We start from the raw sequence: 288358 nt of genomic DNA on the forward strand, positions 1-288358 counted from the left end.
CTGGGTTTAAAAAAAAAAAATGTTGGCCTTGGGGGTCCTTGTGGGACCACCTTAGCAGGCCTAGGTGGTCAGGGTGTTTCTACCCTGCCCCCTTTTTGTGTTCTACACATTTGTTTTTCTGCTTTCTTGTGCCTCAGTCTAATGAGCACAAGATGTCTGCCAACACTTCCTGGTTTGGAGTGTTGACAGCCAATAAGCATGCAACTTTCTCGGAAAGGTACGCACACCGTCCGCGTACCATACGCGTATGTACGCGCACCCCGTGATTTTTTGAAAAAATATATATATTTTTTTTCCTTGGGGGGTCCTTGTGAGACCCCCTGAGCAGGCCTAGGGGGTCAGGGTGCTTCTACCCTGCCCCCTTTTTGAGTTCTAAACGTTTGTTTTTCTGCTTTCTTGTGCCTCAATATACCGAGGCACAAGATGGCTGCCAACAATTTCTGTTTTGGAGTGTTGACAGACATTGGCAGCCAATCAGCATGCAGCTCGCGCACGCGAAGGTCCGCTCACGTCCGCGCACGTATATATAAATATATATATTATAGTTAGCTGGACATTTTACTCATACAAAACCATTGAACTTCCCCCGTTATAGTTAATTGTACTCACTATAACTCACGCGCCCGCAATCCACTGCCGATGATGTCACATATTACATCATTCATGACATGGTCAGTGACATCACTGATTACATCACTAATGACATATCAAATGACATCACTGATGACATCACTGATGACATCATCCAGTGAATGTGGTTTGCTTTGATATTTTAAATATGTATTATAAATACACTACTTTGCATTGAAGAATGAGTGGATATATAAATATAAATATGTGGATGGTGGATTTAGTAACAGTGGCATTGATTGTTTCCTTGACTAATTTGTAGAGTCTTACTATATATAATGTGTAGTTACTAAACTGTGTGAAAGTCTTTATTGCTTTGTCTTAATTGCTATGTTAAAGACTATATTTGTTATTGGTGTCTTAACTGAGTATTTGTATGGGTAAATGAATGTCTATGTGGTTTGGTGGGGGGGTGTGATTGCCAAAAAATGTGTGAATAGTTCATTCAGTAGGTATATGAGGTTAAGACTACATGTTATAACAGTTGTTTCAGTGAGTGCATATGTTTATGGATGTGGTGGTGATGAAATATTTCTCTCAATGGTACATCTCCATTAAACTTGAAAAAAAGGCAGTGTATGTGACAGTTATATCTAATTAAGTGTGCCTAAGACTTAGTGATTGTATGAGTCACTATATGGATAACTGTATACTTGTAATAGTGATTTTATAACACACTAAGTGTGAGTTACTATCTATATAAAAATATGAAGTGGTGTTTGTATAAGTGTGTAGGTAAGTAAATGTAAGTATAATCAATTGTTTGCATAAGTCAGAAGGATGTCTTTATAAGTGAATACAATGTGTGCTGGTGTGTAATGTTGAAATAGGTGTATAAGTATATGTGATAGTGTTCTGTTGATTATTCACTGCATATAACACGGAATCTATAGGTAAGTGATTAGATGTGTGTATAGTTCTATGAATAACTGAGTGGGTATTTAGAAATTTCTATTGGTGTGTCAATGGTTTCAAATATGGCACTTTCTATTTTACAGTGAGTGAAGAAATATTGTACTAGTATGTGATGAGGTGTATTTTATTGTCACATGGATGATGTAACCAGTGATGTCATCAGTGATGTCATTTGAGATGTCATCAGTGATGTCATCAGTGATGTCACTGACCATGTCATGAATGATGCACTTTTTGTGACGTTCCGGTGGCGCAGAAGACTGAGTGATATTTATCAGGCAGGACTAAGCCACTTTTTGTGGCGTAGTCCTGCCTGATAAATATCAGTCCCTTTAACGCAGTGTCCTGCGTTAAAGGGGTGTGCAATGGGTGTTGCTGGGGGCGTTCCCAGCAGCATTCATGGACTTGAGTAATTTATAGCATCCTCAAAGTCAGTCTTTCAAAAATTCCAAAGTATAGGACATGATAATCCAAATCCAAATGTTTCTCAAGAAAAGTCATAAACTGTGTCAATGAGTCATATCTGCCCAAACGCCGATATTCCGAACGATTGAAAATGACTTTTCTTGAGAAACATTTGGATTTGGATTATCATGTCCTATACTTTGAATTTTTTGAAAGACTGACTTTGAAGATGCTATAAATTACTCAAGTCTGCCCGAATTGTGTGGGTAAAATTGATACCTAGTCACTTTGAATAAGAATGTACTTACGTCTGGTCTAACATTTGGAAGAAATATCTAGTTATATGACAACAGGATACCGACATAACTTGACGGAAATAGGAACGCCCTGAAGAAGTTCTGTTGTCGGGAAGGAAACCCATCGGCTGGCTGTGGTACATAAACTTAAGGAAAATAAAAGCATTTGAATATACACCAAGATTCAGCGCTTTAATAAGGACTCTAAGTGATATGATTTGATTAGACTTGTTGTGCAAGTGGTGCTATGCCAAACTTTGGAATATTCTCCACTACTCTCTACTACTCACTCTCTACTACTCCACTACTCTCTAATACTCTCTCTCTACTACTCTACTACTCTCTACTACTCTCTCTCTACTACTCACTCCCTACTACTCACTATCTACTACACTCTACTACTCACTCTCTACTACTCTCTACTCTCTACTACTCACTCTCTACTACTCTCTCTCTACTACTCACTCTCTACTACTCTTTACTACTCACTCTCTACTTCTCACTCTCTACTACTCTCTACTACTCACTCTCTACTACTCTCTCTCTACTACTCTCTACTACTCACTCTACTACTCTCTACTATTATCTCTCTCTGCTACTCACTCTCTACTACTCACTCTCTACTACTCTCTACTACTCTCTACTACTCACTCTCTACTACTCACTCTCTACTACTCTCTACTACTCACTCTTTACTACTCTCTACTACTCACTCTCTACTGCTCTCTACTACTCACTCTACTACTTACTGTCTACTACTCTCTACTACTCACTCTCTACTACTCACTCTCTACTACTCTATACTACTCACTCTACTATTCACTCTACTACTCTCTACTACTCACTCTCTGCTACTCTCTCTACTGCTCTCTACTACTCTCTACTACTCACTCTCTACTCTCTATTACTCACTCTCTACTCTCTACCGCTCTACCTCTCTCTACTTCTCTCTCTACTAATCTCTACCTCTCTAACTCTACCTCTCTACCTCTACCTCTCTACCTCTACACCTCTACCTCTCTACCTCTCTCTACACGCACACATATACATATATATATGCATATATATGCATATGCATTTATATATATGTATGTGTATATATATATACATACATATATAAACGTATATAATCTGCATATCTATATAAATACAAATATAAATGCATGCATACATATACATATATGCATACATATGCATGTTATTTACATGAAAGTTTGAAAAACACTAATAAAAGCAAAGCTAAAAAGCCACCTCATTACAAACAGAATGGCTTTAACTTAAACGAGGGCGAGATCTATTGCATTTTCAATGCTTGTTTACTTTGGTTCCATCAAGAAGGCATTCAGATGTATCACACATTTGCCATAAATTCTGAATGTTAACACTCTAGTTGAACATTAGATCACTGTAGTAAAGCTACTGCTCACCAGGGAAGTCTGCTGCTGGTATTCAAAGTGCATGTTTCAGTCTGCATGTCAGAATTGTTTTAATTAAATAGAAGAGGATTTGAGAAGTCACTCAAAATGTGCCCTAATTTTTCTTTCTGAAGCACTAATCATACTTTCTATGGCAAAATGAACCCCATCATGTTGTTCCTTTTTAAATTAAATGTTTTCAGACTTACCACTTCATTCCAATCAAGATGGCTTCTGGTGTGCCATACTTTTGTCATAAGTAAGACTGTTAGCGCTCTAATTGTTCTTTAGAACACTCTGGGACATTCTGTCATTGGGCTATACTTGGGCTAGATCTGGGTGATATTTGGGCTACATTTGGGCTCTTTTGTCTCTGGTGGCCATCTTGGGAGGCTGCATGTCAGAATTTTTTAATGAAATAGAAGAGGATTTGAGAAGTCACTCAAAATGTGCCCTACTTTTTTTTTCTGCAGCACTAATCATATTTTCTATGGCAAAATATACCGCCTCATTTTGTTCCTTTTTAAATGAAATGTTTTAAGAGTTACCACTTTATTCCAATCAAGATGGCTTCAGGTGTGCCATACCTTTGTAATAAGTAGGACTGTTAGCGCTCTAGTTGTTCTTTAGAACACTCTAGGAGGCTGCAGGAGGACAAAAAAGGAATCAACTGACAGTCTCTGTCCTTGTTGGATGTACAACTTTGGAATATTCTCCACTACTCTCTACTACTCACTCTCTACTACTCCACTACTCTCTAATACTCACTCTCTACTACTCATTCTCTACAACTCTACTACTCTCTACTACTCTCTCAGTACTACTCACTCCCTACTACTCACCATCTACTACTCTTTACTACTCACTCACTACTACTCTCTCCTCTCTACTCTCACTCTCTACTACTCTCTCTCTACTACTCACTCTTTACTACTCACTCTCTACTACTCTCTACTACACACTCTCTACTTCTCACTCTTTACTACTCTCTACTACTCTCTCCCTACTACTCTCTACTACTCACTCTCTACTACTCACTCTACTACTCACTCTCTACTACTCTCTACTACTCACTTTCTACTACTCTCTACTACTCACTCTACTACTCACTCTCTACTACTCTATACTATTCTCTCTCTCTGCTACTCACTCTCTACTTCTCACTCTCTACTACTCATTCTCTACTACTCACTCTCTACTACTCTCTACTACTCACTCTTTACTACTCTCTACTACTCACTCTCTACTGCTCTCTACTACTCACTCTACTACTTACTCTCTACTACTCTCTACTACTCACTCTCTACTACTCACTCTCTACTACTCTCTACTACTCACTCTACTATTCACTCTACTACTCTCTACTACTCACTCTCTGCTACTCTCTCTACTGCTCTCTACTACTCTCTACTACTCACTCTCTACTCTCTATTACTCACTCTCCACTCTCTACCTCTCTACTGCTCTCTACTTCTCTCTCTACTAGTCTCTACCTCTCTAACTCTACCTCTCTACCTCTACCTCTCTACCTCTCTACCTCTACCTCTCTCTACACGCACACATATACATATATATATGCATATATATGCATATGCATTTATATATATGTATGTGTATATATAATTATACATACGTATATAAACATATATAATCTGCATATCTATATAATACAAATATAAATGCATGCATACATATACATATATGCATACATATGCATGTTATTTACATGAAAGTTTGAAAAACACTAATAAAAGCAAAGCTAAAAAGCCACCTCATTACAAACAGAATGGCTTTAACTTAAATGAGGGCGAGACCTATTGCATTTTCAATGCTTCTTTACTTTGGTTCCATCAAGAAGGCATTCAGATGTTTCACACATTTGCCATGAATTCTGAATGTTAGCACTCTAGTTGCTCATTAGATCACTGTAGTAAAGCTACTGCTCACCAGGGAAGTCTCCTGCTGTTATTCAAAGTGCATGTTTCAGTCTGCATGTCAGAATTTTTTTAATGAAATAGAAGAGGATTTGAGAAGTCACTCAAAATGTGCCCTAATTTTTCTTTCTGAAGCACAAATCATACTTTCTATGGCAAAATGAACCCCATCATGTTGTTCCTTTTTAAATTAAATGTTTTCAGACTTACCACTTCATTCCAATCAAGATGGCTTCTGGTGTGCCATACTTTTGTCATAAGTAAGACTGTTAGCGCTCTAGTTGTTCTGTAGAACACTCTGGGACATTCTGTCATTGGGCTATACTTGGGCTACATCTGGGTGTTATTTGGGCTACATTTGGGCTCTTTTTAACCCTGGGCGTAGTATGCGTAGTCGTGCTACGCAAAGCTACGCAAAGCTACCCGAAGACGTTCTCGCACTTCGTGAGTTTCGCGAGCGTGCGTAGTCGCTCGCTGGACCAGTTCGCGAGCCGTTTTTCTTGCTCGGGAGTGCGTTGTGCGTGTGCGGGGCGCTGTCTGCGTGCTCGGGGGATTGTAGCGTGCGACCTTACCCATGTGGTGGGCTATGGGCGCGGCCATCTGGTTTTTTTCAATTGTCCCGCCCGCTCGCGTCCCCTATTTCCTCTTCCGGTTCGCGCATAACGTGTTCGCGTTGTGCACGTCATGTTCCGGAACACAACTACTTGTTCACACTGACAAAGTGCGTGTTCGCGTGAAATCGCGCGCGAACTTACCCACGTGGTCGCGAGGGGAGCGGCCATCTTGTTTTTCACACTATCCGCTATTGTTCTGGGCCTAGTTTTCTATCCACCTTTTATCTTTGCAATCCTTACTTATTTTCACAGTTTTTCTTACTTTTTCTACTTATCATCTATTTCTCTCTGTCCCTAAGTTCATATTTTGCATTTTATTTCTACTTTTCCACCTTTTTTTTTACTTTTTTACTGTTTTATTTGACTTCTTTATTTAAGCTCCTAATTCTTTCCCCTACCTTTTTTTCCTTTTGTTCTTTTCCACCTCCACCTCCACCCCAGAACCATGGCAAAGGGGAGCAGCAGAACCGGCTCGAAGGGCAAGGCGCCAGCGCCCAAGAGCCGGTTGCCTTGCGGCAGAATGCGCCCTGCAGGGATGCAGGCCCGGAAACTTTTTGGGGAGGCGGAGGTGGCCGCCCTGGTTTTTTTCATCCAGCACCACCTCCCCTTGACCTTGGCAGCAGGCGGCAGGCCAGGCTCCGGTTACCTGCCAGAGGAGCGTCACCGCCGGTGGGCGAAGGTGCGCCGAGCAGTCTTCCACCGCACGGATATCCGGCGCACCCACCAGCAGCTGGCCCACCGGTGGGCAGACATTCTGGACAGGGAGCAGGACCTGTTGGACCTGCTAGGTGTCGAGGTTGTGGGGCTTGGTGAGTAGCTAGTAATATTAATATATGTATATATAGTAGTATAAGTATTGTGTATAATTCTTGGACGAATAGGTAACACGATTACTTGTGCGCTTAGTTACATTGCAGATCAATTCCGTCTCAAAATCTTCTGTTACCGTATGACACAGGTGCTGCTCGCTCGCCACTTCTCTTACTGGTTTGTAACTGTGCGCTAGCTTGGGCTGGTGATTATTTATGTTAGAGTTTACTTTAGAGAACTGAAGTTAGTTAATGCTATTGCTAGAGCATGGGTACTCACAAACTTTCTGTCGGGGGCCAAAATTACAGTGTGGCTTATGGCCGAGGGCCGCACCAGTAGGGGCGGGGTCAGGGTCAGTGGGGGGCGGAGCTAGAGTAAAATGCTATATTTCAAAAGCAGATGTAACTACAAAGAGCACATTTTGACAATATATCCTTATTAGCAGACAATAGCAATCTAAAGAGGCATTGCATAGCTTCATACACACTTTGACCCCAATTCCATCAGTCTCTCTCTCTCAGTCAGTGTCTCTCTCTCTGTCAGTGCCTCTCTCTCTGTCAGTGTCTCTCTCACTCAGCCCGCCTCTCTCTCTCTCTGCCAGTCTCTCTCGCTCTCTCTGTCAGTCTCTCTCGCTCTCTGTCAGTCTCTCTCGCTCTCTGTCAGTCTCTCTCTCTCTCTGCCAGTCTCTCTCTCTCTCTCTCTGTCAGTCTCTCTCTCACTCTCTCTCTCTCTCTGTGTCAGTCTCTCTCTCTGTCAGTCAGTCGCTCTGTCAGTCAGTCTCTCTTTCTCTCTGTCAGTCTCTGTCAGTCTCTCTTTCTCTGTCTCTCTCTCTGTCTCTCTCTCTGTCAGTCAGTCTTACTCCCTCAGTCAGTCTCTCCTTCTCAGTCAGACTCTCTCTGTCAGTCTCTCTCATAGTCAGTCAGTCTGTCTCTCTCTTTAAATAGCAGTATTTCTCTACTATTAACAGACACGCAACAGAACCAAAAAATAGATTTTTAGATCGAACTACGGTGATATATACACATAGATGACATGGATTGCCTTGTTACAGGGCTTTTAGTGGGATGAAAACCCTGTGGGTTCTCTCAAAGGGCCAAGACAGCTAAAATTAAGGGGTTGGCTTAAAAACATGTAAACACAAATCTTTGTTTATCATAGTGTGCCACCCTACTGGTATGTTGCTGTTTGTCATTGGATTCAGATATATGAGATACAACCAGTAACATAATACCTGCAGCAATTCAGGACTATTGGCTTTGCCAATAGTTTTTAGTTGCATAAAATAAATAAACAACAACTATGGCTTTGTTGTATATAAATTATAATATTGAAAATGTGTCAGTTCTGAAAAGATGAGACTGTGAAAGAAGTAAAACCAGTCTATTTGAAATTACATCAAAATCTTTGAGCAATTATGCTGCTACTGAGATGAGATTTTTTTCTTCACCCGGAGGGCAAAAATGGAGACCCCGGTAGTTAGTTGCATAAGATAAATAAGCAACAACTATGGCTTTGTTGTATATAATATATAACATTGAAAATGAAAACAATGGAGACCCTGATAGTTAGTTGCATAAGATAAATAAGCAACATTGAAAATAAGCAAAAACGAAGGCTTTGTTGTATAGTATTGAAAATGCTTCAGGTCTGAAATGATGAGACCGAAAAAATGAAAGAAAACAGGTCAATTCGAACTGACAAAGACTTTCTGAGCAGTAGTGCTGCTGCCGAGTTAATATATATTTTTTTGCCACCCTGAAGGCAAAAATGGAGCCCCCATAGCTACCAGCTTTGAAGCACTTGGCCCACTAAAAGCCCTGCCTGTTAACTCCGGAAGAACAAATTCGAATGAAAAATAAATTTGAGCTGATGATTACTCACAATTGGTCACAACAGCGCCATCTACTGTTGCATTCACTTAATATGCAAAATCACTCGCAATAAAAAAGGGCAGATAAAGAAAGGCAGCAACTTACGTGCCTTCTTCTGGAATCTTCACCTGCCGTGACCCAAGCCTATGACCTCCAGTGGCAGATGAGGGCGGGGGCCGCAGGTGAGCATGCGAGACACTACTTGTCTGCGCATGCCCCTTTAACCCCTTTCTCGGCAAATGCGGCCCCCGAAGAATCACAACAGCAGTAATGGCGCTGAGTCCTGACCCTGACTGCTGTTGTTTTCCATGGGGGCTGCAAGGGAAGGTCTGGCGGGCCGCAATTGGCCCGCGGGCCGTACTATGAGTACCGTTGTGCTAGAGTCTAGTCCTTACATTGTCCTTTACTGAAATAGTGGTGGATGGATAGTATTAGTTCATATTTTCTTAACGGTCTGCATGACGCGGCGCCTCCTCTGTCACTGAATGCTTAGTTAGTTCTTATTTATCCCACCCCTCCATAGAACCGGTTTGCAGTTTGTTTACTGAGTGGTAGGCTTAGCAGCAATAGCATTGTCACGTCAGTCAGTAGCAGTTCATATGACGCAAGCAACCAACAATTTCGTGTATGCACACATTTATGCATGTGTCCTACTCCTCCATCTCATCTATGCATGTTTGCGGGCAAAAATAAAATGGAAATGCCGACTTACTGAACAATTGGCCCGGCTGGATTCTGGAATAGGTGGTGTAGGTCAGGTGGTACTGGCTTCATTAGTATATTCTGCAATCAGAATGTTTATGGAACATTTTATTAGTGTTCTATAACTAGACAGTCTGTGAATCCTGCAAGTCAGTAGTTATTTAGACTTCAAAGTACATTTTATTGCAATTGTTGTTTCCTAAAATGTTTGAGAGGATTTTTGAATGATGTATTTGTTTCACAGCACTCAATGATTCTCTTTCTTTATTATTTCTTACATGATCAGCACCACCCAGGGGCACGAAGACGGGGTCCGAGTCGGCGGGACAACCACCAGAGGAGCGCTCCTCTCCCGAGGATCCTGCTGCTGGCCCCAGTAAGTCCTCCAGTGCTTATATTATTATGAATTATATTTCCCTAACTTTTTAACGCACCTTATTGTTTCAAACCTATTAAGCCTCCTTCCTAATTAAATGTTAGCTAAACCTTCTTTGGTCTTCAATTTGTTTTCCAAATTTGGGGTATCTAATGCCATCCCTGACTTTAAATTCCTTCAAACTGCCTCTGCCCGATGACTCTCTGTGCTAGACTGTCTTTAGCTAAGCTTGCCCTGTTGGCCACTCTTTAGTTAAGGTATTCTTTGGAATAAAGCTGTGATAGAATAGCTGTAGCCACTGGGTCCACTCCTGTCTTTTGCGTTGTCCTCTGTAATCTCTAGTCTTTGTCACTTCCCACCTCAAAAATGCGCAACCAGATGTTTGCCTACTAATTTTTGTTTTATTATACTACTACTACTGTTGCGGTTATTCTCTGCACAGGCACATACAGAACTATGCACAAGAAAATAGGATGTTGGTGATAGGGAGGTTGGACCTTACTTACACCCTAGTCACAAAACTCAGTCAGAAGAACCCACAATTCAACGACAGTCTACCTACCTAAGTGTCTCAGTCATAGTCATTTGTCCCACTCCCGAGTCCCGACCCCCACAAGAAGATAGTTAGATATACCCAATGATTTTCTTACACAACCCAGAACAGAAGAACACCCTTTCGCTCACTCACTCGTTCAAGTCCACAACACCCCAGACACTCAAAATATACCACAGAGTCTATGTGCAAGTTCAAACACTTTATTTTTTTAATAACAAGCTTTGTATTGTTGTAACTTGTAAGTTGTTCAATGAAAAACATCCAGCTCTACCATGCAAAATAAAGAAGATTAAATACTCTACATTTTTGTACAACTAGTGCACGATAGAGAACTGTGGGAATTGTGGGAGACCCCTCACCGTTGAACGTATACTGGTTACACATGCATCTTTCGAAAGCTCTGCTAATCTCTGGTTCGTAGAAGGCAATCTTCTCATCTGCCGAGGAGAAAAATGTTGTACGTTAGACAGTGAATACAACTATGCCAGTTTATAGCAGTTATGCCAAAAAGTGTAACATTATGGATAAGCAAAAGGGATTAACAATACTGTAAGTAAGTAAGTAAGTCAACCTCTTTAGTTGAATGCAACACTCATGTGGCCTCAAAGGTGTCTTTCTTACTGTACAACAAGCTGCAAGGTAACAACATGGGCAAAACAATAGACCCGGATCATTCTAAAATGGTTACATGGCTCAGGCTAACGTTCCAAAGACTAGAGTAGGAGTAGAGATTAGATGACCCTAGGGACCATCTAAAAAAGTAAAACTAAACTCTGTCTAATGACTGCTGTACAGTAGTACGCAATTTGGACTAGTTACACTTACAATGCTTTATGTTGTATGTAACTGTATTTTCAATCTTCGTTCCTGGTGAAGTACAACTAGTAAAATAGGGGAAGTTGTGCAGGCATCTCAAAAGGTGTACTTGCTTTTATAGGTGCACACTCACTACCAACGACCAGTGCCACTGCCGACGGGGCCAGCGGCGATACTAATGCCATCCAGGAGGGGACAGTGGCTGCGGCACCTGCAGTAGCAACAGTGGGGGAGGAAACTTCAGCGGTGGGCGGTGGTAAGTTATATTCATTACTTATTTGCATTACTAGGTGGAAGGGGAACAACATTTCCCTCACTGTGCTATGAGACTTATTAAGAAAGTATGAATTTGAAATTGTACTGGACAATATACAATGGTTGAAGAAAACACCCTTTGCAGCATTACCAGCGTGAGTTGAGTAAACAAGGCCTCTTCTATCAGACTCCAACTCAGCTGTGAAAGTTATGGAGAAGACTAAAAGTCAGATCAGATGACCTTGAGGGATGTGTTGAACAAAAAGAGAAAGAAGTGAACTAGGGAGGAAGGAGGAAGGACGAAAGATGTAATTAGACTACCATAGAAGGATACTTTGGAAGGTTCATGCACATGGCTGATATGAATCCGATGCATGGGTTGTTGAAGGATGGGTAAAACTGGAAGGTGAAAGAGTAGATGCATGCCTTGTTGGGCAAAACAGTATGGGTGCATGGATATAATGGATAGCAAGAATCATGAGCGGAGTTTGTGACAATGAAAAACCCAAGGCAAGGAAGGAGTGGACGCATGGGTGGTTGTTGGTGAAAGTGAAACCAGCTAAGGCGATAATAAAGAATGATAGACATTTATTTTTATTGGTTGTTTTCCCCCTAAATGTATTGTATTCATCATAGGTGGAGACTGTCACTGGAAGCAGAGTCTTACTTTAAATATAAAAGGAGATACAAAAAATACTGGTGTTCTTCTGTGTACTCAAGTCCACCCATAGTACTAGGGCCAGTATAATGCCAGAAAAAACTTCAACAAAAGTTACAGGCTGGGGAATCAGGAGGATAGATTAGATACTAAAAGTTGCCACCATTTGTATGTACTGCGCTTGGTAGTGCTACTATGCCACTATGTGTTGAATTAATTTGGAAGAGTTTCAGTTACAGTTCTGTTTCTTTATTTATAGATACTCATACTCCTTCCCAAAAACCATCAAGGAAGGAGTTGGCAGCCAGGGCCCGGCAAAGGAAACTGCAGGCCATTGTGGAGGAGTACCGCCGGCTGGTGGCTGAGGCCGAGGAGGTGGAGGAAGAGGCAGCAGCTGCTGCCTCTACCAATGCCCCAGGCCCCAGCCAGGCCCCACCTGCAGGAGTACGGCGCCGCGGTCAGGCATCCGCTCACCGCCGGCATTTAATAACATCTGCCGCCCCCCCACATCATGGATGCAAATGTAGGTGCCGTGCATTTCGGCAAAAGATTCTCCTCCGGGTGTCAAAGTTGGAGGATCAATTAGAGGAGCGTGTGAAGATATTGGTGGACAAACACCTTAAAGCCCGCCGATTGTGATGTACCCTGTTCAAATGCCCCTTTTTTAATACTTTTGTTGGTGGGTGGGAATTGGGTGTTGGGGTTATTTCTGTGGGACATTCTTTGGACTTGGACATTGGTTGGGGTTAGGGTGGAGATAGGGCTGGGATAGGAGAGGACTAGGAGGATATTTTTTTATGTACAACAATAAATGTTATTTATTTTCAACGTACACATATGATGTTGTTTTGTGGTGGGGTTACTGTTGTACGTCACAAGGTTTACTCTACATGCAGGGCAGCAGCCAGTGTTTGATTGAAATAATTTATTAATTGACCACATGTAACAACATCATGCCAACAGATAGATGCGGTACCCCACACTGAGTTATATTTGTCCTATTTGTACTACCAGTCTCTCCTCCAATATACCTCCTAACAAACTTCTCTTCTTACCTGTGATTGATGATGATTAAGTTTGGCACTGCAAGCAAAGCCTAGTTGTCAGGGAAGAGGAGCTCATCCTCAAACCCTGGTGGTTCTTCCGACAGAAGTAGGTCCTGTAACCCACTAATTATTTTTTCCGACTCGCTCTCCTCTTCCAGCTCTGATTCACGTACTTTGTAGTCTGGTGGTATCAAGTGCTGATTCATTTTTATCATGTTAACCTCTCCACGCTTTTGGGCGAGAGACTGGTCCTTTTCACAGTCACAATGGCACCAGCAGCACTGAAAACATGCTCAGAAGAGACACTTGCAACAGGGCAAGCTAGATACTTTATCGCCAGCCTGCTGAGCAGTGGCCATTGGCTTCTTGTCCTATACCAATACACCAATGGGATTTGCTCCATGAACACCTCTGTTGTGTCATCCAGATAGGCCTGGACCAACCGCTCAATGTTCATTGGTGCTCGGGTTTGCTCGTCCTCTTTTTGCTTTGCGACAGCAACAAACTTACCCATCCCTTTCTGTAGAAACCAAGCAGCTATGTTTTTTGCTTGTGTCTGATGAATCAGATCCTGTTGGTAAGGTTGTTGTTATTGTTTGTGTTGGTGACTGCAACCGCACTGCTCGCATGCTGTGAAGAAGAACTTGACTCTGTAGGATGCTCAGTAGTACTTGCACTGTCCTGGGCTGGCACTGGCAGGCCTCTAATTGAGAGCCGTTCATTTTCTAAATCAGTGGCTTCCTCGGCTATTACAGTTTTGTACTTGGAAACATCCCCTTCTGAAAAGGAATTACTGCATTACTGTTCACAAATAATTTGTACCGTGGATCCAAAATTGTGGCAGCAATGTAATGTTGATGCGACACAATCTTATTTTGAATCCTTGTATTCTGAGATAAGCGCCCGGCTAAGGACGTCGCCAAATTACATGCTTCAATTTTTCATTCAACACCTTCATATGTTTCAGACACCTCCTTCAGCTCTTGCTCCAGCATGTACAACAATGGGATAGCTTGGCTCATAGTACAGTCCTCCCTGCTGACTGCACGTGTGAAGACCTCAAAAGGAAGTAGCATCTCTGTCAGGCATTTAATGAGGTCCTATTGTGACATCTCAACTGTCATGGCTTTAATAACACCAGTTGGATCCCCTGATCTTCTTGTCATGACATAAGCATTAAGTGGTATGTACTGCTCAAACAGCCGATCAAGCATGTAATAAGTAGAGTTCGAACGTGTTGGTACCTCCTGGATGAGTGCTTTGACTGGCATTTTATACTCACGTTGAATGACCCTCAGCTGCTTCCGGGCTTTAAAAGAATGATTGAAATGCGTGCAGATTCTTCTGAAAATGGTCAGTAAGCTGCTGACTTTGCTTTCATTTTTCAGAAAGTCTTGAACCACAATGTTAATGCAGTGTGTCAAACACGGGACCCTAAAATAGTCACCACTACATTACTGCCATTGTCGGTGGCAACAAAACCAATATTGAGGCCTCTTGGTAGCACCAATTCAAAGACCTTGCTGTTGAACTCATCCAAAATGTTTGCAGAAGTATGCGATGTCTCCATAGCAAACATGGCTACAGTAGCATGTTTGCGAGTATCATTAAAAATCTTAGTAGTGTCAATGCCTGTAGATATCTTGTCTCTAAAACCTGTAAAAGAGATCCAGTGTGCAGTGATGCACATGTAATCAGTGGCTTGGCTACTGGTCCACATGTCTGTTGTCAGGTGGATACTATGCACAGCACTCTGTTGCAAAGCTTTTCCAAGCAATTCTAGCACGTCGTGGTGTAGTGCTGGAACAGCAACTCTGGCAAAATAGTAGCGGCTGGGAACATTCCATTTTGGGCAGAGGGTTGTCACAAATTCCAGGAAACCCACCCCTTCAACAAAAGAAAAAGGGAGAAGGTCCAGAGCTAACATTTTAGAAAGCTTAGCATTGTACAAACGTGCTATTGGGTGGTTGCGCTCGTACTTTCCCTCCTGCCTAAATATGCTAACAATGGTACGCTGCTTGGTATTTCTTTCTGTTGTGCCCGATGCTGTCATTCGCGTCGCAGACTTCGCACCCGTACTCCTTGGTGTCTCCGGGTTACTCTTACTCTGGTGCCACAGAGATGTTGCTGATGTGGAGGATGTGGGATCTACCACTGCAGTGCTGGGGAGTCGGCCAGGGGTACTTAGTGTACCACTACCAGATAGAATGTCTACCTCTTCTTCCTGTTCGGCCAAGTGGACATTCTACTGCTTCCCCACCAACATTAATGGTTCCTGCTTTTATGATACGTAGGTGGTCTTCCCACTTGATTGGGTGGTGTTTTTTCATATGGGTCATTTGGCCTCCGGTACCATAGTTTGTACCAAGCTTACCACGACTAACAGAGGAATGACAAATGGAGCATATAGCAATGTTCTCCTCATTTGCGCTAACTGTAAAGAAGTCCCACACTGGGGAGCTTAACTTTTGTCTCCTGCTAGAGGTGCCACTTCCAATGCCGGATGAACTGGAGGTTGTGTGGTGAATTTCACTATGTGGCTGCGCAGTTGTACCACTACCTATTTCTGCTGAGGTGGAACTTGTGCTGGATGTAGGACGCTGCCGGCTGTGTGCAAATGTAAAAATGGAAGCTGGAGGTAGTTTTGGTGTGGCCTGTGTTGGTGGTATGCGTGCTACATCCCTAGTCGCAGCCATTCTTGATAGGGTTAAAATGTTGGTCTCCATGTCCTCAGGGCCAGGAGTAATGCTTGTGATGACTGGGTCGAACTCATCATCATCACCATCATTATCCGGCTGCTCAACATCGCACTCCATAAGTGGTAGGCTTCCTGGAACCTTCCTTTTCCCTAGCCTGGTCTTCTTGTGATGTCTCTCCCTCTCATGCTGAGATTGTTGTGGCTCCCAAGTGGTATCAAGATCATCAGAAGGGATGCTTGGCAATGAACTCGATGGACTAACCCTCCTTTTCCTTGGTGGGGATTTGGAAAACAATGAATCTCCTGCATGAGGTGCTGCCTCTTCTTGCTCTGCATCAGGCTCAATTTCCTGAACTGCCCCGACTTCGGGAGGAACAACAACTACTATTGCCGGTGGTGGTTCTTGAACAACAACTATTGCAGGCGGTGGTTGTGGTTGTTGTTTTCGTTGAACATCTACTATTGCAGGCGGTGGTTGTCGAACACCTACTATTGCAGGCGGTGGTTGTGGTTGCTCTGAGTCTTTTCGTTGAGCATCTACTATTGCGGGCGGTGGTTGTTGAACAACTACTATTGCGGGCGCTGGTTGTTGTCACCACTTTTCAGCTGTGTTCCCTCTTGCGTGGAATGTGTACTACTTTGAGATAGCGATAAGTTCAGCTCAGGCTCAGTATTACTGCTTTCCACCATTAGGCTGGCTAACTCTTCCCCACTCATCTGCTTGGACCTGGGTTGGTGGCTTGGGCCCATGATGCGGAGGTGCTGGCCCCAGCTTGGACCCCGGTCACTGCTGCTGCAGGCGTACTTTTTTTTTGCACAAAAAAGGTTTTCGGGTCAACACCAGACTTAAGTGTCACTTCCTTCTTCTGTTCTTCCTTCTTCTCAGCAACTTTCTTGGTCTTGGAGGAACTGGTACCTGCTTTCTTTGGGCCCATCTTCTTCAGATGTCAGCAGCAGCACTCAGCTGCACAAGTTGCTGAGAATGATGTCTGGTCAGGTTAGTCACACCACACGTGACGTAGTACAGAAGGATGTCCGTCTGACAGTAGAACAGGCGATGAATGATGACAGACACCTCCTCTTCAGTCTTTTGTGCACCTGCAAGCAAAGAAGGCAGAACAACATCAGTCAAATGTGGATTTTTTTTAGCTTTAATTTTAATTACTACTAGAAGTATTAGTACAACCAGTAAGAGTAAGAATAGCAAAGAACTAAAATGCAAATGTAGTGGAAATGCAACTTGTTTATCCTTAATTTGTGCATCATTTCGGATGGATGCAGCATCAGTGACCTGCAGCAGATAGCAATGGGGATGTGAACAGTAGTAAGCCAACAGGAAGAATGGCAAGACACAGGCCAATTCGTCAAAAACAAAACAGCACACTACTACTACCACCACAGCTCCACATGGGCACTCTCATCACAGGTAAATGGGTAAAGGCCAGAAAACAATAAACTCAAGCAGGCCTATATCCCTCCCTATATGGCCAGAAAAAGGAGGATGCCTGCATCACAGGTTAATGCAAAAAAGAAAATCCCCATGGCTACAAGGTTTGAAAGTAACACAACAACACAAACAACAAAGGTATTTAGAGTTTTCACCCAAACAGTTAACTACACCACAAACACCACATTTGAAAATTCAATGCATTGCCACCCATGCCCTAAATCAAAATGATGTTAAATTCAACAGACAAAATGGACAACGCTACATCAAGCATCCCGCTGACTATCTCTGGGACTCTAGGCCTAGTGGCAGAAAAAATCACACAAGTTTGTAGGCCTGCGGCAAAAATACTAAACCACGATGGAAGGTCACACAAAATGGCCGCCCCCACATGGCCTGGTGGCCACCCCCAAAAACATGAAAAGAAAGAGAAGACAGACAATAGATTTCTATGGCAAAAGGACAATGCTTGGCTTGACAAAATGGCCCCCAAGCCGCCCACATGGTCAGGCCACCCTCAAACAACAAAGTACATAGAGGACAGAAACAGTAAGTGGTCCATGCTCCAAAAACTACTACCAAATGACAACCTGAGGAGTTTCTTTTAGCAAAATGAACAGCATCTACATTTTCGGGAACGTTTTAGGCAACTCGAGAGATATTGCTCGCGAGAATGCAAATTCGGCGTGTTCGGCAGCGCGAACAGTACAAAACGTCGTTATCGCGTGCCCGAAAACGCACATTGAGCACGCGAAGAAGACAAAAACTGTAAGGTCGCGTTGTAGCACTGTGCAAAGTTACCAAAACTACGCGAGCTGAATTCTAGGGTTACCTAGTGCGCAGAAAAAGCCATATTATTCAACACACACCCAAAACCTGCAATTCAACACAAAACACACATTTTGCTAATCAATCCAAAGCCATCCATGACCTATGATGTTACACTCACAACTTAAACACCCCAAAATCAGTTGAACAACTTTCATGCACCCACATGATGATGACTCTAGTAGTACCCTTGGGCCTACTGGCAGAGTAGGCCACAAGCTTGGAGGCCTATGGCAAAAACACAGTGGCTACAAACACAAAATGGCCACCACCACCTGGCCAAGCCACCCACAGAAAGTAAATGAACTCAAGCAGGCCTACACTAACTACATGAACTACTAGGGTTACCTAATTTTACTAAAAAAAAAAAAAAATCCACTACAACAGAGTATGCAATTAAATCCAATGCCATCCATGATGTTTTACAGACACAACAGAAACATGGGTGGACCCTTGGGTACCTCTAGGCCTACTGGATGAAATTTCAAACACATACAACTTGGCCCCTCATGAAAGTACAGGCCTCCCTCAATAATAATTTTTAAGAAAGATTGAGAAGCACAGAAAACTGTAGTTAAAAAAAACCAAACCAAAGAAACAGTTACAGTACACCAATTATCAATTCTCAAACTTACTTGTAAAAGAAAAGTTCAAATCCAAAATTCCTCAATAAATCCAATTAAATGCTATGATGCAGCAGACATACACAAAGAGTGATCCTTCCAGCTCCAATTCCAAATGAAAGTGAACACCACATGGACAAAGGACTGGGAGGAGCCTGGTGGACAGGAACAGGAAGTTGGAGACTCAGGGGCACTTCCTTTCTCTTGAAAAAAAGAGTAGAAACAAAAAGAGGACTCGTTAGCCCAAAAAAATACAGCCAAATCACAATCTGAGGGGTTAAATGAACATTTTTGAGAAGATTTTAACATGCTCGGGAGATATTCTGTGTCAGATTGCAGTTTCTGCGTGTTCGGAAACGCGATCTTACCAACATGGCGCTGCAAGGAGGATCGCACGTCCCAATGACATGTTCGCGCGTCCGAATGACGTAATCGCGTTCTCAAAGTCGCATGGGATTGTGCGGCCGGATTCCAAACATCGTAGCGAACGCGACCGGGAGAGAAAAGCGAGAAAGCGAACGCAGAACCACGGTAAGTCATTACCGCGCACGCGAGAATGCTATTGAGCGCGCGAGGAAGAAAAACTACTACGATACGCTGTAAATTGCGAAGTAGTCGACAGCATCGCGCTCGCAGCGAAGTGCGAAGTTGCCGAAAATTCGCAAACTCCGCGAACGGAGCGTAGTTCTCCACCCAGGGTTAGCTCTTTTGTCTCTGGTGTCCATCTTGGGAGGCTGCATGTCAGAATTTTTTTATGAAATAGAAGAGGATTTGAGAAGTCACTCAAAATGTGCCCTACTTTTTCTTTCTGCAGCACTAATCATACTTTCTATGGCAAAATATACCCCCTCATTTTGTTCCTTTTTAAATTAAATGTTTTAAGAGTTACCACTTTATTCCAATCAAGATGGCTTCAGGTGTGCCATACCTTTGTAATAAGTAGGACTGTTAGCGCTCTAGTTGTTCTTTAGAACACTCTAGGAGGCTGCAGCAGAACACAAAGGAATCAACTGACAGTTTCTGTCCATGTTGGATGTACAACTTTGGAATATTCTCCACTACTCTCTACTACTCACTCTCTACTACTCCACTACTCTCTAATACTCACTCTCTACTACTCATTCTCTACTACTCTACTACTCTCTACTACTCTCTCAGTACTTTGTGGAGGAATCGCCATCGTCCACAAATCCAGCCTCCGCCTGATCACACTCCCTGACTAGTCCACATAACTGATGGAACACCTTCACTTCAAGATACAGGCCAGCCCCACCGCCGCCCTCCGAGGAACCCTCATCTACCGACCCCCTGGACCCCCCGGACCCTTTGCCAACTCCATCACGGACATTATCTCCCCGCAGGCCATCGCATCCACCAACTACACCCTGCTGGGAGACCTCAACTTCCACCTCGACAATCAACTGAACCCCAACACCACATGCCTCCCGGACAACCTCCACAACATTGGACTCCGCCAGATCGTGACCGAGCCCACGCACTCAGCAGGACACACCCTCGACCGCCTCTTCACTACAGGAAACTCCATCACCTTCAGCCACACCACCGAACTCCCATGGACCGACCATCGTTGCGTCCACTTCACCTTCAGAACACCCACCATCCACAGACACCAGCACCTGCTTCCACAAAGAAACTGGACCAAAATCACCGACGACCAGCTCACCTCCTCACTCAACAACTCCACCCCAACCATCGCGGAAAACGACGACCCCAACACCGCAGCCCCAACCCTGCATAGATGGATCTCGGACAGCACCAACACCTTAGCCCCCCTCAAGAAAAACAACAATACCCGTGCCAAGAAAGCCAGATGGTTTACCACCGAACTTCGAGAATCCAGGCGCACATGCCACCGCCTCGAAAAGGCCTAGAGAAACACCAAATCCACAGAAGCCCACAACAACTTCAGAGCCGCCACCAACGCCCACCATCAACTCATCAGAGAAACGAGGAAAAAGCGATTGAAGACAGAATCTCCACCCACGCACACAACAGCAAGGAACTCTTCAGCATCATCAAGGAGTTCGCCCAACCCACCAGCGAGTCTACCGACATCCCTCCTTCACAAGACCTCTGCGACAAACTCAGCACCTTTTTCCACCACAAAATCAAGAGCATCTACGACAACTTCGACGAACACAACCAACACACTGAACCCTCACCAACCACCCCCGACACCCGGAAACCAGCGATTGATGACTGGACAGCCCTCACCACTGAAGACACACTGAAGACAATGAAGTCAATCCACTCAGGGGCCCCCACGGACCCCTGCCCCCACCACAATTTCAAGAGAGCCGCCGACACCATCGCACCCATGCTCCGCCACACCATCAACTGCTCCCTGGTGACTGCCTCGTTCCCCGACGACTGGAAACACACCGAGGTGAACCCCCTCCTAAAGAAACCGTCAGCGGACCCCACCGACCTCAATAACTACAGACCCATCTCCCTGCTCCCGTTCCCAGCGAAAGTCATCGAGAAAGCCATCAACAGCCAACTCGCCACATTCATTGAAGAACACAACATCCTCGACTCCTCCCAATCCGGCTTCAGAAAAAACCACAGTACGGAAACCGCCCTCCTCACCGCAACAGATGACATCCGCACCCTACTGGACAAAGGAGAAACAGTAGCCCTCATCCTCCTCGACCTATCAGCGGCGTTCAACACAGTCTCCCACCGCACCCTAATACGCAGACTCTATGACGCAGGAATCCAGGACAAGGCCCTCGACTGGATCTGCTCCTTCCTCTCCAGCAGGACGCAGCGGGTCAGACGCCCCCCTTTCCTCTCGGACCCCACACCTACCACCTGCGGAGTCCCCCAGGGCTCCTCCCTCAGCCCTTCGCTCTTCAACGTCTACATGGCTCCACTTGCCCCCATCGTCAGAACCTACGGACTCAACATCGTGTCATACGCAGACGACACCCAGCTCATCCTCTCCCTATCCAACGAGCCCAACACCACCAGACGCAACTTTCGAGAAGGCATGGAAGCCGTTGCCAAATGGATGAAAAACAGCTGCCTACAACTAAACACCAACACAACAGAAGTACTCATCATGGGCCCAAACCCCGACGCCTGGAGCGACACCTGGTGGCCCACCGCCCTCGGAAACCCGCCAACCCCCACAGACCACGCACGCAACCTGGGAATCATCCTGGACTCCGAGCTCAAAATGGACTGCCAGATCAACTCTGTCTCATCTTCCTGCTTCCACACCCTCCGCCTCCTTCGTAAGACCTTCAAATGGATCCCCCTCGAACACCGAAAGACAGTCACTCACGCCCTGGTCACCAGTAGACTCGACTACGGCAACGCACTCTACGCCGGAATAAACAAAAACCTCATCCGCAAGCTACAGAACATCCAGAACGCCGCCGCAAGACTGGTCCTCAACCTGCCAAAACACTGCCACATCTCCCAGCACCTGCGCACACTCCACTGGCTCCCCGTCGAGGTGAGGATCACCTTTAAGATGCTCACCCACGCACACAAGGCCCTCCATGGCACCGGACCAGCATACCTGAACAGCTGACTCAAATTCCACGCACCCCAAAGGACCCTACGATCAGCCCAGCTCTCCTACGCCGTGGTCCCCCGCACCAGAAAGACCAGATCGGGAGGCCGCTCCTTCTCTTTCCTCGCTGCCAAAGCATGGAACGCCCTTCCGCTCCACCTCAGACAGACAACATCGTTCCCATCTTCGCAAGAAACCTCGAAACCTGGCTCTTCGACAGACCCCCTCCTTGATGGAATGGAACCTGCACCTCCCCACCCCTAGCGCCTTGAGACCCTTACAGGTGAGTAGTCGCGCTTTAACAAACTCCTGATTGATTGATTGATACTACTCACTCCCTACTACTCACTATCTACTACTCTCTACTACACACTCTCTACTTCTCACTCTCTACTACTCTCTACTACTCACTCTCTACTACTCTCTCTACTACTCTCTACTACTCACTCTCTACTACTCACTCTACTACTCACTCTCTACTACTCTCTACTACTTACTCTCCACTACTCTCTCTCTCTACTACTCTCTACTACTCACTCTACTACTCACTCTCTACTACTCTCTACTATTCTCTCTCTCTGCTACTCACTCTCTACTACTCTCTACTACTCATTCTCTACTACTCTCTCTCTACTACTCTCTACTACTCACTCTTTACTACTCTCTACTACTCACTCTCTACTGCTCTCTACTACTCACTCTACTACTTAATCTCTACTACTCTCTACTACTCAATCTCTACTACTCTCTACTACTCAATCTACTATTCACTCTACTACTCTCTACTACTCACTCTCTGCTACTCTCTCTACTGCTCTCTACTACTCTCTACTACTTACTCTCTACTCTCTATTACTCACTCTCTACTCTCTACCTCTCTACCTCTCTTTACTTCTCTCTCTACTAGTCTCTACCTCTACCTCTCTACCTCTACACCTCTACCTCTCTCTACATGCACACATATACATACATATATGCATATATATGCATATGCATTTATATATATGTATGTGTATATATATATATACATACATATATGAACATATTTAATCTGCATATCTATATAAATACAAATATAAATGCATGCATACATATACATATATGCATACATATGCATGTTATTTACATGAAAGTTTGAAAAACACTAATAAAAGCAAAGCTAAAAAGCCACCTCATTACAAACAGAATGGCTTTAACTTAAACGAGGGCGAGATCTATTGCTTTTTCAATGCTTGTTTACTTTGGTTCCATCAAGAAGGCATTCAGATGTGTCACATATTTGCCATAAATTCTGAATGTTAGCACTCTAGTTGCTCATTAGATCACTGTAGTAAAGCTACTGCTCACCAGGGAAGTCTGCTGCTGGTATTCAAAGTACATGTTTCAGTCTGCATGTCAGAATTATTTTAATGAAATAGAAGAGGATTTGAGAAGTCACTCAAAATTTGCCCTAATTTTTCTTTCTGAAGCACTAATCATACTTTCTATGGCAAAATGAACCCCCTCATTTTCTTCCTTTTTAAATTAAATGTTTTCAGACTTACCACTTCATTCCAATCAAGATGGCTTCTGGTGTGCCATACTTTTGTCATAAGTAAGACTGTTAGCGCTCTAGTTGTTCTTTAGAACACTCTCGGACATTCTGTAATTGGGCTATACTTGGGCAACGTCTGGGTGATATTTAGGCTACATTTGTGCTCTTTTGTCTCTGGTGGCCATCTTCGGAGACTGCATGTCAGTATTTTTTAATGAAATAGAAGAGGATTTGAGAAGTCACTCAAAATGTGCCCTACTTTTTCTTTCTGCAGCACTAATCATACTTTCTATGGCAAAATATACCCCCTCATTTTGTTCCTTTTTAAATTAAATGTTTTAAGAGTTACCACTTTATTCCAATCAAGATGGCTTCAGGTGTGCCATACCTTTGTAATAAGTAGGACTGTTAGCGCTCTAGTTGTTCTTTAGAACACTCTAGGAGGCTGCAGTAGAACACAAAGGAATCAACTGACAGTCTCTGACTGAGAAAGATAATGTGAATTTACAGAAAATATGCTTTCAGTTTAGCTTATAGATCCCCTTCCAAACCACTGTGGGAAAAGCATGAGATAATAGTTTTCTTTCAAACATGATTGATGATATCCCAGCAGAAGGCTTTTTCACACGGTAAAATCACCGTAGAACACACCACAATTCCTAAAATGAGTATGGTACCATCAACAAATGATTTATAATGTAACTAAAGTCCTAAAACCTTCTATTAACTGCAATACTTTTTTTAATGAGGTGCTATCATGTATATTGGTCCCAAGATGGCGTACCCCGTGATTTTTCCTTGTGGGACCCCCTGAGCAGGCCTAGGGGGTCAGGGTGCTTCTGCTCTTCCCCCTTTTTGAGTTCTACACGTTTGTTTTTCTGCTTTCCTGTGCCTCAGTCTACCGAGGTACAAGATGGCTGCCAACAATTTCTGTTTTGGAGTGTTAGTCAAGGAAACAATCTATGACACTGTTACTAAATCCACCGTCCACACATTTATATTTATATATCCACTCATTCTTCAATGCAAAGTAGTGTATTAATAATACATATTTAAATATCAAAGCAAACCCCATTCACTGGATGATGTCATCAGTGATGTCATCAGTGATGTCATTTGAGATGTCATCAGTGATGTCATCAGTGATGTCACTGACCATGTCATGAATGATGTAATATGTGACATCATCAGCAGTGGATTGCGGGAGCACGAGTTATAGTGAGTACAACTAACTATAACGGGGGAATTTCAATGGTTTTGTATGAGTAAAATGTCCAGCTAACTATAACTGGTGTGAAACCTATGGTTTTTTCAGTGAATTTCAAAGGTTTTTTACATGCTAATTCCTAACTATAACGTGTGTGAAACCTATGTTTTTTAATTGAATTTATAAGGTTTTTTAAATGCTAATTTTAAAATGTATCAAATATTGTTTTTTTGTGTTATTATACAAATGTTTTATATTTTTATCAATATTAAAATTTTAATTTTGATATATGTATTATTATGTACTAATTTTTGATTTTGTAAATAATTCTAGTCTTATTTTTTTGGGGGTGTTTTTTAAGGTGCGCGCACGGTGTTCGCACGCATGCGCACACAGTGTTCGCACCCCGCGAAAAAAATGTCATTCCAAAAAGTCATTTCTGTAAATGTAATGTTCATAATAACCCAAGACATTCTGTGACATAACTGTAAAAATAGTATTTTTGACTTTTTATAACCGTATATTAGCTTTAAAAGCATTTACGAAAATCGGGTAAAACGTCATTCATATGCAACGTGCGAAAACCGTGCGTGCACCTTGCGTGCACGTAAAGTCATGTGACTTGAAAACAACACTTTTGATTGGCTTATAGTAGTTTCTTTTCCAAATCTTCAAAAACCCCACCCACTTCCCTCACAAGCTCCTTCATTTCCTTGGGAGAAGCATCTTCAGTGTTTTCTTCAAGATTTGAAAATGGCAAGACAACAGCAGCCACAGGAATCTTCATCTGATTCAGATGTGGAGTTTGTTCCTGAGCAGCCACCTCCAAAGATGACCAAAGAATCATTTATTTGGAAGTTTTTTACCTATCCAGAGGGGCATAAGAAGGTTAATGCCTCAAAAGTTACATGCAAAATCTGTGGCAGCATCCTTTCAAGAGGTGATGCCACCAAACATTATTGTTTTAGTATTGCTACAATGATTCGGCATGTTAAAAATCTGCATCCAAACAACTTTGCTCGGGGATCAACTCAAGACCTTAGAGACATTCCTCCAGCTGCTGTCCCCAGCACCTCTTCCGAGGGAGCATCTCCATCTGCAACTGCTTTAGATATCCGGCCGGATTTTGCAGATGTACACACACGTTGTAACTATTGCAACGAAATATTGTGCTACGGAGAACAAAGCATTGACTTAATCATGGCTAAGATCAGGCAGCACAAATGCTCCCGCCGTTAATTCTTTTTCTTTTATTTTTTTTGTTACTGTTTCTGTTGAGCAGTTTTTTGGTTACCTGATTTCTTTTTTGTTACAGAAAACCCCCCAAAAATATAAAATTGTTAAAAAAAATCACACAAAAAAACAAAACAAAAAAAAGACAAAAAAAACAGTTCTTCTAAGAACTAACTTCACTTCTCCAAGAATAGCTATATTTCTTATATACTGTCTCATACTTTTTTGAATGAATGTGTAGTGTATAAATGAATGACTGAAATGACTGAATGAAGGGGAGGAAGAGACTGAGGGAATGAGTGAGGAAATGGGAGTATGGTGAGTGAGGAAAGGGGAGTGAAAGAGTGACTGAAAGAAGGGGACTAAGGGTAGGGGAGTGAGGTAAGGAGAGTGAAAGAGTAAGGGAGTGGCAGAAAGGAAAGGAGAGTGAGGGAGGTGGTGTGAGAGAAAGGAAGCGGGGGATGGAGATACGGAAGGGCAGTAAGGGACAGAGAGGGGATAAGTAGAGCAGGGTAAGGAGAGTGAAGGAAACGAAGGTGGAGTGACGGTGAGGGAAGGGGTTTAAGGATGAGAAAAGGGGGTAAGGAAAAGTGAGAGAATGGGAGTGAAGGAGACAGAAGGGGAATGAGGGGATGGAGGGAGTTAGGGAAGGGGAGTGTGGGAAGGGGAGTAAGGAATGGAGTGAGAGAAGGAGAGCGAGGGGGAGTGAGGAAAAGGGAGCGGGAGAGTGAAGGGGTGAGAGATACAGATAGGAGGAAGTGGAGAGAGGGAAGGGGAGTGACGGTGAGTGAAGGGCAGTGACAGTTAGGGAAGGGGTATGAGGGTGAGGGAAGGTGAATGAGGGAGAAGGAAGAACATTAAGAGAGAGGGAAAGTGAGTGAGGAAGAGAGGAGGAGTGATAGAAAGAGAGAGGAAAGGAGATTAAGGGTAAGGGAGAGAGAGGGAGAGAGGGAGAGAGAGGGAGAGCAATTAACTGAGAAGGAGTGAGGCAGTTAGAGTGAGTGAGACAGAGGGAGACAGGTAGAGAAAAATTGATGAAAAAAAAGTGAGGGAGGGAGTGAGCAAAGGGGAGTAAGTGAGATGGAGTGAGGGAGTGAGGAAAGAGGAGTGAAGGAAGGGGAGTGAGGGAAGGGGAGTGAGGGAAAAGTACTGAGGGTGAGTGAAAGGCAGGAACAGTGAGAGAAGGGGTTTGAGGGTGACACAAGGGGAATGAGAGAGAAGGAAGGAGATTAAGAGAGAGGAAAGGGGACTGAGGGATAAAGTAGGAGTAAAGGAAACAGAAAGGGAAAGACAGGAAGGGTGAGGGAGAGAGAGTGAGGCGGGAGTGAGGCGGTTAGATTGAGTGAGACAAAGGGAGAGAGGGAGAGAGAAATGGAGTGAAGGGGAGTGAGGGACTAAAGGAATGGGAGTTAGCAAAAGTGAATGAGGAAAGGGGAGTAAGGAAAGGGGACTGATGGATGGAGTGAGGGAAAGAGAGTGAGGGGGAGTGAGGGAATGGGAGCAGGAGAAAGGGAATGGGAGTGATGCACAGAGAGGAGAATGTGAAGTAGGGGAAGAGGAGTGAGATTGAGTGAAGGGGAGTGACAGTGAGGGAAGGGATATGAGGGTAAGGGAAAGGGAGTGAGGGAAAAAGAAGCATATTAAGAGAGAGGAAAAAGTAGTGAGTGAGATAGAAGAATTTATGGAAAGAGAGAAGAAAGAAAAGGAAGATTGGTGGAGAGAGAGGGAGACAGTGAGAGAGAGAAAGAGAGGGAGAGTGAGGGACTGTGAGGGAGTGAGGCAGTTATAGTGACTGCGACAGAGGACGAGACTTAGAGACGGATGGAGGAAAGGGGAGTGAGGGAGGGAATAAAGGAAGGGGAGTGAGTAAAAGGAAGTGAGGGAATAAAAGAAGGGGAGTGACTGAAAGTGAGTGAGGGATGGTGTGAGGGAAAAAGAGTGAGGGGAGAGAGAAAAGAGTGAGGGATAGAGCAAAAGAAGGGTAGTGATGGAGGAAGAAAGAAAAGAGAAGTGAGGGACACAGAGAGGAAAGAGGGAGCAGGAGAAGGTAAGTGAGGGTGAGGGAAGGGTACTGATGGTGAGTGAAGGAGTGTAAAGGTGAATAAAGGGGAGTAAAGAGAGTGAGGGAAGGGGAATAAGATGAGCAAAGGAAGTGGAGTAAGAGACAGAGTGAAGAAAGTGAAAAAGGGAAAGAGAAGTAAGAGAGTGATGAGAAAGTATGTTTTGTTTGTCATACTTACCTTATAAGTAATAAAATGTTAATATTATATTTTTTATAAATATAATATCTGTGGAAGAGAAGAAAAAAATTGAGTTATAATATATATTTCACAATACAAATAAATTTGTACAATATGTTATGTATCTTATTTTGCTGTTCTCAGAATATATTGAATTTCACTGAAAACAGTGAGTTCAATAGTACTCATCATATAACAGCGGGCAAAAAAAAGACAATCAATAAGATTGTCTTTAAAAAACCCATTCAACATTTTCATTAAGAATGTAAAAATTTGAAAAAAACATCTGAATTTTTTTTTCGAACAGCAATTTCTTACGTAAATATGGGACATCTCCAACAATCACAAAGTAACAAAACATTATTACCTCTTTTTTATACACTCTAAATAAAGTTATGTACAAACATATGCTAACAACATTTACCCGAAATAGTAATTTTTTATTTCAAATACCATTCCTCATGGCCAAATAGTATGTGTGAAATCCTTAGTTTGGAAGATACTTAATAGTATTCTTAAGCGTCTGTTTCCCAACCCTCTGAATCAAAAGCACCAACATCTTTTGTACCATCAAACAATGGTTATACCTCCACCCGATGCTATTTATCATGTACATAGAACCTTAAACAACTAGCATGCTATCAGAATCCCAATAGCATCTGGTATGCCGATGAGACTCTGCTCATCCTTTATCTTACCAAGGAGCTGTATACCATTAAAAGAAACATCTACAAGGGAATAAAAAATGTCACCAACATCTCCAACAACTACAACAAATCGAAAACACCTCTGCCTCACTGATGATCAACATCTCCTGTGATAGCCACATCACCCACTATCTGATACACTTACACTACCTCTACTTCAACTACAAGAATTTTTTGAACCTCATCCCCCTCACTGACAAAGTACTTTTCAACACCAGACTACCCTTTCTTAACAGCAGTAATTTTCCCAGGCCAATTATTTTCCCTAAAATTTTGGTTGTAAAAACACTAGGTAAGAATTTGGTAAGTCATAAGGCAAACGTTGTTTAAAAATCAATTGAGTATCATTACAATGAGTCCAGCCTTTTGTACATTTTAAATAAGCTGTGTAATGTCCTGATGTTGTAGAAGGGCCATCATGGAAAATAATTGCTACGGTTACAAAAGTTCTTCCTGATATTGATAGTTGAGAAGCCACAATTTTTTTTATTAAAGTTGTCAGTTTTCTTCCATCAGGTCTGCATCGTTGCAGCATTAAAATCACATACTGTCCATATCTTTGTATAAATAATGTTGATAACATTTGTGAGTTACATTGGGTACAGACCATATTTTGATTTGCTTCTCTAACTAGATTATTAAAAGACACTGATTTGCAGTCTGGTAAAGTCAAATATATAAATCTTTCAGTGTCTATTTTAGTACTACTTGAAAACGAACAATTGTCACAGTCATGTTGCCATTTATAAGAAAGGCCAAAACGATTTTCAATATCTATACCTTCATCTTGCAATACAACAAGCATATACATTAGAAATTCCTGACAATCTTGTTGAATATTCTGTGAAAATTGATTAAACCAGAACATATGTCTAAAACATTTCGAATATCAGAAACACTTTCTATTTTAGTTTTATCACTACTACATTTCTCAAACACAGAATTCAACAAACAACAAAATCTTTTGTCCCGATTTTCAACAATTTGTTGTAGTAAAGTTTCAAGAAAAAAAACGACATTAACCACTACATTAGCATAGCAGTTGACACCAGAACTGTTTTCAAACTGAAAACCAACAACCTCTTCAATAAAATCCTTTTTCTTTTTGGTTACTATCACTGGTTCATCTAGTATTTTTCTTTTCTCTGCAACCTCGCTAAAATTTTTCTCATATCTTATTTTTCGACTTACCACACGCTTTTCAAATACTGGATATTGAGGTAAATTAGGAGCATGTTCTCTTCTTAACCTATTATACTCTTTTACACAATTTACATCTGCACTAACCTTTGTCTCATCAAAATCAATCAAGTATAATCCAGATAAAGTTCTGACTCGAGATAAAGCAACATATGCCATACCCTCTTAAAACACAGTACTTCCAATATTCACCAAAGCACTATCTACACTTAAACCTTGAGATTTATGAATAGTCACCGCATATTCCAAACAAACAGGAAATTGTTTTCGGCAGACACATAAATCTTTTACAAGCAAAAATAGAGCTGAACAACGACTCAATTGTTGTACTTCTTCATTCTCATCAAATTTGATTTTTAAAAATTCAATGTCATCTCTATTTGGGTAATTCACTAAATCAACAACATTACCCATTGCTCCATTTACTAAACCTCTTTCCACATGTAAATTACGTCGTAAAATTATCCAACAATTTATACATGCATATAGATTCTTTTCTAAACCAGCAGTTTTAGATATTGATTTCTCTAAAGAATCCAATTTTGACTTCAACTTTTCTGACAAAATAATAGGAGCTCCTTCATGCTCTATTCTATCAATAGCTTCCAGTTTTATAATTTCTTGATTTTCTAACTTAAAATTTTTTCATTGAATATTGAACATTCTTGCAGAGTTGGCATCAAGCATATCACTGATTTCTTTTCTGCAATTTTTCTATATATATTCTCTGGGAGAATATTTTCGTTTGGAAACAAATTTGTAAGTAATCGTGCCTGTAAAGCTTCTTTGCCATGTTCACTCACTTTTCCAATTCTTATATCTTCAAGAATACTTTTATAATCAGCGTCCTTTACCTGTCACATATTTGTAATGAGTTCTGAATATTTGAAATATGACCAAATATTAACATTTCCAATGCTTCCCAGGCACTTTCTGGTGTCTTCATGTGTAACTGTTTTAAATACTGGTTGTCCTTTCACAGGAGTTAGTTGTAGTAAATCTCCAAAAACTATGACGTGTTTGCCTCCAAATAACACATCATACTCTGTTTTAAGGATTTGTTGCATTCTTAAATGCACACAGGCAAGCATTACATTTGATACCATGCTTACCTCATCAATAATGAGAAGTTTCATCTTTTTTCAAGACTCTAGAAACTTCACAACAAGCTTCTCCAGATAGCTTGTGGTATTCTAATATATTTTCATGCTCTACTGGCAGCATCAATAAACAATGTAAAGTAATCCCTTTAATGTTATGTGCTGCCAACGCAGTTGGATCAGTAACAACACAAGAGAGTGACGACTCTGTTCTTTTCTGTAGATAAGTTGCAATTCCTTTAATTAGAAAACTTTTTCCAGTTCCTGCTTCTCCACTCACTTACAGTTGGACAGGTTTAAATGACGTACATGAGCACTCTTTTTTCTCATGATATAATCCATGCTCAATCTGTTCTGTCACTTGATCATATATTTGTTTTTGCTCAACATTTAGTTGTTTTTCCAATTCTTCTAAGTTTATTACATCCTCTTGAGCTTGTTGCATTGCTGTTTCCACCTCATCCATGGAAGTTGCTGCTTCATTTTGGATAATTAGTTCTCCTAATGGATCCTGACTCAATGAAGCAGAACTTTGACTGTCTTGAGAACTGTCTCTAGCAATCTCTGCTGCAATTGTAGCTTCTTGCTGTATTTCGCCGTTCAACATTTTCAGATAATTAGTAAAAACAGGACATTCTATAGTATTTTTAGTTGCGTTGAATGAATCTTCATAACTGTCAAAATCTCTAAGTAGTTCCAGTTCTGTTCACCATGGCTTAAAGAGTTGCAAAAGACCTAAATAGTAAAATTCCCTTTTGTCAGGAGTTTCACAACTCAGTTTTCGGTGATTAATCAAATGTCCTTTTCTTTGTTTCACTAAACATCCATCAGATCCAATCACAGCATATACTCCTTTATTGATATCTTCTGTAATATTCCTCTTAAAAGTATAGCTTTGCAGTACTTCATAGAGACAAATGTTCTCAAGATGATTACTTCTATTTGGATAGTATGTATCCAACATATTTGTCTTCAAAATATCTGTACTGTCTGGTTCTCTCTCTGCTAAATACTCAATTTCTTCTACAGATTTCAAAACTCGGTTTCGTATTCTTGCAAGACCTAAACTCACCCAAATGATTGTTCTAGATTTGGAATATAGACTTGCAGATGATAAGCGATCTGAACATTCATATGCTCCGATTTCTCGATGAGACAACATCTACAAACTATAGCTGTACAATTTCTTACTTAGGTTCTTTTCATGAGAAATTTCTTTCCAAATTTCCTTTAGTTCCGTCTTTTCAGATTTATTAATGTAAGAAGTTACATATTGAGCCACAGCAATGGAGTTGTCTGCAACATATTGAATATCCATGTTAGCATTCCACATGGACAAAATGACTGGATTATAGTCATTTATGTATTTTGACTCTTCATTTCTTCTTAAGTTGTAGCTATTTTTTGGTGATTTTCTTGTGACAGAATGTCACAAAGATGATATAAAATTGTTCACTCTTCCTTTTGATATTACTGGACGTGGGAATCCAAAACGACATTTTGTGTAAAACTTATGCTTAGACCGAGCCATTTACAACTTAGTCTTGACCCTGCTCCCCATGTGAATAGTCCAGCTCAAACAGCCAGGTCCTCACTGGAGCAGAAATAAGCATCCTGGGACCGGTTTTGGGATATCACTCCTCATCAGCCAGGCTATCTTGAATCTGATGGGGTAGCAATCATGGGAACCATGTCTGGGCACACCCTTCTCATCCAGGGTGACAAATGCAGAAACAACAGATGATGGATGGAATGCTGATCAACTTAAATATGCACTCCAGTCTCAGATCCAGGTTAAATCCATTGTTTTTTTGCACACCACACAGTCGGCATCTGAAGAAGCCTTTGGGGAACCACCGATAGTGCAAACAATAACTGTAGCAGATTTCTGTGACAACTTATCTGACATGATAACTCAGTGTGCAAAATGCCAGATGCCCGTGGCACTGAAGATCTCATCCTTGGCTACATACTTGGATGCAGTTAAGAATCGCCAGTGTTAATTTTCTTTTTCTCCTATTGAACCTTCATTTTTTTGAGACACTGAAGCCAGTTACTTTTTCCCAGTTGCCTCCCTCTCCCCTTTTACAACCCTTTTTCATTGTTACCCCAAAAATATATACAAAAAAATATAACATTTTTCTAAAAAACTGATACAATAAAAACTGGTCTTATTTGGAACCATTCCATCTGGTAAAACAAAGAGCTAACTACGTGTTTTATGGTTTTTTACAATTGTTCATTTAGGTGTTTGTGAGTTTTTGTATATATATATATGGTAATGCACCCCAAATTAGTGAAATTAAAACAGTAAATGTGACCTTTATAATATATTCACTAAGTGGAATACAACTATAAAGTATTAAAGAGGACACTAGCAAGTGTTTTGCAATGGTATCTAGAATACTAAAATGGAATAAAATGTGCAACTGAATGTATGGGTATGTAAGTGAGTATGTCCTTGGCTGCTTCAGTGTATGGATTGATGTGTGAGTGGCTGTATTAGTATATGAGTGGGTGTGTGAGTGACTGTCTCATGGACCCGCAATGCCCCGGGGAACACCACCACCCAGAGATTATAGAAAATAAATGTGGGGGCCTCACGGACCCTCATGCCCCAGGGACCACCACCTTCCCAGCACTCATTTATTTGTAATGAGGGCTTCATGGACCCAGAAACCACCATCATGAGTGGGACACATAGCATACAGTAATTGGGGGCCATGTGGTCCCTTGTACTGGGGACCATAACGTCTCCGGGGTTAAATAAAATGTAATTAGGGCACCGCCAGACCCCCTCCGGCCGATAGAGCCATCATCTCCCCGGGGGAAAGTAACTTTAAAAGTGGCTATTGGGCTGCTCAGCCCCCCTCCTGGTCTGTTCTTGACCCCAGGGACTGCCACCTCCCTGGGCCGTCCGTACTATATGAATGGAGGGGCCCCCTCTCCTGGAGCAACAAATGGTTCTGGGACCTGCAACCCCTCATGGCCAGGTACAGATATTTCCGGGGTGCCCACTCCTGGGACATAGTTTTTTGCTGTGGATTGGCAGGAGCTTTATCACTCCTGCCAAGTCACCACAAACATTCCACTTCCAGCAATTTAGAGCAGAGAAATGCTCTTGCTTGCTGGAAGCAGAGCATTTATCTGTTTCTCTGCACACTCACCTGAAATCCAGGTTGTTCAACTTGAGAAATCTTTCTCTTCTGCCCCTAAAAACCTATACCGGTTCGACTGAATTCACAACGCAGTCTGACAAGAATAGATCTGCAGGGGAAGGGGGAAAATGGGACAAAATAATAAACAAAAAGAAACATTCCACTGGTTTCAACTTCACTTGACACCACTCTTTTCTTTTGCTCAGAGTTTCAAGCACTCTTGCGTCTGTGAGCTGACATCTATTAAAAAACACAGATAAAACATATTAACTTGTATTCATAGACTATTCTTATTCTTCCTATCTATTAAACATTATCATTATCATTAGGAAAAATACCTTTCAGTGCTTGTGGTTATTTTCACCAGAACAGTGTTCGTTAAAGAATGCAGCCTAAACTATATTTCTGACTAAATCTACAGAGAAATAAAAGAATAATATTCACTATATGCACCAAATCTTTGCTCATAGTATAATGTGCTTCTTGTCTCTAACTTACTAATAACAATCTTCAATATCAATATATAGTGTCTCTTAAAATATATGAATGAGTCTAGAAATGTTTTTAATTATTGTCCTCTTCTCTTGGTCTTATTTATCTATAGGCACAGCTGCTGCTCTTCATTGCACCAAAGTTTTGGGAAAAGGTCCAGAATTCCAAGGTGAGTATTCGTAAAAGTATATTTATTCTCAAAGATCGTTTTATGTTTATGTGTGCTAAAACCATGACAGCGCCTTGCCGTTAAAAGCCTTGAATCACTTTTGGTTGACCTAGTGCATTAAATCCAAACTAAATTCATTGTAAAATCAAATTCGTAAATACCTTAAACCCTTTGAAAGCGCTTCCGATCATGCACACGATAACCAACCTTACTTGATTTTCTCTTTTGTTTTGTTTTTCAGGTCAGAGCAGAAAGAAATCGGGACCGGAAAGAGGAATCACCGCATTGGCGTAGGCATGGAGACCCAAACAGGAATGGAAGCACCGAAGAAGAGATCCTCTCGCTGCAGGAAGGACGTGGAGACAAAACTGGAATCCAGGTGAGGAAGAGGGCTAACAAGCACAAGTGATTGAGTTTCAAAGGCTTTTATAGAGTTCTTGAAGGGTGGGGTTCTTCAGGTAGAGGGGGAAGAGAAACGTGGCTCACATGTTTTAACTGCTTAACCGGACAGGTGCAGTTCAGGAAAATTAGTTCTTGGCTTGACAGCGAGACCTTTAAACAAATGCATCCTGAATTCTCATATTAGAAACAAGCACAGGCAAGTGCAATGTTTGTAACCAGACTTTAGTGCAGGTGACTGGGGCAACATAAAACAAGCATAAGTAAATACAATGATCCACTAAGCTTTTAGTACAAACAATGGAGCCGTAATGATATTCTGCATAGTAGTAATTAGAAAAAAGGCAATTGTAACAACTATTCCACAAAGTACACAACCATAGCATGACTATAAGATGTTCTTATTACACATGTTTGAGACTGAGCTATGTTCCTTGTACAAACCCTAACGACTGTCAAGCAAGCAAGGAAACATATGAATTGGTTTCAGATATAGGGATCGGCATGTTTAGCAACTCCCAGTGTCTGAAAGCAATGCTGGCTCCCGCAGGAAGAAGGGAGCTGGCAAGGACCAAAGAGGCATTCAGGTTCCCACCATAATCTCAGCTGAGATTGGTTGCCCTGGGGGCACCCAGGAGATATGGCCAGGGCTCCAGGATGGGGTGGTTAAGCTGAATTCCGCCCAAGAAGGGGGTGCTGCATGGCTCCCTCCCAGTACAAAAATGATTTTTAAAAAAAGGCCAGGCCCTGGGGATGGGATCCTTGGGGCCGTAATGGGCCTGGGGAGGGGGACCAAGCAGCCACTCTCCCCAAAATTAATTTTTACATGTGTGTTAGACCTGGCACCATTGGTGTGGGTCTCCCTTCCATTTTTGCTGTTGTCTCATAACTTTTTGCTGGTGTTAGATGCTTTGGGCACTGTGCCATTGCTGTCCAGTGCCACAGTGCAAGTGCTCCCTATTGTAAATTGATGTATTAATCAGTGGTTCCATGTTTGGCTGTTTGGTTTACTTGTCAGACCCTAGTCTAGTGCACTGAGTGTGCCCAGGGCGTGTAAATCCAAATGCTGCTGGTGGGTTTGCAGCACTGGTTGTGCCGCCCACAGAAGCAGCCTTGTAAAATGTGTCTAAGGTCTGCCATTGCAGAGCCTGGGTGCAGTCTGGTACTGTCATGCTGACTGGGCAAGTGCACCCACTTGCCAGTCCCTAAACCTTCCCTTTTCTTCATATCAGTCACCCCTATGGTGGGCCCATGGGCAGGGTGCATTGTAAGTATAAGCTAGGACAAGCCCTGGTGTATGTGGCATGTCCTAATAGTGAATTACAGCCATTTTTGTTTTTCACTATTGCAAGGCTACCTGTTCTCCATAGGCCAGAGTGGGCTGTTAGATTATTACATGTTTATAATCCTAACTGTCTCAGAGAACATGGTGGAAATTCGAGTTTAGTATGCCTGAACTCAGAATGATAAAATACATCTTTTAGTGAAGTTGGTTTTTAACATTCTGTGGTTGCAAATACCACTTTTAGAAAGTAGGTAGTTGCTTGTCTAACCTTTCAAACCTGCCTCTGCTAGGTTGCGTATTCCTTTGTCTGGTTTTGTGAGTGACAGGGCTGGGGGATTCCAAGAGACAGGATGAGTCAGCCCAGTGGTGAATAGAGAGATCTGCATCTAGATGGGAGTGAGGAGTTGCACCTGAACCTTGAATAGGGCTGTGCCTGCCTTCCACAATGCTGGCTCCACCTTCTGTGGAGCGGCTGATGTCTCTGCCCTGCACACTGAAAGAAGAGAAGGAGTCCTGTAAACAAAGTGTTCCAGGACTCTACTTGCCTTCCACAATGCTGGCTCCACCTCCTGTGGGGTGTATAATGTGCCCGCCCCGCACTAAGAAAGGAAAGGAGAAGTCTGGTAAACGAGTGCTTCAGAACTAGTTTGGACTGGGCAAAGGCCCCTCTCCCCTCAGAGAACAAAGGATTTTGGGGTATAAATATTGGGACCCTGATCCCATGAAATCAGATCACTTTTGGACTACAAGAAGAAACCTTTACTGAGGAGAGGAACCTGAAGAAACTGAGGAGATACTATTCCCAAGCTGAAGTGCTGCTTTGGGGGATTGGCCTGCAGTGGTTGCCTTACTCCCAAAGGAAGGAGCAAGGAACGTTGTGTACTTTGCTTTCAACTTGTGAAGGATCTCCAAGGGCTTGGAAAATAGCTTGCCTCCTGCTGAAGTCTCATGGACAACAGACTTCAACCCTCAGCTCCCCAGAGTTCATGCTGCTGTTTTGTGCCTTCTGAGGAACTGCGTGTCAAAAGGAGCTGGAAGTGCGACTCATCGAAGAAGAAGCGTGTCACCGTCGCTGTGCCTGCCGTCACAACCTCGAAGGAGGGTGTCACAGCTGGAACTGTCGCACTGCACCGCATCGAGAGAAGCGTGCCGCAATGAAGAGGAAGCGTGTCGCCGTCGCTGTTGCTGCCGTCACAACTCCAAAGGAGGGTGTCGCCGCTGTAGCTGTCGCACTGCACCGCATCGAGAGAAGAGTCTCGCAATGAGGTCGGAGAGTGTCGCCATCGCTGTGCCTGCCATCGCAACTCCGAATGAGGGTGTAGCCACTGGAACTGTCACACTGCACCGCATTGAAGAAAAGCACCTTGCATCCCCAAGAAGCGCCCAGCCGTTGGAGCTGCTGCCGTCGCATTGTGGATGTCGCCGCTGTAGTTGTCGCACCGTGCGGAAGCTTCACACATCTGGGAGAGGAATGTTGCAAGTGGAGCTGCTACCGTCGCATCATAGAACGAGGGTGTCGCCACTGCAGGCCACGCATCGAACCAAGAACTTCTCGCATCCCCGGAGAAGCGTGCCGCATCTGGAAGATCTTCACGTCTTTATTTCTTTGCACCTGAACTTTGCCGCATTTCCCTCGCTGAGACATTGCTTGTCGTGGAAGCGCAACACAACCTAAGGTACATTGACGCAAAGTGTTGCATCTTAAGAACTGTTCAGAAAAGGGGGTGGTGATGAACAGAGTGTCTGAATTAAGCAGACCACTCTTACCCAGTCCAAAGATCAGGGCTTGATCCATCCGTAGTTTGGTTTGCCCTGTTCCCATCATGCACTGGGACAGGAACAGACTAATTTGCATATAGCCAAGTTCTGAGCTGGGATGGTGCAGTGAGCTAAAAAACGGTGATGGATCAAGCCCTGATCTTTGGACTGGGTAAGAGTGGTCTGCTTAATTCAGGCACTCTGTTCATCACCACCCCATTTTCTGAATCATTTTGTCCACCATAAGCGTGGAAGGGTATACTCAGATGTGAGTCCCTTGCTCATTGCACCATCAGGATTCAAGCAAGCCGGGCCGAAGACGCCTGAAATGGCAGAAACCGGTCCCCGGAAGCTTGTGTCCTTCCCAGTACAAGAATTGGCTTGGTAGTTTGGTTTGCCCTGTTCCCATCATGCACTGGGACAGGAACAGACTAATTTGCATATAGCCAAGTTCTGAGCTGGGATGGTGCAGTGAGCTAAAAAACGGTGATGGATCAAGCCCTGATCTTTGGACTGGGTAAGAGTGGTCTGCTTAATTCAGGCACTCTGTTCATCACCACCCCATTTTCTGAATCATTTTGTCCACCATAAGCGTGGAAGGGTATACTCAGATGTGAGTCCCTTGCTCATTGCACCATCAGGATTCAAGCAAGCCGGGCCGAAGACGCCTGAAATGGCAGAAACCGGTCCCCGGAAGCTTGTGTCCTTCCCAGTACAAGAATTGGCTTGGTAGTTTGGTTTGCCCTGTTCCCATCATGCACTGGGACAGGAACAGACTAATTTGCATATAGCCAAGTTCTGAGCTGGGATGGTGCAGTGAGCTAAAAAACGGTGATGGATCAAGCCCTGATCTTTGGACTGGGTAAGAGTGGTCTGCTTAATTCAGGCACTCTGTTCATCACCACCCCATTTTCTGAATCATTTTGTCCACCATAAGCGTGGAAGGGTATACTCAGATGTGAGTCCCTTGCTCATTGCACCATCAGGATTCAAGCAAGCCGGGCCGAAGACGCCTGAAATGGCAGAAACCGGTCCCCGGAAGCTTGTGTCCTTCCCAGTACAAGAATCGGCTTGGTAGTTTGGTTTGCCCTGTTCCCATCATGCACTGGGACAGGAACAGACTAATTTGCATATAGCCAAGTTCTGAGCTGGGATGGTGCAGTGAGCTAAAAAACGGTGATGGATCAAGCCCTGATCTTTGGACTGGGTAAGAGTGGTCTGCTTAATTCAGGCACTCTGTTCATCACCACCCCATTTTCTGAATCATTTTGTCCACCATAAGCGTGGAAGGGTATACTCAGATGTGAGTCCCTTGCTCATTGCACCATCAGGATTCAAGCAAGCCGGGCCGAAGACGCCTGAAATGGCAGAAACCGGTCCCCGGAAGCTTGTGTCCTTCCCAGTACAAGAATTGGCTTGGTAGTTTGGTTTGCCCTGTTCCCATCATGCACTGGGACAGGAACAGACTAATTTGCATATAGCCAAGTTCTGAGCTGGGATGGTGCAGTGAGCTAAAAAACGGTGATGGATCAAGCCCTGATCTTTGGACTGGGTAAGAGTGGTCTGCTTAATTCAGGCACTCTGTTCATCACCACCCCATTTTCTGAATCATTTTGTCCACCATAAGCGTGGAAGGGTATACTCAGATGTGAGTCCCTTGCTCATTGCACCATCAGGATTCAAGCAAGCCGGGCCGAAGACGCCTGAAATGGCAGAAACCGGTCCCCGGAAGCTTGTGTCCTTCCCAGTACAAGAATCGGCTTGGTAGTTTGGTTTGCCCTGTTCCCATCATGCACTGGGACAGGAACAGACTAATTTGCATATAGCCAAGTTCTGAGCTGGGATGGTGCAGTGAGCTAAAAAACGGTGATGGATCAAGCCCTGATCTTTGGACTGGGTAAGAGTGGTCTGCTTAATTCAGGCACTCTGTTCATCACCACCCCATTTTCTGAATCATTTTGTCCACCATAAGCGTGGAAGGGTATACTCAGATGTGAGTCCCTTGCTCATTGCACCATCAGGATTCAAGCAAGCCGGGCCGAAGACGCCTGAAATGGCAGAAACCGGTCCCCGGAAGCTTGTGTCCTTCCCAGTACAAGAATTGGCTTGGTAGTTTGGTTTGCCCTGTTCCCATCATGCACTGGGACAGGAACAGACTAATTTGCATATAGCCAAGTTCTGAGCTGGGATGGTGCAGTGAGCTAAAAAACGGTGATGGATCAAGCCCTGATCTTTGGACTGGGTAAGAGTGGTCTGCTTAATTCAGGCACTCTGTTCATCACCACCCCATTTTCTGAATCATTTTGTCCACCATAAGCGTGGAAGGGTATACTCAGATGTGAGTCCCTTGCTCATTGCACCATCAGGATTCAAGCAAGCCGGGCCGAAGACGCCTGAAATGGCAGAAACCGGTCCCCGGAAGCTTGTGTCCTTCCCAGTACAAGAATTGGCTTGGTAGTTTGGTTTGCCCTGTTCCCATCATGCACTGGGACAGGAACAGACTAATTTGCATATAGCCAAGTTCTGAGCTGGGATGGTGCAGTGAGCTAAAAAACGGTGATGGATCAAGCCCTGATCTTTGGACTGGGTAAGAGTGGTCTGCTTAATTCAGGCACTCTGTTCATCACCACCCCATTTTCTGAATCATTTTGTCCACCATAAGCGTGGAAGGGTATACTCAGATGTGAGTCCCTTGCTCATTGCACCATCAGGATTCAAGCAAGCCGGGCCGAAGACGCCTGAAATGGCAGAAACCGGTCCCCGGAAGCTTGTGTCCTTCCCAGTACAAGAATTGGCTTGGTAGTTTGGTTTGCCCTGTTCCCATCATGCACTGGGACAGGAACAGACTAATTTGCATATAGCCAAGTTCTGAGCTGGGATGGTGCAGTGAGCTAAAAAACGGTGATGGATCAAGCCCTGATCTTTGGACTGGGTAAGAGTGGTCTGCTTAATTCAGGCACTCTGTTCATCACCACCCCATCTTCTGAATCATTTTGTCCACCATAAGCGTGGAAGGGTATACTCAGATGTGAGTCCCTTGCTCATTGCACCATCAGGATTCAAGCAAGCCGGGCCGAAGACGCCTGAAATGGCAGAAACCGGTCCCCGGAAGCTTGTGTCCTTCCCAGTACAAGAATTGGCTTGGTAGTTTGGTTTGCCCTGTTCCCATCATGCACTGGGACAGGAACAGACTAATTTGCATATAGCCAAGTTCTGAGCTGGGATGGTGCAGTGAGCTAAAAAACGGTGATGGATCAAGCCCTGATCTTTGGACTGGGTAAGAGTGGTCTGCTTAATTCAGGCACTCTGTTCATCACCACCCCATTTTCTGAATCATTTTGTCCACCATAAGCGTGGAAGGGTATACTCAGATGTGAGTCCCTTGCTCATTGCACCATCAGGATTCAAGCAAGCCGGGCCGAAGACGCCTGAAATGGCAGAAACCGGTCCCCGGAAGCTTGTGTCCTTCCCAGTACAAGAATTGGCTTGGTAGTTTGGTTTGCCCTGTTCCCATCATGCACTGGGACAGGAACAGACTAATTTGCATATAGCCAAGTTCTGAGCTGGGATGGTGCAGTGAGCTAAAAAACGGTGATGGATCAAGCCCTGATCTTTGGACTGGGTAAGAGTGGTCTGCTTAATTCAGGCACTCTGTTCATCACCACCCCATTTTCTGAATCATTTTGTCCACCATAAGCGTGGAAGGGTATACTCAGATGTGAGTCCCTTGCTCATTGCACCATCAGGATTCAAGCAAGCCGGGCCGAAGACGCCTGAAATGGCAGAAACCGGTCCCCGGAAGCTTGTGTCCTTCCCAGTACAAGAATTGGCTTGGTAGTTTGGTTTGCCCTGTTCCCATCATGCACTGGGACAGGAACAGACTAATTTGCATATAGCCAAGTTCTGAGCTGGGATGGTGCAGTGAGCTAAAAAACGGTGATGGATCAAGCCCTGATCTTTGGACTGGGTAAGAGTGGTCTGCTTAATTCAGGCACTCTGTTCATCACCACCCCATTTTCTGAAGCATCTTAAGAACTGAACTGAACTAAGCTAAATCTACCATCTTAAAGTAACAGCACTGTGTATTTTTGTCGTTTATGGTCTTGTGGTAAATCTATATAAAGTATACTTATTTTTTATATAAAACCTTGTGTGGTGTCCATCTGTAGTGTTGTCACTGGGTTACTGTATGTTATTGTCATTGGGTTACTGTATGGCATTACTGTTTGGGGGACTTTACCCCCCAACCAGTAATGCCAAGAGGTGCGTTTGCAGAGTGGTTGATTAAGTGGAGGGGGGCTCTGTCAGGCCTCAGCAATCCCGCTGTGTGGGACTTACTGGTGGTAACAATAGGAGTTCTTGGCCCCCAAAGACCCCCAGCTGCCAAGAGAGCTTCATCCCCCAATCAGCTGTGTGCCAAGAGGCCTTTTTGCACAGTGCTTTAGAAAGGGGGTGGGGCGTCTGATGAGGTCTCAGCAATCCCTCTGTGTGGAACTTTCAGGTGGTAACAATAGGGGTTCTTGGCCACAAACAACCCTCAGCAGCCTAGGGACTATATCCCCCAACGAGTAGTAAGCCAATAAGCCCATTTGCAGAATATTTGAGAAAGGGGGTGGGGCCTCTGATGGCGTCTCAACAGTCCACTGTGTATGACACTTACAGGTGGTAACAATATGGGTTGTTGGCACCCAGTGACCCTCAGTAGCTAAGAAACGTAATCCCCCACCAGCGCTGTGCCAGGAGGTGTGTTTTCAGAGGGATTGAGAGAGGTCTCAACAGTCCTTCTTGGCCCCAATGAATCCTCAGCATCCAAGAGGACTTCATCTCTCAATGAGAACTGCTTGTTTTTTGCTGCTAATTCATATATTTCCCAAATGTGTGGGTACAATTTTGTGTGAAAAAAATGCTTTTTTTGCCCTGCCAAATTCCCTCAGGACACCCATGACCAAGTTTCGGGAGTCAGCATATTCCTACCCTGCCCCACTGCAAAAGCTGAGTCCCAAGATGGCTGCTTACACTTCCTGGTTGAAATGTTGGCAGCCAATCAGATCTCTCCATTTCCCTGCACAAGCTTGTTATTATTTGCTAATTAGCCACGTCACAGATATCACTATCACGATTCTCTTAAAATTATCAGCAACTACTGAACAGATTTACACCAAATAACTGAAAGCATGAATTGTGTAACGAAATCTACCTTTTCATGCCCTCCCTGAGGCCAAAATATATTTTTGAGAAGAGGGGATATGTGGGCCCCTCCCTGACTCCATCCCCAATGGCCCTTTAAGTTGAGTGGGAACACAGTTTCTTCCACAAGCCAATGGCGACCCTAGGGATCCCACCTCCCAGGGCCAAACAATCTATCTTTGGGGGAAAGGGGCACATAGTCCGACTCTCCAAGCTAAAAGTGGTCCCAGAGATACCATCTCCTGGGGCCAAGCATGAATATTAAGAGTAGGGGGGCCACATGCCCCCAAGCCTTCATAGGCCAGAGGGATGCCATCCTCTGATGGCAAACTCCTTAGAAAAAGGGAGAGTGGCTTAATGGCTCTCTCATCAAGCCATTTGTGACCTCAGGACCCTACCATCTAGGGCTTGTTTAGATTATAGAAGGGTGCCTATGGATGCATCACAAGGGCCAAATTCAATTAAAATAGGCCAGTGGAACATCCAACCTCCGACCCAGAGCCTCAATAGGCCCTGTGGACCCCATCCTCTGGGGCTAAATTCAATTAGAAAGGGCATGGGTTGTGTGCCCCACACCTTATAATGTTCCAGGGACCCCATACACCGGGGACAAATTAAGTTAATAAATAGGAGTGTGGGCAATCTCACTGAGCCTTCAGAAGTCCTGGAGGGACACCCATACCTGGGGCCATATATTATTTAATAAGAAAGAGGGGCTGTTCACCCCCTCCCTAACCCATCTCAGGCCATGGGGACCCAAGATTCAGGGTCTAAGGTCAGTGCCCCGGTGCCCCCCCGGGGTTCCAAAAACCCAGGGCCCTACAGCCCCACAGCCACAGTCAGCTCCCCACAAGATGCGAGAGCCGGCATTGCTCCCACACGAAGGGAGCAGCTATCTATGCTTGCTCCCTCCTGGTGGGAGCAATAGCTGCTCTGTTTCGTTTGCCAAATGGGGATCTGGGAAGGAAAGAGAACAGAAGAAGTCAGCTCCTAGCCAGCGGAGGCATGTTTATATCTTATGCCCGCTGGGAGAAAAGTTGCCTTCCCTGCCCGCACTAGTGCAGGCAAGGAAGGCATGTTTGCTCCCATTTGGCGGGAGATTCCACTAGGCAGAAGCAAACACATATTTTCCTGCCCATCCTAATGCGGGTAGGAAAGGTACTGTGCTCTAGGGGTATACTCCCCAGGATACAGAACCTGAGCTGGTCCTGGTTAATGGGGTCCCTGGACAGGGCCGGACTGGCTACCGGGCAGTTTGGAATGCTGCTGAGTTGGGGGCGGTTTTTGTTCATGGAGACCTACGCGTGCTAAACAAAATCCGTTTTGCTTTAATTATTTCAAAGCACATGCAGGTCTCCATGAACTAAATCAGCACCCACTGCAGTGAAATCAGGCTCCAGCTTGGCAGCATTCCAAACTGCCCGGTGGTGAGTCCGGCCCCGTCCCTGGAGCCTTTAAAGGCTCAGGTATGGGGAGCCAAATTGTCTTCCCTCCCTTTAAAGTTAATTTTGGCCCCAGAGGATGGGTTCCCTGGGGCTGCCATTTGTTTTTTTTAAAAACGAAATCAGCCCTGCAGGATGGGGTGTCTAGGTCCTATGAAGGCTTGGGGAGGGGGCCCATGTGCCCCCTCCCTTTTTTATAAGAGTTAGCCACAGGGGATGGGATCCCAGGGGGACAACCCGGCTCAGGGAGGGGACCCCCACTGACGTCCCCTCCCTAAAACATTAAAAAAAAGTTTGTGCTTGGGCAACAATTGCAGATTTATTTTTTTTATTTGACCACAGGGGGTTCCTCTGGGTCGCTGGTATCACTATCCTGTCCCAATATATTGTTATTGTTTTTTAAACTTCAGGATAAATGACTATCGGCCTGATTTAGATCTTCGCAAACAGGTTACTCTGTCACAACTGTGACAGATATCCTGTCTGCTGAAATATAAACCCATAGGATAGAATGGGATTTATATTTTGACGGATAGGATATCCATCACCAATGTGACGGAGTAACCCATCCGCAAAGAACCAAATCAGGCCATAAGTCCTGCAATGGCTGCCAGTAAGATTTTTCTCATATTGCTGGCAGCCAATCAGATTGCTCGTTCATGCAGGAGGCTGACTCCCACAGGAGCAAATTGGCCACAAAGTTCTGTGGGCCAATCAGAAGGATCTCATTTTTAAAACTGGGTTTGAGGGTCCACATATACATATATTTTTCTTCCTTCCTTTCTCAAAAACTACAGAACAGTTTACACCAATTCACAAAAAGCATGATATTTAGGATTTAGGTTCCTGCCAAATTTGGTGTTATTCTGGTCAGTGGTTTTTGAGGTAGTGGTGTCTAAAAATGACTATGGAAAATGGATGGGGATTTTGCATTTTGCGACCCGAGTTTTTTTTCTCGGGAAACCCCTTTGACTAAACATTCCGGAACTTTCTGAAGTGAAAGAACATTTTTTGGCACGTTTTGGGCAGATTCGTCAAACAATGCTAACAATATTAGCAATCCAAAAAGCGCTCGTCTATGGAAAAGCAGTGCTGTGGGAGGATACACAATGCATTATTTTCACGAAACTCGCTAGGTTTTCTTTTTCATCATAAACTTTACATTTCCCATATGAGGCCAAATATGCATGTGTACCCGAGGACACACTGGCAATATTTTCTCTTAATGAAGGATAACTTTCCAAGGCAAACATGTCAAAACCAATCAAACAGAAAAAGGTAGCTGCACACAATGATGATGGAAATGTTTATCTTTTAATGGTCCCCGGAAATACCGAAGCCATCAAGATGCATTACTTTACTGTGCATCAGCATGGATGATGATACAGCCGCAGGGATTTCTCAGCGCCACAACTCATCATTACGGAGCATCAGTGACAGCCGCTGCAAATTGTGATCTACTTGCTGAAGGCAAAACAAAATCTTCATAATCCCAGCACATTCACACAATGGATATGCTGACGTCATGAGCCACTGCACTAAACAGAAATTGCCATGGCTTGCATCTTTCAAAACCCTTTTCCACTTTTTATTGGAATGCAAACAATACCCCTAGCTGACTGAAAGAAGGGCAGGCGAATTTTCAAAAAGTTTAGAGAGCTAGATTACACCTACAAGAGGTGACACAAACCCAGTTGATCCAGTCAACCAGAATTTGTCAAATTCTACTGAGCTGAAGTGAAATTTTTGAAAGAAAAATATACTCGGTTCAATATGCAATGTACAGAGCCTAAAAGAAGTTACTCAAACTTTTTAGTGGTTGTAAAAAAAATATAAGCCAAATTTACTAAGAAGCCCGTGGTTGTTCCTTGCTTTCATTACACAGCACACCACTTTGACAGATTTACTAAATGGTGCGCACGGCAACGAAGATATGCGCAAACAGGAACACACTGCTTGCCTCATGAATATTGACGAGCCATACGTATGCTAATGACTTCATAACGTATAGATGTTAAAAATGGGAAGGAGCCATCCAAGGAAAACCACATCTCGATGACGATGTCATATTTCGATTTGACAGTACAGCGACCCTTGTCCTTCAGCGAGGCAAAGATCACAATGAGTGTTGCATAGTAAAGTTGACATCAGTAAAGGAGGCATCATCCCCAGGAAGTTGCGGCTTACTCCCCTGATTTCATCATCTGTCCACATAAAACCTCGACAGGGGTATTAAGCGCAATAGAAAGGAAATGACAATACCATAATAACATAGACAGGTGGAACTATTTAAGATTTGACTGCATAAACAGTTGTAAAATATTACCAAGGTCCTCATTTAATTTTTAGAAGGCAGTTCCCCAGGCTTCTAGCCCACCAGCCAGCCAGCCAAGCATGTCAGCAGAGATCATTCTATCCACTCCGCTGATGGAATTGACCCATCCTGTTTAGAGCATCCCTCTTGTCTGGTGGGGTTCTCTGTTCCTTCAGAACATCCACCAGTGTAGCAGATGTACTAAAGGCAAAGCAGGATGTTAATGAGATTTTCATGTTTATATGATGTTACTTGGCATTCCTTTGTAGTTTTTTCTGAAGCAAACTCCCATAGCTGACTTTGCTTCTGCAAAACGCAAATACAATGGTCCTCACCTCCAGGAAATCATCTTCCAATGCATTAGTTTCATTCTTTTTTTTTCGTGTCTGGGATTGCCATGTTTCACTTGGCAGTCCTTGGCTGGGACATCAAATGATGCTTTCTCATCCTAAATAGGTTGGGGTGACCTCTACTGTGATCTCGTTGCCAAATGGCAGGTGGGCTGCTCGTTCAAGGCTGTCTGACAATAGAGCCACCTGAGGGTTTGCCATCACCAAAACTACCTGTAACCCCCACTCTAAATGAGGCAGATGAACCCCAAGTTTGGTGCGCATATTAAAAGCAGGCTCTCCTACTTTGTCAGACTCTAGATCAGGCCCCAAATCTCATTTCAAATTTCAAGGAGTAGAGCGTTTGCCAGCTCCTCTCCATTTATTATTTGATTCAATTCATGGTAAGAATGTTGGAATATGTTCAGAGTTCCTTTCCTCTGTTGCATCCTCAATAAGGCTGCATTTTCTCACTTCAGACTTAAATGTGCCTACTCATAAATTTACAGGAGTAAGAAATGCTTTCTTACAGAAGAACCAGTTTTCTGAATAATGTACATGGATATACATGTCTTACGATTGTGTTGAAATGGATCTGATGATTAAAACACAGCGAGAATAGGAGCATACAACATTTGATCAAGCAGATGCAGGTAGGCAAGCGGGCCCTATTTTCTGAAATGGAATTTTTATAATTGGAAATTAGCTCCCATTGGAGTTAATTTCTCCTCATTCGAGTATGCATTGTGGGTCTAAGTGCACTGGAACCAACCAAGTCGTTCTGGACTTCTCCAACCACCGTAAAAAGGCAGGGAGTATTTTGATTTTCCTGGCTAGCAGGGATTGGCAAAATTGGTAACCTTCAAATGTTGATAAAGGCAGATTGTGGGTAAATTCTTTGAAATGGGAAGGCTGACCAGGCTGGAACCAAGCACCCAGGAATCAGCTAAGCTAGCCTGACAGGAAGTGGTGTAACAATAGCCCCCGCAGCCTCCATGATGCGAGCCTTATAGCTCTAGCTAACCTCTCCAGGACTGTGCACGGGCCCCTGTCTGAGAGCTCCGCACTGTATCTGGAGTGTGGGGGTCCCCCTTTATGTAGTTTGTAGAGGGTCCCATTCAAGTTTCGTTACTCCACTGCCGAGAGGCCAGTCCTAAAGTGGTAAGGGGTTATTAATACTTTTTGCTGGCTTGTAAGGCTCTGTGTACTTTAATCTTATAATACTGATAAAGCCTGTCTGCAGGTCATTTCTATGCAGTCGAAAGGTTCAGGTGGATAGGGCCAAGTGCCCACATATCACTATCTTCAACCTTAGCTTTTTGCATTGAATTTCAGTTTTTTTTTGTTGAAAAAAATTGGAATCTAATTGTATAATGTTGTCTATTTTGGTATTAATTCTTTCAAATATAATTTCTTTTTACGTTTGGATATTACTGCATTACTTTCTGGATAATTTCTCGTGGAATGGGGTAGAGTGGAGTGGCATAGAGTAGAGTGGAGGAGTGTGGTGTACAGTGGGATGGAGTAGAGTAACTTGGAGTGGTGTAGCATAGAATGGCATAGAGTAGAGTGACATAGAGTGCAATGTCGTAAAGTAGAGTAGTGAAGAGTAGAATATAGTGGTATAGAGTATAGTAGCATAGACTAGAGTCCTACAAAGTACAGTAGAGAGGCATAGAGTGCAGTACTGTAGTGCAATGACATAGAGTGCAGTGGCATTTAGTGCAGTGGCATAGAGTAGAGTGGTGTAGACTAAAGTGAAGTACAGTAAAGTGTGGTGGTGTTGAAAAGACTGAGGTGGGGTTGAGTGGAGTGTGGTTGAGTAGAGTGAAGTGGGGTAGAGTGCATTGCAGTAGCATAGAGAACTGTGGTGTAGAGTAAAGTGTTGTAGAGTGCAGTGGTGCTGAGCAAAGTGGAGTGACTTTGAGTAAAGAGGAGTAGAGTGAAGTGGTGTAGAGTGATATAGAGTGTTGATGAGTAGAGTGGCCTAGAGTAGAGTGGGGTACAGTAAAGTTGGGTAGATTGAGGTGGGGTACAGTGAAGTCGGGTACAGTGAATTGGGGTAGAGTAGAGTGGTGCTTAGTAGAGTGGCATAGAGTAGAGTGGCATAGAGTGCAGTGGCATAGAGTAGAGTGGTGAAGAGTAGAGCATAGTGGTAGAGAGTACAGTAGCATAGAGTAGAATGCTACAAAGTACAGTATAGAGGCGTAGAGTGTAGCACTGTAGTACAATGGCATAGAGTGATGTTGGGTGCAGTGCACTGGCATAGGGTAGAATTTGGTAGAATAGAGTGAGTTACAGTAAAGTGGGCTAGAATTGAATGGGGTGAAGAGGAGTGGTGTAGAGGGCAGTGCAGTGGCGGAGAGGGCATTGGTGTAGAAGGGTTCAGAGTAGAGTACAGAGGCATAGAGTGACGTGTTGTAGAGTAGAGTGGTGCTAAGTGTCGAGGAGTGGCATAGAATGAAGGGGAGTAGAGTGAAGTGGGGTAGAGCAGAGTGATGTAGAGTAGAGAGTTGAAGAGTAGAGTGTCCTAGAGAAGAGTAAGGTACATTGAAGTGGGGTAGATTGAGGTAGGGTATGGTGAAGTGGGATACAATGAAGTGGAGTAGAGTAGAGTGGCATGAAGTAGAGTTGCACAGAGTGGAGAGGCATGCAGTGCAGTGGCGAAGAATAGAGTCTAGTGGTATAGAGTACAGTAGCATAGAGTAGCATGTTACAAAGTACAGTAGAGAGGCCTAGAGTACACTTCCATATTGCAATGACATAGAGTGCAGTGGCATAGAGTAGATTGATCTAATATAGAGTGAAGTACAGTAAAGTAGGGTAGAGAGGTTTGGGGTAGAGTGAAGTGGGATAGAGTGGAGTGGGGTAGGTAGACTGGCATACAGTAGGGTGGCATAGAGTGAAGTGGGGTAGGGTGCAGTGCAGTGGCATAGAGTGCGGTAGTGTAGAATGGTACAGGGTAGAGTACAGTGGCATAGAGTGAAGTGTTGTAGAGTAGAGTGCTGCTGATTAAAGTGGAGTGGCATAGATTGAAGAGGAGTAGAGTGAAGTGGGGTACAGTAGAGTGGCGTAGAGTAGAGTGGTGAAGAGTAGAGTGGCCTAGAGTAGGATGGGGTACAGTGAAGTGGAATAGAATGAGGTACGGTACAGTGAAGTGGGGTACAGTAGAGTGGCGTACATTAGTGTGGCGTAGATTGAGGTGCGATAGAGTAGACTTGCATACAGTAGAGTGGTGTAGACTGAAGTGGGTATAGTAGAGTGGCACAGAGTGCAGTGGTGTCAAGTAGAGAGGTTCAGGCTAGAGTATAATGGCATAGAGCACAGTAGAATAGAGGAGAGGAGTGCAAAGTACAGTAGAGAGGCATAAAGTGCAGTACCATAGAGTATAGTGCAATGGTGTAGAGTGCAGTGGCATAGAGTAGAGTGGTGTAGAATAGAGTGAAGTACAGTTTAGTGGGGTAGAGGGGAGTGGGTAGAGTGACGTGGGTTAGAGAGGAGGGGTTAGAGTAGAAAGGTAAGCAGTAGAGTGGCGTAGAGTGACGGGGTAGTTGTAATTGGGGTTTAAAGAAGTTGGGTAGAGTAGACTGGTGTAGAATGAAGTGGAGTGCAGACCAGTGGCAAAGAGTACAGTGGCTTATAATGTAGTGGTGTAGCATGACACAGAGTAGAGTGCAGTGGTGTAGAGAGAAGTGTTTTAGAGTAGAGTGGTGCAGAGTAAAGTTGAGCAGCGTAGAGTGAAGTGGAGTAGAGTGAAGTGAAGTGGGTAGAGGAGAGTGGCATAGTGAACAGTGGCATAGAGAGAAGTAGGGTAGAGTAGGCTCGCATAGAATAGATTGGTGCAGACTGAAGTGGGGTAGATTGAAGTAGTGTAGAATGGAGTGGCGCCGAGTAGAGTGGTGCTGAAGTGGGATAGAGTGGGCTACGGTAAAGTAGAGTGCCATACAGTAGAGTAGCATAAAGTAGAGTAGGTAGGCTACAGTGGCAGAGAGTAAAGTGAGGGAGATTGAAGTGGGGTAGAGCAGAGTTTCTTTAAGTGAAGTAGGGTAGAGAAGAGTAGAGTGGCGTACAGTGCAGTGACTTCTACTGCAGTGGCATAGAGTAGAGTGGTACAGAGTAGAGGGAAGTGACAGACAGTGCAGTGTCACAGAGTGGTGCAGGGTAGAGTAATGTTGAGTAAAATGGGGCATAGTGAAGTAGGGTACAGTAGACTGGTGTAGAGTAGAATGGTGTACAGTGAATTATGGTAGAGTGAAGTGGGGTAGAGTGAAGTGGGGTAGAGTATAGTAGAGTGGGGTAGAGTGGAGTGGCATATAGTAGGCCTGGGCGGTGAACTCCACTCTGTGTACAGAGTTTATGGAGTTTCCTGCACTCCACAGAACACGCGGAGCTCCACAATACTCCGCTCCGTGAAGCATAGTGAAGTTTTTCCAAAATCCAACGCTAGACCACCTCCCAGCGCGATTTCTCAACATGAGTGGTCGTGACTGCTCGCTTGAGAAACCATCAGTTCAGTTTGAGGAAGCTGCAGTTCGAGTAGAGAATCTACTCGAGAGACATAACGAAGCAGTGCTCTCTTGCGGAGCGCATGGTGCTGTTTGTGCTGATTTTCCAGCATGGCAAAAACACCCGGTGCTAAAAATCAGCGCACACGGTGCAAACTAATGCGCTCTGCCATTTAAAGAACTCTACATAGCCAGCAGAGGTTTTTGGTCACTTTGCGGAGTTCCACATAGTGGAACGCTGCAAACTACATCCAGTTTAACAAAACAGGGTCTTGGCTCCTACCACAGTAAGGCTAAGCAAGGAATAATTAAATAAACAACACAAGTGCCAGTACTGTATCTTGTTCTCTACAGTCAACTACAACCCATATGAATAAAACATACTGGTCTGTTTCGTATAACGTCACTAGTTTAATGGTTTATTTAGTCCATCTAGTTTTATATTTCTTTTGAATTTTTTCGGAAAAAAAATTTTTTTTTGCATATACAAAAGTGTATAATTAAATACAATCTATAGAAATAACAAAACATAACTATACATATTTACAATTCATCCTCTCTATATTTACAATCTTATACATTCATTCCACAATCATACCATCCTCACATACACAATGAAACAGAAATGTGGCTTTGTGTCAAAACAAACGTTTCCTAACACTTGATGTACCCTAGTAGCCTTTTCAGTACAACCATGTCAGATACAAATGAACATTTTGAAAATCTATTCTAAATTTTTGTAACAGTGTCCTTCTAATCCTAGTTAATGACACTAAGCCACCTACAGTCGACGCGTTTCGAACTCCCTGAATGCGGAGTTCGCCTCAGGACCATATATAAATCTTATTCCTAACAGGGTGCAAATCCCCGTAAAAAAGTCATATGATGAAATGGTGACCAGATTCTTCATAAACGTGGACCGATGGCAATAGTCTTTTTACAGTACGTAGCCCCAGTTCCCGGTATTGATCACAGTGACTGTTTCCCAGGCTTTGGAGTAGTTATCGCCGGCGGCCGCTTTTTTCTGTAATCATTCAGCCATAGCTTCCTCGCGGTAAACAGTTCCGAGCATTTTCATGTGTCAAACTACATCCAGGCCTAGCGTATAGTAGACTGGTAAAGATTAAAGTGGGATAGAGTGAAGTAGCATAAAGTGAAGTGAAGTGGGGTACAGTAGATCAATGTAGAGTGAAGTGGTCTAGAGCGGAGTGTTAAGGTGTTTAGTGTGTGCAGTGTGGTGGCATACAGTGCAGTGGCATAAAATTCAGCGGTGTACAGTATAGTAGCATCGAGTGCAATGGTGTACAGGGCAGTGGCGTAGAGCACAGTGGTGTGCAGTGCAGTGGCATAGAATTCAGTGGTTTACAGTGCAGTGACATATACTTGCATGTAGTGCAGGGACCTAGAGTGCAATGGCAGCCTACAATGCAGTGGTGTACAGTGCAGTGGAATAAAGTGCAGTGGCCTACAGTGCAGTGGCATAGAATCTAGAAGTGTACAGTGCAGTGGTATAGAGTGCAGTGTATATGTACATATTTTTTAGTTTCATTGGTACCATGGTATTACCTAAATAGTTTCTCTGTAGAACTGCATTATCCTGTAACATTGTTTTGAAAGATACAAAAACTAGAACCGGTTTTTCCTAAGTCTACTGACTTTGTGAAGTACTTCATGTGTTTACATACTTTTTAAAAACACTAATAACCTAGAGCTCCCTTTAAAACTCTGAACAAACACTTAGGGGTCGTTAATGATGTTGGTGGGACTAACACCAACGTGCCTTCGATATTGGTCCCACTGACATCTCTAACCACGGTCAGACTGCCGCATTAAGATGTGGTCGATTGGACCGCATTGGCCCAGGGATCGACCAACAGCTTCCAATGGGCTCAAGTAGCCTATCTGGTGGTCGGACCAATAGCATTCTCCACAATGGAAGCAGTACCTTCTCAGGCACCGCCATGGGGACTACGATCCACCTTTACGCCACCCATTTCATGTCGGTTTTCCAACATGAAAAGGCTGGCAGAAAGGCTTTCTGGGTGACCCTAGCAGGGCCCCTGTCCCCCATGGCCCTCAACTATGGGCCCTGGGGGAATCTGTGGTGCCCCCCTAAACATGCAAAAAGAAAAATTGATGGACAGAATGCAGAACAATGTCATACTTTCACACCAGTATAGATATCTGGGCCTAAATCCATCGTTTTTTTGCTCACCATGCCATTCCAGTTTGGACCCAGCCATATGCAAATAAGTCTTGACCCTGCGCCCAATGGGAACAGTCCAGCCCAAACTGCCAGGCCAGGTTCTCCCTGGACTGGAAACAAGCTGCACTGTTCCCCACTCCACTGTAAGCTACTCCACTGTATTCCGCTCTACTGCACGACATTCCAGTCTACTCAACGACACTGTACGCCACTATAGTGTATGTAAACCCATTCACTATATGGCACTCCACTCTATATTATGCCACTCTTTGCTTGCCACTCCACTCTATGCCACTCAACTTTATGCCCATGTACTAAAGGCAATTCCTGTGTACGCCACTCCACTCCACACTACTCTACTGTACGCTACTCAACAGTACTCTACTCCACTGTACACCACTCCATTCTATGCCACTCCAGTCTATGCCACTTCACTATTCACTATTCAACTCTATGCCACTTCACTTTATGCCACCTCACTCTACTACACTGAACTATATGCTATTCTACGCTAAGCCCCCCTACTCCATGCCACTCTACTCTACATTATTCTACTCTACACTACTCCACTCTTCACCACTCCACTCTTTCCCATTCCTCTATATGCTATTCCACTCTACATCATTCCACTCTAAGACACTTCACTGTACACTACCACACTTGACTTTTCACCACTCCATGCCACTCCATTCTATGGGCTAAGTGCATCAGAGGCAGCACGTGAGAGGGGCTAAGTGCATCAACAGTCCATTGCACTGGACAGGTCCATCAGAGGCAGCACGTGAGAGGGCAGAATGCAGTATCAGAGCATCAACAGTGCATTGTGCCCAACAGAGCAGGTACATCAGAGGCAGTAAACGAGAGGGCAGAATGCAGTATCAGAGCATCAACAGGGCAATGTGGACAACAGAGCAGGTACATCAGAGGCAGTAAACGAGAGGGCAGAATGCAGTATAAGAGCATCAACAGTGCATTGTGCCCAACAGAGCAGGTACATCAGAGGCAGTAAACGAGAGGGCAGAATGCAGTATCAGAGCATCAACAGGGCATTGTGCCCAACAGAGCAGGTACATCAGAGGCAGAAAACGAGAGGGCAGAATGCAGTATCAGAGCATCAACAGGGCATTGTGCCCAACAGAGCAGGTACATCAGAGGCAGTAAACGAGAGGGCAGAATGCAGTATCAGAGCATCAACAGGGCATTGTGCCCAACAGAGCAGGTACATCAGAGGCAGTAAACAAGAGGGCAGAATGCAGTATCAGAGCATCAACAGGGCATTGTGCCCAACAGAGCAGGTACATCAGAGGCAGTAAACGAGAGGGCAGAATGCAGTATCAGAGCATCAACAGGGCATTGTGCCCAACAGAGCAGGTACATCAGAGGCAGTAAACGAGAGGGCAGAATGCAGTATCAGAGCATCAACAGGGCATTGTGCCCAACAGAGCAGCTACATCAGAGGCAGCACAAGTAGGTGTTCCAAGCAACCCGTTCCAAGTGCCACAACAGTGCAAGGCTGTTCTCAATGGACAATGTACACACCATGTGCAATAACATGTGAGTGAAGTGAACAGCACCTCACATCACAGAATCAGGTGGACTGCGTGAACTACCTGCCTCGGACACACTGCCAGCACCAGAAACAGGAGTGTGAGACACAGCCACAGCCCGAGAGACTGACACATGGGCCACAGACCCAGACACACTGCCAGCACCAGAAACAGGAGTGTGAGACACAGCCACAGCCCGAGTGACTGCCACATGGGCCACAGGCCCAGACACACTGCCAGCACCAGAAACAGGAGTGTGAGACACAGCCACAGCTCGAGTGACTGACACATGAGCCATAGACCCAGATACACTGCCAGCACCTGAAACAGGAATGTGAGACACAGCCACAGATGTAGTGACTGACACGTGAGCCACAGACCCAGACACACTGCCAGCACCAGAAACAGGAGTGTGAGACACAGCCACAGATCTACTGACTGACACATGAGCCATAGACCCAGATACACTGCCAGCACCTGAAACAGGAGAGGGCACAACTGAGACTGTGCTACTACATGATGCATGACAGCAAACAACAGACACAGTGCCACTATCTGATACATGAGAGTCTACTGCACCAGTGCCACTAGGAACACAGAAATGATGAGCCACAGGGCTGTATGGGCCAGGAGTCAGGGTGGCCCTGGGAGCTGGGGATAGCTGTACTTGAGCGACATCGGGGTGGGCAGGTGTCAATGGTGTGTGTCTGCGTTTCTTAGGGATATTTGAGTGCACCCTGGACAGGACAGGACTGGCAAGTGGTGGGGACTCTAAAGAATTATCACCCACCATAGGTGGAGCATCTGCTGCCGGGGGTCGGCTTTCTGGGGACGTGCTGGAGCCTGCTTGTCGGTTGCTGTGTGCCTGCCGCCTGGAATCAGAATCATGTGTAATGGGGGATGCAACAACAGGGGACTCCCTCCTCTGCTTCTGACGGGCCTGGATGGGAGTGGAGGTATGGGGGGACTCCGCTGCGGAGACATCTGTTTTCCGTTCCTTCGACAACATCAGCCTCAGTGCAGCCAGGGGTGATGTATGCCTGTCCTTGATTGCGCCAGTGTCCATGGTAGAAGCCTTGTCCCTAGGATGTGCCTTATCCGTAGGAGGAGTGTTGGCTCTGGACTTTCCCTGTGCCCTGGACGATGCCCTGTTCCTGACAGCAGACTTGTCGTCTGTGGTGTACCTGTCTCCAGAAGACACCTTCTCCCTGTGTGTGTCCCTGCCCTTGGGAGATGGCCCTTCCTCTGTTGTGTGCCTGCCCTTGGGAGTGTCCCTGCTCTTTTGAGGTGCCTTTGTCCTCTGACTGTCCCTGTCCTTGGGAGTGGCCCCTTCCTTAGTATCGTCCTTGTCCTTGGGAGTGTCCCTGCTCCTTTGAGGTGCCTTTGTCCTCTGACTGTCCCTGTCCTTGAGAGTGGCCCCTTCCTTAGGATCGTCCTTGTCCTTGGGAGTGTCCCTGCTCCTTTGAGGTGCCTTTGTCCTCTGACTGTCCCTGTCCTTGGGAGTGGCCCCTTCCTTAGTATCGTCCTTGTCCTTGGGAGTGTCCCTGCTCCTTTGAGGTGCCTTTGTCCTCTGACTGTCCCTGTCCTTGGGAGTGGCCCCTTCCTTAGTATCGTCCTTGTCCTTGGGAGTGTCCCTGCTCCTTTGAGGTGCCTTTGTCCTCTGACTGTCCTTGTCCAAGGGAGTGTCCATGGACTTGGGAGTATCCCTTGCCTTGGGAGTACCTTTTGTGTGGAATGCCTGTGTAGCATGTGAAGGCATGTCCCCCAACACCACTTGTGGATCCTGTGTGTGTACTCCAGTGTATCTGACGTTGTCTTTGTGAACAGATTTTGCTGACCTAGGGGATGGTGTCTGTGCCCTCCGTGCCCTGACGTGCTGTCTGACGCTGCTTCTAGTGCAATAACCTGTATTAGAGTCCTGGTCAGAATATTCACTCCCCCCCGAGACATCCAGTGGTGTAGATGGGGAAACAGAAGTAGGACCCTGTCCATGCGACTGTACAATGGCAGACGACACACTGCTTGCCAATGACTGAACTGTCCTGTGTAGACCAGCAAGATCGCCATGCATCCCTTCCATGAATGCCACCACCTGTCCCAACTTCCTATCATGGTCTTGGAATGCAATTGTCATATTGGTCTGCCCCACACACAGCTGTCGCACTTGACTTTTCACCACTCCATGCCACTCCATTCCATGACTCTCCAGTCAGTGCCACTTTACTGTACTCTACACAACTACATACTACTCCACTGTACGCTCCTCTACTATACGCAATCCCACTCGACGCTACTCCACTCGACGCTACTCCACTGCACACCACTCTATTATATGCTATTCCACTCTCCACCACTCCACTCTATGCTATTCTACTCTATGCCACCCCTCTGTATGCCACTCCAATGCCATTCTACGATACACTAGTCCACTCTACACTACTCCAATCTATGACACTCCACTCTACGCTATTCTACTGTATGCCACTATAATATACGTCACTCCACTGTACACCACTCCTTTCTAAACCACTGCACTCTGTGCTTCTCCACTTTATGTATTACACTGTACCACACTCCATTCTACACCACTGCACTCTTTGCAACTCAACTATACACTATTCCATTCTATGCCACCCTTCTCAATGCCACTGCTCAATTACAAATCTCCATTGTACACTATTCCAGTCTACGCCACTTTACTGTGCCCCACTCCAATCTACACAACTTAGGTATGCTCTATTCCACTGTACACAACTACACTCTATACTAATCATCTCTATGCTACTCAACTGGTGCCACTCCACTCTACCTTGTAATACTCTGCACCACTGAACTGTATGCTAATCTACTGTGCAGTGTTTCACTGTACCCCGCTCCAGAGTATGCCACTCACTGTAAGCCACTGCCTTCTATGTTAATCCACTGTACTCTATTCCAATCTATGCAACTCCAGTGTACACCACTACAGTATACACAGGTCCACTGTATGTCACTCCACTCCACACTACTCCAGTGTGTGCTATTTTACTGAATGCTACTCCATTGTATGCTGAAAGTCATCAATATCTATGCTACTCCACTTCAAGTTACTCCACTCATTGCCACTCCACTATATGCTATTCTACTCAATGTCACCACACTCTACGCTATTCTAGTGAATGCCACCGACTGTACATTACTCCACTGTCCACTTCTCCACTCTACTCCCCTCAACTTTACTCCATTCTATTGTATAATAATCCACTCTACTCCACGTCACTCCACATTACCCCACTCCACTCTACCCTACTCCACTGTACAACACTCCACTCTATGCCAGTTCACTCTACACCATTCCACTGTACTCTATTCCATTGTGCACAACTCACATGTACCACACTTCACTCTACTCCACTGTATGACAGTACACTGCACTGTCCTACGCTCTACTGAACCACACTCCACTTAATGACACTCCACTCGGCACTTTACTTATTCTTACTATACTAACTAAACTTAAAATACACAGATATTACAAATTCTAAAGTTTTAGTTATACCATCAATGTATACAATACACACCACCTTTAAATTATTATAACTTAATTTATTATTTAACTACAAACCAAAGTTAAACTCCACAAAAATTTTAAACTGTTAACTCATACTTATATCTTTAATTTATAACGTACGCAACACCTCCAAAATATTATAACACAAACCTCCATATGCAGTGTATTACTTCCTAGCTACACTACATTAACTATAACTTACCACTCTATGGTGCACTGTGTTCTCCCAAAATATGTGATTTGCGATCTCTTAACTACTGTTATAAATACTATAATTTTAGATGGTATAAGTGATATAATATAAAATGGTATAAGCAGTGCATGGAGAATGTGCGATTTATACATAAGTTGCACACATCGGAACATGGAGGTATAAAACTGTAGCCACACTACATTAACTATAACTCAGCCCTTCTATATTCACTGCTCAATTTAAAATAACAGCAGTTGTAGCATGCTAAATCAAAGCATTCTTAACCAGTGTGTGCAGACATCTTTACAGTAAAACGAGCAGATGGTCTCATTTCCTTTCACTCCATCAGTGTTCCTGGCATATCTCAGCCCCCTAGCACTAATTCCCTTGTGAGAGGTATTGTTGTAAAGGGGGGTATTTCTGCCCAGTAGATCCCTGCTTGGGGATCTCCACAGGAGAGCGATCCCCAAGCAGAGATCCACGCACTAGGCACCAGGGATTTTGGGAGAGCAGTCCCCGCACACCCCTTAAAAAAATCCCCCAATGCGCAGAAAGTGAAGTAGACACACGAAAACATTATACAAAAATAGAGGGATGGCCAAAAGGACCCTTGGTGTCATGCTTCATCATTGAGGTCTTCGCACCACTCTGCGGGATGCGGCGTGGTGCGACCAGCGACTGTGCGGGAGCACTTTTCAAGACTAAGGGGCTCATTAGGATGGCGGACGGAAGTGTGTCCGCAGCCCTGGAGTAAGCGGAAAATGCCTTCTCCGTGTCCGCCTGCCGCGGACACTCCGTCTGCCATATCAGGATAGGAAAGAGTGTCAAAATTCCGTCCGTACGGAAGAGCACGCACCGCCGCCCAACTACACCCGACCACGCGGCGGACGTAACCAATCCAGAGACTCCGCCGTACGGACTGACGTCTACGACCGTCCCCCAAATCAAGATGGCGGAAAATACACATAAAACCGCTGCGGAAAAACTACCTGTCTGAACACGGCGGATTCCCCACAGCGAAGATACCATACATAGCAGAGATACCCACCGCAAACTGCTCGCCACCATGGAGCCCGCGCTACACGCTTTCCCGATGCTCTTCGCGATCCACCACGTCCAAGTCTTGGCCCACTATCGACGACGACGCAGGTAAGGCACAAACCAATCGCTGTCTGGAGGGGAATACCTGCAAGGGTCGTGACGTTGGGAGGAGGAGTGTCATGTTACCGAAACCACTGATCACAAGCAAATACAAATACACAATTGTAGTACGCAAGCAGGAATGACTACGACAAACCACGACACATGATTGACTACCTTTATTACACATAATAGGGGTATAATCACAGTGTATGCGTGAGCATGGGCAAAGTGGGCACCAGAGCATGAACATCAGAGGCAGCACATCAGAGGGCAGAATGCAGTATCAGAGCATCAACAGGGCAATGTGGACAACAGAGCAGGTACATCAGAGGCAGCACGTCAGAGGCCAGAATGCAGTATCAGACCATCAACAGGGCATTGTAGACAACAGAGCAGGTACATCATTGGCAGCACATCAGAGGGCAGAATGCAGTATCAGAACAGCAACAGGGCATTGTGGACAACAGAGCTGGTACATCATTGGCAGCACATCAGAGGGCAGAATGCAGTATCAGAACAGCAACAGGGCATTGTGGACAACAGAGCAGGTACATCAGAGTCAGCACGTGAGAGGGGCTAAGTGCATCAACAGTCCATTGCACTGAACATGTCCATCAGAGGCAGCACATGAGAGGGGCTAAGTGCATCAACAGTCCATTGCACTGAACATGTCCATCAGAGGCAGCACGTGAGAGAGGCTAAGTGCATCAACAGTCCATTGCACTGGACATGTCCATCAGAGGCAGCACGTGAGAGGGGCTAAGTGCATCAACAGTCCATTGCACTGGACAGGTCCATCAGAGGCAGCACGTGAGAGGGGCTAAGTGCATCAACAGTCCATTGCACTGGACAGGTCCATCAGAGGCAGCACGTGAGAGGGCAGAATGCAGTATCAGAGCATCAACAGTGCATTGTGCCCAACAGAGCAGGTACATCAGAGGCAGTAAACGAGAGGGCAGAATGCAGTATCAGAGCATCAACAGGGCAATGTGGACAACAGAGCAGGTACATCAGAGGCAGTAAACGAGAGGGCAGAATGCAGTATAAGAGCATCAACAGTGCATTGTGCCCAACAGAGCAGGTACATCAGAGGCAGTAAACGAGAGGGCAGAATGCAGTATCAGAGCATCAACAGGGCATTGTGCCCAACAGAGCAGGTACATCAGAGGCAGAAAACGAGAGGGCAGAATGCAGTATCAGAGCATCAACAGGGCATTGTGCCCAACAGAGCAGGTACATCAGAGGCAGTAAACGAGAGGGCAGAATGCAGTATCAGAGCATCAACAGGGCATTGTGCCCAACAGAGCAGGTACATCAGAGGCAGTAAACAAGAGGGCAGAATGCAGTATCAGAGCATCAACAGGGCATTGTGCCCAACAGAGCAGGTACATCAGAGGCAGTAAACGAGAGGGCAGAATGCAGTATCAGAGCATCAACAGGGCATTGTGCCCAACAGAGCAGGTACATCAGAGGCAGTAAACGAGAGGGCAGAATGCAGTATCAGAGCATCAACAGGGCATTGTGCCCAACAGAGCAGCTACATCAGAGGCAGCACAAGTAGGTGTTCCAAGCAACCCGTTCCAAGTGCCACAACAGTGCAAGGCTGTTCTCAATGGACAATGTACACACCATGTGCAATAACATGTGAGTGAAGTGAACAGCACCTCACATCACAGAATCAGGTGGACTGCGTGAACTACCTGCCTCGGACACACTGCCAGCACCAGAAACAGGAGTGTGAGACACAGCCACAGCCCGAGAGACTGACACATGGGCCACAGACCCAGACACACTGCCAGCACCAGAAACAGGAGTGTGAGACACAGCCACAGCCCGAGTGACTGCCACATGGGCCACAGGCCCAGACACACTGCCAGCACCAGAAACAGGAGTGTGAGACACAGCCACAGCTCGAGTGACTGACACATGAGCCATAGACCCAGATACACTGCCAGCACCTGAAACAGGAATGTGAGACACAGCCACAGATGTAGTGACTGACACGTGAGCCACAGACCCAGACACACTGCCAGCACCAGAAACAGGAGTGTGAGACACAGCCACAGATCTACTGACTGACACATGAGCCATAGACCCAGATACACTGCCAGCACCTGAAACAGGAGAGGGCACAACTGAGACTGTGCTACTACATGATGCATGACAGCAAACAACAGACACAGTGCCACTATCTGATACATGAGAGTCTACTGCACCAGTGCCACTGGGAACACAGAAATGATGAGCCACAGGGCTGTATGGGCCAGGAGGCAGGGTGGCCCTGGGAGCTGGGGATAGCTGTACTTGAGCGACATCGGGGTGGGCAGGTGTCAATGGTGTGTGTCTGCGTTTCTTAGGGATATTTGAGTGCACCCTGGACAGGACAGGACTGGCAAGTGGTGGGGACTCTAAAGAATTATCACCCACCATAGGTGGAGCATCTGCTGCCGGGGGTCGGCTTTCTGGGGACGTGCTGGAGCCTGCTTGTCGATTGCTGTGTGCCTGCCGCCTGGAATCAGAATCATGTGTAATGGGGGATGCAACAACAGGGGACTCCCTCCTCTGCTTCTGACGGGCCTGGATGGGAGTGGAGGTATGGGGGGACTCCGCTGCGGAGACATCTGTTTTCCGTTCCTTCGACAACATCAGCCTCAGTGCAGCCAGGGGTGATGTATGCCTGTCCTTGATTGCGCCAGTGTCCATGGTAGAAGCCTTGTCCCTAGGATGTGCCTTATCCGTAGGAGGAGTGTTGGCTCTGGACTTTCCCTGTGCCCTGGACGATGCCCTGTTCCTGACAGCAGACTTGTCGTCTGTGGTGTACCTGTCTCCAGAAGACACCTTCTCCCTGTGTGTGTCCCTGCCCTTGGGAGATGGCCCTTCCTCTGTTGTGTGCCTGCCCTTGGGAGTGTCCCTGCTCTTTTGAGGTGCCTTTGTCCTCTGACTGTCCCTGTCCTTGGGAGTGGCCCCTTCCTTAGTATCGTCCTTGTCCTTGGGAGTGTCCCTGCTCCTTTGAGGTGCCTTTGTCCTCTGACTGTCCCTGTCCTTGAGAGTGGCCCCTTCCTTAGTATCGTCCTTGTCCTTGGGAGTGTCCCTGCTCCTTTGAGGTGCCTTTGTCCTCTGACTGTCCCTGTCCTTGGGAGTGGCCCCTTCCTTAGTATCGTCCTTGTCCTTGGGAGTGTCCCTGCTCCTTTGAGGTGCCTTTGTCCTCTGACTGTCCTTGTCCAAGGGAGTGTCCATGGACTTGGGAGTATCCCTTGCCTTGGGAGTACCTTTTGTGTGGAATGCCTGTGTAGCATGTGAAGGCATGTCCCCCAACACCACTTGTGGATCCTGTGTGTGTACTCCAGTGTATCTGACGTTGTCTTTGTGAACAGATTTTGCTGACCTAGGGGATGGTGTCTGTGCCCTCCGTGCCCTGACGTGCTGTCTGACGCTGCTTCTAGTGCAATAACCTGTATTAGAGTCCTGGTCAGAATATTCACTCCCCCCCGAGACATCCAGTGGTGTAGATGGGGAAACAGAAGTAGGACCCTGTCCATGCGACTGTACAATGGCAGACGACACACTGCTTGCCAATGACTGAACTGTCCTGTGTAGACCAGCAAGATCGCCATGCATCCCTTCCATGAATGCCACCACCTGCCCCAACTTCCTATCATGGTCTTGGAATGCATTTGTCATATGGTCTGCCCCACATACAGCTGTCGCAGCAGATCAACAGCCTCAGCACAAAGTGTATTTTGGGTCACCGTGGCAGGGGCAGCGATGCCTGCACCGAACGCCACTCTGCTCCCCCTACTCCTGCGTGCACGAACAGTACATGGTGCAGTTGGCGGCAGTGTGGGCCCTGTGTGCTGTGTCCCGACCGAAGGTGTTGATTGCCCACTCCCAGTCCGTGACAACAGTGCTGGCTCACCAACACTCTCGGTAGATGAGGACGATGGTGTCTCCACATGCGAGTCCTCAGGGACGGTCCTGTCCCCCTCTCCGGCGCTGCCCTCCTCTGTGTCAGTCTGCGTGTTCGCGAAGTCTGATCCGGATGCATTGCCTCCACTCATCTCCGCCGTCTGTGCCTGAGTGCCCGCTGCCAAAGCTGAAATGCACAGAAAAGAGGTGTAAGTCATGGGCACACTCACGTACAGAAGGACAAGGAATCCCTAATTCCATTGCTGACAAAGTTCTTCTAGCCCCCATCCTGCACACGGCCCACCTCTACCAGTCATCCTCACATGACATCAGCGTTGTTGGCCGTGACACATGTACAGCATGCGGACAGGGCAGGAGCATGTACATCTGCACACATGCCTTGCCATGGGGCCACGGACCACTACGGCATGTGCTCCAACACTCAACTACTAAGCAAGTGGCGTGTCAACATGCCGGACCTGGATGTCAAATTACACTCACCCAATGGCACCAACATGGCATAGCTGCGATACATACGCACCACGGAAGTCACTACTGTGTCTGGGCACCAATACATGCATTGCACTCCCAAGTAACATACACAGACAGTCTGCTCACCGCTAGTTTGCTGTTGATCCACACTCAGCCGTTCGGAGAGGTCAGGATGCGTCACAGCAATGATACGGTGCATGAGAGGGGTCATGGAGCGTAGGGCCAGACGTGGCGTCCTTGGAATCATCCCCAGTGTCACTTCCGCTACATTCTTGCTCAGCCTGGAAATGTCGTCCCAGCGTTTGTGGCAGTGTGTATGTCGTCTATTGCACACCCCCAATGCCCGTACATCACGTGCTATGCTCCTCCACACGTCCTTGCGAAGGTGTAGCTTGACCTACCATGATGGGAGACAAAAGGGTGCAAGTAAGTGGACAGTTTGCCTGTCACACAGATAGGGGCGACACGTATCTGTCAGCAGCCATGCACATTCCGACAAATATGTCGGGCCCACAGTACACAGCTAAGATTGCAGTAGCCAGGAGTCATTGACCACCTCATGCACACCAACATGTCCCACACTGCACTTACCACCTGTCCGGGTGCGCCGTAGAGCCGTCAAAAGTTGCGGAGCACACCGTCCACGAGGACATCAAGCTCCGCGGCGATGAAGGGACGAGACCGGATCTCTTTGACTCTCGACATGGCAAGATCACGGAGTATGGCACTAGAGCAGCAGTCGGTGGTCAGCTCAGCAGCAGCAGGTCGAGGTGATAGTCACAGGCAGCAGTCGGTGGTCAGCTCAGCAGCAGCAGGTTGAGGTGATGGTCACAGGCAGCAGTCGGTGGTCAGCTCAGCAGCAGCAGGTCGAGGTGATGGTCACAGGCAGCAGTCGGTGGTCAGCTCAGCAGCAGCAGGTCGAGGTGATGGTCACAGGCAGCAGTCGGTGGTCAGCTCAGCAGCAGCAGGTCGAGGTGAACAGCCAGCACTGGTTTCCAGAGTAGGATGTGTGCTTTTTGACATCACACCTATATAGGGCCCTGAGCACATGTCAGTGGTATACGTCGCCAGCAATTGGTCAGCCCTGGATGCGTGTTTGTAAAAGGGCCAATGACTGGCCCTGGAGTGGCGGTGCACTGCTTCCGCTACTTTCGATTGGCCATACGCGGCCAGCGTTCCCTCTTCCCATTGGCTGCATGTGCACGGACCGTCACGGTCACACATCGCCAACCGCATGTGCAAGCTTCCGGGACGGATGCTTCTTTTGCAACAATGTTCTATCACTGGCGCCACCATGGCGGTGCACGTATTCGGCGGGGGGGTGCAGGCCAACACACCCTTTAGATGTAGTCAATGGACATGGCAGTTCATGACCCCCCTTACAGTCACATTGCATCATCCACCGTATACCGGCCGGCCCGGCCTGGCCTAGGAGCGCCGTGTCGGCCATGTCCACAACCGCCGTGCCAGGCCCGGCCTAGGACCGCCGTGCCGGCCATGTCAACCACCGCCGTGCCAGGCGAGTGAACACCCGTCGGTGGTTGAAATGGCCGGCACGGCGCTCCTAGGCCTGGCCTGGCACGGCGGTTGTGGACATGGCCGTCACGGCGCTCCTAGGCCGGGCCTGGCACGGCGGTTGTGGACATGGCCGGCACGGCGCTCCTAGGCCGGGCCGGCCCGGCCGGTATACGGTGGATGATGCAATGTGACTGCAAGGGGGGTCATTAACTGCCATGTCCATTGACTACATCTAAAGGGTGTGTTGGCCTGCACCTCCCCCGCCGAATACGTGCACAGCCATGGTGGCGCCAGTGATAGAACATTGTTGCAAAAGAAGCATCCGTCCCGGAAGCTTGCACATGCGGTTGCCGATGTGTGACCGTGAAGGTCTGTGCACATGCAGACAATGGGGAGAGGGAACGCGGCCCGCGTATGCCCATTCGAAAATAGCGGAAGACGTGCACCGCCATGGCGGCGCCAATGATTGTATATTTTCAGACGCTGCACCGTGGTGTATTGTCTGCAGTTGCGTCATGAGGGTTGTGAGCGTGATAGGGAAACTTCATTTGTCATGCACTATTCCATGTGTGTCCATACTATGCCCATCGGTGCGCACACAATGTGCAACACATGTGCATGTCGACGTGTTGACGTCGGGTGTGACCCTACAGACGTTTTTACTTCTTCACATCTACACAGTACATCACGGCTGTATCGCCACATTCTGAATCTGTTGTCAGTGTGTGGTTCATGTGAGGTCACTACAATGGTGGGGGTACACATGCATTCAGTGTATGTGTGTTGCCTGTTGTGTCACGATGCATGTAATGTCCGTATGCTCACCATTATTGGTGTTGGCATTGCTGCATGATGACATGGTGTGTGCGTATCATTATCGTTTGTGTGCATGTACTTGCATGTGTGTCTGTGATGTGGCTTCTACACATTAGGGTCATGACACACGTCTTGTCAGTAATGTTGACATTTGACTAAGTTGCGTTGTACGTGTTGACACACTTCCTGTTGCTAGTGGCTGCACATTGTTAATGGGGCACTCCGTATTGTAGTTACTATCAGAGATGTCACACATATGACCATTGTCCACAACATTTATCTTCTTGCTAGTGTTGGCTTACATGTGACGGAGTTGCATACCTATGCGTTGTTTGTAAGTTGACTCAAGTTACATCTCTCTCCCACACAGGAGGGCTCCAAATGTGCATCGGCCATACACTGTGCTGGAGGATATGGTTGACGAGGAGGTGATCAGGAAATTCCGGCTAGATCGACGGAGATTGATGGAGCAAGTTGCCCAATTGTCTCCTCATCTGCAGCCATGAAGGATGTATCCTGGTTCCATTACACCCACAGCAAAGGTGATGGCGGCACTACACTTTTTTGCTACTGGCACCTTTCAGTACACAGTTGGACATGCCGGGGGGATGTCACAGTCCATGTTCAGCATGGTACTTCGGGATGTTCTAAAAGCTATGATGCTGTACAAGGATGACTACATCCATTTCCCACGGCCGGCAGAGTTGCCAGCAGTCAAAGCAGACTTCTATGCACTGGGCCAGATACCACACGTAGTGGGTTCCATTGATGGCACACATATCGCTCTCATTCCACCACGGGCACGTGAGCAGGTTTATAGGAATCGGAAGCACTTCCATTCGCTGAACGTGCAGGTGGTGTGCCTGGCCGACAACATCATCTCCCATGTGTGTGCAAGATTTCCAGGCCCCTCATATGACGCCCACATCATGCGGAGCAGCATTGTCCCCCAACTGATGGCAAATCTGTGTCCTGGTCATGCGTGGCTTGTTGGTGAGTATGCTGTGGGGACTTTTGTCATTTCTGTGTGGCATGGGGTACCCACCAATTCTGGTTGTGATATTTGTGTCTGTCATCCCCCTACATAGGCGACTCGGCGTACCCAAACCGGCCATGGCTCCTGAGTCCCATATGTAATCCTACTACAGCGGGTGAAATGCGCTACAATGATGCACATGGAAGGACACGTAGAGTGGTGGAACGTACTTTTGAACTGCTAAAGTCTAGGTTTCGGTGCCTGGATAAGACCGGAGGGGCCCTGCCTTACTCACCAGGCAAAGTATGCAGGATCGTGATTGCCTGCTGCATGCTCCACAACCTGGCCATGCGCAATGACATTGAACTGCTCTTGGACCCTGAAGACCAACAAGTTCCTCGGCCCCCTATCCCACCCATGTCGACTGATGAGGATAGTGGTGAGGAGGAAGGTGTGGACCAGAGGCGCCAGCTCATTGATCGCTACTTCCCTTGAATGTGAGTAACTACCTCTTGTGCCGATTGACAATGCCTTATGTATGTTTGCTGGTGTTGTGTGGATGTGGTGTGCATCAGCTGGGTGTTCTGCTATGTGATGGTTGCATAGGTGTGTGTTCATTTATTTGGACATGCAAGTCTCCATGATGTGTGTCCTCTCATCCAATGATTTTGTGTTGAGTGTGGTTTGTGGAATGTTGCTGTGCTGTGTGTTGTGATGGGTGTGAATATGTTTCCTGACGTGTGTTTGCTGTCTCTGAATTTCCCTAGGTCACTCCCGCAGCGGCATGATTATGTACGACTCAGATCCCTGCACCTGGTTACGTCTGTTTCTGAGACAATCATGTGATTAAACATGGAGGCAACACATCATTGAGTGTGTAAGTGGCATTTATTTACAGGTTGTGCATTGGTGCTGGTGAATATTTACAAGTAAGTGTGGGGTGGGGGAGTGTGAGTTGAAGGTAATGGCAGATGAAATGTCCGTGCTGACACCACATTGGGTGATGTCAGGCTAGTCCAGCAGACCTGTGCCAATGATTGGCTATGTGGGACAGGATAGTTGCCAGGGTGAATGGCTGGCTCAGGCAGTGTCAGAGTCGTTGTCGGCCCCTCTTGGAGCGTGTGGATGGAGCCCCCCCACTGCTCTCACCCACTTCCAGCCTCGGACGGCCCCTCCGTCTTTGAGGTGGAACGGAGTCAGCTGGGGGGCAGGTTGCTGAGGGGCCACATCCGTCGCCAGGGGCACAGGTGGCGGTGGCGGTGGTGTTGCTGGCCGTGGTGTCTGGACACTTGGTTGAGGGGGGGTGGGGTTGTTGTGGGCTATCCATTCCCTCCACATTGTTGTCTGCTGGCCCATGATGTCCACTATCTGGCCAAGGCTGCCCGCAATGTCCCGCAACATGTTAGTGTTGTCCACTGAGTCCTGGTGGGCACGATCTGCCTGTTCCTGGCTATGGTCGTAGGAAGCCTGGCACCTGGCTAGGGCTTCAAGTGACTCTGCCACAGGATGGGGTGGGTGGCCTTCCTCAGCGCGACGGAGTGTGGATCTCCTGATTGGCTGATGTGGCCTCGCCTCTCTCCTGTCTGGCCCACTCTCCCTGCTTGGGTGGGAGTCCGATGGCCCTGCGTCGTGCGGTGGGTTAGGCAGGGTGGCACAGGCAGGAGAGGTGGTACTGGTGGTGGTGGTGGTGGTGAGTCTGCAGCTCACTGTGGCCGGTGTTGCAGGAGTTACACAGGCGACGGTTGTCGGGGCCGGGATTTCCTGTGAGCCAGATGGCCCTGGCAGTCTGCTTGGGCCCGCACCATCCTCCGCACAGGAGCTGGCTGTGGAATCTTCCCCAGAGAGTCCGGTATGGGTGTGAGGCGAGTCTTGCGGCCGGTTGCTGGTTCCACCAGTCAGATTACGATCACCTGAGGGACAAGATTGTGCTGATCAGTACTGTGGACATTACATGTTCATATCAATTTGATTACATTTCAGTGTCCTGTCGCACACACCCCACCCACCACCACCGCCCACCCTGTGGACATGGGGGCCTGTTGGGAGTTGTAGTGCTGGTCTCTCACACACCCCACCCACCTTTCACACACACCCTGTGGACATGGGGGCCTGTTGGGAGTTGTAGTGGTGAGCTCTCACACACCCCACCCACCTCTCACACACACCCTGTGGACATGGGGGCCTGTTGGGAGTTGTAGTGCTGGTCTCTCACACACCCCACCTACCACCACCCTCCCTGTGGACATGGGGGCCTGTTGGGAGTTCTAGTGCTGGTCTATCACATACCCCACCCACCACCACCCTCCCTGTGGACATGGGGGCCTGTTGGGAATTGTAGTGCTGGTCTCTCACACACCCCACCCACCTCTCACACACACCCCACACACCTCTCACACACAGCCTGTGGACATGGGGGCCTGTTGGGAGTTGTAGTGCTGGTCTCTCACACACCCCACCCACCTCTCACACACACCCTGTGGACATGGGGGCCTGTTGGGAGTTGTAGTGCTGGTCTCTCACACACCCCACCCTCCTCTCACACACACCCCACCCACCTCTCACACACACCCTGTGGACATGGGGGCCTGTTGGTAGCCATTTACATTTTGGTGAGTATGTGGCCCACGTGCATGGGTTGGGGCCTGGGAGATGTGTCTTCTCAGTTGTGTGAGGCTGACCATGTCGTTCAGATCGTGGTGCTTGGTTAGTACTTACCAGCCTCTTCTCCTTCCTCAAGTCCTTCCAGGCTCTCTGGGTGCAGTATGCCCAGCACCTTTTCCTCCCAATCAGTGTAGGGTATGGGCTCCGGGGGTGTGCCGTCGCCAGTGTGATTAGCTCTCACATTGTTTTTGGCACGGATGCCTTTCACCCTGGTTTTCAGGTCATGCCACCGCCTCTGTATCTCGTGCTTTGTCCTTGGCACAGTCCCTGACGCATTCACCCGACTGACGATCCTGTCCCACATGTGATTTTTTTGCGCCACGGTGGTCTGCTGGACTTGGGCCCCGAATATGTGGGGCTCACACGGATAATTTCATCCACCATTACCTTCAACTCCGTCTCCGTGAATTTTTTTTTTTTTTGGGTGCCATGGTGTGTGGTGCTCAGGGTGTGGGTTGAGTGAGTTGGGGGGTGCAGGTGTGTGTTCTGTGGTGTGTAGGAATGGTGTGGTGGGTGTTTGTGTGGTGGGTGTGGTAGGGTGGTGGTTGTGTGTCTTCAATTGGTGTATGCTATCGCTCGTATTGGGCCTCTTGCTAGCAGCTATGCTGTGATGCAAAGGATCGTGGTAGTGGGTGTGTGTCATTTTATAGTCGTGTCTCAATGGTTGTTGGCAGTCAGGTGGTAGGTGGGTGTGTTGACTAGTGTGCATTATTGGGTACTTGGGGGGGTGTCATTGTGGCTTGTGATTGGTGTTCGTGTTTCAGGTGGGGGGTAGTCCTTTTTCGTGTGTTTGCAATTTACTTCCGTCACACTTTTTGACATTGGTTTGACGGTAGGGATGTTGTTCGTGTTGGGCTTCCGCTGTGATGCACTGTTTCTCGTTGCATTCTTTCCGCCACGGACGTGGATGGCGGTGCGTACCGTGGTACAGGCGGCGTTATCCTAATCGCGGACACGGAGCCTTCGCAGGTATGGCGGTGGAGGTGGCTGTTCCCGCGTTCATGCGCGTCCGCGGCGGACGGGGTTTGGTTGGTTCCGTCCGCTTGCGGCGGGCTCTGGTGTACTCCGTCCGCCGCGGATGGACTTTGGTGTTCTCCGTCCGCCGCAGTCGGGGGTTCGTACCAGTATAATCCTAATCGCTACGGCGGTTTATCCGCGGAGCGGTCCGGAGTATCTTGCCCGCTTCCTTGGCGGACGGGACACGTTTCCGTCCGCGATCCTAATCGGCCTTTATGTGTGGTGTATGTAAAGGGATACTATGTGCGTGAGTGGTGAGTTTATACGGCGAGTGAAGTTTAAAAAGAGCCTGGCTCGTGGCGTAAAAAACTATTTTAATCTGCCCCCGGGCTGGCGCTATTAAAAACGTGCAAGACTATGTGCACTACCTCCCATGTGTGTGTCGACATGTTTCGGAGACTCAGCTCCTTCTTCAGGACAGGGTACACAAATCCCCACCTTACTCACGTATCTCTACTTAAAACATGACATTTATTTACAAAAGTGATAATTAGTGCAGGCCATAATTATGTACCTACTGGATCATTCAATAGTCGCTGATTGACGACCTGTAAAGGAAGGGGACAAAAAATATTTTCTGGTGGTCCACTCCTTTGAATAAAACACAAGGCACAGTGACCTGTGGAAAAATAATTGTGTGGGCTCATGTTTTAAGTAGAGGTACGTGAGTAAGATGGGGATTTGTGTACCCTGTCCTGAAGAAGGAGCTGAGTTTCCGAAACATGTCGATACACACACATGGGAGGTAGTGCACACCGTCTTGCCTAATATACCTCTATCTACTGCACGTTTTTAATAGCGCCAGCCCGGGGGCAGATTAAAATAGTTTTTTACCCCACGAGCCAGGCTCTTTTTAAACTTCACTCGCCGTATAAACTCACCACTCCCGCACATAGTATCCCTTCACATACACCACACATAGTCTTGAAAAGTGCTCCCGCGCAGTCGCTGGTCGCAGCACGCCGCATCCCGTAGAGGGGTGCGAAGACCCCAATGATGAAGCATGACACCAAGGGTCCTTTTGGTGTGTGAGGGGTATTTTACAACACAGGGTGTTCCCAACCTGAGTAGGGAAACCCTTCCTTAAGTGGATTCCTTTTGTTTAATTATTACTGACCAGGGAGTACGAATCCACCTACCAACTCTCTCTCCCCTTCGTGTTAATTTGGCTGTCACCATGGGCATGGCCATGTGCCATCCCAAAGAAATGTAGCAATAGTCTGTTTCCCCCCCTGGGGGAGGATGTGGGTGATTACCCCAAATCTGCCCCGCAGGGGGAACAGAAAGCCCGTAAGAGACAAGGGAGCATTTAAAAAAAGATTATAGGGGTGGGGGCTGCCCACTTTGGCCAAGCCCCCACTCCAATGAAATGTATATCCAGCCTTTCTGTGACCCTGGGGTGGGGCTGATGAGGTTCAATACCCCAGTAGGTCCCCACAGGGGTGGAGACCCACTGGGCATTAGGGAAAACATTTAAAAAAATAAAGGGGAGGAGTTGCCTACAATGGCCATTGCCATGCCACCACAAAAAAGACAGACAGTCTTTCTGCCCCCCTGGGAGGCAGATGGGTGATTACTCCCAATCTATCCCAGGGGGCAGTAAACTCACTAGACACCTGGGACTAATATTTAAAAAGAATGTAGGGCTCGGGCGGCCCACCCTGGGCATGACCAATCTGTGTCTCCAAAGAAATGTGGCATCAGCCTTTCTGCCCCCCTGAGGGGTAGATGAGAGTGTTTACACCAATCTGCCACCCCCAGGGGAGTGGAAGCCCACTAGACAACAGGGACATTAATATATACATTTAGATGGAGGCCGCCTACCCAACAACACAGCAATCAGTCTTTCTGCCTCCAGGGGGACGGATGGGGTGATTACCCCATATCTGCCCTCAAGGTGGGCAGAGAGCCCACTTGACACTGGAGATTGCATTTGTGCAATATTTTTTGGGGGGTGTGGCCCCCCTTGGCATGGGCCCACCCTAGGGTCCAATAGACTTTCTGCCCCGAAGGGTGTATGAAGGTATTCACCCCAATCTACCCAGAGAGGGACTGTATTCATGCAAATATTTTGGGGGGGCACCCGGGGTTCAAGAGACTTTATGCCCCTTCAGGGGGTGGATGGGATAGTCGCCCCCAATATGGCCCTGAAGGGAACCGAAAGCCTACTAGACATCATAGATTCTAAAATGGCACCAAAACAAACACAAGGATGGGATGGCCTACCCTAGTATCGAGCAATACACCTGCCCCAGTGGGGACATTTGCTTCATGCTGCATCCTTTGGGACTGATAGGAGGCTTACCCCAATTAGGGAGGTTGCCCCAAATCTGTATCCTCTGGGGGGTAGGAAGCCCACTAGCCATCAGGGGTTTTGTATTTGCGGCTAAAAAAAGAGGTGCAGGTGTTGCACTCTGGCATTGGCCTCACCCTTACCCCAACACAGGCAAACCAGTCTTTCAGCACTCCCCTGTGGGAAAACAGATGGTTTGTCCCAATTTGCGCCAGGGGCCAGAAAGCTCACTAGAACCCAGGGATTTCAAAATGGCACCATAAGAAACAAAAGGATGGGGTACCCTACCCTGGCATTGAGTCATACCTCTGCTCAATAGGGGCAAGTGTCTTTCTGTCTCGCTAGGGGAAGATAGGAGGCTTCTCCAAATCGCCCCACTGTGCGGGTAAAAATCCCAATGAACTTCAGCGATTTTGCATTTGGGGCAAAACAAAAGGGCACAGGCATCACACTCCGACATTAGGCCATACACCCACCCCAAAGGTAAAAAACTGAATTTTGGCCTACTCGCGTGGTAATGGAACGAGTGGTAACAAAGGGTTTGTTGTATTGCCCACGTTGGCATGCGATGTAAACGCATGTGTCACCGTGTCATACAACCATCTGCAACCTGAGAACATAACCATAAGTCTTCCAAGGAAATCATGAAAACATATCTTATCCTTGTGTTAGTAACTCAGACACAAGAAGTAGCCAAATTGGCATTTCAAATATTTATTGAAGCAAGTGTACTCTTACATAAAATACGTATGCAGCAATGATTAATTGAATGGAGCAAAACAATGTTACCAGCATTATAAGAATGGTGAATGTAATAAATAATTCAACCATCATGCCTTTGCATTAGATTAGATAAATACAATAATTGTACTCCTACCTAGTGCTGCATATCCTTTAAAGCAGTGTTTCCCAAACTGTGGTCCGCGGACCCCCAGGGGTCCGTGACACATTCCCAGGGGGTCCGTAGGCACCAGTTTTAAAAGCACAGAAATGTTTCTTGTATAATTAGCAGCTTTCCAGCAACAATAAAAGTGTCAAGAGAATGCCAGTGATTAATGTACCTGCTGGAGAGCAGGAGAGTTTTGTTCAGTGGAAGCTTTGATTTAACTAATGTAGCACAGAGGGTTAATGTGCCTACTGCAAAGAACGTGTAACATGCATCTTAAAAAGCAGTATTTTATGTGCCTAGGTTTGTGGTTACTGCTTTTGTCACAGAGTTTCTTTTGTTACTGTGCACTTCATAAGTGACAATCGTAATCTAGCAGAGGGACCTATAAACTGTCATCAAAGAGCCGCTTGCAAACTGCATGGTACCAGTTAGTAACTTATATTTTGTTCCAGTTATTCATTAACCTGATGCTGCTAAAATTATATATTTGGGTGGAAATAAATTTTTAATGTTAAAGTCAATGCTAGCCACTGTGTTATGTTCTTAATCCTGAGTTTGTGGTTTTCCAGACCAAGCACTCTTTAAACATTTTATATACACACTGATTTACATGTATGATGCAATGTCTCTATATGTTTGTGATGTAAAGTGATCTGACATCCTACAATGGTATGAGAGATGCTATAAAACAAATGAAATACATGTGACAGAGGGGCTATTACTTCAATATAAAATACTAAGGGCCAGATGTACGATCTGTTTTTATATGCGCGAACGGGTTCGCGAACCCGTTTGCACATGCAAAAACCTATTGGGCCATGTACATAGCCTATTTCGCGAGTCGCAATTTGTTTGCGACTCTCTAAATAGGTTTTGCAACTTGCTATTTGGAAGGGGCATTCCCTTCCAAATAGCGAGTCTCAAAACCATGTACAAATGTTTTGCGGTCGCAAAACAGTCACAATTACCACCTACTTCCCCTTTGCAAATGCATGCAACATTATTTTTTAAGGGCAGGCAGTGGTCCCAGGGACCTCTGCCTGCCCTTAGAAAATAAAACGAAAATGTTTCATTTTTTATTTTTTTTAAATGCATGGTAAACAGGCTGCATTTTTTTCAAAAAACCTGCTTTATTTAAAAGCCGTCCGAGACATGGTGGCCTGCAGAGCCCAGCAGGTCACCATCGCTGAGAGGGCTGGCATTCCCAATGGGCTCGCAAATTGCGAGAGGCTCATTAATATTAATGAACCTCGCAATTTGCGACCCCATTGGGAATCCCAAACAGTGTTAAACACACTGTTGTACATTTCATTTAGCGACTCGCAATTTATCACTCCCAATGTGTCGCCAATTGCGAGGCGCTAAATGAAATGGTCGTACATCTGGCCCCAAAACCCTTAGTACTTTGAGTATTTGTTTTGTGTGCTCAAGTGTGTATTTTTTTCGAATGACTGTTTTAATGTTTGAAATTTAACTCATACAAATTGCTTGGGGGTCCCCGGCTTCCAGTGGTGACTCAATGGGGGTCCTCAGGATTCAAAAGTTTGGGAACCACTGCTTTAAAGCATAGGATATGCAGGTTCGTCAGAATACCTTAGAGCGGTCTAACTCCCCATTTACTTCTGGGTGTCTCATCTGGCAGCCAGCCTTGCTGCAGAATAGACTGCCTTCCTCTTCAGAAAGGCGCTGGAATTCAGCTGGGCTGCAATTCAGGCATGAGGTGACTTTCAACATCCATCGAGATGCTGCACTGGCCGAACAGAGACATAGGGGCCTATCACGATGCAGGTTGGAAAGTCTCCGACCACAATCGTCAGTTTCAATTCCGACCAGCTGATTATGTATCAGCTGGTTGGAATTGAAACCAGCCTGTCATTCCGGGTGGCTTCTGACAGGCTGAAGGAGCCTGTCTGGCAGTCGGAACCGGCTCATACTCCCAAAGGACGGGTCATTCAGCCTTTGGAATTATGATGCACGATTTCTAGCATGGTTTCCATGCCAATCTGTCTGGCATGGAAACCTTGCCAAAAAGTGGGGTTGGGTGCCCCCTTGTGTGTGCAGCTTCCAGTTGGAGCCAAGGGGGCACCATAGTGCCCCCCTGTTGATCCCTGCCCCCGTGGAAGTCACCTCGAGGTTCCTGCCATGGGGTGCAGGGATGAACATCACCTCCCATTTGTTTATGGGAGCATGTATTACGGCTGGTTTATGGCCGTAATGCATGTTCCCTTAGGGAAATGTCGGAATGTGACCAAACAATGTTTGGTCACATCCTAATGAGGCGGGCAGGACCACCGACCTGGTGTTGATCTGTCCCGTTTACGAGATGGTGTCGGGTGGAAGCAATTCCACCCGATATCAGAAAGGGCCCCAACGTGTTTTTTAGAATTACATTGTTTTATTGACAGTATGCGTAAGAAAAGCGATACACAGCAAGCACCTACAAGCCAATCAGGCTGGCTGCAATGGTGACACAAACAAGATAAATACACTTAACAAATCATTAAGATTGGGAAATTGACTGTAGGTTACACAGTCAAGCTGCCTACAACCTAACCAGGGCTGGGCGCACCATCTAGAGGACAGAGCAGGCAGACATATCACATAAACTCACTAGCATTGGTCAACGCCGAGGAACTAGCTGACCACCCTCATCAATCCTCCACAAATGAAAGTAGCTGCTAATTGTTTTAGAATATCATTCCATAACTTGAAACACCAAAATGAAATCCAAAGAATAAAAAACTCAAACCCACAAAACCACTCACTCCCCACCCCGACCCCCACTCAGTGAGCCAGCAGCCTGGGAAGCAGTGCACTTAAAAATCGAAACCAAGTCACAGCAAACATCAGTTGTCACTTATAGCAGCCTCTTCTTCCTGGCAATTCGGGATCAACCGTAGTATACGCAGGAATTCGGACAGGGCAATTCCCTGAACTCCCAAGAGATGATGGAAATATAAGGGACCCACACTCTAGTGTAATCTGATTTATCCCCCAAAATTGCCATTGACAAACGCTCCATACCCGATAAGGTCCACAGCTGATGAAGCCACTGCCGGTGATCTGGCACTCCGCTCATGTTCCAGCTGGACAGTAATATTCGATGAGCAGCGTTAAGTGCCAGGGCCATCTGTCTACCCTTTTTTAGAGCGGAGTGGGAAAGGTAGAGCATTAGGCAGACCCAAGAGTGTATATGCGGGGAGTCCGGGGATAGTAGTGTTAAAAGCCTGATCCATCTCGTCCAAAATCCGCTCCCAGTGTCTAGTGTGTTTTGGGCAGTGCCACAGCAGATGAAGTAATGTGCCCGGGCTACCACAGCCGCACCAGCACAGGTAATTGCATTGGGGGTTCCATTTCTGCATTTGGGCAAGAGTGTAATACAAGTTATAAGTGATTTTGTAGGAAGTCTCTGTGTGCCCTGTGGTATATTCTGTATGATGTGTTCTATAAAAAATGTCAGTCCATTCTTTTTTGTAAAAAGCTCGATCCAGCTCCTCCTTCCATTGTAACTGGCCCACAGATTTACCCTTGCGCAACTGCAGTGATAAATGAGAGTACATTTCGGAAATTATTCTTTTATCATCTTTCTTGAGGAATACCCATTTTTCAAAGGGGTGCTTAGGTCTGCTTGCCTGGAGTCTTAGTTCTGCTCCCACCACCCAGTGTAGCATTTGCACGTTGAGATTTTGGTCCCGGTCCATCAGGTCATAGTCCTCCTTCCGTTGGGCAAAAGGAATTTACACCCACCCTCAGCCCAGCGTCTATCAGCTCCTTTCGCCATGCCAGGAGGAAAGTCCAGGTTCAAGAATAGAGGGACAAGGGGAGAAGGATACATGGTGAGGCCTGCGGAGATTGCTTCCTTATCGCAGACCTGAAATGTTGGACAAGTGACAGGGGAGGAATAGAGACCCCAAGCACAAAAGGACCTAGGAAGCCACACCTCCCTCCAGATGTGTCTGCCCGCTACCATCTGGTCCATAAAGCCCCAGTTCTTCTCCGTGAGTGGTCGATACCACTCCACAAGGAAGCACAATTGAGCAGCTTGGTAGTACCGAGCCACATTGGTTATCCTGAGTCCCCTGTCCCGCTTTGCTCATTGCAGAATATGTTACTGGAGCCTAGGCTTCATGGTCCCCCAAATGAAACACTTAATCGCCCTCTGTAGCTTGGGAAGCAAACCATGGGGTGGCTGCAGGTGCAACGTCTTAAAAAAGTATAGGACTCTAGGAAGAATATTCATCTTTACCGCAGCAAGTCTGCCAAACGATGACAATGGGAGTCGCTGTCAGTGGAGCAAATCCTTGCAAAGAAGATCAAGCAACCTGGAGTAGTTAGACTCAGCAGGCATCACCAAAGTACTACTGAGCACGAAGCCTAGGTACAGCAGATCCCTATCAACCCAATCAGAGTTAAATTTGAAACACAAAACCCTCTCCGTATGTCGTTGGAAGTCAAATTCAAACATTGAGATTTTTGCATGTCAACCCGGAAGCCTGAAATCTGTATGAATGTCTGTAAGTCCATCACTAGAGCTGGGAAAGAGGTAACCAGACGAGCGATAGAGAAAATAACATCATCAGCATACAGACTAATCAAATACTGTTCCGCTCCAAAGGCAATGCCTTGAGCACTGGGGTTATCGCGAAGTTGTTGTGGAAAGGGCTCCATATAGAGGGTGACCAGGAGGGGCGAGAGAGTACACCCCTGTATCGTCCCACGTCCAATAGGAAAATCAGTGGATTTGACCCCGTTCACTCTAATGGAGGTGCAGGGCAAATTATAGATGCAATCCATATTTGAAAGTGCATGTCCATGCCAAAACATTTAAAGAGTTGCAAACAGATAGGGCCAGTGCACCCTATCAAATCTTTCTCCGCATCCACAGCGAAGAGCAAAGACTTCCTCGTGGGAGCGTTGGACCTTCTATATCATTTGGCAAAGGCGCTTGGTGTTATCACCACACTGTTGAACCGGGATAAATCCCACTTGGTCTGGATCTACTACGCCAGGCATCAGGGAATTAAGGCGCTGAGCTAAAACCCTAGTGAACACCTTTGCGTCTATATTCAATAAGGAAATCGGGTGATAAGAACTACAGAGCCTAGAGTCTTTCCCCGGTTTCAGAATGACAATAATCGAGGCTTGGAGTATGGTGTCAGTGAGTGTGCCCGTCTCTGCAAAAGAATTGAACAGGCGTGTGAGGATGGGGGCTAACTCCTAGCAAAAAGTCTTGTAGAAAGGGGCACTTAACTTGTCCGAGCCAAGTGCTTTAAGGGGTTTCAAACGTGCAATCTCCGCAATAACTTCCTCAGACCGGACTGCTCATCCAAGGCAGTAGCATCGAAAGCCGGAAGGGGGATAAATGCGGCCGCATCTAAGTAGGCTTGTGGATCCACAGACAGTGAGGCATCATGTGCATACAGACCCGAGCTGTAAGCCCGGAAGCTGTCTGCAAATTCAGTAGCTTTGGTGACATTAGCCCCCACCGCAACCCGGATCAATGTAACCACCTGCGCATGCTGTTTACTGCGGAGAGAGTGCGCTAGCATGCAGTCCCCTCTATTAGTGCCTATGTAGTACTTATGCTTCAGCTGTATTATCGCATGTTCAGCCCTATCTAGATCCAAGCATTCGAGGTGAAGCCGCTCTTTTTCACGTTGTCTCCAGATCCGCGGGGCACCAGAGCGTTTATAAATAGCCTCCAGTCCTCTTACTTTTAGCTCAAGCTCCTCCCTCTTGTCTCTCCTCAATTTATTATCATATGCAGCCCTGGCTATAAGGGCATCCTGGGCTACCAACTTCAGAGTCTCCCACACTGAAGACAAAGCGGTAGTGCCATCGTCATTCAGCGTAAGATACTCCTGAATGGTGTCCGGGAGCTCGGTCACCGTCGCTGAAGCCAACAGCATCGTGTCTCGAAGGCACCACTAGGGAGCCCTACTGCGAGCAGGAGAAGTATATATTGACAATGTTATGAGTGCATGATCTGAAAGCGAGTGGGCCTCACTAGTAGAGGATCGGATATATTCCCAGGCAGAGGGAGAAGCTAGGAAATTATCTAAAGGGGCATAGGTCTTGTGGGCCGTGGATAAATAGGTATAGTCCTGTTCCTCTGGATGTAAAGCGTGCCAAACGTCTTTCAATCCACATTCTTCCAACCAGTCCTGGCTTCCCAGGACAGGGCACCGGAGCCACCAACCCTTTAACCCAAGTGATCCAGCTCTCCATCCATGACTATATTGAAATCTCCTCCCACCACCACAGCCGAGTCAGGGGAAGTAAAGTACCTTAGCTAGGGCGTCCAATAAAAAGGTCTCTTGATGTTCATTGGGGGAGTAAATTGAAGCCATCGTAAACTGAAATGTGTCTGCTTGTACCCTAAAGGCCAGTAAGCGACCCTTGATTTCAACCACAAGAACCAGGACCGTGCCGGGAAAGTAATTTGAGAACAGAATGGCCACCACTCCCTTCTTGTCCTTCCCGGAAGACCAGGATTGCTGCTGGAACCCCCTAGTGTGCATTCTGTGTGTATCTTTAGGGAGTAAGTGAGTCTCCTGGAACAGGCATATCCCCCCCGAGGAATGCTCTAACAAAGATAAAATCACCTTTCTCTTGGTAGGATTGTTAAGGCCTCGTACATGAAGGTTAACTATTTTAGTCTCCTCAGGCATGGAAACAGAAACAGTTCGGGGAAAGCCAAAGTCGGGCTATGCAAATCCCAGGGGAGATAAAAAGGCAGCGTAAAATACGGTTGAACTACCAGTAGCAAGCAATACTGGAAAGTGCAGAGCCATTGGCTTGCCGGAGGGGGACACATAAACAACCCCAACATTGCAAAAAAATAAATGAATATGTAAGGTATCAAAGGATATTCAAAGTCCATCTGTGATGGGAAGTCGAGACAACTGGGTATTGACCAAAAGGGGGTATTAATTCCCACAGGAAATATGGCACCTGCAATGTAATGTACCATAGAACAAAGCATTAAAGTCAAACGGTGGAACAGGTGAGGGTAATACCCCTAAAACGCTCTGATTAGGACCAATCGGTCCAAAATAAATACAGTCCAATCCTCTGCACATGTGTTCATGTAGTTGGAAGTTCAATCCAAGGTTGAAATCAAAGCCAGTAAAGTATTTTTGTAAGAATTATCATTCTTTATTCCAAAGAACACCACAAGGTCCAACCAACACGTATTTGGTCATTTGTGTAATAACCCTTGACTTCTTCAGGGCTGGAAATAACAGAAACGGGACTCAGATCATGAGTATATCTCTACTTGCACAAGAAAATTGGTGCATAGAGTGAATCCTCGTATCCTAGAGGTATTAAACTACACCTCTAGAGCGACATGTTATGTCTAGTGGGGTATGGAAAATGACAATCAGGTAAAAATAATTGTTTTTAATTTCCTTTTAAAAGTTACTGGGTCCTGAATGATACGCAGGGTGAGAGGAAGGGAATTCCAAGCAGCAGCAGCCTTCACAGTGAAAGAACTGCCCCCCAGCCTCTCATACTTGAAGCGAGGAACCTGGGCAAGGCGTAGGGACATGGATCATAGGGCTCGCAAAGGAACGTAAAAAGAGAAACACCTCTGCAGATAGAGAACACTGCACCCGTGAAGAGCATGATGGACAAAAAACAGTGATTTAAATGTAACTCTCTCCACCACGGGAAGCCTATGGAGAGATCGCAGCTGATGGTGAACACTGTTCCTAGCCGAGTTGTCAAATAACAATCTGGTTGCCATATTCTGAACCACCTGTATCTTTTTCGAAAGGTAGCCCAGAATACTAGCAAAAAGGGCGTTGGGATAATCCAGTCACGACAGAATCAGTGCACACATAACCGGTTCCCTCGCCGCCTAAGGTAGAAGAGGTAAGAATTTTCGGAGAATTTTAAGAAGGCCAAAACAGCAGCCAGCCAACTTCTTGATGTGTTTCGAGAAAGAGAGACTCTCATCAAACCAAACCCCAGATCTTTAACAGGCTTCCCTGTGGTGGTGGGCAATGGAAGCCTAGGAGGCCAAAGCTCTTCTCAGAAATTAGGAGGGAATTTACCAAATAGCAGGATCTCGGACTGCTCACATGGTATACAGTTAAAATGAAATGAGACACCTCATCCTAAGAAAAGTGGGAGTCAACCAAAAAAGTGGGCCAGGGGGTGTATGGAAAATAATTTTGTATAAGTGCTTACAAGCCGAGTAGGTGAAGGCACATGGTCTATTCTTTGTGGGATGGGGACACAAACTAATGAGGATTGTGTGGTGGCAAACAAAGGAGAGGTGTAGTGATACTCTCCACGAGTAAGGCAAATATTAATCTGAGTGCACTGATGCATGCACGTGCACCATTTATTTCTGATATTGACCATGTAGCACTCATAAAGTAAAAAGCCTACCTGTATGGCTATCCAAATGACAGTTCTATACCTATAATTTCAATGTATGCCAGTGTTATTCTATAGCGATTGGAAAAGGACCACTGTAATTAAAAAACATAAATACAAATACAGGTAATTGGTAGCAAAATCTCACCTAGTTCCCAATTATACTTCCAACCTAGCTAGGTCTTTCCAATTAAGTATTGTGTATCCATAAAATAAGGTTTGTTAATCTACCGGGATAATAGGTCCCATTAATATCACTAATCCTTAGTACATGTTCACCACAATAAATGAGCCACCATGATATTCCACCGCAAAAGGTTTGCTTCACTATGACAATTGTAGCAGTGTGTATGTCACAGGCATAGAACTGCCATGTGGATAGCCATACAGATAGGCTTGTGGTGTTCGTTGGAATAAAGAATAAGAATTCTTAAAAAAGAAATTACTGGCTTTGATTTCAACCTTGGATTGGACTGTATCCAGACAAATTGGGGCAACCAAGAAGGCAAGAGACACCTACCAGTATGAGAGTTAGCCACCGTATACCCACGAAGCCCATTGCTGCAAAGTTCCCCTTTGCACAAAGAATCTTCAGCTGGCAGTATTTAAAAAAAAAAAAAATTGGTGTCCTCATACATGCCACCAGAAGATGAATACTCTAGATGGGATCTCTCTGTGCCTTTCGCACAAACAGACTCAATTGCTGCCCAGATGTCTGTGTGCGTCAAACAGGGTTCACCCAGAGGTAGGCTGTCTCCTTGCCCAACTCCCTTTCCCTTCGATGGACCGTCATGGGAACCTGGGAGGACCGGACCACAAACCTCTGGCATAATCATTGAACCACCGTTAGTTCTTCGACCAAGCCACCAGTGCGGACCAGACCCTGTCAGCACTCGCTTCATCGCAAGCCATATCTGACTTACTGACCATCATAATATTTTTTAGACAGTCCGCGAACCAGGGAGGGGCCTCCGACTTCCATTCCCTACATAATTCTCTCCTAGCAATGACTATCACATAGAATCGGAATTGTGTAGCAAAGCTATTCATGTTGTATCCAGATGGCAAACCAAAAAGAACCAGTCTAGGGGAACATATAATCAAGAGTGACAAAACCTCCTCCAAAAAAAACGCAAATGGCCTCCCAATATCTGGAGATCTCTGGGCATTCTATAAACATGTGTCGGTCGTCCGCTGCCGGATGTTTACATCTAGGACAGTAATAGTTATCCAGTGTTACATTGGATAATTTAGCCGGAGTCCAATAAACCCTGTAAGCTGTGAACAGATGGTTTCTCCTCAGGTTTGCTGGCTTTATTAATCACTGGGACATAGAGAATGAATCCGTCCATATTCTCTGAACCTCCTCAGGACTATCAGATAAAACGTTACCCCAGAGGTTCGCCAATTTAGATTCCAAAGTATCATTTCCCCCCACGAACGACCTATACCAGAAAGAGACCTCCCGTTTCCAAGCTCCACCCCTACAGATAGAATCTAAAACCCCTGTGTTTACTCCAGTCCCTACTGATTGCCTTGACCACCAGGCGGAGAGCTGATAGAACTTAAATCTAGTTAAAGACCTGTGGGTAAATTCGTTGGAGACTCCCAACTCATAAGGCAAGAGTTGACACAAAGATCCCCCCATCTCTTAAAACCTGCCGCCTTAAGCTGCTGTGACAGTTGGTCTTGAAGACATTCTGGGGTGCCGGGGGAATCCCAAATTGGGGCCTGTATGTTATAATAGGGTATCCCCAAAGTTCCCCAGACATAACTCCAATTCTTGAGTGCGACCTGCTGAAACTTAAGGCAGACTTTTTTGTTAAACTTTTGGTCACCATATTTAAAAAGAAAGAATTCCAGGCCCTTTGGCTGGTCATGCAACAACGCCTGCAAGAGGCGGCCCTGTGAAGAAGAATCTAATTTATTGGCCAAAATTCTTGAAGTGAAAGGCATGGCAGTATAAAAATAAATCCGGTAGGGCCAAACCACCTATCTTCAACCCTCTCCTTAATTTCTTCAAGGCAATCCTGGGTGATTTTGCGGCCATTATGAAGGATCCGATCTTCACTTGAAGGCTAGCAATGTCCTTAGGGACAAATGGTAGTGGGATGGTGTTTAAAAGAAAGGCTATTTTGGGGAGGATGGTCATTTTCACGAGATTGACTCTCCCATATAAATTCAGTGGCAGACTTCCTCATCTTATTAACAGTTTGGAGACTTCCTTCACAACTATTTGCCAACTGACTTTAGGGATGTCAGTCAATTTTTGAGTGAGGTGAATTCCCAAATACCTAATCTTTTGTCTAGCCCCCCGAATAACGGGTAAGTTGTTCCAACCAATTATATCTGTTTTCTCCTTGTTAATTTTGTACCCGGATACCCTTCCAAATTCCTCAGCCAGTTTGAATAGCCGAGGGATTGCCTCAATGTGATTTGAAGCGATAAAGAAGGTCATCCGCGTACAGGGCGGTTTTAAGCTCTAGATCTGCAATTTTAAAAGGTGAAATTATACTGTCGGTTCTAAGTGTACAAACAAAAGCCTCAATATAAACATCAAACAATAAGGGGGACAGGGGGCATCCCTGCCTAGTACCTCGGGAGATATCAAACCACTCACATAAGCCTCCATTAACCAGGACTTTTTCTCGAGGGTTCCGGTATAGGGATTTAACTCCTTCAATGAAAATCGATGGAAACCTAAACCTCGCCATGGCAGCCCAAAGATACGCCCAGTTAACCTGATCGAACGCTTTTGCCCCATCGATTGCTATAATGGCGAGTGGCAACCCCCTCTCCTCTGAGAAATCAATTGCCCCGATTACCTGAAACGTTAACTCGTTAAGCTGCCTCCCCGGTATAAACCCTCTTTGATCTGGGTGTATGATTGTTTTTATAATTCTGGCGAGTCTTGGGGCCAGTATCCCGGAAAAGATCTTCAGATCGGAATTTAACAGGGAAATTGGTCTATAAGACTCAATTTTTTGTGGATCTTTATTCTGCTTAGCTATCAGAGTTATGGTAGCTTCTGACCAGGAAGGAGGGATACTGTTGCCATGTATAAAAATACTATTAAAGAGTGTGGTAAGCACCGGAACCACTGACTCTGAAATATCTGAGTATATCTCAACCGGCAAGCCGTCTGGGCCGGCGGCTTTATCTCAGCTCATTTTCTTAAGTTGTTCTCTTATTTACCCCTCCGTAATCTGACTAGCTAGATAGCGTTTATTAGGTTCAGACATCTGGGGCAGATCTCTCTGGCTCAGCCATGCACTGACCTCCTCTAGTCCGAGGCTACTCTCTTCTTGGTATAAGCCCTGCATGAACCCCCTGGCCTCTTCCCTGATTGCCGCATCCTCTGATATTGGTAGGGCGGACTCCCTTTGAATTAACAACTTAATGTTATTCCTAACCCTCTCCGTCCTAGATTTCCACGCCAAGAGGGCCCCACATTTTTCGCCATACTCAAAGTTCTTTAATCTACCGACCCCCCACCTTTCCTTAATGATCTTATCGCTTGTGGCTTTAAATGCTGTTTTAAATCTAGCAGCTCTTTCTCCAGCTTCGGGATTCTCTCCCAAGCTGACAGAACGGCCAACTGTAGTTCTAGATCTTTTTCTTTTATTGCTTTTAGATCATCTAGTTCTTTTTTCTTGATGGTATTCCTCTTATAAATCATCAGTGAACTCTGAGATCTCCACCGGAATGTGGCAATCCGATACAATATCTGCAAGCAGTCCCTGATCCGCCAAGAAGTAATCTATTCTAGAGTACTGCTTGTACTTCTTGCTATAAAAAGAATATTCTCTTATAGTGCCATATTTAGCTCTCCACACGTCCAGCAGGTTAAAATCTTTCATAAAATTTCTGAGTGTTGAAACAGTTTTAGTTGGAGCACCATATTTCACCCTGGAGGTCCGGTCGAACTGATGATCGAAGACCAAATTAAAATCTCCCCCGAGTATTACGGGGGCCAAGGTCGGTAGCAAACTAGCACCCAGTTTCAGAAGAGGACCAGGATTGTCGTCATTCAGGCCATAGTAAACAGCACAGGTAAAAGGTGCGCCGCATATAGAGAGGGTTGCCACAAGCCACCTACCAGACTGATCAGTGTCCCATTTCTGTACCCTAATCCCCTTATTTACCCTAACAACAATTGCTATCCCTCTTGTGGTACCTTTCTGCCTTGAGCATAATACATCCTGAGCCCATCCCACTCTACCAAATACTTGTTCACATGCATTCGACTCTAAATGGGTTTCCTGCAATAAGCAGACATGGGCATCAGTATTTTTTAAATATTCGCAAACCCTGGATTGTTACCTCCCTCCCCCTAGACCATTCACATTCCAGGAGAGGATTTTTATAGCGGTTGACCTACTCATGACCAGACCGGTGATTGCCATACATCTAGAGCTTTAAAAAAAGTGGTGACTTTACTACGTATGAAGACAATTTTCCCATTTCCCCCCCCGGTGACCCCTCCCAATCCCTCCCCCGAGGAACCCTCCCTTCATACCTGACATTGGAACAGCCTTTAGGGGCCCAATGGAGGCAACACAACGACTGAATTATCCTCCGTTAACAAGAAAGGCGACATGATTTTATAACTTTCCCCACTGTGTTTAATATTAATTGATCTATATATATGTAAGTGCTAGTGCAAGTGTAGTTGATTCCTATATTTCTATATGTGTTTTTTATGTTTTCCCCTTTTTAAAAAAATATTTTTTTCCCCTCCTTATTGTAAAACCCTACACCTTCATGAAGTATCTTTTCACTATTCACTCCTTCTCTTCTCAATTCTACCCAATTCTCTCCCAATTTAGTATCCTCCTTCACCCTTTCCCCTTACGGACCAGAGTGGAATTTCTCAACCTCACTTTATTGCTGTCTCATCTGAGATAGAAGGTAGTCGACATCTTCTAGCTGACCTCAGTTGTACATTTTATTCCTCCACATAATCTTCAATAAGGCAGGGAACTTCATTTGAACTTGTGCCCCGAATGATCTTAGTTCAGGCATTCTAGATCCCAGTTCCCACTGCCCCTGGGCAGTTCTCCCTCCAATATCTGATCGAATTTGATATGGATTGGCCTGATGTTGGAGAGTAGGTTGGGATAGACACCTACCTAAAATTAGCTCCTTGACACTATAGGTCTGGAAATTAACAAGGATCTTCCTAGGAGCCTTCCTGTCTGCGTGTAACTTAAAGGGGTCCCTGTGCACCCTTTGTATCTCTGCCTCTAGATCAATATCAGGCCTATCTTTTAAGACTCCATCCCTTAATAACTTGCAGACAAAACCCTTGATATCCTCCAGCTCTTCCCCTTCGGGAATCTTCAATATTCTGAGATTGTTCCTGCGAGCTTGCATCTCTAGTCTCTCCTTGTCCATCGTAAGGGATCGATTCTGGGCCTTATCCAGTCTAGACTCTAGGAGATCAAACCTATTGTGGATAGCTTTCTGATTGCTCTCTGAAATTTTTAACTTACTCATAAGGTCCCCCCTTAGTGACTGCAAAAGGAAACCCAACCTATCTCCATCCGGGCTGTCTGACCGCTGCAGGTTCCCCCAGACCTGAACATCCAGTTGGGGTTGAACTGAGACTTGTGGTTGACAATGCATACTACAATCCTCTTCGACTTGTAGGGGTAAAGGGTCTGATACCGTTAGTAGCACCTGGGGAATCTGTGAGGCTTGCGAAGGATAGAGGCAGTTAATATGACTGGCAACCGACTGGCCCACAGAAGAGTTGCGGTAGAACTTTCAGTCAAACTCACCACGTTCCCTGAATCCGACATACTTTCCAAGAGCGTGTAACGGTTTTCAAGTGGCGGGGGGCAACTGGTCTCTTGGGCCGGTACGGCTGCACCTGGTTTCGCCCCAGAACCTACAACCTGCTCCATGATTTTAAAGAAGGTCCTGAGTGATGGAGTATTTTTTGGAGGCGGTTGGACTGTCTTCGGGCCCTTTACCTTTTTAATACCTCCCGCTTTTTTTTCCCTTTATGGGGGGTTAATGGTATAGGACCCTCCTTCTCCACGGAGTCCAGCACACCCTTTGACCTCAGTTCTTGCTGGGATCTAAGTTGGTATCTGTTACTATGTTTTTTCAAGGGTGGGATTGACAGCTCCCTCTGGCCCCTTCTAAGATTTTTACTACTAATAGCGTTCAAACCTGAACCAGAACCAGAACCAGAACCGGATTTTTCAGCCCGCCCCTGGCGCGGCACAATGACCCCCCCACTCAAGGGGTTAACTGGATGGACCCCAGAAGACTCCAGATCCATACAGCCACGCTGCTGCTCCACCCCTGCTTGAAAACACCTTCCCCCGGTAGGCTGTATAAAGTTGCAGTGAGAAAGAGGAAAATCCTTGCAGACCAGCCCCTGAAGATAAGCCAAAGCAGCATGAGCTCGACCCCAGAAGCTCCGCCAACGTTCTCCAAACCGCCGCGCTGGAGAGAAGCCTGCTTCCTGGTGTGTTTGCCCCGCCTCAATCTCCACCTCCTAGCCCATCGGCTTCCCTGAGATCCTAGTGCCGCCACACGTCACCGCAAACCGCAAAATACCCGAGCCCAGTGGGTTACAGCCGCGGATTCACCCTCTCTCATGCCACCCTGTTCCGAGTCAGCTTCAGCCTATGCTGCCTCCCGGAGCCCCTGCGACCGGCGTTCAGCCTGCTGCCGCCATTTTCCTCCTGGCTCCGCCCCCTCTCCAGCTGGGAGTATTAGCAACATCACCCTCTGTGCCAGAGAGCAAGCGGATCACCGCCAACATTTCCTTAGTGATGTTAGGTGGATCAGGGCGCAGGCAATCCAACCTGAGTCCGGCCCACGAACCCCAACAGAGGCCAGATGGAACCCCCCTCCAACAGATGAGCTCTGCGATGCGAGAAGTTTGTGAGTCTCTTCCAGGGACCGAAGCTGATGAAGTTTGCCCTCAGAACGAAAGATGAGGCATAAGGGATGGCCCCAAAACAAGGCTATTCCATCAGATCGCAAATGAGTGGTCACAGGTTGGAAGTCTCTTCTCTCTTCTGAAGGGTCCTTGCCGCTAGATCCTGGAGTAATTGCTGAGAATGATCTCTGAACTGCAGAGATTGTGTGGCCTGCGCCAATTTCAAAATGGCTTCCTTCAATTTAAAATCCTGTACTTACCCCAGGATATCTGCAGGGGGCAGTTAGGCTGATGCTGGAGGCCCACACAATGGCAACAGTCCACTTTGATCACTTCCTCCCCAGCGGAGCCAATAACAGCGTTGTATAAGACCTGCACGTTACCTTCTAAGTCTGCTCCTTCCGTGCCAGTAGGGACCGCTCTTATACGAATATTGTTCTACCTTGATCTGTTTTCCAGATCCTCTGCATGTGATTGGAGGTCAATTTGCTGATCTTGCAGAATGAATAACTTCTTGTTGAAGCAACATGAATTCCTCATCTTTGGTCACCAACCTTTCCTCAAACGCAGCCACTCTTTCTCCGATCGCATCGAAATCACGTACAACTTCTCTCAAATCACACTGCAAGTCGGTCTTCACCTTCAGAATATCCTCCCAAAGAGAGGCAAACAAGGATTTCAAACATTTGTGGGCTACTGCAACATCTGTGCCAATCTCCACCCCGGCCTGTCCCGGGCCGTGCTGATTCCCCGAGTTCTTCAGAAGCAGGTCGCAGACAGATTGCTCATTCTTCACCTTGGCAGCTGCCATGGTCCCCCCTCTGTCAGTTCTAATAAAGCCGGTATCAGTCAGGGCAAGGGGGGCCTGCAATGGAAGTAGCCATGCCAAGGGACCAGCGAAGCAACAAGCAGCCCTAGTGGTAGCCCAGGTCGCTACTGGTGGCGAAAGTGTGTAGACCTCAGAACCCAATGCAGATCAAACCTTCACTAGGGCCTGTGCTGCTGGGTCAGCTCCCAAAAGAGTTTCCCCCTCTGGAAATGCCCGCCGCTCCTCCTCACCTCAAAGTCGTAGACGTCACACCAACTCAGGAGCAGCTGCACTATCAGAAATGCAGAGGGGCACTGGTGGCTGATGTCCAAGGATGCTGAAGGCCAGGCAATGGGGCTCTACTCCGGGCCACAACAGAGCAGTGCAATATTAGCTATGCCAGAGCAGCTGTGTGCTCTGTGACCCCCAACTAGGTCCAGACCACCAATAGGCCATCCCGGGCCAGGCAAATGGGTGATTCTCCTCTCGAGATGGCGAACAGTGGCAATGTCTCTGCCGCAACCCCACTCAGAGGGAAGCTCGGGTTTTCGACTCTGCGTACTCTGAAATGCCACGTCCTGGGCCATCGGGCCACAGCTCTAAGAAACCAGCCTCAGGCCAGCACTCAAGAGCCCCCTTGTGTCCTCCAAATGTTCCCTTGTGTGGGACCACACTGGATGGTATGGAACTCCGTAGGTCAGCCCCTCGGCAGCACACCAAGCCAGGGGCTATGCCGCCGGTTGCACCTCGAGCCTCTCTTCAACCAGCTCTGGTCGTTTTCCCCCACCCACTCCCAAATAGGCAACTACTCACTGGCCATCCTGCCGTGATCAATTCAAGAGAGAGGGGGAAATCCTGTGTTGTCAGACCACTGGTCTGGGCCGGGTCACAAGCGTCTAGAGGAGGCTCTGGACTCAGATCAGTTTGCAGTCTCCGGTGTTGGCCCACTCAACTCCAAGACTGGCAGTCCGGGCATTATCAACGAGCCTTGCAGCAATGCTCCCAACCTCCTCCGCTACGGCCTAGAACAATCGGCCATCTTGGCCATGCCCCCTCAAAGTGTTGTTTAAATAACAAACTGCACCCATTCAGTAGTGTCTGAGTCTTGGTCCTGTTGTCTTTGTTGATTCTATCCATCCAGAGCTGTCACCGAATGGACAACAATAAAGAGATACATTTTCCACAGTGTATTAAGTCCTTGTACAGAATGTTCTAAGGCCAGATAATATGCCTTTGAATAAATGTAAACTTAAGAACACCCACTTGTGCGACATGTCCTAGTGACCACAACATCAACTGATTAATCCAGGGTCAATGGAAGTCCCACTGTTCAATTCATGCTAACCTTGTGGTGATCTTTTCCTGCTGCCTAAAACTAAAGCTGTCCATTTTGCAAACCAGGGTAATTTTTCAGCAGAAATATGTGGTGTGTCCATGTTGCGTTTTGGCCTGTTTGCTGTTGTGGGCACTAGGCCTACCCACACAAGTGAGGTACCATTTTTGTTGGGGAACTTTGGGAAATTGTAGGTGGAAGGAAGTTTGTGGCTCTCCACAGATTCCAGATATTTTCATCACAGAAATAGGAGCACAATGTGTTTTTTAGTGAACGTTTGAGATTTGCATAGGATTCTGAGCAAGAAAACCTTGGAAGAGCCATGCAAGTCCCTCCATCTTAATTCCTCTAGCTGTCAAGAGCAGGTTTGCTAGGTGTTCCTCTTTGCTGGCTGAACTATGAACCAAAATCCACAGCTATTCTCATTGCAATAACAGGGTCTGTTTTTCATGGAAAAATGTGATGTGTCCATGTTGCGTTTTGAGCTCTTTCCTGTCACGGACATTAGATATACTCACAAAAGTGAGGTGCCATTTTCATCAGGAGACTTGGCAAAATGCTAGGCAGAAGGAAATGTGAGGCTCCACCCAGATTCAAGAATTTTCTATCACAGAAATTTGAGGAAACATGTTTTTTTCTAGTCAATGTTTGAGGTTTGCAAGAGTTTCTGGATTAGAAAACCTCAGGAGAGTGTTGTAATTTGCTTTGTATCTTAAAATTCTCTGATGCCATAATGTTCTTTATTGGAACACTCCTTTGGAGTTATGTTGAATGTTCCTTTTCCAGTCAGTTGATTGCTGGCTTGAAGGGGAGCATCAACTGCAGTTATTTACTACAAGAATAAATATTCTTAACTCAAGAAGACTAAGTGGCTGCTTTACAAAATTGGCGACGATTCCAGCCAACTGTAACTGCTGTCTGGTGATGAAGAATCTGCGCAACATTTATGGTTATTTCACAGTGTTTGATGTTTTGAACAAGTGAACCATAAAGAAGATTCTGGGCAAGAAAAAAATATTGCTAACCGACATAAGCTCTTACTTGTTAATCTGATCATGTATGAGTCAACAACGGTTGAAGACGCAAGTGGGATGTGAGCCGGCATTGTTTGAAATTTCTGTGGCTGGAGGCTTGACATTCCATTGCTGGCGTTTGTGTAATCAAGCCGTCAATCTCGGAGAAACAAACTACTGCATATTTCGTTGATGTATGCACTACGTCATTACGTTCACGTAGGAGTACGTGCGTAACTTAACGTGCCACCATTTTGGATTAAATTAACCAGTTCAAGTCATTACGGAAAGTTGTTTACTTTTGCGTAACACAATGTGTCACCATTTCTGAGGAAAAGAAGCATTTAAAGTAAGCTTCATTTTGGAAGGATATTTACCGGCATTCGCTTTCACGATGGCGGTCATAAGGTATAGTGACACAATATTATCCTGCAAAAAAAACAAGAGAGAAACAAAGTACTGCTATGTACTATCCAGATGCTCTTTGGTGACAAGCACACCACAACATCAAGGGAAAGAACTTTGTGCTTTCACATTTGCGTTTCCTTTTTCAGTGACACTGGCACATTGATGATATTTATTTATTTTATTTTATTTGGTGTGTTTTATATAGCGCGCAGCTACCCCAACGGGGTGTCCCGGCGCTTCAGCAGCTGTGCAGGATCTTACTCGATTGAGGGGAATCGTTAACAGAAGAGGAGAGTTTTTAGAGGTCTACGGAAGGGTATTTCATCTTTTATTATACGAACAGAAACAGGCAGTTTGTTCCATATGGCAGAAGCGTTGACCTGAAAAGTGTTGCCCCCTGAACGAGCTCTTTTGTATCTAGGAGTAGACAGCAAGTGTTGAGAGCTAGAACGGAGACTCCTAGCATTGCTATAGGGCTGGAGACAGGAGGACAGATAGACGCATCCTTTACCCCTGAGTTTACGATGGGCTAGGGTAAGAGCCTTAAATTCGGCTCTTCTTTGGATCGGTAGCCAATGCAGTGCCCGTCGGTGGGGAGAAATGTGCTCTCGCAGAGAGATACCACAAACCAACCGAACTGCTGCGTTTTGGACTATCTGAAGCCTATCTAAGAGGCCAGAAGCCAGCCCCAAGTAAAGACCATTCGCATAATCCAAATGCGAGGTGATAAGGGCCTGAACAATCGTTTTCCTGGTGTTGGAGGGGGGAAAATTAATACATTTCTTAATCATCCTAATCTTCAAAAAGCAGGCGAAGGACACTGATTGAACTTGATTTTTAAAAGAGAGGGTGGTGCCCCATCTAACCCCCAAGTTTCTAACTGATTCCTTCGGGAGGGGGGCAGAGCTTAGGTTGAGTGGCCACCAGAGGTTAGAATCCAATGGTGATGGCTGATGAAAGAATAAGACCTCAGTTTTTCCCGCATTAAGTCGGAGGAAATTATCATCCATCCACTGAGCAATCTTACGAAGACAGTTTTTTAATGGGTCAGAGGTGGTTGCAATAGGGATATCATCATAGGCAAACAGGAGTTGAATATTGTCTGCATATGAGATGACCTTAATTCCCAGCTCCAAGATAAGTTCTGCAAGTGGGGAAAAGTACATGTTAAATAATAAAGGACTCAGTGCCGAGCCCTGGGGGACTCCCCATTTTAATGGGCGATTATTGGACATGAAAGGGGGTGTAGACACTGCCTGTGTCCGATTGGTAAGAAAGGAGGAAAACCAATCCAGAGCCTTTCCTTGAATGCCCTTAGACCTAAGGCGGTCAATCAAGAGGGGGTGAGAGACGGTGTCAAAAGCTGCCGATAAATCGAGCAGCACCAACATCGCTCTTGAACCCCGTCCAGTTTCCACCGTACGGAATCGGCCATTTCAATCAGTGCCGACTCAGTACTATGGCCTGTCCTGAATCCATGCTGGGAAGTGTGGAGAAGGCCATGGGTCTCAAGAAAACCAGCAAGTTGTTGGTGTGCGAGTTTTTCTAGCACCTTGGCAGGGGCAGGTAGTAATGATATAGGCCTATAGTTAGTAGGTTCATCAGGGTCTGCATTGGCTTTTTTGAGGATGGGGACGAGGAGGGCATGTTTCCAGGCATCCGGAAAGAGTCCGGATCGCAGGGACTCGTTCCACATATCATTAAGTAGAGGATTTAAAAGGGGAGCCAATTGTTTGTATTGTTTAGCAGGCCACGGATCGAGAGGAGAGCCTGATCTGCATTTAGACAACTCTGTTAAAGAGCGATCTAAGGGAATTTCCTCAAAGGCTGAAAAGACCGGTGTAAGGTCTGAAGGGATATCTGATTTTTCAACAATGACAGAGTTAGAGCTACTCGGGAAAGAGTCGTAGATTGTAGCAATTCTTTCCTCAAAATAGTCAGAGAGGCGATGACAGAGGGCCTGAGATGCCTGCTGAACACGTTTAAGGGCTACTGGGTCTGAAAAAGACTTAACTGTATTGAAAATCTCTCTAGATGATCCATGGGCCTCATTAATTTTCTCCTCTAAGAAGATTCTTTTATGATTTATAATGTTCTAACGGTAGTCCTTAAGGGCAGTTTTATATTTCAGCTTACAGTCAGGAGAGTAGGACAATCTCCAGCGCCGCTCTAAAATTTTGCAGGCAGATTTACATTTGCGTAGCTCATCCGAATACCAGGGTGATGAGGGGGCAGCTCGGTATGTTTTTATGGGCCTGATAGGGGCGAGGGAGTCAATAGCGGAGGATACCCAATTGTTAAAAGAAGTTAATCGGGAATCTAAATCCGGGGCATCCCATGGGGCAGCAGCCGAAAGGCATGCGGACATACTGTCAACGGTGACCTTACTCCAGTTACGGCCCGTAGTCTTGGCCGGAACGGGAGGTTTATCCTGGCGGTCAAAGGAAAAAGTAAAAGGAATAAAAAAATGGTCCGACCAAACTACAGGATAAGGATCCCCTATGGTAATTTCATTGAGGTTTGACCAAATGAGGTCTAAAGTGTGGCCAGCTCTATGGGTGGCATGAGAAATCAGCTGACTTAACCCTCCGTCCTTGAGCATAGCAAGGAAGTTAAGGCAGGTAGTGTCTAATGCGTCCTCCGCATGGAGGTTAAGATCCCCCAATAAAGTAAAATTTGCATAGCGGAGGCTAGCCTAGAGAATAAAGTCCAGGAAAGTAGATAAATAAGAGACCTTCGACTTAGGGGGGCGATAGACTAGGAATCCTGAAAACGATGTATTCGCCGAAAGCTGGATGCAAAAGGGGAGTCCTTCAATAAGTTCAATTTATGAATAAGGGTAAGAGGAAATGGTCCAGTGCGACCTAAAAACAATTGCAATGCCACCACCGGGATTAAGGCTCTGTCTATTAACACATAAAATGTTATAATTCGGAGGAATGGCTAAAGATATAGCAGGATTAGATTCATCTCCCAGCCACGTTTCCATCAAAAAAAGGAGGTCCCATTTATTGTCCACCCGTGATTGAAAAATATCTGAAGAATGTTTCACCAAAGAGTGGCAATTAATTAGGCCCGCTTTGAGAGTTAAATTATTAGGAATTCTTAGACTTTGTCGAGGCCGAGGATGGGAGTGTAGGAAGGGGCAGGGAGTCTGCTGATTAACAATATCATGATCCTGACAACACGGACTGCAAAGGTTGGGAAAGGTAGAGAGATCTGCTTGCATAGAGAGGGAGAGGGCACAGAAGGTAGGCTTCAATAAGAGTAAAGTCTCCTTACTAAGAGTAATGACCTCAGAAGAAGAAAGTCCATCAAAATATGCAGCCGCGGTCGCGTTCAAGTCGCGGACGGGCGCAGACGGGCAGGACTCTGGCGCTACTCCGGCGCAGGTCCGGTGCGTCCGCTGATCGCGTCCGCTGCGCGGAGGAGAGTCCATCCCCTTATATACTGGCCACTCGAATGAGTGGAGATGCTTTCCCCGCCCAAGATGGCCGCCGCACTTCTGCCTGCCCGGGAGAGGATCTCCCCAGCCCCAAAATCGGCTGCAATGGAATTAGAAAGCAGGGCAGTGCGGGGGTAAGTGAGCAAAAGTCACTGGTTGACTCGTTTCAGGTAAAAAACGTTTTCCCAATTTTTAAAATGACTATTAAAACATTAGCAGCAGGGAATCAAAGTGCTTCGAAATTCAAGCAAAAAAAGTAAAAGAATGCACCACAACCACAACCTCCCGGCTTCCGCCTCAGGAGGGACTCACAAACACAAACAGCTAGGACAGAGCCTGGCTCCAAGTGCCCCTTATGTACTGGCCACTCGAATGAGTGGAGATGCTTTGGTGATAAGCACATCATAATTCACTTTTATTGAAAGAAGTATCTTTTTTGGGAATTCGAGTAAACTTCATAATTCTTGAGAATAACTTGTTAATTATCATAATTGTTCTTTACAGCAGACATGGAAGCAGCAGTAATACCACCACCTGTATTTGGAGAACCTACAAACCCTACATATGCCAGCAATGAAAAGGGTCTAGCAAATGTCATTGCCTATTGCTTTTTTAGATTGTCCATTATTACAAAAATGACAGATGAAAACTTTGTCACAAATGTTTGTTTTTTCTTGCTCTTTTTCAATATTTCTCTATTTCAGCTGTTATTTTTTTGGCAAAAAACCCTTAGAGATCTACACATATGAAAACTTGCTATAGTCAGAATTTTATCTACTTTCCGAAAACTATACCCTTCCTGGAACACCCATGGCTTTGGCTGAAAGCACAGTAAATGGGAAAAATGGCTACGTCTTTGAAAAATACAAAAACTGTGGTAAAAAATTTGTTTTTTTGATTCAGCTCTGCATGTTCCTGAAAGCTGGGAAGATGGTGACGTTAGCACAACAAACTTCTTCTTGATGCCCTTTTTATGAAAAAAAAACAGACACTTTTATCCAGAGCACATTTTTCCAATTTCTTCACCAGAACTCAAAATGTTAGCAATATTTTGGCTCTTTTCCCGTTCACCTCTGGGAAATTTACAAACCCTGGGTACCTTTAGAATTACCATGACATTGAAAAAAGCAGATGCAAATATGTCATGAATCCCTTATGTGGACCAAAAGTTATGGAGGCCTAAGCATAAACTCCCCCAAATAGCAAAAAAGAGCTCAGCACTGCAAAAGAAAAGGACCAGCTGTTAAGTGGTTCATATATATTTGGTCACTTCTGATGCTCATTTAGCCCCATATTTATGAGCCCAGTTGCATTGCTCTTGCACCACGCAATGTGGTACAAGAGTGATGCAACTCAAAAATGAGCTTTTTAAAGCCATGCAAGGCCACTTTGCATGGCCCTGAGTGGCTTCATAAATCTGGAGTAACGCAACACAGCGCAAATCACTGAATTGTTTTACACTGCCCTTGGAAGGCATAGCATGGGTGTTGCATGGGTATTCCCATGCAACTCCCATGGTTTTAGATGTATTCCCAGATTTACCAAAAGTGGTAGACCTGGGAATGCGCCAAAAGATACGCCTGCTAAGGAAGGCGTAACAAGGAGAAATATATATTTTTTCCCCTTGCTACTTTCTCTTTCCTTTTGTGCCTCGTCCTGCACAAAAACAATCCTGCCTGCAACACAGGCACCCTTGCACCATGGTGGACAGCAATTCACTGTATTGAAATAAGTATTGAGTGGATTGCATTCCTGCCTTTTCCCTGTAGCGCAATGCAGCAAGGTGACTTGCTGCACTGTGCTGCATTGCATTTCAATCCCATAACCAAGCCCCTAAATCTTTTGACTGCATATTAGTGTCCTATGTGGATGACACATAACTGATTGTGGGAGTGGATCCAAATGCACCTACATCTACAGGTCATCTAACATTATGCCTCATTACAGCACACTCCTCTATGGCATATAACTTTCCGCACCTTAACACCAATAAAACAAACCAGATGCAGGTGGGAAACAGTATGACCAGGTGGAAGTTCTCCCTTTGGCTTATGGCATGGGGTTAGCGTCTGCCCCGTTGTCTATAAAATCACTTGGGATCCCTGTAGATTAGCATCTGTCCATGTGTCATTGGATCAATGGTCTTCCTTAAACATGTTTTAATTCATTGAAAGTTATTAGAAAAACCATGAGCAAGTAGTATCATTGTGTATTTTATCCAGAATGGACTATTGCAATGGAATACAAATCTGACTGCTAGAACAGTATGTGAGCTTTAGAAATTCAAGCCGGTTTCTAAAGCTCATTTAAAGTTTGACAGAGGATCCTATTAAAACTCTCTTCTTGGTATTTAGGGTATTCTGGGGAACCAAAACAAATCCCTCTGACAATCAGATTCAAATGCTTTTTATCCCACAGATATCTCGATTCCAACTCAAATCTATTATTTGTTGTTCCTCAACGATAAGAAAGCAAGTATGGGTGGTAGAGCTCTTTTATATAGGCAACCATGGCTATGAGAGAGCCTTCCTCTTTAGATCAATACCACGGTGGAGTATATGGGCTTTCGAAGGACTCTGAAGACCTTCCTATTTTGCTAGTTGAAATGAAGGAAGTTGCCAGTTGGTGTGTCTGTGATGTTTTCTTAGTTTGTCATTGAGCATAGAGATACCCTTGGGTGAACGCCGTGCTTCTTACGTATTATTCTGTTCTGCACTATTTTTCAACTTGAATGCCATGCAAGAGGATTGATTCATCCTCGTGAGAATACCATCCCAATAAACAAAATTCAGGAAACAGGTTTATGAGGAATAACAAAAACAATGATTCAGCACTCCAACAGGTGTACGGATCAATATTTTCAACTAGTACGGACAGGATGAAGAGAAGTACATCAACTCAGCAGGTTCTTGTTTCTTTGTTTCTTTATTGAAAACATTCTTCTTAAAAATGACCGTAGCCAATGCGTTTCGACTCAAAGGGTCTTCTTAAGGGCAGTAGTAGTAACAAAGTTCTATTGCAGTTCATTAAGATCCTTTTTTGTAATTTAACACGGTTCCTCACTCTATCTAGGAGTGCAAGTTGAACCCCTTATTATTTTCTAAACAGACCAACAAGGTAAGTGTTTTCCTGTTTGAGTTGCTTCTTAATGAGCTATTTCAAGGAGGTCATGTTGTTGTGGACACAGGATTTTCAGACCATGTATATCTTTGTTCTGTGTAAGAACCGCTCCCGCCACGTGTCCAAAGTCGCCTATGAGAAATTGTTCTCCAGGCCAGGATTCATTGGATTGCTTTCTCCAAAGCTACGAACAACTAGTTTGTGACTTTTGGATGAGACTTTTTTTTAACAGTTACTGTATTTCCTTACATGTAATGCAACTGACTCTGAGAGTCAAATTACATTTGATTTCTTGCCCAAAAATACTCACCAATCCTACAGCCCTCTCTGCTTCATTTATTCAGAATCATTGTTATATTACAGATACTTTTCCTCCTGCCTGGACAGCTCTGTACTGTGGGACTTTAGGACCTTTTTAATCTTTTTCCTGTCTATAGCATGAGTGAAACCAACATTTTTTCGACCACAGTCAGCTGTACCCCTCCTGCACCAGAAAAACATTATTACCACAACACAGGCACCCATGTGTCATGGTGCAAGGGTGCCTGCATCGGTGCTAGGCTGCCAAAGTGCATCAGCACTGTGAGAGAGTAGAACTATGACAAACCTTAAAAAAAGTTGGTTCTGTTCTACTCTCTCCCCTTCAGGCATCACAGCATAGAAACTTTCCATGATGTGCTGAGTTGTGTGAAATCTTAGTTATTCCGGGTCCAGGTCTGCACACCCGGGATGGTCATCCTTCTGGCAGACTGTTTGAGGGAGTCTTGTTGTGAGTTGACAAGTCTTGATTACTAGCTGTAATTGAGCACCTATAGTGGCTAAACCTCTAATGAAAGAGCTTCACAGACACAAATATTTCACTACGGAAAACCTTGGCTCACCTTTGGACAAAGCATATAGGCAATCCTCAGAGAACATTTTTGAGTTGTTTCGGACAGATAAATCACACAAAAATATTATAACAAAACTATAAAAGAAATAAACGGATTATTGATTCAAATCATGCATATTTAGAAGAAAATATTAGGTTAAATGTTGCAATGGACGATACATTTTCATAAAACGTGTCTTCATGAATTTTGATCAGGATAATGGAACCTAGTTTAGTCTACTGGTGAGTGATTCTGGTAGGCCTAAAGCTGTGACTTATTTTTTTATTTTTTTTTTAGTCAAGGTCTTTTTAAAAGCAATCACTCATTCAATTACCCATCATCGAAACTGTGTCCAAGCACGGTTTAAGGGCTGGAAAATGCTACAAGGGAACTCTAAATATTTTCCAGGCATATTTTAAAAAAGCTTAAAAATGGACCGAGGGGGGCGTGGCTAGCAGCCTAAGATGGTGGCAGCCTAGAGGGCGAGCTCCGCGGTTGAAGCGGCCTCCAGATCTATCCGACTAGCAATCCGACACTGAATTTCGCCCTACGGGTAGGGACTGAAGCCCGGGGCCGGGCGGCACGCCCGACAGCAATCAGATCTAAAATCCGACGGCGGGAAGTGAAGTTGCCCGTATTGCCCGCTCTGGCCTTGGGGAGGAGCCGGAGCCCGGGGTCCACCTGGCGAGTCCGAGCCGACAGGAAGTGCTGCGGCCGCGGCGTAGAGGAGCCGGAAGCGGGCGCTCGGACGGAGCGCCAGGGCCGAGTGTGACTTGCGGCCTGGCGCAACAACCGGCGCCTTTGTGACCAGCGGGAAGGAGACTGACCGACACCGCCTGCGGCCGGTGGGCGCAGGGTACGCTCCAGAACACCGCACGGAGGCGGCCGGACCTGCGCTGGGCCAGGGACCGCCATCTTGTAGATTCGCCGGAGGTACCGGAGCTCTGCATTGCGGGGGTGCCGAGCCTGCCGATCTGAGGGCTGCAACAGCCGCCACCCGGACTGCGGGGGAACTGGCAGGGGGGGCGCTGATTCTTTGTGGAGAGACACCGGGGCTGCCACTAACGCGCCGGAGCGCGACCACACAGTGCATTCGGCCGCGCAGATAGCGTGTCGGCTCAGAACGGCCTGGACACAATCGCCCCCCCCCTTGGTGTCCGCATTAATCGATTTGACTGCTGGGGGACGGCCCTGCCGACACTCCGACGCCACAGAAAAGGGAACTGGTCCGCGGTGGGCACAGAGGTGTCCCCGCTGCTCCACGGATCGGTGGGCGCCCCCCCTGGGTGAGACTGGCACGTACCCGGCTGGGGCCTGGTGACATCAGGGTCTCCATCAGGCATCCGGAGACCGCGGGTGGGCCGATTCAGGCGCCCCCCCGAGCCAACGGACTATCACTCCGCCTTGAACACGGGCTGTCTCCGCCTCCTCAGTGGCGAGGGCCGACGGGCCCGACGAACAACGCGGCGTCTCGACCTCGCCCGCTGGCCCCACCAGGCGACGGGGACAACGATATTAGCGCCTACGGCCCCACAGCACTTGAGGACTGCAGAAACGGCGGAGGTCCGCTAACAGGGCTCTCCCTGGTGAGTCCTAGCTCCCTGTAACACCCTGCTCACCGCGGACATTTTAGTGCCACTACAGCTGCCATGGCGGGCAAAGGACCGAAGGGCGGAAATGCGCAGACACGACTCGAGAGGTATGCCTATGACAGATTGCCCGCCTCCCCACCAGATGCCAAAACGCAGGCCGGCAAGACGACCGACACGGCGGGAGGGAAGAAAGCAACCCTGGAAGACGTCAAGCGAGCTCTGTCGCAGGTACAGGCTACGGTGGGGTCGATCTCGACGGAAATAACATTGATTAGGGCCGACTTCCACAAGATGTCGGAAAAAGTTTCATCGATGGAGGTGGTGACCAAATCTTTGGTGGAGGATGTATCGGAGCTCCAGATAAGTGTTGAACGAATCTCAAAAGAGAACAAAGACCTGCGTGCAAAGCTGGACGAGCAGGAGGGGCGCTCGAGGCGGAACAACATCCGCATTATAGGGGTTCCGGAATCGGAGGACACGAGAGCGATGGACCTCTATGTGGAAAAATTGATCGAACAAGAACTCAAACCCAAGGGCCTATCCGCCTTTTTCTCCGTAGAAAGAGCGCACCGAGTCCCGGGGGGTCGTCCGAAGCAAGGAGTGGCACCACGACCGATCGTTGCACGCCTCTTCAATTTTAGAGACAGAGATGCGATCTTGCAGGCGGCGAGAAATTCTCCCTCAGTCAGGATCCAAAACTCCACCGTGGCGTTCTTTCCAGACTACACGGCAGAGGTCGCACGAAGGAGGAGAACTTTCTTTGAAGTCAAGAAAGAATTGAGGGCGAGAGAACTTCCCTATGCCATGCTCTTCCCAGCCAGGTTGAGAGTAGTGGCTGAAAACAAAACGTGGTTCTTCGATACTCCGGAGGCTGCGCACGACTGGCTGGAGGGATGGAGACAGACGGGGCTACCTCGCCGGTCCACAAGGCCACACAAGAACCGTACTACTGGCTCCCGATCAGGCTCCCAGGTATCCGGAGGAGACGTGGATCCACACTCCCCACTGAGCGAGGCACTTGAAACTGAGCACAACGACGAACAGTGATTTCCCGAGCTTCATATCCTAGTGCAAGAATAGCATTGGCCGGGCAGGCCGTCAAGGACACCGGGCGGAGGTCCTCCGTGGACATGGAGGGAGGCCGCCGACTCCGGAGAGTCCCTCACCCCAACGAGCAAGTACTGTGTTTGGGGTTTGGATCACGCACTCTGCTAAGTTGGGGGGGCGGGCAGTTCAGGGTCCGTCTAGCAGGGGGGCAGGGAGGGGGGGAGTTGGGGAGGGGGGGTGTTTGATTGTTTTAAGTTACTTTGCAGGTGTAGATTGGAACCATGAGGCACACACATTACCTATGGCGGGCTCATGTCGAGTTCTTAGATCGCAATTTTTATTGTACATAGACTTTCTCAACCGCAGATGCAATGGCACACACCACACGGAGTGACATCGGGAGGGGGGAGCGCGGGGTAGGGTGCATGACACCTCTGCAACTTATGTCCTGGAACGTGAGAGGTCTGGGGAACAAAGTCAAACGAGGTTTGGTGCTCCACAGTATAAAAAGGTCCAACCCAGCCCTAGTCCTGCTGCAGGAGACACATCTCACAGGCACAGCCACACACGCCTTAGACAGGAAGGGCTACCGTATGATCGCTCATTCGGAATTCACAAGGGGTTCCCGTGGGACGGGAATACTGATGCACCGATCCTCCCGATTTATTCTTCAGTCCACAAAGGTAGATACACAGGGCCGCTTCGCAGCAGCGCTCGGACAATGGGAAGGGAGACAGTTGAATATAGTTTCGGTATACGTTCCACCGGCACTACACACGATAGTTCTCCCAGAGCTTGGAAAATTTCTGTTGGAACTCCCGGACGGGGACCTCATTGTAGGGGGGGATTTCAATGCAGTGGCACATAATACACTAGATAGGTTCCCGACACGAACGCAGGCTCCAGGGCCCTCCCGGCTACATGACTTCCTAGAGGCGCAAGGCCTAATAGATCTTTGGAGGCGCTTACACCCGACTGACCAGCACTACACCTACCACTCAGCGGTCCATGACAGTCTATCACGAATCGACTATTTCCTGGCACCGGGGCACTGTCGAAGACGTACAAATTAAACCGAGGGGTGTCTCGGACCACTCCCCGTTGACGCTCTCCCTTTCCAACCCGGAACGGTCCCAAGAACGCATATACCCGATATTCCCGGGATACCTTAGGGTCCCACAAGTGACCAAGGCTCTGAAATCGGCGACAACATGCTACCTCACGGAGAATACTGGCTCGGTCTCGTCCCCATCGGTCCTATGGGAAGCATATAAAACGGTCCTCCGAGGCCAAGCCATCTCCACAATAACGAGTTATAAGCGCTCCCAGAAAAAGGAACTACTAGACCTAGAGGGCAGACTAGCCAAGGCAAATGAAGTTCATATGGCTGACCCGACCGGGGACACGCTCCACGCACTGCGGCTGTGTCAGCAACGTCATACTGATTTTCTACGCAGTAGAGTGATAGAACACATGACGGCCATTACCAATAGGATCTACGACGTAGGGGATAAGGCAAGTAAGCTCCTAGCCTGGCTAGAGAAAAAGCGGGAGGGACAGAGGACTATCTTGCAACTGAAAGACTCCGTAGGGGCGATGCACACCCGCCCTGCCCGGATAGTCGAACTCCTGGCTGATCACTTCCAGACGGTGTATACCTCTGACATAGAGGTTACCCGGGAAATGGCGGAGACGGCGCTCGTGGGGGTGCCCACCCGCACACTACTGCAGAACAGCGTTGAGGACCTCGAGTCTGATTTGTCGGCTGAGGAGATAGCGTCGGCTATTGCGGCGTTGCACCCGGGAAAAGCCATGGGCCCCAACGGAATCCCGATTGAATGGTACAAGACCATGTCGGAAACGCTCGCAACGCCGCTACTCAATATGTACGTAGAAAGTTTAGAACGAGGACGCTTGCCACCTGATCAGTGCATGGCCACCATAGTGGCGATCCCGAAACCTGGCAAGCCCCCGGAGGACTGCGGCTCCTACCGGCCGATATCCCTCCTCAATGCAGAAAGCAAAATCCTGGCGAAGTTATTCGCCAGCAGGCTGCTACCTCACCTTAGCCACCTCATACATCCGGACCAATCGGGATTCATGCCGCACAGAAATACGGCGCTGAATCTCAGGCGCCTGCATGGTGTTATGGCGAGAGCCCCGTCGTTGACAACCGATGCAGCGATCCTCTCACTGGACGCCACAATGGCGTTTGACTTGGTAGAGTGGCGGTACCTCTTCGCAGTCCTGCACCATATGGGCTTCGGCCCGAAATTCATAGGGTGGGTCAGGCTACTGTACGAACAACCGGTGGCGCGGGTGACTGCAAACGGACATGTCTCGAGAGTCATTTCATTAGCAAGGGGCACGAGACAAGGCTGCCCGCTCTCGCCACTACTGTTTGCCCTGGTATTGGAACCATTGGCGACTATCATTAGGACCACGCCACTGATGCGGGGCATCGACTGGGGTGTTGGCTGGGAGAACAGAGTGTCCTTATATGCTGATGATATGCTAATATACCTGACTAACCCGGCAGAAGGGATTCCAATCTTGCTGGCGTTGTGTGAGCGGCAGGGTGTTGCATCGGGTTACAAGATTAACTGGAGGAAATCGGTGCTCTACATGCTGCGTGGCACCCCGCCACGTCTGGAGGTGGATTGCCCCTTGGCGGTGGAGGAAGTTTCCTTCAAATATTTAGGAATTCAGATCACCCGCGATCATGTGACCTTTCAGGAAATGAATCTGAAACCACTGCTCGACAGACTGAAAGCGGACGTGCGCCACTGGAAGACACTCCCGCTGACGTTATTGGGCAGAGCGGCGCTTTTCAAAATGATGGCGCTGCCCCGGTTCCTCTATGTTTTGGAGAATACACCGACACTGGTTCCACCTTCCTTCTTCAAACAGATATCGGGGCAACTGTCAGGACTGTTGTGGGGAGATAGTCCGGCAAGGATAGCACAGGTGAAACTGATTAGAGATTGGTACAGTGGAGGGATTGCACTCCCAAACCTGGAATTATACTATTGGGCGGCTCACCTCAAGGGGATTAACCAGTGGTTACACGCACCGCAGGAGGACCCGGCGTACTTAGCGGACAGACGGCAGCTTGGCATTAATACACTTCTGGCCCCGCTCTACAACAAAGGCCTAATGGCAAAACTGGTCGGCCCAACTAAACACACCGTAACGCTCTGGCATAGGGCTCAATCCCGACTGAAGTGGGGGGGGGGTGATTACACAACTCACACCCTTGTGGTACTCTAGGGCGCTAGGAAACTTGAGACGTAGTAAAGGATTTGACCGCTGGGACGCTATAGGGATTTCCACGGTGGGAGATCTATGGACAAGGGAGGGGGTGGTTCCGTTTGCTACTCTGAGTGAACAGTATGAGCTGCACACCACTGAGACATATCGATACATACAGATTAGACATGCATTACTGGGCGCACTGACACCAGGTACTCAGGTCCCGGAATCGGCCCCTTTAGAGGACCGACTACTCACTGATTTCATGGAAGCTAGCGCTACATCCCTCACGTATCGTAAACTAGTGAATAATTTGCCTGACCCATTACAGAAATTGAAAGAGAAATGGGAGGATGATGTGGGTGCACTGGATGAGGCAGAATGGAATGCCGCAATGGCATCGCCTAGAGAGGCGGGAATATCAGCAAGGTACAGGTCAAGGTATTGCACCGAGTGTACTACACACGCACCACACTACACAAAATCCAGAGGGCAGATCACCCATATTGTCTACGGAATTGTGGGGAGGAGGGAACGCTGTTCCATACCCTTTGGTCATGTCCGACCATACTGGACTACTGGAAGCGTGTGGCACGCACGATCGCCCAGACGCTGCAGCTCCCGTTCACTCCTGACCCTAGAATTTGCTTGTTGAATGTATGGGGCCCGAACGACCTGACATCATACGGGCGGAAATGGGTGGTCATAGGGGTGATGTTAGCGAAGCGAGACATAGCGCAAAGATGGGGGGCATCAGAGACACCGACCTTGACACAGTGGTGCAAAAATATGGATATGCTCATGATGGTGGAACGGGCAGTGTATCAGCAGAGGGCTAATCGACGTAAATGGAACAAACTATGGCTGCCATGGAATGTTTACAGGGGGGAGCCTTGTGAACCTCTACAGGAAGAAGAAGATATCGATAGTTCGGAGGAGGAGGAAGATGTAGCGTAAAAATGGGACTGCGGGTAGGATGGGGTGGCAGGGGCGCGGATTGCCTAGATACTGTCTCGCCCTTCTGGCGCGAGGGAGGTTAAGGGTACGTGTGGGGGACGAGGACCGGCAGCCGGCCTGGCACAACTAGAAAGCTTACATATACCTACCATGCTTCTGTGAGACCAAGCTATACACCTGAATGTTGTTTGTTGTTTAATGTTAAAGGAAAAGAAATGTTGCGATTCGAATTGATTATGGCGGAATGTTGACGCCACGTATCTGAATGCTTGAACCAGTACATATGCTGACATGGTGCAACAATAAAAATATTTTAAAAAAATAAAATAAATAGACCGAGAATCCTAGGCATGAATGCACTTTTGTGCTTTGCTACTATACAGTTTAACCTCTTCAGCGCGACCGCGTTTCCCCCTCCGGTGCTGGGCGGTAATAGAAACGGGCGTGGTCATGACGGAACGGTTCCGTCATGAGCACAGCTCAACCGTAGCTCATGACGGAACCGTTCCGTCATGAGCATGGAAGGGGTTAATAGTAGGTAGGAAGCTGCGGTTTACACAAAGGCACTTACATTTTTATAAATGTTAAATATTAAGCTTGATTTGCCTTGATTATCGACTGGTCCTAAATTATATAATTCAGGCTGAAGAGGCTCGTTGTGTATAAATTATTGATATATTCCAATGTCTTCTTTAGTATTCAATTTCTATATAAATCTTCACAATAACATTTTTTTTTTAAATAAATAGACCGGGGAGAGTGCCCAGAAGCAGAGGGCGCTAACTCACCATCATCCATGTGTAGCAGAGTGAAGCCATATGCTTTCTGACTCCAATAAATTCAGTGGGTTCTTTGCCCTCTTGTTTTACCCATAACTCATCAATCATCACCTTTTTTACAAACAACATGTCGAAAATCTGACCCTAAAGACCTTGGGGTATATTTATTAAAAATCATGCAGCTCAGCAAGTCAACTTGCTGTGCTGCGTGATAGGGAAAGTTCTGGAGTGTGCCGTTTCTAACATTATACGGTGCATTTCTGTCATTTCCCTGCACTGGTGCATAATGTGCTACCTAGCACCAATGCAAGTACAGTAGCACCATGGTGCAAGGGTGCCTGCATTGTAAGCTGGATTGTTTTTGTGCAGGAGGGGACAGCATCCTGCATAAAAACAATCCTGAGAGGCATATTCCTGTTTCTATTTGTGCTGCAGAATTCCCAGGTCTACCAGTAATGGTACATCCAGAAATGCACAAAAATCCATGGGCAGATGAGTGGGAACAACCATGCTCTACCCCTGGCACTCCTGCCTAAAGCAAAGTAACACAAAGCAGTGCTGTGCTTCACTTCTTGTTACTCTAGATTTATCAAGCCACGCAAGGCTGCACAAGATGGCCTTGTGTGGCTTTATAAATCTAAATTAAGAGTTGCGTCACTCTAGTGCCCCATTGCGTGGCACAAGGGAGATGCAACCGAGTTTGTATCTACCACCAGCCCTCCGTTTTTTTATCCATTAATCCAATTGTTCTGTTTCCTTTCTGAATATATGATAATCCAGTACATCTTCATCTCTATCCCCATGGTCTAATAATTTTAAACTATAGAATGAAAATGGTTTTTGATAATTGAAAAATACAAAATACAATTAAAATAAAATAAACAGATTTTGGATAAACAATTTTTTTGTGAATATTGATACAGTTATTCAATTAACAAAAATGTACAATGTTTTTTTAATAATGCACAATGTTTTTTGAATAATGACTACTATGTTGTCCTGGAATTTGTATAGTGTGTGATTATTGTATACTTGTTGCCAGTTTCCTATTTTTCCCTTCACAGGGGAGACGCAACCCTTTATTAAATATGCCCCCTTGTAATTTCTGTGTCTCCTGTTTCCTTCATGACTTTTGAGACCAACAGTAGCAGGCGATATGCCAGGGTCACCAAAGGGAAAGCCAGTAAAAGGAACTCCTGTCCTTGAGTGGCCTTAATTTGCAAATTGCCCTTCATGTTGAATAGTAAGTGGAGGTTCGTAGACTATGTAGTGGCATACAACGCCGTGATTGCGCCCTTTTCGAAAATATTTTAGCTAATTCACACGTAAGCATGCACAAAAAGACACACACAGTGATCACCACCGCATCATGCAACTTCCCCCCACCCCAATATAAAATATAGAGGGGCTACATCTTTCCGTCAGTGCCTGCCACTCTTGTTTATGCATGTACATGGATATGTACTAGGGGCCTCATTTATGAGGCCGTGCGTCACTTTTATGCCGCTGGTGCGTCACTTTTTGTGACGCACCAGCAGCATAAAAAATTTGCCTTGTTGCACCAAATTTACAAAGTGACGCATCTAGATAGATGTGTCACTTTGTAAACCCCTGTGCTACATTATACCTGTGTCAGGTATAATGTATGCAGGGGGCATTCTGACGCAAGAAAAGGTCATAGAAGGGACGCAGTGAAATCTTTAAGATTTCACTGCGCCACTTCTAGGATGCAAATGCGTCAATTTCTTACGCCTGCCTCAGGCCCTTTCACATGGGGCTTGCCCCATGTGAAAGGACACATTGCTGGAGTTGCGTCACTTTTGTGACACACTCCAGCAATGCGTCACTTTTGGGCCATGCAGATACGTCAGAAATACTGACGTATCTGTAACTCCTTGCGCAATGATGCGTCATATTGTAAATATGATGCATCATTGGTGTCGCATGGAGGGCGCAATGAAAAGTGACGCATCGCTGTTTTGATGCAGCGATACGTCACTTTTCATAAATGATGCCCTCGAACTCTAGCCATGTGCTGCCTAATGTAAACTTTAAAAAAAGCCACAACGTAATTTGACCGTTATTAAAGAAGAAAAGTGCCAGGGCTCGATTTTGAAACTACCAAACTTGTTTATTCAGCTGGTGTAAACCTTCATTGTTTAGTTTCTAGAAGGTATGCAATCGTCATTTTTTTCAACATTTCAAAAATATTTACACATTTCGGCAATATACAGAGAGAGAAAAAACATCCCTTCTACTGGGGATACAATGTAAACAACATTTCTTACATTTCCAATATTGCAGTATATTCAAACTGACATAAATAAAGAAAAATCAAAAACAGTTACTTATTCAATATTTCGAGAAAAACAGAATTAAATCGAGTACACCAAATGAGGTTGTGGTATATTAGTTATGTGATTTACGCTGCCCTATATTATTTTGCGTCTCTTTTCAACAGCCAAATCGCCGACGCGTTTCCAAACCCTTTGTGTAGTCAATGGGGTTCTTCCTCAGGGCTGGGCTGTATACCTATGGTGTGAAGATTAGGGACATTTATTACCTCCTTTTCCTATGATTCAAAATAGCCTCGTATGCAAGCGAAGCTTGTGAGGATATTACCTTATTTCACGAAGTCTCTTTTTTCAAAGATTGGGCATCGAGTGAGCTTGAATTTTACACCAACACCTAAACAAAGGTAAGGTTTGGCGATTATACTCTGTATATCAGTTTTACACTTCCATTTAAAAGGGTAGTTCTCAGTATAAAATGTGGTGGCACTTACGTGGTATTTATAGGTTGTTTTCTTAACTCAGGCTGTTCTTAGAAAGTAGTCAGTTTACGCGTTCCCCGGTCATTCTGTGAGGTTTGAAAGTTAATAATCAGTCCCGGTCTGACATGTCATAATATTTAACTAAGAATTAAACATGTGCGTTGCTTACTTGAAAGGAGCGCGGCGGTCGACCCTAGCTTTTCTTCCAAATCAGTGGGCGGTAATGTTCAATGCTGGTTCTGTGAGAAAATTGAGAACGGTGTCTACCAGTTGTTCTACGATAATATCAATGTTTACTTGAACTTGTGTTGCGCTATGCGTCATACCTTGGTCGTGGGGTCTCTAGCTGCGCTCTGGATCCTATGAAGTCGCGCTGTTCTCGCTCAATGTGGTGATGGTCAAATGAATTCTGCCGACCCGGTGGGACGCGATTTCCTGTTTATGTATGTTGCTAAGTATTGTGGGATTTGTAGTCCTGCAATCTAATTGCATGTTCCACGGCCTGTATTTTGATGCTACAAATTTTAAAGGGGTAAAGTGCCAAACCACAATAACTATGCTCACTTTAAATAATATGTTTCTCAGCGACTGTGGGGTTCACGGGGGACTCATTGATAGGATCTTTGTAGTTCGGACATTTCATTCAGGCCGTCCATCACACAATTGTATTTTAAAATTAGATACGCTTCTTGTTTGAGTAACATGGCATCGATGTTTCCTCCTCTGGGAGGAACTTTCATCGCTTGTAATACAGTCCACTTGAAATCATTTTCATTGTGTTTTTGATCCACATAGTGTTGCACCATTGGTGCAGTCAGAACTTTGTTTTTAATTCTGGATTTGTGTTGGGTTATTCGCTGATTGACTTTTTGGGTGGTTTTGCCTATGTACAGCTTCGGACAAGGGCACATGACTGCATATATTACGTTCGATGTTTTACAATTAGAGAATCCTTTGTGCGTCCATTTTGTGGATTTAAATGTAAATTCATCACCTTCTATTGTGTTGGGGCAGGAGGCACATGAACCACATTTGTGATGGCCAATTACTGGTGGGAGTTTCCATAATGTACGTAAGTCTGCTTTAACTTGACTTACTCCTAGATCGGCTCTGACAATGCGTTGTCCAATGCTTCTGTTCTTCTTCAGAGCAAACAATGGCTGTTCCATCGGGACTTCCGAATTTTTGATCAAATGCCAGTTTTTTAAAATAATGGATTTGAACTTGTTGGTGTATGGCCCAAAAGTGGTGACACATACAGGCCGTTCTAGGGGTTTGGTTTCCTTCTGAGTTTTCAATAACTCCTCACGTGGTGTGTGCCAGGCTCGGGTGGTAGAGTGTTTCAGTAACTTGGGGGGATAGCCCCTATGTTGTAATTGATCACTCAGTATTTTTGAATGGATCAAGAAGTCTTCCTTCCTGGAGCAATTTCGTCGGATTCTCAGCATTTGCCCGTAAGGTAGGTTGGATTTTAAACTTTTGGGATGGTAGCTGGCGTAGTGCAAAATGGTATTCTTATCGGTGTCTTTTCGGTGAAGGGTGGTTGTCAACTCGTTTTCATAGGGAAAAACCACCACATCCAAAAAAGTCAATGATGTTCTGCTGGATGTCATTGTGAATTGTATGTCTGGGTGTCTGGTGTTGAGCCACTGATGGAACTGGGTGAGCATTTCTTCAGACCCTTTCCATTGGCACCAGATGTCATCAATAAAACGATACCATTTAGTGATGTTTTGGTAAAATGGGTTATTGTGGAAGATGAAGCGCTCCTCATACAGGGCCATGAAGAGCACCGCCATTTCTGGGGCATAAGGACACCCCATGGCGGTGCCCTTCACCTGCACGAAGAACGCGTCCATGAACCGGAAGTAGTTCCTTTTGAGTGCTATTCTCGCTAAGTCAATGATAAAGTCTGTTGGGACTCTGTGTGGTCTGGGTCTTGTGTCTAAATAGTATTCCATTGCTTCCAAACCCTCTTGTTGGGGGATTTGAGTGTACAAGGAGGCGACATCAAAAGATACCATCAACTCCTGGTTGACATCAAATGGGGTACCTTCGATTTTATTGATGAAGTCCCTGGTATCTTTTAAATATGATCTTACTTCCGACAAAAAAGGCTTTAGGAACACATCCACATATTTGGCCAATGGTTCCAGTATTGAGTCACACCCGGAGACGATGGGTCTCCCCGGTGGTTCGGATAAACTTTTATGAATTTTCGGAAGAAAATAAATTACTGGAATACGTGGACTTTTTTTATCTAGATATTGGAACTCTTTCATTCCTAGTATCCCTTTGTCCCGACCCTTCGTTATTTTGATGAGAATCTCCGCTCTTATTTGTGAAGTGGGGTCCTCTTTCACTTCTCTGTACCATTCGGTATTCTTAATTTGACTATTGGCTTCAGCAATGTACTTGTTTCGATCCCAGACCACCAGGGCGCCCCCTTTGTCTGCGGGTTTAAGTACTATGGATTCGTCATTGCGTAAACTATTCAAAGCTGTTTCTTGGTCTCTACTGATGTTCCTCTTGAGGAACATCTTCTGTTTGCTTAATTGTGTGATGGAGGATAGAATGATCTGTTCAAAGGCTATTATTTCTTTCGGAATTGCGTATGTTGGGGGTACGAATGTAGATTTATTGGATAGATTAGAGGGTTCGTTCACTCTGGTGTCCTCCCTGTTGTGAAAGAAAGCTTTTAATCGTAATTTGCGGCAAAACTCGAGTGCTTCAATTTTTAGGTGTGTCAGGTCGGTATTGGCTGTAGGTACGAATTTGAGTCCTAGTTCTAATACGGACTTTTCGTGTGTGGTTAGTACTTTGTCAGAAATGTTCACTATGGAGGTGGAACCTACGTTTTGTACTGGGTTCTTCGTGTTTGCATTTCCCATGGTTGGGGCTGCGGTTTGAATCTTACCCTTCCCCTGCCTTCGCCCTTCTCTAAAAAAGGATTTCTTTTAGATGATCCCTCCCTGGGGTCTGAGTCGTTAGCTGATTCGGAGGATGAACTTTCCGAAAAAGTTAAAAATCTATTTTTGGACCTCCCTTGGAATTGTGACAACGCTCTTCGCGATTCAGTTTGGGTGTAATAGTCCTCCTTAAGGTATGGGTAAACTGATTCGATTTTAAAGGACTTGACGTCTTTATCAAATTTGTTGGACCTGAAGTTTATGGTGTTGTCCCTAAATGTTGCAATTTCTTTATTGATCTTTTCCAGTAAAGCTTTAGCTTCATCAACTGTATGGTTATCTTCAATGGCTTTAATTAATCCCTCTATCTCCTCCTTTTCTTTATCGCAAATTCTCTTTGCTGTCTCAACAGTGTGGACCATGAGGTCTCTGCTGCACTTCGTCGCTATATAGCTAAAGCCCTTTTTGTACAAGGGGTCATCCGTGAACACCACCGGTACGTTTTTAATTTGAAGACCCCACGGTATTGTTCCTGCCTTGAGGTGCTCAAACAAGAAATGCCCGTGTAGTTCCGTGCGTGTGTGTTTTTTATGTAATCTTAAAAGTTTGTCGCTTTCATTTTGTTGCTGGGCATTTGTACTGAGTTTGATTGCGGAAAACGGAGATGGTCCCGAAACCAAATTTTTAATGTGTGCCTCAGAAAAGGAGAGTGTTTCCTCCTCTGACATGTTCCAACGGGTTATATTGTATAGCCCGTCGTGGTGTTTGCTTTGAAAGTTATTTAAACACTTATGTTTGCAAACCCGCAGAGACCAAGAAACAGCTTTGAATAGTTTACGCAATGACGAATCCATAGTACTTAAACCCGCAGACAAAGGGGGCGCCCTGGTGGTCTGGGATCGAAACAAGTACATTGCTGAAGCCAATAGTCAAATTAAGAATACCGAATGGTACAGAGAAGTGAAAGAGGACCCCACTTCACAAATAAGAGCGGAGATTCTCATCAAAATAACGGAGGGTCGGGACAAAGGGATACTAGGAATGAAAGAGTTCCAATATCTAGATAAAAAAAGTCCACGTATTCCAGTAATTTATTTTCTTCCGAAAATTCATAAAAGTTTATCCGAACCACCGGGGAGACCCATCGTCTCCGGGTGTGACTCAATACTGGAACCATTGGCCAAATATGTGGATGTGTTCCTAAAGCCTTTTTTGTCGGAAGTAAGATCATATTTAAAAGATACCAGGGACTTCATCAATAAAATCGAAGGTACCCCATTTGATGTCAACCAGGAGTTGATGGTATCTTTTGATGTCGCCTCCTTGTACACTCAAATCCCCCAACAAGAGGGTTTGGAAGCAATGGAATACTATTTTGACACAAGACCCAGACCACACAGAGTCCCAACAGACTTTATCATTGACTTAGCGAGAATAGCACTCAAAAGGAACTACTTCCGGTTCATGGACGCGTTCTTCGTGCAGGTGAAGGGCACCGCCATGGGGTGTCCTTATGCCCCAGAAATGGCGGTGCTCTTCATGGCCCTGTATGAGGAGCGCTTCATCTTCCACAATAACCCATTTTACCAAAACATCACTAAATGGTATCGTTTTATTGATGACATCTGGTGCCAATGGAAAGGGTCTGAAGAAATGCTCACCCAGTTCCATCAGTGGCTCAACACCAGACACCCAGACATACAATTCACAATGACATCCAGCAGAACATCATTGACTTTTTTGGATGTGGTGGTTTTTCCCTATGAAAACGAGTTGACAACCACCCTTCACCGAAAAGACACCGATAAGAATACCATTTTGCACTACGCCAGCTACCATCCCAAAAGTTTAAAATCCAACCTACCTTACGGGCAAATGCTGAGAATCCGACGAAATTGCTCCAGGAAGGAAGACTTCTTGATCCATTCAAAAATACTGAGTGATCAATTACAACATAGGGGCTATCCCCCCAAGTTACTGAAACACTCTACCACCCGAGCCTGGCACACACCACGTGAGGAGTTATTGAAAACTCAGAAGGAAACCAAACCCCTAGAACGGCCTGTATGTGTCACCACTTTTGGGCCATACACCAACAAGTTCAAATCCATTATTTTAAAAAACTGGCATTTGATAAAAAATTCGGAAGTCCCGATGGAACAGACATTGTTTGCTCTGAAGAAGAACAGAAGCATTGGACAACGCATTGTCAGAGCCGATCTAGGAGTAAGTCAAGTTAAAGCAGACTTACGTACATTATGGAAACTCCCACCAGTAATTGGCCATCACAAATGGGGTTCATGTGCCTCCTGCCCCAACACAATAGAAGGTGATGAATTTACATTTAAATCCACAAAATGGACGCACAAAGGATTCTCTAATTGTAAAACATCGAACGTAATATATGCAGTCATGTGCCCTTGTCCGAAGCTGTACATAGGCAAAACCACCCAAAAAGTCAATCAGCGAATAACCCAACACAAATCCAGAATTAAAAACAAAGTTCTGACTGCACCAATGGTGCAACACTATGTGGATCAAAAACACAATGAAAATGATTTCAAGTGGACTGTATTACAAGCGATGAAAGTTCCTCCCAGAGGAGGAAACATCGATGCCATGTTACTCAAACAAGAAGCGTATCTAATTTTAAAATACAATTGTGTGATGGACGGCCTGAATGAAATGTCCGAACTACAAAGATCCTATCAATGAGTCCCCCGTGAACCCCACAGTCGCTGAGAAACATATTATTTAAAGTGAGCATAGTTATTGTGGTTTGGCACTTTACCCCTTTAAAATTTGTAGCATCAAAATACAGGCCGTGGAACATGCAATTAGATTGCAGGACTACAAATCCCACAATACTTAGCAACATACATAAACAGGAAATCGCGTCCCACCGGGTCGGCAGAATTCATTTGACCATCACCACATTGAGCGAGAACAGCGCGACTTCATAGGATCCAGAGCGCAGCTAGAGACCCCACGACCAAGGTATGACGCATAGCGCAACACAAGTTCAAGTAAACATTGATATTATCGTAGAACAACTGGTAGACACCGTTCTCAATTTTCTCACAGAACCAGCATTGAACATTACCGCCCACTGATTTGGAAGAAAAGCTAGGGTCGACCGCCGCGCTCCTTTCAAGTAAGCAACGCACATGTTTAATTCTTAGTTAAATATTATGACATGTCAGACCGGGACTGATTATTAACTTTCAAACCTCACAGAATGACCGGGGAACGCGTAAACTGACTACTTTCTAAGAACAGCCTGAGTTAAGAAAACAACCTATAAATACCACGTAAGTGCCACCACATTTTATACTGAGAACTACCCTTTTAAATGGAAGTGTAAAACTGATATACAGAGTATAATCGCCAAACCTTACCTTTGTTTAGGTGTTGGTGTAAAATTCAAGCTCACTCGATGCCCAATCTTTGAAAAAAGAGACTTCGTGAAATAAGGTAATATCCTCACAAGCTTCGCTTGCATACGAGGCTATTTTGAATCATAGGAAAAGGAGGTAATAAATGTCCCTAATCTTCACACCATAGGTATACAGCCCAGCCCTGAGGAAGAACCCCATTGACTACACAAAGGGTTTGGAAACGCGTCGGCGATTTGGCTGTTGAAAAGAGACGCAAAATAATATAGGGCAGCGTAAATCACATAACTAATATACCACAACCTCATTTGGTGTACTCGATTTAATTCTGTTTTTCTCGAAATATTGAATAAGTAACTGTTTTTGATTTTTCTTTATTTATGTCAGTTTGAATATACTGCAATATTGGAAATGTAAGAAATGTTGTTTACATTGTATCCCCAGTAGAAGGGATGTTTTTTCTCTCTCTGTATATTGCCGAAATGTGTAAATATTTTTGAAATGTTGAAAAAAATGACGATTGCATACCTTCTAGAAACTAAACAATGAAGGTTTACACCAGCTGAATAAACAAGTTTGGTAGTTTCAAAATCGAGCCCTGGCACTTTTCTTCTTTAATAACGTTTACATTGTCCAGCCAGGACCCGTATGACAAAACCCCTTCATTTATAGACAACGTAATTTGAGGCATAATATTAGAAATAGTATTCTAAATATAGGTTCGGTCATCCCTGATCGGGAATGTATCGATGATTTGAATGATCAAATAGCCCTGACATCCTCCAGCATCCTAAGACAGACATGTACGCCTGCGTGGTGGGCTGACAGAATGACTCACGCACGCACAAAAGCCAAGCCTAGAATTTCTTTTGTGCGTGGTAAAGTCTTTCCTCTAATCATCAGTATAACTGTTAGTGGGATGCAATTACAGTGCACTCTTGACAGCAATTTTATCTGCCAAAAATAACATATGTATTCATTGCATGGGTAAGTACATGGTGCTTGAATGCGCCTATAAACGGAGGCCGAATTAGACTTCAAAGTTGCACATAATATTAACTAACACAATAGGTAATAACTCTGCTGCACTTAACATGCCACATCTTCCAATATAAAGTGCGAGATCTATGCTAATTCTGCACAGTTATTTGCATGCTTTAAGACAGAGCAGGCCCGGAATGCTGCAAGATGAGTTTATTCGCATTCTCTTTATGCATTCGATTCCTTCAACCCTTTGCGCTAAACGACCAAAATAATATGTTTTCAGAAACATCAAGCTCATTAAAGTTGTGAACTTAAATTGTTCATTTTCCCCTGCTGAATACTTTTTCCTTACTATCACATGGCGGCAGCTTACTCGCATACAAAATAGTTTTGAGATTGAGACAAAATTGACACTATGCATATTAGGTGCACTGAAAATAGACTACACAATAGACTAGTGTTGTTATGATTAATATTATATGTATTTATGTCATTTTATTTGTGACCGTTGTGTTTTTCTTTGCTGTTTTATATCTCTGTGCAAGTGGTTTTATAAAAAAATAAGCATCAGGTTTCTCATAACACATACATTTTTCTTGGTTTCGTCGTGCTTTTCTATAAACTATCGGGATTTTTTTTTAGACTTTCAGGGCTATTTATTGATGCAAAACCAATATCGCATTATATTTCTCAAATGGACACATACAATATTTTAACAAGAAAGAGTTGCCCATAATATCTACAGTCCAGCAATAGCAAATGTGCCTTGGTTTTCAAGGAACGTTTGCCCACATGCATCAAGGGTTTTTGCATTCGCAAACGGTGCAAATCGCAAAATTCGGCCGTTTGCGAATGCAAATCCCTTTTTTGGGATGCATTAACCTTTTTGCTTTTTTCGCAATTTAAGAAATCGCAATTTATTAGCGATTTCTTAAATTGCGATTGCATTTAAGAAATCACAATTTTGCGATTTCTTAAATGGAATGCATGATTGTTTTTAAATTGCGAAATCGCAAATAGGAAGTGGACAATTACCATGAAGTGAACCTTCATGGTAATTTGCGAAAACTTTCAAAAATGCACAAAAGTGCATTTTTGAAAGTTTCATTTTACACTCACACATGCCCTTGGGGCATGTGTGTGTGAAAAATGCACTTAAAGGTACATTTCAGGGGTACAGGGAGGGTCCTTTGGACTTGAAATTGCATTCTAATTTTGCGATTCCTTAATTGCGAATCGCAAAATGAGAATGCCTTCACATTCATTCCTATGGGCCTCTAGGCCCATAGGAATCAATGGAAAGGGATTCCTTAATTGCGATTCGCAAATTGTGAATCGCAATTAAGGAAAATTAAGAAATCGCAAAATAAATTGCGATTTTTTGATGCATAGCCGTTTGCGATTTCTTAATTGCGATTCCTTAATTTTCGCAATTAAGAAATCGCAAACGGGAAGATTGATGCATGTGGCCGGTTGTTAGCAAAATAAATCATGTAATATTAGTGTAAATCACAAATGTTTGTAGAATGATGTTTAATGGTGCACTGATTTAATTTTATCATCTACACTTCCTACGTTTTCTATCACTGGGCGCAGGCCTCCCTCATACTGATTGGCTGTCAAGGAGATTGTGCTGAACAAGATGTTTCTCATATTTTTAGCATGTTATCCAAAATATGTCAATTTTCTACTGTCTTCTCTCCCACAGAAAAATATATTTGTCAAGTCTTGACTCCCAACTTTGGCACCTACAGGCATCATCAAGGAATTCTCAAACCTCTCACCGACCATAAACGTCATCACCCCTTCCCACAAACTCTGCGACACCCTGGTGGACTTTGTCCTCAACAAGATCACCACCATCTGCAAACACTTTTCACCCCAACCTGCCTCTGCCTCCTTGCTCCCACAGACTCAAAGTCTGACCACCGGATCATCTCCTGGGACCAAATCATCCACACAGAGAATTTCAGTCATCATGCTTTCCATCCACTCAGGAACTCCCATGAACCCCTGTCCCCACCACTTGTTTACCCTCTGTAATACAACTATCATCAACAAGTTCACTCCCATCTTCACCACATCAATCATATCACCCGCTTTCCCTGAAATCAAGCCCCTTGTCAAGAAACCTTCCGCCGAACCCAATGATCTCAAGAACTCCCGGCCCATCTCTCTGCTCCCCTATCTCGCCACAGTCCTTGAAATGGCCATCAACCACTAACTTATTGAAAACCTGGAAAACAACGGTCTCCTAGACCCATCCCAATCCAGATTGTGTGCAAACCACAGCACCGAGATCGCCCTGATCGCAGCGACTGATGACATCAGAACCCTTCTGTACTGGAGGGAAACAGCCGCTCTGAACTTCCTCGACCTCCCAGCAGTCTGTGTCCCACCACACCCTGATCAAGAGGCTTCATCAGATCAGAATCCAAGAGAATCCACCTACCACCATTTACCTCAGAACCCAAAGACATCATCAGTGGTGTCCCTCAAGGATCATTCTTCAGCCCTACTTTTTTATAATGCCTATGTGAACCCCCCAGCCAACATCGTCAGAGCCCAAGGAGTGAACTTCATATCCTAAGTATACGACACCAAGCTCATCCTCTCTCTGTCAGTAGAACCATCAACCATGAGGGCCGACTTCTGCCTGAGTTCCATCACCGACTGGATGCAACTCAACTGCCTCAAACTCAGCACAGAGAAAACAGTACTGATCTTTGGTATCAACACCTCCCTGTAGAATGAATCCTGGTGGCCAGCGGAACTAGGACCCTCCCTAACTCCTACAAACCACACTTGGAACCTCAGCATCATCCTGAACAGTACATTCACCATGAAAAACCAGATCAGCTCAGTCTCCTCTGCCTGATTCCTCTCCCTTCTCATGCTTCAAATGGTCTTCAAATGGCTTCCAGTCAGCATCAGACTAACAGTCAGTCAAGCCCTCATCACTAAGAAGCAATCAAATTCATCCTCACCCTCCCCAAAAGAACCAGAATCACCCCACGCCTCCAGAAGCACCACTGGCTCCCCGTCCAAAAGCGATGTCAATTCAAGACACTGACATATGCCTACAAAGCCCTGCACAATCAAGGACCGCATACATCAACCACCGCCTAAGCTTCCACCAACCCTCCAGATGCCTGAACTCCACCTCCCTCTTGCTCATTCAAACCAGCTGCAACAACTCAAGCAACAATGGAGCAAGTTTCTTTCCAACCTTGCCGCAAAGTCCTGGAACATGCTCAACCTCTGAACCTCACCCTTTCTTCGGAAATTCAGACAGGGACACAACAACCAGTTCTTGTGTCACTGATTCCAACTCAGTGCCAGGAACTCTTGCAGATGAATAGCAGAACTCTGCAAATCCCTTTTGATTGATTGATTGATTGATTGATTTATAAATGAACATATACAAATATATATATGCGTATTTGCTCACATGCAGATTTCTACTATTCCTAGCTGGAATGCTACAAAAGTTTGCTCTTCTCTCTTTCAGAGTGGAGATTTACATGCAGAGATCGCCTTATAGGAAAGTTGAGGAAAGAGAATTAAAGTTCAGTCTTCTTTAAAAAAATATTTAAAATATTTGAATGTAAATTATATATGTACATTTTAGACCTAAACCTACATGTTCCTTGGAGAACAAATCCAGTCATGGGGTGCCTGCATGAGTCCCTTATTCATTTTCTTCCAGCAGACTCTTCCTTCATCAGGGGTCCTCACCACAGGTTCTGGAGAGTTCTGAGGAGAATGTGGTGAGGTGCAAGTCATATCCTGTGAATAAGCCAGTGATTGTAGAATGTTCTATACCCAATTCTGTCTACCTTTGTCAGCCTGTGTCCACTTCCTTTTGCAGTGCTACCTCTTAGCTTTATTGTTAATATTCACAGAATTCCTACTACCAAAATTGCTTACCACTTCATGCTTCTGTTGGGACTCTGGCTCTCCATTAGCTTCTGTCCTAATTAGATGATGATGTGCCTGGGAGCAGATCATGTTAGTACAATGTGGTAGCACCATTTAAATAGGGGGTGAAAACAAGCAATGCATCTATGTTGAGACTGCAGTCAAGTTGATGCACAGATTTTCTTCATGTGGTGGTGGCGATGTGTGGGGTCTGTTGAGCAAAGCGCCGGTTCCAAGTGCTGTGATTCTGAAATCGATGTGCCAGGTTAATCAATGCTGGAGAGGCAATGCATTGATTTTCTCCACACAGTGGGGGCAATGCGTTTGTTCCAGAGCAGCGGTTCCAGATACATTGAGGTGGTTTTCAGTGCAATGCGCCGATTCTGCTACCGCAACAGGGTTGATGCGCCGGTTCTGCTACAAACAGACTGGAGATGCTCCAATTTCTCTGGTACAAGTATCTGGGTCCTCTTTCAGTGAACCAAATGTAGGAGCAGGGGTAGAGACTTTGATAAACCTGAGTCTAAAGCAACAGGAGGCAAGCCAACAAGACCTGGAGTTAACATTGGTTCAAGGCAGAGTTCAGCTCTCCTCAGCAGGGTCAGAGTGCAGCACGCAACACAAGAGAAAAGCAGGCCTTCCTGGTCAGGAGTCCTTGATGTAGCGCAGTGGTTCTTCTGACAGAGTCAGTTGTAGGCCCAGAAGTGTCTGGTTCAATGGGGTCAGAGCCCCAGTACTTATTACCAGTTGTGCCTTTGAAGTATCTGCAACTTTGAAGAAAAGCCTTTGGAGTACACAGAAGCCCTGTCTTGCCAGCCTTGGCTCTAGACTATCAGTAGGAGTAATGAGCGCATAATGTGGGGACAGGCTTCTACCTTTTCAGGTGCAAGTAGCAGCTTCTCCCTTCGTTCGTGTCCAGGAGAGGCCATCTAATTGCAGATGAGAGCTCAGGCACCCCTAACCTTCCTATGTTTGTGACTGTCTAGAGGGAATTAACATAGCTAAGTTGTCGCCCACCCCAGACATGCATTGAAGTCAGGCTACATGCACACCGAGCCGTAAGAGCAGAGAAATTTCCACTTTCTAAAAGTAACAACGAAAAAAGCAAGGGTAACCCTACTCAACAGGGCATTAAACTTTAACAACGGTTCCCATAGGAAATGTATATGAATATAAGATCAATAGACAAGCACAATGGCAGGATAAAATAATACTGTTCAAGGATAAATGAAATAACGTCAAATGTCAAACAATCATTGTGTTTGAGACTTACTGTATTCTCATAAAAACAAACACAATGTGCTCAGAGTCCCAAATCAATGAATGTGACACAAGCGGGCCCTGAGCAGCAGTAGTGAGATGCAGACTTCACGGCAAATGCTAGATCCTTGAATCCCGCCTCTTGAACTGAAGATTTTCCCCGACTGTGTGGTGTACGCGCTACACCCGTTGCTGCCGCTCAGGCCTCCATCATGGGGCCTTTCATTTCACTCTATAGTATCAGCTTTGTGGCTGTTCACCTTCTTGGGGCTCCCATCTCTCCACCTTAACTGTCACGTTTAGTGTGCACACTGGTTGTTCATACTCCAGACACCATCAGGTGTCCTCACGTTCTCTTGGTCCTGATGAAACCCCACACTACATAGGGAGTAGAAACGCCATCAACATATACAAACAAACCAGCAATTTGGTCCCTTTGATTCCTAAAAGGGATATTTTCGTTGGCTAATAATATTTCACTGTGGTCGTTTTGTTTTTTGGAAACATACATATTTATTTTGTGCAATATCTGTATAACTGTTATGTATTATATTGTTTTTCTTTCTGTTCCTTTGTTCATATGGGACACTGAGCACATCACACAAACAGAGAATTCAGTGACAGGCCTAAGAAAGGTCTGAAGGCTACTTGTGTGGATGGTATTATCAGTGCAATGGCCCACTAATAGCAGTATCAGTTGGTGGCAAGGTAGAGAGGTGTGGAGGGGGGACAACGGATAATGGAGAATGACAAAAATAAATGCAATTTGGAACTTGCTTGCCAAATCACTGCTCTTCTGATATCAGGCTCCCAAACTTACCTGCGGCCAATCCTGATGCTGTTCTCATGTTATGTGGCAACGCAGCTCGGGTTGGAGACAGCTTTAGTGTGCATGACGGTTTGGCTGGCCTGAGACAGCCTACCAAACTGCCATACACAGTGATAACCACTCCACCTGTGACTGCCCCCCACAGCTCAGCTCCGAGAGCAAAAATAAAACAATAATAAACTTGTTTTGTTTTTGACACTTTTGAGGTTGCTGAAGGGGGGGGCGATGTACCTCCGCCTTAGCGAAGGAGCCGCAGTGGACTAATAGCATTTAATTTACAGGCCCTGAGTATATGGTGTACCACTTTACAATGGACTTATAAGTAATTAGATCTACCAATTGTGAATACACCAATGTTACCATGTTTAGGGGAGAACAATATGCACTTTAGCACAGGTCAGCAGTGGTAAAGTGCTCAGGCTCCTAAAGCCAACAAAAAGAATCAGCAAAAATGGGAGGTAAGCAGGCACACAGTTGGGGGAAAGACCACCCCAAGTATGATAAGTCTAACAACCTTTATATTAAACTTCTGAAACTAAGAACAACTATTTTTGACTGATTTTGATAGGATTTTCCAAAGAAAACCTATAAAAACCTTGTTCACACCAAGGCCTGTTCACTGGAAATCAAGGCTTTCCTAGGCAGTGAAAACAGCTTAAGTCAACTGTGAAGGCATACTTGATATGAAATAGGCACCCTGAATTGTGGGATAACAAGATAACAAGAAACAAATTATGGGTGGCATATTTATTGCATAAAACTAGGCTTACCTACATGTGAAAGGAAGATTTCTCTAACGTACATATTATGGGGCTTATTTATGAGCCCCTGCGTCACGTTTTGTGATGCAGTGGCGGTGTAAAATATGCGCCACGTTGCACCCCATTTACAAAGTGACGCATCTAGGCATTTGTGTCACTTTGTAAACCCCTGCGCTACAATATACCAGTGTCATATATAATGTATGCAGGGTGGGCGTTCTCCCTGCATCAAAGCCTCGTAGAAGTGGCGCATTGAAATCAATAAGATTTCAGTGCACCACTTCTAGGTCGCCATTGCGTGAAAACCTTACGCCTGCCTCAAGGCAGGCGTAAGACTGACGGAGGCCCCATGTGAAAGGAACATTATTGGAGTTGCTTTACGCTTCCGACACAACTCCAGCAATGTGTCAGTTTTGCTCAGACAGATACATCAGTAATACTGATGCATCTGTTAATCCTTGCTACAAGATGCATATGACGCATCAATAATTTCCCAAGGAGGGCGCACTGAGAAGTGATGCATCACTGTTTTCCAGGAGCAATGCGTCAATTCTCATAAATAAGGCCCTAAGTGCTTTTAAACTTAAGCCCAGCCACAACACAGTGGGCTGCATATTCTTTTTTACTTCAGCCCACATAAGGTATCTAACATTTGTGCCACTGGAGAATTTTCCGAGATATAGTCCATTGACTTACAGAAAAGCACAATCGGGTAGAACTAATTTTAACATTAACATTTTATGGGCAGAACAAAAGTACTGTGGCCCTGATTACACATCTCAGTGCACCAAGTCATAGTACCAGCAGAAGACGGAGAACAATCCATGGCTGGCCAGGCAGATTTCGCACAAAAGATGTCACACTATCGAGTCTTATTTACCAGTTATTTGAAACCATTAAAAGAGTCAGTATACTCATTAGGGTCCCTGATGAACTACACCTATCCATGCTCCAGCCTCATGCCTTCTCCACTCTCCGTACGTTCAGTGAAGCAAGCGCATTCATCATGTCACCTGGCCATGAACAGCTGCTTATAGATGGAGTGCGGGGAAAGTCATGATAATCACACCTGCAACTCTGCTTCTCCAGAGATGGATAGAGAAAAGCTACACAAGTAAATTTTTAACCTACTTTTCCTATTGGGAGTGTGACAGTGCCAGTGTCTCAATGTAGTATTTCAATAGAAACATAGACAAATGTAATTTGCTTCTTTTCTGAAACATTCAAACCTGGTGTATCAAAACATCAACATACTGCCTGATATACTGGGTGCTCTATCTTGGCATACGTCCCATACAAATGATGTGTCTGATCCTGAGCCAGTCTTCAAGCATTCTGGAATTGCCAGCTTAATTGGAAATTGCTGTTTATTTTTAAGAAATATATTAAACGTGTTTGCAAATTACTGATTCTAAGGCCCTTGTTAAAGCTATACAAATAGTGGGTTTGACATGTTGGTTATTTTTGGGGATGCACCTCAAAACTGTTATGTATGTTTTGGCATATGTATTATATGTTGAGCAGTGTTTGATTTATAAGCACTGTTCAAATTAATTATATGGCCCTACTTTTTTCATAATGGTAAAATATATCTTAGAATACTTTCTGTGTTTTCCTTATTTTATGGATCAAATCACATTCCTCAAAATTACTTCTTTAAATGTTAAAGGGTAAGACATCCAGCTAAATGTAAGAACATTTTAGAATACTTATTCAGACATAACTATCATATATGTCTACTCCATTACATGCATACTAATGATAAGATTTTAAACATGAGACAAATATGTCTGGTATATCTATTATAGATGTAATTAACATGCACCTTTCATACCTGCAGGTAGATGTCTATAGAATTGTGGAGGGGAATTTTAATTGCAATTTTGAACCTCTTGCTATTACCACCAAAGCACTTAGGGGCCTATTTCGATGTCAGTTAGAAAGCCTCCGACCGCCAACCGACATCTACGGTTTCACTCCTAATTACAATCTAGGCGGTCAAAAGGGAAGCCGGACGGTCATTCCGGCTGGAATCCGATGGGCTCAAGGAGTTTATCGACCAGTCAGAACCAGCACGTAATCCCAATAGGACGGCGTATATGCAGTCGCAATTACGATGTTGGTTTCTGACAGCCTTTCCATGACGGCCTGTACGACATGGAAACCCTTTCAAAAACGAATTTGGGGGTCCATGGTGTCATCAGTGATGTCATGAGTGATGTCACTGACCATGTCATGAGTGCTGTAATATGTGAGGTCATCAGCAGTGCATTGCACGCGCAAGTTATAGTGAGTCCAACTAACTATAACGTAGGAATTTCATTGGTTTTATTTGAGTAAAATTTCCAGCTAACTATAACTGGTGTGAAACCTATGGTTTTTTCAGTGAATTTAATAGGTTTTTTAAATGCTAATTCCTAACTATAACTGGTGTGAAACCTATGTTTTTTTCAGTGAATTTCATAGGTTTTTTAAATGCTAATTCCTAACTATAACTGGTGTGAAACCTATGGTTTTTTCAGTGAATTTCATAGGTTTTGTAAATGCTAATTCCTAACTCTATATAGGGCCTCAAACCTAAGTTTTTTTCAGTGAATTTCATGTTTTTTAATAGCTAATTTCTATAGCTATGATATATAATATTTTTTATAATAAATCCTATATTGTATATTTATATAATACTTTTTTTATGTATATTTTTTCCCCTTTTTTCTTTTGTTTTGCCTTGGTGCGCTCCCGGTACGCGTACCGGTGAACGCACGGGTAAGCGCAGTGTTTCGGTGCGCCCCGGTGCGCGTACCAGTGAGCATCCCGTTAGCGCTATTGCCGCGAACGAAAACAACATTGTGACGTATTGCATAGCCTCGTGATGCGTCTTATGACGCACGACGTAATCGCACCCGGAAGCGCCCGAGCGCATACGATCGTGCAACGTAAGCGCCGCCGGGCGCGCCCCCGGGAGCGAACCGGGGCGCATAGCATAAGCGGGTCGGGTCATGTGACCTGAAAATAACACTTTTCATTGGTTCAGATCAGTTTTGGTTTCCAAATGATAAAAGCCCGGATCATGTGACTTGAAAATAACACTTTTCATTGGTTCAGAACGGTTTTGTTTTCCAAATGATGAAAGCCCCCACCTTTGTTCCTCATTCTCACTTTGTTCTTTGAGTGAGGAAGACCTGCTTTTTTCTTACAGATATGGCTACAGTACTATCAGCAGCTGGATCATCTGCCCCCCCACCACCACCACCACAAGGACCACCAGAACATCACATTGGTGGTCAAGAAGAAGAGGAGGAGGAGGAGGAAGAGGAGGAAGAGAGAAGGCAGTTCCTGCCTGAAGACAATCCCCCATACAAACCTAGGGAGCACTACATATGGGAGTTTTATAAAATCCCAAGGGGTTCCAAAAAAGTAAACGCTGCAAAGGTGACCTGTCTCATCTGTGGTGCTGTGCTATCCAGGGGGAACCCTGCAAAAAAGTATTCCTTTGGGAATCATACAATGATTCGGCACATGCAGCGTTTGCACCCTAATACCTATTCTGCAGCAGAGGTGAGAGAACTCTGCAGAAACCTACCCCAATCATCTTCCAGAACCTCAACAACCAAAGAACCCACTCCATCCGGTCCATTGTCAAGTGATATGATTCCAAATATACAAACAAAGTTTGGGGGATACAAAATTATTTGTATATATTGTAACAAAACAATTAGTTATGGTGAGCAAAGCATTACACTCATCAATGTTGCTGGTGATAACCACAAATGCCCGAAGAAACCTTAATTTTTCCTGTTTTTTTTTGCTCCAGTTGAGCCGTTTTCAATTCCCTGTTTTTTGTTTCTCCCCGTAAAAAATACAAAAAAAATATAAAACTGTTCAGAAAAGCCAAAAAAAGTAAAAAAAATTCAAAAAACAATAAAAAAAATATAAAACAACAAAAAGAAAAAAAAACAGTTCTTTTTAGAACTACTTCTAATTTATAAAAAAAAAACATTTAAAAAAAACTCTGTCATTCTTTTTTCTCCAGGGTACGCGTACCGGTACGTGCACCGGGGCGCGCACCGAGGCGTGCACCAAAAAAAAAGAATGAAGGAGTGAGCATGAGGGAAAGGGACAGAGAGAGTGATGTTAAGAGAAAGAGAGCTAGAGGGAGCAACACAGAGGGACTGTGTATTAGATAGTAAAACAGTGAGGGAGGATTAGAAAAGAGCAGTGACTGTAAGTAAAGAGGGGTGAAAGAGGGTGGATAAAAGTGAATAAGGGTAAGACATGGGGAGTGACAGAGAGAAAGGAGAGAGAGAGTAAAGGAAGGAGTGACTGAAAGGGAGTGAGTGCAGCAGCAAAGAAAGGTAAGTGAGGGAGTGTGGGTGAGTTGTAGGGAGTGAGCATGACAAAAGAGTATTGACAGAATGAGGGGACAGAGACATCGACAGTAAGAGGGACAGAGTGAGGGAACGGAAGTGAGGAACTGTGAGGACAGACGGACTGAGAGAAGGAGTGACAGGAGTGAAGTAAATGATTAAGGGAAAGGGAATGAGTGAGGCAGCAAAAGAAGGGAACAGAGGGTAAGGGAAGTAAAGCAGGGGGACTGAAAGAAGTTGATCGCGGTAGGGGAGTAAGGGAAAGGGGAGTAAACATGGAGGATAAGAATAAGTGAGGGAAGCAGAGTAAGGAAACAGGAGTGAGATAGGGTGAGAGAATAGTAGTGAGGTTAAAGCAAAGGGTGATGACAAACTACATTTTTTTAGTCACACTTACCATATAATTAATGTAAATTTAATTACATGTTTTTACTACACTTTGTATCTGTGAAAGAGGGGAAAAAATAAGTTATAATTAGTAAAATATATATTTTAAAATAGAAGAGACAAGTCAACAGGTTAAAAATCATAAAAGTGTACTAAGAAATAAAGTAAGAGTGAAGGACACAGATAGGAAAATAAAGTAATGTAGAAGGACAAAAAGAGGGAAAAAGAAATAGAAGGAGAGCAAATTACTAAGAGTAAGGCAGATACATTCAGTGACAGAGAGGAAGAGAAGAAGAGAGAAATGAACTGAAGGTAAGAAACATGCTAAAAGAATGTGAGTTAGCAAAACTAAATCAGGAAACAGGAGTAAGCAAAAAGGGAATGACTGAGAGGGAAAGGAGTCTGATTGAGGATACATTTACAAGAATGAGGAATGGAAGATGACTGTGAATGAGTGAAGGGGAGTCACAGAGTGAAGGGATGAAGGGAGAGAGGATAATATAGAAGGATTGAGGGAAAAGGAGTGAGGAAGTTAGTAGACAGAGGGACTAAGGGAAGGACTGAGTGAAGTGGAATACAATTAGTGAGGAAAGGAAAATGACTAAGGGAGCAAAAGAAGGAAATAGAGGGGAAGAGGACTAAAGCAGTGGAACAGAGAGAATGTGATTCGGTGATGAAACTAAAGAGAAGGACACTGAAAAATAGGAAATGAGAGGTAGTAATGGAACCGGAGTGAAAGAAAAGGGGATGAAGAACGATGAGAGAGGAGCAGTGAAGTTGTTGTAAGAGAAATGATAGAAGGTAGATAAACACAAGTGAGCATGACACAAGTGAGTGACCTCTGTCCCTCTGGGCCGGTCACCCCCACGCACCTCGCACACTCCTCGTGAGTGTGACCAGGCTGCCCCTTGTTCCCGCCTACTGCCGCCGACGCTGCCCGCAGCTGTGACCCTGTGACACCGCTGATTGCTGCCCCTGACCCACGTGCGCCGCTTTGTAATTGCATTTACTTTTGTTTCCCCCTTGTGTTCTCCGCTCTGTGCTCCGTATAACGCTGCTCCTCTGTGACCCCTTTTGTTGTATCCCCTGGTGTATTTGCAGGCCCCTGTTTATTTTTGTATCCCCGTTCTGTTAGTTTTGCACCCCTGTGTTTTTGGCACCCCGGGCCCCTGCCGCGCTTCCCGCCACCTCCCCGCTCCCCGCCCCTCCTCTGCAGCCCTTCCCATTCGCCCTTCCCGAGCCCCGCTCCCCGCCTCCCAGCTGCCCCTCCCTCCCACTAGGCCATATAGGACGAGGTGAGCGAGGTGGTGAGCAGTGACCTCTGTCCCTCTGGGCCGGTCACCCCCACGCACCTCGCACACTCCTCGTGAGTGCAACCAGGCTGCCCCTTGTTCCCGCCTACTGCCGCCGACGCTGCCCGCAGCTGTGACCCTGTGACACCGCTGATTGCTGCCCCTGACCCACGTGCGCCGCGTTGTAATTGCATTTACTATTGTTTCCCCCTTGTGTTCTCCGCTCTGTGCTCCGTATAACGCTGCTCCTCTGTGACCCCTTTTGTTGTATCCCCTGGTGTATTTGCAGGCCCCTGTTTATTTTTGTATCCCCGTTCTGTTAGTTTTGCACCCCTGTTTTTTTGGCACCCCCGGCCCCTGCCGCGCTTCCCGCCACCTCCCCGCTCCCCGCCCCTCCTCTGCAGCCCTTCCCATTCGCCCTTCCCGAGCCCCGCTCCCCGCCTCCCAGCTGCCCCTCCCTCGCTCCGCCCCCCCACTCTCCACTTATGGCAGAGTGGCCCACGCGCAGCGTGCACGCGCAGCGGGAGCACCGAATGAGCGCCGAAGGTGCGCCAAAGGTAAGCCCGTCTGCGCCTGTCTGCGCCCGTCCGCGCCTGGACCGCGCCCAGTGCCAGGACCCCTGGCCCCCACCGACGAAAGCCGACCCGACGGACCTACGACGCCGCCGAACTCAACGCACTCAACACCGGCCGAACCCCGGGTTGCTACCGAGCCACACCGAGACGCACCCACGGACCCTTCCGCTGCCACTCCTGCAAGTTCACCTGCAACCGGACCCACGCCACACCAGCACCCATCAAGCCGAACACCAACAGCACCCACATGAAGTGCATCCTGCTCAACACCCGCTCCGTCCACAGACACGCCGTCGAGCTCTGGAACCTGCTCGACACCACAGCCCCAGACGTCACCTTCCTCACGGAAACCTGGATGAACGCCTCCTCAGCGCCCGACATCGCCAGCGCTATTCCAGACGGATACAAGATCATCCGGAGGGACCGCGTCAACCAGACAGGAGGAGGCATCGCCATCATCCAAAGGAACACCATCCGCATCACGACCAACGCTGACAACACCCTCGCACCCGCCGAACACCTGCACTTCCAGATCCACATCAACCCCAAGACCACCCTCAGAGGCACCCTCATCTACAGACCCCCGGGACCACGCACACAATTCAGCGAGGACATCGCCGACTTCATCAGCCCGCACGCCCTCCTCTCCGCTGACTACATCCTCCTCGGGGACCTCAACTTCCACCTGGAGAACAACAACGACCGCAACACCACCACCCTGCTGGACAACCTCGCCAACCTCGGACTCAAGCAACTGGTGACCTCCCCCACCAACTACGCCGGACACACACTCGACCCGATCTTCTCCTCCAGCAAGGACATCGCCTTCAGCCACGCCACGGGACTCCACTGGACGGACCACAGCTGCGTCCACTTCAGCTTCAGAAGGACCACGCTCCACCATCACCAGCAACAGGTTCCCCGCAGAAGGTGGAACAAGATCACTGCAGACCAGCTCGCTACTTCCCTGAGCAAGAACCCTCCCACCAGCACAACGAACCCCAGCCAAGCGGCCACCAACCTCACGAAATGGATCAGCGACTGCGCAGACGACCTCGCCCCTCTGAAGACCCCACCGAGCAGACCCGGAAGCAAGAAAGCCCCATGGTTTAACGACGAACTCAAGAGCTCCAAGAAGAACTGCAGAGCACTCGAGAAAACCTGGCGCAGAGACCCAACACCGGACAACATGACTGCCCTCAAGCTCACCACCCGAAAACACCACCAACTGATCCACGCCACCAAGAAAACCGCATTCAAGGAACGACTGGACAACAACGCACACAACAGCAAGGAACTCTTCAACATCGTGAAAGAGCTCTCCAACCCCAACGCCGGAAACAACGACATCACCCCTTCGCAAGACCTCTGCAACTCCCTCACCTCCTACTTCCACAACAAGATCGCGGACATCCACAACAGCTTCAGCACTCAACCGACGCACGCCACGACCGAACCACCGCCCCCCACCACCACCCTCCGCGCCTGGACCCCGATCAGCACCGAAGTCACCATCTGCACAATGAACTCCATCCACTCCGGATCTCCGACAGACCCCTGCCCTCACCACGTCTTCAACAAGGCCGACGCTGTCATCGCATCCCACCTGGGGGACATCATCAGCACCTCCTTCGACACCGCTACCTTCCCGGAGAGCTGGAAGCACGCCGAACCCAGCGCTCTACTCAAGAAACCATCAGCCGACCCCACCGACCTCAAGAACTACCGCCCCATCTCGCTGCTCCCGTTTCCGGCTAAAGTCATCGAGAAGACCGTCAACAAGCAACTGGCCGCCTTCCTCGAGACGAACGGTTCCCTCGACCTCTCGCATTCTGGCTTCCGGGCCAACCACAGCACCGAGACCGCCCTGATCGCAGCTACCGATGACATCCGAGCCCTGCTCGACAACGGAGAAACGGCGGCCTTCATCCTCCTGGACCTCTCCGCGGCCTTCGACACTGTCTGCCACCGTACCCTAGTACAGCGCCTCAGCAACGTCGGAATCCAGGAGAAGGCACTGGAGTGGATCATCTCCTTCCTCGCCGGAAGGACACAGAGAGTCCGCCTCCCCCCGTTCAGATCGGAGGCCACCGAAGTCATCTGCGGCGTTCCGCAAGGCTCCTCGCTCAGCCCAACACTCTTCAATGTCTACATGAGCCCCCTCGCAGCCATCGCACGCCAGCACAACCTCAACATCATCTCCTACGCCGACGACACCCAGCTGATCCTCTCCCTCACCAACGACCCCACCACCGCCAGAGCCAACCTGCACGAAGGGATGACAGACGTAGCCAAATGGATGTCGAACAGCCGCCTGAAACTGAACTCGGACAAGACGGAAGTCCTCATCCTGGGATCCTCACCCTCCGCCTGGGATAACTCCTGGTGGCCCCCCGCCCTGGGCAGCGCACCCAAACCAACAGACCACGCACGCAACCTGGGCTTCATCCTGGACTCCTCCCTCTCCATGACCAGACAAGTCAACGCCGTCTCCTCGTCGTGCTTCAACATCCTGCGCATGCTACGCAAGATCTTCCGATGGATCCCCTCCGAGACCAGGAAGAATGTCACCCAGGCCCTCGTCACCAGCCATCTGGACTAAGGCAACTCCCTCTACGCCGGAACCACGGCCAAACTCCAGAAGAGACTCCAGCGGATCCAGAACACCTCAGCACGACTCATCCTGGACGTCCCCCGCCGCAGCCACATCTCCGGACACCTGAGAGACCTGCACTGGCTCCCGGTCAACAAGAGAATCACCTTCCGGCTCCTCACCCACGCACACAAAGCCCTACACAACCAAGGCCCAGGATACCTCAACAGCCGCCTCAACTTCTACGCTCCCAAACGCCAGCTTCGATCGACCAACCACGCCCTCGCCGCCGTCCCCCGCATCCGAAGAGCCACCACAGGAGGAAGGTCCTTCTCCTACCTGGCCGCGAAGACTTGGAACTCCCTTCCGACCCGCCTCCGCCTGACCCAAGACCACCTCGCCTTCAGGAAGCAGCTCAAGACCTGGCTGTTCGAGCAGTAGCGGACCCCCTCCCCCCAGCGCCTTGAGACCCTCCGGGTGAGTAGTGCGCTATACAAATGCTTTGATTGATTGATTGATTGATTGATTGATTGATTGATTGATTGATTGAGCATAACACAAGGAGAGTGAGGGACTGAGGACATAGAGGTAGTGAACGAAAAACAGAGAGAAGAGGACAAATGAAAGGAGCAAAGAAAGATAAGTCAGGGAGAGTGGGTGGGAAATAGTGACAGACTACGACAAAAGAGGTGAGTGAGTAAAGAGGAATTACTAAAAGAGCAAAAGAGGAAAAGACTGAAAAGGGAAGTAAAGCAGAGAGACTGAAAGCTGAAAAATGGTGCAAGGGAGAGAGGGGATGCAGACAGTTGAAATGGGAATGAGGGGTTGTGAAAGAAGTGAAGTAAAGGAACAGGGGTGAAACAGAGTGAGAGAAAGACAGTGTGAGTGAGTAAAGAGAGCTGAAAGAGGGTGGAAAAAAGAAAGTGAGTGTGAGACAATGGGAATACAATTTAAATTACACAATACAAACTATAGAATAACTTGTACAACATGTTACATAGTTTATTTTTGCTGTTGTCAGAATATATTGAATTTCACTAAAAATAGTGAGTTCAAACTACTCATCATATGACAGCGGGGAAAAAAACACAATCTAAAAGATTGTGTTTGAAAAAACCCATATAAACTTACAAATCACATATGTACACTAATCTTTGATTCACTTACTTTTCTTTAAAGCCAAATAGTACATCATGAAGGTCCTTTTCGTTGGAAAATACTCTGCTGTTCTGTAAAACTTCCATTTCATAGACTTTCTATAAGAAAAGCTCCAAGAACATGTGAAATATTTCTCAATGTTTTCGTTTCCTTCTTGCGTTCAGTCATGACTCTTTCCTTATTCCTTCACTTTTCCATAAGGCCAAATAGTGTCAGATGTATTAGTATGTTTTAAATTAATGAAAACAAACTCTGAAATTACCGTTTTCCCAACGTTCTGAAAGAAAAGCTCCTACAAAATGGTCACAATATTTAAAAATTCATATTTCCATCTCTGCCTCACTGATATTCAACATTTCCTATAATACTGATATCACTTACTATGAGATCCATTTTCAGTACCTATATGACAACTACAATTTTTATATTATCTTGAACACTTTTACTCACAATATAATTTTAAACAGCAGACTAACTTTTATTAACTGCTCCTGTCTTCATAGGCCAATTACCTTTACTTAAATTTTGGATGTAAAAACACTAGGTATGAATTTTTTTAAGTCAAAAGGCAAACGTTGTTTGAAAGTCAAATGAGTATCATTGCAGTTAGTCCAACCTCTTTGACATTTTAAATAAATTGTATAATGCCCTGATGTTGTTGAAGGACCGTCATGATAAATAATAGCTACAGTTGCAAAAGTTCTTCCTGAAATTGATAACTGAGAAGCCACGGAAATTTTAATAGAAGTTGTCAATTTACTTCCATCAGGTCTACATCATTGGAACATTACAATGACATACTGACCATAATTTTGTATAAATAATGTGGACAGCATTGCAGACTTACATTGGGTATATACCGTATTGTGATCAGCTGCTTTAACTAGATTATTAAAAGGCACTGATTTGCAGTCTGGTAAAGTCAAATATATAAGGGCCCGATGTAGGTAAAACGCATTTACCGATTTTAAAATACCGATCCGTACCGAATCGGTATTTCAAAATCGGAAAATGATATGTAGAAAAAATTAATCGGAAAAATACCGAATCGGTAGCAATCGGTATCGTGAGTCGATACGTACCGATTCGCCAAGTACCGAATCGGTATAGGCCGGATCGGACACGTCCGATTCGGTAAATAAAAATGCGGATCCTACCGATTTGGTAAACGCCGAATTGGAAATAGAAATACGCCCCATGGGCCGAAAGGCCAATAGGAACGCATAATACATACCGATTCGGTATTTACCGAACAAATTCGGTATATTCCGAATCGGAAAATATCGAATCGGAGAATGCCGATTCGTCGAGCAGGTTAACTGACACTGAAGACATCAGCCAATGAGCTGGAAGCACCCTCCCCCACAGGGAGTGGCAACCCAGGCAGGTGCAACTCATCAGAACTTTCTGGAAAGCTGCCTGAGCTGAGCAAACACAGTGAGCAGCAGTGTTAGCAGGATCCCTGTGAGTCATGGCAACCAGCACTGAGAGCCAGAAGGCAGAGCGCAAGAGGAAGACAAAATTTAGCACCATGGAGCTGCAAACCTTGGTGGAGGAGGTGGTGAGGGTGCACAGGCAGCTCTATGGAAAGCTGCCCCTCACTGTTCCGGAGAGCACCAAGAGGAAGCTCTGGATAGACATCGGGGAAAAAGTCAACGCTGTTGGTGTCACCCACAGGAGCCTAGACGACCTCAAGAAGAGGTTTTACGATATCCGTGGCGTGACAAAGCGAAAACTGGCTGACCTGCACAAGCAGGCTGGACTTACTGGAGGAGGCACAAACCGGGCGCCACCCCTCACTCAGCTGGAGGAACTAGTGGCGACCACTATTGAGAGGGCGAGTGTCGTGGGAATTGGGGACCTGGATAGCTCATCCCGAGCTACAGCTACAGGTAAGAAGCATGCGCAACTTGACACACCATACCAGACACCTCCCCTATAGACCCAATGCACAGCCAAACCCCAGGCCAGTACTGCTAGCAACAGACATGAGCAATGCATCTTGCTAAATGTAGTCAGCAAAAGTACCCAATAATGCCACTGCAGAAGCTTAAGAAAAATAACTGTAATACTGCACCGACTTTTTTGTAATGAGATGTGCAATGCTTTAATAGTAGTGACTGGAACACATTAGCACTCAGTTGACAAATGCTTCTTTATACCTAGGGGCACCATCAGGCGGGGGAGCAGCACCTGCTCCAGCACCAGCTCCAGCACCAATAGCCAGTGCGGTGGCGGTGGCAAGCACCAGTGTAGCAGCACAGGAGGAGGACAACACCAGTGCCCTGGGCAATGAGGAGGACTCTGGACATTCCCTCACACATCCACACTCCCCCCGACTGTCACTGTCTCAGTCGCCCACATTGGAATTCTCCCCGGAGCACCACCACACAGCCACCCTGCACCTGCAACATCCCCTGCCAGCAGGAGAATTGTAGCTCCATTAATCATCATGGAGGGAGCGGCGGGTGAGGCTCCTGCACAAGACCCAGTGACACCAGCGTCACCCCAGCACACACAGCAGGGCAGCAGGATTCCACGGAGGCCACGTGCAACCAGCAGTCCAATACATGCACAGGGAGGCAGCGTCTTTGCAGGGCTGGAGAGCAGTATGGTGAAGATTCAGCGAATGCAGGCAAAATCCATCCTGGCCTGCCATCGCCAGTTGCGCCAGCACAACCTGCAGATGGGGGAAATGGCACAGGGCTTCAAGACTTTTGTAGACAGCAACAAGGAGATTGCAACATCTATTGGCCGAATGACCACTGCCATCACCCAGCTCTGCAACAGGATGGATGACCATGAGCAATGTCGTCGCAGGGATGCACGTATACAGAACAGGTCACTCAACCGCCTTGCAGCTGCGACCGCCCAGCTATGCCAACGTGGGGCAAACATGGAGGCCAGCCTCACACAGAACATGTCAGAGGTCACTAGGGGCATGGGCCGTATTACCACCGCCATGGAGACACTACTGATCTCCAACACTGTTGTGAATCCCGTCCTGGGCGAGGCTGGGGACAGCAGCAGCCGCAGCAGCCCGGCCAGCACAGTGTCAGAGCCGCGCTGGAGCAGCAGGCGCTCAGCTGAGGCTGCTGGGCATACAGAAGGGGGTGAGGCTCATCCTAGTGGGGCTGCTAAGCGCAGCAAAAAATAAGACTGGCAGTGAGGGTGAGGCAACCCGGACAATGGACAGTTCACCACTTCTTCTTTACCTTTTCTTTTGTTGCACATCAGTGCAGTAACGTTGATGCAACATTATTAAATTTCATTTCTTAAAACATACATTGACCTGTTTGTGCATCTGTACTCACTCAGAAATAGTTGTCTGTTATCTCCTGACGCCTGTATCTGCCGTCAGTTGGTGCAGGGAGTCCAGCAGGTTGTGGTAGTGGCACAGCATTGTCATCATCAGGGTCCTCGTAGTCGGATAACTCAACCTCAGTGCCTTTCCTGACTGCAAGGTTGTGCAACATTGCACAGACAGCAATAATCTTGCAGCAGGTGATGGGGGTATATTGCCTTGCACCTCCGCTCTTGTGCAGACATCTGAACCTGCTCTTCCAGATGCCAAAGGTCCTTTCCACTACATTCCTCTTGCTTTTGTGGGCACGGTTGTACCTCCTTTGGCTGGGTGTTGAGGGGTTGAGGTAGGGGGTGAGAATGAACGAGCGTAGGGCATATGCACTGTCGCCTACAAGGAAAAGGGGTAACATTACTCACATGCATACATGTACTTCACACTGCAATTTTGGTTATGGGGGTCTGACACTGTGTCTTACCTAGGAGGTATCCTTCACCAAAATCCCCTGCCATCAGCCGTGCATAAATTCCGCTACTCTGGAAGATATAGGAGTCGTGGGTACTCCCCGGAAACTTTGCAACCAGGTCAGTGATGACACACTTAGCATTGCATATCACCTGCACATTTATGGTGTGCCGTGACTTCCGATTGCGGTATACGTATTCCGTGTCAGCAGGGGGGCAAATCGGAATGTGTGTGCCATCTATGCAGCCAATGACGTGGGGGAATCTTGCCATCTGATAGAATTCAGCTTTTGTCTGTGCCAGTTCTGCATGGGTGGAAGGGAAGGAAATGTAGTGGTCCATCCTCTGAATCATGGCATCAAGGAACTTGTGGAAGAACCTTGACAGGCTGCTCTGGGTCACCCCTCCTGCCACAGCAACTACACTTTGATAGCTGCCAGACGCCAGCAGGTGTAGGCAGCATAGCACCTGCACCTGCACAGGGATTGCGTGTGCCCTTGGGGTGGGGTGCTGCAACAGGGGTTGGAGGTCCCTAATGAGGTCTCTTATGGTCTCTGCCTCCAGCCTGTACCTCTGTAGGATCTCTGGATCTGTCAGCATGCACAGGGTGATACGCTGTCTATACACCTGCTCCTGTCTCAGCCATTCCCTCTCTCCTTCCTGCTGTAGCCGTAGCCGTCTTGCTATGACATAGAAAGCTGCCATGTTGCAAGTAGAACTGCATTTTGGGTCCTTTTTTATAGGTTGCACCTGGTTACCACCTGATTCCAATCCATGGTAATTTCCGACTCAGAAATACCGAATTTGAAGCAAATTCGGTATTTCAGTGCTTACCTACATCTCATTCTTCAGCTTTTCGCATCGAATCGGATTATCACCGAAATTCCCCGAGTCGGTAGAATCCCGAATCGGAAAAAAGTAGGAATCGGAAAATTCTCCGATTAGGTATTCTACAGAATCGGAGAATTTTCCGATTCCTACTTTTTTCCGAATCGGGATTCTACCGACTCGGTGAATTTCCGATTCGGTAAAATCGCCGATTTCGCCGGATTTCGGCCTCCTACATCCCGTTGTCTCTATTCCGATCGGTAACGGCCGAAAATACCGATTTTCGGCCGTTACCGACCGACCTACATCGGGCCCTAAATCTTTTGTGGTCTTTTGTAGTACTACTTGATAAACTACAGTTGTCGCAGTCATGCTGCCATTCATGAGAAAGGCTAAAAAGAATTTTTTATATCTACACCTTCATCTTCCAATACATCAAACATATACATTAAAAATTCCTGACAATCTTGCTGAATATTCTGTGAAAATTGTTTTTGACCAGAACATATGTCTAAAAGATTTAGAATTTCTGAAACACTTTCTATTTTTGCTCTATCACTGCTAAATTTCTCAAACACAGAATTCAATAAACAACAGAATCTTTGATCCCGATTTTCAACAATCTGTTCTTGTAAAGTTTGAAGAAAAAAACAACATTAACCACTACATTAGCATAGCAGTTGACACCAGAACTGTTTTCAAACTGAAATCCAACAACATCTTCAACAGAATCCTTTTGCTTTCTGCTTACAATTACAGTTTCATCTACTTTTTGTCTTTTTGCTACTACCTCACTGCAATTATTCTAATTTCTTCTTTTTCGGCCTACCACACGTTTTTCAAACAGAGGATATTGAGGCAAATGTGGAGCATACTCTCTTCTTAACCTATTGTACTCTTTAACACAATCTAGATCTGCACAAATCTTTGTTTCATCACACTCAATCAAGTACAATCCTGATAAAGTTCTGACTCGTGATAATGCCACGTATGCCATACCCTCTTTAAACACAGAACTTCCAATATTCACCAAAGCACTATCTACACTTAAACCTTGAGATTTATGGATTGTCACCGCATATGCCAAACAAACAGGAAACTGTTTTCGGCGAACATATAAGTCTTTCACAAGCAAAAATCTAGCTGAACAACGACAAATTTGTTCTATTTCGTCAATGCCATCAAATTTAATTTTTAAAATTTCAATTCCATCTCTATTTTTGTAATTCACAAAATCAACAACATGACCCATTGCTCCATTTACCAGACCACTTTCAACATTTAAATTCCTTCTCAAAATGATACGACAATTTAAACACACATTCAGAGTTTTTTCAAAACCAGCAGTTTTAGATATAGTCTTCTCTAATGAATCCAATTTTGATTTCAAATTTTCAGACAAAATAATTGTTGCTCCCATATGCTCTATTTTATCTATAGCTTCCAGTTTTACTATCTCTTCATTTTCTAACTTTAACATTTTGTTGTTGAAGATGGAACATTCTTTCAGAGTTGGCATCAAACATATCCCAGATTTGTTCTCGTTAATTTTCTTAAAAATATTCTCTGGAAGAATGTTTTCATTTGGAAACAAATTTGAAATTAATCATGCATATAAAGCTTCTTTCCCATGCTCACTTACTTTTCCGATTCTTACATCTTGTAGAATATTTTTATAATCTTCATCCTTTGCCTGTCGCATATTTTGAAGTAGTTCTGCATATTTGAAATTTAACAATATATTAACGTTTCCAATGCTTCCTAGGCACTTCCTGGTATCTTCATGCGTGACCATTTTAAACACTGGTTGTCCTTTCACTGGAGTCAACTGCAGTAGATCTCCAAAAACAATAATGTGTTTCCCTCCAAATAACACATCATACTCTGTTCTAAGAATTTCTTGCATTCTCAAATGCACAAAAGCAAGCATTAGATTTGAGACCATGCTTACTTTATCAATGATAAGAAGTTTCATTTTCTTCAGGACTCTGGAAACTTCGGAACACGCATCTCCAGATAGCTTGTGGTATTGCAATTTGTTATCATGCTCGACTGGTAAACGATGTAAAGTAATCCCTTTAATGTTATGAGCTGCCATCCCAGTTGGAGCGGTAACAACACAAGACAGCGGTGATTCAGTCCTTTTCTGCAGATAAGTTGCAATTGCTTTAATCAGAAAACTTTTTCCAGTTCCCGCTTCGCCACTCACGTACAGTCGGACAGGCTTAAATTATGTACATGAGCACTCTTTTTTCTCATGACTGAATCCATGTTCTATCTGTTCTGTGAGTTCGTCATATATCTGTTTCTGCTCAAGGTTTAGTTGTTTCACCAAATCTTCTAAGTTAACTACATCATCTTGAGCTTGTTCCATAGCTCTTTCCACCTCATCCATGGCAGTGGCAGCTTTATTTTGGATAATTGGTCCGCCAAGTGTATCCTGATTCAATGAAGTAGAACTCTGACTGTCTTGAGAACTGTCTCTAGCAATCTCTACAGCAATTGTGGCTTCCTGCTCTATTTCTTCGTTCAACATTTACAGATAATTTGGAAAAACAGGACATTCTATGGTATCCTTGGTTGCATTAAAAGAATCTTCGTAACAGAGAAAATCTCCAAGTAGTTCCTCTTCTGTACGCCATGGCTTAAAGAGTTGCAAAAGAGCTAAATAGTAAAATTCCCTTTTCTCTGGATTTTCGCAACTCAATTTTCGATGATTAATCAAATGGCCTTTTTTCTGCTTCACTAGACATCCTTCACACCCAATGACAGCATATATTCCATTATTGATATCTTCTCTGATGGTCCTCTTATAAATATAGTTTTGCAGAACTTCATACAAACAACTGTTCTCAAGATGACTACTTCTATTTGGATAGTATGTATCCAACATGTTTGTCTTCAAAATATCTGTACTGTTTGGTTCTTTCTCCGCCAAATACTCAATTTCTTGTACAGATTTCAAAACTCGGTTTCGTGTTACAGCAAGACCTAGACTCACCCAAATAATAGTTCTAGACTTGGCGTAGAGACTTGCTGATGATAACCGATCAGAACATTCATATGCTCCACTTTCTCGATGCGACAACATCTTCAAACTGAAACTGTATAATTTTTTACTTATACTCTTTTCATGTGAAATGTCCTCCCACATTTCCTTCAGTTCTGTCTTTTCTTTTTTTGTGATGTAAGACGTCACATATCGAGCCACAGCAATAGAGTTGTCAGCAACGAACTGAATATCCATGTTAGCATTCCACATGGACAAAATCACTGGGTTGTAGTCGTTGATGTACTTGGACTCTTCGTTTTTTTTTAAATTGTATGTATTTTTTGGTGATTTCCTCGTCACAGTATGTCGCAGAGAAGACATCAAATTATTTACTCTTCCTTTAGAAATCATTGGTCGTGGAAACCCGAAACGACATTTTGTATAGAACTTGTCCTTGTTTCTGAATTTTCGACGACAGTACTTTCCACAACGATGGAATTGAAAGCGTAAAACTTGTTGCATTAAACTGTTTTCTTCGGTAGTTTTCGGAACAGCACATGTTGAATACTCTTCAATGAAACTCATCACTGTGTCATCCGAATCTGTTCCAAATTTGGGTGCATCTTTAATCCATAACAACATATGTATGTGAGGAGCACCTCTCACTTGATACTCCTTTCTCCAAAAGAAATCCAAAACCTCTCCAAGGGAAGGATTTTTTTTGTTGGTAATGAAAGACATCATAGCTTCAAATCTATGATTAAAATATCTACATACATTCACTGAATCCAAAGAACACAGGGGCATATTATCAAGGGGGTTTATCTCCGCTTTTTTGGCTTTAAAAGCCAAGAAAGCGGAGATAAAATTATCTCCCTATTACCTAGCTGTCGCTAACACCAGTTAGTGACAGCTAGTAGGAGATAGCGACGATCTTGGGCCCCACTTTGCATGTCAGTGATATTCATCACTAATGACATACAAAGTGGGCGTGCCAAGATGTTAGCGACTGGAAACAGTCGCTAACATCGCTATCTCCTATTACCAACTTTTGGAGATATTCGCGCTAAGCGCGAATATCTCCAAAAGCTAACACCTGCCCTGAGCCGTTCTTAGCCATGTTATCCAATGGGAGGTGGATAACATGGCTAAGAGCATTAGCTCGGTAATGCATGAATATCGCTGACTTTTCAGCGATATTCATGCATTGCGGCCGTTTTTTATCGCATTTGCGATAAACCTTGATAATAGCAAGGTTTATCTGCGATAATTTCTGGCGATGCTTAGCGATAAAAAATTAGTTGCTAAGCATCGTTAGCGATAAATATCGCTTAACGTTGGTAATATGCCCCACAGTTCTCCAGGTGTTTTGAATTCTATATTTTGTATGTTTGCATTTGCCTCTCGTAGAAATTGAAGTAAGTCGTCCCATGCATACTCAGCACAGCTAAGAGTGAGGAACCATGTAGCAGTTCCTAAGTTTCTTAGCATACATTTCAATTCCCCATGACGACGGTACCAATACTTGTTTGCACCACGCTGACATGCCATGAGATTGATTAGATGAGATTCCAAAATATTGTCTTGCAGATTGACTTTCTCCATAAAGTTCCTCGCAGAAACATTTTGCAGATGTGCTCCACTTTTCAGTATATGGTTTACTGCATAAGAAAGCCCAGACAAGTCACTTTCATACAGTAGATGAAACAAATATGGGATGCATTGACGAAACCTTGGATCTTCAGCATATAATCTTAAAGTCCGGTATTCAGATGCAGGAATTTGAAGTGGTCGATCGTCATATCGTCCACCTCGACCTGTTGGAAATAGCTGTGGAAAACAATGAGCTTCCAAACTTTCTTCCCATACACTAATTTGACTTCCTTTTGCTGCTTTCATTTGAAACAAGGCAATTGCATTCCCCATTACTTCTTTGGAATGCAAAGGATGAACAGTATAATGTTCATATATTTCTTCACTTCAAGACACATCAACTTTTTCAATTTGGCCGGCTGAACAATCACTGTCTTCTTCTGCAGCTGTTTCCTCTGCTCCAACACATACATCTTTGTAGTACTCATTGTTTTTGACCAAACACAACGTTGCCTTTTTGACTTTCTTAACATCCACTAAATCTTGCCAGATTTTCTTACTCTTTGTCGAAACCCCATTAACTAGAATAACCAGAGGTTCCTCTTTCACTTTCTCTACACCAATTGTATCAATATTTTTCTTGAAATCTAGAGGCAAATAAACAACTCTTCCCTTTAATCCTCTTTGTAAATCTGAAGGAGGCAATTTCCCTATCTTAGGCTCCATGCGAACAATAGCCTGAAAAGGATGCACACATTGAATTAAAATAGATTCATATGTATTTAAATCCATCAATTCAGGAGGAATGTCTACCAACTCAAGATTATTATGAACAGCTCTAGCAGGCATTCTGTTTTCATTTAATTTATTATAACAATATTTACAAATACGCTGATCAGAACTCAAATCAAAACAATCCTCCACCAACAAATAAGTTGCAAAATCCTTCCACTCATTGTTATTTAGCATTTCGCTTTTTACATATAAATCGACTAATCTAGTCTGGTGCTTATAATGAGTTCGTCGACAACACACACAACTAAAATTTGGCCTTTCACTTGATTTCACCCTAAACTTAGAAATTTCCTGGTCAAACTTTTCTGTACTTAAAATCTGTACATTGTCTTCCACATTACCTTGAATTTCTGTATCAATTTGTACACTGTCCTCTTTTTCACCAAAGTAATTTAACTCAATTTCTTCACAAATGGTCTTCACATCTAATTCAGTCCCATGCAAAAGAGCACTATTTAACTGTTTTAGCTTAAGTGCTGGACTTTTTGCATAATATAACCTTCTCACTAATTTCCTCACTTTAGTATGATGTACTGCTAACATCCTAAAATGATGACAAACACTCTGACATACTTTTCTAGAAAGACAAGCCAGTGAATGCCCCTGCAAACCTGTGTTTTCTCTCACTCTGCAAGGATCTAACTCTTGCAACATCTTCATTTTCTGTTTTAGACTTTTCTTACTATATGTCCGTAAGAAATTACGAAGCAAATTGATTGAATCCTGTTGCACATTGCAAATACTACTACACTTCCAAGTGTACACAGGACCCTTAGTACGTCTCCCTAAAACTTCATCAGCTAACACCTCTTCCGCATCTCTAGAAACAAGTTTCTCTTTTTCAATCGGACAACCGTATTTCACCTCATATGCTTGACCACTGGTGTCAACTGCATGCACCAAATCATTCTCCTGGAAATAACTCTCCTCATTAAAAAATGGCTCACAACTTGAACTATGCATCCATTCTCCTGAAAAAACTTTACAAAAATTAGTCCGATTAATTACTCTTTTGCATCTACTGTTTGATTTGAAAACATCAATTGTCTTGTTAAGTGTCCTAATTCTATTGATTATTAAAATAAATAATTTTTTCTTAACTTCAAAAGCCTGATCAACAATCTTCTCTACACTTTTCTTTTTCTTGTAAAAAGCAGCTCTCGGTTTACCTTTCTTAACATGTTTTAACAAATTTAAAACCACCCTATTGCGAAACATTCATTTACGAATGTCCCTAAATTGGTTTTGCCTTCTATTCCTATACATATCATTCTCTCCTGCTCCAGTAGTAACATTTTTGGGGGGCCCCTCCTTCCTTTTCAAATTTGCTCTCTCCTTCTGTATATTTACATTCTCCTCAACATTTTTTGATCTACATATGTTCCGTAAGAAAGACTTAGTTGTCTTACCAGGAGCTTTTTTCCTGTTTTTTGAAGTATTTGTTGTAGAGGAGTGCTTTAATTCCTTTGCTGTTTTTGTATTTTTCCGCTTGGCATCTTTTCTTCTCCTCTGCCTTGAGGGCATATTTCCTTACTATTAAAATCTTGATTTCAATCTGTGTTAAAGAAAAAAATAACACATTATAGACCACTATTACCAAACAACAAAGCAATGACAATAAGCAAACGATATAAACACTAGTTTATAACATATCTAAGTTTATATCACAGCAACTATGTAACTAGGAGTAACACAGAGAAAAAGAGTTAGAGGAACTAACACAAAAAGACAGAGAGAGTCAGACAAAGAAACAGGTTGAGGGAGTAAAACATAGAGAAGGAGTAAGACAGGGAGAGGGTGTAAGAGGAAGTAAATCAGAAAGAGGATGTAACAAGGAGTAAGGAAGACAGAGGGTGTAACAGGAAGAGAGGAAGAGAATAAAAAAGTCAGATAGAGGGAGACAGGGTGTAAAACAGACAAAAGGTGTAATAGGGAGTAACTCTGGGAGAGAATGTTACAAAAAGAAAGGTTGTAAGACGGAGTAAATCAGGAAGAGGATGTAAGAGAAAGTATGACTTACAAATTGCTGTAAAAAAGAGAGAGAGGGAATAAATTAAAGACAGGGTGTAAGAGAAAGTAAGTCAAAGAGAGAGTGTAACAGAGTGTAACACAGAGTCAGGATGTAAAAAGGAATAAGTCAGAGAGAGGGTGTTAGAAGGGGACAGGTGGAAAAATAGAGTAAGTCAGGAAGAGAATATAATAGAGACTAATACATTGTTGATAATCCTTGGTAAAGAAATGTTGGTGCATAAAGGAATTGTATTTTCTAAATGAGTGAGGTTTCAGTAGTGTAATGAAATGTTTATACATATGACCTGTGCTCTGTTTTTTAAATGTTATTTAAAAAAAGATTTCGGGCACATGAATTGGTTGTACATTATTGACAAGGATTAGATAGTATCTGCATGATTAAAAAAATATATTAGCACATTTCACAATCATGTCACCTGTGTTTCCTCAGATTAGTAAGCAGATTGTGCAGATGAGGTGAGGCCTGTCCAGGGGTGCAGAGGACGTAAGTCCTGTGTCCAACAGTGCTGTGGACAGGACTCATCTCCTCTGACCCTTAGACAAGCCTCACCTCCTCCATGCCCCCTGAACAAGCCTCAATCTATTGGGTATAGTAGATGGTAACAGGATGCAAATGAGGTGAGACCTGACCAGGAGTACAGATGAGGTCAGATCTGTCCTGGGAAGCAGAGGTGTTGAGGCCTGTGTCTAAGAGGGCAGTGGAATGGACTTCATGAAGCCTCTACCCCACTGCACTCTTAGGCACAGGCCTCACCTCCTTTGCACCCCTGGACAGGCCTCTCTCCCACTACACTCTTGAACACAGGCCTCATCTCCTCTGCACCTGTGGACAAGCCACGCCTCATCTGCAACCCTGAACAGGCCTCACCTCATCTGCACCCCTGGACAGGCCTCACCTCATCTACACCCCTGGACAGGCCTCACCTTATCTGCACCCTGTTACCATCTATTATACCCAATAGATTGAGGCCTGTTTAGGGTGCACGGATGAGGTGAGGCTTGTCCAAGTGTCACAGGAGGTGAGTCATCTCCACTGCACTCTTGGATACAGGCCTCACCTCCTCTGCACCCCTGGACATGCCTCACCTCATCTGCACAATCTACTTCCTAATCTGAGGAAACACAGGTGACATGATTGTGAAAGGTTCAAATATATCTATTTAATCTTGCAGACACTATTTACTCCTTCTCAAAAATGTAAAAGCTATTCATTTGCCCCAAAATCGTTTTTCCAATAACATTCAAGAAACAGAGCACTCGTCCTATGTACAAGCATTCAATTAGTAAGCACATTGTGCAGATGAGGTGAGGCTTGTCCAGGGGTGCGGAGGAGTCCTGTGTCCAAGAGTGCTGTGGACAGGACTCACCTCCTCTGACCCCTATACAAGCCTCACCACCTCCATGCCCCCTGGACAGGCCTCAATCTATTGGGTAAAATAGATAGTAACAGGATGCAGATGAGGTGAGACCTGACCAGGAGTACAGATGAGGTCAGGGCTGTCCTGGGGAGCAGAGGTGTTGAGGCCTGTGTCTAAGAGGGCAGTGGAATGGACTTGATGAAACCTCTCCCCCACTGCACTCTTAGACACAGGCCCCACCTCCTTTCCTCTATCTTACAAATGTTGATACCAAGCATTATCAAAAAACATGACACAAACCAACAAGAAAGAATCTCAATCTGCTTCCTAATCTGAGGTAACACAGGTGACATCATTGTGAAAAGTTCAAATATATTTATTTAATCATGCAGACACTATTTATTCCTTCTCAAAAATGTAAAATTCATTCATTTGTCTCAAACTCATTTTTTAAATAACATTTTAGAAACAGAGCGCAGGTCCTATGTACAAGCATTCAATTTCACTACTGAAACCTAACTATTTCACAAAATACAAATCCTCTGTCTTGCAAATGTTAATACCAAGCATTATCAAAAACATGACACAAACCAACAGCAAAGAAGCTCAATGTGCTTCCTAATCTGAGGTAACACAGGTGACATCATTGTGAAAGGTTCAAATATATTTATTTAATCATGCAGACACTATTTATTCCTTCTCAAAAATGAAAAAGCCATTGATTTGCCCCAAAATCGTTTTTTTAAATAACATTTTAGAAACAGAGTGCAGGTCCTACGTACAAGCATTCAATTTCACTACTGAAACCTCACTATTTCACAAATACAAATCCTCTATCTTGCAAATGTTAATACCAAGCATTATCAAGAAACATGACACAAACCAACAGCAAAGAAGCTCAATGTGCTTCCTAATCTGAGGTAACACAGGTGACATCATTGTGAAAGGTTCAAATATATGTATTTAATCATGCAGACACTATTTATTCCTTCTCAAAAATGTAAAAGCCATTCATTTGCCCCAAAATCGTTTTTTAAATAACATTTAAGAAACAGTGCGCAGGTCCTATGTACAAGCATTCAATTTCACTACTGAAACATCACTATTTTACAAAATACAATTCCTCTATCTTGCAAATATTGATACCAAGCATTATCAAAAAACATGACACAAACCAACAGCAAAGAAGCTCAATGTGCTTCCTAATCTGAGGTAACACAGGTGACATCATTGTGAAAGGTTCAAATATATTTATTTAATCATGCAGACACTATTTATTCCTTCTCAAAAATGTAAAAGCCAATGATTTGCCCCAAAATCGTTTTTTAAATAACATTTTAGAAACAGAGCGCAGGTCCTATGTATAAGCATTCCAGGTGACTACTGAAACTTCACAATTTTCCAAAATACAATTCCTCTTTGCAGCAACAACTTTTTAGCAAGCATTTTCAAAAAACATGACACAAAGCAACATAAAAAACCCACAATTTGCTTCCAAATCTTCTCCATAGAGTATACAAGTCTCTATCTATATTAAATGAATCATTACTCACCTTTACAAATGCTTTGGGAGATTGAGAACAGTGGCAGACACACACACCAATATTTCTTTAGCAGAGCAAAAGGTATGTACTCCAGGCACTGCAACCATGAATGGCACAGAAAACCTCTAATTCTACACACATATCCCTCATGTTAACCAATTAAAACTCTTCCCTCTCTATTTTCAAACCAACACCCTTCCCCCCTCAGCCCTTTCTACCTGTTACCATGGCAACTCCCTCCTCACTGAGCTCTCAGGTTTAAAAGTTTATTCTAAAATGTTGCAAATGAACTCAGCAAGGATGTTTGACCTCTCAATACACCAGCTTATTCGGTGCAATGTTTCTTTAAATGACTTTTTCTTAACCATTCAAATTACTTCTTTCACACAACAGAACCATGCACCCTAACTTTCAGTTTTCAACTTTCTCAATCCACCAATCATTGCTTGTGATTCAAGAGCACTGCAACTCCACAGTTTTTTTTTTGCAAACTCCTACTGTTCCAACTGCCATTTCATTCCCACACTTCATCTGACTGCACCAGAACCTCCTCTCACCATGTATTCTGTCTGGATTATTGGACATAGCTACATCCACTGGGCTCAAAGGTATGCAGCTATCAGAAATTTTCACAACCTTGATTTACCAAATTTAGACATCAAGTGGATTGGCCGAAGAGGATTGAGATGTCATCAATTGATACCATTGGTGAAAACCTTTTTGCATCTGCCACACCCTCACCTCATAATTCTGAACTGTGGTGGAAATTACTTAGGCACTTTGACTGGGGTAGATCTGGAAATGCTTTTAAAGGACACCTTTGAGCAATTGATGGCACTTTTTCCTCAAACTGCCTTGGTATATTCCAATATATGCCAAAGACAGAAATGGAAGTGGTCCAACGAATTTTGTCCACAATTTGAGAAAGCATGGAAACATGTGAATAAATCTGTTTCTGCTTACATGAGAGACTATGGAATGGGTTCAGTATACAACAATAACTTGCGTTACAACATGCAAGATATCTACAGAAAGAGATGGTGTGCACTTCTCAGATGAGGGGAATAGAATATTCCTCCTGAATTTAAGACTGTGCATTGGAACCTACTTGTAGGTACCTAAATCAGCCACAGAACCCAAAAGCTCTTTTCAGGGCTACCCTACCTCTGATCACTCCAAATGATTATTTTACTCTAACTTTTTTCACTGTTTTTCACCGAAGTACGCTCCCCGGTACGCTCCCCGGTACGCGTACCGGGCGCTCCCCCGTGAAACATAAAAAAAAATGTCTTTGGGCCTATATGGGCCTCCTAAGAAAACCTAGGGGGTCATGGGGTGTCTACCGTGCCCCCTTTTACCCATTCCCAACGTTGTTTGTCCTCCATCTTGTATCTCAAATCTACCGAAACACAAGATGGAGGACTCCCATAGCGCTGCCGGTACGCGTACCCGGGGCGCGCACCAGTAAGAGCTACCAAAAATTTTTAAAAGTTAATTTACATAAAAACCACTGGAGAGACTTTCACCAAATATAGAATAGGCCCTACTACATAACAGTCCCTACCATTTTCCCAAATTTGGTGGAATTCCATTGAGCCATTTGGGCTGTATCCCTGTCTAAATATCCTGAGGTAAATTACATGACAAAAACACATATGAAGTGTTAGAATTTACAACCAATTAAAATGTTACTTTCATTTTCCACTTTTTTTTAATGACATTTGATTGGTTATGTACATGAATATAAATGAAAAATGAGAGGGAAACACGGCCATTTTGACTACAACTACCTGAGGTACATCTTTAAAGAATTTTCTCCATTTATCTTCATCACCTTTCAATAAGGTAAGTTGTTAATTTGTAAGGGGCACTTTAAGTTAATTTGTAAAAACGTTTTCCGATAGTTATTTACTGTCCCTCTGTTATAGTTATAGATTGAGATAGGCTTCTCTGTTATAGTTATAGATTGAGTTAGGCGTCTCTGGTATAATTATGAAATTACTTAGGCTTCTTCACATACACTTTTTTGATATTTCTACTTCCTGCCTGATACCATACACTGCCCAAAGATAACTTCACTGTTAAAAACTCAGAAGTACCTGTCTAAACTTAAACCCAACACTGCCCTAACTTTACTGATATATGTATTTTTATTGCAATTTACAGCAAGAAAATGGAAGGAGAACCAAACAAAATTAATATTTCTTTCGAAATTGTTCTGGAGAACAATCCTGAGGAAGACTTTGACTTTATAGATCAGTCTCTGGACGAAGAGTTAGTTAATTGTGTGGAAGAAATGGAATCATGGACTGAAAATGAGGACATTCCTGATGATGTAATGTTGGAAGTTCTTTTAAATTTTGAAAAATCACAAAAATAAATTTTTATTTAATAATTAAAAATTGTTCCAGACATTATTCATTTTTATATGTAATTCATGAAATAGTACCAAAATGATTATAATATAAAGTGAGACTTATAGTATACTGTGCAACTTTTTTGTGTTACATAGTAATTTTGCTCATAGTTACTTCCTTTCTCCCACTATATTATCTCCAATGTGTATTTCACATCTCTTTTTCATCTGCTGCCTCCATGTTGTATCTGCTTTACTGACAGACTATGGTATAGATTCCATATACCACAATAACTTCTGTAACAACATGCAAATTATCTACAGAGGAGACGGTGTACATTGAATTTAAGACTCTGTATTGGTACCTACATGCTGGTACTTAAATCACCCACACAACACAACAACTCTATGCAAAGCTACCCTACCTCTAAGCACTTTAAATTATTATTTTACTCTTTCACTGGGTTTTCCCCTTGGTACGCTCCCCGGTACGCTCCCCGGTGCGCGTACCGGGCGCTCCCCCCGCGAAAATCGATTTTTTTTTTGCCCCGCGGGGCCCTTTTATGGCCCACACATCAAACCTAGGGCATCAGGGGGGGGTCTACCCTACCCCCTTTTGGTCATTCCCCCTTTGATTTTACCACCTCTTGTATCTCGATCCTACCGGGACACAAGATGGCGGCCGCTCCGGACTGTTTGGAATGTTGACAGACACCCGAGAGCCAATCTGCTTTCACTCGCGTTCTCGCGTAGCGCGCCCGGTGCGCGTACCGGTGCGCGTACCGGGGCGCGCTTATAGATATATATATTTTTTTAACGAAAATTACTCAAAATCCTCTGGAGCACATATCTTGAGACATACCAAAGGCACATCGGGCTACCAGTCCCTACAATTTTGCCAAGTTTGGTGGGAATCCATTCAGCCGTTCGGGCTAAAAGTGAGTCCAACCGCCCTATGGAAATTAACATGAAGAAAACACGTTTTGGGACCCCCCTTTTATCTTGGCCCCCGCTTAACAAATCCCCCCAAACTTTCAGGGAAGGAGCGGAGTGGAGCTTGCCACCTAATTTGAGAAATTCGCGAAAAATGTGTCCACCGGCGCCAAAGGTATTCCAATAGAATGTTGCGGATTTCCTATGGAAACTAGGTCCTAACTATAACTACCTACTGGCGACCGCCAGTAGGTAATATATATATATATATATTTTTAAGCGCAAAAGGAGCTGCACACCCAGGATATTTTCAAAGGCTTTTTATTAGAGCTTCACCCCACCAACGCGTTTCAGCCTCAACAGGCTTTGCTCACGGTCAGTTAGTCCTTCCACTCTTTCGCTATTTATACTAGCCCATGTTAGCCTGTTATGTGGCATTATGGGATACGTAGTTTTTTACACAGTTTCAAAAATAATTATAAAAGAAAGACTGGTGTAAATCACATTTTGTGTTTTGGTAAACAAGCGCTACATATTCAATTCATATGGGCGAGTCAAAACGTGCCTCTAAAGCGACCACAATGTTCAAGTCTGGGATATCAATAAACGCAGGCAATGAGAGTAATGCAACACCTGATATAAACAACACGACGCTCAAACAACAGATTAATATGTTAGAGCGATTGTACAAAAAAGGAGTCCCGTCTAATTATCCGTCTGCGGACCAAGGCACCGAGAGGAATGAACTTTGGTGAGGACCTGCACGTACACCTAGAGTGACTGTTACCAGCACCTACCTAGACTTTTTCAAGTACAAAGGGGTACTACACCCGACATACCTTGAAAAATAACAATGAAGCAGTCGCATCAATGAATTCTGAGAATAAGACTCGCCCATATGAATTGAATATGTAGCGCTTGTTTACCAAAACACAAAATGTGATTTACACCAGTCTTTCTTTTATAATTATTTTTGAAACTGTGTAAAAAACTACGTATCCCATAATGCCACATAACAGGCTAACATGGGCTAGTATAAGTAGCGAAAGAGTGGAAGGACTAACTGACCGTGAGCAAAGCCTGTTGAGGATGAAACGCGTTGGTGGGGTGAAGCTCTAATAAAAAGCCTTTGAAAATATCCTGGGTGTGCAGCTCCTTTTGCGCTTAAAAATGATTATGGGTCCGGATCGGACCCCTGAGTGATGCACACGCTGACGAGCGCTCTCCTTATCTGCCTGGATCACTTTGTGTTGAAATATATATATATATATATATATATATATATATATACACATATATATATATATATATATATATATATATATATATATTACCTACTGGCGGTCGCCAGTAGGTATATATAGTTAGGATTTTTTCTCTATGGGATTTTTGAAAATTCTATGTCTAATAACTTTGGCGTTTGTGGACGGAATTGGCTGAAGTTTTCAGGAAAATGGAACATTTTGTTCCTGAGCAGCCCCTGAAAATTTAGGGGGGTTTCGTCAAGGGGGGGCCGAGAAAAAAGGGGGTCCCAAAACGCGTTTTTCCCATGTTAATTTCCATAGGGCGGTTGGCCTCACTTTTAGCTCGAACGGCTGAATGGATTTGCACGAAACTTGGCAAAATTGTAGGGACTGTTAGCCCGATGTGCCTTTGCTAGGTCTCAATATATGTGCTCCAGTGGATTTTGATGAATTAACGTTAAAAAAAATATATATATCGGTAACAGCGCTCCGGGTAGCGCTCCGGTTCGCGTACTTGACGCGTAACAGAACTTCGCGAAGGGAAGCTGATTGGCTCTCCGGTGTCTGTCAATATTCTAAACAGTCCGGAGCGGCCGCCATCTTGTCTCTCGGTAGGATCGAGAGACAAGAGGAGGCCAAAACAAAGGGGGAAATGACCATAAGGGGGCATAGTAGATCCTCCCTGACCCCCTAGGTTTGATGTGGAAGCTTTAAAAGGGCCCCGCGGGACAAAAAAACCCAAAAAGAAAACGTTTTTTTTTGCGTGGGGAGCGCCCGGTACGCTTTTGTGCAATGGGCGGTGGTAATCTAAATGATGAGGGGGGGGGGCAGCGTTCAAAGCACATCAGCGTGAATAAACACGAAAATGTTTTTATCTACCACATACTTGACTTATCTCTCTGAGATGCATTCCCTTGTGTTTCAGCAATGGTAGTCTGTTCATTACATAGATCGCCCGAGGGCGGTAGTACAGACCGCGCGTAGGAAAGGGTCAAAAGCCAGGGGTATAGGAGTATGTAACAAGAGAGCCATTTAATTGAAAAAACTAAACGTGACAAACGGTTGCAGAATCAGTGAAGGTTGATTTTTTAATTGAAAGTATAACAGGATCAGTTACAATAAAATCGTCCATACGCACACCATGGGCGAGTATCATGGGTAACATTACTTCGAAGCTTTATTAATACAATAATCAATAATGAAAAATCGACATCAATAGGGTTGTACGTATTCCTAATCAGTACCCTTCCCCGCCCGCCATGTGCACAAAGACCGCATACATCCCCCATAACATCAAGGCTAAGTAACTAGAACGTCATAAGGAGTTGCAATTCGCTCCCATACTGGCGCCATTTTGTCGAGGTCAGGCAGGTCCAGAGTATAGTTCAATGTCTCCAATAAGTAGCAGCAGGACCAGAATCCCTTTCGGCAGTTCTGGCTTCGTCATTACGAGCACTAGAAAACAAGACATTCTGGGCAATACCACCCTTGACGCAGCCCTTTATTCTACAAGATGGTGTCTTTCAAAAGCCAGGGGTATAGGAGTATGTAACAAGCGAGCCATTTAATTGAAAAAACTAAACGTGACAAACGGTTGCAGGATCAGTGAAGGTTGATTTTATAATTGAAAGTATAACAGAATCAGTTACAATAAAATCGTCCATACGCACACCATGGGCGAGTATCATGGGTAACATTATTTCGAAGCTTTATTAATACAATAATCAATAATGAAAAATCGACATCAATAGGGTTGTCCGTATGCCCAGTCAGTACCCTTCCCCGCCCGCCATGTGCACAAATACCGTATACATCCCCCATAACGTCAAGGCTAAGTAACTAGAACGTCGTAAGGAGTTGCAAGTCGCTCCCATACTGGCGCTATTTTGGTCGAGGCCAGGCAGGTCCAGAGTATAGTTCAATGTCTCCAATAAGTAGCGGCAGGACCAGAATCCCTTTTGGCAGTTCTGGCTTCATCATTACGAGCACTAGAAAACAAGACATTCTGGGCAATACCACCCTTGACGCAGCCTTTTATGCTACAAGATGGTGTCTTCCATTCAGAAAATATTGTTGGCAGCATTTTGAAAGGAAAGATAAACGGCCGTTCTCCTAGTGAGTCCCACATTGTTACATTTATGAAGAATGTTGAAGAGTAGTATGTTGAAAATCTGAAGCCATCGTTCTACAAACTCTCAACCAGCCTTGGATGGAAAAATCCTGAAGAATGTACAAACTGAAAACCAGTTTTTGTCTGCATAGCATCAGCAGCAACACTTGAGTCAGCTTTGTGTGAAGCCGCCATCTTGATCCAATCAATACCGTCCCCCTGCACACATTCAGGGACCAGGCCGCATTGCGAGGGCACCGCAAGACGTGTCTTCAGGTCAAACGGATTGTGGGACAAGGTCCAGAATGAAGAGTCACCAAAAGGCAAAAAGTTCTGCCGGACCCCGGGAGCCGGCCGCCTATGTCGGGGGCGATCTCAGGCCACACCAGGGCAACAACACTTGGGGAGGGGGCAGGAGCCAAGCGCTCCCTTCCAGTCCGCGCCACCACACCGCCCCTCGGGGGCCTCCGTCAAGCGGTTCAGGGAGGCACCGCAGGCAGCGGTTCTTCAGATCAGTGGCTCTCACCGGCAAGGCTCCCCTCCGTCAGCAGCGATCGTTGGCGCTGTGATTGCGGCCGGAGGCCCCGCCTAGTCAACGCCCCGGCCTCTCCATGTCGTAGGCCGCAAGAGTGGGCGCAACTCAGCTGGATGGCGGGTGAGACGCTGTAGCCGCAAGAGTAGGCGAAACTCAACCTGGCGAGTGAGGCACTGTGCCGCAAGAGCGGGCGGAACTCAGCTGGCCGAGCGAGAATTGGGGAGGGGGCAGGAGCCAAGCGCCCCCTCCCAGTCCGCGCCACCACACCGCCCCTCGGGGGCCTCCATCAAGCGGTTCAGGGAGGCATCGCAGGCAGCGGTTCTTCAGATCAGTGGCTCTCACCGGCAAGGCTCCCCTCCGTCAGCAGCGATCGTTGGCCCTGTGGTTGCGGCCGGAGGCCCCGCCTAGTCAACGCCCCGGCCTCTCCATGTCGTAGGCCGCAAGAGTGGGCGCAACTCAGCTGGATGGCGGGTGAGACGCTGTAGCCGCAAGAGTAGGCGAAACTCAACCGGCCGAGTGAGGCACTGTGCCGCAAGAGCGGGTGGAACTCAGCTGGCCGAGCGAGACTTGGGGAGGGGGCAGGAGCCAAGCGCCCCCTCCCAGTCCGCGCCACCACACCGCCCCTCGGGGGCCTCCGTCAAGCGGTTCAGGGAGGCACCGCAGGCAGCGGTTCTTCAGATCAGTGGCTCTCACCGGCAAGGCTCCCCTCCGTCAGCAGCGATCGTTGGCGCTGTGGTTGCGGCCGGAGGCCCCGCCTAGTCAATGCCCCGGCCTCTCCATGTCGTAGGCCGCAAGAGTGGGCGCAACTCAGCTGGCCGAGCGAGACTTGGGGAGGGGGCAGGAGCCAAGCGCCCCCTCCCAGTCCGCGCCACCACACCGCCCCTCGGGGGCCTCCGTCAAGCGGTTCTCGGAGGCACCGGAGGCACCGCAGGCAGCGGTTCTTCAGATCACAACAGAGTCTCATGCTCGATCGATTGAGCTGGCCGAATCAGGCAACAAGAAGGTGGGGGGGCACCTCTTGCTCAACTACCACTTGAGGAGGTGGTACTCTCTTCGTAGGAGGTGGTGGTGGTGGGGATGCACCAGCTGAAGCTACAACACTTGCGATTGCTAAGTGATGAAAAAAGGTCTTCCTCTCACAAAGATGAAAGTCAGAGTGAGGAAACAAGGAGGGGTTTTCATCATTTGGGACAAAAAATAGTTCTAAACCAATGAAAAGTGTTATTTTTAGGTCACATGACCTAGCCTTACATCATTAGAAACCCAAAAGTGAAATGAACCAATGAAAAGTTTTATTAACAAGTCACATGACCTGTTATGCTTACGTTATGCGCTCCGCTTCCGGGAAGCTGCGCTTCGCGCCTCGCGCATCGGAGCACTTCCGGGTGCGCTAACGCGGCTCGTCATATGACGCATTACGCGACAACGCGATATGTCGCGGTTACGCGACGCGTCAGGATGTTGTTTTCTAACGCGGCAGTTGCGCAAACAGAACGTTTATCGGCCGGGCATATGGAATACATACACATTCATACCATACAATCAGGGCATGTACGCTCAGTCACACCATACAATTTTTCACGTTCACAGTGATGGTCTGCTGCACTCCATGCAATATCTCACAGCGCTTGTCTATGTCTTTCCCTACATGGAGCACGGTGCTGTCCATGTCCACTCCATTCTTCAGTCGGAACTCCGATGTAACCTACAGAGGAGAAAAGAAAGGGGGGGGATACAGCATTCAGAGGATGTCAGCGCGCGCAAACACGAAAAAGCTTCTACTTACCATGTATCAGACTAGCTGCAGGAACGTGTGATACAACAGATCTTGGCTATCCCTTTCGCATTATTTTTCTGTGTAACATATCCTCCCCTTCTTATGATGCCAAAAAATGTTTCATTTTGTTTGTCTCTAAATTCGAGTTCCCTCTTCGTGTATTTGTTTCTCAATTAGTCTTATTTTATGGGACAAAATACCACACCTTACATTCGACAGATACCTTAAGCTACGGTCGACCATTTTCTAACAATTCTGGAAAAAGGGAAGGTGTGACGGATACAAATTTCAATCAATCCAAAATTCAGGCAAAGGGTCTGCATTATCTGTCTTCTATTGTTTGGGAATAACAGCCATTATTCTAAAATCCTACCAACCTAGACGATTGTTATGACGCTGATTCCATACTTCCTTCGAAAACTTTTTTTTTTTGCAAAAATGTCAGTATACAAATACGGGCCTACAACCACGTGGGCCGGCCACGGAGCAAACTGGAATCGTATATGATGAGGGGACCTTTACACTGTAGAAAAACGTAACGGGCGGGCCATTAGGTTGCAGGAATTAAGGTGTCTAACAGTTGCGGAATCGGTGGACGTTCATTTTATAATGAAAGTACGACAGGACCAGTTACAATGAAATTATCTAGATATACATTTGCGGACAAGTACCATGAGTAACGTTAATTCGATCTTTCAATAGTACAGTAATGAATAATACATCAGAACTTAATATCAATAGGGATGTGCAAATGTTCAATCAGTACCCGTCCCCGCCCGCCATGTGCTCCAAAACTGCATACATATCTCGTGATATCAAGGCTGAGCAACCAGTACACATCAAGGAGTTGCGAGTCTCATTTATACCGACGCCATTTTGGGCGAGGCCGGGCAGGTCCAGAATATAGTCAAAATGTCTCCACCAACCAGCAGTGATGTCATTTGAGATGTCATCTGTCATCAGTGATGTCACTGACCATGTCATGAATGATGTAATATGTGACATCATCAGCAGTGGATTGCGGGTGCGCGATATATAGTTAGTGCAACTAACTATATATGGAATTTCAATGGTTTTGTGTGAGTAAAATAAGGTTTTGTAAATGCTAATCCCTAACTATATATGGTCTATAACCCATGTTTTTTTCAGTGAATTTTCAAGGTTTTGTAAATGCTAATTCCTAACTATATATGGTCTATAACCTATGGTTTTTTCAGTGAATTTATATATATATATATATATATATATATATATATTACCTACTGGCGGTCGCCAGTAGGTATATATAGTTAGGATTTTTTCTCTATGGGATTTTTGAAAATTCTATGTCTAATAACTTTGGCGTTTGTGGACGGAATTGGCTGAAATTTTCAGGAAAATGGAACATTTTGTTTCTGAGCAGCCCTTGAAAATTTGGGGGGGGTTCGTCAAGGGGGGGCTGAGAAAAAAGGGGGGTCCCAAAACGTGTTTTTAACATTGAGTTTTCCATAGGGCGGTTGGCCTCCCTTTTAGCCCGAACGGCTGAATGGATTTGCATGAAACTTGGCAAAATTGTAGGGACTGGTAGCCCGATGTGCCTTTTGTAGGTCTCAATATATGTGCTACAGTGGATTTTGAGAAATGAACGTTTAAAAAAAGATATATATCTGTAACAGCGGACCGGGCAGCGCTCCAGGACGCGTACTTTTCGCGCAACGGAGCTTTGTGAAGCGAAGCTGATTGGTTCTCCGGCGTCTGTCAACATTCCAAACAGTCCGTAGCGGCCGCCATCTTGTCTCTCGGTAGGATCGAGAGACAAGAGGAGGCCAAAGCGAAGGGGCAAATGACCATAAGGGGGAATAGTAGATCCTCGCTGACCCCATAGGTTTGATGTGGAGGTTTTAAAAGTGCCCCGCGGGGCAAAAAAAAAAAATAATAATAATAATCGAACGGCTGAATGGATTTGCACGAAACTTGGCAAAATTGTAGGGACTGGTAGCCCGATGTGCCTTTGCTAGGTCTCAATATATGTGCTTCAGTGGATTTTGAGAAATTAACGTTCAAAAAAAGATATATATCTGTAACAGCGCACCGCTTCGCGTACTTTTCGCGTTACGGAGCTTTGCGAAGCGAAGCTGATTGGCTCTCCGGTGTCTGTAAACATTCCAAACAGTACGTAGCGGCCGCCATCTTGTCTCTCGGTAGGATCGAGAGACAAGAGGAGGCCAAAGCGAAGGGGCAAATGACCATAAGGGGGCATAGTAGATCCTCGCTGACCTCCTAAGTTTGATGTGGAGGTTTTAAAAGGGCCCCGCGGGGCAAAAAAAAAAATAATAATAATAATCGAACGGCTGAATGGATTTGCACGAAACTTGGTAAAATATTAGGGACTGGTAGCCCGATGTGCCTTTGCTAGGTCTCAATATATGTGCTTCAGTGCATTTTGAGAAATTAACGTTCAAAAACAAGATATATATCTGTAACAGCGCTCCGCTTCGCGGAGATAAAATTATATCTGTATTACCTAGCTGTTGCTAACACCAGTTAGCGACGACTAGTAGGAGATAGCGACCATCTTGGGCCCCACTTTGCATGTGAGTGATGTTTATCACTAATGACATGCAAAGTGGGCATGCCAAGATGTTAGCGACTGGAAACAGTCGCTAACATCGCTATCTCCTATTATCAACTTTTGGAAATATTCGAGATAAGCGCAAATATCTCCAAAAAGTAACAGCTGCCCTGAGCAGTTCTTAGCCATGTTATCCAATGGGAGGTGGATAACATGGCTAAGAGCATTAGCTCGGTAATGCATGAATATCTCGGAGTTTTCAGCGATATTAATGCATTGCGGTCGTTTTTTATCGTATTTGCGATAAACCTTGATAATAGCAAGGTTTATCTGCGATAATTTCTGACGGTAAAAAAATCTTTGCAATGCATCGTTAGGGATAAATATCGTTTAACTTTGGTAATATGCCCCAACGTCTGTTAACGTTCGATTCGAAGGAAATCAGGAAGTGTTGAAAAACATTGTCTGCGCCATCTTGTCTTTTTTCAAATGCCACACTTTTGTCGTGCACGGCAGCCATTTTAGATGCCTTGACCAGACCCACTCTGTGCACGCTGTCGATCCTTAGCATGGCTCCCCACCCTCGCAAGCATCTCACCCAGGCAGTGGTCACCCCCGCTCTCTGTCTTATGCATGGGTAATAAACCTCCCCCCATCTGCGCTGCTCTTCCCTGAGAATCACACCCTGTGCCCGCCCGACACCTCCCTTTCGCCCTATTCACTACCGCACCCTCTGACACTCCTTTTCCTCTGTGTCCGATTGTCCAGGCCGGTCCTAGGCTATCAGCTAGCCCTGCAGATGTAGTTTATGGCCACAGCTGTAAAGAATCACCCCTCTTCAAAGGAGTTATAGTAGATCAAGGTCCACACTCGATGAGATCCGTCACAGCAGAAGCGTTGCTATTATCTGAAAACCATCCTGTATTGTGATTGGGGAGGGGACCGAGCGTGAAGCGGAAGATTCCTGGGATGACTCTTTGTACATCAAAGTTTTTACAATTATGTGTCACATTAAAAATATATAGCACTCCGACAAAGTAGTAAGATTATAAAACTTTAATAATTTATAAATATATACAAGAAAACAAAAATAGTAATAACATATAAACATTTTTAGGGAAAAACAACGAAGTAGCGGTCGGCTGTGCGAATAGTCCCAACGCAGCACAACGTCCAGATTTCCGGCGTGGGGCGTCGCGGGGGGTGGGTCATCAGTAGCAAACTGTTGTGCGAATAGTTCCAAGGCAGCAGAACGCGCCGAAATCTAGATGACACGAAAGTGATGTCTAGTAAGTTGCCACCCAGCAAATAACGGCGTGGGGCGTCGCGGGGGGTGGGTCATCAGTAGCAAACTGTTGTGCGAATAGTTCCAAGGCAGCAGAACGATGGCACCAAGGTGATGTCCAGTAAGTTGCCGCACTGGTTTTGGTATCCTACAATGCTGCTCCGAATAACGGCGTGGGGCGTCCCGGGGGAGGCGGCGTGAACGGGCCTCTCCAGGTGGAGTCTCATCTGTTGTAGTGGGGCGCCCCTTTACCGTTTCAGTTGCCATTCCGTCCGTTTTTGGTCCACTGTGTCAAAAGCCGCAATTCAGCTGAGTTGCGCCCACTCTTGCGGTGCAGCGATAGGCGGCTGTCACAGGACTCTCAAAATGGCGGCAGGCTCTTTCCTTTTTGGGCCTGGTGCACTGAAATGGCCCTGGGACACCTTGGAAATCGGATGCTTGTCTGCTAGGTCTTGGACCCCATTCTCGAAAGCGTCCCCTCCGCCTTGAGAATTCATCAAAAGTTTTGGGGGCCCCGACTCCTGCAGGCTTCTGGTGGGGAGCGGCTGCCATGATTGCTCGCGGAATGACCACGACGGAGCTACGAGATGGTGGTGCTCTCATGCTGACGCCAGTTTAGTCTGAAACATCCAGAAACAAGGTGGGGCTTTCATCGTTTGGGGAAAAAAAAAAGTTTTCATCCAATGAAAAGTGTTGTTTTTAGGTCATATGATCAAGCCTTCCATCATTAGGAAACCAAAAGTAAAATGAACCAATGAAAAGTTTTATAAACAAGTCACATGACCTGTTATGCGGCATAGGGTATAAAATGCGGAGAAAATACGTTGGCACGTCAGGCGGCGTCAGTAGCGGACCGATGTGCGAATAGGCCGAAGGCAATACAACGCGTCAAGATCCGGATGGCACCGAGGTGGTGTCCAGCAAGTTGCAGCACTGGTGTGGCCATCCTATAATGCTGAAAGTCGGCGTGGGGCGCCCCGTGGGCCTGTGAGTTTGCGTCAGTAGCGGACCGATGTGCGAATAGGCCGAAGGCAGCACAACGCGCCAAGATCCGGATGGCACCGAGGTGGTGTCTAGTAAGTTGTCGCACTTCTGTGGCCATCCTACAATGTTGAAAGTCGGCGTGGGGCGCCCCGTTGGCCTGTGAGATGGCGTCAGTAGCGGACCGATGTGCGAATGGGGCCAAAGGCAGCGCAACAATATTTTCTGACTGACACCACAAGGCGCTGAGATGCCAAGATCCGGATGGCACCGAGGTGGTGTCTAGCAAGTTGTGGCACTGGTGTGGCCATCCTACAATGGTAAAAGTCGGCGTGGGGCGCCCTGTTGGCCTGTGAGATGGTGTCAGTAGCGGACTGATGTGCGAATGGGGCCAAAGGCAGCGCAACAATATTTTCTACAATATTTTCGGAGTAGAAGACACCACAAGGCGCTGAGATGCTAAGATCCGGATGGCACCGAGGTGATGTCTAAGTTGCGGACTGATGTGCGAATGGGGCCAAAGGCAGCGTAACAATATTTTTTGTATGGAAGATACCACTAGGCGTTGAGATGCCAAGATTCGGATGGCACCGAGGTGATGTCTAGCAAGTTGCTGTACTTGTGTGGTCATCCTACAATGCTGAAACTCGGCGTGGGTCGCCCCATTAGCCTGTGAGATGGCGTCAGTAGCGGACCGATGTGCGAATAGGCCGAAGGCAGCACAACGCGCCAAGATCCGGATGTCACCGTGGTGGTTTCATAGTTGAGAGGCACTTCATCTGCAGTGGGGCGCCGAGATCCGGATGGCACCGAGGTGATGTCTAGCAAGTTGCTGTACTGGTGTGGTCATTCTACAATGCTGAAAGTCGGCGTGGGGCGCCCCATTAGCCTGTGGGATGGCGTCAGTAGCGGACTGATGTGCGAATGGGGCCAAAGGCAGCGCAACAATATTTTCTGAAGAGAAGACACCAAAAGGTGCTGACATTCCAAGATCCGGATGGCACCGAGGTGGTGTCTAGCAAGCTATGCAGTTGAGTTGTGTGCGCACTTGCGGAGAATAGGTCGAAGGCAGCATAACAATGTTTTCTGAATAGAAGACACCACAAGGCGTTGAGATTCGGTTACCACCGAGGTGATGTCTAGCAAGTTGCCGCACTGCTGTGGCCATCCTACAATACTGCTCCGAATAACGGCGTGGGGTGCCCGAAGGGGGGGGGAGCCGGCGTGAATGGGCCTTCCTAGGTGGAGGCTCGTCTGCTGTAGTGGGGCGCCCCTTTACCGTTTCAGTTGCCATTCAGCTGAGTTTTGGCTGCTCTTGATGCTACAGCGACAGGCGGCTGCAAGAGGACTCTCAAAATGGCGGCCTGTTCTTTGGATTTGGGCCTGGTCCACTAAAATGGCCCTGGGACACCTTAGAACTCGGACGCTCGATTTTTTTTTCCTTTCCTGTGCATGCAAAAAAAGGTAAATGCCCGGTACGTTACACGCTTCATCTGCCACGATGAACTCTCCAGAGGAACCGAAAAAAAATATAGTTGTGGTAACTATAACATGCATCGTCATATGGAGAGGTGGCACCAATTAATTATAGTGCTGCATAAAAGAGAGATTTGGAGGAGAACCCCTGACCTGCTAGTACATTCATCAAAGAAGTGGCACTGAGAGCTTCAGAGGCAAGGGAAACGGTCTCAAATATTTAGAAGAACTTTGGAAAGATTAAAATGACATGTTTAGATTGTGGCAAATTAATTTCATGTGGACAGATGAGTGTTACTCTAATAAATACAGCATATGAACATCATCATAGTCGATGGTTGGTAGAGATATTTTGACTATATCCTGGACCTGCCCGTCCTCGCCCAAAATGGCGCCGGAATAAATGGGACTCGTAACTCCTTGTTGTGTACTGGTTGCAGAACCTTGAAATCACGAGATACGTATGCAGTTTTGAAGCACATGGCGGGCGGGGACGAGAATTGATTGAATATTTCGACATCCCTATTGATATTAAGTTCTGATGTGTTATTGATTACTGTACTGTTGAAAGTTCGAATTAACGTCACCCATGGTACTTGCCCGCAAATGTATATCTAGATAATTTTATTGTAACTGGCCCTGTCGTATTTTAATTATAAAATGTACGTCCACCGATTCCGTAACTGTTAGACACCTTAGTTCTTGCAACCTAATGGCCCGCCCGTTACGTTCCTCTACAGTGTAAATGTCTATTCATCATATACGATTACAGTTTGCTCTGTGGCAGGCCCACGTGGTTATAGGCTCGTATTTGTATAATAAAATTTTCACAATAAAGGTTTTTAAAAGAAAACATGGTAGTAGTATATACATTGGTAAAGTTTTTAATAATAGTGACTGTTTTAGAATCATTAAAAGGCAAGTGAAATAAAGCAGACCAATTACATGAAGGGTAAAAGGTATAATACGAAGGAACGCAGTAAAGATAAATGGTCAAGGGCTGTTGTGTTTTCTATTCCTGCAACATAAAGTGATCGATAAGAATCTCATATTCAGGCGTATCGGCGACTAAGACAGCAGGTCGACCCTCTTTTGCTCAACGGCTCCGTCATGGGACGAAGAAACGCTCTTTTTCTCGAAAAAAGAATATATTTTACTTGCAGGACAGTTGTAAAATTTCCGGGAAAGTACATTAGCCTGGAACATTATAACATATATTTAAGAAAAAATAATGTTCGGAAGTAATGAAAAGCGTAATTTTTAGGTCATATGACCAAGCCTTTCATCATTACAATAAGAAAAGTAAAATGAACCAATGAAAAGTTTTATTAACAAGTCACATGACTTGTTATGCTTACGTTACGCGCTGCGCGCCCCGGATGACTTCCGGATGCGCTAACGCGGCGCGTCATATGACGCATTACGCGACAACGCAGGTACAGAATATAGTCAAAATGTCTCCACCAACCAGCGGTCGGAACACAACCCCTTTCAGCAGGCTAAATAGTTCTGTTAAATGACAACAGAAGGGACAGGCAACAAGAACCATCAGTCAAAGAGGGGAGGGCTAGTTCTTCTCTACCGGGTTACATTGGGGCGCTACCGGAACTGATCGAATTGGTAGTCTACAGTGTTTCTGGATGTTTCAGACTGAAGCTGGGGTTAGCATGAGAGCAGCACCATTTTGTAGCTCCGTCGTGGTCATTCCGCAACCAATCATGGCAGCCGTTCTTTATCGTTATTTTGGGCGGGGTGGGTGGCGGAGCCGAGCTGTTTTGCAGCCATCATTGTGTGGAGTTCAGTTCATCTCACTAGTTTTGTATTTGTCATGAGGGGTTGTTCCTAATGTTTCTATTTTAGCGAGGTCAAAAAGAGATCCCATTAGTGGCCTACTGATTTTGCTCGATTCCTTTTCTTTTTTTTTACACGATTTTTCATTATCTGCAAAGACTAAACAGAGTATTGCGACTCTGTGTTTGTTTGTAAATAGAGAATGAACCAAAGAGAACTAATTCTAAAACAGTAAATACTTGGATAACAATCAATCAAATGGAGAGAGAAGCAGGCACGACGGATTACAACGGGGGCAAAGGCCTGCGTTAACTACCTTTCACTATCTGCAAAGAGAGAGTACTCCTAATAGAAATGAGGGGGGGGGGCACCATTCAAAGCAGATCAGTGTGCATAAACACGAAAATGTTTTCACTTACCACGTACTTGACATTCGACAGCTTATGATATTTGCTATTAAAAAACCATTGAAATTCACTGAAAAAACCATAGGTTATAGACCATATATAGTTAGGAATTAGCATTTACAAAACCTTGAAAATTCACTGAAAAAACCATAGGTTATAGACCATATATAGTTAGGAATTAGCATTTAAAAAACCTTATTTTACTCACACAAAACCATTGAAATTCCATATATAGTTAGTTGCACTAACTATATATCGCGCACCCGCAATCCACTGCTGATCATGTCACATATTACATCATTCATGACATGGTCAGTGACATCACTGATGACATCACTGATGACATCTCAAATGACATCACTGATGACATCACTGATGACAACATCCAGTGACTGTATGTTTCCGTAAAGTTAAAATATGTCTTACATATTGAAGAATGAGTGGATGTATAAGTGTCTGGATGAAGGATTTAGTAGGTGCGTGACTGACTGTATGAGTGAGTGATTAAATGTGTCTCACTGAATGCATGGGTTAGTGACTAAACTGTCTTAATTTGTGCATCATTATGTCTGTTGTTCTGTAAACTGCTGCATGTGTTGATCATTAGCTATACGAGAGGCTATATGTGTTAATAATTGGTTGCCCAAGTATTTATATGGGAGATTGAGTTTGTGTGGGGGTGGCTGGAAGGTGTGTGACTCTATGCATAGATGTGTGAGCAGTTTATTCACTAGGTGTATGAGTTCAAGAGTGCATGTGGAAACAGCTACATAGTTGACATTGAAATTCCATATATAGTTAGTTGCACTAACTATATATCGCGCACCCGCAATCCACTGCTGATCATGTCACATATTACATCATTCATGACATGGTCAGTGACATCACTGATGACATCTTAAATGACATCATTCTTGTGCTAATACGATAAACCTCTTCAGACTCTAATATAACCTTAGATACACTCAGTGTATACAGACACTCACACACTGCCACTCATCCATGGAGTTACTCACACACCCAGTCAGTCATGCAAAGAAACAATCTCACCTCCATTTCTTCAACTATACAGTTAAACACACCTTACTTATTGAAACATATACTAACACATATTTACTCTCTTATACAATCCCTGATACAAGTTCACAATGATCAATACAACCACTCACTCATTCAGTGGCTCTCATGCACAGTTATTTATATATGCCAACTCTCACATGTACTGTGTTTTACATATGTACTTACTATGACATGTAGCATTGAGATATCCATTCACTCATGCACACAGTCAACTGCCTATGTAGCTGTTTCCACATGCACTCTTGAACTCATACACCTAGTGAATAAACTGCTCACACATCTATGCATAGAGTCACACACCTTCCAGCCACCCCCACACAAACTCAATCTCCCATATAAATACTTGGGCAACCAATTAATAACACATATAGCCTCTCGTATAGCTAATGATCAACACATGCAGCAGTTTACAGAACAACAGACATAATGATGCACAAATTAAGACAGTTTAGTCACTAACCCATGCATTCAGTGAGACACATTTAATCACTCACTCATACAGTCAGTCACGCACCTACTAAATCCTTCATCCAGACACTTATACATCCACTCATTCTTCAATATGTAAGACATATTTTAACTTTACGGAAACATACAGTCACTGGATGTTGTCATCAGTGATGTCATCAGTGATGTCATTTGAGATGTCATCAGTGATGTCATCAGTGATGTCACTGACCATGTCATGAATGATGTAATATGTGACATGATCAGCAGTGGATTGCGGGTGCGCGATATATAGTTAGTGCAACTAACTATATATGGAATTTCAATGGTTTTGTGTGAGTAAAATAAGGTTTTTTAAATGCTAATTCCTAACTATATATGGTCTATAACCTATGGTTTTTTCAGTGAATTTTCAAGGTTTTGTAAATGCTAATTCCTAACTATATATGGTCTATAACCTATGGTTTTTTCAGTGAATATATATATATATATATATATATATAGTATATAGTAATAGACACAGGCTGTGGTGGTGTGTTATCACTGCTACCCCTGCCCTACAGGTCCTGCTGTACGAGGCCATCACTATAGCTTTGTAAGCAGTGTTGGCACAAGGAGGGAATGCATTTGTAGCGTCAGCATGGGGGACCCTTTCTGATATTCACAGCACCCTGTTTCACATAATAATGATGCTTTCATTTGGATCTAGGACTCTGCCCAAATGGGTTCATATGGCAAAAATGGTTCGACAAAGCATGTCGACTATCCAGAAGGGCTCTACTTGCTTCTCAGGGGGGATCAGACAACCATTTAGGAAGTCAGAGCTTCGTACAAAGTTGTACTGGGTGGGTCTAAAAGAGACCATGAAAAGGCTAAATGGGAGGCTTTATTGGCTACATCCAAGGGAAAAGACCATTGCTCCTTCTAGCAATTAGTGGCCGACATGGAACCAGATTCTACCTCCCTGCTGTGGTGTTGGAGGCGTTGTAACAATTTAAATATCACAATTTTTTCTTTTAAAGCACTATGGGTAGAGGAATCTTTACGCCTACAAAAGGCAACATTGGTTTATGTGAAACTTAAAAAGTGTGAATCTTCAGCCTAAATCAGGAGGGTTTGCAAGTATACTCAAAAGGTGCTCAAATGTACTCATGATAGACCTGCTAAACATATATGTGAGGGCTTAAGATCTGATGTCAGTTCTTACGACGCAACTTCCTGTTATGTCACGCACCATGATGTCATGCGCAGTGATATCACGCGCCACAATGTCACATGATGTGATGCCACTTGCATACTGATTAATTAGGTTAGTCCCCCCACTTCTGTTTTTTAGGACTTGTGCCCTGTTGATGAGGCAATTAACTGGATTACACCAGGGAAAGTGTATGGGCTTGATAAGTGGCCTTGGACAGATTTGGTGGCCCTATTTTGCGCTTCTATTCAACAACATCACAAATGGGCCTACCATGCCATGGACGAGAGCAGGAGCTGAAATTGACCCAATATGTAACAAGGGTACACGGTCTTCTTCATCAAACTTTTGCCCTATTTGCCTTATCAACAGCTCACAGAAGTTTTTCAGCCAAATTCTGTTAAGTAAATTGAAAGACTGGATTGACTAAGTGGATGTGTTTATACCCGTCCAAGCAGGCTTTAGGGCTGGGACAAGCCCTATTGATCAAGTGCTACAACTACAATTATTTATTGGAAATATGTTACTCTGAGGGGTGGGTGCCTTCTGTCATTTTTGTCGACATATGGTTTGATTTTTATTTAGTTCCCTTGGAGGGCCTGTGGGTAGTTTTAACCAACAAGGGGTTCACAAAATACCTGAATGATGTGTTTAACCGCTTCCGTGCGGCGCCGATTCCACCCCTGTGCTGGACATTCCAGAACAGGGTGCGGTCGTGACGGAACCGTTCCATCATCAGCACAGCTCAGCCGTGACTGATGATGAAACGGTTCCATCACAAGCATCAAAGGGGTTAAGAAGCTTCAACTGGATAACTATGTCCAAGTTAATTATGGCCCTGCAGGGGATTGACAGATCCCATTCCAGTAAGGGGTGGGACAGGGGTCCATACTAGCCCCCACTTTGTTTTTGTTATACATTCATTACTTGGTTAACATCCTAGACATTGCAAGCATGATGCCCCATGTCTGGCTAACAGGAAGGTCCCACCCCTCCTGTTCTCAGATGAAGCATTTCTGGTCTCAAGATCAGAAATGGGTGAAAAAATCTTCTGGACCACTGCAGAGTCTTCTGCTGACAGAGCTATGAGGTCAGAGGATAAGGGGATGGATCAGTTCAGCATTCATCGATACTTTATAAATAGTGTCTAAATTGAAGACATTTAATAAAACTTGTTTTGTTATCCTTATATTTAGCTTGTAAAAAGGAGAATGAGTATATGGTCTTTCCCTTACTTATTTCACATTATGCCAGACACTAGTATGGCTATCTGAGAAAATCAGGGAAGTTCTAAAGAATGCCACAACACAATATATACATGTAAAGGTGTAAAATAAAAAGTATGCCCCATGTCTTACATAGCTTAACAGCATTTGTAATGACCTTAAGCCACTCCTACTTAAAGTAACTCTATTCAACAAAAGGAAGTGATAGATTTTGAGTTATTCTCCCCATACATAATTGATAAATAGTGGGCAATTTGTCATCTCTAAAGTTTTACTATGAGATAGCTTTGCTGCAAACTGATAAAATCTGAATTTAGGATTTGATAGCCTGCCACTACTAAGGGAGAGTCTTCATGGTTTTATATATTCTCAAATATTACTAGAACTACAGAGTGTATTCTTTCAAACCATTGATTATGAAGATCATGTGGTATTTCCCAGAAGTAATACAATATTTTGGACAATAGTTTAGTTCTTAGGGCACTGCTTCTGCTCACAATTGTAAGATAGAGACAATGCCTCATTCCTGATTTGTTGATGATAATACTATTTTCAGTTTCCATAGTTAAAATAACTACTAGATAAATTGCTTGCTTGATGCAGTTGTTCAAAATGATATACCTATTGGTTATAATTTGAGTTTTCTTTCCATTCATTAGATATTCTGATATTATAGTAAAACATTTTGCTTGTGCTTCCATATTTATTGACCTCAGTGGATCAGTAGACAAAACAGCTATGTTATCAGCATAGACAATATTGCAGTGGAATTGCTATTGGCACAAAACAGAGCAATATCAGTGTTTGACAACAGTACAGAAATAGGGCAAATAGCAGTGGAGAAGACAGACAACCCTGTCTTGTCCACCGAGTTACTTTAAAGAAGTCTAATAATTCTCCTTTAAATATTAGATTAGCAATTGGGTATTTATACAAAACCTTAATAGATTAAAAAAAGTACTGATCAAATTCTAGAGCATCCCTTATCACCAATATTTATGCTCTAGGGACAAAATCAAATGGCTTCTCTGCATCTATCAGGATAATTGCCAATGATTTTTCTGCTGTGTCTATTAATGTTATTCCTCTGTTTATATGTTAAGCTGTATTCTTCCCTGGGATAAAGCCAGGATATAACTACCTTGCCAATGATCCTTCAACGGCCTAAAGCCAATATTTTGGAGTAAAATTTGGAGTCCCTGTTAATGAAAGAAATTGGCCTGTATGTATCTAGTCGTGTGGACTTACCTTCATGACTGCAATGCCAATTTTTCTTTCTGCTGTTCTCTCCTCAAGAGTAGCATAGGTTTCCCTATTTTCGTCATAAAAGTCAAATAGTACTCAAGGTAGTGAGCGATCTGGACTGAAAGCCTTTCTGGGTGGTAGACAACTGATTACTTGTTTGTCATCATGTGGGGTTATCTCTGTCATTAGCTTTGCTTGAATGGCACTATGGGGCTGATTACGATGGCGGACAGATTCCAGTCCATCCGCCATCATCTCGGGGAGTGGGACTGCCCGCATACAATACAGCATACTCACAGGGGGTATTAGGATGCGACCGCCACTGTGGCTGTTGCACTAGCCATACTTTGCATTGCGGAGGGTGCTGCTGCCTGCAGCACCCGCTGCAATGTAAACACTGCACTGTTTACATTTCCCTGCACTACATCGCAGACACCATGCGGTGCCTGCCACATGGTGCAGTGAAATGTTGAGGGGGTACCATAGGTGCCCCCTCTGCCCCTAAAAGAAAGGGCCTGGGGTGAAGTTGGACCGCTATGGGCCCTCAATGTTTATCCCTGCCAGCCTTTTCATGGCAGGTGAACCTCCAAGAAAAAGGCTGGCGGGGTGGCACATCCGTTGGCTGGTATGCAGCACCAGAATTTTCAGGATGGGAAGGCCTCCACCGCACAGACAGGCTCAAGCAGCCCGTCGGATGCGTGGCGTCGGATTTTCCAATCACCACGGACCTGCCCGCCATTATAATAAGGGGGGCAGGGAATTGACTCACGATGGTGGCATCGTAATCAGCCCCTAAGTGTAGAATATGCAAAAACCAATTGGCCTTTAAATAAAGAAATAATCACACTAGCATATGTCCCTGTAACAGGAGCAGTTAACTACCACACCATGTTTTTGGAAACCCCATTTTCCCAACCAAATTAACAAACATTAAGTTATCTAATGGACTATTATGAAGACACTTGGGTTGGCTGTCTGCCCCACTCTAAATACAAACACCAAAACAAATTCCAAATACCATGGTGGAATGTCTACGACAGCACCATGGTTCAAAAAGCCAAAAACAACAATGCAGTAAAAGAATGGAACAATGCTTTCCAAACCACAATAGGAAGAACCAGACCAACACTCTAAAAATGTAAAGAAGCCCTTCAAAAAGAACAAAGCTACCAATAAGTAAGGATAGAACAATCAGTAATCCAAACCAAACCCTAAAATGTGTAAACAAAACAGTAAAATATGCAAACTTCCAAATTGTAAAGTGAGAATCTCTAGAATTAACAAACAAGTAGACTACTTAAAAATAATAGCAAACCCCCTATTATAAACCACCTACCTTATGCTACCCAGTAAAGCGCAACAAAAACCAGCATAACATTACCATTTTAAAATAAATATTAAACAATTTAAATTTTTAAAAAAATATTTTAAGACTTTATTACAAATTTGACACATCATCAAAAAACAAATCACAATATTAGACATGAAAACAACTAAATTGCCGACATAGAAAATAGAAAGTTTACATTACAATTACAGCAAAGTACATATGAATAATAAAATATAACATTTACATCCACAAAAAATACATATAAATAATTAAATATAACATTCCAATCCAAAAATAAATTGAAATATCATACTTACTATTGTGTAGCTTGAGATATTTGTCCACATCCCTCTCCCAAAAATCAAACAAATGTAAAAATAACTTCCAAAAAACCTAAAAAAATGAAAAAGTGAAAAAGTCCCAAGTAAATTCACAGTCATTAGGAAACACTGAAAAAAATAAGAACTGGTCCAGGAAAGCTGAAAATGTAAAGGACATTAAAAAATAATATTGGTTTACAATGAAGCAAAATAATTTCCTTTGAACAATATAACACATTAAAAAGAAGTCCATATGACACAATCTGATCTATGAACCTGTAAGAAAATATAATATACACACCTTCACAATGTACAACTCTCAAATGCAACATAAACATAACATTAGATTTATACAAAATGAAGTAATATCATAAATCTTTCTTCTGCAAAGACTGCCATAAAAGCACCTTGAATGAAATGCCAAGGACAATAAAAACATCATATCAATCAAATAAATAGTTTGAAATAAAATCCATTCATGGCAACATAAAAATAAGAGTGCAATCATATTCTGAGATAAAAGAATACATAAATATCTAGTAAGAATTGTAAAGTCATACAATGCAATACGAAACTTGGGGACATAGTTATGACCAATGGGTTATCAAGAGGCTAGCTTTTTTAGTCTGGTCTTCCACATGCTTAACAAAAAGTGGGATACACCAAATACAATAGGTTGGCTAGTATTATTTATGGATATTCCAGTCGCTGACTTGAAATCCCTGTTCCCCAAAGTGCAACAGAGCAGCAATATCCACTTGCTCCAATAATCATGAGATTGTGGACAATAAAATTACAACATGCTCCATGGAGTCTGTTACCTCGGGACTAAAGGGACAGAACATATCTGACTCTGAACAAGTATATTGCCATTTTGCTGTAACTGTACAAAGTGGCAAGGTCCGAACCCAAAATTTCATATACAATACTTTAGCGAGAGGGGGCTCAATCTCGTCCAAGTAACCTTCCAAGGAGTAGATGTCCTTACATCTGATAAAGGAAGTAGTAAGAGAGCCCGCCCTCCCATTCCTACAGATCTCAGCATTTACAAAACACCAGTATGACAGCTTGAGCATAGACTTCGTAATCCTGTGTACAATCTCAGGAGTGGACCAGATGTTTTTGCCGCCAGGTTAGGCAGCATTTTATGAACCTGAACCACAGAATCAACAGAATCCCAAAAGCCCCAGGTAGTTTCAATATTTCCTCTAGGCCCAGCCAGTAAGGTGCAAATTCAGCGGCCACCCAGACCCTCCACCAGTACAATAATGGTCCACGGCCTTCTTTATTAATGAGATATCTGTGACCCAGCTCTAACCAAAGGGCAATGAGTAGGAATGAGTGAGGTACTGACATGGAGATTGGTAATGAAGCATTTTCAATTAGCTCCATATCACGTACTTTCTCATAACCCCAAGGCTCCCCACCATATAATGATGCTACAAGTACTTGCAAATTGTATATTTATGTAAAATCTAAAATAACAAAATAGTATTGAAAAAACATAACTAGGCAAAATGCATAACACTGAAGAACAATGCAACACAAACTACCACAAAACAACCTTCAAAATGAAACTAAGGCTATAATTCCCACTAACTACTTATACCCACACCCCATCACCAAAAACCCTAAAGACAAATTATAAAAGGGCTTACCTTGTGTGTTGAATCAACAAATCAATCAGTTCTTATAGAGTACTGCTAATCACCCCGGGGGTATCCAGGCGCTGATTAGCCATGTCGGTCGAAAAGCCAGGACTTGAGCTCATTCCTGAAGGTGGTCAGCGATGGAGCGGTGTATAGGGGGAGAAGAAGGGAGTTTCAGGATCTGGCGGTGGAGCGGAGGTTTCCTGTGGGTTGGTGAAAGGTCAGATGGTGGTTCAAGTAATGGGGTCAATGAGGTGGAGTGGCTTACAAGTGTAGGTAAACAGTTTGGCATCTCTTCTGTATGGGGAGCCAGTGGAGGTCCTTCAGATGGGTGGAAATCTGTGACCTTTTGGGGAGCTCAAGAAGGAGTCTGGTTGCTGTGTTTTGGATGGTTTGGACTCTTTGCCTGAGTTCCGTAGAGGTGCCTGCATTGAGTGCATTACCGTAGTCGAGTCAGCTGGTGATGAGGGCTTGTGCAACTGTCGCATGTGCTTGTGGGGAGCCATCTGAAAATCTTATGAAGTATTCAAATTGTGTGGAAGCAGGTTTAACAGTAGTAGGTAACTGTTACTCGCTCCCACAATATCCACCTCGAATTGCAGATATAGACTTCATAATACATGTAACATGAAAAAATGATCACTAAGTGAATTAAAAAAAGGACTACCATCCCACTGAAAACAGCGGAAATATAACGTAAAATTATTTTAACATTTTCAGACAAAATATATAACAATTATAAAAATGTACAAAAAAATTCAAAAAATGCATCAATCAACTATAAATGAATAAGTAATGTCTCATGCAAAAACAACAATTGATGGACAGAATGCAGAACAATGTCATACATTCACCCCAGTACAGAGATCTGGTCTAAATCCATGGATTTGTGGCTCGCCATGCCATTCCAGTTTGAACCCAGCCATATGCAAATCAGTCCTGACCCAGTGCCCAATGGGAACAGTTCAACCTGTACTGCCAAGCCAGGTCCTTCCTGGACTGGAAACAAGCATCCTGGGACCGGGTTTGGGGTTTCACCCCTCTTCAGCCAGGATAGCTTAACTCCAGTGGCATGGAGAGCACAGGACCCACATCTGGGCATACCCATTCCACTCGGGGTGACAAATGCAAAAACAACAATTGATGGACAGAATGCTGAACAATGTCATAAATTCACCGCAGTACAGAGAGCTGGGCCTAAATCCATTGTTTTTTTTTGCTCACCATAACATTTCAGTTTGAACTCAGCCATATGCAAATCAGTCCTGAACCTGTGCCCATCGGGAACAGTCCAGCCCGAACTGCCAGGCCAGGTCCACCTGGACTGGGCACAAGCATCCTAGGACCGGTTTGGAGTTTCACCCCTCTTCAGCCAGGTTAGCTTGACTCCCTCCCGTGGCATGGAGAGCATGCCACTGGAAGCAGAGGTTGAGGTGGGTGCATCAGAACGTGATGATATGGGCAGTAAATAAAGTAAACACCCACTTTTCTGGTCTTGTCAGGTCAGACTTTTTTTAACTTATATGGCTCAGACTCAAATATTACAGGAATGATCTTTACTTATAACTTTTCCAACTCAATCCTCATGAAAGGCATGCTTGTTTCTGTAGTTCAGAGCAAACTCACACAGCCACCAGTGTTTTTGACTCAGGAATTTTGGCTCAGAGTCTTCAGGGCAAAAAAGGCACAAAACTTCAGTATGCCGACAAACCCATTTAATCCTCAGGCAGGAAATGAAACCTCCAATGGGGGAATTGGGCTGCCTCACAGCTCAATATCATATGGCAACCACAGATACTTATATAAACATAGTCAAAGATCGACCCAGGTCCGAGCCAAGGAAATCGAGGCACTCAAACAGTCCCTTTCATTATCAAAAATATCTGAGAGTAGCGAAATTGATGAGTCAGGTAATGAGCTGTCTATTTCAGAAGAAGATCATCGCTTACTCTCACAGACTGTTCGCAAATCAGGGAAGTGAGAAAATAACAGAGGAGAAGCAGACTCTTTGGAACCCACCATATCCTTTAAATGGGATAATTCTGAGATCCAGCTAATTCAAGGACCCAAAGAGTGCCCTCATGTGGGTACAGTAAACTTGTCTGAAATTAGCGTGGGTGAGTAACCACGTAGTATAAGAATGATTTACAATGCAATCGGAGCACATCAAGAGGAAACACAGTAGGAGAGTCAGAGGGCCTGTAATGCCACCACAAAACTGCAAGGGACTGTGCCAAAGATCACCAAGGTCTGTTTGAATGTCTGTGAGCGACTGTAAGAACCAAGAATACCGTACCTCTAAACTTTAAACATTGTTTGTCTCAAAAGATGTGCATTTAAAATACACACTTTTGCTAATACAAATTTTCTCAATAGGTCCAACTGCCACTTTTACACAGATCGTATGACCCCAGTCCTGCACACAGTTTCCTAACATAGAAAACTCAATGTATCAGTATCAGATAATTAGGTTTATGTGTGTAAATGCATTGTGTTCCATCTAATATTACAGGTGTCAGTCTCCATTATATGACACATAATGGTAGGGTGCCTGACAAAAAGTGGGGGTAACCTACCTTCCTACATAACTCCCCCAAAATGAAAGGAATTAAGGCTTACTTTGCCCAGTTCAGTCTTTATTCCCTGAGTGGCCATATTAGGGAGGTCCTGAACTTCCATGGATACTCTCTACTTTATGGTACACCGGGAAGTACCTCCACTGTAGGGTCTTGGATCCTCTCAAAGGTTTGGAGTGTCTACCTGTCATCTGTTTGAGCCAAGAAAGAGGCTGGTGGGGTGTCTGATTAGGGGGGTGAGGCCCTAAGCAGGGGAGACAGGCAGGCCCCAAGCAATCAGGGGAGCCCAAAATAATTCAAAAGTGAGCCTCAAGAGGACCCACAGGCCAAAGGAACTGGAGTCGCAGAGGACCTCGAGCAGCTCACCAAAGTTGTAGGCCCATGGTGCAAGCGATGCAGTGAGGATAAAGAAGTTGGTCGCTGGAGATGCTTGGTGTTGGGGCTACTCGGAGTCCGAAGATCTTGGTGGAAAGAAGCCAACTGCAATCTGACACAGAGCACAGGGGTTCGGGTCCTCAGACAAGGGATACTGCTTCAAACTTGGTGAGAGGACAGGGCAGGCCTCGAGGGATGTGGAGAGCCACCACCTGTGTTGCTTTGCCTCACTGAGTCTGTAGGAGCCCAGGATCAGCAGACCGGTCAGCTTGGTTGCAGTGCCTGCAAATGCAGGGAAGGGACTACTTCACTTCAAAGGAGATTCCTATGGTGTCTTGGATGTCCACAGGCCCTGGACGGGTTCCTGAATGGAGCACAGATATATACATTGCAGCAGTCAAGCAGGGTGAAGAGATCAGGAACAGCAGGAGTCTTCCCGGTTGCAGCCTTGATGCCCAGAGCGAAGTCCAGCGAATCCCATAGTGCCCAGACGGTCGAAGTTGAAGTGGATTCTGAATTGTATTGTGTCCCATGACGAATCTTGGAACCCACCCACAGGTAAACACTTAAATACCCCAAGGCAAGGGTTGGGATGATACAGGGGTCCCTCCCTAAGGAGGGGCTGGACAAGTGGGAGGGTGCTCCCCTGTCCTTTGTCTAGTTTCACACCAGAACTGGAGCTAATGTCTCCCTGAACTGGTTTAAGCTGGACTATGCATGGACAGCACTAAATGAGCCCTGCACGAAGTCTATGCGGCGCTTGCAAACACTCCCACCCTGCCCCCAATACACTAATACCTGTATGGGAGGTGACAGGATACCTATTGTTCTGCCTTCCCCTGCTCGATCTTGGCTCAGCAGCAGGAGGGCAGAATCTAGTCTCTGGTCGGCAGCAGCCAAGCTGTGCTGTCTGGGCATAGAAGACTGGTACCGGGAGCACTGAGGGTCTTTACAGTGCTTGGAATCATACCTCCCACACTGTTTATGGTGTGGGGGTATGATTCCAAAATGTTTGATACCAAACACGATAGGGTTTGTTACAGGCAGTTTCAAGATTGTCATCGCGTGGTGACGCAGCCCCCCTCCATATGTTATATGGCTGGCTCACTTACAACACAGGAGAATGGCCTCCAAAGGCTGTAGGGGTGTCCTGCTCATGCAGGGGCACCCTCACACTTAGAACCAAGAGCCCTGCATTCAGGATTGAAAAGGCCTGCATAGGCGAGCAGCACTGCAAGGATGCACAAGTGAGTTAAAATGCTTTGTAGAGGATGCGCAAGTGAGTTAAAATGCTTTTTATAGTTAAAAACCAGCAGAGTATTCTCAAGAAAGTTACCGGCAGCGAGCCCCTCGATGACAGCGCTATGGCAGTCCAAAGTTGATTAGGACATCTGTTGACTTCTTATTGAATTGCAATTTGACATTTATAAGAGCTGTTATACATTCTTTCGAGTTAGAGAAATAATATGAGTGTTCCAGTTTCCTAATGTCATGAAGAAGATCATTGGCAATCGTACGTGCATTTTTTCGTTTCTTTGCAACAAAGCCAATAAGGAAGTCTCTAGTTGAAGCTCTAAAAGCATCCCATATAGTCGAAAATGGCATGGATTCATTTTAATTTATCACAAAATAATCATTAAAAAAGATGGTGAAAGAGGCAGTAAACACTGGATCTAAAAGAAGTGTGTTGTTAAAACGCCATCTTCTGGGCGCATTAGTCTTGGGCAATATATCAAGACCAATTGAAACAGGGGAATGGTATGATAAAAGAATAGGACCAATTTCAGCAGGCGAGAGGGACTGCAAAATATTGTGTGAAATAAATATAAAGTCAATTCTTGAGTTTGATGAGCTGGGGAATAAAAAGTGTATTCTCTGGTAGTCGGGTTACATAGACGCCAGGCGTCAAGAAGTTTGTGCTGGGTGATGGTGTGGGTAAAAGATTTATGGGGCTTATTGGGGACAAAAGAAACTTTGGAGTTTCTGTCTATAAATGGGTCAAATACTTGATTACAATCCCAGCTAGTATAAAATTATCCTCAATGCAATGGGATATTTTCTTAGTTAATGTGGGCCAAAAAGAGGTATCCCCTCCAGTAGGGGCATAGAGATTAAGGAAAGAAACTGGAACACCCCTAAGTGACAATTTAGCAATTATCTATCTACCATCAGCATCTGATTCCTGCGATATAAGTGTAACTGGGAGAGATTTACGACATAGTATCATAACTCCATTTTGTTTACCGTCTCCTTGAGAGAAGAACATTTCCCTCACCCAGCCTCTTTTTAATTACAAAGATTCAGCATCCGTGAGATATGTTTTTTGCAAGAAGACAATATCAGCACCTAATTTAGCTAGATGAGTTAAGACTCTCTGTCTTTTGTCGGGAGAATTTAATCCCCTAATATTCCAGGAAATGTATTTTAATAAAATATCAAAAAAGAATTGACATAGGAAGGTGAAATACAAGTCCAATTCAATAAGGTGACAAAAGAAAGTGTAAAAATAGAAAAGAAAGAATTAAGTGAGCAAATCAATCCTGAGCCAAAGAAAAATAGAAGAAACAGATGATTGGAGCAAGGGCTAAAACTCAGGTACAGCACTACAAGGAGAGATAAATGTGATATATAGATCATAGGAGAATAGAGAGAAAGGAAAGTTTCAATAAGTAATGAAAAGATAAAATTATGAATTTAAGTATGGAGGAAGGAGTGGAAGATATGAAGACACCAGAAGAGAAAAAAGTAAGGAGAAGCAAAACAGAACAAAGAACAAAACACAAAACAAAAGACATACCTACATAAAGGGAACATAGATGTGAGGGTGGGTGGAACCACATGGAGCAGATGAACCATCTAGGGATTACTGAAGTAAACCGGGGGAGAATCATGCCATAATGTAGAACTGACTGTGAAAGCAAAGAATACCATAATTAACACTAAGTTATTAATTAAACAAAGAACAATGAACGAGAAATATTGAAATCAAATAACATGTGCTGAGATTGACATAAACAACAATAAACAACAATGATAACTCAAATGTAAAGTTCAGGAAAGTCATGTAATGTGTGAGGAGGAAGATCCTGAAGAATCCATATGATCCGTCTTGTGCAAGTTGATGAAGCTTTGTAGACGCAGAGGATCTTCATATGATGTTGTTCTGTTGTTATAAGTAACTTTAAATAGACATGGGTGGTAAAGTCTGTATCTAGCTCCCATGGAATGGAGGTCAGGTCTCATATTAAGGAAAGCTTTAAGTCTGGCTGCTGTGGCCTTAGAGTAGTCTTGTGTGAAAAACAGTGTGGGACCAGCCAAGAGATTTGTTGAATAGCTTTAGCGGCTGACAGTACTTTCAATAGATCTGTATACTCAAGAGAGTAAAGGATGACTCCTCTTGATCACAGTGGAGAAGAGTTACTGGTGGAAACTCGACCTAATCTGTTAGCGCGTTGTAAGTTCAGCATAGTGTCCTTTGGTAAATGAAGGATTTTAGGGAGGAAGGATTTGAAGAAACTGATAGGGTCCATACCTTCGGCCCCTTACACCAGACCATATATACAAATGTTGTTTCTCCTATTTCGATTTTCAAGATCTTCCATCCGCTTTTGAAGTGATGAAACTTGGGACTGCATGAAGGTAACACTCTTGGTGGTATCTGCAAAGGAGGAGACATTGTGTTCCACTACGGAAAGTCTTGTGTCCAGTTGTGACCAATTGTCTGAAAGGACTTGTAGTTTGTAGTTTGGAGTTTGTTTCCTCGACAAAGGGTCTAAGAGCTCTAATATCCTGCAGTAATAACTCCAATGAGACTGGAGAGGGCAGTTTGGGTGGCAAAGGGGGGTTCTTTTTCAGGCGTTTGACATTGGACTTCCCTGGTAATAGTGGTATGGGATCCATTGTAGCGTTTGACATTGGACTTCCCTGGTAATAGTGGTATGGGATCCATTGTAGTGTTGTTACCTTCTGTCACGTGCAAACCTGAATCTTCCAGTTTGGAAAGTTCCCCAAAAAGTTTTTAATTTTTAATGAAAGAGCATTTTTGCTTAGATGTGATGTAGATAGATGCCTTCGTCCTACCCATCAATTTGCGAGGTAAGTCAGATAGGGAATTTGAGTACCAAGACCAAAAAACAATTGTTGGTTAGAGAATAAAATAAGGAATAAGTTCAGTCTATAAGGAGAAGCAACTCTGCCAAAATTATGTAGCCAAAATGAGTATTTAATTATAATGCGTTCCATGAGGTTATTAAAAACGCTTTACAACAAGAATCACAGTAGCCTCTTTTGCAGCCCAAACAGATACATACCGTGTCGTTCCTTTTCCCTGAATTTAAAATGAGCATGAAAGAAAAAGATGCAGGAAAAGCTTCTTATAAAAACGCTGTGAATGTGAAAATAAAGTGAGAGCAAGCGCTCTTCATACCAGAACTTAAGTGCTCATCATCTTGAATAAGAAGGTATTCCCCAAAATGGCGGCTACACCCATATCTCCACAGAATATGTGGGTTAATGAGGTGAAATTAGGGTGCCTCACAGCACTCAATCTTTGCTGAGAGGAGTTATTTAAGAGATTCTGTGCACTGCAAGTTGAGTCGCTCAACGATAGAAATTATTTTCGCCGCTTGGGGAGTGAGATAAACATCCGTGGTGCGATCCGATAAAACAAAATGGCGGCCATGGTAAAACGACCTCGTAGCCTGACGTTTACCTCAAAAATGGGCCAGTTTGCTTTTGTGTTGAGCAGCGAACGAAGTCACAAGAGGACAAGCGGCTCTTCAGAAAGGCATTCCTCTGGGCAGCTTCGCGCTAAATGCTCTTCAAGCGCGATTCTGCCACACTGGTCCCGGGAGCCTCACAGAGACGCCGCCATACTCGCTGGGCACCTAGCCACGCACCCACACTACTTCTCTAATTAGATTAATTATTTCACTTGACTACAGAAGCTTCTAAAATATATCCTTGATGTACAATGCCTCAAATAAATCAGACAATAATATTGGAATTTTGGGAATTTTGGAATGATACTGGAATATTTTATTTATAAGCTATTTGTCAATGTGATATTTTTTTATCCTTTACTGAGTTGCTGACTTACCTCTAAAGTTTTTTGTACCTATTTTAGATTAATATAAATATTACATTTTAATGATTTTTATTCTCAAGTGTATTTCCAAATGCTTTTCCTGTTGTAAAAATGTCGGAATTAGAATAGTCCCTAATCATATTTAATATCTCTAGACATACTGTTTATAAAAAATGTAAAACAAATTCATATTATGAAAGATACGAATTTACTCCATACCATTAATTTTTGGAGTAAGGCACATTCCTTATCAGTATTCTGGGAACACTGGAGAAAAATCTGGACATATTATATTTCAGTATGACTTCTTTTTGCTTTATATCTAATAAAAAAGTGTCTTATTCAGTTGTTGGGGGACTGCTTGTAAATTATTTAATGGCAAACATTAAGATTGTAAACAAAATGATGTTTTGACTTTTAAAAATTGATTTTAACACTCTGCTCTTAACTACTGTATTTTTTAAATTGAAATATTGAACTCTGCTTTCTACATGCACTTTGTTCCTCTTCTGGGTCAGCCTGATGCTTGCGCCCACCATGGGGTCTCCCTGCTTGTTGTGAAGGATGCTGGCGTTTTAGAGTCCCGGTCTCCGGAAGCTTGTGCATATTAAGTATCATTGACAAAGATTTTGTATTTGTTCCTTTTAGTTCCCCTGAAGAAGGGATCTTATCGATCCCGAAATGCATTAGGAGTCTCAACAAATTTAATATGTCAATAACATATGTTTTCAATGTATGTTTTGTATACTTTTACTGCGAATTGAATATTGATCATTTATTAACCATTGTACTCATGAAGAATTGAATGAGCACAAAGACAAATAACAATAAATATGGCCAAATCTCAAGCAATATAATGTTTGCTTGATAAGGTATGGCATAAATACTGTTTATCAATTATTAAAGCGCAAGAATATGTTTCTTTAAAAATTCAGCAAACTAAGAGTTTGCATCTGCAGTGCAGGGAGGGTCAGGTGGTCAGTTTGGCACTTGTTTTTGATTCATGTAAATTAGGAGGGTAGCTTCCTCCTCCCAACCTAGCACGCCCCGTTCAAAAATTCGTCAAGAATTTAAATAGAACAGTGAATTTTCTATAAAAACAGAAACTTAGAGTGCACAGTACAACCCCATTCTTTACCTCTTCTGGGTCAGCCTGACGATTGTGTCCACCATGGGGTCTCCCTGCTTGTTGTGAAGGATGCTGGCATTTTAGAGTCCCGGTCTCAGGAAGCTGGAGGCTATTAGGGGCATAGCTGAACGGTTAGCGTTCTAGCGAGCTTAGCCTATATATTTGGCATGCCTTCCTAGTTGTGCAGCAGAGGCGCGCTGACACAAGTTAGTTACTGCTGCTGAAGTCGGTCATAGCGCTTGACTACTAAGCTCCCACATCGATTTTAGCATCTCGCTTTTAAAATTGAACTTTAAAAAATTGATTTTAGCACTCTTCTCTTAATTACTGTATTTTTTCAATTGATATATCGAACGCTGCTTTCTACCTGCACTTTCTCCACTTCTTGGTCAGTCTGACGCTTGCATCCCAGTTCACCACGGAGTTTTCCCACTTGATGGGGAGGGAGCTGGCGTTTCAGAGAAATGTTAGCGTTCTAGCACGCTTAGTCTACATATTTGGCATGACGTCCTCGTCACGCAGCGGACGTGCACAGCCAAATGCAAGCCAGTCTGCGACCCTCGGCGGCCCACCGGGGCTAGGGCCCACACATTATGCCCATTTTCTAACGTACTCGGCATCTAAGATAAAACGGCTGTAAGGAAACTGGCCTATCAATATCGGTGCGAGAGCTAAAGCAGATAAGGCTGCGATCCTTACCCACAGGGACTCCTATCCAGAGCTCGCTGATCAACCTACCCATTAGGGGTCGCCCGCCGACAATAAGGGCATGTCTGACTTCACCATCTCTGAGCAACAGGATGTGGGAGGACTCGCAATTAGCTATTTAAACACTTGATTTTCCAGCTTATAGACTCTAATAAACCCAACATCCTCCTTCTATCCAAAACGTGGCTTACAACAGAGTCTGTTCCTGACATCCTGGATGCAGTTCCCAATGGCTACTATATCCTCCAGGCCGGTTTTGCTACCATCATTCACCAAAAACTTCAGTTCACCTCTTTAGGGATACAGGTATACCCTCGGTCGACAGCCTCATATTGAAATTTTAATCGCCTCATTCCTCCTTCATTTGCGCTTTATTTTACCGACCCCCCATCACATTTTTTTTGTAAATATAGTTTTTATTGGCATTCTGAAATAGAATGAACATCTAGTACCACATTACAGTAATACGCACCGGTTCCAAAATACAACATATTCAGTGATATTCATGCCTTTTATACTGTAATCTCTTTTTGCCCCCCCAACGACCCTCCCCACCCCTGTCAGTGCACCCCGCTCAACTCATATAAATGCAACAACCATGAGTACACTCCTTCTATTAACGTGCTCTATTTTACCCAATAGCGTTAGGGGGACAACGTCTGTGCACGCCCACCAGTCCTATGTTAATAAAAAAAACAGTCTGCTGGAAAGCGGGCTACCCATCCGGCCCCCGGCTCTACAGCACAGCCTCCTCCTCCTCACTCAACCCATCCGCCGGTCTCTGCAGCTCTGTCACCAGTGCCTCCCATGCCCTAGCCACTTCCATTGCCTTGTCATTATCTAAACGCCTGGCCTGTTGCAGTCGGAGAGAGCTCTCAGCACGTGCCCAGCGCAGAAAGCCCGCCTTCCACTGCGCATAACTAGGGCCACCAGGGCAGCATGTAACAAATAATCCCCCCGCGGGAGGCAATGAGCGTCGTGCAGCTCCTGAAAGGTCAGCAGCGCCCCATCGCGATATAGGTCTCCAAGCATGTGCAACCCAAGTTCCTCCCAGGTTGCCAGCACCGACCAATCCCCACCATGTGGGAGGGCCGTGCACATCCCCAGCGGAATTTCCGGGGCATATGGGCGAGAGGTGCTCGCGCGCCTGTGACTCCGGAGCCAACAAAGGCGAATAGTGCGCTCCTCGAGGGTAAGGCGGCCTAATTCGAACTTCTGGCCCAGCACTATGAAAGAGATGACGTGTCTCGGGAACAGCCTACCCTGCGGCCCCTCCGGACCGCGAAATTCGCGAGCCACTGCTTGAGTAAGCCATTGGAGTTGCGCCGCCAGATAGTACCACTCAAAATCTGGGACCGCCAACCCCCCATCAGCCCTGGGACGCATCAAAGTTGTTAAAGCGACCCGGCGTCTACCCGATCCCCAGATGAATCCCGTGGTTAAGGAGCGAAGTTTGCGATATACCGACGCTGGCACCCACACCGGCAGGGTACGAAATAAATATAGTAGACGAGGAAGAGCAATCATCTTCAGCAATGCCACCCGACCTGCTGCCGAGAGAGGCAGGGCTCGCCAGAACCCTATGGAACCCTGTAGATTCCTGATCGCTCTGTTGATGTTGCCTTCCAGTAGATCTAATTGAGTGTGGTAAATCTGAGTGCCCAGATAGGGGAGGCAACGGTGTTCCCAGCGAAGGTTCCCCTCCATCCGAGATTCACCGTCCTTCGGTGCCACCGGGAAGAGGCACGACTTCCCCCAATTGACCGGCAGCCCCGAAAGATCGCCGAAGCGAAGAAGAAGGCACTTGGCCCCACGAAGGGAATCATTGGTATCTGCCAAAACATCAACAAATCATCTGCGTATAAGGAGATGTAGTGAGGGTCGCCCCTCAGTGCCAGACCCTCATAGATCCGTCCCATCCGAGCATGAGCCGCCAGCGGCTCTATGGCCAGCGCGAAGAGCAATGGGGATAGGGAACAGCCCTGACGCGTCCTCCGGCCAACCGGATATGCCAGCAATATCGTAGCTCCCGTCTTCACTCTAGCCGTGGCCGTGTTATACAGTAAAGCCGTCCATTTCACAAATCATTCTCCCAGCCCAAACACCTCCAAGACCCGGAACATGTATGGCCACTCCACACTGTCAAAAGCTTTTTCGATATCAATCGAAAGCACAGCGGCCTCCGGGAGCCCTCCAAAATCACCACCCATGACCCGCAATAGGCGGTGCACACAGGTGGCCGTGGTGCGCTGGGGAATGAAGCCCGCCTGGTCCGGGTGGACCAATGTGCATATATGGGCAAGCTGCCGTGTCGCGAGGACCCTGCTCAGGATTTTGTAATCAGTCGTGAGCATAGATAGGGGGCGATAGGACAGGCAAGAGCCGGCCTCTGCCCCTCGCTTCAAGAGGGGTATTATGATGACCTCCAGGGAGGTTGCGGGAAGAACGCCAGTGTCCCATGCCTCCCTATAAACAGCGTGCAGCCGCGGGGCCAAGACGTCAATGTAAGCCGCATAGAACTCAATCGGTAGACCATCTGCGCCAGGGGTCTTGCGGCGAGCCATTACCGACCCCCCATCACATGCCCTCTTTTCCCCAACTGCTAAGTGAAATGATCTCCCACCTAGTCAATAATGGTTTCAACCTCTTAACGTCTCCCTGTATGTTCACTTATATCCTTTTTTATATATAAGTTTTCACTTTTAGACACTCCCTTTTTTGCAGTAGCAAAGTTAGAGAGCAGAGGCCCTGAAGAAATCCGTGGGATTTGTTTCCCTACTGGCAGAAACATGTTTTGCTTTTTTGCACTGTTCTTGTTTTTTACTAGGGGTTGAGCCGATATTCTCATAAAAAGTGTTTTTTCGCCTCTTCACCCTATTTTATTCACCACCCTTTTGTGTTTTTGCACTGTACTGTATTCTCATATGATCTATCACTTATGGTCGAAAGTGATTGTGGGTTTGATCCAATTCAGCCTAATATCGTGGGTATGGTAAATAAGTCTCTATGATCAAGAGACATACCATCCCAATAGATGGATGCCCAAATGAGAAGATTGATCATTGCGATATATTGATCCATTTAGCTGTATGTGGATCTCACTGGTAATCACTTATCGTTATGCTCTTTTCTACTGTTTTTTCCTGTCTTTTTTAAAGCTAAAATACCTCCCGGGTTTTGACAACAGGTGTTGAGTCTGCTGTAACTTCATTGCCACTTCTGTCTCAGAAAATGCTGATGTGTACAGTTTGTTTTGCATGGCATTTTTTATTTTCTCTATTAAAATGTCAATGTAGTATCTGTTAGTTTATTGAGTATTCAGCTAGTGAGGGATTTGAACAAAAATACAAATACAATTTGCAATCTAACTTTGTAGTCAATGGATTCCACCCATTTAACCCCACTGTATATTTCACATTCCACTCCTTAGTTTTTGAACTTTTACAGTGAGTTAATCTCACCACTTGAATCACACTCATTGTGTAGTCAAGGCAAATGGACGGGGAGTGCTAAATGACAATGTGTGCCTTCGAAGAAAAGGTCTTTGCTGAGCAAATATGGCAAGAATCTCTGGGCTGGTTGCATGTGAGCATATGAGAACACGTGTGTGCACACATGTGCGAGCTTTGTCAGTGATACTAACATTTTGCGCTGTCATTATCAATGAACAGGTAGCCTGTTGCAAAAATTGTTACTGATTTTATAATGTGAGTGGGCATTCATGATTTAGGTCTGTAATGTTTAGTAAAGGTCTTTGGTGCTTACACTAGGCCAAGTTATTTATTCTGCTGCCAAAAGCCTCCCTACACAAAAGAGCAATTAACAGTCCTTGAGCCAGTTCCTGGGAAATGAAGGGTAGGGAGAAAATACGGATATGTTAAATAGCTTGTCACACTGCACCTGGAGTGGGACAACCGAGGCCCACACAAGCAAGGTGGAGTGTCAGACTTCTGGAGCCAACACAGGAGGTTATCAGCTTTGAAGTTTTGGTGGGAAGAGATCAGGCAGCTGTGTCAACTAGGGCCAGGACTGAGGCTCTCAGAGAATCACTTTTCACAAACAGCCTAAAGTTGCCATATTAATACAAATATTTGTCCACCTCTTGTTAAAACCTGATTTAAATTCTGTTTCAACAGCCCAAACAGTGCAAGCTCTGGCTCGGGTTGTATAATGCTTCCAAGAGCACGACTGAGCTCGGCACACATTTTCCCCCAGAACTGGCTCCAGTTTGAGCATGTGGAAGAGACATGTACCCAACCTCCCTCCTCAACCTGCTGGCAACTAAAACACTTATTTTCAACCTTAGGATATATTTTATGGAGAGCGTAAGGGGTATATTAGGCCACCCAGCGTGATAAGAACGCTATTCTCTTAAAATTTGCGGCCCTCAAGGCCTTACTGCCATGTTGAGAAACAGTCTGCCACTCTTTAACTGAAAAATTACAGAGCAATTCATGTTGGTAACAACTAGGAGCACCCCTTGATTTGAAAAACTTTGATAGCAATTCCCTATACTTCGCAGTTTAGTTCTAAACACAGCAGCAAGAACCATCGGGATCTTCAAATTTCCTGATGGTATATATTTATTTATCAGAGATTTAATCTGAAGGAAGCTAAGGAAGAGTAGCCTGCTCTGAATGCCGCATCTGGCCTGAACCTCCTCCCAGTTAATACACCTGCCACCTATTATAAAATGGCCTAGCTCTTTAAAGTCTTTTGATTTCCAGAGTTTAATATGACCATTACCAATGTAGAGGCCCAAACATCTGGCCTCTGTCAAGCCCAAATATTCAAACCCTGTAGATTGAACCTTTTGAGAGTAAAATGTCTGGAGCCTATTAGAAAGAGCTTGAAACGTCTTGTACCTTACTTTTCTAGGAAGCTTTCACGTTTTTAAGAACACCAGAAGGTGAGTCCCGGCTTCATGAGCCATCTTACCAAGGAAAAAGCTATCCAAAAATCCCCTATTATCAAGCAGACGAACTACTATGTCCATAAATGCTGCTTCATAATAGGTATGAATATGGGGGAGAGCCAACCCACCCCCGCAAGTTGAAGGATAGATAATTTTAACCTTGGCGTCCTTTTATTCCAGATAAACTGGTGAAATACTTTTTCCAATGCTCTAAAATAAACTGCATTAACTTTAATCTGTATGTTACAAAAAAGAAAAATTAATAAGGGTAGTACTGACATCTTTATTAGCGCAACACAGTCTATCAAAGTAAGGGGAAGAAGAATCCACTTTTCCAAAAGATCTTTAATTTTATAGAATGTAGCTTTCTGGTTGCACGCTCATTGAATCTCCAGAATTGGAAAACTACTAAAGCCCCAACCTTCCTTGAATGGTATAATGAAATGAAACGAGTAAGAACTTATGAAGAAGCCTATGCAAAAAGGGTGGGAGCTGGTAGAAAATGTACTTCAGATTGGCAATATTTTGATCAAATGGAAAAGATCTCCAGGGGTAATATCTCTATTGGACGTCTTGCATTTTAAGCACTATCATTATGACATCTCTATGTTGAATTAAGATATAAATGGAAAAAGACTACTAGAGATATTATGTTTGTTTGTGATAGGCAATTTTTTTAGCACTTACACTTTACTTCATATGAAATGATTTCTCTTAAAATATCTGTTGCTTTGTGATTACTTTTTTTATTTTTGGCAAGAAAAGGATTGTATAGCATGAACTTAATCTTGATCAAATAGAAATGCTATGAAATGATCTTTTAGATTGTATAATTTCTATGATTTATATAACGCTTTTTCTCAGTAACAGAATCTGAAGCAAGATCTGGACAGTCTTCTCATAACTGAGACATGGCTTACGAACAGCAGTGACCCAGACCTAGCAATAGCCCTACCAGACGGCTATACTATTGTTAGGCAGGATAGAACGAAGGGGAGAGGAGGAGGTCTTGCTCTGGTGTTGAGAAATCATATAAAATGTCACACCTTTAACTTAGACTTGACTTAGGGTTCAGAGGGGGTTGGATTCTCCATCAAATTAAACGACACCACCTCCTTTTCAGGAGGGCTAATTTACCGCCCACCAGGATCCACAACTAAGTTTTTAGAATCACTGAGCGACTCCCTAGGGCAGCTCCTTCTCCGTTACCCTCACTTCACACTTCTGGGAGATTTCAATTTACCTCTGGAATCCAAAATAGACACCCAGGTGCTTAATTTCCACCAAATCCTGGAGATCTTCAATTTACAGCAAAAGATAACTAAACAGACACATCAAGCAGGTCATATCCTGGATGGGATATGCACAAACTTTCCCCTCTTGAACGTCCACACTCCCATTCCACAAATTTGGACAGATCATAGCCTGATACCCTTTAACATCAAAATAACACGCCCCCCTAACTCACTGAAATTGAATCAACAGGCAGTAAATAGTATAAATTGGACTAAGGTCGAAGATAGTTTTAAACTCCGACCTGCAATACAGACTCAGACTCCCAACTTGTCCGACAATGCAGAACTAGATTCAATAAACTTCCATACCTGGATGCAGCAAGAGATCACACAACGTGTTCCACCAAAACATCCCCGCAAAAAGGAAAAAAGAAGGAAGAATAATGCCCCCTGGTTTACACCTGAACTAGCAGTGCTCCACTTATCATGTAAGACAGGTGAACGCAATTGGCGTAAAACCTACTACCCTGCCCACAGAATCCTTTACTTACAACAGAGGAAAATATATCTAGCCTCTATCAAAATTGCTAAGAAGGATTACTACACTAATGCTATAGGGGAAGCAAAACAAAAACAAAAAACATTATTTTCCATCGTAAAGACCTTTACGCATCCAAAAACATTACAGCCGGAAATTCCACCCTCCTTAGAGCTTTGCAATCAAATTGCAGACTTCTTCGTGGAAAAGATTGACCTTATACAAAAAGACTTCCCAATTCCTAAAATCGACCAGCCCTCGACCCCCTTTCACCAAGGAGCAAATGCAACTGACAATCTTAACACCTTCACACCAGTATCGCTTGACATCACCAGGGAAGTAATTCTTGCCTGCAAATCAGGTGCCCCTTCTGACTCGTGCCCCCCACGTATTCTCCATCAGGCAATCGAAGTGGTCAATCCTTTGATAAATAAGATTGTAAATACCTCTCTTAATACAGGCATAGTCCCTCGCCAATGGAAACAGGCAGTCGTAAAACCATTGATGAAAAAACCTAACAAACCCCCCACAGAGTTGACCAACTTACGCCCAATATCACTTCTCCCAGTTCTGGGCAAGATTACAGAACAAATGGTACATAAAGAACTAAAAAGGTATGTGGAGACCAACAATATCCTGCATCCTCAACAATCGGGTTTCAGACCTAGCCATTCCACAGAAACAGCCCTGATTGAACTTTCTGACTCCATAAAAATCTTGCAGGACCAAGGAAAGAACGCCGTTCTAATCCTATTAGACCTCACAGCGGCGTTCGACACCATCTCCCATACTATACTAATAGGGAGACTTAGAGATATCGGAATCTCGGGGGTAGTATTGTCATGGATTATCTCTTTTTTGACAGAGAGATCACAAACAATCACTTTAGGCCCTTTCCTTTCTAAGGAAAAAAAGGTTTTATCAGGAGTTCCTCAGGGCTCTATTCTGAGCCCACTCCTGTTCAATATTTACATGGTTCCTCTCATTTCTCTCATCGAATCATACGGCATACTTGTAACATCGTATGCCGATGATACTCAGCTCATTGTCCCTCTGGAGAAGAACTCTACCAATGCTGAACAAAACCTTAAGAACTGTTTGAAGGATGTGTTTCTCTGGATGGATAAAAACCATCTTAAATGTAATATCAGTAAAACAGAGATTCTTCCTATGGGAAAGTCCCAACATTTCTGTCCCAATAAATGGTGGCCCGAAGACTCTCCCGCTCCCCCAAAAACTGTGGCATCAGCAAGAAACTTAGGGGTCTTATTCGACACCGAGCTTTCATTTGACCAACACGTGAGGAATGTTGCAGGAAGTTGCTTTAGCATCATTAAAACCCTAAAGAAACTCTTTGACTTCCTGCCCATCGACTCACGAAAAGCCGTCACTGTAGCTCTAATCCTCGCACGCTTGGATTACTGCAATGGCCTGATGGCTGGCGTTAAGAAAACCACACTAAAAAAACTCCAAAGTGTACAACACGCGGCAGCCAGACTGGTCCTCAAATTGCCAAGAAAATCCTCAGCGTCAACTGCCTTAAAAACTTTGCATTGGCTGCCCCTCCACAAGAGGATCTTATTTAAAATCCTGATTGTTGCTTTTCGAGCTTTCAATGGCGCCGGCCCAAAGTATCTCATTAAGCGTTTCCCCCATTACATTCCAACTAGGACATTACGATCAGCAGGAGAAAACCTCATTAAACTGACCAAATTCAACCTCAAAACTAAGGGGGGTAAGACCCTGGCCTTCTTATCTTCCAAGGCCTGGAATGCAATGCCCAAACACCTTAGATTGCTTACTCAGGAAAAACAGTTCAGGAAACATCTGAAAACCTGGATCTTCAATCTTCCAGAAGAGTACGTAATGACAGCCATTTAACTCAAAACTCGCAATTGTATGCACTCTATTTTATTAGCGCCAGGATGCTCCTTCCGGAGCGATAGTTGCGCTCTACAAATAACCAATACAAATACGAATACAAATACAAATACCTCAGGATGAGTTGTATTTGTCGGATTAATTGCACCTTAGCATTTGCACTTTAGTCCATATGAAATTATCCCTTCCCAGATTACAATACCTTGTGATGAGGATTGTTTTTCCTTATGTTAAACTGCTAATTATTATGTAATTAATTCTGCTCAATTAAAACACAAATAGTTGCCATATTAATAGTTCTAGAATGCTATACAAAGGAGTTGGGACAGGGGTGGAGATTTGATGTGGCATTATTTGATTTGCCAGGGGTGCCTGAGTTCTAGAACCTTCCATCTCTTAAAAACCTCTGCACAAGGGGAAACAGATGAGAAGACACTGTACCTTGTAGTGACAACAGTGAAAGAATGCCCAGCTGGAAGGAGAAGCCATCTGATGCCACTGCAAGGACAGACTGAAGGACTTTGACTATATTCGACAGCCTGCCCTAAGAAGGGTGTTTTCAGAGCTAGTGGGGCTGGCCATGGTATGCCCCCTGAGAAAGAGATGGGGAATGGGCCAGCTGGGAGCCCCTACAGGTCCATGACTCCGATAACACAGGTGCCAGGTGGCTCTAGGACCTGGCGAGTGTGACAGGAAGGGTGATCTGCTGGCTAGCTGTGCAGGGGCTGGTGAAGATGATACCCAAACAGGAGAAGCACAGGCAGAAGACAAATCTGGTACAGGGAATATTACAAATCCAGAATGGCACACATTTAGTAACTACAGGACATGAAGAAAATGCTGCCAGTAGCTAGGGCTGGTGACCAAGAGTAAAACAAGCCTACAATCACTGATATGGGCCTTACGGTGCCAGACAATTCCAAATGTAAGCTTGGTCCTTTGGAGGGTGCAGATGGGGAGCAAGGAGTTTGGCTCTTCAACTTATCTCAGAGATATTCCACCAAAAGGGGCTAAGCCAAAGGTGAATGGCACAAAACAATGACGTTGATCCAATTCTAATGTGAAGGCGGCATACGTGGAACCTCCCTCCCTGAGCACAGATGTGACCCCAGGTGCCCCTATCTCTCAGTGCCAGTACATAAATAAAAGGTCCCTGGGACCTCATTCTCTGGGACCCAGGCAAATCCAGGGCAGGAAGCATTGCCCACCCCCATGTCCATGTCTCTGGGTGTGGAGTGTGCCAGCTTCTTGCTTCAGGGGTTGTGCATTGCTCCGTCTAAAGGCAGTAGCAAAAAAGACTGCTTCTGCAGAATGAGAAAACAGAAGATGTGCTTGCTTCTGCTCTTCACACAGGAGGTGCATGTGCTGATGGTGAGTTTGCTGGTACCACAAGGGTCTTGGGGCTCTCACAGCAGCCCCCAATTACTACCAAAACTGTGGGTGCCCCAGATGGCACCAGGCAACCAAAAATAAGCTAAAAAAAAAGAATTGCTACACAGTGTGAGCCCACAGAATAACAGTGCATGTGCACTGTGGGAACAAATATCTTCCCAATAAGCCCTGGTATGTCTAATAAACTTTGTTTTTACGTGGTGGCACCAGACTGGGCAGAGCCACCACCAATGACTTGTGGAGTGTGCGGTGGGGTTTGTAAGGAGGGCATCAATCCCCCCCCCCCTAGAGAGGTTGATAAAAACCTTACTTACCGCTGGAAATCAGGAAATTGAAATCCATACCCAGTGAAAAGTTTGTATTTTGTTTGAAGTGTTCCTGAATCTTTCACTTTGCTACAGAGGCTCTGGAGTGTTGGAACTTCTATAGGCTGGTTGTATAGCTGCAGGAGTAGTCTAATATGGGTAAAAGAAAGACTGTGGGCTTTATTGAAAATGTGATGCTGACAATGCAAGGTTTTACTGTTGGCCATACCCAATTAACTTCAATGGTAGGTAATTACATGTGTTGCAACTTTGTTCTGTCTCCATTGACTTCAGTAGTGTGACATTGTTAATTGTAACATGGCTACTTTTACCGATGTGGGGAAATCCTGACAAAGCCAATAGGCCTGCCTTATTGATAATTACACCCCCTTATAATGTAATTTTGAGTCCAGTATAGGTGGGGTGATATTGTGATTATAACACTTAGGACCCTCTAGGGTTACATCTACCTGAATGTATATGTTTGTAATTTAATAAGTAGTATTTTTTTTAACTTTATTTATTGGTATTTTTATAACACTCCTACAGCTCATGTTATCAAGTCAGGAACGCAAAAATGCAGCATAGTTAAATGTGTGTGAGCAATCAAACTAAAAACAAAATGACAAAATAATATACTATTGAAAAACAGACAGGAGGCTTAGTACATATTGTCAGCTACAAAAGGCATCAGGTCAGATCCCCCAGAGAATATGGCACAGCAAGGTTTTCAACTAATACATTTCCGGAACCCACCATATATATAACCTGTGTAATGTAAGAGACATCAATCAACTAAGTGAGTTGGACTAAACTAAGTGTGCTACTGTGTGGGCTTCCAATGGCAGTGTGGTGGTGGCTGCAGCCCGATTGGGAGAGGTGGGTACAACTTCCTGCAGTGTTTTTAGCCAGTCCAGGAATGGCTCCCAAATATCTTTTGGCCTGGAAGCTGCAGGCATCAGCTCCTAAAAAGTTGACAACTGAGTGTGGATAAAAAGGCGCGCCTTTCATCCAAGCCTGTATCCCAGGCACCCTCTTTTCCCCCCAATGTATGTACACCCTTCGTTTGGCCATCAAGAGTAGTAGAGCATTCCATTTACGGTGCTCGGCCTTAGGGTCTTTAACTTAGCCCAAAAGCCATATGATTGGATGCAGTACTTTTGGTGTCCGTAGTATATCATGGATCTTATCGAAGCTAGCAGTCCAAAAAGCAGCGATGAGTGGGCAGTGCCAGGACATATGTAAAAAGGAGGCAAGGGTATAACCACATCTCCAACATCTAGCATCTGGTCGCAACCCCAAGCGGAAAAGCTGATTAGAGGGTCTGTAAAACCTATGCAGATATTTGAAGTATATTAATCTCAATTTATAATTGGGTGAAAGTACATGGAGTTGGCAGCAGCAGAAAACCCATTTGCTTTCTGTCACCTGCCCATCCAGCTCTAAATTCAAGTCTTGCTGAGCCTTGGGCACGACCAGGGGTGATGTGTTTTGTATAGAACAGTATAGCTGGAACTAGTCGTGTTTATAAACTGTTCTAGCACTGGTAGCTGTTCATAGGGTTTTGGAAAGGAGGAGTGCATTTGCCTACATGTGGCTCTGATCTTGAAGTAGAGAAAAAGTGCCAAAAATTCTTCGGCCCTTCTGTATCAAAATCTGGTGGAATGCAGTACTCCTCTTCTGGGTATTGGTCTGTGTTGGACCTGCGATGGGCAAGCCCAGCACAAAGGGGGTAGCTTGGCTCAAGTGTCAAGGCAGTGAAGGCTGTAGTGCTCAGCCGGCTCTGACCCAATAATAACCCCCTGCACAGTCACACCAAAAAGAAGGACACCACACCACTGGTGTACAAAAATACGATTCCTTTATATAAAAGTTCTCTGCTGTAAATAGGGATCAATTGGGGAAGCACATTCACATTTCATTTGTTACAGCACTCTGGGATTCAGGTTGAGAATAAATACAGTAAATAGGACTTCAGGAACACTGGTGTTGCATAAATATTAGGAATAGCTCTATCAATAAATACAATGAATATCAGGTTTATATATCACCAATACATGGAATAATAAAGCCTGGTTCATTTAAATGCATAACCACATTTTCATTCTGGTATCACTGCCACCAATTAAATAAATCAGGAAGTTTACATTTGCAAGATAAACCCACTTTGAAAAGGATAACAGTACTTGTGGAATCATGGGGAATGCATGCGGGCTTCTCTGAATTCACGGTGCACTGGGGACTCTTTTATGTTCACGCGGGGCCCATGCGCGTGTACCTAAAGACAAGGAAACATGGTAAATATGACATTTGGCCCTCCGCTGCCACCGGGGAAGGATGTCCGCTTGCCGGTGTGGTTTACTTGAGCCTACGGCAATATCGCAGGCACCAGGGTAGCACAGTTCGAAGTCAGTAGACGAACGAACGGCTGCCAGCGGGGTCACTCAGTCTCAGCGCTCGCTCAAATCAACGCCGGTGCACAGTTCCTTGATAACGCGGCACCCCTCCAGGGGAAACGACCCACCTCACTACGGCTGCAATCGAAGAGCGATTCAGTCGGGGCACAGCACTTCCTACGCCAGCATCAGGGTTCTCAGGGGCTTCACGGACCTCCCTCCGACTTCCTCATACGGGGGCTGGTCCCGCCCACGGCAACAGTTTCCCGGGTCTCTGGGAAAGGGCAGGGACGCTAATCCCGCCCAATGAAGGCCGGCCTCTCCCCGCCCCGGCGCACCACCTCACCTTCGATCACTGCACAACCAGGAAGCGCACAACGCCGCTGGGGCTCGGAGACGTCCGAGTCCCCCGCGATAGGCGCTATTCACGAAGGGGGCACTGTGGAAGGTCGCGACTCGCCTTTTCTTCACGACTTCGCCACCGGGGGGGGGGCGCGGGGAGGCACATAAACTTGGCCACAGTCTTTTGGGGCAATGAGGCACTAGCTGGGCAGGCGCTGTAGGCGCAAGGTTACTGGAACATGCCTGACTGGAACGCCAGTCAGGAATCAGGCTATTAACCCATGCCACTCTACTGCCTGTGCTCTCAGCCACCTCAGGGGTCAGCAGGGCAGGTGTCACTATGGTGTCAAGTCTGGAACCTGAATTACATCTAAAATGGCCACCAGGGACTGGGCTTTATAGAGCCAGTGCCCTGAGGTACTGGCACGAGCCAGAAGGTTCTAGAACCTTCCCTGGCTGTGTCAATGGCATGGCACTTTTGAGGTGTCTTTTGGTCACTCAGAGCCACCGTACCGGGGCTCTGGAGCAGCCATTTTGTGTACCTGAGGAAAGTTATGAAATTCCTGTCAGGAAAGCGCGCCAACCAGAAAGGGTGCCAAAACCTCAAAAGGTCAGGGTTCAAGGAGGCTCCAATGGGAGTCACTCACATGAGGGAAATATGTGTCCACCATTTTAAGGTTAAACACACACAGGTTGCCAACCTCAGTTTTCTTGTCCACAGGTTTCGCCAGGCGCCTTGTACATAGGTGAATCAAGGATGAGAGGAGCACTCGTATTTTTCACTATAAAGCCTACTTTATAATTTTTTTTCTTTCTTACTCCAAGCGTGCTGCCGAGGTGGCACGTTTGTCCTAACCGTGCCTGAACTTAGAGACCTTATCTTAAGTGTGAGGAACACTTAACCTCTGCGCACTGTTGCTATTGCGGTTCACTAGAGATCACACCGCTATATATTCATAAACACTTCACAACTTATGAGCTTCAAAAGAAATTGTTTATCAAGAAACATTCAACTGAAAATCAATCCTAACATTTTACAATGCTAATCTGATGTATTATTACTTTCAATACATTGTTAAACAGATACACAAAATCCAAAAATTGATTAATCCAAATCTTTAATGTAGACGACTTGTCTTTTATGCCCAATGCATTTCAAGCTCTGTGAGCTCTTCGTCAGGGGCCTGCGGACTGAATATAGTTATCAATTAATATACTGATATGTATTTACAGAACATCAAAATCTCATTTGGTACAGAGCTTTACAAAAATTGGCAGGCAACATTGAAACTGATGAAACCCAACAACCAACACCGCTGTGTGTGTAAAAAAACGAAAGGAGACAAACTCACTGATATCGCAGCAAAGCGAGCTCATCCAATCTAAATCATGAAAAATCATGAAAATTCAAACCGTTACTAACACAGGCTCCAACTAAGGCGTTCCTCATCTTGTTAACACAACACGAACAAGATTAAACTACCTTACCTTAAAAAGTCAACTTTCTGTGCTTAGAGACGGATCTTCTGAACACTCGTGACTCACCCTCCTCCTGAAAATATATGAAACGAAATCTCACTCAAATCTGGGTTCTATAACCCCTAAGCGCTATACTGCTGCTTCCATAAACCAGAGCTCAATTTACCAAATGCTCACCTCTAAATAGAGACAAAAGTTCCGTGTAACGAGTCGCTATCCCGTTCGTGCACAATTTCTCTTGCTCGGTTCACAACCAGCTGCAATAGCCGACCGCTACCTAGCTCTTTACAAAGCCGCAGTAATTACTGAAAACTGACAAAGGACTGGTAAACACAAGACAGCAGGCGCCATCTTGAAAGGAGTTTTCTCGGCGTTATGAAAGAAAAGTGTGAAAAGAATGTGAAAAAATGAAAAATATGAAAAAAGGAACTCAAATATTAGTGTTAAGGAAATACTTAATGCAGAACTGTGATGTTGCCAACTTCATCAAAATACTAACAATTGAAGTGCAATGTTACAAAGTACATGCATCATTCTCATACAGATTCAAGGATGAAAAAGACTCATATAAAACATGATAAATCTACTTTGTCATTTAGTCCCTTAGGTTCCTGTGTAACAAGGTACCTTATCCAGTGTATTTCTCTTTGGAGGAGGGATCTGGTTAGATTTACCCCCTCGTATGTTTTCACAACTTCCAATATGGAAAACCTGATTTGGGCTATGCTGTGGTTATTCTCATTCCAGTGTTTCGCCAAATTGCTCTTCACATTTTTGTTTCTTATTGTGCTCTTGTGTTCTGATATTCTCGTTTTTAATTTTCTCTCTGTTTTTCCTGTGTAGATTTTCCCACAGGGACACTTTATGTAGTAAATTAGATTTTTGGAGTTACAATCCGCGTCATAATGTAATGTCACTTCTTTTCCAGTTTGCGGGTGATGCAACATCATGCCTTCAATTACATTAGAACAATGTACACAATTATGGCATTTCCTCATTCTTCTGTAGGTTACTTCTGTTTCTCTTATGGGAGTCATCAATAGTTCTTTTAGATTCTTTGATCTCGTATAGGCAAAAAACACTTGTTGGCAAAAATCCCATTGAAATCCGCTTCATTCTTTAAAAGATCCCAATGTTTGTTTATGACGGTTTTCAATTTCTGTGATGAGGTGGAGAATTTTGATACAAACACATGTCTATCCATTGTTTTCTTGGGTTTCTGTGTCAAGAGATTATCCCTGCTGTATGTCTCTATCCGATTTTTGGCTTTTATCAAAATTTCATCAGGATATCCTCTTTCTTTGTATCTTTGATGCTGTAAAGTGAGATTCTTTTTCAAATCCTCCTAATGTGAACAAATTCTTTTGATCCGCATATACTGTGACACTGGTAAATTGTTTTTTGAATTCTGCGGATGAAAGCTTTTAAATAATAAGGAATTATTCACATCTGTATCTTTTCTGAATACTCTAGTTTTCATCTGCAAATCTTGGATATTAATCATAACGTCTAGAAATGACAATTCTTTATCGCTGATAGCATGTGTGAATTCAATATTCTCTGAACAATGGTTCAGTCTGTCGATTTCAAATTCTAAGCTTTCCTTTGTTCCAGACCACAGTACAAAAATATCGTCTATGAACCTCCGATATAAGATCGCATGTTCATTCCAAAAATTATTGTTGTAAATATAGTCAGCCTCAAATTTTGCCATAAAGGTATTGGCCTATGCCGGGGCCCCGGCAAATCCCATGGATGTTCCATTCTGTTGTAGAAAAAACCTAGAGGACCATTGAAAGTAACTATGATACAAACAAAAATGTAAAAGTTCCAAAATGAAAACTTTCTCTGCCTTTACAGATGGTTGTTGTAGCAGGGCCCACTCCACGGCTTCCAAACCGGATTGATGAGGGATAGAAGTGTACAACGACTTCACGTCAATTGTACACACCAATGTTGGACTTGTCAACTTGATTTCTTTCAATGTCAGGAGAAAATCATTGGTGTCTTTTATATACGACGGCCATTTCTGGACAAATGGCTGAAGGAATTTGTCAATATATTGACCAAGTGGTTCCAAAACTGTACCACATCCAGTCACAATAGGACGCATAGGTGGATTTTGTAAATTTTTATGCACCTTAGGGAGCATATAGAGGCGGGGTCTTCGGGGGTCGGGGTCTGTAACTCCAAAAATCTAATTTACTACATAAAGTGTCCCTGTGGGAAAATCTACACAGGAAAAACAGAGAGAAAATTCAAAACGAGAATATCAGAACACAAGAGCACAATAAGAAACAAAAATGTGAAGAGCAATTTGGCGAAACACTGGAATGAGAATAACCACAGCATAGCCCAAATCAGGTTTTCCATATTGGAAGTTGTGAAAACATACGAGGGGGTAGATCTAACCAGATCCCTCCTCCAAAGAGAAATACACTGGATAAGGTACCTTGTTACACAGGAACCTAAGGGACTAAATGACAAAGTAGATTTATCATGTTTTATATGAGTCTTTTTCATCCTTGAATCTGTATGAGAATGATGCATGTACTTTGTAACATTGCACTTCAATTGTTAGTATTTTGATGAAGTTGGCAACATCACAGTTCTGCATTAAGTATTTCCTTAACACTCATTTTTTTTCATATTTTTCATTTTTTCACATTCTTTTCACACTTTTCTTTCATAACGCCGAGAAAACTCCTTTCAAGATGGCGCCCGCGGTCTTGTGTTTACCAGTCCTTTGTCAGTTTTCAGTAATTACTGCGGCTTTGTAAAGAGCTAGGTAGCGGTCGGCTATTGCAGCTGGTTGTGAACCGAGCAAGAGAAATTGTGCACGAACGGGATAGCGAGTCGTTACACGGAACTTTTGTCTCTATTTAGAGGTGAGCGTTTGGTAAATTGAGCTCTGGTTTATGGAAGCAGCAGTATAGCGCTTAGGGGTTATAGAACCCAGATTTGAGTGAGATTTCGTTTCATATATTTTCAGGAGGAGGGTGAGTCACGAGTGTTCAGAAGATCCGTTTCTAAGCACAGAAAGTTGACTTTTAAGGTAAGGTAGTTTAATCTTGTTCGTGTTGTGTTAACAAGATGAGGAACGCCTTAGTTGGAGCCTGTGTTAGTAACGGTTTGAATTTTCATGATTTTTCATGATTTAGATTGGATGAGCTCGCTTTGCTGCGATATCAGTGAGTTTGTCTCCTTTCGTTTTTTTACACACACAACGGTGTTGGTATTTGGGTTTCATCAGTTTCAATGTTGCCTCCCAATTTTTGTAAAGCTCTGTACCAAATGAGATTTTGATGTTCTGTAAATACATATCAGTATATTAATTGATAACTATATTCAGTCCACAGGCCCCTGACGAAGAGCTCACAGAGCTTGAAATGCATTGGGCATAAAAGACAAGTCGTCTACGTTAAAGATTTGGATTAATCAATTTTTGGATTTTGTGTATCTGTTTAACAATGTATTGAAAGTAATAATACATCAGATTAGCATTGTAAAATGTTAGGATTGATTTTCAGTTGAATGTTTCTTGATAAACAATTTCTTTTGAAGCTCATAAGTTGTGAAGTGTTTATGAATATATAGCAGTGTGATCTCTAGTGAACTGCAATAGCAACAGTGTGCAGAGGTTAAGTGTTCCTCACACTTAAGATAAGGCCTTGTACATAGGTGCCAGAAACCTTGTGAGCAACTGGGTGTCAAGGAACACCTAGCCCCATGAAACAACACACAAAAAGGTCCTGGTAGACAAATAAAAAGCGGCAAATTTTGGGAGGTTCAGGGGAACAAAAGAAATCATATTGGTGAGGGGACTCTCAGAAGCAGACAGGTTCAACAGTCTGCAAATATTTTGAGCCGGATTGATTTTGCCAATATCACGTTTCCAGCATCAGCCATGGCTGGGAGTTGCGGCTTGTAAGGTGAAGGGACTGATGGTGTGTAAGGAATCTCCAAGCCAGCCCTAATGCATAGACTATCCCAGATCCACCGCAGAGTCTCCACAGTGTCTACTTCATCCCTAGGCCTTCTGTATTTTTTATAAATGGCTACCTGAAGAGGACGGGATGTAACCAGAAGTGCAAAAACTGCGCTTGTGCACAATATGCATATAGCAGCATGTCCAGAGCCCCTAGCCCACCCTGCGCTAGGGAAAAAGTGAGTATATCACAGGTAAAACATGCTTTCCTCTCCGCCCAGACCAAGGAAATCATGAGAGATCGGAGGGTTCTAAAAAACTCCTGAGTCAACGGAAGTGGAACATTGATAAATAAGTACAGAAACTTGGGCAATACGACCATCTTCGCTATGGCTATTCTGCCAGCAAGAGAGAGCGGTAGCTTGGCCCGCAGCCCTACCTTTCCTTCCTACCTGGCTACAGCACAGCCATAATTCAGAGTCCAAAGTTCTTGCACATCATGGCTCAACCAAATACCTAAATACTCGACCGGGCCAGTTGCCCATTTCAGCGGGAATTCCTGATCTAAGGGCTTAGTTGCCAACGTGAGGGGAAACAGAGTCAATTTGGACCAGTTTACAAATATACCTGAGAGGCTGCCAAATTTTGTGAGCTCTCTAAGTAGTGGCGCGATGTTGACCTCCATGTCATTTATATACAGAGTCATATTGTCTGCATATAACGATATCAATAGCCCCATAGAGCTGAACCCCAACTTCTAGCTGTATGATGTTGGCGGATCCTAGCCTCTATCGGTTCCATTGCTATGACAAACAGTAGCAGGGATAGGGGGCAACCCTGTTGCGTTCCGCAAGATATATCAAAGGGATTTGAGATCATACCGTTCATGCACAATCTCACTAATGGTTCTCTGTACAATAGTTGGATCAGAGCTATGAAGTTGTGACTGAATCCCATCCTCCCCAGTACAGTGCAAAAATAGGGCCATTCCAACCCATCAAACGCTTTTGTGGCATCGAGGAACGCCAGAAGCGCCTTAGTGTTAGGGTTTAGGTAGTGTAACACAGTGAAGAAGGTGCAAAGATTATGGGCCATGGATCTGCCGGGAATAAACCCTGATTGATCGGGTCGCACGATCATAGGGAGCAAGGGCTGCAGCCCATTTAACAGTAACTTTGCGTAAATTTTTGCATCTATGTCGATTAATGAGAACAGCCTGTAAGAGTTGATTTCATGGTCATGGTCTGGTTTCCCCGGTTTCAAAAGCATTAGGATTATCGCCTCCCACATTGATGGTGGTAGCTCGCCAGTATCCTGCGCTTCCTGGAATACCGCTAGTAAGTGAGGTGCAAGTAAATCCGCCGTAGGCCTTATAGAATTCAGTGGTTAACCCTTCGGCGCTAGGGGCCTTGGCTGCAGGTAGATTGCCTATCATCTGTAGTATATCATGCGTAGTGAAGGGCTCGTCTAGATATTCCCTATGGGCCCTGCTCAGCCATGGCAGCTCTATAGACTCAAGAAATTGCAGAAGCCCCTCCTGCTCCCCGCGATGCTCGGCGGTGTATAATTTGGTGTCAAATTTTGTAAATTCCTCAAGAACATTACACTGGCCTCTTATCACAGTGGAATCACCACCATTGATTTTGGATATATGTGAAGTTGTGCGCGCAGTCGTAGCAAATTATCTAGGGTCATCCCAGGCCTGTCACCCTACCCATATCGACTAGCTTGTATATACTTTCCTAGGATTTCACCTCTCATTGTGCCTCTTTTTCAAATTCAGAGAATAGGTCTGTAATTCTAGGTAAAATTGTGGAGTTCTCTGCAATATAATATTCGGTCTCCAGCTCTTTAATACGGGTATCTAGAGAGGCCAGTGTGCACCTTATGGTTATAAGCACCCCTGCACGGGGTGATATGCACTTGCCCCGCACCACCACCTTAAGCGCCTCTCAGAGTGTTGCATGTGGTGACACAGAACCATTAATCATATCAAAAAATTCTTCAATATCCTTAGGTATCTCCTCTCTAAAGACCAAGTCTAGTAGTGCATTAGGGGCCAGTCTCCAACTATACATTAAAGGTGGGGGGTTTGGAATCGTCACCTGCAGCAGGCAAGGAGTGTGTTCAGACAAAACGTTCACGGTAGTATGTGCAATCAGAAGTCCGGGCAGCGATGTCATGTGAAACCAGCCAGAAGTCTAGCCGCAACCATGCCCCATGGTGCGCTGATGCACACGTCCCCTCCAGTAGCGCTGGGTGTCTAGTCCTCCAAATGTCTGTCAATCCTCCATCATGTAACAGTGTGTTTTGGACCGCGCTAGCACTGGGGTGCAGAGTGCAAGACGTAGCTTTCCAATCCAGTGTATCATTCAGTACAACGTTAAAATCCCGACCCCATATTATCGTGTCACATCCTGTAAGCTGAATCTTGGCACAAACATTACGAAAGAACTCCGGAGAGTCAATATTTGGACCATAGATGGCTGCTAGCGTCATTTTCACTTCCTCCAACCCACAGAGTATCACAAATTTGCCATCGGGATCTATGTGTGATTCTAGCGTTTTACAATTTAGAGCTTTACGGTTCAATATTGCTGCACCTCTTGCATAATTAGAATAAATAGAGGTGAAGGTGTGTCCCCAGTGCTTGTGATGTAATTTTGCATGCATTGTTTAGATGGGTTTCCTGTATCATACAAATATCTATGTGATGTTGATTTAGATAGGCATGGACCGGTCTAGTCTTCCTATAGTCATTCAGCACACGGGCATTCCAAGTTAAAAATCTAACAGTGGTCATGTCCTCCGAGTGGCCCTATAAACGTTGCACAGTCCTGCCTGCTAATGCTTCATTTGCGCCAGTCGCGTTTCCTGTACTTATATTTGGGGAACCAGCCTGTCCAACAGTTCTCTACTCTGGTCATCTTGCATGTGAGTCAAAGTAGCATTGTGTATAGAGGTGTATATCTCTTTCCCATCCAACTTACCAACCGTAATGACCTCATCCTGCCCCCCACCCACACCAACCTCCCAATTAGGTTGTGCATTAACCCCACCCTCACAAAACATAAACAACAGTGTGTCCCAGGTCGAGACCTGGTGTTAGAACATGGGAGCTCTCTCCTGGGGTGTAGTATCACCGGAGTACAGCCCTGCCCAAAGGGGACTTGGCCGAGAGAAATATAGTTCACCTGCGGTGAGCGTGTAACATCTATGGACCATGACCCTGACATACTCTATCTATACAATGGTGGTCCAGCCAGTAGTCAGGTGAGCCATGACACCACACCTATGTGTACGTAATACCTGAAAAGTTGGTAACAGGGCATCACACTTCAACAATAAACAATATTTAGTCATTGTCACTAAGATCCGTCTCAGGGCTTATCCGTCCTTTGGCGCCAGTAGTACGCCTCTTCCCCCTACGTGTTTTGCAAATTTCATGACTGACTTGGCGTCGGTGAAGAAATGAGGGGTGGCGTCGTGAGTGACCTAGGCCCACATGCATCAAGCATTTTTGCAGTCGCAGACGGTGCGATTCCTTAAAATCGGCCGTTTGCGAATGCAAAAGTGCTTGTTGGGATGCATCATGCCATTTTAGAAGTCGCATCTTTTTTACGATTTCTAAAATTGCGTTAGCATTTAAGAAATCGCAATTGTGCGATTTCTTAAATGCTATGCATCATTATAGAAAAATATGCGTTTTTTAAAATTGGAAGTGCAAATTACCACGAAGTTCAACTTCGTGGTAAATTGCGAAATTGATTCAAAATGCACAAAAATGCATTTTTTTAACTGTAAAGTTACACACACACATGTCCTTAGGACATGTGTGTATGTAACTTATGCTGAAAAGTACATTTCAGGGGTGCATGGGGGGGTCCTTTGGACCCCCCCCTGCACCCATGAAATTTTCTAAGTGCCACTCGCAATTTCCATTGACTCCTATGGGCCTTTTGGCCCATAGGAATCAATGGGAATTGCGAAAATTAAGTTAAGAAATCGGTATTTCTTTGGGATTCGGTAAAAAATGCGATTTTTACCGAATCCCACAAGAATACCGACAATATTGATGCATATCATTTTGCATTTCTTAATTTGCGATTCCTTATTTTTCGCAAATTAAGAAATGCAAAAAGACACAATGATGCATGTGGGCCCTTAAGTTTTGCGGGGTATAATTGCACATAGGGGATCTCTGCCTGTTGCAACAGCCGCTAAACCGGGACGAATTTGTGCCTTGCCAGCTGGACCGTCGGGTTGAAGTCCAGAAAAAGGAGAGAGTGTTATCCTTGTACTGAATTGACCCCCCGCTCCCTGGCCAGGCGGAGCACCACATCCTGGTCATGGTAGTTCAACAGACAGGCCAGGATCTGACGTGGAGTGGCACCCCTAAGTGGCTAGGGCCCAGAGTACGATGCGCGGTCAGCCCCAAATAAGTCCCGCAGTAACTCCTCCACCTGTGTATCCATTTTAGCAATAGCCTTCGTCTCCGTAATTCCAAGTAAGCTGGCATTGTTACGTCTGGACCTGGCTTCTAAGTTGTCATTTTAGGTTCTGATCAGAGTCTGAACCTTGTCCATTTGCAACAATTGTTCTTTGGCCTCTACTTGAAATTGGGTGCGTCTGATGAGCGGTTTTCTAATTGGTCCAGTCTGGTTTCATGCGTGTCAACGCGTTTCTTAACCTGATCTAGTTGGAAGGTAAGTGAATCAAGTTTGGTGTCTATTGTCTTAAGGCTGGACCTCATTTCCAGCAAGAGAGCATGCAGGTCTTCATCACGGTCGTCAGTTTGCCCTGAAGGAGGGTTGTCTTTGTCCCCTTCAGTTCCAGAGTCTGGTTGACGTGTTTGTTGTTTGCTATCAAAGGACAACTTAGTCTGTTTGGGGTCTGTCTTCCCCATCACTGCAATGTTCCACAGTTCCAAAGCAGTGCGGACAATACACTTTTACACTTGCCAATTCCCCTTGGGAAGCTTAGCTCAGGACGATTTGGCACCTCTATACTAGGTAACTCCCTCAATTGGAACTTAGGGCCCCTATTTATGATTCTATTTATGATTATGCGCAGCCAATCCGTTGGTGTTTTGGCATGGAAAGGAGTAAGGTAAAAATTACAGGTCTAGGCTTTGTTACTGTGCAAGCGTCCAGTGTCTGTGCTGCTACCCACCTCCTGGCCTTTGAGCGCCTAGGTTAACGGCAGGAGAAGCACGCTCACTCTATATTCCTGCCCTGGCTGCCTGTAATTGGGGTAGATCACACTTGTGAACAGCACCTTAGGCCTTTAGCAATCGGCCCTCATCAGCTCTTAGGGCACCGTGGAGTAATATCGCATGAGCCCCGCAGGCCCCACATGCACGTCCGATGCCCAAAACCACTGCACTTCAGTTGGGTGCAAGCACCGCATCAGTCTTCCTCTCCGTGCACATCAGAGGGGCTCACCAAGAAGGGAGGCTCTCTTCAACCCCAGGGCAGGGGGCAGACGGAACCCTGTCCCTCCCGGCTCCCCATGTTACCTCTCTCCAGCACCGGGGTCCACACAGAGGGCTGCTCCCTCGTGCCGGTGCAGGATGCTGCTGACTGCTCACCTCCCAGCTCATTTTACCTCCCGGAGACGATCTCGGCTGAGGTGTAGGGTTCGCTTGATGTCTTGTTCCCGCGCCTTAAGATGGCGACCGATCCGTCCGCAGTAACTGAGAGCACCTCGTCTTCTGTGACACGTCGCCACTTCGCCCGTTTCACTCTGCAGGTGAGTTGCTAGTATCACCACGCCGGCACCTCAGCTTCAGAATGGCCCCCATAAATTGTGGCACAAACTCGTAGCAATATGTTCACCCACGCGGGGCACAGACTTACGTACGCAGGGCTGGGTCGAGCTCGGCATTCAGCTATCTCATTTCAGAGTGCACTCATCGACCTCAAAGTAGTATCAAACTGCTCTCCATCATGGTGTTGATTCCCGGCGTTGTTGTCACTGTAGGTGCTGTGCAAGGATGGGATAATACAGGACCTTGCCTTGACCAGCAAAGCTCGCTCACAGAGCAGCCAACATGCTGCTCGGCGAGACCACGCCTCCAATTTTCTTATTTAGTAGTGTGTGCAATAAGAATATTTCTCCTTTTCAAAATGCAAGAAAAGGAAAAGCACTGACTGAACAATGGTGTATTGAGTAATGTTGTATACCAGCAAGCTAGGGTTAGCAGTCCATTCCACATCCCAAATCTCAGCCCTGCTACGTGGAGGTCCACAAGCGGACGGGTGCATTAGGTCAAGTCACTCGTGCTTATTTTTTGCAACAGGTGTTTGTCCTGTGCTGAATGGCACCATGCTCAACACAAGAGGGCACTGCTTCTTTCTGCTGCTTGAGTAGATGTTGTACTTGAGAGCCAGGTTCCTCAAAATACAAATGTAAGCTTCCTCAATGCAAGCGGTATCTGCAATACGCAACCTCGGGCGTTTGAAAAATCTCACCGGGAAGTGGTCCGCAGTAATATTTGCCACTCTCACGCTCCCCAACTTAACATTGGCAAGTGAAAGCAAGGAAATAACTCTGCAGAGCGTGGAGTGAGAAAAATTCTGCAAACTCTGTGAATGGAGCAGAATTTCACTCACAGGCTAGTTATGTGCTACAATGGGGTACTTAGTTTATAGTAAAAAAAAAAGGATGTTGAGTTATTACCTAAGAAGGACTCATATAATTTGCCATTAATATTCAAATTTTTACAGCCTTACTTTTCTGTTTTTGTTATTGATTTTATGAGGAAAACATTACAAAGACTGGCCAAGCCAATAAGTCTGCATTTGGCAATGCTTATTATATGCCACTTGCTATGGTTCTTGTTAAAAGTGCATCCATCTTGCAACATTATTTTCTACTATATAAAGATAGCCACCATGTTGCATGTACATGTCGTGTGTCTCCCTTCTTGTAATATTAAAAAAAAACAAAGAAGGCTGAAAGTTATTTTTTTTTACTATTACACGATGGCCACCACATGGCAACTAAATTCAGAGTGAAGGTCATCTTGAAAGCACAGAAAATGCAATTTCAAGATGAAGGTTACTTCTATTGGTGCTGCCAGTGCTGACTCAATGTTACCAATAGTTTAGCAAGGTCCATAGAAGCAGAGAGTGGCAGGCTGAATGTGGGTGATGAGAGAAGTAGAGAGAAAGATAAAAAGCCACAGAAGTGTCCATGTCAGGGGACAGTGATAGAGGATTGTGAAGAAAACCAACGCAGTTGGGTGGAACAGAGGATGATGGGAGTGTGGAAAGAGCAAGACAGGGGGCCAAAGTTAAGAATGTGTGCATTCACACTCGAACAACACTAAAGAAACATTGAGAATAAGAGATGGCAACAGAAGACGCTCTCCCCTGAGTGCTTAGTCACAAATGATTTCTTTTAAATAAACATACATCCCCAACCTCAGCAGCAGGACACTGAACCAATGAAAAATAAAGGTGAGCCTCAAGTGCTCCAGGGGTGGATCATACACAAGAATTATGAGGAATATCATGAAATCAGATATGGAGAATAGAAAAACACAAGATAGTCATCTGTTCTTGATCTAGTTGTACCAAAACCTACTCTAAGGGCTGCTTACGATGGCAGTCGGATGAGCATCCAACTGCCATAGTTGTGGAAATGGAACTGTCAACATGTAGTCGACCTGCCAAATTATGATGCAACCGCCGTGTAGGTGGTTTGAAAACTGCCTTTTTCCATTGTGGCTTGTGCTGCAGCCCGGAAAAAGGAGTGCAGCACAAGCCGCAATGGAAAAATTCATTTTGCAAACATCCATGCACTGTGTGACAGGTACCATGTGGTATATGGTGGACCACATGTGCCCCCCTGGGCCCCATAGCAGAGACCCACGGAGGACGGGGGCTCTGCTAAGGACCCCAAAGGCTCTTTCCATCTACCGTCCCATAGCAGTTGGGCCGCGATGCAAAGGCAGAGGGAAAGGGACATCATAATCCTCCCCAGGCACCGCCTCCATTGTTGGAATTACGGTCCGATCGACACCTTGATGGGCTACTTGAGCCTGTCTGAGATGTCGATCTGTCCCTTCCATTGACCGCATCATAATGCAGTGGTCAAACCGCTCTCCTGGCTGTCGGGCGGAACGTCAACGACGGCCTGTCATCCGTCCGACATCCTAATTGGGCCCTAAGTTTGTGCAGTAGCATTGATTTAAAAGCTTTGGCTCCAGACAACTAATGCTGCCTGCTAAGATCTACAAAAAGAAATAATAGGAGTTTTGCGAAAGCTTGTAGCAGCCAAATCCGAGGGCACAGAGGATTGAAACAAATTCAAGCCACTCTGTTCAACATTTGCTTGGACATCCAACAGTCACCAAAGTATGGCTCTGCTAGTATATCTCCCACATGCAATGCAAACTGCCAATATTTTAAAAGTAAGGTAACAGTAAAATGTGTAATAAATCCATCTAGACATGTTTCTACATCTTGCATTCTGTATCTGATGTCTGCGCTCCCCTGCTGTATGTAAATCTACAAATATATGCTATTGTAACTTTTGTTGTAACTTTTGACTAGGATCCATACCAGGTCATCAATGGTAAATGAGATTTAATTGATTTAAATGCAATAAACATATACCTCCAAAGACTTTATAAGTGGGAAAGACCTGAACTACTGATACACACAGTCTCCATAATCCCCACGATTAAATGCTTATTTTCACCAGATAGGTTGCTCTACAATATTAGCATCCATTGTGGTAGCAACCGTTCTACTGCAGTTTATCTCAAGCCTGTTAAAAAGCCTACAAACTGCACACCCTTGCTCCAGTCTCTGGTTTCGTTGCATTTTGTGAGTAGAGGTTGTGGTCCAAACTGCACTTCAAAACAGCCTAATTTAAATGTTTGTAATACCTTCAAGTGGATCCCTGCCTAGTCCAGAAAGACCGTCACCCACGCAGTCATTACCAGCAGATTGGACTACGGAAATGTCCTCTATGCTGATATATACAAATACCTGCTCCGGAAACTCCAGACCATTCAGAACACCACTGCCAGGCTCATCCTCCGTATCCTTCGACATGAACACATCACCCAGCATCTACCACATCTCCACTGTCTCTCCATTGAGAAGAGAGTAACCTTCAAGCTACTCACTCATGCCTACAATTCCTTCCACAACACCGAACCCCAATAACTCAATGAAAGATTCTCCTTCCACGCACCCAAGAGAAACCTCCACTCCGCTGACCTTTACCTCGACAAAACCTCACGCATACGCAGAGCCAGAAATGGTGGAAGAGCCTACTCCTACATAGCAGCAAAGACCTTGCACAAACTTCCGCTCAACATCAGACATTCCCCCACTCTGCACACTTTCAGGAAGAATCTCAAGAACTGGCTCTTTGGCTGAATCGGAGCTGCACAACCCCCCTCCCGAGCACCTTGACACCCTCACGGGTGAGTAGCGTGCTTCACAAATCCCTGATTGATTGATTGATGCAGTCTAGCTTGTTATCTGTAATTAGAAGGAGCTAAAGCAATTTAGGATGTTGTCTCCTAGCTGGTTTGGCTGACATGCAATTGTTCTGTTTGCTAGGCTGCTTTATGCCACAGGGTTGTATATGTAGAAGCTCACATCTAAAAGGTGTGTGGCACGTGTTGCTTAATGGCTGTAGACCTCGGGTGAGTAACCAGTTAGATGAATAATTCCTTTGGATGAAATCTGGCAAAGATTCAAAATGAAATATGAATGAATGGAGTACTTATTCCAAGCTACCCCAAGGGTGTATATTATCTCACTTACAGATATGGAATAAGGGAGATCGAAAAGAAAGCCATGTTTTTAAACTCCTGATCAGTTGTGATTTGGTGTGTTCCTGATCTGTCACAGAAGTGAATTCCACAGACAATGCAGTGAAACAAATCACAAAATGATTTCCAGTTATTTAGCAGCTATCACTGGCTGTAGAACTTGAAACGTGAATCCATTCTTGAACTTGAAACCAAAATCCACCTGATTGTTTGCTGCTGCTTGACTCTGCGGAGATGTGGGGGAAGCTGCCTGTAAGCCCCTGGGGAGGCTCTAACTCCCGAAAGCCCCCGCTGGTAATCGTGCATTAAAGCGTGCCTTGCACATACGGCGTCCACGCTTGTCGGAGCCCGGAGAAGGCTGGGCTGGGCCACCCCTCCAACAGGTGAACAGCGAAGGAGACCTTTTGCTTAGCATCGCCAGAAGGAGCTCTGCAGATCATGGGTAAGTGGAAGGCAACAAGTGATGCCCAGGGTGGGGTAGTAGTGAATACATTGGATGCATCTCTCTGGAAGAGGGCAGACAGAGCGCAGGCACGTCTGTACTTCTAGCTGGCATTGTATTGAACCAATTGTTCCAGCCTCAAGCCCCACGTTGTGAAGGCCACTTGGATGTGGACCCTGAAATCGAGCATTCCACATTGGAGGCAGGCATCGAACCAGTGGCTTATAGGAAAAGGTATGACAAAAATGTAAAGTCCAACTTGACTGAAAATTTTAAATCTAAGAGAATCCCGACACCAAGTGAAGGAGAGCCCAGTATGAACCTGTCACCTATTGCTAACCCACACCCAGTCATGATTGATGAGGCTGAATGGATTAGACTGGAAAACATGGTCACCCTCCTACTTCAGTTGTTAATTTACAGATTGACAAATTAAGACAAGAGTATAGTCTCTCTTGGGACAATGGGGCCCATGCGGGGGGGGGGCAGAGGGAAGGTCTGGGAACTCAACAATATATTGAAATGGGGGGATTTCCGGCAACCAGGGGGGGGTCCAGGCGAGTGAAATTCCTTTACTGCGCCCAAGCCACCATCACTGTTGATCTTGTCTGCAGCTACAGCTCCCCTTGTCCTCCCCCGCCAGCAGCCCGAGGCTCTGCCCAGCATGATGGAGTGGTTGAAGGGGGAATAATGACCCAAGGAAGAACATACTTGCAGCCGAATGTGCAAGATAGGGGGAATCACATAAGGCGGTGGTCCTACAATCCACAGAAGAAGAGGGAGAGTATAATATTATAATAGGCAGCGGTACCAATCCCTAGACCCCCCTCCCGCTGCTTCCCCGTTAGTCCTGTTTTGTCAAAAGTCTTACCATTGAAAGAGGGGCAGAAAGAATCCACGGAGCAGTTGAAGGATAAGTCACTTCACTGGCTTACCTCGTATGCCTATATTAGGGCAGGAAGAAACGGGGGTTTAGCTAGCCATATTATTATGGCAAGAAGAGTGGGATTGTATAGTAATGTAAATGTATGTGTCTTGTAAAGCGCACTGCTGCCCTGAGGTGTCGTGGCGCTGTAGACCGCTGGGGAACCCGTCCTGGCTATCCCTGTGAGATGGTCCCTACTGGGTACCTCCAAGGTGAAACCAGGCATCCCCGGCAAATGTGGGGGGCCGTTGTAGAGATGAGGCAAGCTAATGCCCAGAGTTGCCGAATGTGATCCCTGGTTAGAGTAGGCACCGAGGCGAGAATTATCGAGTCCGCTGACCCTGGTCCACGACCCTGCCGCGTCAGGAATTGAACCCTGGTCCCGGGCCGTTCTCTGCTTCCGGGTCTGCCGCCTCTAACCAGTGAGCCACACCACTCCACTGAGTGGTGATCAACTTTATAATGTAGTTTTACCTGGAACTCAGATGTTTGCTTCATCATTGGGTTATTTCTACAGCCCCAACCCCCTATGTAATCTGACACCTCGCAGAGTTTACTCTGGTAGACCCAGACAACATTCTATTCCAGCCAACTTGGGGAGATTCACCTGGAGAGTAGTGAATAGATTTGCCTACCTGTCAGATTTAGGATCTTGTGATTGACTACCCATAGCTGACACACACCAAACTGAATTGGAGTATAATAGGACACACCATAGTAAGAGTGCAACCATCCTAGAGAACCCGGTGGGGGATTCTAAAAGATGGCTAAAGTTAGCTTCCTAGAATGTAGCAGGTGTCATGGCGAAGGTGGGCAACACGCACTGGTTGGCCGCTTGAATATAATATGCCTTGGGCAATTGAGCAAATATTTGTAGATGGTTACCCCTCGTTCCAAACGGATGCCGTCCCATCACAATCAGGACGAGCAAGAGGAGGCCTATTAACGTTACTATCGAATACCCTGTGAATAGAATAAAGGCACTTAAGAGGCCGTGCCCTTACTTTCATTTCTTGCTGGTTGAGGGGTCATGTGGCCAAGATTGGCTCTTAGTAAATTTTTATAATAACAAATTTCGAGGGAACATGCATTCAGTGGTGGCCTTATTGGAAAACGAGTTTAACAAAATTGGTAGTGGAATTCGAGGTAATTTTAACATTGTGTGGGTAGGAGACTTCAATGCACAGCCGTGTAAATGTTCAACTGAGTCGCATTGTGGATGTGGTGGGCAACACAATTAATCATTTTATGCACCACGAATATGGGCAGAGCTTAAATAGACTACTCTCCATTAACAATCTGGAGATAAGTAATAGAGTTGACACACTAACCGGAGAATTCACAAAGACTTTTGCACGTAATGAGTACAAATCAACTATTGATGTTATACTTGCTTCAGAATCTCTCCGTGGAAAGATGACACAAGTAGATACACTATTTACAAGCCTAAGTGATCACGCTATTCTCTCCTTATCCATGCTAGTAGGATCCCCAGGAAGAAGCAAACACAAATTATAGAGAAACAGATCCTGGTTAGAAAGAATGGATGCAAACTTAAATGGGGACAAATATTAGAAAAATGCCTACAATGTTAGTAGATCACACATGTGTCTGATGTCCACTATTCCCAAGCAATAATCATCTGTTCAGTGATTTTGTATTTATAATTTCTCACAATCTTCAAATCCCTATTTCAATTCACTTAAGAAAACAGAAAACTATTCAGTATTGTACATACCAACGCATTAACCATACTTACATCATCAAAACAAATTCAAAAGGGAAGTCATAAATGAATACAAAATCCATTGAATATAAAGTTCATTACATAGTTTAATTTGAAGGGCAGAGAGAGGATGCAGCTAGCAATACCGCGTATCAAATTTTAAAACAAAACCTAACAAAGTGCAGCTAAAATAGATAATAGATTGGAACTTTAAGTCAACTAGTTCATTCCATTAAAGTGCATTCAGTAAACCAAATACATTTTCCAGCCCTTAGAACACTACTTACCACTGTCTACCCTTTTATTATAATTAATACTCCTTATTAGAAACTGCATATAGCTTATTGAGGCACAATTGCTTTATCATACCAGGATCGCAGATTTCTAGCTTTTAGCCCCAGATAATCAGGAGCTGCCTAAATGCACTGACTGCAGTTCTGGCAAAACAAGGGTACTTAGGACCTCCCGCTCAGCCTTGTCCCAGAATCCCCTTAACTTCCTTCATCCCAAAGTCCATATGCTCCCAGGTGCCTATCATACCGCACCTAGGTCATGTTTTTAGGATGTTCATGTTCTAATCATGCAGTTTTTTAAGAGTATAATAAACTAAGACATTAAAATACAAGTGCATCCATTTTAAGTTTGCCTCCTCAATACCTGGGAGCTTAATGAAGATATTTCCAACCATTCTCCTCCAACCAGTTTTAAACCAAGGGGCATATTAACAAAGACCTTAGCTCCACTTTTTTGGCTTAAAAAGTCAAAAAATGCGGAGATAAAACTAGCCCCCTATTTACAAGAGGGTGCTAACATGCATAATCGCATGTTAGCACCCTTTTTCCCGAGGCCTCCCTTTGCATCTCTAATGAGATGCAAAGTATGCGTCACTGGGCATACATCAATGGACTACATTGTAAAATATTGCTGATGTTCACATCGCAATATTTACAAGGCAGCCCACAGGATTTTAGCTCACGTTAGATTTTGGCGAAAATGTCGGGTTTTTGCCAAAATCAAACGTCTGCTAAAATCCTGACCTAACTATCTCTAACATCGGGGGTGGATTATGCTAAAACGACCACAGGGTCGTATCAGCAAGGTTATTGCCGTTTTGCAGGGAACATCGCGGGAAAACCAGCGATGTTCCATGAAAAACTGCGATTTCCGCGCTATCGCTGGAATTTTTATCACCCTGGAGAAACGCGTTGTTAATAACACGCTACCAGGGCGATAAATTCAAGCGATGGACGGTGATAAATAAAAAAGGGCTAAGCGCGCTTCGCGTTATTTATCGCCGTCCCTTCTTTCATCCATCTATTTTGGACAAGGCGAAACATTTTGCCACCATTGTTATGGCAACCTCCTTGCCATTTTGCTCAGTGCCCAATGTATTTCTATGAGATTTTGGGAATTAAACATTCCAAACATTATTTCACTTGATCCCTTTATCTTCAGAGGACATTTTTTCCTTAATATACTTTAAATCTGTAAATAATCCAGAGCATTCCCTGCCTAGACTAGGGGAAGTTTTGCCTTAATTGTCTCCCAAGATAATAATTCATTGTTACATATCCAGTGTCCTGTTCTCCTCAGCTTACTTATTTGCCACCGCCTAGCTATTTATTGAGGAGCTGGGGGACATAGGAGTTTGATCAGGGTTACAGCATGCATGAAGAGGATTGCTTAACGCTGCATTTCAAATAAGGTGAAAACCCTATCGCTACAGGAACATCGGAAAATGTGAGGTTCTCATTGCAATACAGGCTTATACATAAGCCCCTTAGTGTGCATAACGACAAAGGAAGCAAGGTGCTAACTTTTCCAGTCTGGAAGTGCCCACTAACTTTTTCACCAATTACTAACTACTGCAGACTTATCCAAAGGGTAGCCTTTTTCCATACAAAACTAATAACCCTAGTATTGATTCTTGAAATAAAATAAACAATGCAGCACTTGTAGGCAGGGAAATACAAGAGGCAAGAAGCAAGTAGTACTGACCAGGGAATGAACCCCTGCAAAAAGTAAAAACATAAATAAAGAAGACAGTGGGAGCTTGATTTCACAGTCCACCCACAACAACTACACAAGGTTTTTCTTCAAAAATAACACAGAAAAGTAGAAAACAAAAAGATGTAAGCAGGGGTCAAAGGAGAGATCGACAGACACTCAAAATTGTATGGAGTTATCACTGATATACAAACACACCTAGAGGCCCAGCTTCACAAAGGTTTAGTGTCGGGTTAGGTTATTTTTGTAATGCTAGCCTGACACTAAATCTTTTTGAGGATTAACAAACCAACACTATGTAGTATTAGCATTGGGTTTGCATGGGAAAGTAATGCAAAGCAGTGCAAAATGCTGCTCTGCATTACTGTGCATCTAGGGAGCGATCCATGGGTGGTACATGGGCATTCCCATGCAACCATCCATGCGTTTTGATGCTAAACCCTATCTACTAACAGTAGACAGGGTTTAGCATAAAAAATGTATGCCTTTGTAATGCAGGCGTTAAAAAAGGAGAATTTTTTTTTTTTCTCCTTTATTTTCCGAGTTTGCATCCGTGCTGCACGGTACAGCACTCATACAAAGTAGGAAAAGTAGGGTACTCTTCCTGTACTAAGCCTATGCAAAACTCGCACTGTAGTGCTAAGGTGTGTGCCTGGTGTACTGCAGCTGAAATGAGCACCGGCACTTGGCAGAGGGGAGGAAAGTGCCATATCTCTGTGATTATGGTGCTCTCCTGCTCTCTCCCTGGCATGCAATGCAGTGCAGGCTCTTTGGAGGCTGCACTGTGTTCCGTGACAGTATTCAGAATCTGGGCCAGAGTGTCTCAGTGTATGTCCCACTGTGAAATGTTTGCAAAGAATGAATAAACATTTTTCATTTCAGTTATTTCTTCACTACTTTTTTCTTCTCTCCGTATATACTTAGGGGCCGATTATGATGGCGGACGGACCAGAGTCCGTCCGCCACCATAGACTAGGAGGGACCGTCCGCAGGGGCTACGGAGGTCCCTCCGTGCAGATAAGGATGTGACCGCCAGGGTGGCGGTCACATCCTCAATCTTTAACATTGCGGAGGATGCAGCTTCAAGCTGCACCCCCCGCAATGTTAAAAAAAGCATGCACGGCATTTGCGTGCACAAAGCAGCAGGCACCGCGCGGTGCCCGCCGCTTTGTCCACGCAAATGCAGGGGGGTACCATAGGTACCCCCCTTGTGCACCCCCCACCCCCCCGTAACCAAGGGGGCCTGCAACGGGCCCCCAAAGGCAATCTCAGTATGCTTTTCCACGGCGGAAAAGCCGCCGTGGAAAAGCATATGTTTTCCGCTATCCTAATATGCCTGGCGGTGTCTGACAGACACCGCCAGCCATGTTAGGGCTTTTCCACCGCGGTCGGAAGGCGACTGCGGCGGAAAAGCAGCGGACGGATTTTGAGACCCACCGCCATCCTAATTTGGCGGTGGGTCTTTTAGGCATCCGCGGCGGATTTCCCGCATCCTCCGGGCCGGCGGTGGCTTCCGCCGGCCCAGAGGATGCGGGAAATCCGCCATCCTAATCAGCCCCTTAGTTAGAATAATTTACAATTGCATTGGAGAAAGCGGAAAAATGTGGTGTTAGTTATGTGATGTTTAAATTGATCGAGGTGGGTAAAAAGGCTTTTCCTCATCACCCATTCTGCTGAATTTGGAATTTGAACTTGTGAGTTTATCCATGGCATTAGGTATTTATGGATGATCTTCTTGTGCTTTACAATCTTGAAGTAAGGCTATGCAAAATAAAGTACAAATCTTTTAATGTGAAGGCTAAAGGCTTTTCTAGTATCTCATATTTAGGAAAAAAACGTGATGAGAGAATTAGAAATGCTAACAAGAGACATTAGATCAGAAATATTCACTAACACATGAAGACTTTTGTTAGGTGACCCTTTTTTTTTAATTTTCTTTATCGGTATTTTAGAGACATACAATGTCCAACATAAAGGAAACATATAGACCGTTGCACAACAACATCCTACATCCAGTCCTATACATATCTCCTCTTCTGGGAGTATACTAGTATAACATGGCTATTACACAGATTTAGTCCACTTGGTGCGTTTGTAAATATGCAACTAGGACGTTCCAGTAGTCTCTGGATTTCGAACCTGAGGGCAGTTCTTCTTCATACGTCTTCAATGTATCTGTACAATATGTCAGATCTGTTAACCACTGTTTAACCTTTAGGTTCTTTCTACTATTCCAGCATAGTGATATTCGGCGTTGAGCTATTAACAGTGCTATTACACAAAATGTTCTCTTAGTTGCTCGTATATTTGGCTCTCAACCCCAGCATACCGGTACGCACAGAACAAGCAATATCAATGCCCAGCATTTCCCCCAACATCCGAGTCACTTCTTCCCCAAAAAGTGCTACTGCAGTACTTGACCATGCTAAATGCAAGAAATCTGCATTATCCGCTTGGCCTCTTTGGCATCTAGACTCAGTTCGCAATCCGTAGCTGTATAGCCTTGCCGTGGTGTAATAGGTTTGGTGCAAATATTTATAATGTAACAACCTTAAATTTCCATTAGGCGTCAGCATACCCGTCAATGAACAAGTGGTACCCCATTCCTCCTCCGATAGTTGTTCATCCAAACACTCATTCCACCTCCCCAGTGCCTCATGTGTGTTATCTGCTATTTCTTCCTGCAATTTCGTATATAGTTTAGACACCATATGTTTAGCGTTGGGAGTGGTAATAAGCATCTGTAGCGTATCTAGTTGTGGTGGTTCTGTAGGGTAGGATGGGTATAGCTTTTTGATCGCACCCTGCAATCGATGATAGGTAAATCAGAATAGCAATGTTTGATTACTTATATATGATAGATCCGCAATTGTCTTAAAAACACCATTACTGTATACATCGCCCATTGTATCTATGCCCACTTGGTGCAGCAATGTCATACCCACTTCTTCCTGAGTAATCGAGAGGTCTGGATGGTGGTGCAGTGGCAGAGAGGGAGCATATAATGGCAACTTGTTCGCTTTGCGGCCTATTACTTGCCACGCTTTGTTTGTTGTGTCTATGGTGTTTATGTCTTTTTTATGCAGCGGGGGTCTACGATGCGTTATGATGGCGTTTAGTGGTATTTAGTGTTATTGGTCCTCAATTGCCACATGTGTTAGATAGGTAATTGTATGATACCAGTAATGTGCATATTGTGCTTGGGCACATAAGTAATATAATAAAAAATCTGGTACCCTAAACCCTCCCTTTGAGTACGGTAGTGTCAGGTTACTTAACTTGATCCAGGCGTGCTTAGCTGCCCATATGAGTTTAAACACCATTGTGGATATTCTACGGTGTACTTCTGCTGGAGGTGCAATCGGGATATTATTAAACAGGTATAATATTTTTGGCAGGACAACCATTTTTACAATGGCCAACCGGTATGCCAACGTCAATGGCAATTTAATCCATCTATCTATGTTCTCCTATAATATACAAATTGTTCTACCATAATTAGTGCAGATCACAACCTCTGGGTCCCTGTGATACCAAACCCCCAAATATCGAACAGGGTCCTCTTGCCATTCCAGCGGATAGTCTGTGGTATGTGGGGACGTAGTGTCCGTTAGTGGAATAATTAATGATTTGGACCAGTTTATATTCAGTCCTGAGTGCTGTCCAAACTTGATATATTCTCTCAATAGAGGGTTTAAGTGTGTTTACGGTTCCCGCACATACAACATCATGTCGTCTGCATACAGAGATATATGTAAGGGTGTCTGCGGGAACTGTAGTGCTGAATAATGATGTTTCTGTCTGATTTTACAGGCTAATGGTTCAAGTGCTATCACAAATAGCAAGGGCGATAGTGGCCAACCCTGTCTGGTCCCCCTGGTAATTGATATGGTATCGGATATGTATTTGTTAATTTTGATACGTGCCGTCGGAGCTGTGTACAGTAATTTCACCCATTGCAGGAAAATTGGGGGAAGTCCATTCTTAATAGTACCGCGTGTAAATATTCCCATTCAATAGAATCAAATGCTTTAGCAGCATCTAAAAGGATCGCAGCTGCTTTAGTAGTCGGAATCAGATAGTGGGACAGTGCAAATAATGTTCGAGTATTGTGGGCCGTAGAGCGTGCGGGGATAAATCCAGATTGATCTGGCAAAATTAAGTTAGGCATTAGTGGTTGAAGTCTAGTGGTGAGTATTTTGGGCAGAATTTTGGTATCCACATTTAGTAGGGAAAGTGGTCTATATGATTCGCATCATTCTGGATCTTTGTTGGGTTTTAAAAGTGCGATCAAAATTGCTTCTCTCTTTGTCAGCGGTAATATTTGTTTCTCATGCGCATCCCCATATAGTTCTACTAAATGAGGCACCAGTTAATCCACAAAGGTTTTGTAGAAGTAGCAGGTAAAGCCGTCAGGGCCTGGCGCTTTACCATTGGGTAATGCCTTCATCACTTCGGTCACCTCCTCAACGGTGATTGGTAACGCCAGATATTCTCTTTGTGCGTCAGATAACCACGCTAAGGTTACATCTGCCAGATAAGCTAATATTTCCTTTGCTGTAACTGAATGCTGTGTAGTATATAGATTCCTATATGTAATCATAAATTCCTGTAGTATTTCCTGTGTGTCGTGTTTCAGGTTCTCGTGCAATATTAAAGTCACCACCCCAGATCATTGGAATGTCTGGTAAATCATGTATTTTCCTCTCCAATGCGCTATAGAAATCTGGATCATCAATATTTGGCCCATAACTATTAATGACAGCGATTCTGCGGCCCCGTAGTGTGCCCGTTATAATCACATAGCGCCCCATGTCATCAGAGTCAGTGGTATCTATGTGGAATTGTACTCCTTTCTTAATCAATATAATAACACCACTAGAATAAAAGGAATATGATGACATATGTGTAGATTCTGCCCATCTACGACCTATATTGCTGTTAGCGTTTGGTGCCAAATGAGTCTCCTGCAGGAGAGCATTATCTATCCGTTGTTGATCTAGATATGCAAATACCTGTCTTATCTTTTTAGGGTTGTTTAGCCCCCTTACTTTCCAAGTTAGCAAGTTTAACTGTTTCGGTTGCAGTCTTTTAGTAGACATTTTTAACCAGTGTTATCTTACTTTATGATTCATCTCGTCTATAATACTCTTCTTCCTGATTACCCAGAGTAATTTGTTTGTTACAGTATTGCGCAATATGTGCTTGGATGACAGCGATGTATCTCAAGTGCATTGGTCTACAAAACAATGTCCAACAGCCCTCCCTCCTCCTCGCCCCACCCACTCTAGCATCCCAACTATGCCAAAGACATGATCCCCCAAGAAATAACAACATAACTTAACTTTAAGTGGGGTACACTCGCTTAGGGGGTCCACCGAGTTCACACAACTCCATCCAACTTAGTGGATGTGGCCAGGTGTACCTCATATCTGCAGACATTGCTTTTTGTTTCGCAACCTATAGATGTTCCTAACAATTGGGCCATACTGCATAGTGAAACCTCATAACATAAATAGCAAAGTATCTTGCATCTCACTACAAATCACTCGCAGCCCACAGTAAAGTTTAGCAAGCAGGGTCAGCATAGCATCCTATACTTATCTGTCCTCACAATCCAAAGACCATAGCCTCCTAGAACCTGTAAATTATAAATCTCCTCTTGTTATACCTCCTCGACCATAGTCTTGTGCCGTGGCATTAATTTACAGAGGTCAAGGACTCTGTGTTTTCCTTGCAATTTCTCATTGTTTGAGCAACTAGCATCAGTAAATGCAATGAATAATATGCAATTCTTGCTGATATATACTGAGACAATCCTGCTTATTTGTTCCTGTTGACAGCGTTGAAAGACACTTGCGTCCGGTATATAAGCCATTACATACTTCTCGTGTCTGCAGTTCTATACAGTTTGTACTGTGACATAGTTTGGCATGACCTTGCAGATTTGAATCTTACCGCCTTGATATATCGCCTGTCCATTTCGTGCTGTCATTTTAGAGTTTTTTACTTTGAATCTTGGTTCCGCTCCGCTCTGTGTTGCTCCTTCCGCCTGTTGTTGAGTTTCTTGATGTAATCCTGCGCCGTCTTTGGTGTTTGTAGAATTGTAGCTCAACCCTCATGTGCAATCCTCAGTCTGGCCGGATAGAGCAGAGCATATTCTATTGCCAGTTTGCGTAGTTTCTTTTTTACCGGGTTGAATTCCTGTGAAGTCTGGGTAGAATTCTAGATTGTTACCTTGATAACTTATCTGCCGTTTTTCGCGATCCAGTCGCAGGATTGCATCTCGATCCCTATAATTGAGGACTCGGGCTATGATAGGGCATGGAGGGGCACCTGGCTTAGGTATCGGGGCCAGGGATCTGTGCGCATGTTCAACTAGGAAGACCGTTGAGAGATATTCCGTACCAAACACATTTCAGATCATATCTTCTACATATGTTTCCATTCGGCCTGTGTTTGTGGATTCCGGAATTCCCGCTATTCTAATGTTATTTCTTTGTGAGCGCGCTTCTAAATCCTCTCCTTTACGTTTTATTGTATCTAGTATCTTTTCCATTTCTTTGCATTTTTTGGTTGTGCTGTGCGACTCATCTTCTACTGGAGATATACGTGTTTCAGCCTCCACCAGCCGCTCACCATGCTTGTCCAATTTAGCCGCCATGTTATCTACCCTTAGAGTGATGGTATCCAGTTTTCCATTTATATCCTGCAGACTTTGTTGGATAGCTTGCAGTACTCCTTCCATGCCAGTACCAGGACCCACTTCAGCGTCTTGTTCAGTGTCCGAATTATTGGCCGTATTCCTAGTGGTTTTTTTTTGCTTCAAAAGGCAACTTGGAGTGTTGTTTGTCCGGTTTGCCCATGGTCGCTAAAGGGATATGTCCGATTTACAGGATGGGCTTACCGTGTATAAGCTGGATGCCCACCTGTCGAAGTGCAAGTGTCCCACTGTATTCTTTCCTGGTGCTCCAGGTCTTCACTGCACCTTTCTCACACACACATTATTGGATCTCCATTACTTATGTACAGTGTACTTTACAGTCGCAGTGTCCAGACCTTTCTGGTGTTCTTTTGGGTTCCACTTTTCACTCTATCATAACAGCGCAGTGTTCGTTAATAACTAATGCTCTATGCCTCCTGCATATTTTGTTTATCTGCAGTGTTTAATGTTAATTTCCCTGCCACAGCGCACGTAACAGTCTCATATCATAGTCATCGCTAGACATCCCAGCATTGCTCAACCACTTACTAGGTATCACCTCCGTTTTATCCTCGCGGTTTAAAAGTCAGTTCCGAGGTTTACATGTGCACTTCAGCAGAGCGTGGTTTCGCGCAGGGCTTCCACACTACCGTTTTGAGCGTGTATATACCATGTTTATAGCATTAATTTCAAATCGCATCCGCTAAGCGCTATGCATTGAAAACAGGCATGACGATCTACATATAGCGGGCGGGAACAATAACAGTGGCTTCGCTAGAGGACTACTCGCTTATGAGGCTCTAGTATTCCATGCATGTCCACAGTCTCATTTCCCAATCGTGGCAGTAGTAGACGGCACCGTTTTATCCTGAACGCTCGCTATTTAGGGCTCAACAATCATTTCTTTCATGTCCGCCCACCATTTTAAGTTCAATGTATCCCGACGCAAATAGTCGCATTGCCTGTGTGCTCCTCAATTAGTTTGCCAAGAATCCGCTAGTTAGATGCGGTGTTTTCTAACTGTGATTTGCAGTAGGCGCTTAGCTTTCTTACTGTTTGGAGCCGTTTGCTCGATTTCGGCTTTGTCGTTGTTTGAGCGTTTCTGTTCTGTTAGGGCGCCGCCATCTTAGTTTTCGTCCGTGAAAGACACGCTCTCAGCAAGTTGCATCATTTACCAGCTATCGTCGCGTCCTTGCACAGGTTTGTTGCTCCCTTCCTGCGCTCAACACCTTCCGATTGCCAGATCAGTTGTTTTCTGCTTTTTACATTTTTACATGTCCGCTAGCCGCTTATAATTCCATATTTAGCACCTGCTCGGCGAACTGTCTCAAGAGGCAGCCATCCCGCAGTGCGCCCTCTAGCGCCCCTCTTGTTAGGTGATCCTTGATACAATATTAGACAAGCTGGGGAAAGCAATGCTATAAAAATTGATTAATGCCCTTTTCTATGATTAAATATTTTTCAAATATATCAAAGACAATCAATCAAATCGAATCAAAATTTACTTTAATAATGTTACTCTATTTCCTTTGAGGATTGGAGATTAAGAAAATAATATTATTTTAATATGCTTTCTTTAAAATCTACCCTCCTAAAAGATTTTTGCATTCCCTAAACTTGATCCTAATCAAAATGATTTTACATTGCATTATCTGTCATAATAGGTATGTCTGAATTCAAGCAATGCATTTTAGAATGAATTAAAGGGTTTTCTAACTGCTGAAAACACAGCAAGGTTGTATTTTGAAGCAGTTCCTTGTGGCAGCTCCCCCTGCGACTGTTCTCCTGTCCAGCTTGCCCAAAGTCTGCTACCCTATGCTTCTGCTTTGTTTTGCCTTTTTCTTTCTCTGCTCTTTTTTCTGCCCTCTGTTTTGCCCTTTTCTGCCCTGTTTTGCCTTTTTCTACTGTGTTTCTGTCTCTTTCTGCTTGTTTTTCTGCCCTGTTTGCCTTTCTCTGTTTGTTTTTCTGCCCTCTGTTTTGCCTTTTTCTACTCTGTTTTACCTTTTCGTGCTCGTTTTTTGCGTCTTATTGTTTTTCTGTCCCCCTCGTGGCCTCTCTCTGATCATTATTCTGCCCTCTGTTTTGCTTTTTTCCGCTCTGTTTTACCTTTTTCTGCTCTCTTTTTGCCTCTTTCCTTTCTGCTTCTTGTTCTGCCCCGTTTGCCTGTCTCTGTTCATGTGATGCCCTGTGTTTTGCCTTTTTAACCCCTTTAAAGCTAGTAAACAAACCTCCCCAGTGCTGCGCTGTCCATTATCCGGTGCTGAACTGGACGTCCAGCGGTCGCACGCAGCACTGGGGAGGTAGTGCCCGTGACGACCGTTGGCCGACGGCAGCACTTAAGGGGTTAAACTCTGTTTTGCCTTTTTCTGCTCTGTTTGGCCCGTTTCTGCTGTTTTTGCCTTTTTTCTGCTCTGTTTTGCCATATGCTGCTTGTTTATTCTCTCAGTTGGTATCCTGACACGAGTCAGGATCGATACTTCAAGAACAAACAACAGGTTTTACAGAGGAACCGTCGAACATCACCCAGTTCAATACCTCCTGAGTAGAACATGTGGTAGGTAGTTAGAATCACTATTTTAAAAATAGTTTTGAACATTTCTTTTTGTCGCACAGACCCATGCTGGCACACACACACACACATTCTGTGGCACACACTCAGACTCACACTCAAGTACACACATACTTACATGCACAAGCACACACTGATCACCCCTGCAACTCTCTCCTCTCTCACAGTTGCGCTCCCACTGCCCTCTCCCTCACCCTCACTCACCATTTGGATCCAGCCCATGCGGTGTGCTGCTCAACGGGATTCACAGCTGCAAGATGTTGTTGTTGGCCATGAAGTCTATCAGGTCAGGGAAGGCCCCCCTCATAGCTCAAGGTGCTCCAGGGCACTGGAGATGGTGGCTCTTGCCAGCGGTCAAGGCTCAGCTATTGCCGTCCAGGCTCTGGCTGTCTTATAGCTACACCAGGCCAGCATGGGGACCCAGTGGAAAACCATTCATCTCAGGCCCCCTGGAGCCACCCCACCTCGGCCACGATGTGCTGCCGGGCCCAAGGACTTCATGGGACTCACTGCTACCCCCCTCAGACAACCTGCATCGCCTCTTCATAACAGACTAGCTTAACGATTGCCCAAACAAAACTACTCAGGCCGGCCATTTGGTCTAAGAATGTGCACTGTGCACCATAGAGACGTCGAGGCTGCTCTTCTGGACAAGAATGACCCCATGACGCTAGCTTAGAGCTGCAGAATTTGTGTCATGCTGCCATCTACTGGTCAGTACATGAATAGCTCTGTCGCACATCAATTTGTAACTGTGATCATGATAGAAATGAATCCAAAACCTCCCGGGCTCCAGTAAACTCTACTACATAGTGGGTGCACAGACATAATATCGACTCCAAAATATCGTTTGGACAGAATATCGAGGAAAAATTATCGTTTGGACAAAATATCGACTGGACAGAATATCGACAGCCAAAATATCGTTTTTAAGGTAAGTGCAGTAATATCGACTGTAAATAATATAGAAAGTGAAAATATGTAAGTATATACTATAGATAGTAAAATAAATTGTTTTTATTTTTAGGGTTCAGGGTCAGTTTTGGGTTTTTGGGTAAAGGGGTATTTTTAGGGTTCAGGGTCAGTTTTGGGTTTTTGGGTAAAGGGGTATTTTTAGGGTTCAGGGTCAGTTTTCAGTTTTTGGGTAAAGGGGTATTTTTAGGGTTCAGGGTCAGTTTTCAGTTTTTGGGTAAAGGGGTATTTTTAGGGTTCAGGGTCAGTTTTCAGTTTTTGGGTAAAGGGGTATTTTTAGGGTTCAGAGTCAGTTTTCAGTTTTTGGGTAAAGGGGTATTTTTAGGGTTCAGGGTCAGTTTTCAGTTTTTGGGTATTATTTTATTATATTTTATTACTATATATATATGTTTAATAAATATGAAATAAAAAAATATTTATTTAACTTTCATTAATTATTTAATTATTATAAGTTAATTTAAGTAATTTTAAGTATATTTTAGTGTTTGCTGAACTCCGCGTTCCAAGCGAAGCACGCAGTTCCAAAAACTTTGCAAGCTCAGCCGGCTGAGCTGAGTTCACTGCCCACACTTAATCACCACCCTCTCGCTGGACATTGACTTCAGTATGAAACAAGGCTCAACCCTTCCTCAAACCCCAACATCGCCACTGCAACACCTGATGGCTATAAGATGATACATCAAGACCACACCAACAAACATAGTGGGGGCATTGCCATCGTCTTCAAGGAAAGCCCCCCATGCATCACCACAAATGATGGACCAGCACCCCGCATGAAACACCTCAATTTCCAACTACAGACCTACACCAAGACAACGATAAGAGGCACCCTCCTATACAGACCCCCAACCTTATTGCTTCCCTAGTCATCGACTCCTAACACTGCGTCCTACTCTGCGACCTCAATTTCCATGTTGATTACGCGAACTCCAACAACCTCTTAGGGAACCTGAACATTATAGGCCTCAGCCAACAAAACCCACACAAAAAGCCTGTCAAACACTCGACTCCATTTTCACCTCCAGTGACAGGATCAAATTCAGCCATGTCTCAGAACTTACTGGACCAACCACACCATTGTTCACTTCACCATCTGTGATGCTCAGCACACCATCCCCAAGCACCAGAGCTCCTCCAGCGACAGCCGGGGGAAGGTGAACGAGACACAGTGGACACTGGTCCTCAGCACCACTGAATCCAAAGCTTTGTCAGACCTTGACCAGGCCAATGGGAACTTCTCCGCATGGATCACTAAATGCGTCAACAGATTCAACCCAATTAAACCAGCAAGATGCAATAAAACCTCAAAACAAGCCAGCTGGTAGACCCTAGAGCTCAGCACCACAAAGCACAACTGGTATTGACTTGAGTAACAGTGGCGAGCCGCAAGGAACCAGCAGAGCCTCTCACAAAGCAGCCCTCAGCAACTACCACTGGTGCATCAAGAATGCCAAGAGAACACCCATCACAGCCCACATTGATACAGTGGCCAACCAGATATAAAAACTCTTCAAACCAGTCAATGAATTCTCCAAACCCAGCAGCCACAGAGAAAACAATACATCCCACTCAAGAACTCTGCAGCATCCTTTCTAACTTTTTCCACAGCAAGATTGTCACCATTTACTATAACGTTAATCCCCGACCCACTGCTCTCAACCTCAACAGCCATGGCCAATCAGGACACTCCAACCAAATGATTACCACTTGGACTCCGCTCACAACACAAACTCCCACGGCTATCATGTCATCCATTCACTCCAGGACACCCTCCAACCCCTGCTCCAACTGTATTTTCAGCCTCGGAATGGACGCTATCAGCACGGAACGCACAAGCATCATCAACACCTCCATCACCACAGCAGATTTCCAGGATCGAGGGAAACACGCAGAGATCCCTCCTAGAGAAACTCTCTGCTGACCTCAGCAAACTAAAAAACTATTGACCAATCTCTCTTCTCCCCTACCTGACCAAAATATTTGAGAAGGACATCAACAAACAGCTTTCTGAATACCATGAACAAAACCACCTACTCTGTGCCTCCCAATCAGGATTCCATGCTAACCAGAGCACTGAGACCACCCTGATATCTGCCACAGATAACATCAGAACTCTCCTCGACCACAGAGGGACTGTGCCATGGTACCTCTCGAACTCTCTGCTGCTTTCAACACCGTTTCCCATCACATTCTCATCAACAGACTCTACAACATCGCCATTCAGCAAAACGTCCTCAAGTGGATAACCTATTTCCTCACAGGACGCAAATAGTGGATCTGGCTGCCTCACTTCACCCCGAACCCAAGGACATATTATGCAGCATACTCCAAGGCTCATCACTCAGCCCCACCTTATTAAAAACCTACATGACCCCCTTCGCAGACATAATCAGATCCCATGGCCTGGGGACCCAAAGTTCTTTAAGAAGGTTAGGCTCAAGATTTTGGGGACTGCTGTTAGAAACTGGGCATTTGTTAGGAAGAAGCTTAATATCCCCTACTACGTAGCACAGGCCCCGATATGGGACTCTCCTGGGACACCAGCTTGTCTTGATGACAAACTGTCTCGACCATTGAAGTTGGCAGGACTGGAACGTTGGCGGACCTACAGGAAGGAGCACAGCTTTTAACCTGGGATACGCTCTCTAATCTGACGGGGGGAACACTCACCAGGTTTAAATATTACCAGCTATCTGGTTGGTGGTCAACTAGAATTGTGGGCAATAAAATCCCAAACTCCAAATTTGACGCAGTGACCAGAAGTGGAAGGTGGAAGAGTCAAATCGCATATTGGTATACATCGCTGCTCGAGGAAGATGATGTGACTGAATCTGAGCTAAAAAAAACTTTGGAATAACAATTTAACCATGGATAGCGTTAATCTTATAGACTTGTGGCTTGACTCCTTCGCTATTTTACAATCAGTAGTCAAACCTGCTACGCTAAAAAGAAATCACTTGTATACCATGTACAGGGTATATATAACCCCAAAGAAACTAGCGAAGATCACCAATTTAGAACATTGTTGCCCGACATGTAGCTATCCCGAAGCCGATGATGTCCACATGTTCGTGTACTGTCCCGAACTAAAAGGCTATTGGGGAAAGATCAGCGACTTTTTGGGAGAGGTTCTTTCTGTGCCCACGGCAATAACCACAACCACCATCCTGTCGGGGCTAAGTGTGGGTTATAATGTAAATGACCCCTTTACAAAATTCGTCTTTTATGTTATTCTCCTTGCAAGGCGCGAAATATGTAGAGCCTGGAAGGACCCAATCCCCCCTACTTTCCCGAGCTGCCTACGACAAATCATTTTCACCAGCAAGTCTGACATGGCATGTGATCCCACAAGTTTGGTTAACGTTTGGGCGGCCCTTGAGGCATGGCAATGTGGATTATTGGTTTTCCAATGATTTATCTGGGGCCTTGCTGGTTCCCTTGTCTCCAAAGTAGCACGGGGCGCCAGTAGAGTTGTGAAACGGAGTATGGATGGGAAAGCAGTGGCTACTTGAGGGATCAGGCTTACCTACGCCGCTATTGGCCAATTATAACAACAAGGGCCGGATCAGGACGACCAAATAGCGTCAAGGTTACCAGTCTCCCATCAAGACTTCCAACAATGGTATATGAGGATTACAAAAAAAAAGATCCCATGGCCTCAACATAATTTAGTATGCAGACAACTGCCTCCAACTCAACTCCAACATGACAGACTTATTTATCTTCAGGAAGAACACAAGTATTTGGGATCACATCTTGGGGCCATCAGAACATAGACAAACACCCACACCTACAGACCATGCATGCAAACTAGACATCAACCTTGACAGCTAACTGACCATAAAACACAGTTGCCTCCTCCTATTTCCGCACCCTTCGGACACTCCACAGAATCTTACAGATGGATTCCAGTCAACACCAGAAAGTCTGTCACTCAGTCCCTCATCACCACCCAACTCAGCTACGGCAGTGCACTCTATGCCAGCATCTCCACCCAACTCATTAATAAATAAATAACCATACGGAATGCTGCAGCTAGACTCATCCTGGACCTCCCCAAATATACCCACGTCAATCACTCTCCACCTCAGAAAACTCCACTGGCTCCCCATCCAGAAGAGATACCAGTTGAAGATACTAATGCACGCCTACAAAGCTTTGCATGATGAAGGACTGGCCTACATTAACCAATGACTGAATCTCACCCTACCTGCAGGACACCTAAACTCCTCCTCACTAGCCCATGCGCACACCCACCACATCCATCTCAGGCGCAGCGGGCCCGCTCCTTCGCCTACATCGCCCACAAAACCTGAAACGACGTACTCCTCCATCTTCGAACAGCACCCTCCCTGGCAGACTTCAGGAAGCAACTCAAGGCCTGGCTCTTCAGCGAAGATGTTGCACACACATCCCCCAGATACCCTAGGGGTGACAGTGCTGCGCTATACAAATGCTGACTGATTCGTTGATTGCTTGAAGAAAAACCTTTGCACTGCATTAATTTCCAGAACCACATCATGGGTTTTTTTCAGTCCTGTAGGTACTCTAGTTCAGAAATAGTTTATAATAGAGCGCTTTATTCGGACTTAAAATTATAGAAAAAAACCCTACTTTAAGATTGATGACAAGTTAAATAGATGTAAACTGTTAGATATCTTCTTATATGGAGTTTCTTTATTCAGGATTGGCTACAAGCTAATACATTTTCACTTCAAGATTCACAGACTATTTACAATTTGGAAACATAATGAGGTGCAAAGTAATTCAAAAACAAGGAGTCTCTTAATTCTATTTTCCTCAGTATTTGATGTATATATAGCAGATGACTCCATCTCTTCTCTAATTGTTTTCTTCACCTCATGCTTACATACTAAATTGGAACAAGCTTCCAGGACATTAACAACCACAGGACAGGCTCCAGGAACAGCACTGGAGGAACAGACTGCCATAAAAGATAATGGGGCATTATATCAAGAAACGGAATTTTAATTATCGCCACTTTAGCGGCAGGAAACAGCCGCTAAAGCGGCGATAATGGACTTGATAATATGCTGTTGTGAATTCCCATAGAAGCCCATGTTCTGGTGTCAACATGGGCTTCTATGGGAATTCTCAAGGGCATATTAACAAGCCCATTATCGCCGCTTTAGCAGCAGTTTCCTGCTGCTAAAGCGGAGATAATATTAACGCCCTTCTTGATAACATGCCCCAGTGTTCCCAGACATAGCCTTTAAATGCATGCACGCAATCTCTGGATAGGGCCCGCACATTTACTGCTTAGATTGCATCCACACTAGTTTGATTCTTTTCCAATTATAAGGCCCCCTGCACAACGTGCACCATTTCATTCTGCCTCTTGGACAACAAAAGTGTTATTTTGATTTACAATTCAATGTAAATCGTGATTTGAGTTAGATTGTAAATACCTAACCAACAATTTGCCTCGGGTCTCTGCTAGAAAAGCAACACAAACCTGATGCAAAGTGTTTGTAAATTTGGCTTTAATCTTCATCAGTCAAGACCCTTTTCTGGTTGCACCTCCAAAGCAACCTGCTGTTTGCTGCTTATAAAAGAATAACGAAGCACTGCTTTAGGCACTCCCTCTTCCCAACTTCTAATTTCTTTCAGAAAACTTCATGGTCCTCTTTCTTCCTATACTGCAGATAAATGAGTGAAATGGATCACAGAAGTGGCCAGTATTAACACATCCTTTTCTTTTCTTATTCCAACAGAGGCACTGTGGGGTATATTATCAAGGGGTTTTATCTCCGCTTTTTTGGCTTTAAAAGCCAAGAAAGCGGAGATAAAATTATCTCCCTATTACCTAGCTGTCGCTAACACCAGTTAGCGACAGCTAATAGGAGATAGCGACCATCATGGGCCCCACTTTGCATGTCAGTGATATTTATCACTAATGACATGCAAAGTGGGCGTGCCAAGATGTTAGCGACTGGAAACAGTCGCTAACATCGCTATCTCCTATTACCAACTTTTGGAGATATTCGCGCTAAGCGCGAATATCTCCAAAAGCTAACACCTGCCCTGAGCAGTTCTTAGCCATGTTATCCAATGGGAGGTGGATAACATGGCTAAGAGCATTTGCTCGATAATGCATGAATATCGCTGACTTTTCAGCGATATTCATGCATTGCGGCCGTTTTTTATCGCATTTGCGATAAACCTTGCTAATAGCAAGGTTTATCTGCGATAAAAATCGCCGGTTTGCGGCGATAATTTTTGTCTCTAAACAAGTTAGAGACAAAAACTATCGCTAGTTGTTGGTAATATACCCCTGTGTTATTAAAAGCTTAAGGGTCAGGAGACTAGGGGGTATATTACCAACAACTAGCGATAGTTTTTGTCTCTAACTTGTTTAGAGACAAAAATTATCGCCGCAAACCGGCGATTTTTATCGCAGATAAACCTTGCTATTAGCAAGGTTTATCGCAAATGCGATAAAAAACGGCCGCAATGCATGAATATCGCTGAAAAGTCAGCGATATTCATGCATTATCGAGCAAATGCTCTTAGCCATGTTATCCACCTCCCATTGGATAACATGGCTAAGAACTGCTCAGGGCAGGTGTTAGCTTTTGGAGATATTCGCGCTTAGCGCGAATATCTCCAAAAGTTGGTAATAGGAGATAGCGATGTTAGCGACTGTTTCCAGTCGCTAACATCTTGGCACGCCCACTTTGCATGTCATTAGTGATAAATATCACTGACATGCAAAGTGGGGCCCATGATGGTCGCTATCTCCTATTAGCTGTCGCTAACTGGTGTTAGCGACAGCTTGGTAATAGGGAGATAATTTTATCTCCGCTTTCTTGGCTTTTAAAGCCAAAAAAGCGGAGATAAAACCCCTTGATAATATACCCCTAGAGGACTTTTTAAAGTACGAGACTGTTGAAAAGCATCCACTTTCAAAACGCTGTATTAAATATGCCGGTTTCTCCAATTTATTTCTCTGTTATCAGAATGCTATGAACAGCAGCCATAAAACATGAACTTTCCTTGAGTAGGCAACTGATTTTTTATTTTATTAGGGCGCTGAGGTGTGTATTAAACCATCATCATCTCCATAATGTGTATTAAAAAGAATAATATTGTCTATTGCTGAACAAAATGCTATATTTATATTGTATTAGCGAGCCTCTCACTCAAAAATGTCTACCCTCCTTACCAGCCCTGGTGAATTTTTATTGGCTCTCGATATGACACAGGATCAGGTTTAAAATAGTATTTATTATACACAAAGGGTGTCGCAAATCTTGCCATGGCTACCTTTAAGATCTGGTCTCACTACATCAATCAATAAGGAATGTACAACAAACCTCAACTCGTCCAAAACATGGTCAAAAGACCGACATTGTGAAACAAATAATGTGTGGGTTCGTGTTTTTTTAATGGCTTAACATTTGCGGTCAGAAATTAGGCGGATTATTGCCAATTTAGGAAATACTCTAAACAATTCCTGTCCCGGGATGCATACAATCTACACCGATCCAATGCCACCAGTTAAAATGAATTACTCCCCTTAAATATTGAAGGTAACTTTTCACTATCATAATAAAATTGAAATGTTTTTCCTTATGCCAATTGTTTATCATTTCTAATATTAATTCCCTCTCCCTTTTTTTATTTCCCTTGGCGTGCCATTCTTTGTTTACCATCCCTCATAGTGCTTTGAATTTTGTTTTCGTACAAATCAATGCCAATACCTTTACTTTCTTCAGGTGTCCGAAGAACATACCAACTGAAATTCGTTATGCCATACTTGGGATTTTGTCTTGTGTTTAATTATTTTTCTTCTTTTCATTCCTTCAGTCTCATGGCATCAGGAGAGAAGAAAGCCACTAACATTAGCAAAATCAGCTTCTAGAACATATACTTTATTTGGATAGCTGTTAAAACTAACCATACTTGAAGTGAAGTAACAAGCCAAAGGCTCAAATTAAACATTGTAAAACATATTCAAACACTCTGCAGCAATTCTTTATAGTTGGAGGGGTAAGCTGTAGGACCCCTGGGCTGTATTTACACCATAACACATATACATGTTCTTAGGATCCTGGTAGTGATACAGCTGCAAATGTTGACAAATGCAATGTTCATTAAGGGCCTGATTGCGGGTCTGACAGTCTTCCGATGGACAGACTTGTGGTGGTACAGCAGTGCCTGTCCACCATCCCCTGCAAAATGACTTCCAAAGTCGCTCCCATGCAGTGGCACAGGAGCGCCACAAGGCAATATGCTGATCGGGGACTGCCGCAGTCCTTCTCTGCATATTACGAGTTCCTGGCCCGCCAGCCTTTTCATGGTGGAGCCCCCATTTAAAAGGCTGGCAGTGCCCCCATGGCCCCCCTGCCATGGGGTACCTTAAGGGGGGCAAAACATGTGCCCCTCTGTCTGTGTCCTCACAAAGTTCCAGCATAGCATGGTCGTCCAGATCCATGCCGTACTGGAACTATTTTGCTATTCACATTGCAGTAATGTTTTACAGGCACCACCATGGGAATATCAAAGAACCGCCGACCGTATTACGAGCTGTGCATTTCCAACTCGTAATACCGTCAGTGGTCCTCAGGCAATCTTGCATGGGTTTGGCGCAGCAGAGGCGGCATTGGGCCCTATGTCTCGTAGTTGGCTGATATAGAACATTGAATTACTATCTTCTATGTACACACTGCACCAATTATCCACATTTTCTTGTAAGAGGTAACCATGTGTTCGAACATTCAAAAGGAGTCTATGTGGGGGGGTGGCCAAGATGGTGACCTAGGAGGACACAAGACCTCGAGGCTCCTCACACCAAACCCCTCTCCCGGCCAATTTGAAGCATAATATCCCCGGTTATGCCTTAGATTTTGGCGGAGAATGGCAGAGAGACGAGGAGCCAACCCAGTGTGTAACTTTGGGAGGCGAGCTACATCCGAAAGACCGCGCAGCAGCCCGCAGCTCGCGGCCGTGAAATGGAGCCCGGGCCACTCAGGCACTAAGGAGGACTCAGCTGGTCCCGGTGGTGAGGTATTACAGCATCGATTGCACCCCGCTAATCACCGCTCTCCGGATCCGACATGCTGCGAGGGGGCGGCCGCAGCGGTGGTGCAGTGAGACCGAGGGTCTGACGGAGCATCAGTGGTACTGAGCAGCGGATTGCTCCTACGTGGGAGCGTGAAAATTGAGGCAGGGGCTGCTGGGCCTACTAGGCCGCGACCAGACACCACTTTCCCTGGCGCTGCATCAGAGAGGCCGACGCCAGTCCCCCGGTGTACACACCTCAAGTGACGCAGTGTTGGACCCGGCACCCACAGCTAAGCTAAGGGCAGGTAATACCACACATCTGCACACCAGGGCCCTACTAGGTGACTATTACTAACAGCAGCGAGGCATTGGAACCGGCATTCCCAGCAGGACAGCGGGCAAGGAGGGCCAAATACGCGGATGTTGACTAAGTAGGCACAGGACCAACTCACCTTGTAGGTGCCTACACAGAAGAGGGCGAGGGCCCCATCCACATCAGATGAGGAGACGAGGCGGACTTGCGGCCCAAGTAATAGTGTCAGGGGGAGTATTCAGACAGGCCCGGTGGTCAGAGAGCAAGAGGGGCCAGGCAACTGTGGACAGCATACACCCAAGCAATGGGTGGGCCTCGTGGGCAGGTCCCGACATCAGCAAACCAGTGGCCTGGGCCAGAAACGCACACAGGGGCCTGCAATTCACCAGCCGGAGGGGGCCTGGTTTGGCGGCTGGCACCATATATCGGCCCATTCCCACCCAAGCGGCAAAAGAAACGGGGGAGCACATCGGGGAACGGACAAAGGGTCAGCACGTGCCCAGCAGTGCAAAAGGAAAGCCAAAATCGACAAATGCCCCACCTGAATCAAGACAATCAGACATGAGACCCTTGTGTCAGAGAGTAATAGCCGCTCTGCTGGGGGGCAACAAGATGGCTGGCATGAGGAGGAAGGGGGAGAGAACGCTCAAAGAAATGCTCACCAAATCCCCTTCAACAGTGGACAAAGGGGGCCTGACCCAACCGGCATCCCAACCCCACCCGGACCAGGCACCTAAGGACACGCCTACCACCAGAGAGTTTCTGGAAACGCTGTTTAACACGCTCCGAGACGATTTTCAGTCACTAAAACAGGAAGTGGCAGGCGAGGTCAGAGAAATTCGCTGAGATATTGATGAACTTGGGGAACGGGTAGCAGCTATTGAGGATGGCGAACACTCCAAAGCGAGGACATTTGAGTCCTTGCAGCAAGACGTCATCCGTGTAAAGGACCAATAGGTGGACCTACAAGCGCACGCTGAGGACCTGGAGAATAAGTCTCAACGCAATAACATCCGCATCAGAGGGGTTCCATTGGGAGAGGAGGGGACAGATGTGGCTGGCTACCTTCCGGGCCTCTTCAGAGATATCCTAGGTGATGCCTTGGACTTTGAGATCCGCATCGATCGTGCGCACAGAGTGGGTGTTGGGAGGTGGGCACCGGCCCCACCACCAGACATTCTGGCCTTCCTAACGGACTTTGTGTTGAAGGAACGTATTCTACTGGAGGCCCGGAAGAAACAACCTATCAAATACCAAGATCATCCCATAGCCCTGTACCAAGATCTAGCCTCCATAACATTGCAAAAGAGAAAGGCCTTTAGGGAAGTGACATCCTACTTAAAAGATAAAGGAGTGTCGTACTTATGGGGCCATCCCTTCTGCCTAATCTTCAAATGGAATGGCAAGCTACAACAGTTAAGATCACTTAAAGAAACTTTGGAAATTTTGGTCCAAGCGAGCCACAGCCAGGCATCCTCCCCTACTTCATTGCAACAGCCAACGGGAAACGGATGGCAGACAGTGGGACGCAGACGCTTACCCAAATCAGAAACAAAGCCAGACCCAGTAGCCTTATCCCAGGAGAGAGCATCGCCCTAAAAGCGGTGAAGTGAGACACCTCAACTCCCGAGTGAATGTGCAGACGCAAACAGGGATATCATAGCACCGGGAGGGGGGCTAGGAGGGGGAGCTGAGATCGACCGGGCTAAACGTGGACCCTTCTTTTTTTTCTTCTTCACCAATTGCCGGCATCTTTGGATGGCGGGCATTGGACAATGGTGGTTTGTTGGGACTGTTTTGTTGGGGTTAGGGTGGGGGGTTGGAGGGGCTCGGTGAGGAGGTGAGAGTTTGGGGGTTGGTGGGGGACGGTTGGGCAGGGATGGGGGATTGTGGGGAGGGGGGAGGGAGGGGAGGAACCAGTGTGTCACCCTGGGGGGGCTCCCAGACGGGCATCTTGAAGCGGCAGAGATCCCGGGAAAATGCTGTTCCACTCAACACTGACACTATGTTGAGACCAACTCTGAAGGTTGTTACCCTCACTGTCAAGGGGCTCAATAACCCCATCAAGCGTAGAGCCATCCTGTCCTATCTAGAGAAGTCCGGGGCCTCCATATGTCTCCTGCAGGAAACACATTTGTTGTCTATATACTGGCATAGAATGAGATGCCGGGCTTTTCCTCATCAAAACTACTCCTCCACTGCGGATAAGAAGGCGGGGATAGCCATACTGGTTGCTAGACACTTTCAGGGTACAGTGGGTGATAAGGTAGCGGAGATTAAAGGCAGACTACTGGCAGACATGGTGAGGGTGGGTGGCATGATTCTGGTGGTAGGGTCTCTCTATATTCCTAATACGGGTCAGCAACCCTTTCTCAAGAGAGCACTGTCTGAAGTCTTACAATCTCAGGATAACATTGTTCTCGTGGGTGGGGTCCTTAACCTTGTTATGAATTCAGAACTGGACAGATCGGGCACAGCTATGGCTCGACAGGGATGATCTCAACCGAGGGGAGAAACTGGCTGAGTGAGGGGGCTTCTGGATGTCTGGCGGGAGGCCCACCCCAAGAGCACACACTACTCATTTTACTCACATGTACACCACACATATGCCAGGTTAGATCACTTCATTGATTCCTCAGAACTTAACACGCTGGTCAACAAGATGGACATAGTCCCTCCCACGCTCTCTGACCATGATGTGGTGTCAGTCTCTCTCATAGTACCTCGCACCTACACATCTAAAAGAAAGTGGTGGCAATGGGAATCCCTACTACATAGGAAGGGGGTGACTCAACAGCTCAATAAATGTATCACCAACTATCTCTTAACTAACGATCAGCCCGACACACCTCTCCCTGTGCTGTGGGGGGCCCTTAAAGCGATAGTGAGAGGGGAACTGATAGCGCTCTCTGCAGTGGAAACCAAGGAGAGGAAAGAAAAAAGAGAAATGCTCACAGGCCAACGTTACGGAACTTGTGCATTGTGTCACTGGAACCCCCGGGATATGGTGGCAACTGAAGGTGGCCAGGGCACAACTCGCAGGCCTAGACCTGGACTGAGCTGAGTATGCGGCCCTACGGCTCAGGCACACCGATTATGTAGGAGGGAACAAAACAGGGCGCCTCCTCGCGAGCAAACTCAGAGCTTGTATTCAGCAATCTAAAATCACTGCCATCAGCGACGCCCATGGAGAGACAGTAGCGAACGACGACCAGATAGCAGAAGTATTTAGGGACTTCTACGCCTCTCTCTATAGCAGAGACCCGACCATTGACACAGCCGGTGAGGCCTACCTCCGTCAGGCGGCGACCACGGCCCTCAACACCTCTGGAGCAGCAGCTCTAGACGCACCAATTAGGATCGTGGAGGTGATCGAAGCGATCTATCGTCTCAAACCCTTGAAATCCCCGGGCCAGCTGGCTTCTCTGTGGGCTTCTACAAATCACTCTGCCCGCTTTTAACACTGATTTTAACTAGACTCTTTAACTCTTTCCAGGGGCGGGTTCAATACCACCAGACATGCAGAGGCAGACATAATTGTGGTGCCTAAGCCGGGCAAAGACGTCACTCAGTGTTCTGCGTACATACCTATCTCCCTACTCAACTAGATCTAAAATTCTTCACGGGGGTCCTCGCTTCCAGACTGGGCCCGCAGCTGCCTGGCATCATAGAGCCTGATCAATCTGGCTTTATCCTGAACCGTCAATGCAGCGACAACACTAAACGCCTCATGCATCTAATGGACAAAGCACATTATAACTAGATGGACGCTATGCTACTGTCGATTGATGTTAAAAAGGCGTTCAACAGGGTAGACTGGGGGTTCCTAGACAAAATGTTGGCACACTTTGGCATCGAGAAATGCTTCAGGGCCTGGGTCTTGAGCTGTTATGACAAGCCAAGGGCATCGATTCCAGTGAATGGTACAAACTCACGACCATTTGACATCCGGCGGGGCACGAGGCAGGGGTGCCCACTGTGGCCCTCCTCTTCACGCTATACATCTAACCCCTCTCCCAGAGGATCCGGGATAACCCCGACATCAAGGGTGTTCCCTTTGGAGGGGAGCACAACACAATCAGTCTGTACGCGTACGACATACGGGCGGCTTTAGACACACCTAAAAGGTCAGGGCCAGCCTTCCTGCGGGAGTTAGAAGCCTCAGGCTTTAAAATTAACACTGGGAATTCAATGCTTCTACCCCTGGTTGCAATGACCCTATGCCAGCAACTGTACCTCCAGAACATGGAGATCTTCGGACATATGATACGATCCCATACTTGGGGATTACTTTAATCCCGTCCACAGAGCAGACAGTCTCCTTGAATTACGCGAAACTCACCTCTCGCATTCAGGGAGATTTGAGACGATGGCAACAACATCCGCTGTCACTTCTTGGCCGCATTGTGGCAATAAAGATGTCCGTACTACCTAAAATATTATACTTTTTCCAAACCATCCCCGTCAGACCACCCATGGGAACACTCCGAAGGCTTCAAGACGCCATCCAACAATTCGTATGGGCAGGGCAAAGGCCGTGGATGCACAGGGATTTGTCTCATCGGCCTCCAGACGAAGTGGGGCTGGGGATCCCTAACGTCCTACAATACTATCAGGCTATCAGGCAGCCCAACTCAGGTACTTAGTGGAATGGAGCCGGCCTGAATCGGAAAAGAGATGGCTCTTTCAGGACCGAGCGATGGCACAGACTGCCCTATGGAGGATACCCTTCCTGATGCTTACGGACAGGCCGAAATATCTTAACAGATTCCCAATAGCTCGCACGGCTATGATGGTTTGGGATGCAGTCGTGAGCAAGAGGGGGCTCACCTCGTTCCCCTCCCTGCTGACACCATTGCTTGACAACCCGGATTTTGAACCCGGGATGGACAGACGGGCATTCTCGCAATGGCGCAATTTGGAGTGCAAATCCGCGGGCCACTTATTCGACCACGACGGTTTTCTTCAACTCTCAGATCTCTCACAGTTCTATGATCTCCCTAATCCGAAACGATACCAATACTTCCAACTCAGACATTGGCTGGTGCACCCGGAGGTGCGCCCACTCGTGGGTAGGAAAATGACCGTTTACAAAAAAAGGCTTGTTACCTAAGAAACAGACCAGAAGCTGATCTCTGAGCTTTACCAGATGATCGACCCGCCGACCCCTGAGCTGCGCTTAGCCGGTCAGATACGCTGGGAGGGAGAACTGAGTAGGGCTCTTTCTGATCAAGAATGGTAGGCCATATAGTACAGAGCAAACCAGACCGCTAGGAACACTGCGAGTAGGGAAGCAGCGGTCAAAGTAGCAACTTATTGGTATTTAACAACAGTCCGCCTAAACAGAGGCAAACCTCGACAGTAGCCTGACCTGCTGGAGGGGATGTGACGAAGAGGGTACACTGACTCATCTGCTATGGGGTGTCGGGAAGTGATGGGGTACTGGACGGAGGTCCTCAATGAAATCGACAATAACTTCGACTCGGAAATTGCTCGATTCCCAGCTTACACACATTTAGGACTACCCAATAAAGTTCGGGGAAAACAGAGAGGACTAGCATTGGGGGTGGCAGTGCAACATATCCTGTCGCTATGGGGTACACAGACTCGCCCCACACACACACAGGTTGGCTCCACAGTTTATGGTACATAGTGAGTATGGAGCACATTCAGGCTTCCCTCACCCAAACCATGTCCTCTTTTATTACTACTTGGCACCCTCTGCTTGCATTACTGGCGACGGAATTGAATGAAGTCTCGTGCCAGAAGTAGCCCCGCCTCCTGAGACTTACAGACTCTTCAGCATCAGAGGATACCGCTGAGGATTAGGTGTATTCTGTCCATATTGAGCGCTGTCCACACTTGTAATAATCATGACACACCGGTTCCGGGAGGGGGTGGGTTGTGGGGGGAAGGGGGGTTCTGGGGTTTCTTTTCTTTTGTCAAAATGAGTTTGCTTTTGGGTTACCTGGCAGGGGCTCTTGCCATGTCGGGCAGCCTTGGACAATTTCGGCACAGACGGACTTTAACATTACTTTACAAAGCTGTTCAGTGGACGGGCAGAGGTGGGAAAAGGGCCCCCATTCCCTTTACATAATTATATGAAGTCTGTACTGTGCTTTCTTTATTGTCTAAAACACAATAAAACAAAGTTAACAAAAAAAAGGTGTTTATGCATTGTAATAAGGCTGGGTCTGGTTTGGAAGGTCTGGCTGCTGTTGCCTCAAAAGCCTCAAGCTATTTTTTTTTAAGTCAGGCGCAGTATTGGGAGCACCACACTAATCACAATCAGGTTGAGTTGAATATTATTTCACATGGAAATTCCACTCTGCCCAATTCGTTATCAGGGACAACGAACGCTTGGTGGAACTTTAGTGCTGTACACTTTTAGGACAGTAGCCAAAGGGCAAAAAGATATCAACCCCGCCTAGTGTGAAATGGCCCTTTCTATCACTTTTTTTTATAGGCTTGATACTAGCAAACATGCAGGATGATAATTTTTTCTCCATCACGGCCGGACAGACCTTTGATTCCAACGGACATTTTTTTGGTGGCCTGAAGCCCCTGGAAGCTGTTTTTTAGGTGTCTCCGTTACTTTCACTAGCTCCCCGAGGTTGATTATTTCTGGCTGCGGGCAGGCTTCAAAAGAAAGAGGGATGATGTATGAATGGATGGATTGTTTTGTTAATGGATGGGTTAATGGATGGATGGGTGGATGAATGTGGATGGATGGATGGGTGGCTAAAGAGAGATAGGCAGGAGATAAAGGGAGCAATTCTGCCAGGGCTGCGTTTTGTTCCCCATTCCAGCTCTTCAATCAATAGTAGTGCTTGTCCTATGTTCCAATTATATTGTACCCGTCTCTAGTATATGGAAATGCACCACTGCTTGGGTACAAAGAATGTCTAGTATCGATTGGACAACCCTAAATCGGAGCCATTTACAATTTAACACCACGTCTTAGTTTGTAGGACTTTTGCATTACATACTCAAAGGTTTTCTCATCCAGGAATACTGGCATTGGTGTAGGAAGTTACAGTTTAGGCAGACAGAGAGAAGGGTTCATTCTACAAAATAGCAAATAAGTACAGTGGTTCTGTCGGGTATAACCACAATATTGCCTCACATTACAATTGAATCTACAGAGAACAAATGATTTCACTCTACAAACAAATGCGCAAAGAAAGTTTTTGGGCAAGGAACATTTTTTGGGGGGAAGGAACACATGGAAAAACAAGGATACAATAACCACAAGTGAATCAGGTTTGCTTGGTGATAAGATATTTTTATATAAATTGCATCATTTATACTTGTACCCATATATACATTATTATTTGTAGCATAGGCGGCTATCAACACTGCGAAAGTTTAAGGTGAGTTGTGATTAAGTGAAATGGTGAAGTACTGGGCCAAGATGTTATGGACTCGAGGCGGTCAAGCAGCAGGATTCAACACTGCTTGCTGATTAAGAATCGTGACCCAATATAACACCAGGTGAGCCCAGAGGACAATTGCCCGGCCTTTGACTATATTTGCTTTAACGATCGAAACTCGTAGTATCCAACCAGATGGGTCTTCAGCACTGAATTGCGCCTTCTTGCTATTCGATAGGCTGCCATCCCACACTCAAATCAACTGAAGTGAGTTGTATGATTTCTTCTAAGTTCACAGGGTCAAACAAATGAAGGCAGCCATGCTAGTTTGCTCTTTTTATTTGACACTCATTGTTTACATAATGTCTCCTGTCCTATAGTAAATTGTGAGCTGTTCATCAATTTATACTCCGAGATGTCTTCCGCTGAAGCAATGAGTGGAGTGTCCTGTCTGCCTTACCTCCATCTTGTGACCTATCAAGAACATAAACATAAAAGTAATCTCATAATGGTCAATCCTGTGCGATAACCAGATTAAAGGACTGTGATCATTAGAAATACCACAAACGCATCTGCAGAGCTGTTCAAAGCTGCCAGCCTGGTGAAAAAAACCGTAAACTTACTCTCTATTTCTCAGACTTCTTAATCCGTCACCCTGCTAAGCATTACACCCAATAACATGATACAAGTGCTGCGTGGACATCACTTGTGGCATGGAAACACTTTCCAAATAGAAACAAAACAAAGATAACACAACCTCCCTACCACACACCATGAGTGCTGTAGCAAGTTACCCATATAGGCAACAGCTTCCCACATAGGAATATTAGCACTATATAACTGTTACAAGACAAGACTGACTAGTATTCTTAAGAATGTTTGAGCATGTGCAATCCTTGCATAACCCATTTAAGAAATAACAGGAGCGATTTTTAAAAATATTTTATTACGCTCTACAGCGGTCCCCCCCCCCCCCCCCCAGGGATACGCACTGGTGTATTTTTTCTCTTGTGAGTGCTAACTGGCAGAAGTAATTTACAAGGACACTGAGTGCTAGCATAACTTCCTCGAATGTTACTAGTAACACTGGTATCGCACTAGCTTTATGTATTTGAGCGCATAACTTTATTTTCTCCTTCTTGCAAATGACTCAAAACAGGTAACACTCACTTGAAACCAGGCTTGGCCTGCACAGGTAAGAGCGGAGATGCGTGGCGGGTGGAGTCGACAGACGCAGAGACAGGTAAGCGGTGTGAGCAAGGTAAGTGGTTTTATTTATTTTCTATTTAATTTTACCTATCCCGTTGTCTGTCAACTTCCTGACCAAGCCCCACCCCAGCTCACCACCCTTACCTGTGCCAGCCGCGCCTGCTTTAAACATACTTGCAAAGGAGCCGATGTTTTTGCAAAACTCTGGCATCAAACCAAAGTTACCTGCGTGGATTTAGTATTTTTTTAGAGAATCTTTGAAGATAAAAAGCTGTGCACATTTGTACACCCCCTATTCGGCGTGTACTTGATAGAATATGTGAATTACTGTGACCCATGAAACTCTGAATTAATGTGTACCCTGGTATTATGCAAAAATATTCAATGCATTTCAAGGACCATCGTGAAAGTAAGGTGGGTTTTCTCAGAATTTGCTTCCCAAGGTTATTGGAGATGTTCCTAATATAAAGTATGTCAGCATGAACATGGTTTACCTGCAAAACCACCCTGCACACCTCATCAATATCTTTACCTGATTTAAGAGCAATGTAACACAACCTTGAATACTTCAGTATTTGTGGACTAAACGTTCTGATTCCGAACCAGATAAAAGGATGTAGAGAATCAGGCTTGGTTTCCACTGTGGACTTGTTGTTAGTTCTCTCTGGATGTCAAGTTGTTTACTATCATCATGTTATTAGACATTAAAGAGTGGATTGTATGAATTAATGTCTCTGATGCAATCATGCTTTCTGATGCAAAACTCGGCAGCGGATCAGGCTTTAATCTATCATTTATTATTCAAAAGATATATGTTAATAAGTCATTTCCCCTCTATTTATGTATTTCTCCGGTGCTTTGATAGGGTTGACAGGATAATCCTACGGGAAAAACTGAGGAGCTTTGGTCTGAATATTCGATGATCACACGTTTTAATAATTTCTTAATAAGACTGGGGATGAGTGGAACTGATACACTGAAAATAATGAAAGTAGGATATATTTTGAACGAAGCTGCGCAAAAACAGGCTGTATAATACCTGATTCAAGCAACATAATATTGATACCGTGAAAAAAATAAAAGTGGGAACGATTTTGAACCCAGCTACACAAAAGCAGGTGGTATAGTACCTGATCCAAGCAACAGAATACGTCAGTTGTGACATTGTATGCTAATTAAGTTCGTTAAAATTGCATTGAAAAGGGTTGGGTCGTGGTTGTCAAAATAAGGGCTTCTCAGTGCCTAATTAGAGCAAAAGGTTGCACGTCATGGGCATCGGTCACATTTTTGGAAACCAGGACCTTTATTCTTCTTCCTTTTTTGACCTAGACAAAGAGAAAGCTAGAGAGAGCGTGAAAGGCAGAAAATAGAGAAAGCGAGAGATAGGAAATCAGTTTTAACTGGAAAAAGAGATAAAAGTAACCCACATAAGTGACTTAAAGCTACAGGAAGTGTAGGATAGTGGAAGAAAAAGGAATGAGTTGGAATCAAAAGCAGGCAACCTTCATTAACACCGGCATTCTAAAGTACCAGCTGCAGGCTCCTAACAACAACTATGGGTTCCTGAAATGATTTTTTCCACAAATTAAGCACTAGGTGCCTGAAATACTACCCTTTTTAGCGGTCACAAATGGGAAATCGGCCCTTTTGCTACCTTTAACCCCTTCGGGGCGGATGTCGAGCTGAGCTCGTCATGGGCGTAACCTGCGCTACGCGGATGACGAGCTGAGCTCGTCACGTAACGTGTTTTTTTTTAAATCGCAGCGCGCAGCGGGAAAACCGCTAGCGCGCATGCGGTTAAAAAGGTGAGTGGTATGTACAAACCCTATTTTGTGAGTCAATAACCTATTACTGACTCACAAAATAGGGTTTCCTAATAGCAAGTTGCACTGGTATGTAAGTTTGTTTTGCGACCGCGTTGCAAAACAATCGCAGCTACCACCTACTTCAAGTAGATGGTAAGCAAGTCACAAATGGTAAGGGGTCCCCAGGGGACACCTTCCCATTTGTGTTGGGCAGCAAAAATATTTTTGAAGCGCAGGCAGTCGCAAATTGTGAGTCACTCGAGGCACTCACAAATTGGAATGGTCCTACATCTGGCCCTAGGGTTCCGATATTTGTTTTCATACAGAAGTCATAAGATTCGCACTGAGGAAAGGTATTATTGATAACCTTAATAACGGATGATATTTATAAACATTTGGGCATGAAAAAGTCATCTTTTAAAGTAAGGAAAATGGCTTTTCTTGAGCCTTGCTAATGTTGATGCATTGGAGACTCTTTATCTCTTTATTTATTTAAAGCTTCGCTAAAGCTCTTCACATCACCATTGTCACTTCAAAGTGCTGAAACAGATATATAAGAACAAAGATAATGCAAATTTCAGAGAGCATGCGAGTTCAGCTAGATGCATTGGGTGAAAGTAGATATGCCATTCTTGATGAGCTCCGTGCAGGGGATTGGCCCATTTTAAAGCTACTTGAAAACTTTGCTTCTCATGAGTTTCCTGAACAAAAAGTAAAAAGCTTCCATTCATCTTTTAAAGGACCATTGTTAGAACAGGTTAGCCGAGGAGTTTAACAAGTTGAGACCTGTAGGAGGAGACTAAAGGCCAATTAGAATACCAGTTGAAATGGGGTGATTCAAATCTTGGCTCTCCTGCACTAGGGATTTCTACTTTTGATCTGTCTAAACTATCATACAGAAGTAGACATTGTCAAGGCACTAAGGCTAATATTTTTCCCTTCTCCAGTATTCAGTCAGAGGCATGTTTGTGCATCATCTGCATGCATTCCCCATTTTCCCTATGATGGTCAAGTTCATGAGTCAAAGGAATCTTGCAGCTACTGATGAGAGGTGAGCAGTGGGAGGTCCCATGTTGGACTCTGCACTGCACTCTACATAAGAATATGATGGAAGAACTATTGCATATTATTACACTCTGTTTGTGAAGAAATTACCAACTGCACTCAAGTCTGGTCTCTGATACCCCTCAATGGTTCCTGGGTCCTGCTTGGTACATTGCTGTGGTGAATCCTATCATAAGCAACTGAGTAGCCAAGAAGGATTTAAGCTCTTGATGGCATTTGACAAAGTGGATGAGGAGGTATAGTCTTATGTTTGATAACACAAGTTCTCTACTTCCTAAAAGTTGGAATCCAGACTGGTAATCATTCAGAATTAGTTTATTTTCCACATACTCTGCAGTTGTCTCATGACTATGTTTTCCAAAATTTTGCTTGTATATGGAAAGTCTGAAATTCTTAGTTGCTGGATAGTTGATCTTGCTCACTTTGCATGACCATAAGGACGATTCTTAGTTTCAAGATGGCGAGACAAATGTAATTATAGAGTAAATAATTAACTATGTTTGTGACATAAGCTGCAAGGATTAGGATAATTTTTTTCATGAAGGAGTTAGGAATGATTATACTAGGAGGTTGGAGGCTTTGATTATTTTAGTAAAATAATACTTGACTTGAAATAAAACACTTGACCTACTTCCCACCGCGGCCAGGAAAACCCTGGTCCATGCTCTTGTTACCTCGAGGTTGGATTATGGGAACGTCCTGTACCTGGGAGCCAATGTCAAATGTATCACCAGGCTTCAGCGTATACAGAATGCGGCTGCCCGCATGATCCTGATGCTGCCCAAAAGAGCGTCAGCTAAGAAAGCCCTGGAATTCCTTCACTGGCTGCCGATTAAAGAACGGATGCTGTATAAAACCCTGCTGATTAGCCATACTATCATGCAGGGGAAGGGGCCATCCTATCTGTTGGAACTGCTGAGCCCGTAAATACCTGGGTGCGAGCTGAGATCTTCCGGGAAAGGGCTGATGAAGATTCCTAGGTTTAGAAGAGCTCGGATGGGTGGGCGCACCTTCCGAGTACAAGCCGCTCAACATTGTAACAGACTCCCACCTGAAATGCTTTCTAAGTCTTCGGAACGCATTTTGCGGAAACAACTTAAAACCTACCTCTTCCCTCTGGGTAGAGAGTGAGGAGGCTCGCATGGGAGGAGCCAGAGAGGATGACATGCTTGACTAACTGTTGCTAGCCACATCATAGCGCGGGGACACACTGGCCTCCGTGTAGCCAGACGCTCTATAAAACTTATTATTATTATAATATCACATATTGGTCAAACATAGAGTCAAAGTAGGAGAAGGAGAATAGGAGAGATGGGGATAAGTTTAAAACAATTTGATTTCATTGTGATGGATTGGCAGAAAATAGAGGTCTTAGCCTCGAAGATGTCCTGTAATCCTCACAATGTTCACGGGATGTGTGTGCTTCATTTTTCAGCACTTCAGGATGAGACATCTCTCGAAATATGTGAACGATTCTGCTTTGTTCTGGTCTAATTGTTGTTGATGTATTTTGGAGATTATCATTTGTGGATAGTTAAATGCTTTAGGGAATTCTCTTTAGTTTGTTTGCTTCAAACAAAGAAAAACACAATTTCTGTTACAAGTTACTGCATTTCTTGTAATTTCAGCCCAGTCACTGCTATATACTTTGCTAGTTATGGTGCAAACTTTTGTAATGGACTGGACTTTTGTTTTTTTGTCCTCATTTGCCGATACCCTAGTGCAAAGAAAGCCGCCAACCACCACTGTGTCCCTCTGCATCCAGCCCCCGGATCTACTAATATGGCACGGACACAGGCGCACAAGAATTTAGATTGGCGGACGAAGGAAACCTTCACACAGCAGGGAGACCTACGTCACTCCATCTAGGCGCTTTATCACCTGTTAGACCAACACATACCTGGGAAGACCCTTCAACCGGTCCATGGAGTAGGAAGAAGGCATAATCATAGGACCCGGGAAAAAAAAAACAAAAAAAAACAGGCATCCTACCTCCAATTTACCAGGACGTACCAGAAAGCAAGCCTTTTCCTGCTGCAGGATCTGGCCAAGTCCACCCCCGAAACTTCATAGAGAGACGTCAACCATCCTGCGTAAGTTGGAGGAGCCGGATCCACCCAGAACCTGCAAATCTGTCTCCTGGCCAGGAGAATTGCATAAAACAAAAAGGATCTGGCATGCCCAGTGATGTTGTTGTCTAATCCCAAGATAATCAGTGAAGAGAGATGCACAGTGTCGTATTAAGTATAGAGGACAAAGCCTCCAACACCTTCTCCCAAAAGTGACTGATGGCAGGGCACTCCTTGAACATGTGCACATCCGAAGCTTCCGGCAAGTTGCATTTGTTGCATTTTTTCCCAAGCTGATATTTAGCTAGCTTCTGTGGGGAGAGGTATGCTCGATGTAGCGTAAAGAGGTGATTTCTTTTCAGCCATGCTGGTTTCACAAGCTTATTTAACAAAATAAATGAGATTTGCCAGTTCGGCTCCCACTGATCTCCCATCTCTCCTCCCCATAGCTTCTCAGGGAGTATAAAATCTCCATCTATTTCTTCTAGGATCCCCCAGTACCAACATGAGACCTCCTTGCCCCTCCCCTGGCCTCGTTACCAATAGATTTTCCAACTTGCTATCTTTCCCCAAGGGGACCCTCTTCCTAAGCATTGCCTGAGCCCAGCTGGTCAGTTGTAGATACTTAAAACTAGAGAGACGCGGCCCGGCTTTCTCCCGCAAATCCTCCCAAGGTATCATTGAGCCGCCTGCCACCAACCCTCCCCAAGTCAGAAATCCAGCCTCTCTTATAGGACACGCCAAACTGTCTTTAGGACAAGATGGAGTTCCCGGCGAGTCCCACAGGGGTGCTGCATTAGAGAAATAGCTGAGCCCCAATCTTTTCCTAATTATAGACCAGCTTCTAGCCAGTGATTGGAGAATTTTAAGTTTTACTTTTTTGAAAAATTTCTGATCTCCAAACTTAAAGAGAAAACCAGCTGGTGGAAGACCGGCACCTTCTAACATAGCTCGAAACATCCTTCCCCTAGCGCTATCCAATGGTATCTTTAGAAGCATTCTAGAATAGGATAATTCAAACGCCCAGGCGTAGTCTGGTAGCGTCAACCCCCCTTTTTCCCTCCTCCTCCTCAGCTTCTTCCATGCCAATCGTGTGGCTCCATATCTCCAGATGAATGAATTGACATCTTGTTGGCACTTGGCTCTTTGTTTACTGTCAACAGCCATCGGAATAGAGTTAAACAAGAAAGTATATATGGGCAGGATGGACATTTTGATTAGGTTTGTCCTCCCAAAGATGGATAGAGGGAGGTGATTCCAAGCCTTAAGCTTCTTCTGACATTCAATATGTACTCGCTCCAGATTTTTAGCGACGATCTTACTAACATCTTGAACGATTCTGATGCCTAAATAAGGCATAGAGGTCACAGTCTCCACAAGAGTGCTAGTGGTATTCCAGGTCACAATTTCCATTTTATCAGAGTTTATCTCATATCCGGAGATCTTGCCAAACTCCTCTGCCCTCTTGATCACTGTAGGGAGAGCCTGATCTAAATTGGATGTCATTATGAGGATGTCGTCCGCATACAGAGCTACCCGCTTATCCCAACCTCCGAAGCTAAATGATGTTATGTTTGCCTCTTCTCTAAGAATCTGAGCAAAAGGCTTGATATAAAGATTAAAGAGGAGGGGGAGAGCCGGCAGCCCTGCCTTGTTCCTCTAGAGATGCTAGAAGGCTCTGTCAAAAGATTATTTACAAAGAGCCTGGCCGTCGGAGCTTTATAAATAAGAGATATCATACAGCAGAAATTTGCAGGTAGATTAAATTTCCTCATAACTGCAGCCAGATAGGCCCAATTGACCCTATCAAAGGCCTATGTTGCATCCAACGTGAAGGCAGCAAACGGAAGAGAAAAGGTAGTAGCGATGTCAATTGCCACGACTAGATCTTGCGTGAGGTCTGATAGCTGTCTGCCTTTAATAAAGCTCTTTTGATCGTCGTGTATAATTGTGCTAGCCACCGCCCCCAACCTAGCCGCCATAATAGCAGCAAAGATTTTATAGTCGCTATTAAGGAGTGATATCGGACGGTATGACCCACAGTCCCTCACGTCTTTCCCTGGTTTAGGTATTAAAACCACGGTGGCATCATTCCAAGACTTAGGTGTCAGGGTCTGACGTGTGCCTACCCAGTTGTGAAGGAGTGGACTACATCTCCCAGAATCCTTAGGGGCGCCAGGAAAGGGAGAGGCTTCAAATATGCGTGAGACGCTGGGGGCGGTGCACGTGATTTGTCTATGTTCGTTCTGATGAGCGAGGCAGTGGAAGCTTGTTCCCTTGGTGCCTGTCAAAGATTGCAGAGTTTGACGTCCTGTTTACTCGCTGCTGTGCCTTGCCGGTTGATGTCCTGAGCCGGCTCAACTGCAGTGGAGAATTTTTGTTTGGACTTTGTGGGCGCCTTCTTGCACAGCGCAGAGACGCGGGTTTCCTCTGCTTCTGTTGGCAAATGGTGAGTGCCTAGTTGTATCGCTAGGGACGCTGGATTTCCCCCCCTCGCGGTACAAGTGCTTTGTTGTGTTAACTCGGAGAGACGCCGGATTTGCCCCCTCTCGAGTTAGACAGCCTTAGCCCCGGTAGAGAGACGCTGGATTTCCCCCTCTCTAAACCGGAGGACTCATAAGGTGTGCGTGGATGTTGGAACGCTCTCTAGGAAGCGGCTGGCATCACGGTTGCTGGTAAGACCTCTGACAAGAATAATTGACAGTTACAAACTGCTGAACCACTGTGGCTTTAACGGTTTATTCCTTGGTTGCTATAGTTTATTTTCTATCGGGATTACTCGCTGAATCTTCCAAGTGGGTACCCCAGGATTTCCTTTCTGCTACGGGGCGAGAACGCATGGTATGTATGTGGTCTTGTATGTATCATGTGTTACAGTGAGTGTTGTCCCAGCGAAGCTCCTGGAGTGTTGTTTATTCTGTTCATATCATTACAGACATCTATCCTTAAGAAGTGAGAGACGACATCTCATATACTTGAGTAGAAGAGGGAAGGGCCTAGCAGCTTCTGAGACGTATCAGGTGGGCAACTGTCTTACGGTGGTAGAGAAGTAGGGAGGTAGGTCGAGAACACCTCTAATGCTTGTTCTCTTGTGCTTTTGCAGATTACCCTTCCATGACGGTTCCCGCCCCGGCCTCTTTTTTCCCTCACCTGCTGACCACGGTGCTCTGTACCTCTGTTGAGTTGGAGCACGGGGACAGCTGGAGGTGGACCCCTTTATAGCATCTCATCGATCCTGAGGAATCGTTGGTCCGTGACAGAATCACGTGCCCAAGAATTATTCCTCCTGATCGGTGTGAGATATGGCTACTATGGATGACGTGATGGCGGCTCTGGTGCTAATCCAACAAGAGTTGGCTACCTCCCGGACTGAAACCGCGGCAATAAAGGAACAGGTAGAGAGACAGAACAGGAACCCTTTCAATGCCTCGGGAGGTGCTCAGCAAATCCAAGTCACTGTTCCCCCGCCTATACCTTTAGCCAGCCCTGAGAGGTACTCGGGTGACCCACGCGCTATTCAGGCTTTTCTGACGCAGGTGTCGTTACATTTTTCCTGTCGTCCTGCTTCTTTTCCCACAAACCTATCTAGAGTGGCTTTTGCCATTTCGTATTTGTCAGGGGATGCGGCGAATTGGGCAGGGCCATTGGTTCGGAACGACGATCCGCTTTTGTCGGATTGGAACGCGTTCAAAAGAGAGTTTGAGCGCGTATTCGATCGGAGGGCCACCACTCTGAGTGCGGATCGTGACCTTCTTACTTTGAAACAGGGCAGGAATGATTTGGTGACATATATGACATCATTTAATAGATTGGTCGCGGAGACGGGGTGGCCAGAAGAAAAAAGAATGGCATTGTACTATCAGGGGCTGTCGGACGAAATCAAGGATGTGTTGGCACAAATAGATCCGCAGCCTACGACATGTACGGCCTTGATTAACTTAACGTTACGGTTGGATCATCGTCTCTCAGACAGAATGGGAGATAGGAGAAGAGGGAATCGTACCCATGGAGGGATGGGAGTAAGTGAGGTTGTTGGACCAGCCGACAAAGGTGGTTTGTCTGAACCCATGGAAGTTGGGGCGGTGCGGGCACCTTTGTCTAGGGCAGAAAGGGAAGCACGTCGCTCCCAAGGGCTCTGTATGTACTGCGGTAAAAAGGGCCATTATGTTAAGGATTGCACGACGAAACCAAAAAGAACGCGCCCTTTTGTAGCTGGAAAAAATTACTCTTTACCGGCAGTACATACAGAGGAGAGCGAGTCTACAGACAGAACGCCTGTGGCCCTGGAAGGTGCTGGATGGCAATTACCGTCTTTGGCAGGAGCTGTGTCAGAGGGTGTGGTGTCACACATAGTGCTCTCAATGTTCTTACGGGTAAGAGGAGAACAACATGCCGTCCACAGCATGATCGATTCAGGGGCCACCGGTAATTTCATTGATTTGGGGTTGGTTAGCCGGTTGGGGTTGGTTCGAGTGGCTATGCTGAAACCCGAAAAAGTGTTGGCAGTGGACGGCACTCTGTTGAAGTCCGGTCCGGTTACGGAAAGGACGGAAAGCGTAGAACTAAGGCTACCGGGGCTCCCCTTGGACGATGTAGAGACCATTACACTGAACATCATCGAGGCTCCTCAATACGATGTGATCTTGGGCATGCCCTGGCTAGGGTTGCACAATCCTACGATGGATTGGAAACGTAGGACGGTTAAGTTTCTTTCAGAGGAGTGTCAGGCGACATGTTTGAGGGAGACGAACAGTCCTTTGGCTGCTTTGGCGCAAGGGTTGCAGGTGTCTACGGCAGCAGAAAAAAATGTAACCCTACCATCGGTTTACAGCGATTACAGTGAGGTGTTCAGTGAGGTCAAGGCGGCGGAGCTGCCTCCCCATCGTGAATACGACTGCCGCATTGACCTCATTGACGGGGCAGTGATGCCTTCTTGTCGAGTGTACGCACTTTCGGAACCCGAGACTGAGCACCTACAGGGGTATTTGAAACGCTTCTGTGCCATGGGATACATCCGTCCATCTAGGTCCCCTGCGGCATCGCCTCTGTTTTTCATTTCGAAAGCGAATGGCGAGCTGCGTACGTGCATCGATTACCGCATGTTAAACAAACAGACAGTGAGGAACAGGTACCCTCTTCCACTGATCCCCGTGCTACTGGACCAGGTGAGAGAGGCCCACATATACACCCGGTTGGATCTCAGAGGAGCCTATCACCTGGTGAGAGTCCGTAGTGGGGATGAGTGGAAGACGGCCTTTAAGACGAGGTATGGCCTTTTCGAATACTTGGTGATGCCGTTCGGGTTGTGTAACGCCCCGGCGGCATTCCAGTATTTTTTAAACGATGTCTTAAAAGAATACATCGATCAGTTCGTCATCGTATATATCGACGATATCTTGATATATTCGGTGTCGGTGTCACAGCATGCGAGTCATGTATGTTGGTTCTGAAGAGACTTTTGGAGAACAGTCTTTACTGTAAGCTCAGCAAGTGTGAGTTTGGAGTGAGTGAAGTGGAGTTTCTGGGCGTTATGTTGAGTCCCGAGGGTTTTCAGATGGCAGACCGGAAGGTGGATGCAGTGCAGCAGTGGCCTATTCCTAAGACCGTGAAAGAGGTACAGGGCTTTCTCGGTTTTGCGAATTATTATAGGAGATTCATAGCCCAGTTCTCCTTGGTGGCAGCTCCGATCACTCGTTTACTGAGGAAAGGTGTTCCGTTTCAATGGACCGCGGAAGCAAACAACGCTTTCGGTCTGTTGAAAACCCTGTTTAGCACAGCTCCCATACTGCGACACCCGCAAATGGATGTGCCGTTTGTAGTAGAGGCGGATGCTTCTGATACAGCGGTTGGGGCGATTCTATCTCAGAGGGACAAGGCAACAGGGCAGCTGCATCCAGTGGCGTTCTTGTCACAAAAACTCTCCTCGGCGGAACTGAATTATACAGTGGCGGAGAAGGAGCTGTTCGCCATAAAAAAGGCCTTCATGGAATGGAGACACTATCTGTGGGGTGCAAGACACACTGTAACGGTGTACTCGGATCACAGGAACCTGGTGTATATGAAGACTGCTCGTCATCTCACACAAAGACAGATGAGATGGACACAGTTCTTTGCAGGGTATGACTTTGTCATCACGTTCCGTCCGGGGTCCGACAATAGGAAGGCTGACTCTCTATCGAGACAGGAGGAAGGCAGCGATTCCATTCAAGAGAAACCACAGGCTATCATATCCCCTGAGAAAGTACTGTGTGCAGTCTCGGCAGACAGATTCGTGCAACAGGTTGTGGATTTCCGTAGCCCGGAACAGTGGAAGGCCTGGGCAGAGCAGGAAGGCAATCGGACTCTGAAACATGGGATTCCCCTGTGTCAGGGTAAACTGTATCTCCCTTCGCATACACTCAGGTTGCAGGCGTTCAATTGGTGTCACAATGCTGTCATGGCCGGTCATCCCGGTAGAAGGAAGACTCTGCTATTGCTACAGCGTCAGTTCTGGTGGGATGGAATGGCGAAAGAGGTGAACGACTGGGTACAGCAGTGTGACACGTGTGCCCGCGCCAAAGGTGAACAAAACAAGATGAAGGGAAAGCTGATCACTCTACCCACTCCTGCCCATCCATGGCATACCATCAGTATCGATTTCATAGTGGGTTTACCAACAGACCAGGGTTGTAACGCTATCCTGGTAGTTGTAGACAGCCTCACGAAAATGGGTCACTTTATTCCCTGCCGTATATGGGTGGCCATCCAACAAAACCCTTACAATTAGCCACCTACCACTTTTATCCTCCCAATACTCCATAATTTGAGCTTTAGCCTGCTTCTTAAAAATAAAGAGCACTCCCCTAATATTTGCCGATTGATCAGTACTCAAAAAGATGTCAATCCATTTTTCTTTTTTTAGAAGCTCTGCCGTTTCGGCTTTGAGGAGCTGTGACTCCTGTATGACAATGACCTGCGCCTGTGAGTCTCTCAAATATTGAAATTTTTTTCCTCTCCTACTCCCAGTGCGCAGGTCATTGACATTCCAGGATAAGAATTGCAACTTTGTCATACTATCAAGCTGTCACACCCCCCACCGCCTCCGCACGCCATATCTATCTGTTGCTGTGTCTTCCAAAAATCACTTTTGGAGCCAAAAGTTAGAGATAACGATTGGTGATTGGAGCTAAATAAGTTAAGAAAAAATGCGGGTACGGCCCCATGAGGATTTTTCACAATTTTATCCCTACCACCCCGTGCACCCCCCACCCTCTCCCCCCCTGGAAAACCCTGGCCTACCTACACTGGACTGATGAATCTCCAGTTTTGCACCCTCTGGCACCCTCGCCCTCCTCCCCTCCCCCGCTTCTACTACAAGTTAGGTGGTGCTTTAGTGATTCAGAAAGGAGACCTACAATAACCCCACACCCCACACCCCAAAAACCTTTAGAAGGACTCCCTTAAATTTAAAGGTTGTATATATATAAATTTTCTCTTATTTCCCATCACAATGGAAAACATGGCGCCCGCATGCTGAGCGGCAGCGCGCGCCCTCGTTAGTGCTCTCCACCTTCTTCCCTTCCCCGTTCCGAGAAGCATGGAGCTGGTAAAGCACCGGTGGCAGTGACGCTTTTTCTTCCGAAATTGGAGTGGAGACCTGTGGAGATCTACGGAGACTTTTAAGCTCCCTTCTTACCTCTCGGTCGACTACGTCTTGAAGGTTAGATGTGCCCAGGCGGAGTGGCGCTCCTTCACTGCCTCCCCTTGCCGCGGAGGTGTGAGGCTGCAGCCATAGAGTACGGCGCGGCCGCAAGGCAGCGGCTCGCGGTCATCTGCGGGGGAGTGCAGGAGGGATCCTAGCAGGTGGTAAGGTCCGCCAGGAGGCGGCAGGAGGCACCGTTCTGTCCTCTGCAGCAGTAGCGGTAGTGGCGGCCTCGCCGGCTGTGGCAGGGTGCTCGGTCCCGGTCCCGGTTTCGCCAGCAGCAGTAGCAGAGGTAGCGGGAGGGGCAGCCATTGAGGGGTCAGGCGAGGTTGAAGCCTTTGCTGGAGATTGTGCTGGAGCTTTGGGGGATAAAGAGGTGTGCGAGACTGCGTGGGGTGAAGGCTCAGAAAAGAAAGCTAAGGGGTCCGGCTCAAATAAAAAAGGAAGCAGAGCCGCTAAAAGTAAATCCAAACGAGGTAGGGGCAGGGGGGGCAAGGGCAGTCAGTGCTCTCAGTTACTGAGCTTGGAGGATGAAAGTGCCCGGGAAAACTGGAGAGAGACCTCAGAAGGCTCAGGGGAAGCTGGGGAATTAATAAGAGAAGTACCTCAGACGCCTCAGGAGAAGAAGGGCACTACAGCGCTAAATAAGCTGACAAGAACAGCTGGTAAGAAAAGGATAGGAGTTACTAAACCTCCCCGCATTACTCCATCTCTGCGCTCCTACTTCAAGGTGTTGCCCCAGGTTCTTAATATTCAAAAAAACCTCAATCTTCAGCATAGTGACAAAACTGCCCCAGAGAGCCACATCACGAGCCCTTTCATAGCTAATCTGGCAGAAGGAAACAGCATATCTCCGATGGCAGAGGCAGCCATGGTCGTTGAGTCAACTGGGTTGGGTGAGGTAGCCAGCCCCCTGTAGGTACACGAGCAGGGGGAAGAATATCATATTAGCCAAGTAGATCAAGTAGTCCTGGCTCCTAGCACTATAGTGCCCTATACAGTGTCTGCTGATGCTGAGGCCGCCCCTACACAGTCTTCGGCTCAAACTCAGGCCCAGTTTCAGACTGAGTTACTAGAGCCGGTATCAGTAATGGAAGTAGGTGGGGCAGGTAGTGCCTCAATAGAGCTACTAATAAGTTCCCTAAGAGCTGACATCATGCAGGGTTTTAAGGTCTCCTCTGAGAATCAAGCTGAGATCAGGGCCGCGTGTGAGGTTTTGGAACGAAAGGTTGACCGGCTCAGTGATAGAAGAGAGTCCCTTGAAGGCTCTGTGGAAGAACTTAAAGCTAATTTGGGCTCTGCCCAAGTAAAAATCCAAACTCTGCGAAAAGAAGAAGATATGATTCGGGAGAGGGTTGAATCTCTAGAGAATTACTCGAGGAGAAATAACCTTCGACTTCTGAAGATTCCTGAGGGCAAAGAGGGGAGCGATATTAAGTCTTTTGTGATAAAACTTCTTAAAGATGCTCTAAACCTGGAGGAGGCGTCAGAAGCCCTGGAGAGGGACATCCAAAGGATTCATAGGGACCCCATTCGCCTAAAGCCTGGTAGGGAGAAGCCCAGGAAAATCTTGGTAAACTTTCTAACCTACTCGCTCAAAGAAAAAATACTAAATCTGGCCCTAAAAGACAATTCTCTCAAAGGTTCGGACTTTTCCTTCCAAATCTGCTTAGATCTATCAAAGACTACCCTGGACCGGCAGTGGGAGTTAGGGCAGAGGATGGAAAAGTTTCTTGCCCTGGGCGCAACAGTACAGATGAGGTTCCCTTCCTTCCTGCGAGTCATGTTCAACAATAAAATGCACAATCTTAGATCTCCTAATGAAGCCGATGAGATGCTTGAGTCACTGAAGGTTGCTACACGGGGGGAGTAGGAAACCCTTAGGGGGCAGGAGTGGATCTTATGGTCAATTAGTATCACCCCCCAATGTTAATGTTAAGTTAGATATACGCAATATAGCTCTAGAAAGGGAAAAAAAAGAAACACAAAAGTAAAAGGGAAAAAAAAAGTATGGAAGTATGACTTAAGGAGGGGAAAAAAAAAGTAATGGACTGGACTTATAGAAATCATTTGAGTAATGCCTCCAAACAAAGTTGGCTATAAAAGGACAACGTTCAGGATCATGCACTTAAAGGAGTAGATGCTCAAATCTAGGACTTTGTGCAATTCATGGATAACATGTAGAGCATGCTAACCCACCACCTCTCTATCAGGATCCTTAGGCGATATCTAAGTCAATATCAAGTCAACTCCTTTAATGTTCCTTGTTATCTCAGTAGATCTGGAAAGATTGCATCCCCATCAGACTCCCGTGAAGAAAAAGCAGGAGAGAGTAAGAGACAAACTCTAGTTTGGTTCTGCCTCTCAAACTTAAGGACTTTCAATATGGAACTGTGCTTATTCTCTGGAGTTGAGTAACTCTTTGAGTAGAGAAAATATTACAGAAGTGAGGTAGCTAACACACATGTGGAGAAATGAATAGGTCACAGGGAATGGATATGCCACCAGGCATCAACCCACTGGTCTTCCATCAACCTCTGGATACGACCTGGAACGAAGTGTCAAGACCCAGGACGGTCTATCATACCCTGTCTTCCTGCAGGCTAATACGAAAACATGGAAGGTAGCTGATAATGAGCTAGGTACATCATACCAGTATGCCACCAAGGTACAGAGAGACCCATAAGCAGAGAAAACAAAAAAAGTGAGGAATCGAAAATGTATGTCAACTGGTAGAAGAAAGTAGAAGAACTTTAGCAAAATGCAGCAGTTCCCAGGCAAGAATTCAGTATCAAATTCCTGGTTAAGTATGTCTGCTGCCTCTGCTCAAGAATGTTACTACTGAACCCAGATCAAATGCATGGGAGCAGTCTACTACAACACTTGACCACTCACTGTTCTTTCCTGATGTGCCATGTTCCTGTCTTTCAAAAACACAATGTATGTCTTTGTAGATTGCATGGTTTACATTGTCTCCAAACCCATTGGCAAGGTTTGTGATGGGATATGCCATAAAATGACTGAACCTGTATTCCCCGACACCCTTGGTCCTGACACTCACTTATATTCACAGGTTTTTTATGATTGTGTACAGAAGGGTAATCTGTTTATGAAAGACATCATTGGAGCATCCTTGAATCAGGTTTCTATTAACTTAAGAAATGCATGTTTATCAGATGGCTGTTTATTAATGTGGCATCATTTTGTTTTCAGGATCAGGTTTTAGTTTTAGTTTAATTGAGCGTTGGGTTGGTTTGGCCTTGTACTTGAGCGGTTGAAGTTTTTGATTCATGTTAATTCCTGGAGATGTGGAGTGCTGGTTCAGTTTCTGAGACTTGTGAGATTTGGCTGATTTTTATGACAGGCATGTTGGGGGTTATGAAGAGTCAAGGACTAGTTTGCATTAGTGTCTCTGAGTGCTTCACTTAATCAGGGGACATTATATGAGGTAACCTTGGGAATACCTTTTAGTCCCATAGATCTGTTGGAGTTATGAGGTTGTTGGTCAACAAAAACACTTGTTATGTCTATTGGTGGATGGAGGTGCACTGGCTAGATTGTATTTTTGTATTTTTGATCTCAAAGCTAAATAACTGTATCCCTGGCTTTGTTCAAGATGACATTAATGGATCATTTGAATCTACAGATTCTTTATGATAATGATTTTTATGCTGAATTTCTCTAGCGGTCTTCCAAAGGTAGGGTGCCTGTTTTTTGCTTTTTTCATTCATCTGCAATGAGTTTAGTGGCATATTTGAAAAATTGTTTTGGTATTTTTGCATATGCTAGTTGTTGGATTGATGGTTGCAAAGCAAACTGGTCCTAATTTGCTGAGAGTGCTCCTCTCCACATGGATGATCACAAAGGAAGAAGGAGCTAAGTGCAGGAAACTGTTGGATGACTGAACAAGTTCAATCGTATAGTTCTATTAGAACTGATAGCAATCGAAGGGTTGTCTTGGAGCCGCCGTCCTGGTGGCTAAATCTTCAACTGCCTCTCTACCTATCTTCAACTGCACTAAGACTAGGAGGATAGAGATAGAGGGGATCTGAGCAGGGTGAGTATGAACAAAAAGCTTGGTTTTTCTGAAAGTACCTTCATGCAAGAATAGTAGGGGGCACAGACCAAGCCAAAGGATGGCAGAACTTTAAGGGTAGTGTGCACCCACCAATGAGAGAAAATGCCAAAATGGAGTCACTGTGATAGGTAGCAAAAACAGTTCTATACTGGAACAGAGTAACCCTGGACATGGGTTGTCCATAGAGTTTACAGAGAAAAAGAAATAAAAAGAAAGTTAAGGAGGAATATGATCTTCTTTAGGTCTATGTGAAAATAATTCTAAAGTACAGTGATGTGAAGGTAATACTGCCTGATTGGAATTTATTTTAAGGTAATGCTTCTGTATATGTTAGGGATTTGAGTTGTATCAACCCATTGATGCTGTGAAAACAGGTTGCATGGAAGTGTCGTAGGGCCCTCGAAACATGCTGCATAATTACAGAGTTTGAAAGGAAGGAAGGAAATGTACAGTAAATAGATGGCACTACTTTCAGTAAAGACAAGAAAAGAAAAAAACAACAGCTCTCGAAATAATATTGTTTTGGTCTTGTTTAGGTTTAAATCTATCATCATTTAAAATAACAATCAACTACTTTTGTTTCCAAAGAAACATCTTGATAACACAATTAGCTAAACTTATTGAGAATAATCACATTAATGAGTTGACCTAGTAATCATCTTTCAGAGCAAGGTATTCAATAAAGCAGGCTGATAAAGTTTTCTATGCCGGTAAACACACAAAAAGGATTTATGCTTGTATTGTTGAATCAAATCCTCTGGCAAGTTGGATAAAACATAAAAATCCCCTTTCTGATTTGAACCATACTTACATACAAGTTGTGGCAAGTCTATGAAATGTTTTGCTTGCTCCTGATTGATCATCTGCCTCAAAGTATTATTGACTTACCGCCTCTCATCAATTCTTCCTTTGAGTGCCTACTGTCCATCTTTTGGAGGAGTATTGCGAAGTTACACCAGTTCATCCATTCTTGTTTGAGCCCATCAAAGTTATTCAATCTCATGATTTTCATTTGCACTGAAGGAAGCTTGTCATAAAACATGTTTACTAGCGCATAAATAGTGTTCCTACTAATATAATATTAATCATAATAATAATAATAATGATCTTTATTCAGAGGTAGTCACATCCATAAAAGATACAATAATACAAGCAGAAACAAGGCTTAAAACAAGTTCATCAGTGCAGCTGAGTAAAAATCTGATAATGTGCAAAAAACGCAGAAACCATTCACCCATTAACACATCTAGTATTTCTAGATCTAATTGCTACTCATATACCATTTGAACCATTTTTTATTTAGCAATGTTTTTGTCAATTTAAGTCCTTACTTTGGGTTTGATGAGTAATCAAATCTTACGAGTCCTTAATAAATTCCATTCTCCAAAGGCCCAACAAACATTGTTACTCTGATTTAGAAACTATTTGATGACATTTCTTTATACTTTCATTTTTTTTTACTATTATGGAAAAATTGTCAAGAATAATCAATCTGAAGTTGAAACAAATGCCAGCCCCTGTTTCTCCTTTATGGAAAAATAGGTAGTCCCTTTGAGACGCATTACTTCCCAAAATGTTCCCACTCTCATTGTGAGGATGTGGGTGTACTATATGATATGGCTATGGGACCTTATTATGCAGTACACTTGCAAATACCACCCTGGGTCCAGTCAGTATCATTTACTTAACCTTCGCTCAACCCTGGTTAGCTGTGAGCTGTAAGGTTTGGCAAAGGAAATGAGGTCCTCATTTATGTGGATTTGGCGTGGGGCAGTGCAGCAAGTCAGCATGCTGCACTGCCCTACATCAAAGTGAAAGGACAGGAATGCATTGTATGTATGCAATACCTGGCATTACAGTCCTTTCTCCCGGTGCATGCACCATTTCGGCAGCCTAGCACCAATGCAGGCACTCCTGCACCATGAAGCAAGGGTTCCTGTGTTGTCAGAAGGATTGTTTCTGTGCAAGAAGATGTACCTTTCTTCACAGAAAGAATCCTAAGAGGCGTGTTCCTCTTTCTATGTGTGCTGTAGAACGCAGCAAACATAGAAAGAGGAAAGAACGAGGAGAAATAAAGATACTTCTCCGCTTCACACCTCTCTTCGGGAGGCATAAGGTTTTGGCGCTTCCCCAGGTTTACATGCTCTCTTAAATCTGGGGAAGTGTCAAAATCCATGAGTGCTGCAAGGGTAAACTCACCATAAAGCCCATGGAACACCTCCTGAGTGCAGAGTAAGGCAATGCAGCGTGGCTTTGCATGGCGTCAGAGATATGAGTTTGTGATTTGCACTACCGAAGTGTCAAAAAAATGGATGCTCCGGCAACGCAAATGGTGGACAGTCCAAATATCGATTTTTAAATATCAAAGTACATTTATATCGAGTTTTAAATATGGTAGGGATAGAATATCGACATCAAGAATATCGACTACCAGAATATCGAAGTTAAGGTAAGAAATATCGATGTTACAAATATTTATGTTAGTAATATAGGTAGTTAAATTATCGATGTTAATAATATCGATATTTATATTAGTGTTATGTATTTTAGTATGTTTTTTATATGCACGTGTTCTATATATTTTTTGTTAAGTATTGTACTGTTTTTTTTAAATATATGTATACATTTTTTAGAAATTAGCTATTTTTTTTTAAAGTAAATTTTGCGTTTTATTTCTGTAGCAGCTTGTGGGTTTATAGGGGAATAGGGTGGGAAGTAATTTAATTTTTATTAAGTAATTATCCATTTTTAATGAGTGTTATTAATAATTAATGTATTGTTAAATACTTTTTTAATTGGTAATTCATTATTATTAATTGATATTTTTTTTATTTGCATTAATTTATTATTGGAGTGGGTTGTGGGTTTATAGGGGAAGTAATTTATTTGTAATTAAGTAATTCTTAAAAAAAATTGGGTATTGATATTTATTATTTTTAACAAATAATGAAGGTGCACTCAGCAAAAATCAGTCAGAGCCAAAAGTAGTTTCCATTTTTCTTCTTTTAAAAGAAGATAAATGGAAACTACTTTTGGCTTTGACTGACTTATGCTCAGTGCACCTTCCTTAATTATTAAATTCTTTGAACCCTGTAGCATCTAACAACAATGGATGCTGGAAGTGGTTGCACCTAATCCGACCAAATATACTTGGGAATTTAAGTGCTTAACTTTGGTCTGCCGTTGAGGGCTTCTTGTGTTTGTATAATTATTTTTGTGTTAATTATTAATTGGTTATTACTTTTTATTAAATACTATTTATTGGTATTGAGAATTAATGTTTTGTTAATTATTTATTAATTGCAAATTCATGTTTATTAAATATTATGTATTGTTATCAATAATTAATTTATTTGTAATTAAGTATTAAGTGCAAATTCATTTTTATTAAGTGATTAATTGAAAATTACATTAATTGTGTGACAATTATATGTGTAGTGTGTTTATTGGGGGATAGGGTGGGAAGTATTTAATATTATTAAAGTAATTCTTATTTTTGATATGTTTTTATTTTCTATTTTATTTTTTGTAAATTTATAAATAAACCATTATTTAATTAGAATATTTATTTGATTTCTGATAAAGTTATTTTTAACATCTACGCTGTCTAACACTTTCCCTACTGTTGCCCTCTCTGGAATGGGCATAGTAATTTTTAACCCAACGCTATCCAGCGCTTTCCCTACTTTTGCACTCTCTGGAGTGGCAATAGTAATTTTCACCTCTACTCTATCCAACGCTTTCCCTACTGTTGCTCTCTTTGGGGTGGGAATAATAATTTCTACCCCTACGCTATCTAACGCTTTCCTTCCTATTGCACTCTCGGGAGTGGGAATAGTAATTTTTACCCCTACTCTATCCAGCCCTTTCTCTAACGTTGTACTCTCTGGAGAGGGAATAGTAATTGTTACCCTTACGCTATCAAGCGCATTCCCTCCAGTTGCCCTCTCTGGAGTGGGAATAGTCATTTTTACCCCAACGCTACCCAGCGCTTTCCCTACTGTTGCACTCTTTGGAGTGGGAATAGTCATTTTTACCCCTATACTATTCAACGCGTTCGCTACTGTTGCTTTCACTGGAGTGGGAATAGTAATTTGTACCCCTATGTTATCCAGCACTTTCCCTACTGTTGCACTCTCTGGAGTAGGAATAGTAATTTTTACCCCTATGCTATCTAACGCTTTCCCTACTGTTGCACTATGTGAAGTAAGTATACATATTAATTTATATGTATATGTTTAATTTATTTGAACATTGTATGTATTAGTTATTATTTTGTAATAATTTGTAATATTTTTAACTGTATTTCTTTTACTTATATGTATTATTTACTTAATTTTACATTATTATTAAAAAAACGATATTTTTAACATCAATATTTTTGACAGCAATATATTTTTCAATATTTTTGTACTTACCTTTATGTAGATTGGACTTCGATATTTTTTACTTCGATATTTTTGTGTCAATATTTTTGTAGGTCGATTTTCTGTCCTTCGATAACCTGTCAGACATTCAGCACAAATATGCTCCCAAGTGTTAAGCATTGAGCAGCACTAAACAATAGAATAAGAAAGTGACACACCAATAAAGAGACACAACAACAATGTATGACAATAAAGCATGTTTTTATGAATTTTTAGAGACCTTGATCATTGAAATAACCAGAGGGTTCATGAGGTACATATTTTAGAGGTTTTTATCACTTTCAAATGCAACCACAAACAAGCGTTGGTCAACATGAAGTTTTTAAATTTTTCAAAAGTTTGAAAGAGTTAGTGTGGGTACTCCTGCCAGGGATGGGTGACCAAATCCCACAGGGGAAAGGTCTAGGGGGGCCGAGAGGATACTTTGGGAAGTTACCTAGCCACCATTGTGTTTTTAAATCAAGTTCCAAACTTTACAGGACAACCGCCATAGACATCAATGGAGTGGTTCTGATGCTGGGGCTACAAGCAAAAGATACTCAAAGGATGCTCCGGTTGTTGTATAGTGTACGGGGTGTCTCTGTGGTGGACCCTTAGTCAGCGGTGGATATGGGGCAACTTTGCACATAGAGATTGGGGCCCTCAAAGTCATCTGCATTGCAGTAGAGGGCCAGCCAATGCTTAGTTACTGGTCTCCTTGCAACGTGGTTAGAGCTACAACCTTAGGTGGGGACTAGTGTCTCTTAAATGCTACAAACCCAGGCTTCTATAGCAATCCTGAGTCTGGCAGACACAGGTGGAACATTGAGAGTATCTTAGATTTGTCCTTTCTTGTATCCGTTGACTGGTAGAGGCAAAACTTCTTCTGTGGCTACCAACCTGTCAGTTTGGGCTCTTTCAATTTATTTGTCCATGTATCTGGTTTCAGGGGATCAGCCAACTGATCCTTGGAGTCACTGCTGGAGGTGAAGGTGGGTATCAACTTTCCCCTAAGTCATGTGCTACAGGTACAGTCCAAATCTCACTAACCCCAAAGGGTAGCATGTGCAGTCCTCTCGACTGTGAATCCTCTTTTTGTACAGGTGAAGGGCAGCAGGGCAGTCCGTCTTTGGTCCTCTCTTCAAGTGTAGCATGATCTAAGGGGCAGGGTGCCAGGGGTGCCAGATTTAGCCCCTCCACCTAGTGATGTCTTTCCCTCACTGCGTGGCATCTAGTTATCCCAGAGTTCCCTATTTTTGCCACTTTCAAAATGGAACATCCCTTTCTTGATCATCAGGAGCATGGTAGCTCATCCTACAGGTGTGGCTAACAGTGGCTACAAATCCACAGGAAAACTGGTTTGAGGACTAGTTTTCCATCTCTAAATCTGTCTCGTAATAGTCTGCATAAACAAACAGCACCCTGGTCAGGGGTGCTGTTTCATTTGGTAACTTTTCCTTTGAAGCTCTCCTTTTGGGCTAATACACGAGTGGCTATCCATCGAGCGGAGGTAACACCTTGCTCAGCAACAACTTTACTTGTTCTTGAGCCAGGGAGTTTTTCACACATCTCCCCAGGCAGGGAGAAACCTGGGTGTGTGCCAGAGCCTTTGTGAGGTCACTGAACTAGCTGGAGTGCACAGATGCACATTTCTAAAAGTTGATTTTTTTAATAGTGACATTACATTCAACCTGGGCATCAGGTTAGGTTTAATACCACAATTAATTTTACACCTTACTTGACCCACTTAGGTAGTGCCATTCAGAGGTTATCCAGGATGGGGTGCAAGCCGGCAAGTAACCCTGTGTTGGCCTATGGGGCTACTCACCTTTCCACTGCAAAACAACAATTTGGAGGTGTTGCTGTAAGACATTTGAAAAAAAAATGTCCTACTTAATACTATATAGTTCCCTTCTATAAGGCTCCCTAGGCGTTCCTTAAAGGAAACTTACATATACCATTAAGGGAAGTGGAGGCTTTGCCATTAGTTGTAATTGCATAGTCAAAATTGCAGTATAAACACTCCCCTTTCAGTCTGTAGTGTTAGGCTGGATCCCATCATGTCCTTGTCACTTGCAGGGTGTCACAAACAGTGTTGCAACCCTGGATGAACACTCTGCCTTATACATCCTGGGGACCCTGGGTGCCATATACTAGGGACTTATAAGTAAGTCAGTACTCGCCATAAGGTTGTAACATTTTAACATATCTTTTGTATAGTGTTAGAACACTGACTGAGGTCTGGTTTGCAAGCCTCAGTGCACTCACTGAGTCAAAAAACCAGAAGCATCAGTCCAAAAATGTGGGGTGAACATGCAAAAAAAGAAGCATTTCTTTACTCTCAACAATTGACAAAAACTGATACTGAAATATACAAGGCTGTGCATGTTCGTAGGATCACCGAAGGACCATCTGCCCACTAAGATCTGTAAGAGTATCCTCCACTCTCATTCCTGAGCTCAATGTCAGCACTGCTGAAGCTTTTAAATCTCCAAGAGGTTCCTCAGGATTATAAACAGTGTCCCTTTTCTGACTGACATACCTTACCATGTAAACTTCTAGTTCAATCAGTACGGTAATACCTGCCACAATACACTGACGTGGGTCCCGTGCTTACTACGCCACTGGAGTCAAGCTATCCTGGCTGAAGACGGCTGATAGCCAGAAACCGGTCCTAGGATGCTTGATTCCGGTCCAGGGAAGACATGGCTTGGCAGTTCGGGCTGGACTGTTTCCATAACGCAGAGGGTCAAGACTGATTTGCATATGGCCATGTCTGAACTGGGGTGGCTTGGTGAGCAAAATAACGATGGCTTAAACCCAGATCTGTGACTGGGGGTGAATGTTTTGCCATTGTGCAACATTCCGTCCATCATCTTGTGTATTTTGCTGTTCACCCTATGTGGGAAGGGTATGGCCAGACGTGGGTCCCGTGCTCACTACGCCACTGGAGTCAAGCTATCCTGGCTGAAGACGGCTGAAAGCCAGAAACCGGTCCTAGGATGCTTGATTCCGGTCCAGGAAAGACATGGCTTGGCAGTTCGGGCTGGACTGTTTCCATGAGGCACAGGGTCCAGACTGATTTGCATATGGCCATGTCTGAACTGGGGTGGCTTGGTGAGAAAAATAACGATGGATTAAACCCAGATCTGTGACTGGGGGTGAATGTTTTGCCATTGTGCAACATTCCGTCCATCATCTTGCGTATTTTACAATACACTGATTGTAATGGTTATGTGACTCATTGCGAGGAGATTTCACATCTGTGTATGGAATGAAGCCTGAGCTAATCTTAGTTCCCTGGGCTTATATAATCAGTTGCATTCAGCACTTTCAACCACACCATCCTAAAAGAGAGGTACATTGACTTTAGAGTTGGGGTTTATAACTTATAGTCGATGACCTGTTTTGTGTTGAGGTAGAAGAAATGTATGTCACTCAAACGTTTTCATCTAGAACTTCCATCAACTAAATCTGCCATATGGCAAATTTCTTCTTTGTGTCTCTCCTTCTTTAAAAACTACTTTCAACTGCTGGAAGAATAATTTACTTACTTAACCATCCATGGCTGACTCACATGAAGGGCAGCTTCTGCAGTGGAAGTGTTTTGTCCGTCTTGACGTGATTAAAATATTCACAGTGCGGATTCCTACACTGCTCATTTTTGATTGAGGCATGTAGATAGTGCTCTCCTTTGAGTATTGGTGTATTCCTTGGAGTTCTGCTTGTGCCACATGACATCATCAGACAGAGCAGCATCCCCTGCCAGGGTTTGTAGACTGCCAAGGGTCTACTAAACTGACAGCTTCTATGGTCATTGGGGAGCCAGAGGGATTGGTATAGAGTTTGTGGATGGCTGTAGAAGATGCTTGCTTGACCGCACTTTGCATTAAGGTGTGCTTTTAGTAAACTCATATCTCTTTTGCATCCTCTAAGGTTCTGACCTCTTCCTGTATCGGGCTTGGTTCTTTAATATTAGAGTGCTGACCGCTGAGCCAGTAACCAGGCGAGGTCGCCCCCATGAACCACTGCTTCCTGCCTCGCTTCTGCCTCGCCTTTTGCCGCTTCCAGTCACCGGTGCCCCAGCCGCTGCTGAGCCGCCCTCTGACTACTTTTCCCGCTGCTGCCTCCCTGAGGCCCCGCCCCCCTCCTGCCCATTCGCCGCCCCGCTCCCGCCACCCAGCTGCTCCTCCCTCCCGGCTCCTTACTTAAGGGGACCGCGTAGTGGTGCAGGGAGCGACCGCTGAGCCTTTAACCAGGCGAGGTCGCCCCCACGAACCACTGCTTCCTGCCTCGCTTCTGCCTCGCCTTTTGCCGCTTCCTGTCACTGGTGCCCCAGCCGCCGCTGAGCCGCCCTCTGACTACTTTTCCCGCCGCTGCCTCCCTGCGGCCCCGCCCCCCTCCTGCCCATTCGCCGCCCGCTCCCGCCACCCAGCTGCTCCTCCCTCCCGGCTCCTTACTTATGACGCCCACGCGAACGCACAGCTGTCACGCGCAGCGGGCACACCGATTGTGCGCCAAAGGCAAGCCCGTCTGCACCCGTCCGTGCCTGGCCCGCGCCCAGCGCCAGGACCCCTGGACCCCGCCGATGCAAGACCACCCAATGGACCTACGACGCCGCCACCCTCAACGCACTCAATGCCGGCCGGAACCCCGCCTGCTACCGTGCCACCCCAAAACGCTCCCACGGACCCTTCACCTGCCAAGCCTGCCGATTCACCTGCCTCCGAACCTGCACCGAACCCGCCAAGCCGAGCACCAGCAACAACCACCTCAAGTGCATCTTGCTCAACACCCGCTCCGTCCACAGACACGCCGTGGAACTCTGGAACCTCCTCGACATAACTTCACCAGATGTCGCCTTCCTCACGGAAACCTGGATGAACGCCTCCTCAGCCCCCGATATCGCCATTGCCATCCCGGACGGGTACAAGATCACCAGAAAGGGACCGCGTCAACCAGACCGGAGGAGGCATCGCCATCGTACACAAGAACACCATCCGCATCACGACCAACTCCGATGACACCCTCACCGCTGCCGAACACCTTCACTTCCAGATACACACCGACCCCAAGACGACCCTCAGAGGCACCCTCATCTACAGACCCCCGGGACCACGCACACAATTCAGCGAAAACATCGCAGACTTCATCAGCCCGCACGCCCTCCCCTCCGCTGACTACATCCTCCTAGGGGACCTCAACTTCCACCTGGAGAACAACAACGACGCCAACACCACCACCCTGCTGGACAACCTCGCCAACCTCGGACTCAAGCAACTGGTGAACACCCCCACCCACTACGCCGGCCACACGCTTGACCCAGTCTTCTCCTCCAGCAAGCACATCTCCTTCAGCCACTCCACCGGACTCCACTGGACAGACCACAGCTGCGTCCATTTCAGCTTCAGAAGAACCACAACCCACCACCACCCGCAACAGGTTCCTCGCAGGAGCTGGAACAAGATCACCACCAACCAGCTCACCACCTCCCTCAGCCAGAACCCTCCCGCCAGCACAACGGACCCCAACAAAGCAGCCAGCAACCTCACACAGTGGATCACCAACTGCGCAGACAACCTCGCACCACTGAAGACCCCTCCCAGCAGACCCGGCAGCAAGAAAGCCTCCTGGTTCACCGACGAAATCAAGAACTCCAAGAAGCACTGCCGTACCCTCGAGAAAGCCTGGAGCAACAACCAGACCACAGACAACATGACTGCCCTCAAGCACGCCACCCGCAAACACAACCAGCTGATCCACACCACCAAGAAGACAGCATATAAGGAACGACTGGACAACAAAGCCCACAACAGCAAGGAACTCTTCAGCATCGTCAAAGAGCTCTCCATCCCCAGTGCCGGAAGCAACGACATCACTCCCTCGCAAGACCTCTGCGACTCACTCGCCTCGTTCTTTCACCGCAAGATCGCCGACATACACAACAGCTTCGGCGCTCAGACCACGCACCCAACCACCGAGCCAACGACCCCCACCACCACCCTCCGTGCCTGGTCCCTGGTCAGCACCAAAGACACCACCCGCGTGATGAACACCATCCACTCCGGATCACCAACCGACCCTTGCCCCCATCACGTCTTCAACAAAGCCGACTCCATCATCGCACCCCAACTCCGGGACATCATCAACACCTCCTTCAACACCTCCACCTTCCCGGAGAGCTGGAAGCACGCCGAGCTCAGCGCCCTCCTGAAGAAACCAACAGCGGATCACACCAACCTCAAGAACTACCGTCCCATCTCGCTCCTCCCTTTTCCTGCCAAGGTCATCGAGAAGACCGTCGACAGACAGCTTGCCGCCTTCCTCGAGACGAACAGATCCCTCGACCACTCGCAGTCCGGCTTCCGAGCCAACCACAGCACCGAGACCGCCCTCATCGCAGCCACAGATGACATCAGATCCCTACTCGACAACGGGGAAACAGCAGCCCTCATCCTCCTGGACCTCTCTGCAGCGTTCGACACGGTCTGCCACCACACCCTAGTGCAGCGCCTCAGCAACATCGGAATCCAAGAGAAGGCACTGGAGTGGATCATCTCGTTCCTCACCGGAAGAACCTAGAGGGTCCGCCTCCCCCCGTTCAGATCCGAGGCCACCAAAGTCATCTGTGGCGTACCACAAGGATCATCACTCAGCCCCACCCTCTTCAATGTCTACATGAGCTCCCTCGCAGCCATTGCACGCCAACATAACCTCAACATCATCTCCTACGCCGACGACACCCAGCTGATCCTCTCCCTCACAAACTACCCCGCCACCGCCAGAACCAGCCTACACGAAGGGATGAAAGACGTCACCGAGTGGATGAAGAACAGCCGCCTGAAACTGAACTCAGACAAGACGGAAGTCCTCATCCTGGGATCATCGCCCTCCGCCTGGGACGACTCCTGGTGGCCCCCTGCCCTGGGCACCGTTCCCAAGCCAACGGACCACGCACGTAACCTGGGCTTCATCCTGGACTCCTCCCTCTCGATGACCAGACAAGTCAACGCCGTCTCGTCGTCATGCTTCAACACCCTGCGTATGCTCCGAAAGATCTTCCGGTGGATCCCCACCGAAACCAGGAAGACGGTCACCCAGGCACTCGTCACCAGCCGACTGGACTACGGAAACACCCTCTACGCCGGAACCACAGCCAAACTACAGAAAAGACTCCAACGCATCCAGAACGCCTCCGCACAACTCATCCTGGACATCCCCCGACGCAGCCACATCTCCAGACACCTGAGAGACCTGCACTGGCTCCCCGTCAGCAAAAGGATCACGTTCAGACTCCTCACCCACGCACACAAGGCTCTCCACGACCTGGGCCCCAGGTACCTCAACAACCGCCTGACCTTCTACACTCCCACCCGCCAGCTACGATCCACCAGCCTCGCCCTCGCCGCCGTTCCATGCATCCGCAGAGCCACCACCGGAGGAACATCTTTCTCCTACCTGGCAGCCAAGACATGGAACTCCCTCCCCATCCACCTCCGGCTGACCCAGGACCACCTATCCTTCAGGAAACAACTCAAGACCTGGCTCTTCGAGCAGTAGCAGACCCCCCCCCCAGCGCCTTGAGACCCCTCCGGGTGAGTAGCGCGCTATAAAAATGCTATGATTAATTGATTGATTGAGTGGGGGACAGATTAAGATAACATGGAAAGAGTCCCAAGAGAAAGAGAGGTAAGTGGCAAATTGATATGGTGGCAAACTGGCTCCAGACATCCTAGATGCTGTCTCAAACTCACACCTCGGTGACCTGCTGGAGGGAAGGACTGTACCAACTGCACCTACTGGCTGACTCTACTGTCTGTTAGGGGAGGTATAACAAAATGAGAACAGTGTGATAGGACAGCTCGCTATCCCCTAACCTTTGCAATTCACTTCTATCTCCTATCCTCTTATTTTTTCTCCCAGATCAATGTGTGTACAGACAATTAAGTAAAGTTGGGCCTGGTCCTTAACAAAGGAAAGCTTTTCTAAGTAATCCCAACCCTCTTCAAGACCCTCATAACAGTTAACTAGTGTGAGAGACTCCTTGATGTCAAGAGTACAGGTCACTAGAGACCAGAAAAGCATTTCTCAACTCCTTATGAATGCTTTTACTCTCCATTCTAGGGGGCATATTAATGAGGGTTTTGTGTCTTGCTTGCACTATGCAATGTGGTACATGCATGACGCAAACCTCTAAGAAAGATTTGTGTAGCCACCCAGAGCCAATTTGCATGGTTTGAATGTCTTAAAAACTCTGGAGTGATGCAGCACAGAGCAAATCAATGCATTACATTACCTTACACAAGGAAGCCAACGCCTTCCGGGGAGCCCCTTTCCACCCAAGTCACTGAATATCTTTGAGATATAGGAGCTTCAGGCTCCACTCTGCACCTTATGGGGGGTGGGCAGAAATAATAATACGTTACACCATCGCTCTCCCAGGCCATGTAAGCTTTGTCATGGAAAATCTCTCAGAAGGGATACAGAGGGCAAGATCTTAATGTCTTGTATGCAAGAAGTTTTTGAAAATGACCCTTCCTAAGTTAAGCGATTAGGGTCAGATGCATGAGGGCCCCGTTTTGCGATTTCCTAACTTTGAATCCTTGCAATTAGGAAATCATAAAACGGCATGCATGAAAGTGTTCTGAACACTTTCTGCGATTCCTAGGGGATTGCAATTCACCTACCTCATTAACATAATATTTTTTTGTGAAGCAACCCGTTTTCCTTAAAGGAAAATGACATGCTTTAAAAAAAGTAAAATGAAAAGTTTTCTTTTCATTTTTTTAAACCAGGCAATGGTCCTTGGGACCACTGCCTGCTCTTACAAATGCTTTTACAATCATTCACAAAGGGAAAGGGGTCCCATGGGGACCCCTTCCCATTTACGAATGGGTTACCACCTACTTGAAGTAGGTGGTAATATGCAAATCTTTTGCGACCGCATTCACAGGCACAAAATATTCATGTGTACCGTTAGGATTCAGTATTTGGAAGGAACACGCTTAACAAGCCCCTTCAAAATACCGAATCACAACCCCATTTTGTGTTTCGGTAACAGGTTACTGAATCGCAAATTAAGGTTTGCTGCATCCAAAAAGCATTTGTTGCATTTGCAAACAGGCCTATTCTGCGAATCAGCCTGTTTGCGAAGGTAATATTTCTTGATGCATGTCCTCTTTGCAGCTAACAGAAATTTGGATCTCCATACTATTCCTCTTTGTCCACACAGAAGCCCTCCCCAGCAGCAACTCAATACAATTCAGCATATTTAGACAGAAGTAGAAGAAGGAGAAGGAGGTTGGTGGCTGAGCAGGAGATTGATTTGGAAAAGTTGGCCCAAGAGGCACACTCAGAGCCCAGACTTCAGTCTCTTCCTGTGTCATGTTATCAGACTGTAAACATGTAAGCCTGAGACTCATTTACCAGAGCAACTTCTGAATGAGAGATATCAGACCAGTTAGAAAGGCTGGGGTAAATCAGGAATATTAGGCACCCTAGATGTTATATAGTCCACTAATATGTTTGGGAGTAATCCAGTTTAGGAGCCTAAGACAATATCATTAAAGAGAAAATGAATGATTTACCTGTTCTTGCCACCCCATTATGGTAGGAAGCACTGATATTAAATGTTCAGAATCAGGTAATTGAAATATCTTGCCCTCAGAAAAAATGATCTGATCTGTCTAAAATATTTAGGAGTTAGAATAGGACGATTGACATGAAAGAGCACCAGACTGCAACAAGTCACATTTTTGGTGCAAAAGCAGGTGGGGCCACCTTTTGAGTCATATGAATCTGACAAACTTGACTCATTTAAATAAATTAAAATTGACATCTGAAGAGTTCTCTTGGTGTTATGTTACAACTCATACCCAAACTAGCTTGGAAGTTGGAAGCATGCAGTCCTGGCAATAAATAGACTTGTAGTTTGCATACTGTCCATTGAAAAAGAAGAAGGGAAAATGACCTCAAATTATTGTAAACTGGATATTGATTGTTGGCATCACTTTGGTCACTACCATTAAGTTCATGTAACCTTCATACAAGGTGGTCTCTAGAAAAACAGACACACTAGTAAAACAAATGCAGTTGTATTTGATGTTACATTGCTACTAACTACTGAGGTAGTCCTCACTAGGAAAGCAGGGGTATTCCACTTGACATATTCAAACAAAGAACAACCCATTGTTTAGTTGTTGCAGTCAATGTTAGATTATGCAAATGCATAATTGCAGGGACCGAAAATTCATCTCACTGAAGATTATAGACTTATTAGCCTATTTTATTTTAATTTGTAATGCATTTCTATTTTTCAGATTTTTTATTTCTCCTCTTTTGGAAAATCTTGCTTCTGTTACCAAATGACAGTTTAGGTCTTTTCTCTTCCTTCGATTAAGGCACTGAGATTTGTTTAAAGGGTTGACACTTTCCTTATATTGGCCAAATAACATCTTTCTATTTGTAGATGTTCATGTTTCAGCTCATCTCACTCTGGGAGTTCAGCTGAATTTAGTTTTTGATTTGAACTATCTTACCTGATAAAGATTTGTAAAGAAATAACAGAATGGAAAATTGAGTCCTGCCAGAAAATGGAAATGTCACAATTTCTGGTTACAAAGGGGTTCCAGTGGAAACCCTTACAGCCTTTCTGTACCTCTAGCTGGAATTCAACCAACTCAGAATTCTGAGGTGTTCAGTTATAACCACAAAAAAGATTTTTCCAAGCAGTTTTTACCAGATGAAAGCCAGTTTTTTTTATGGAGTGTGGCCATATGAACATCAATGTATGAATATATAAAGATAACTGTAAACTGATATAGGCTTGCACAAAATGTCACTATATATAATAATGTGACTGTTATTCTGGTCTCCATGTGTGTGTCACATGTTGCAATATTATTGGGCTCATTGACTAGGTACATTTGGTGGGTAAAGTTTTTGCCTTTCTTCTCTTTAATCCTTAAGACATCGGATTATTGGCAAGAGTGTGTTGGTATGACTTGCCGCATTCCAAGATCACTGTGCCCTAAGATGGCTCCTGCACCCATCGCTTACCCCTGCAATATGCTGGAGTGTGGAGCTACCCTAACTAACTACCGAAGCTGACCCTTGCCATGGAACACAGGCAGCCACAGCGAAATAGCAAACTGGGCGGTGTGGAGCATTTCAGCCTACGTTGCGGGCTCCACCTTAGCTGTGGTGCAGCTCAGAAGATGGCAGTCACTGGGATTGTGTGTCTCTGGTGAGCCTGACCACCTCTGTGTTCCTGATGTCTATTGGACCAAGGAACAGGCCAGCATTTTACCAGTGACCAAACTGAGCCAAGTGGAAACAGAGACCTAACGCAGCTAAATGTGCACCACTGCAAGATGCGACTGAAATGAAAAGCTACCCAGCGGCACACCCAGTGCAGCACCTGTAATAGTGGCCAGTGGGCTCAGAGAAATGCAATGGAGCTGATAACCTTTAATAACTTGGAAACAATCACCACCTACATGCAGTGGAGCACCTGGAACCTCTGGCACAGTGCACAGTGAGGACTCACAACAGCAGCTTGGCACCCCAGACAAATTGGACTTGATAATATATGCTGTGAATGCTGAGATGTGATGTGTTAAAGAGTAAAATTGGCAAGGTCTCTGTCAACTTAGGCATCCTTTGAGGTGATTACCACAAACTTGCAGAGAGGGTGAAGGAGAATGCCGAGGGACTTAAAGAGGTGGGACCCAGTTTCAGGGATTTGCAGGCCAGGGTGACTGAACTTCTCTGCTGAATGGGCCTTTTAGATTGGCCTGCTGAAGACGTGGAGGGACTTAGTCATTGCAACAACGTAAGGATAGTTGGACTGCCCGAGAACACGGAGTGATATGACATGATGAATTTCCTTGAATACTGTATGGTGAGGGTGGTTGCTCCTGAGGACCTGTCAACATTCTTTCCCCTGGAAATGGTGCACAAGGTCGCTGCGAGACCACCACCAACCTGTGGCACCCCCTTACCCAGTGATGGTACGTCTACCACATCTCATTTATAAATGTTACCACTTGGAAGATGGGGAATCTTTGTGAGAAATTTCTTTGTCTGCCCTTTTTTGTAGGGAACAACTGAAGGACCAGGGGGGGGCAGGTGAAACTTGCCGTAATATGAAAAACTCAGAAGGCTCCTGCGGTGTCAGGAAACAGCAGCTAAGCAGGACTAAGATGTGAAGACCCTCGTGGCGTCTGGCATACAACAGTGGAGCAGAACCAAGATTTGAAGGCACCTGTGGCATATGGATATGTCAGTGGAGCAGGACCAAGATCTGAAGGCCGTCACGGCGTCAGGAAACATCGGCTAAGCAGGATCAGGATACTGACAAGACGTCTGAGCTACCCGGAAGATGTCAGATAAGTGTCAAAAGGCAGGACGGGAGACAAGCACACATCAGGTGGAACACATGATGGATGTTATCTACTGACCCGGAGTGAAAAATCCACCAATTTTCTCTCTCGCTACCCAGTGCTTCCAGAACTCAGGGTTGACAGCCACAAAGCTGAGGCGGTGGAGGCCTACATCAATATGATCTCAAGTGCCATTTGTCCATGAGCCTTGACCCTGGATGACATCAAGGATGCAACTGAAGCAGATCCATTCCTCAACAAGGTATGCAACGCTATCTAAAGTGTCACACGGCAGAGCTTTTCTACGAGAAGCCAGTAACTGATCAGGGAAAGATCCGGAGTGTCTCACACAGAAGTGAATAGTGAGGGATGAGTTCAGTATGACCCAGGAGGGAGTCATCCTGCAACGATCCCGAATAGTCATACCGACAACACTGCAGCGTCATGTGGCACATCTAGCTCACTCAAGATCTGGTTGGAGACATTGTCCGGAGTTGCCTAGCATGTCAACTGACATGTGTCCTGGAAAGACCAGCGCCAATAATCTATGATTTTACTGGATGGGAAAGTCATGCTAGTACTGATGGATACTTATTCCAAATACCCAATTGTGGAAGTCATTAATTTGACAGCCTTCACTCAAGTAGCTTCTATTTTGAAGATGGCGTACTCACTGTTTGGTTTTCCTTCTGAGATCAAAAGTGACATTGGACTGCCGTTTCAAGGTGGGGAATTCAGTGACTTTCTCAAGCACCATGGAATCCGTCATCACTGCATCACTCCACAATGGCCCCAGGCCAATGGGGAGATTAAAATATTCATGCAGACTCCTGATTGCCGTAACAGAACAGGTTTAACTGGAGCGCCACCCAATATAGGGGCACACCTCACAGCACCACCCAACGAGCCCTATTGACTTTGATGTTGAATGGGCCTTGCTGAGACGCAATGCCCACAGGCCTCCTCCCTATGATGCCCAAGAAACCAAAGCACACAGGGAGAGGCGTAATGCGGCAACCAGCCACAAAACAGGGGCATGATCCTGTGAACTCAAACCGGGGGTCTAGGTGGTCTTCAAAGTCCGAAAGCCCTGGTGGAAGTTGAGGACACAGTATGAGATGGGGATGTGGATGGTAATGAGGAGCGACGGAACAATGGAAACTACCAAGAAGGGACAGTAGACAGTGGCACTAAATGTTTCATGGTTTAAGAAGATGTAAGCTGCCCATAAGACCTAGTGCCTGAGGGCAAAAGAGGGGAGTAAGAAAATTGGCTGGGTACGAAACAGACCACCGGTGCTGACGTGGGGCCAACCAGCAGTCAATTGCCAACAAAAGAGGAAATCCACCACATAGCACGTCCTGCAGGTCAGCAATCCAGGAGCCCCCCTGTCATGATCAACAGCCCTGTTACAGCCTGCGGCTCATGGACTTCACATGTCACATATAAGAATGTGTCTAATTGTTCACAGGGACTGAGTTGGGGTGGGCTGCAGCAGGTTAGCAGTCTTGTTGTTTTGCCTTTGGGTGCCTGGGAGGTATTACCACCTCACCCTCATGCTAGATGTGGCCTGAGGCTATAAATAAAAGGGAGGAGACTGCTTGGGGTCTTTCCACCCAACTGAGTAACAGTGTGTGGGTATGAGTGTCTGCAGGGAAAGGGGCCAAGCGGGCGCGCAGCCCTAGGCGGCCTACCTTGAAGCAGGCAGGACGCAACAGGTTCTTCATGCTTCAAGCTCTTGCAACAGCTGGACATACAGTGAAGTAGCCCCCACTTGCCTCCAAGCCCTTTCATGTTGCACTGTCTTTGAACTGCCAGCATTGAGTGTGGTGACCCCCAGCATTTGTTTGCGACGTGTGACACCTAGCTGTCTTCATAAACCTGTCTGAGAGACACAACAGAGACAAACAAAAAACTTACTGGTTTGTATTTTTTATATCAGCTCTCTGATTTTCATACAAAATGTTGGAGTTTGTTATCAAAGAACTGCTTATTTATTCAAATCATTAACACCTAAAGCGTGTGATGAAAATTGACCATCTGGTACTAAGGCTATTTTTAAATGTCCACTTCTTTATGATTAGATTAACAATATCCCAGCAATTAAGCAGTTTCTCTGCAATGTATCTGCTTGACCTTGTCTTAGTTTCCTTTTCATACAAATAATGAGCTCTCATTAGTTTTTGAGTTTTTTTTATATGTTTTTTAATCTTTGGTCCTACTGGAACGGACATGCGTAAGAGCAAGCTAATTAGGTCTGAAATAGTATTTCACATGAATAAAATATAAATCAGATGTCTTTATTTAAGTTACATATTCTTTAGTATAGACACAAACACATTACAAATGATGCTTAAATTATTTTTACATAATTCTGCATTTTTGTCATTTTTTATTTATGTCGCGTATGTCTCCCTAAACAGTTAGTAGTGTCATAACAGAATGGAACCTGCATTTAATCTATGTCCTTGTGATTTTAAGGTAAATGTGTCTCATGAATTCGGTTGGCAACTTGTAAAATATATCTATGTCAGTTTTTAAAATAAGGTTGAAAGAATTCTTTATTAACCGTACGATTACTTAAAATCTTTACAGTAAAACACATTAAATAAATAAAATAAAGTGCACCATGCCTGCATGGGCCCAGTTTTTAGCAGTGCACTCCTAAAAGAGACTATGTTACTATAGGTTATAATTATGAAGACACTCCTGAACCCACCAATGATTACTTCGTCCTGTAAAAATCCCTATTTTCATAGAAATCATCAGTCATTGTTGCCAGGTATAATCGAGCTCCCTGCAAGGACCCGCTTTCACTTATAGTTTAATCAACCACACTGAGGGCCCCTAAGTTAGATGACTTCCACAAGGGCTGAGCACCAGCTGAATTAATGATTGGGAAGTGGAAGACCCAGGATTTGCAACTGGTAGCTGGGGTCAAGTGTGATTCTTATTTGATGAATGAACTTGCCAACAATAGCAAGAAGGCAAGTAGTTGTTTCCGTAAAGCACCAGTGCGAGGCATCACTGCATGTTCTCAGGCCCTTGTCCTTTAGTGCTGGGTGCAACAGACAATGACGGGCCGCTGCTAGTTTTGGGCAACAGCATAGAAGGTGTATCCAGGATTCCCTGTGGTAATTGCATAACTCACAAGAGACGTCATTGTCTGGTTGTGCCCATTTTGGGTTGAAGTTCAGAATCCTAAGGGCGGTGAGACTGAAAAACAGGATTTTCCTTCTAGCTTGGGCTGAGAGAGGTTGAGCTTTCCCAGGGGGTTTATGAGTTGTTTAACAGCAAAGTGAGAGAATTGTATTGGAGTGAGGATTGATCCAGTTTGAAGGAGAGAGTCTGAACTTGGGTCTTAATGGCTTTAGCCCAAGCGAAATAGGGGATTTCATGGAGGGGCATGCTCCCTGCCTCTATTTTCAAGCGATGTATGGCTTGATCCAGCTTCACATGCCACGGGGAACACTCTGTTCTAAAGATCAGCTTTAAAGAGTGTTTAAGATTCTTTTCTGGCGCTTTCAGTGCTCCAATGTAATATTTTATTAGGTCCCCCTGAAGAACCAAGCCCGGTCTGTTTAGGCCTATCTCCAACCTTAGCCTGGTGTTTTAAGCATGTCTAGGACTCTACAGCACTGTTTGGTATGCTTTTACCTGAGCTGCGTTGATAACTTTCGTTAAGGCGCCTGTAAAGGCTAAGTGGCCATAACTAACAGCGGGCGTTAGTTTGGCCCTGAGTACAGTCAACATTTGCTCTATGAATAGAATAGCTAGCCGATAGCTTAGTCATCTAGGAGCCAGAATTATTTTATTGATTCGCGGCCTTAGCTGCCTTATATGTTTGGACGGTGTGGCCCGCTCTGTTAACCAGACCCCCAAATAATTGAAGTCAGTGATTCCATGCTCACCAAGGTACCATGCTGCTTGCTTTTTATGGGGGTATTTACCAAAGATGATTATCTTTGTTTAGTTTTCAATAATTCGCAGACTATTTTCCTGGTTGTAGGTTGCCAGACATTTTAATGCTCTTATGAGCCCCACCCTGGTGTGATCCAAATTAAGGTATGAGTGTCACAGTGAACACTGTCAGCACGATTCAGAAACGTAATCTTAGACTTAAGTCTAAGTGTATAACGTTTTGGTATTTACAAAGGTAAGTTACTATTAATAACTTTACTAGTAGTAAACTTATTATTTTTATTAAAGTTACTAGCAGTAATGTAACTGCTCCTAAAATTACCAGTAGTGAAGTTACAGTAGTAAGTTACCTTTGTGAATTGCAAAAAGTAGTCAATTTAGACTTATATTTAAGTTTAATTTTGTGAATCGGGCCCTCTTAAGTGTGTGAGAGTTACTATTTCTTAAACAACATCAGTTCTTTTTTCCAGCCTTAACTTTGAATAATTTACACATTGAGTAAACTATGACAGTTGAGATATTTTAACCCTAACTGTAGAAAACCTTCTTTTATCACACTTAAACTCCTAAAATATTTTTCGTAAGATTTCTTTTCTACTTACATCTCGTTATAAAAAAAATAACATGGGTGGTTTTAATGGCAACACTAATGGGGACAACATTTGAAAGGGGCACAACAAAAACAATTCAAATAGTCAACATTATAATAAAAAAAATATCTGCTACTTTATTATACAAACATCTGTACATATTTCAGATGTCTTGTGGCGTGACTCCGGTGGGACATATTCAGCTAATTCTTGCTTTGTAAGCAAAAAACTATAAATTCTGCTATGATAGCAAAAAAGTCTGCTACAATTTAGTCTGCCATTTTCATGCATGATGAAAGGTAAAGGGATTCTACGAGGGATTTAGTTAATTCAATAATTCAATTTATTTTTTAGCGGAAGTCATTGAGTATGTTGTCACCAATCTAACTCAAGCGTGTCCACAGGACATCTGCAATATATCGACATCAATCAGAAAAAGGAAAAGAACACACGGAAAATCCTAGTTATATGAAAATATATAATATTTTATATTTCAGAAATCAATTCAAGAAGAAAAAAACAAATGATTTGATCACCAGCAAAATGTCATGAACAGATGTATGAAAAAATCAGCAAATCAATTCATAACAGACATCATCTCCTTTGATTGAAAAGGGCAACTCAAACCAACAACTGGAAGAAAGAAGCTCTTGAGAACATAAATGTCTTTAGGAGATGATGAAAAAGGTCGACGTTTCGGTCTTTATTGCAGTTGTCTATAAGACCATCATCAGGACAGATAAACAATGCAGAGGAAGCCCCCTGTATAGAAACAATATAAATCTATTATCAATCCATTCTACACATATTGACAAATAACACATCATATATACATCTTTAAACTAGAAAATACTGTGTGTGTAACGCCCAAATGGTGTTACGTGACATTTTAAAACAAGATAGTATTAATCTTTTCAGACAGTAAACCATCAGTCTGTACAGATGTATAAGCTCATTTAAACATCTGATCTAGGGTAAGTAAATCACCATCCCCCACTTAACCCAAGTCGAGAAAACTTACTTAAATGATTTGCGAGGGAAGACAAATTTATTCGGTTCAGGCCCTTATTGGTGATGAAACATGACTTGAGCAAATCTGTCAAAGTGTAAAGCAAAGAGTTGTAGTGACTAAGTGAAAAGGT

The sequence above is a fragment of the Lissotriton helveticus genome, chromosome 2_1, assembly GCF_964261635.1.
Source record: "Lissotriton helveticus chromosome 2_1, aLisHel1.1, whole genome shotgun sequence".
Lineage (NCBI taxonomy): Eukaryota > Metazoa > Chordata > Amphibia > Caudata > Salamandridae > Lissotriton > Lissotriton helveticus.